The sequence below is a fragment of the Rhopalosiphum maidis genome, chromosome 1, assembly GCF_003676215.2.
Source record: "Rhopalosiphum maidis isolate BTI-1 chromosome 1, ASM367621v3, whole genome shotgun sequence".
NCBI lineage: Eukaryota > Metazoa > Arthropoda > Insecta > Hemiptera > Aphididae > Rhopalosiphum > Rhopalosiphum maidis.
The window spans coordinates 43,003,856-43,292,213 of NC_040877.1; the positions used below are offsets into that span (position 1 = coordinate 43,003,856).

A 288,358-nucleotide genomic window follows, 5' to 3' on the forward strand; every position below is an offset into this window, starting at 1 on the left:
ATCTACTTTTTTTAACTGTCTTAATAATCATTTAAATTTAAATTTAAAGTCTATCACAAATTATTCTTAAGAAATTTAAAAAATATTAAAAATATATATTAATATCGATTATATTTTTTATAAACATATTGTTCTGGAAAAAAATTATCATTGTATATTGTCATTAGTAAATATTTTAAATAATAATAATATTTAACTACTAAACAGACTGTCTTATACATATTATAATTCTTATATAAGGTAAACAATAAACAATATAATTGAACAACGAAAGTTAATTTTAGTACAATAGTTGAAAGAACATTTTTACAGTAGTCAAATTTATTAAGCCAATAATTCAGAAAAATTTAATTTTATTGGCAATTACAAATTAAAAATGGAATAATAATCATAAATAAGTGTATGTTGACATATTTATTAATTTAATATTAATAGAAATTAATATAATAATGTATACAACATTTTTACAAAATCATTTCTGTTTTTCATCTTCTGACAACATAAAACTGGATAAAAGTTATAAAAGCAAATAATAGTAAAAATTATAAGAAAAAAATTGTTTTATCTGTTTTGTTATGGTAATGTATAATATAAACATTTTACAAATATTGATTTTTAGTTTTTATCAATCTATAAATTGCTGAGGGAAATTTCAAATTTTCAATACCTTGTATATTAAAGTTTGATCCTTTATCAGTAAAAAAAATAATCATATGATGATATCTTGTTTAAAGACAAATTATAGTAAATTTCAAACAATTTGTTTAATTAAGTAAATGTGAAGTATAATTATAATTAATTTTCATAGATATTTCTGACTATAAGCATCAACCATAAGTAGCTTAATACGTTTTAGTCTAAACAAGTTAAAAAAAAATTATATTATTTTGGATTTGTCGTTACACGATGCAACTTATTTTGATTAGAAATTACCGTTTCCTAATTATGTTGTGTGGAAAATAGAAAATTGTGAACTTCAAATACAATTTATTCAGGATTTATTTTTTTTACCCTCTTGATTTTAGATTTATGTTTGAATCTTTTTGATAAATGTTATGTTCTTTGCGACATTATTCAATAAGTTCCATTTAATTAATTAAACGAATAAATAAATACTTTTTAAACTTAAATAGTATTTTTTTAAATTGATAATTTAGATTCTATGCTAATACCTAAATTAAAGAGTAAAGATCTATGTAAATAATTTGAAACTCATATTGAGGATCGAGGAAAAAGATAAACATCTTCAACAAAAAGTTTGAAAGTTAAACATTATAATATCTAACATACAATCTTTTTTTACAATGTATTTAATAATATTAACACTATAAAAAATAATTTATTGCAATTAATAAAATAAGAATTATAATAATAAATAAAATAATTTATAATAAAACTAAGAGGTATAAAATCTTACACAAAAATGATTATTCAACAAATATTGCAAATTATACACCCCTTCGACTCTAAGAACACAATGTTTTTTAAATATATTATTTAGATGTTAATGGAAACATTTAAGTCTTTAATCAATAGTGAAACAAATTACGTAAATAATGAAATAAGATGTAAGTAACTTACTGACTATTAATAATGGTGTAAATGGAGGGTATATAAGGAACCTATATAAATTTAATTTATTATTTATATCTATGCAAACAGTAATAAATTAAGCACTCATAGAAGTGATAAATTAGTGCACATATTAGATACCATATAGTAAACTACTTTAGTTATTAGAGAATATATCTAGCTAATTATTGTTTAAAATAGCCTTTACCAACTCCGAACCTTTTAAAAACGATAAAATATGTGAGATTTTCCATAAAAATATTGGCCTCAAATTGTACACGATATTAAGTCAACATTTAAATGTAAGTTCACTTAGATATATTTTAGTGGGCATATTCGATTTTAAATGTAGTACAATAATATATAAATTAAAATTGAAACAAAGTATTAAAAAATTCAAAAATTATCTGATATTGGCATTATTTTCCTTATAACTGTTGGTGTGAGAAAATTTATTTCATTTAGTTCAATTTTTTCACGTAAATAATGGATGCAACTCTAATTTCATTGTTTTATCAAACCGCTTTTAATATTGTTTCTGCGACCTTTATAGAACATCAATTCCTATTTATTTACTCGGCGTCGTTGTTCCGATTGGTCTCGAAGTCTTGCTGCGATGTGATGTGCGCCCGACTACAGCTACTTTTTTACAAACTCGAGGACTCAACTGTCACGGCAGCCTAAATTATTACGTGTGAGTTACACAGACGGCGCGGCGTGAACAAAAAAAAAAAAAAAACGTTAGCTCTTCTGGTCGTTGGACAGCCTCGTCGTGTAGTGGAACCAATACAATATAATAATATAATATAATATAGGAACGTTGCAAGTGAATAAATCTATATTAAAAAAACCGGACACGATACAGAGACCGGAAAATGTGTCTACAGGAAAAGCTAATTATAAAAACCAATACATTTGCTTGTTTTCGTCGCTGTGCGGAATCTAAAATAACATTGCAGGACGTTTTATTTATTATTATAGATTCCTGTTGTGAAAGAATTACTGCATTATGTGCACACATTTAAACGATATAATATAAATGTATTGCTGTTCGGATATAACTGTTATAATTAAATATTATTGTGTTAAGGAACAAATATTACGAATTCGACATATTTTTATTTATATTAATTGTTTTATATTATTAAAATATTTAACGAGGCGAATCTTATAAAGGTAAATACTTATTTTATCTATAAATTATTAATGTTTTTGTCAAATTATTTGTTCACAATTTATAATGTTATAACAATATAATATTTTTTTTAATACAACTTCGTATTTTTTACTATATTTATCGTTGCAATTCTATTAATTTCTTAATTTTTTGAATATAAATTACACATTTTTAATTTCATACTCAAAAGCAAACTCATTTTCCGGCAATTAAAATCTATAAAGACTGATTTCATAATAAGTAGTTTAGCTATAAATCATAACTTATAAGCATTTAAAGTTTTAATTAGCAAATTTGTAGATTAACATTTTGTGATTTACAGAATGATATATCATTCAATACAATCAATCTAAATGCTATATTGTTTCTATAACTCCAAATTTTATAGTAAATAGAAAACGGTAATATAAACATTTGATAAAAATGTCAAGTATCTACGGTTATTCGTTTTTGAGTTAAAATCAGAAATCAAAAATTGGATTTGTGTAAAAATTCCAGGTTTCCTTAATGTTTTGGTTTTTTCCTGATTATAAAAATAAACATTGGGAGTTTTTAAATTTGATCTCTCTAAAGTACAAATTAGATTCAATTCGATATCCAAAACCATCCCTGCAATTTTTAAAAATCGTAGCTTGTATGTATAATATCCTATAAAAATATGAATAATATTCGACAGTGGATTCTGAAAAACACGCGTGGGTAACTATATTTATACTTACAATAAAACATGTGCAATTATCAAGCCAGAGCGGTGACACCTCCTCGGGTGGCGGGCGCGGCGGCAGTGGCGGCGAGAAGACTTACGTGATCTTGGTCGCGCGTAACCGTTTACGTCAGAACAACAACGCCATATAGTTATTGTATATCATTATTGTGTACACTTGCAGAAACCGGACAAATGCGCGTCGGCAACTATATTGCGCGCGACGAATTTTGTGTGGAAATTGGCCCGGCGGCTGTCGCAGCAGTGCAAAGGAAATTACTTTTTTTTCTTTCGAGAAGTATATATTTAATATTATACATATATGTATAATACATGTGTATTGTATAACCAATAACATAAAGCCCTGCAATGCCACTGGCTGCGTCCATATTATTTTATATACATATCGTCTGAGCTTTTTTTTCCATTCGCTCTTCCTTTCTCTCTCTCGTTCATCTCTCTCACCTTTGAAGTGGTCTGTTTGGAAATATGTCAAAGTGTACGATATTATATTATATTCACACTGCGAGCGCGAGTGGTAGTAGCCAGAGAGGGTGCAGGAAAGTGTCGGTGTATAGCCGCCGCCACTGTTGCATAGGCGGCGAAGGCAGTGCCAACAGAAAAGATCGGTATAAGACGCAGAACGTGTCTCGGGCAGCAAACAAGGGACTTATATTATTATTATTATTATTAATAATATATAATATAACGTGTATGTATCGCAGCTCGCATGTAACCGAAAATACGAGTTCGTAACGAAAATGTTACAGTACAATATATTATTTATATAATAATATGTTATATTATTATATGGGGTGATTCACCAAGTGTGCTCATCATTTTTTATTTTTTAATAATATAGTTATTTAAAATTGAAGAGTAGTTTTTTAATTAATTAACTTTATGTACTTAGCCACTTAAGATATAATTGGTTCAATGGACAATAAGATATGAGAATCAATACTATACCCGATGTATTATATCTATTTTATATTTTTATAAAACCATTTTTAAGGATCATTGCCCTTAATATAAAAATTATAAAGGGTGGTAATCATGTTAAAAACAAAAATTTATATTACCCTAAGACACTCCTTAAATATTAAAAACAAACAAAAAAATTTGGTAAAGCTTATTTAAAAAATCTAAAAATCAGAATTATAATTAAAATCATTATTAAAAGAAAAATAAGGCTACGCATACTTGATGAATCATGCTGTATATATAGTACTATAGGCACATTCAATAATATGATCGTTTAAGCAGTAAGATTACAATAACATTTTAAAAAGCACATAAATTTACAGAGACTGTGTTCTAGCTTAGGAACTATAGGACTTCTAGGTATGATGTTATTTTTAAATAATGTGTTTACTGCGCAAACCGTTAAAATTTTTAGGCGTGGCATTATTACTAACTAGTGTCGAACAACTCACACTGTATCTCCATTTTGTCACTTTTCAACTGTCTCTCACTTATTTATCGTCAGAGAAGTGTTTTCTCCCTAAAAACTTTTTAAGGCTAGTGAAAATGTAATAATCACTGTTGGCGCAAGATCCGTTCTTTACTATTGTGAGGGCATGGATGTGGAGATCCTATCCAAATTATTTTACGTAATTCAGATTTTATAGACAATATTATATATTGAAGAATCGTCCTCGTAAGTTTTGCATATTTCATTAGATACATTAAATTATTCTACAATATTGTTACCAACAAAGTTGCAGACCTTGTATTAATTATTATACTTTAGTACTTTACCAAGCCAAATAATTCTTTATGTATAATATATACTAAACGTTTTCCCTGGTTCGATATTGTTCAAACCACTAATTTCACAAAACCGTTTGTGGCCACAATGTTCAATCAGAGAATATACGTTCGCTGATCGAACGTCTGCTGTGTTTTTATTAGCAGGCACAGTGCATGTTCTTCGGGTAATTTTCACAAGAAAGTCAATTTTTCGTTTTAAATTTTTAGACGTTTAACTATAACATTCGATGATGTGATTTCAGCGATTAAACGCAAAACTTACATACGTACACATATTGTATTGCATACACATAGGTTAGACGCGGACAATTTTTGGCTGAGGTGGTGGTGTACGCGTGTATACAGGTTAATTATTTCATCGGCTTTCCGTCCGGCACCGGTGGTGGCATACAATATTACACTTTCATTAGGCTTGGGGGCGCGATAAGGACGAGGGCGACAAGAAGAAGAAGCCGCGTGCCGTGAGCAAAGGCTGTCGACAAGGGTCGTGGGAGGGAGTCACGTGTACCGACATGCGCGCCAACGACGGCGGCGTATTATATTATATATAATACATAATATCATTATGCGTGTCTCTCGCGCTCACCACGCAGGGCTCTGTCGGCGGGCCGCCGCCGTCCGGAGGAGCTTTTTCCCAACTGCTGGCCGACTGTCACAGAACGCCGACATTCGCGTCCGCGCATCGTACCATCGCGCACGTACTCCGTCTGTTCTGATCGACGACAATACCGCTGCTGACGAAGTCTCTCGCGGCCACGACTCCGAATCACTCACGAGTCACCATGTCCACATTATACACCATACACGGTCACTCGATAATCGACTCGTTTTTCTGATACTTTCGATCGCATATCTTGAGTTCTAACATATCGTCATCGACGATCTCTCTCGTCGTCTCGGGTCATCTCCTTCACCTGCAGTTATGAATAACACTTTCTGCGTCGCGGCTCAGCCCCGTACAGGTAATACCCGTATAGTATCGTTTATACAACGATTTATTATTAAATTAATATACCTACAAGTGCGTAATACGTATCTCAATCGTTACGGCTCTAAAAATGAGTTATTTCGTTTTTTCTCTTTAGGTACCTAAGTACTTTTTTACCGCCTCTTTTGTCGTGGACCAATTTAACACCGCGATCATTATACTGTACTTCAAAAGATCAATTTTATTTTTAGAGGAAACGCGTGTAAAATAGTCGTAGTTACGTATAGATAGCCAAATGCTTGAGAAACATCGAATAGGATTCAGAAAATATACGTTACATTTGAACAAGATCTACTATAAATATTTCGCAGTTTCGACATTTTCATGTACAATTCTATAATTTTTTCATACATTATTAAGAATAAAAATATAATGTTTTTTATTTTTATTGAATAATTTTTTATTTATTTGTGTTATAGACTTCAAAACTACAAAAAGCTAATAAGCAATGCCATTATTTAGTTGACAAAAATATATATCAACGGTCGACATCAGGTAATCTGTTTTTTTTTCTTATGATTACTATTAATTTTAATCTATAATATATTAATATGTTCGTTCGATCATTCGATTAAACCATACTTAATAAAACAGTTAAATATATTTGAGTTATATATATTTATATGTTTGCAATTGATGATAAAATGTATAATATTTATACATATTCAAATTCAATATTATCGGGATATTTTCATATTATAATATTTCTTTTAAAAATTTGCTACAATATGTTTTACTTACGAATATGAAATATGACGCAATTCGCGTGGGTTTTAATTTTTAATACTCTTTAAATTTATTATAATTAATTTATACATTATATTGGTATGTATATAAATATATTACATAATAATATTCTTATACAGTTTTCCCAGTATAATACTCTTCATAGGTAATTTATTATTATTTTTTTTTTTTTAAATGCTGTATTACGGTCGTATTCAGTTTATGTATTTCAAGGGTTATTTTTAAATAAATAAAAATATTGGAAAATATGGAAGTAGTAAAATATTTTATTTACAATAAATAATCTTGCAAACAGTTAATATTTAACTTTTTGTTATATTTACAAGTATTTTAATTAAATGGGATTGAGTATTAAGTTTATATAGTCATTTATTTCATTGGCTTGCCATTTTAAATAAACATTTATCGCTAATAGAATATAAAGTTAAACAACTGGAAATTATAAAATTAAATGTTAAATATACTTGAGTTACATATTTTTGTATGCTCAACTAATGAAAAATTGTATAATATTTATATATATATTCGAATTCAATACTATCAAACACGGAATTTTCATATTATAACATTTTGTTTTTATAAAATTTTGTATTACCCAGTCATCCAAAACCACAGTTCATAAATAATGTTGCTACAATATGTTCAACTTACATTTTAATATAAAATATGTCACAACTCGTGTGGATTTTAAATGTAGTTATTTTTTCCCATTAAGTTTATTATTCATTTATCACTAACATAATATTATCAAGTTAATTAAACAACTGAAAATTACATTTTTGATAAACATATTACGTTTTTGGGGTAATTAAAAACTACACAACTTTCAAATTACCAATTTATAATTTGAATTAAGCATTTTGACTTAAGGCAAAACTTCACAGCCCTCAAAGTAATTTAAAAATATTTTATTTACACAAATAATAGCGCGTAATACGTACATACCCGTTGAGCTCAATTTAATGATTGTTGCATTTCTTTTTATTGTTGTAGTTAAACCTGTATGAGTAAACGTATATTAATATGAGGTGACTGACCGGAAGAGAATGATTAGGGGTACATATTATATTTTTGTGTAGAATTAAGTAAAAAAAAATACACCAGTTAGTACTGGTAACATTAATTTAATTTCAATGTCAGATGCAAATATTGTTATATGTACACCAATCATACATAATATGGTGTTCATATAAAACTCATAGTATATAATATATACATATGTAGGTATGTATAAATGGGGTTTTCCTAATTTGATTGGGTCGTCGTTTTCGCGTAAGTACGTGTGGTGAAGGTTTTTGAAATAGAAAGGAAACGTATATACGAATGAATGGTAATGGGCATGTAGAAAAAAAACTATCTGAAATAATCATATGAATAAAAGATGTTTGAGATAAAACATTTTCCCGGTGTAGCGGTTTTTCAGTGGAGTTTCTTCTCCGGAAACGCACAAGAAAACATTTTCTATATATGATCGACATCATTGGGAAATCACTGTTTGTCTTTATTTTTTTATCTGTTTACACAAGGACTCACATTAAATATAATGATTCACAATAGGTCACTTGAAAAACTTAAATAACTGTATGGTATAAAGTGTACAAACAATGATATATTATTATGTCAAAGTTTTATTTAAAAAAACAATCGTTTTCCCTTTTCAAAAAATCTAGCTGTCGTGGTAGCGGTATTACTATATATTTTCACGGATCACGGAGTACTGATATTCTGTGTTTTTATTTTTTGTTTTGTGTATACAGTTAAAACAAAAATTAATTATACAGGTTGTTGCAAAAAAAGCTGCATAATAATTTTTTTCTAATCAATATTACTTTTTTTTTAAATAACTAACAGGTTAATGATATATTGATATAACATCTAAATTCTAAATTTTGAAAAAAAAAATTTAAATAATTGATAAGATTATAAATTATTTAATAATTCACATAGTTGATTAATTAGATCAATAACAGATTTTTTGTTCGACAAATGTAGATCATTTATACGGGTATAACCCGTTACTGTGTAGTTAATACGAAAAAATCAATTAATGAGATCAACTTGAAATGTATTTGATGTGAAGTTTAATTATAAAATTCATTGACAAAAAATGCAATTTATTTAAAATCTTACCATATTGGGACAGCTCTTTTAATCCTTAAATCAATAATATTGATTTGATCTATAATAGTTTAGACAGTTAATACAATTATAATACAATAATTTTGTTAAAGATTATCACACAAAACCTGTAAAAACTATAAAGCTATTATGAAAATACAATTTACTTCATGATGAATTAAAATGGCTTAAATGGTTATTGGTTTAAAAAAAAAATACCTCCAGATAAATAAAATAGTTTTAGCAAATTACCAAATTGAATTTAAATTAAGACTGTGATTACTATTTTATTTTTAATAGTCTTGATTTTTCAATTCATTGTAATTTAATAATATGCAACATTTCAAATTATTGATTTAAGTTAAATATGATCGTTCAGCTGGTTATTAATCGATTTTATATGGGTAGTAAATGTTCAAAAATATAATACTTTTATAATATTATAAAATAATCCAATTTTCTAGATCACTCGTATGTTTACGAAATATGCTGGACGTAAGCTTCTAACCTTAACTTTACGGTTTTTGAAAACTTTTATTAAAGACTTGAAACACCAAAAAAGAAGTCGACATCTAATTTAATTCTTTGTGAGTAGGTAGTCCTTTTGATAGGATGCACTGGCTTTAATGCTTATTTAGCCGCTTCTGTTGTACTGCAGTACTTTGTTAGACATTACAAGTTACCAAGTATAAAGAATAGTGTTTCCTGATATAGAACTAAAATACATTTTTCATATGAAATAAGATATGACAGGTTAAATATTCTGTTTGGGCAATACTTGGCTTATTAGTAACATATTTGAATATTTGATATTCTGGATATGTTTTCTTGATTTAAAATCATTGTCATGCATACAAATATTTTATCCAAAACTTGAAATTATTTTTTTCTGTTTTTTATTTTATACCTTGTATAGAAATCTATAGCTGTATTTTGAAAAACTATTTTTTATCTGATTCGGAAGTAATATAAAAATGACATTGTTAAAACTATAAGCTCTATCCCCATAAAATGTAACATTCTTAAAAACCAAGACTATTTACTTTAGCTTACGCTGACAGACCGTATTATTAGATTAAATATTATTACGTATTATGCCACATAATATTATGTGACATCTTGACACAAAGGGTTTTGTTTATGTTCTCGGGGGAGATAATTTCTGTAGACTTTTGTCCAAAACTGAGCTCCATATTATATCTTACAGGTTACTCTATATGGCTGTATAGTACCTATATAATACGACATACGAGTATATCGTAACGTGCCTGCTAGGTATTATGTTATCAATAATATTATTGCCGTTTTTAAATTTTTTTCTTGCAGACTTTTTGTATTCGATTGGTAGAGAATGTTTTTATTTATCCGATTTGTATTAAACCTAAAGGTTGATTTAACTATGTAGCATTTTAAGTTTTTCTAATAATATTGTAGTTGTAAGATATTATATTTGTGAAAGTAAAAAATGCTTTCGTTTTTATACTAATTAATGAAAAGTTAATAAATTATAATAATTTAAAATCTACGTAAAATGTATATTTGAAAGTATATCATGATTGATGAATGATATAATATATAGTTTTAAATATTAATATGTTAATTGTTTATTCTATTTTTAATACGATTTAAACTATTATCTGTTCAATCAATTTTAATTTTTCTAGTTCTGATGTTGAAAAAACTATACATTGGAAAGTTAATGTTCGATTAGTGTGATATTACAATATGTTCATTACGTGTGAAGTATCGTAAACATTGTTAATGTTTCTACAAACATCGTAAACAAAACTATTATATATCCAATCCGGCAATCCATCACTATCACGAATTGATACTTTATATGATGTACCTAAGGTCTAAAAAAAAAATCAAGTTTACAAATCTCTCATGACATTATCGAATATATTCTGTTTTACACATTGATTTTACGTTTTAAATGTACCACTTGCAAATTGTATAATTAATTGGTATTAATAAATTATAATGTATTACAATTTTATAATTCGTTGTTGAGATGTGCTGCTCGAGCACCGCGTATAATAAATATAGGTGAGCTACACATTTCTAACGATCCACGCAATCGGTTAGACGGGTATGTCAGAATAAAAACCAGTGGGAGTCGTTGGCAAAAAACATTTGTAAGCATACAAAATAATAATATATTTCGTCGGAAGAAATGTCAAATCCTATGAGTTTCACATCATTTCATTGGCAAATATTGAGTGTACAGCGTGCGCACCAAAGCCGGCAAGATTTTAAAATAAACATGACAAAAAATAAAAAATAAATACGATTTCTTTCACTTCAATATTGTATAAGTGTACCATGTATGTTTTAAGTTTTTTTTTATACTAGATAGAGGTACCTACTACATTTACATTAGTGTTCAGTCAAATCCGAATGACGAATAAGTCTTTGTATATGCATCTATATATGAGTACGAGTGGTACGAAATTTACAGTTTACGAATAAAATATATTCTATTAAAACGTATTTTGTTTGTTTGTTATTATTAATTTTAAGTAACTATATGATCGTATGAATGAATATTAGTTTATTATAAGTATAACATTATGTCGTTGTAATAGGTACTGTAATATTTTTGCATTATTATCACTAAACAGCAAATCACATTTAAAATAATAAAACATTTTTTATTTATAAAAGTTACGTACTCTGTCGCCATACCGTTATATCAAATCATTAAATTATATTTAAATAGTATTAAATATTTTCTGGCTTAGACAACTGTGGTAATTAAACTATTTTCAAATAATTGTTATTGTTGTCTTTTTGTTCTAATGTATTAATTATTACGGTCTATTACCACCGCACCGTATATACTAGGGGTGGCCAAATTGCGGCTCTCTTCATCTACGTATGCGGATCGCGGTCTTATTTACAAAAACTAAAATTTTAATTTTTTTGCATACATTTATAAAAAAAAAATTTTATTTTATTATTATTATTTTATAATTTCATATTTCGTAATTTGATATGTTTATCGGATGTTAGTTATTTTTGTTATTTTTGTGGTATAAAAGTACAGATTAGATAATTTGGCTCTTGATATAATAAAATTGCATTAATATATGTGGCTCGTGGCTCGCGTACATAGTCATGTTGGCCACCCCTGGTATATATTATATACATTATACACGTAATATATAATCATATTAATTCGTCATTTGTCACGTACAAGAAATGATGTTTAATCCTTAGAACATCATTGTTATGCGTCATATTTCTATCATTAGTGCAGTTGCCTTTTTAGTTTGATAATTTTCTAAAATAATATTACAATAAAATGTTACATGGAGTGTAGATAATAGGAAATAAATGATTTTAACACGTTTACGTGACTACTAGATTTAGCAATGATGGGTATACTTATACGTCCAGTAGATGCCCAGACTTGTGCTTACAGATATGGTTCTAAGAGTGTATTATTGACTTCCGTCGGAAAAACAGTTCCAAACTTAGAGCTATGAGTAAAAACAATTGTAATTTTTGTCTTAAAATACCATTAAAAGAATAATATTGTCAAATAGTTATAAAAGATATAAAATAGTTTTAATATTTATTTACTCGTGTGATATGCCTGCATAATTTAAAACGTTGGAGAACATAAATCTTTGAAAAAAAAAATTATTTATAAACAGAGAAAAGTCTGAATATTTTACTGTTGATACTCGCCCCCAGCATAAGAACAAAAGTGGACGAGAAAAATGTGTCAAATAAAATGCTCGACTGATGTCTAAGACGTTTGGAATTCCAACCTGAATCACAATTAGTCACTTTTTTTTATGCAAGGAAAACATTTCTTTCAACTGACGTGAAATTGTTTGTATTTCAAATATAATTCACCGTGATTTAAATTATTTACTTAATTTTTATACAATTTTCAACATGTTTAGCATTTTATTTTGACAGTTGTTTTGATTAAAGAAAATTAATAAAAAAATGCATTGAAGTAATTTAATTTATAAAAAAAAACCATCAGATATTATTTTGTCGATTATTTAACACTTAATTTTTCAAGCAATATCATAATTTATTTGGGTAAGATATTTATTAATTTAGATGGAGAAAAAACTTATTTCCTTAAGACAAACATTTGCATGATAAAATATGGCAATAATTTGGTTTATAGTCGATTATTAGAACCGCGATTTAATAAAAATTAAATAAAATTATTAAAATATAACTTCAATACGAAATAACGTTAGTGATACAATTTTGAGAATTAATTTATAATAATAAGTAGGTAATAACGGCAATGTAGGTTGTTCTTATCTATAGACTATTTTCATACATACCATTTAAAGACATAGAAAAATATTGGGTTATAAGTGATTTTATAAATTAAATTATCTGGCGCTTTAATAATAACTCGTAATAAATAAATATAAAAAAAAAATAATAAAATTACACTAAGATTTAAAATGTTTTAAACATGATTTTTCATACGAGGTAACTTATAGTTTTCGTTTAGACTCTAAATGGTATTATATTTCTATGTTTCGTAACAAATGTTATACGAGAGCATACATTTTTTAACCGAAACTTTTAACGTGTTTATCTACTTGGATGCGGATGGCGGTAGAAGTGGTATTTTTTCCAAAAGCAGCGCACCGTATTTTACAAAAGTAAAAACAGAATAATGCGAAAACACGTCAAGTTGTTTTTTATTTTATTTTGTTTCATTTGTCTTGGGCCGCAAAACTTTTCGTTTTTTTTTTTTTGTTTTTAAAGTTTATTAATGACTCCCATGTTGGATGACTCGGAGGCGGATATATACTTTATAGTACATCGTACATTATAATATAAAATCGTCATTATTATTATTATCCTCGTCATCCTCATACGCGTATGATGAAACGTTGTGAGTGAGGACATCCAATAATACGTGCAACGAGATGGCGATGTTTTGGCTTTTTTAATATTAATATCTGAATTCCTACTCTGGACGAGCTCTTGTTTCCGGACTATAGGTATATTATACTGTATAGTTCTCCCGATCAACGAACGGGACACCCGACGTCAAACGGCGAACTTCCGCTTTTGTACGAATATACTTATTAATATTGTAATATACTTTTTTTCTTTCCTTTCCTTTTCAATAGTCGATAATAAAAAGGAACTCGGCGTTACAGCGCGCACACACACGCATACAGTTCTGCAATCGTGAGTTTATTCGACTGACTTTTTTTAAGCTCTCCTCGTCCTTCACTACGCGTTTTTTCGACTTCGGTCTCCTTTGTAGATAAAGACGTGCGCACAGCCGCCTATTGTTGTCGCGGGTTAAACGCTCAGTGATTTCTAAAACGGATTGCTGTTAAAAGTGCTTTATATATTATTATGTACGCGTACTTTATATATACCTTTCCGTCTCCTAGTGATTCTCTCCTTTACAACGCCTCGCGCACTCGATGAATATATGAGAATACTGGGCAATTTGTTACCCCAACTGCCTCTGACACACGTCGTCGTCGCGATCGCTGATTTATTGTTTGATCTCGCGGTAAACGGTACGCACGCCGATCGAGAACAAGACTCAATTGTGGTATATTATATTAATGTATTGTACGCAATAATATTATTATAACAACAGCACGGGGTCGTGATTAAATCATTTAACGCTAATCTCAGACGTCATGACACATTGATCTTTTCACGGATAGATTTCCCATGGACAAATATCGAGTTTTGTGGAAGATATTTATAATATATACAAAAACATCAAATATCATCATACTCAATACCTACTATATTATTATCTCGACTGTTTCCACTATTCACGAATCGTGCGTAGACTAATTACTATTATATTGCTACAATTGACAATAACTATTATCTAAGCACGACTACAGTTAAATTAACAGTATATAATTCCGAGTACTTTCATCAGTGATCATCAAAACGACAATTTTGTCTGTTTTAAACATTTGATAATAATAATATACATATTATTTGTACTTAATTATCATCTGGAATGATTTAAATTAAATTAACTGTTTATTAATAGAATATATTATTATTTGTACATTGTAAACACTGAGTAACGTTTCTGCGAGTTTTGAATTTTATATAATGGAAATAATGTCATTAGTTATTATAATACAGATCTATTGTGTTTTAGTCATAATTATATATTATATACACTAAGTGTTTATTGACAAATTTGAAAATATATTACAATTGTATATTATACAAATACTTCCAAAAATTGTTCTCGTTTCAATCAATTACACTCGGCTTGATAACGGGTGCAAATGTACGTCTCCAATCACACTCTATACTCCAACCTATAGATAGACATCATACCCGAAACTGCATCCACTTCTAATAAACGATGTCGATTCCATTCAGTTAACCATTAAGATATATACAGAATGTAGTATCTCTAGAAAAAATTATCTTATAATATAATTTAAAACTGGATTACTCCAAGTTAAACAAAATCATGTCATTACTTGGTGACTTCTTTTTATCGCTCAATTACATTCGATTCATACCATACTGCTCATACGCTTATTCTAAAAAAACATTATTGTAACAAATTACACACTACATACTGAATACTATGAATTCATATTATATGATGTAATATTTATAAGATTCATATTATTTTATTATTACTATAATAGTAAATTACCGACATTGATACTGCAAGCATATTGCAGCTATTTAAAATGTACCTGAATTGCATACCCAATACGCCGTATAAAAATAAAAATTACGCAGCGTGAGAGTACAATACTATACTATATTGATCGAACACTGAAGGACGTCCTTTATAATATGAAGATTTTCTTAATAACTGCAGTTTTAAAGATATTTATTCTTTATTATTTTATAATATTACACAAGTCGTTAGCCAAAAACCGAGTATATAAATAAATAATAATTACAATAAAAGACCCAGTTTTTCTACCAAAAACCCAATTCTTCCATAAGTAAGACGCGTAAAATTATCGATAGAGGAATTTAATAAATAATTATATACTGAAAATGGAAGAAAAAAGGCGTAGTGGACTAGTATGATGAGGTAGAACATTCAATTTAGTCCGTGAAAGGAGTATAGGACAATCAATTGAGTTAGATAAAAGTTTAGTAAGAAATGATATATTCACAACGTGTCTCCGATTAACAAGGCTGGTTAAATTTAAAACTTTACGTACACAGTCAAAATCATAAGGAGGACGAAGGACCTTTAAAGAATAAATAGCAAATGTAATTTAAATAATACAGAATTTGTATTTAAGCTATATTTAATATAATTTATTTATATAAGCTTTTTATTGTATTTTCAACTATTTATTGAAAATATTTAAACAACAGTTAAAATAATCACCATTATTAAAAAAAAAAAAAAATAATAATAAATAACGATAAAAAAAATGTAAGGAATTTGTATTTTTATTTACAGTATTTTATATTATAGATATTTTGTAGATACTTATTAATAAACTATATTCGATAATAAATTATACAGACCTAGAGTAATTTATATTTTTCAAAGCACCTATAATTAATAGTGTATTTTAATTTAGGTAAGTATCAAAAAACAAAGAATTATTATGATTTTTTTTACGTTGAAATATATTATGTTTTTTATCGTAATAAATAATGTTTTAACTAACTTCATTTAAATTGAAAAAAAATAATATTATACTTATGAGCTTAGATGACATTTTTAAACATAATTATAATATTGTATTTTATAATATAAATTACAAAGTTTTCACAATAATTGGTATTTTTTTTTTAATTTTGAAGTATCTAAAATAATAATAGAACATTACTATTATATAATTATATTTCAATAGTAGCTCATTTACAATATTACCTCACGTGTAAAAATCTATGTCATCCCAACAAGGCCACGTCCATCAAATCGAGTCGAATACACATATGACATATCATAATTTTATTTAATGGTTAATGTTTGTGTATGCACTTATATGCAGTAAACAATAAAATATGATAAATGTACCACTGAAATATTTGTTCAATTTTCAAAACATTTATCTTATAATAATTAAATATATAATATAATATCCATAGAAATTACTAACTGGAGTTAAATTTTTCCTATTGAAACCATAAATAACAAAAGTGTACCAAATAACTATATGGTGGTTTGTATAGCGTGTTTATTGTTTCGTTCTGTATAGTTTTTCACCATGTCAAAAGTTTATGCACCGACTTTATGATGTAAAAGGGTAGGGTCACTAAACATTTTGATCATAGTTAGGATCATCCGAACCGTATACGGACGATAAACAGACGGAGCAAAAGTTCCAGATAAAGTATCTATACATCATGTCAAACATTATTAATACTACGAACTTACCAAATTATTTTTCATAAAATTAAAAAGTGTAAAAAAAAATATTTAACAGTCTTAAGTTTTTGGAATGAAAAAAAAAATTGTTTGGAGTTTTACTCCCTTCGTTTTAAACGTCAAGCTAGAATGCAAATTAAAAGGACATCTTTATTGTTTGAAATTTCAAATATTCGTATTAGGGCCGAAACTATTACAGAAGCAGACAACTTTATACACGAATGTTTAGTGCAGGAAATGGAGGCTGTGTATTATAATGTATATATGTGAATATTGTGTTGGAGAGGATATAGCATAATCGACCCCTTCACACAGTTAATAACCCATTTCGTGACCTAAGCGGACGGGTTTCGTCAAATTGATTTGCACGTACTTCTTTTTTTTAATTCTTGAAAATACTATATTAAAATAGAAATGAAAAAATTCAAATTCTATATAAAATGGAAGATAATATTATTACGCGTTTGTTTTTGCAAATGATTAATTTTTAAATTGTTTGTGTTGTTATTTTAATATTATATTTTTAATTTATAATTTTGTAATAATATATTTTGTTAAAAATTCTAAAATAAAAATCGTACTTGAATACATATTTATTTAAAATAAATTATTTCATTTTTAAATTAAAAAATATAAATTAATTTTATTTACCGGTCGACAGCTAAATTTTTATTATTATTAATTTTTTTTTTTTTTTATAAGAATTGTATCGGGTAGAAAAAAGCATAAGAAGCTGTGAAAATAACTAAATATAACAATATAAATTGGGTTTTTTTTTTATGTTCTACATCGCATCATAATATTATTATCATAACGTTGTAAGGCGATTAATTCTGAAATCGTATATGGTATGTATATGCGAACAGCATCGTATTCAATTCATCTCAGTTTTCTAGTCACGCGCTGGTTTATAAATTGTCGCCATACACTGCTCGCATAACCGAATATAATAAACAACACGTCGTACACACAATATATTATAATAATATGGAGAATATCACTTGTTTTCCTCGATAAACAACCGATGTCGTCCAATATACTCACATGTATACAGATTTACGTCGAATTTAAATTTGACGTCTTTGCAGATGCTAATTTATTATTCGAGGTTTTTGCCATCACCAACAGTGTGATACATTTCACTAATCGTAGGTGAGAAAAAAGTGTGTTTATCCTAAATTGAATCAAAATGGAGTACAAAAATATGGAAATTATGAAAGCTTAATTCATTTTCAACACATTATAATATGCCTACTCATAAAGATAGTTAACAGTTAATTATAAAGTTTTAAATAGATTTTATTTACACCTCATACTATAACTATATAAATTGGTATGAATTAAACTTATTTTTATAAGAATATAAGACGTCTTTTTCATGGATATAAAATGTACACATCAATATTTAAAAATATTTGTATTTTTATTTTATAAACGCTTTTAATATATTTGTATGCATCTTCTTTTAAAACTTAACAAAATATTCAAAAGTAAACAGTACATTATTAAAAATGCAATACAAGTATACAATGCAATTATTATGCATGCACTCGGAGCGGCTAAGCAAAATGCAAAAGATTAAATACTGAACAAACTTGAGCCGCTAATTTTTAGGTTTTCCGGCAGTAAAAATGTTATAAATTTAACTTAAATCACATTAAAGGTTATAATATATTTGAATGAATTATTTCTACAGTGATTATTTGACGATAAAATTAGACACGGAAATACCATAATATGTTATGTAATATTATGTATTCGTATATATAGAAGAAAATAGATAAATAATAATGCACACACTCTTATAAGCTTTGTGAAGTTGTTTAAAAATAATAAATTAATATGATTTTTATTTGAAAAAAAACTTTGGTGTCTTACAATTTTATAAGTTTTCGTTTATGTTTTTTGGAATATATTTTTTTCTTCTTTTCATCCACCTAGAATTCAAATTTATCCAACTAACCACCTGTAAATCATTTTATTATTCATTTCAAAAAAATCATTTCACCCGCTAATTGAGACGTTGGATTTTTCGAGGTTTCGTATAGTCATTATAGCGGTGCTTCAGCAGTCTAATTGAATAGAATATAGATTTATCTGCAGGCGCCCGTCTCTCGGTGGTAGAGGAGGGTACGATAATAATAGGATTATAATGATTACCTAGTGATTGTAATATACAGAACGATTATTTGCGTTAAGAAAATGGTCGAGAAATGAATCGTTAACTACCCTGTATAATTTTTAGTACGTATGTATAGGATATATTTATAATATAAAACGTCACGCGCACAAACCCGGTTGTTTCTCCTCCTGCTCCTGTCGTTCCACCGGTGCACCCGACTGCGCGCGCGTATTGTTTATATGACAAACCCAATTCATTAATTCGGTAACCGAATACACCGAGTTATAAACGTCGGTCGGCGGCGAAGGGTTATCATAACACGATCCCGGTGGAGGGAGGGTGGAAAAAACTCGTAATGTATATTGCTGTGGGTTAGCAGCTACAGCAGTTGTATTTTATATGATATATAGGTATTGTCGACTTCCGTGCCGGATAGAGAGATGGCGGGAGAGAAAGCTATTTGTGCGACGTCTATTACAACGCAAATTGGAATCCGATGACTTATGACGGACGATGTTTGCGGTAAGGGCGTTGGCCTCGTTTCGGCCACGGCGGCGGTGTTGACGACTGTCGCGGCGGGGCGGCAAAGTCTACATAATAATATTAATAATAATAACACGTATACCGGGCAAATGAGTTGACAGTGTGTGTGTGTGTGTGTGTGTGTGTGTGTGTGTGTGTGTGTGTGTGTGTGTGTGTGTGTGTGTGTGTGTGTGTGTACGAGAGAGAGAGAGAATGATAGACCTCGCCGAACACATGATCGGAGGGCACGGCGATATAACATGTAGTGGCGTGGGGGTTGTGGCGTCTGTTTCTAATCAACCGACGACTATTTTATACGGTGGCGCGGGTGGGCGTCGGCCGGGCGCCGCTGTCGCCGTCGAATATTGTCACTGCGAATTTATAGAGGCCCTAAGTAGTATTATATACACATACAATATGTACGTGATGGCATCAATATAATACGATGTGCATTGTGCGCTCAGCAAGTCTATTAGTCTATACTCGCCTTATCCAAAGGATTTTTACCCATTGCCCAAATTATAGGACATTGATATCCGATGCCACCGCCTTACACTAGTTATCTCTATTATGCAGGAGATTTCCAAAACCGGCAAATATATTTGTAGCTTTTATATTTGATGATATTTCAATATACATGCATAGCCACAGCATGTATATACATATATAATAAATAACTTGCGAAAACGTATTGATAATGAAAATAATAAAATATTAATTCCGAGTTGCATGAAAAAATTAATTGATTTAAAACTTATTCGACCAATTGCGGGTCTCTAAATCATACGTAAAGATACTAAATGTTCACTATCGATCGATTAAAATGTTTATTGATTCTTATTGCAACCCAGCAAATTATTTATTTATGATTATTGTATTCTAATCATCCTTATCCATTAAGCCAAAAGCTTCAAACTTAATTAAATGGATAAACTGATCTTGTGAATTTTTAACTATCGCTGATTAATTTTACACCTTACAATTTCACTAGCTATAGTAAGATGTCGTTAATTTTTAATTTAAACTTTTTTAAATTTAAAAAATTGATGAAAATGAATAAATTGTCTGTGCAAGTAAACGTTTTCAGCACTGCAAGCACATTATTGTTTTATCGTCATATGGTATGGATGGAGTGGCTGATGTTATGTGATACCAAGCCAGTCGGGTCGTTAAATTTCAAAGGACTCGCGATGTGTGTTCTATACTATATTATCTCATATTTTTATTGATCTCTCAAATCCAGCACTACAGACATGTTATTAGGACATGTCAATGTGTATGTATCCCGCACAGTGGTTCTGTTCCACTTTTGACATCAATACTATATAATCGCGTGCGAATATGTACACACGGAAACATGGTTATCTGAGGATCTCTGTCTCGACATAACATGTACGGTCGTCATCGTGAACATTTTGTCGACGATGAGTCGGAGATGAAGGTACGTTCGGTCATATAAGTTCGCCTATAAACACGGCTTTACGATGATATTATTAAATCTTAAGGGATTTCGCTTATTACGAGTATTCCGATTTATAAGAATTCAATTTCTTAACACTGTGCTAATCTAAGCTTCAAATAGGCACTTTAAAACAATTATAACTAAGTGATTAACAACACATTTAAAATTCTATTTCCATATCTATTTAGAAAAAAGTTTGATTTGGAATATTAAATTAAGTAATGTAAACATGTCATTCACAAAAAGTAAAAACTCAAAAGACAATAACTATGATCATTATTAAAAAAATGTATTTGTTTTTCAAAAAAAAAATTTTAATAACTTTAAATGGTTTGAAAAAATATTTTCAAAAATGTTAATATTTAAAAATAAATTCAACCAGTATATGATGAATGAAGATGATAGAGCCGCTTCGTGGGACTCGCGCATTCCGTTCAAAGAAATAAAATGTTTAATATGGTATTGGTTTTAAATATTATTAAATAACTTTTGTCCTGAAAACAACAGACTGTACTGGTATTTACTATGTATATATCATGGAGAGAAAACCTGGGCAGAGTATTTACCGTTGTACTCTTGTTTGAAGAGCAATAATCCTCGCAACTGATGTTACCATGTTGGTCTATCATATATCTTCGTATTATATATTATATTTGTTTATTTCACTTGTCAAGTCTCGATGGCAATAAAACTAACATATTATGATGTTATATATTATATTATATCGCAACCGCCAACCTTCGTTCGTCGTTTGATTGATATATAATGTGTACAGCTGTAATGAAGTTGTATAATTTCGAGAAAGTAAATATTTGATTTCGAGTACCATAAATAAATATGATAATTTCAAAACTGAAAACCCTTCTCCCAATGCCTCTTCCCTCCCCCCGGGAAAATTAAAAAGTGCGATTTTAAAGAAAAAAATTTTTGAAATTCTATATGGCGTGTCTCGATACATTTTACTCAATAATACGTTATTATTGAAAATGTACAAAAATTATTGTTACGAGTATAAAGCGGATACCTATATTTGCAAAATATTATACATCGAGTTGTATACTAAAATAATATGTATCTAAAAAAATATCATAAAAATGTATATCTATGCCTTTTTTGATAAAATGAATCGCAAAGGTTTGCATTAAAATAGCGTCAAAATAATGCAGCTACATAGGCTAACAATGGCGTTATCCACTAAATTATTGTATTTTCGGTGATCTATTATTATTTTAGAATATTATTCAATAGCACTTTATAATATTATTAATTATTATTTATTATACTATTCTCGTAACTTACACACAGGATTAAATTAGCGTTAAACGGGCGAAAATTCTCGGGGATTAATCTTTCTTAAGTACCACAAATCTAAACCCTATTACCATTGCAAATGATATCATTGACGTTAATTTTTCGACACTCAATAAAATTAAAATATTACTAATACTTACTTAACAAGTGTTTTTTTTTCTATTTTTAAAATCAAAACAAATATTTCAATTAAAAAAAAAATAATTATTAAACTACCACTTTTAATAATGCTAAATCTAAATGTTGTATGTAAAATTGTGAAATAACTGCATTATATAAATAAATATAGTTCTCTTGTAGAATTGAATTAACCTTTATCAATATATGTGTTATACATTTCAATTAAGAGTCACTTGCAAGTTATATATTATGAAAATGTAGACAAAATTTATCGATTAAAATGCAAAGCACTTTATTTACCTAACCTGCATAGTTTTAAATTTGTCATAATTTTTTTTTTTACATATTTCAATAATTTTGTAACGTCAAACAAAATTCACACGTATAACACATAATGACACAATAAAATAAAAAACTTCCGGTTCTATATTCTACTCGACCTCGACATGTACCAATAATAACCGTAATTCAGTGAAAAATAACATTATATCAGCTATTGTTCTCTCGATCGTCTGCGTTCTCTATTCACAATACAAGTCAACATTCGTCGGCAGATTTTCGAGTTGTATCGTTCGTTTTGCTGTTCTTGAGCGTGTACGTGTGGTACAAGGTTAGTACGTGTTTTTGTTAAATACATCAATAATACCACTACAACACATAAATAATAAAAACGGAGATAACTTAAATTATGTATTTAATTAAATGTATTATATTTCTTGTTTCCAAACACCTTAAGCGAGATCCGAATAAAAATCTCACGAGCCGCGACTTGTGTGTTTTTGGACCATTTCAAAAGTATCACTTACACTATAAAATGTAGTATACAAACAAATTATAAAATACGACCAACTTGTGTTCTAAAAACAATTATGCGTGAGACAACCCGATTATAAAGTCGACAAATTAAACCAGAGTTAAATTACATTAAGTCCTCTTTAGTAAGTAATTTGCACAATCCGAAGAAGCGGCCGTTTCGCACTTGTGATAACTTTTCCCCTCTTTCCATCGTTTTGTAATTTAAGCTTTTTTGTGTTTTTTATCGTTAAGAATTTCTCACCGTCACTATAATACTGCTACTGCAGTTCCAAAAACAAATTTTTCCCTGTGTGCGCGTCCTCGACCAACACCCTTCCGCACACCTGTCCGCTAAAGTGTGTAGTATATTATACATATATTTTTTCCGGCACGTGAAGGGGTTTTAAACGTGAAATATGGTCTTACGCTGCCGCCTTCTCAGACGTTAACGCTGTAACGCAACGAAAATAAGAGCCATTAAAAAAAAAAAAAAATAAAAATAAAAATGACCGAACGACAGCGGCCTATATGATTTGCTTGCTTACCTACATACACTCTCCGGCGCCGCCTAATTATTACAAGCACATGCGGTGTACCTACACAATACATACGCCTATTTATTAAAGGTATATAATATGTGATATTATATTATATTATACAGTGTTATTGTATGTGTGTATTATTATTATTATTATTATACAACGCAAAGGCGCTTATAATGTAGTCGTACTTATGTCCTTGTTAAAATCGCTTTGAACTCGGAGCGCGCTCTCGCCAATACCTTGTTCTATCCCCCCGTATCGCTATCACGCCCCCCTCAAACACCGCAATATTGCGAGTTAATTAAGATTCTATTCACGGTTAATTGGAGGGGTGATTTCGAAGTATTCCGGCGCCACCATTTTGCCGTCTCCCTGCTCACCCCCTAGCCGATTCCAGTATGGATATTATTATTATTATTCAGCGTGCCGTGGTGGCGACGACGCGGCTATACACACGCGCGCGCTGTCGTTCCCCGCAGGCAAGAATCCGTGAACGGTTTTATTTTTGACGTTCCGCCTTATCGATATAACATTATCCCTCCTCGATAACCGAACCTAACCGATACTTGTACCCTTCGCGCTATATACTCACCCACTCAATCGCCACCCCGTCGCGGTCGAAACGTTTTAAACGCTTCTATGGCTACTGCGTGCAGCTGTCACCCCCGTCGCAGTGCCATGACTATTAATAAGTTTTCGGAAGTAATTATCATACCGCAATACATGTGTTAAGTATATCATAGATTAAACGAGGGTCGTTACACGATAAAATAACTATCGCGTATTTACGTATACTTTTGCTAGTCATAGGGGACGAGGGTTGTACTGACTCTGATCGCCTTTTCCTCGCTGATATATTTACGCCTTTATAATTATCAAAATTCAAAACCCGAGATCCAAACTTCTTTAATATACATCGAACATAAACATACGTCTTCCGCTTACACGTTTTCTATAAAATAGATACTCGATGAATAGTAAATTAAAAATCATAATATCATTCAAAACGATTTTTGAGATTATAGAATTATTATTATTATTGTAAAATATCGACTCTTGAATTTTCGATCATTTAACGTTATTTGCATTAATTGTACAAGAACTACAATATTTTTCTATTATAATTTTTTTTTTTAATATATTATTCAATGTTTGCTATGTTGATTATGATAGTAAACATAATAGCTGAGTTGAATTTCTATAATATTTCCTCAAAAAAGTTTTCTGCTGATAAAAACCATCAATCTTAATTTGCAAAATCTATTTTTATCGTATACCAGAAAAATAATACGTATAAAACCATTTAAAATGTTAATTTATACTTTTAAACGTATTAACTGTTTAACCAAGAAATCCATTAACCTACTCGTCCACAAACCAAAAATATTTCACTCCGTTAAAACATTATTTTAATATCTATCTTTAAGCATCCACTGGTTTAGTGGTTTACCATCGAAATTTTAACTAAAGAAATTTGTCTTTACAAACTTGGAATACATAACAACATATTATAGTGTTTGTAAAAACGTTTTTGATTATTTTACTCGAGACTAAAATAACCTTTTAGACATTTATATACTTTTTCTAAGCTATACAGGTAATATATTATATTATACTAGTTTTTGGAAAATGTACAGGAAAGTACTAGAGTAAAGTTTAAATTGAGTTTCATCTTAATGGGTCGTCAACTCAATCAACAAAGTGCGGCTTAGGTTTATATATTACGAGCAAAAATGAGAATTAGACCATACCTTTGATCAAAGTTCTGTTTGAATGAATTAACAAAACTTTTTCCTGTGTACATTTAAAAATTAAGTTTTCTTGTATGACGGCTATGCGTAGACTTCCAATGATTAGAATTAAACGAATATCTTATCATAGTTTTCAGATCAAAAGAAAATATCCCCTTCGAATTTTTTCAAGTTATAAGATACTATAAGATATTATGTACCTCTACTACTCGTAATACGTGAAAAAATTCTTCTAATAATGTGAAATAATTTTTCCATCATTGTACCCAATAAAAATATTTTAAAACGTTATTGTGTAACAGTCGTCTTAACAGTAGGCATAGTTCTATACTATAGTAGACCGGCCGTAGGCGATACCGCTAAATGTATTATATGCGTTGGTACAATTTATATTGCATTGTATGATTAAGAGGCGTATTATTATACAATATACATATATTATATTTTGTTACATAAATAATAATAATTGTCTTAAATATAATCACATTTGTTTATTACTGTTCTATTCACATGACCAGTATTCGAGTGCAAAACGCAATTATTGTAGAATATAATATTATAGTATACATTACATTTAATGAATAAAAGTAATGCACACGCCAGTAAAAAGCATCTAATTTCAAGTTATTTAATATGTATATGTAAGCTGCCAAACTGTTATAATTTAAATTTTATGATTTCAAGATAACGACGAGAACCATCAAAATTCTTCAGACAAACAGGATTCTACTGCAGCGCATCTTCGTAGACTAACTTGGTTGGCCCCGCGTATTCTTGGGACATAACACATATTTAAGACTGTTATTGCTTGAGAATACACGTAGTTGACAAGTTTAAACATATTGTGCTGCATCAACAATTAAAAATTTTGCTTAATACATTACTATTATATTTTATTTTTTAAATAAAATGTAACATTAAGTTAAGTTTATATTTGTGTAAAACTCTTTAGCTTTGTATAATAGTTTGTCATTAGATATAACATTTATGTATAATTTGTACAGGTATAAAAAATATTAATACTAAATATTATTAAATAATATTGTATAGTGTATAAAATAATATAATATTATAGTTTTTTGCATTAAAATATTGACTAAAGCTTAAAAGTTCGTTATTCTTATCACTGTAAATTTACCTATCATGTAACATAATTTGTTAATACGAAATACTTAATAAATTAAATTGCCTAAAAGGAACAGTAATATAAGCAACACCACGGTAACTATCATTAGTGCATATACAAGTCGTATAGTTTTATATATTTTTAAGTCAGAAAAAACTTCAAATTTATCGCTTAAATCTATTTATGTTACATTTGTCAGTTAAAAAATTAACAAGCCCATTATATGAATAAAAGTTTAGTACTTAAAATTATAAAATATAATTGCAAAACAAGCTTCTTCAAATAATTTTTACGTTTAATTTTGATTTCACCAAAATACTTTATTTACACTTGAAATTCATTAAAAAAATATTTCAATGGTTGTTTCCAAGTTAAGTGATGAATGTATTAACAATAATGTGTTTTTTTTTGTGTATTTTATCATTAGAAGGAAAATTCTTCAATCTTCAACTGAGGGTAGTTTCTGAAAGAAAATATTGAAACTTTTTGGTACTTTTGTGGGGTTAAAACTGAAAATTTTCATTGTTATTTAAAATAATTGGAGAAAAAAATCAAGGACAAACGGGGATTTTTACGTTAAATAGTTTGATAAAATCGATTTATTTATTTTAGTGTAATTCAAAAACAAATTAATTTTCACAATATTTTTGTATTAATATGTGTAGACAGCACCTCATAAAAATTGACTATTTTGAGCTATATACCTTAAAACATTTCAAATTTTTGATTTTCCTATAAATGTAAATAAAAAATTTTTACTGGACCAATAAGTTTAAAAATGTAGTATGTAATAAACTGTAGGTACACGAAACAAAATTTACAAATATACAAATTTGTATTTTTTTATACAGTTACATTTTAAAAGTTGATATTTAGATGGAATTCGATATTTAAACAAAGAATAACAATTTTAGTTATTTTTTTGAATATTTTTATTAATTTTATTTTATGGATATTATGAAGTATTCTATATGCATAATGAAATTTCAAAATATTTAGATTAATTTTACAATATTTCCTATTTATAGTTTATACCGTATTCTGCTATTAATTATAGAATAGTCTACTCTATAATCAATAGAGTGAGTAATGATATTAATGTTATAGTGAAATAAATTAATAGAATATAATATTAATACCAATATATTTATTTGATAATAATATGACCAACCGTCTCCAGTAAGAATCGTTTCCCATATGCAATCATTATTGAATTCAAATTTGAAACATCTATATTTTATATAGTGATCTTCTCAATGGCTAGTTATACTCAACTTATACTATACAGCAGAGCGGTTACCTATTTTTCCATTTTTTTTCTCATTGTTGAAATGTCCAAAAAAAAAAAAAAACAAAAAAAACAAATACAAATCATTTTTATTTAATTTCATGTTAATTTATTTTGATTCGTCGTTTTTATAAGCATACACTTTATTAGAATCAATTGATAATAACTCTGATATTGCACAAATTTTTACATACCCTATATTAATTGATTTTCATACTGAATGCTGTGATGACAAACGAATTGGACACAGGTTTTTAGAAATGTATGATTGGAGATTTTATCCAAATATTTTAACTTCATTAAATAATCGTAAGATAGTTATAAAATGAATTTATAAATTATATTTTTTATAAACAAATATGTATACGTATTTTTTTATTGAATTTAGATAGTGAATTTATGATATAAATTAAAAATAAGCTTTAGAAAACTTTGCAGTAATATTTAATAGATTAGATGATAGGAATTAAACATTAAAATGTAAATCGATAATTTTTATTATCTGCTAGATTTCATTTTTAAACTCCATATATTTTAAATTTGTTTACATTACTGGATATCTGGATACTTAATAGTATAATATTATATTAAATATAGAATTTTACCAAATTTCAACAACCACATTAAATATAAACAATTATTTATCATTTTAGATAATTTTAACCATAAATAAATATTTTCCTCGACATTTTGGTTGTTACCTATAAATATATGAAATCCCCAATGATTCAGATAATTTAAATTTTTGCAGTATTTAAATATTTGTTTAATTGTTTTGTATAATTTATTATTTTTTTCGCGTTAACTTAGATATTTAATTTTTTTAATTTTATATTATACAGCTATAAATTACTATCGGGATTAATATCATACACATTATAAGAAACGCATGTCTTACAAACTGCTGATTTTAATATATAGATATTAAATAATTTTTAACTTCAAATAACTTCAAAAATGAATTAAAAATGTGAGAAATACTCTTATCTTATTTTTAAAATCAGTTCTTTATTTGTTTAAATAAATTAAGGAAAAAATATTACCCTTTGGAAATATCATGATATACCAATATTTTTTATTCGTTGTATAAACTTGTAACCCTCTTCTGATTTAATAAAAAATTCAAAAGTTTTCATCGTTCCTTAAATAAATACATATTATTGAAAAAAGTTTTTCTTTTTATCAAAAGTTTGATTATGTATATATAGAAACGGTTCTCCATGATAACGATTAACTTTGTGACATTCCATTTTATGATTGATTTAACAAGTATTTGTTATGATTTTATTTAATATAATTTATTTATTTTGTAATTATACTACTAAATATTACTGTATCAGTAAATAAAAATATGAAATAATATTTTTATTACCAAAAAATGTCATACAACTTATAATATGTTTAATATATAATATTAATACTGTATTTATTATACATCATTATTACCTCGAGAAAAAATATAGATAAGAAAATTTATCTCAGTGAAAATTAACTCAAAACAATACGATCTAATTTCAATGTCTTTGATCTACATATTAGTTTCATTTGAGCTGTTTACTCAATTATACGGACTGATTATTTCAACAGTAAATACACATTATCTCGATAGGTAGTTATGATTTTACATAATTCGATTTTTTATAAAAACAACATTATTTTATTTTATTCATAATCATAATGAGTGTGTTATATTTTTAGTTTTATGAATATCATCGTACATTTTTTAATTTCAAATTCCAAATATGATTATTTTTCAGAAAATATAGTTATTTATAATTCAAATTATTAACGAAGTTAATTAATTAGTTATAATCACTTATAATTATTTAAAATTTAGATGAGTACAAGAAAGCTCATGAAAATTGTGTTCTTCTACTCCACTTTATAGATAGTTAACTAAGTGAGTTGTCAAATATCTATTTTGGAGATATCAAAAGTAGTATGTAAAAAAAATGTATTTTACATATTTTTGCACATAGTTCCTTGAATAAAAATAATTTACATATTTTCAAAGCATTTATAAAATGGGTATAATAAAAATAAAAAGAAATAACAATCTAAAATTTTTGTACTGCGTATTTAATGTGTTAATTTATTTACAAATAATAATTTTTCATTATGAATAATTATAACATTTATATTTTATAATAACTCTTAATACGTACTTCATACTTTTATAGTATATATGCGTTAGGTTAGGTATAGAATATCGATGATTAAGTGCACAAAAATATTAAGTACACATTTATGAATTATTCAGGAAACACATTTTAAATTGTGTGATAATACAATATTGATACCTATATCTCTGATTATATCATTAAATAATGTTTATGAGATACATTTATGCAAACTTATTTCAACTCGATATCATATATAACTATGTATGTTATTACTTGTTTTACATCGTTGACGATTTGAACAACATGTCAACATATAATTCGAAATAAAACGAAATTTAGTAGAGAACTTTATTTACGAGTATGTTTGTTCAATTTAAATTTTACACGATACTATTACCTAGTATAAATTCTTTTTATTTTAATGAGCCGATATTAATGTTTACTTGTTCAGTATATAATATCGTTCGTAATTTTTTAATGTGTAAAACTTGGAAATATAAATAAATAAATATAATGCAAATTTTACACAAAAAAGAATATAAACCTTCGTACTTTATATGTAATCTTTTTATTAAAATCTATTATCAATGTTATGTATTTTTATTGTATAAGTATTTTCAATAATAAATAAAAAACTTGGTAATAACATTGGTGCATATTTTTCTTATAATATTATGTACAGAGTGTACTTACTAATCACTTAATATTATTATAAATGTGTTTAATATTACCTATTATTCAATTTCTGTAACTAGCTTGAATAAAATTAATAACATTAAATAAGTTATTAATAATTATCATTACTACATTTTTTTTAATTGCATTTGACGAAAAAAAATAAAAATTGTATACTTAATATCTGTTTATGTATTATTTTTAAACAAATAAATTAAAATATCACATAAGTGAATGACCTTCTATGTTTAATATGAATATCATATTGATACCACATGATCACCGATTCAGTCGCGAAGTCTAAATCGATCAATTTTTATTATACCTAATCTCTATCATTTGTATACTTATATTGTCATTGAATTAATTATTATTTAAATTCCCTACGATTATTTCGTAAAGTGTTGGTTCTAAAACTTATTTTAGGGAGAGGAGTGCGTAAATATAGGAAAATTTATGAATGAAATAATTTAACGCAATGGAATGAAAACATAGTCGTATATTTATGCAATTTAGCGCATTTATTTTTTATAGGAAGACTTTTTGATTACCTACATAAACAAACTGCTATCACTGAAAATTAAATCAACTAATGATCAGTAACAATAATTTGTTTAAAAGGATTGAAAGCAATGATTCAATATTTATACAAAACACACACATTTTTCGTAGTCTACTTGAGATTGACTTTCCTACATTTTTTATCTAAAAATTGAAATATGACAATTTTTATGTATTACTAATATATCTATAAGAGATAAAATGTGGCAAAGTAAATTTTAAGTAAAGATTTGACGATGAATTAGAATTGTTTTCAAATTACTATTTACTTCATTGTAAATTAATCGGTACGATAGAAATAATAACTTATTTAAATTCCAACGTTGCATACTTAAACATAATAAATGGAGAAAATTACATTGAATAATAATATTTTAAATAATAAATAATTTTATAATATTTGTAGACTAGTAAACTTTTGCTAAGATAATAATTTTTAATGATATCGGCTGTCTGTTAAACGTATTATCTGAGTTCTATAAAACTATTGTACAATTTTAAACGTAATGTGAGCTCTATAGTTTTAAATTAATTATAAAAACAATTCTGTTTAAAACAATAAGTTAATTGGGGGCTCGTCACCAAGTTACTTCCACCCTCCTAAAGCCTACTTGAATTCTGTAAGTATTATGAAAGTATCCATGATAAGGTATCAGTTTTTATCTTTTTTAAAAGATATTAATTCAAACATTTTTTTAAAACGTATTTGATCATGTAGTTACTTCAGTTAATATAGTATAGATTTAATTAAATACTGTAGAACGATATTTTAATTTTTAAACCAATAAATTATCTATATACCTAATAAATATTTAATAAATATATAAAACCAGTAGTATTAAAACTTTAATACATTACACTATTATATTATATGACAACAGGTATGTTGCTGTCTAAGTCTTCACTATCGTCGTTTATATAGCTTTTACCATCAATTGAGTTTTTTGACGCTGGGTAGGAGATGATTTATTTTTGCATTTCCTTAAAGTTACCAACTTCTGGATCCCCAGTGGCCGATGACGTCTTTTATTATCATTTCTAGCTGGATCGGAGATGATTTATTTTTTCATTCCCTTAAAGCTACGAACTTTTGGATCCTCGATGACCGATGCGTTTTATTATCCTTTCTGCACACTAAAAGCGCTGCGTGCATAGGTACACCATTGAAAACATTTGACAACAAACGCCCTAAGAAAACCGATATGTTGAATCTTTCCCCTCTCGACAAATGCGTGCCAAGATAGATGAGCACAATACACTGAGCAATGAGCATGTATAGTATAGAATGTATATTATACATAAACTATTTTGTTTGGAAAAATCATTGCCTAACGAAAACCTCAACGGCGCCGGCGAATGGATGTCGGTGGGCTGATGATATGAGGGCGTATAGGTCCTTTTTTGTCGCTGTGCAACTTCTACGTAATATATACGTGTACACATACATATAGGAACTATATATAATATTATCAACTATATTACACGCACTTCTCGGGATAAAATACCGACGATATTCTTTACCAGCTTATGGAATGTAGCAATTTTAATAATAATGCCAATTGGATGCGTACCCAATGGTTAGGTTAATATTTTTTTAAATTATTTAGGTAATTTTGTTTCTATACTTTGTCAATGTATTTATTAATTTATTGGTTTCTTATATAAGTTCAGTTAAGCATAAGCCGTGTGCATTTTTAAATCATATTATTTTATTAACACAAAATTAGCTAAAAAAAAATTGAATTATTGTAAAAACTAAAAACCTACATACGAATAATACGAATTATTTCACAATAGCTAGATGCACTAATTTTTATACTAACATAGCTAAATTAAATATTGATCCTGTAAAATAGTAACATTGTGAAAATACTTGATGTATTGACACAATTATATTAATAAATAATAAAAAAAAAAAAAATATTGATCTTACATTTGCTATGTTATACATTTTTAAGGCAAAGTTATAGACAACAAATGTGGATATATCTAAATCTACAACACTTACAATACTATTTGTAGAATAAATTAAAAAAAAAAAAATATTCTCTAATACGTTTATTTTCAAAAACAATATAGGTAAAACGTTTTTGTTTTCTATTAAACAAGGTTACAATACGTAATAGCCAATAGATAATAATTGAAAAAAAATTCTTTAAATTTTATATAGAAACCATAAAATATATGATTCTCAGAATGATTTCAATTTATTCACTAAACATTTTTTTTAATACTCGATATATTTTCTTTTTGATATTAATTATTTTTATTAAGATTATTATTTTTTTTAAGGATACCTTATTTATTTTATTTTTAATATCATTAGTTATAATATTTCCTTTTAAATTTTTAAAAACATTCAATATAACTTCAATGATACATTAACTTAAATTTAATCATAGCAGTAAGCAGGGTAAATGTAAAACTATGTTAAAATAACGGATAATATACAATAATATATTCAACATCTTTTGTTTCTACAACAAGTCATGGGTAGATTTTGTAGTATGAATAATAAAATAGAAAAAAATTAACAAATATTTTTTAAATACTTAATAAAACATTAAGTTTGATATTTAAGAATATCTACTTAATTTATCGATATCTAAAGAAAGTTTAATGATAATATTTAACAATATAGTTTTGTTTTAAGCAATTGACAAAAAACCAAGCATTTAATTTAGGGGGTGATAGCTCCTATCGCCCCCACCACCACCCCAAAATATCGTATCGTAGTAACTAATAATAAATAAAAAAAAAAATAATAAATTGAATTATGATTATCATCGAACGTAAATAACAGATTTTGTAACTACGATGAAAAACGTTATTACACAATTTTTATACCACAAATATTCTGAAAAAGGTTAATCCATATCACCTCCAAAAATAAAATAAAATAAGCACCTACTTACCTGCCCGCAAAGAACGATGAAACATGAAACATGAAACTACCAAAAATAAACTACAATATCTGCATTTGTTAATTAAAACACAGTTATCGAACATATAGGTATATATATGTACCTCTATGTATTATATACATATATCAAATGATTAACATCAAACGAAATCCACACAGTTGTTGAATTATAGACATTTTAAACTTAATACAAGTGATTCATATAATATACCATATAATATTGCCTATACTATTATATAGGCATGTAAAGTAGTTCATAAATACTTAATTTTATTTAGCCTGTTGACTGTAAATTATAACATTTTGGAGTTTACGGCTATTTTTTAATTCGTAATTGATGGGATTATTTTTTTATTATTATTATTGTTATTATTGAATTTTTGCGATCCATGGGTAAATTATGTAAACAATTTTATTGTGTTTAGCGAATATTAATAAAGTGTGTACCTATCCTACTAGGTACTCATTGACCTTTTTGTTAAATTAGTTTTTTTTTAGTAAACAGTTATTCTGCATTATGAAAGTTCAATTATAGTATCAATTATAAAATATCTACTGACTATTGTTTATCTCAAAAACTATTATTAGACTTTACAGCTGATCAATAATTATTGAAATTGATGTCTAATGATAGTTTTTTTAATGATTTATGGTACACACAATTAAACCAATGGATAAAGAATCTTTCTATTATAATGTTCATTTAAAAAACTTGATACATCAGGACATCACGTACAAGACTGAACACGTATTTTATATAATATCGTGTCATAATAATGATGATGTCGAATAAAAAAACGTATCTTATTCATGAATTCATAATTCCCTGAAAAATCATGAACTTAAATTTAAACTTATACGGTATTATTTTACTAGCCTGTAAATGTTATAAATATTAAACTTAAAGGTTTTATAAGCTTGAAAAATTTTAAAAGTTTAAGTACCTATTGTATTATTACATATCTATATTTGTACTCCTTTACTGCAAATGAGAAATATATATATATATGAATTCTTATTTTGTTACTTGGTATTTATAAATGAAAATAGTCAGTAAAACAACGTTATTGAAGGGGAATCAAACATTATAACTAAACACCGTTTTCATAACATTTCAAAAGAATTTATCTTGAAGAAAAAAAAATAACCAAAGCTTAAGTATACCTATTGAAACGACGTAAAAAAATATCGATTAAACTTCAAATGATTACTTATTATACACGTTGAAAATATATTAAATTCTTTAAATTGTTTTCTTAAAATCATTTTATAATTAACTTGTTAAAGATTAATTGAAAATAATTATTCAACACAAAAAACTTTTAGCATATATTTATTATTTTATGTTATTTTTTAACATTATTTTTCCTAAGTTTTACATTATCTTCATCTTTAATGTAAAACTGATTAATGCATTATTATAATAATTTTTTTTTTCGAATCATTAAACACGAGTTTAAAAATAAATAAAATAATTTTAGCATTTAGCCAAGGTGAGAGTAGACAATAAGCTGTGTTACATTATAAATAATTTAAAACTTTCAATAATTTTGTTTATATTTATAGTTTATTTATTTATTGTAAACGGATCATACGACCCTTTAAAAAGTAATAGTACAGTAAACATCTTACCTTAACAAAATATCAGAAATATAAACATTATAAACTATAAAACTAAAATAAAGAAAAAAAATATTTCGAAAACAAGGTAATGGTAGTTTGTGACATGACGTTATGACAATGAAAATAAAATACGAACACAACAGCAATAATAATAATAATTAATAAACATATTTCATAATTTTTATCTAATAATAGCTAGTATACAATTCAAATAATTACTAATGTAATTAATATAATAATTTTATATTTTATATTTTACTTTTAAACAACACAGTTCAGTAATATCACTTTTCATGCGATTTCAATAATAAGCTATAGTTATGTTTTGAATAACTAGTAAACTAAACTACATTTATACAATGCCTATACATATTATATGGATGGTATAATAGTATCTAGCATATTTAATCTTTATAATAATATGTAATAATCACATATGATTTTGATGTAAATATTTTATGCCACGACATAGATATTGTTTTTTATTTCACCTATTCCGTTTTAATTTGAAGCTGTTTATAACCCAATACCATACCTATATTATGTATTTATATATATAAAAAAAAATTTAATTTTTTTATTGCGGTTTTTTTTTTTGAAAAATTCCAATTTAGAACATTAAATTAAAAATATTAGAGTAATAATAATAAAAAAATATATACTGTAACCAACATGTTAAAAAAATTACCTTCCTTCAACTCAGCCTATTGACCCCGTTCACTGCAAAAAGTCACAAAAAAAACGTTTCTGATGCATTTTCAATAATTAAATCATTTATCTTCTAATTATCACTAATTATGCATAATATATATTAATATTATAAGTAATCTCTAAGACATGATGCTTAATATACTTTTTTATGAAATTACCGGTATAGTTATGAATTGATTGGATCAATTAGGATAAGCTACATTTTATAGATCATTACGATGACCATCGAAAATTCGACAATACCAGGGGTAATTAATTACGATTATTACCTTGTCCCTTATTTATAATATGGTGTGTTTCTCAACAAAGCTAGAAAAATTTGTAAAATTTGAAAGTTTGATCTTAAAACATATTAAAAAATTTTAACAACTGGAATTTGAATAAAAAAAAATTATGTGACAAGATTGATTAATCAGTGTATATTGTATATCGTTTTATGAAATACAACAATTGAAATTATATGCAACGTAAATTTTAATACAACCTACTCAAATTAAATTTTTCAATTTTTAATCACCAACCCAGTCGGCGTTATTAAAATCTTTTGGTAGAAGTTTCCATTCTACTGTATAGTGTATACACTATCAATCGACCATACTTAGTTTCCAAGTACAATACCTGTGGTTAAGTTAGATTTGGATTATTGACAATCTAGAAAATTGTAGAAATCTAAGTATTTGACAATGCTGAGATAAATTATCGTGTACATGAGAATAGTAATTAAAACCTTACCATAAAGTAGTGAAATATAAAAATAATATAATAAGATTTTTTCGTCAGAAATTTAATTAACATGACTTGACACAAAGCAGGGCTCAATCTAAATCTCTTGCTGCTGCTGTTTCCTTTCAAAATTAACTCGGCGAAATGAAATTAACGGACCTTAAAAAAGTAAAATATTTTTCTGCCGTTATTATTATGATTATTATTTTATTATGCATTCGTATTTAAATGCAGGTATACATGTTTCTGTAAATCCTTTGAAATTGTATAAAGAAAATTAATTCACCCTTCGACGGTGTTAGTTCACGTACCATGTGCCATATTGCTAGCAACATGTAGTTATTTCATGGATTTTTTTTTCACTCTATAGTATTATACAATGCATAGTATATTGCAGTATAACACACATTATGTGAAACTAAAATTGTATGTATCTATTTTGATTTTTCCTAGAAATATAGTATGACGAAATTCATTATCATCACAAAAATTTGCAAATAACTGAAATTAAAAATTCATACAGCTTACTATTGTAATACCTACAACTTGATTTGATAATTTAATACAAGATTTCTTAAAAAAAAAGTTAAATAATGATTTTAATTTTTTTTTTTTAACTTCTATAAAAATATGACACCTTATACTACATTAATTATGTTCTATTAGAAACGCAATTTTCAAAATATTTTAACTAGTTTTAAACTATTTTATGTACCGTATCTATTTATCTAATTTTACGTATTTATGTATATTCTAAATAGTACGAATTAGTTATTAGTTTAATCACAATTTGAATACAAAATAATACAATACTTGCGATAATTCTTTTTTTAATATTAGTCAAACTAACATTTAACTGATATCAACATAAATTACTTATATAAATATAAACATAAATATGTATATTACTCGTAGCATTGGAAATAGAACCTGATAAGCCACAAGCACAAAATAGTTTTTTGTATACAACAATTTATAATTCAGTTTAAAGCATTTGATTACTGCAATAACCGATTCAGTGAAGAGGTTAACTAAAAACCCTTCATTAATAAGAGCAAGTGATTATTTTTTAAATTTTAAATATTTAATATAAATTACCATTTACAAAATATTTAAATATTCAACAGAAGATAAAAATTGAATAAAATCGTAGTATAAAAATATGACATTTGAGTATGTTTAGTTGTTTCAAATATATGTATAGTACACACTTCATTTTTATTGTATTAGAAAATCAATATAAGACATTAATAGATAGCTAAAAAGAGAAATATTACATATGCAAAGCAAGTGAAGTGGGGACAAAACTCGCGAGTCACAAATACGAGTATAGCAACGTATAAAATAAATTTCGTTTTTACTTATTTGATTATTTAAATTACAAAATAAATTTTTATCAATCATATCATGAACCACCAGCAAGAAATAAATTGATCAATCTCACTTGAATATGAAAATTGTTCTAAATCGCTGAATTCGTATACAAATCAATTTATGGAGAATGGAGATATTCACTCAAATCATCAGTAATAAAAAAAAGACAGTCTATGAATATTATGATGCCTTTTTTTCGTTCTAAAACTTGCACAATGAATACGATACTATAGTTTTATTGGCAATTAGGAGATTGCTGCAATTTACTTAAGAAACAACAGAATTATTCCAAATTACTCGGAGACGCGATCGTTGCTAATCGAATATATTAGCTATTATAATATTGTTCCTTGGACTGTTCTTGTGGGTAGGACCAATTATACATAACTTGTTACAAGCACTACCATATAATACCAACTCTCAATTTATAACTTAATAGTGATCATAATGCAGCCGGCTAAGTTCAGTATTTTATGATATTGTAATTGAAAATAAACGGTTTACACTGTTTGAAGTGATAATAAGAACATTTGTACTGATCGTATCCCTAAGTATTATGTAGAATTGAAATAATTGAATTTAAACAAATCTGATAATGTAATTAACCTTTAGTGTCATGTGCCAAACTTAATAACATATTAAATAATTAATTAAAAAAAAAAAAATTTAATCATTAATGTAATACTAACACTTTTTTTGTAAATAATTATTTTATAAAATAATTAGTAAGTACGAAATTAGTATTTTATTTGTTATTTATTTATGTTAGCCCTATAGAATATTATACCATTCTGTTTAAACCACTTTAATTAGAAAACAGATAATTATTATTATTGATATAATCTTTTACAATCATCGCAGAGAGATAATTTATTTATTCCAGAACTGGCAAAAGTTCTACCATTAAATTTTTTTTCATAGTTTCTAAAATAATTTGAAAATTCTACAATGAAAAAATACATATAAACGCACAGTTTTATAGTAATTTCGGAACAAAAACACCGTGTTTTTCGAATTGACAAAATTTAATTATATCAATCGTTTATTCATTTATTACAATAACATAAAAAATACTTATTGTGCAATAACAACATTATACGCCTTTTCAGTGTTTTTCAGACGATTGTGGTGATAATCCAAGACATATCCACATACCTAATAGATAATAATTCATCGTATATCATTGAACTATAAAATTTAAAACATTTCGGTGTACTGGTATTTTCGATTATAGATGTTTTAAAAGTTATACGCGTCTGCAGTCATGTGCAGCCTAAAGCCTGCCGTGTACCTATTATATTATAATATGTATATAATATGCGTTTCGACAAAAATTTCCATTACAAATAAAATTAAGAACATTTTTCCATTTTCCCCGACCGAACATTTGCAAACCGATAGAGCGGTAAATAATATGCGTGAGTTCATTTGGTTAGGGCGTCGGGGCAAATTTGATTAGGTTTGCCTCTTTTGTGCAAATCGAATTGACATCGAAACAGTTTTAAAGGAATTGGCTGCTAAACGGCAATAGCAGCAGTGTCCCATGCTTGCCCGAACGTACTTAAAATAAAATACTATAATATTGCGAGGGTATCGGATGTGTTTTTCTATTCCCCTTGTTAAAAAACGACCTCAGTACACGTTGGGTCTCTGTTATTTCACCGTCCCACGCGCGACTTTCAGGGACTATAGTTATATACAGGTACCTTAAACAGTGTACACATAACGCCGGTTGCGGAAAACCCTTTTATAACCGTACATTCCAATAACATTGAGTGACCGATTAACGGGTATGTATATATGTATTATATATATGCTCACAATACTTAAAGTCACTTAGTCAATTACAAAAAAAAAAACACACGAATCTATGTATTAATTATATTATATAGGCTAAGGTTACTATACCACTGTCATTGTTCTCCATGTTAACCATGTGACTTTAGAACACTTTACCATAAGGTACCAAATAGTTGAAAGTATTTAACTATACTTCACTGTGTATTAAGTATGATTATTAAATGTATATAAAATGTGTTTATTAATGACTATAACACAATCGATTTACTGAACATAAGGATTATTCCACAAGCAATATCATGGATTATGTATAATAATCGATCATAAATATACTGTATTTATAGTATTTATAATCAATGCTGTAATACATAAATTGAACCTAACGAACACTGTGTAGTCTCAAGTTTCTAGAAAACTTATTGAAAGTGAATATATGTGCGTACAACCCGTGGCTATTCCCTAATGGATTCAGAAATTTGAAACTTAGTCGTATAGAACACACCTATGTTAGATTTTGTCCCTATTGTAGTAAGCATTCCGAACTATAAGCCATCGCAGCTGATCCCGTTACACTACCACGGTGTAGATACCTATATATTATATTATACCTACACGCATATGATCTATTTATAACGATATTGTTTTATTATATTTTTGACGTAGAATTTTTCAAATCATCGAATAACCATCGTATACCGAAATAGATACAATATTTTAGACTCATTATTTTTATTATTTTAGTTGTTGCAAGCTGAATATTACCTCCAAAGAAAGAGATTTTTCACTTGCCATATATAAACATAGGAAGATGAATGGGTATTTCATTTTATATCCTGATAGCGGATCTGTATAATACTACAGTAGTACTAACTACATTATTAGCTAGTTAGTACTAAGCAGTAGGTATCTATATACATTGATCTTAAACATGTATTTGTGGTAATGTATTCAAACTTTAATGCTCAAAAATGTACTGAATACACACACATGCAGTTGTTATGTACCTACTTACACAAAGCAAAAAATATGCACTTACAATGGTAAGGTTGGTAATGGTTGGTTTTTCATATTTTTACATTTAAATGTATGTATGTTTTAAATTATATTAAATCATACCTATCACTCATCTTGCGATAATTTTAAAATAGATACATTTATAATAATAAACTTAACACCGGCAATACGGCTATCAAAGGTTGTTTTTTCGTATACTACAGATAATAATATTAGTAATAAACATATATCTTATATATCATATTATCTCATATTATCTTTATATAACCTATTATATCAAGAAAAAATGTTTACATAAATACATGTTTACGTTATGACGTTATGATTTAAAACGAACTATACATTTATTTTTAAGACTTGAAATGTAATAAAAAATCTTTCGTGTCATATATGTATATATATATTAAATAGTGCCCTATATAAACACTAAACCCTAATATGTTCAAATTATAAACAATAACCTATTAACACTTAATTGAGCCAATATGAATGAAATAAGGACTATACTGCATGCAGTCATATCAACTCTTTCAAATTTTAAAGGACCTAATCTAGAAATATTTTATTGGTGTTTTTTTGGTAGATTCACCTTAAACCGTAAATTTGTATTGAGAATTATCATACACAAGTTTGGTTTTAACTAGACACTATTCAATTAATTTTCAAAAAATGTCTAAGGCTCTAAGGAGTGGGTGTCAAAAAATCTGTTGCGCGCTTAGTTGTGTTTAATTTTAAATGCACTTTCTAAATACACAACGTTATGCGACGTATTTATTAAAATTATGTAGTTTAATAAAGGGAATTATAAATTATGTCTTATTCAGTACGATTTAAAAATATTTAATAAATTTAAAATACGAATTGTTTATTTAAGACTTTGCGTTAATTTATTATAAAACATTACAATCTTTAAAAAAAATAACGTTTATTCTCTTTGCGTTCGTGTCCAAATTAAATTTACATTCGTACATAAAAAGATGTAGCAAAAACTCAATGTTAAAATAAAACTTATTCAAATATTTGACAATAATGTCTTTAATTTATTTAAGTCAATATTAATATTATAGTTCATTTTAATTATTCGAAACAAATAACATTAAATAAAACAAAACGGAAGAAAATGTAGATTGTTATAAATATAGTGAGCACATAATAAATGTAAGAACACGCTTGCGTTCAATGTTCAAACACATAGGTTAGAGTGTTAGACAAACATTAATAAGCATACTATGTAACATATACATATTGTGTTGATAAATACTCGGATTTTTGTTTCTTTATTTCAAAATTTTACAATGCATTTGACATAAAATGGCCATCCATCACGACCAGCAACCGAACGGTCTGCAAAAAAGGAAATCCTTATTGAGAATCTACCATGTGAAAAATCAGAGGTTTCAACTTGTTCGAGACGAACCTTGTCACGAATGTTATGAGAATACGTATTGGTATTTGATACTGTACTACTGTATATTATAATATAATCTTATTTTATGCGCGCGTGCGGTCGCATGTAAGCTGAACGTTTTTTTCAAAAAAAATATATAAAATAATAACGTCATAAGATCGCGTGTGTACACCGCTACTGATATCCACATAATTATTTCGTGTGCGTTATTTTTTCGGCCCTCGTGCTTTTGCAGCGCTTCCTCTCCGTCTTCCATAACACGTACAATATTATAATATAATATATATATATGTGTGTGTGTGTGTGTGTGTATATCTTCTACCTGTAATATAGTACCTATGCAGTGTATAATATAATATACGAGCCCGTTCTTCTCTCGTCGCTGAATAACCCGTCACATCCCGTTTTCACCATACCCTGAATCGTGAATCGTGTCACCCAACAACCTACCACCTACCCCACAACGTCCACAAGGTGATGCGAATTGCGCCCGACAAACAACACGCCGCGGGGCCATACCTATATATCCCGGTGTGCATATATACATATTATTGTGCACGGACCGAACGTGACTCGCGTCCGCTGTTGGGGATCTAGGGGAGCTAGGCGTCCAGCTACGTGATTTAGCGTCATAAATGTGCGGTGGACTTCATCGATATATATATATATATTATGTATGTATATATTGTGTATATATATATATGGACCACCGTTCACTTCTGACCATTAATATGACGCACGCACTCACACGCACACACGTGTACATATATACGCGGGAAATCGAAATGGGTTTACGCGTTTTAACCCCTCCCTTACCACTCAGCACTCACATAAAACCACTCTTCCGCCACTCCACACCTTCTGGTCCACAAGCGCAGGGAGTTTTTTAAAACATATATTCCTATATAAACCCCTTTAAATCCTCATTATAACGATTCCATCATATTCTCAGGATTACACTGCGGGTTTTGTCTTATCGGCATACAGGTCAATATACAATATCATTCATATATATATATATAACAATAATAACATTTATCACATAAAACTATTGGATTCGGACTAGTTACCTTTATAATATACCTATACCTACTTAATAATAGAGGGAATAAAAACGTTTTGTAATCGTCGTCTAAGTAGATTTAGCGAGGTATAATGCGTGCCATATTAATATAAAAAATAATATTAATATTTATTACTAATAATTTTATAATAATATAAATTAATAGAAACGTGCATCGATGACAGTATTTTTGTGACTGTGCGTGTATGTTCCGGAAAGGGAGTAATGACTATAACTATAAATAATGTGATTGCTGTATTTTTCCTTTTTGATAATATTGTGTTTATTATTTTAACTATTTTAAGCAATTTAAAAGCTCCATCCGAATTTATGTCAAATAAAATATCATGCATTTAACTGGAAAATTTTCTACTCACGCACAATTAAAAGTGGGTACGCTTAATCTACTAAATTTGATGCAGTACTCGAACATTAAAAATATATTTATTTTTAAAAATGAACGTAAATAAGAGCGTTTTATATAGGTATAGAAAATATTAATACTAACGTATTTATCTAGGTACGCCAACCTAGATAAATGATTAAAAATATGGCAACGTTCCACTTGTTTTTTTTTTTTTAATAGAAACAACTTTATCAGTATTTGTCAATGTCTTAACACTTGGGAAGGGTAGAAAATATCTAGCGTAGTAGGTAATAGAAGAGAATTTTCGCATGTGTGGACGTTAGTCGCAATGTAGCGGGCCCGCTGGTAGGGCAGACTAAAGCAATCGGAACGATGGGAGGGTAATAGTATTATTTTTGCACTGCACATTCCACGTATGAATAATAATATTGTGATTTTAATATAATCATATAATACTATTTATTCTATCTGAACCGAATTATCATCATTCATCACTAAATACTGTTAATACGTATAATTATAATCTATCAAATTATCATTTATTTCTTAGAATATGATATTATCATTTATTTATTATAAACAAAGAACTTTTACCAATGACTTTTTTTTAACCATGAACTACACACTTGCAGAGTTAAAATAATATATACGTTTTATGGTATTGTGTGTTGTAGAGATGTTGTTAAGTGACTTTACAGACTATATTATTAATTTATATTCATCTTAAAATGTATAGGTGAAAGGTTTTTATACTTAACGAAACATTTGTGACTTTATAACGCTTTTCTATACTTATCGAAACCAAAAGTTATGACGTGAAATGTTCGTAATCTCAGTTACGCGTCGGATTATAACTAAACGCTACACAGATGGAAAAATCTTATGAATTTAATTTTACATACCAACAGCAGTTATACAAAATACCAAGCTTCATCCGAGAATAAAGTAGTATCGTTTTGAATATAAAATAATTTTGTAAACATTTAGTTATGTTTGCGATAAAACATAATATTATAGGTATGTCAAAATTACAACTAAATTTGTGGTATTTCGATTATTTTATTACTACCATACCGTTTCGAATTTTTTTCTACTATTATAATGAACGTGTTTCCATATTACTTAAGATGTTGTATCTTCGTTTAGTGATGTACCTACTATGATAACTAATAGCAAATGTACAAATAATTACATTTTCAATCTCATACAAACATAAAATGCATCTATAATTATTATTTTTAACGATAAAAGATATAAGAATTGAAAAAAATCACATCTAAGGTTTTCAGACAAATGTAAAATTAAAACGTATCACAAATTTTCGTTTTACGGTAGTTATTAAATAAAATACAATACGTTTATGTCTTAAGAACATATTTAGTCAATTAAACGTTAAATATCAATATAAGTAGTTTAGTCGTTTAATTTCGATTTAATAATTCTTACTAATTTAAATATTTAATACGTGAATAATTATCGACTATTGTTACTAATTAAAAATATTATCTTGATATTTGATAGTTATAATTTTATAACTTAAACTGTCAAAGCTAATGGTCACATCAACATTAATATTATGAATTGTGATGTAGATACACCTATATAACATAAATATTTAATATCTGAATAGTATAATTTTATTAAATTATTTTAATAATTATTATACTATATGTTGGGCAAAATAACTCCCATGATCAATAGATTATTATAGATTATAAAAATGCCATTTATAGTTTAAAACTGATAAATAACATAGTTATTAATTTAACGGTAATTAAATGTTAAAATGATTAAATATTTATGTTAAAATAAATAAAACTTCACTGTTAAAAATAATATTTAATGAAATTAATAAAACTTTATGATTAAAAACTCAATCATTATTATTGTTTAGATATATTTACATTAGTCATTAATAAACTATAAAACATACTCGTATTTTAAATTATTGTATTAATCTATACAGATAATGACAAATATATAATGAGTGCATGATATAATTAACTCAATTAACTTAATTTTATCATGAAGGATATTGATGTAATCAATAATACAATAATATTTTCATCTATATTTATAATTTTTATAAATTTTAATCATTGGTTAGTTTTTTAATTTAACAATTTTTTCGTCCAACATTTTGGTCTGTGGTATACCATATAAATATGTCTTATAATTGATAATGGGCTATCTATATTATTATAAAAGTTTATATTTAAAAAATTCAATAATGGAAAAATAATTACACAAATGTATTTTGAAAATCTTTATGAATAATATGCATAAACATTGCCTATGTCTTGAAAAAAATAAGTTTCTTTTCCGTTAAATATTTATATTTATATTAATTTTATGTTCGTCTTAACAACTTGTCGGTAAACTCTACATACGTTTAATATAAAAATGTATTTTTTTTAAAGCGTGCACCATTTTATGTAAAAAAAATCGATTACAAAATATGGATGTAAAATATATTATAATTTATATGAAAACTTTAAACCGAATAAATTCAACGATAAAAAAATGCAGTATCTATATAGATACATATATACACATGTTATATTATACAACGTCCTGTTTGCAGTAGATATATTTTATTAATATATACTTACTTATAAGTAATAAACAAAATTATATAGTATTATGTTTGCAACAATATTCATGATATTATGCTGTTTGATATACATATTTGTAATAAAAATCTGCGTATAATATTTTTGTAAGTTGTCTTCCATCAAATTTAACATAATCTCAGACTGATTCACCAAGCTTGCTTACCGCAATTTTTTTTATTCAATATTGAATTTACGCAAATACTAATTTTCAAATATACTTAAAGACCGTATTTTCAAATTCTCAAGTTTTTTTATACAATTTAATAAGTTTCTGTGGCTATATCCGAATTTCTTTTTTTTATATAAAAACCCCCTTTTAATGTAAATTATTTAGTATATATTTTTTTTATAATTTTTATTTTTATAATTAAAAATTTGAACAAATAATTTTTCAACTATTTAAATGTTTGTGCTATGAATAATTGTCTTTAAAAATAATTTTACAAAAATATTTAAATTATATTTTATATCAAATTTTGTATTTATAATAGTTTATTATTATATATTAATATGTGTATATACTATAAACCCAATATCTTCCAAAACCATTATCACGAATCTATTATCATAAGTATACAGTGTTTTAACTTAAAAACGACTTGTTCGGATTTTGATTTTATTCATCAAAACTTTCAGAAAAAATGTTAGCTAAATAACTTACAGTAATTATCATTTTCAAAACGGAAGATTGTATATCCGCAGAATGTTCTTTAAGCTTATAACCTTTTAGTATATTTAAAAATTCCATAAATCAGATTTTAAAAAATTGCATTACTGAATAAGAAGAATCACCCTGTATACAAGTTTCGTATATTCGTATGACTACTGTGTTAATAAATGAAAAACAATCTATAGCATAAGACCCTATTATCTCAACGGAAACGGGTCCAAAACAAAGATTCTCATACTGTATTATTTTTCGAACCCGACTAAATGATTATATAATAATATATATCTTGTATGTTGCATCTTGTTTTTATACAATATACATACATAATATGCATACGCATCATTTGTGTGATTTATACTTTCATCTATTATATCATCATAAGATTAATACTATTTTACTTGATTCAATTGTTTGGATGTACATTTGAATTCCCAACCTATATGCAAACACATACTTAAAAATTTAGAAAGTTCAATAGTGCAATAATTATACATATAATATTATTTTGTAAATATATTTTATACATTTGCTTAATTTTACATAGGTAGGATTTTCAGGTTTTCCGCTTCGCCTCGAAAAACACGTGTTATTCAACCCCAAATATGACGTGTCGTTAAATTGTATTATATAAAGCTGCAAAAGATAAAACTCATCGTGAAGTAATCGAATGAAACGGTATAGAAATACGTGTTTGGTACTCATCGTCCTATTTTCCAGTTCAACAGGCCGCGGCTTTGTGCGTGGTGTAGATAACAAACGTGGAGCGGTTACCGCGGTGACGCGGTGTTTATAGGTATTACCGTGGTATATGCGAACGACATATATAATGCTACTACTTGTACTCCGCGATCGACGATGAATAATACGGATCTATCTGTGTGTGTGTGTGTTCCAAAAAATATCATCTTAAATATTATTATTAGTGATTTATTGTAAACGATTTTATTTTTATTTTAGTTTTTAAGTTTTTATTCCGTGGACGAACGGTTCGAGATACATCAAATTACTTCCAGTAAGTACTCGAAAACACTAATACTCAGACCCGTTCACATAATAGGAGCACAGCGCGTATGGGTAGGTATACTCAAAGATAACTATCACGCTCGAATTAAACAGCAGAAGTGTCGACATTATTTCAGTACGCATTTTAATCTCACATTTGGTCACACAATATCGGTGATTGCTACAAACGTAAACTCACACGACTTTAATTATTTAAATTTTAAATTTATTGAAACAGGTCTTTACAGTGCTCAATTGTATTTTTTTGATTTATGGAAATTTCACAGTGTACTCTATTTGTATGATAGTAATTTATCGTATTATTATACTCCACTTTGTTAACACTTATTTACCAGGAAAATTCTATTAGATACTACGATTATTATAATATATAATACTTATTATTTGGTAATCGGTTTTTTTATATTTTACATAATACTAAGTTTCCTTAATTAGCTGAGAGGAATAAAAATGATTATTTAATCAATTAAACTAAAAATTCGGTCAATTCTAATTTCAATCGTGTTTATCAAGCGCTAAATTATTTATACATGTTGAAAATAAAGATAAATAAGTAGCGTACATAACGTAAATTGTTTTTCTTCGGAAATAAGCATTGTTTAAATTCTTGAAAATATTATAAATGCATACCCCGTGCAAGTTAAATATAAGTACTCGGTAAAATTTTAAAAATTTCATTTTTTCACTCCGAGTGAAGTCGAAGAATCTTTTCTGCTGCCCCTTAAAATAAAAAGAATAAAATGGTTTCATTCGAAGAGAAATTTCTTCGTATTTTTTCTGAGAATATATTATTATAAACTTATTCTAACAAAATGTAAGATAACAGACTAAAAATTTATAAAAATAAATTTCAATTAATCGCAACAGGAGTGAGAGTATTACTATAATACATTTACATAATTAATTCTTCGTTTAACTCAAAACCTAATGGTATTTAAGAAAACAAATAAGAAGTGACATCATTTTACACGTCCCGGGCACCTTTTTAAACATACCACACGTGACTTTTTTTTTTTAATTAACTTAACTATACAGTGTGAGGGAACAAGTATAATCGTAATATTTATTAATGTACATAATATAAAATGTGTATAATATTATTTATCTGCTGCCTGGTTTAAATAAGGCCGATGTCAAAAGAATTTTTTTTTTAAACAATAACTATTTATCAAAACAAAATGGCCAATCGTATATTACAAGTTACATTAGTAGCATTGACTCTTTTACCAAAACCACTAAAACCATTTAAACAAGCATATTCCAAAGCATCTCAATTTTACCAAACAACAGTGACATTGAACCCATTATTGTACCAATCCACAAATATATCTATCTTTATAAAGTGTGTATATGTGTATATATAAATAACATAAACACACCCAAGGCAAATAAGAGATTTAAGAGATTTAAGTTGATACGAGATGGTTAATTCAATTGTAGGTAGTCTTTATTTTTTGGCTAGTGCGAGTACACAAGCACTCTCAAATATTATTTACCCGTAAAGCACGAGTATAATAAATTTAATGACAATACGGTATTTTATTATAACATTTTAACCATTTTTTCCAACTATACGGTTTACGCGGCTGTCAATGTAATAGCCTGCGGGTTAAAGACGGCAGACACGATGACACTGTTTTTTCTGTGTAATTTTTGTTCTCATTTTCCAGAACTATCTATAGTAGCGATGTTTTTCTTTATTACGGACTAAGGCTTTGGCTAACTGGTGAACGCGTATTTCTGTCACACGAATGCATCTTTAAATGAACACTTATTAGAGTATTACAAGTAAGATTTTTAATACCATGCATTTTGCATGAATAGCGAAAAAATTACAATCTTATAATTTCACTTGAATAGATCATAGTTTTATATCAAAATATGTTAAATTTAAATATCGACATATATGCAAAAAGCACTTGTTTCCATATCCTATGTAGCTTTTATGTTCCAACGTACAATTTAAACAAGTAGTAATTATTACATTATACATTTATATATTAACCGTATTATTATATAAATTAAGCTTATTGTTCAAATTTTGTAACAGATTGCTAAATAAAGAATTAAGTTTAAAAAAAATATATATATTAACCTTGTCCTGGTTAAAAAATATTAAAACAAATTAATAATCGATATTATTAATATAATAAATTTATCTATAAAATAATACAAATTAAATTTGATAAACATTTTTATCATGTACACATTAAATACATAAACGATATCATTAAATGTCAAAAGTTCAACAATATTATTATTTATTTGAATGCAATATACATTAAGGTGGTTCTTATTTATACCTTATAATAATACCTATTCTAATATACAATATATATAGTTAAAAGTTGTACAGTATTATTTTTTATAATTTTGATGGTGCCAAATTACTGAAATGTGAACAATTAATTTTTATTAGTTTAATAATCTTTTAATAAATCTTCGAGTTTTCTTTTATATATATAGAAACATAATTTTATTTTTACTAATTTATTTTTTTTTCTGTGAATAAACATAAGAATAATTTATGTATCTGTTTGGATCCTCGTGTGCTCGTGTCTTGTGTCTAAGACATGTTTAAACAAATAAATATTTGAGTGTAATTTTGTAAACAAAGAATTGAGTTTTCCATAAAAAGATTCACAACTATTTGTATTAGGCTCAGAACTAATAGAAAGAAACCCAAACATTGAGTGGGAATCTCCAAAACTGATCAATATAGTTTTTAGTTAAATAATTACAAAATTTCCAGATTTTTGGATCATTAGAGCAGTGGGTCATAAAATTGTCTATAAAACAATCAGATTCCGGACTCACGGTTTTTATTTTTATACTCTTCTGTTAATCTAGTTTTTTAGATTTTTCTTTTTTATTATTTTTTCTCTAGTGAAATCGATAGGTTGTTTTTAGACTACCTGGCAAAATCTATGCAAATGGAATCGATATACCGTATTCCTTAGTATAAAAAGGTCTAGCGGAATCGATGAAACCTAAATTTTGATATAATCATAATATGAACTTGCAACCTGTAGATGACTAAAATCAATTACAAATACCCCCACTATACATTTATAGAACATGAAGTTGAGTAATAAATAATATACTTAAAATTAAAATTAAAATTATTGATGAGTTAAATAATTACTAATTTATAAAATTGTTATAGATTGAAATATAGTTTATAATTTTACTTTTTTAATTAGGAAAATCGACAGAAACAAGTTGGTTTTTAAAACCATGTTAAATTATTTATAATTATTATATCCTATATAATGTTATAAAAGCTGCTAAAAATTAAACATACAAACTAACCGTAACATTTACTATTTAATACTTTGCTTGTAACACTTAGCTATATGTTTTAAATAGTTTAACAATTGGTTTTGGTTTTATCTAAATATTTAACAATTTCTATAGAAATTCGATATTATATAAATTAATTAAAATTGATCAAGAAATTTTAATTAGGTTAGACTAGATTTTATGTAAATAATACATTTGAAGTTGTTTTATGTGTCCATATCATGTAATTTCGATAAATATATTTAATCAATAAACCATACGAGAATCAAAGGATCGAAATAGCGCTTAAAAGCTTCGATGATTATAATATCACAAAATATAAAATCATTCATGGCCGATAAATTTGTATTGGTTTAGTGATTAATAATTATGTTTAAAGTATTATGTCCCTCCCTTGTATTCATTTACAATACGCGTCCTTTGTGTTTTTTTTATACGATATAATATTATTAAGATTATTAATTATTATTTTTAGTAATATACATATTTTAATAACTCCGAAATAACTCTTTTGAATTTTGATTTAGATGATGTACCAACATATTCAAATAATATTATCTGCATATTAATTTACAGTAAAATAAAAAAAGATTAATTCTAATTTTAATAAAATAATAGTTTTATAACCACAAGATATTCCTTAAATATACTTAAAATTTCTAAATACCAGAATTCATTAATAATTCAAAAATAAGGGTGAGCATGCTTGGTAAATCATCCTGTATATGTATTATCTTCTATATTTCAAATATTATTATTATTATTATTATTATTATCTAATTTCTTTTCGTTAATTGATATCAATATTACGTTTAAACTTAGGATCTACTCAAAAAAATTCCTGCACCATAGGAAAATTCTTAGCAATCAAACTAGTGTATTATTTTACGTAAAATGTAAGAGACCGCAAGACTAACGCAACGTGATGCTCGTTGTGAGACTACATTTTACCAACTCTCGAATAAAGTAAACATATGTTGTAAATGAACGATTTAAAGTTGTATTTTTATTTTTTCAGTATGTTTATTTTCCTTACTCTTTCACTCAAATCTCTTTGCAACCATAAACATTATTATTATATACTCCAATTCCTAACTTACCACAGAGTATTATTATTCCTAATATATAGCTATAATAGGTAAAAAAACGTAAACAATGACGAATAGGGTAAATACCGGACTACCGAATTTTAGTACTTTAACTAACCCAAATCCCATTTAAATGGGTTAGAATAGTTGAATTTTATACTAAATATAGCAAAATATAATCCGGTTCATCGAGTTATACTTAGTAACTCACTGGTCTGATTTAGGTCTAAACGCTAAACCTTGGCGTTGCTATTACATTTTTATTATTGTGAGAAGTTTACCATATACGCATATTGTGTATGACTATTTAGCAGTGGTGGTTATAAGGGGGGTGATAAGTGGATCGCCCCACCCCCTTGGGATTTGGTTTTTTTAAATTTAGTATATCGCTAACCCAACAACACTATCTATCTACAAATTTACTTTATGATTTGATAGAAAAATATTTTCCGTTTTAACCACGAATAATATTTTATCATAGTATTATATAATTTTTTAATACATTAAAGTGTGTGCTAATATTATTAATATATAAGCATTATACATTTATACTATACCTATGATCCGTATATATATTTTATATTATATGTATATACTATATATATAATAATGTTATAAAATGGGGTGGGGGAGGGTTGGTTTTATTTTCGCCCCCCCCCCTTGAACAGCATGTAAACCACCACTGCTAGTTAGTTATCTAATAAAATCAAATTTTTATACTCTATCTTAATAACAGAATAATATAATAATCTAGTAACTCAATATCTAAAAATCAAACAAAAATTGGAGTAGTAAAAGGAAATATAAGGGTATGATGTTGACTAATATAAGTGGGAATAATAATTATTAACTATGTGTCATATTATATTCACGGCTATGGGTTCAAGATGAACCTCCAAAATATTTTTGCACCTAACCTCAAAATTTAATGGCCAAAAAAATGGAAGATTCACGCTGTCCATTACATGTAACGGAGGGTTCATTATTATTTTTATTGTGTTTATGTGTGTGTTATGATATCGCGTTTCTTGATGTTTTTCGGATTGCGAAAAGCTGCTCCCGGCGGTAATGTGTCACGTTCCGGTATTAATTGAAAAACCTAGTAGTGCGCAGTGTTATTTATATATTTGGAGAAAAATAATCTCTCGGGCGTTGCAGCAGCCGCGCACGTCAACAATCACAACCACGACTACGATATGACTTATAATTGGTGTTGGTGTATGTGTGTATGTAAATACCTGCAAAAGTAGCTTTTGTATATTGTATAATTATTGTAAATTTAGCACTTTAATCGACAACAAAAAAAACGAAAGAGTCGGCACATCGTGAAATGTGTACAAGGTATTGTTTGTCTTGTAGGCCTCTGTGTTATTTTTATGTTTATATCAGAGTTGAGCTCGTTATTCAAAATATATTATTATTATATATAATATATACATAATTACATAATAATATAATATATATATACATTAAATATTAATCGAATGATGGCTTTTTAAAACAATCCTTATTTATTATCTTAATTCAATAATTTCTACAGTTTCTTTATATTTTTTTGAAAATGTTTATTTTTATAAATAAAAAAATATCCGACTTATGGTTTAATTTGTATAACCATAATAACTTTGGACAAGAATAGCAATGATATAAGAGGGTATAACTGAATGCTCATTTACTACTCTGCTATTCTTCTCCAATAACTTTTAGAAATTCATTATCTCATAAATAATAAACAATAAATTATATCAACTCAATATCTGACTACATAAAAATATTCAAACAAATATTCTACTTCAGTTTGTTACAAAATTAAACATAGTCGTGACCGTTTATTTTGATACAAAGCACTTATATATTGATCTTATTACAGAATTATTATGATAAAAAAATATATTTTATTACAAGCATGAACAAATAATATAAATGTGTAATGCGTATTATAAAGTGTGTAAAAACTTGAATACCTACTAGCATTGATTATAAATATTAATATATTTTTTTTTTATAATGTATTTCATTCAATATAATATAATAAGATGCACTAATGATTTTTTATTGAGTTTTTACAAAACTACGAAATACCAATGTTCATAATACATTTTGAATATGAGTTTAATAATTACAAAACAGTTGTACCTAGCAACGATCAAGTATTTGGTAAAAAGTGATATACGGATATACCTTATATGAATATTTAGTCTAAAACTCAACAGTGGCGTCGCCAAAGACAAGCCAGGTTTGGCCCACCTAAAAAATTTAATTAAATTTAAGAATTGAAATTATAATTTTTAAGTGTTGTTACGTAAATAGAACATATACCAGTAATTTTATGGTCTGGTTTTCCTAACTCACCAAAACTCCTGGTCACTGAGATTGTGACTCAACCGCCATTTTTCAAGAAGGGAGAGGTCAAAAACCTTAAGAGACGAAATAAACAATTTTTTATAACAAAGGTACTGTATACTGGTTTTTATATATATATATATAGGATCAAAGGTGAGGAGTCCAAAAAAGGACACTCAGGACTACCCCTGGTCAAACCCATGATCGCAACTAGGGGGGAGCTTGGGAGTGCTCCTAATATCAAAATAAGCACTCCCAAATTTTCTATACTGGTTTTTTACAATATTTGTAAAATTTCTAATTTGCTAATTAATAATTTACGAGTATTGACCAGAAAAATTAATAATTTATCAAGATATTATAAATGGAAACTTCAAATACGTTTATTATTATAGTTTGTAGACTGTAAAGCGTACAGTATAGGTATACAAATATGTAGAATCAGTAGGTTTTATTTTTAAGAGGACGTAAGTACCCGCATGTGTTTTCTCCGTTTTACACACGTACAACATGGCAAATTTTCGTTCACCAGTTTCAGTATTGTACTGTTAGTTTTGATATTAAAATGAATTGACCTATTATACAATTTAAAGGTAATATTATTATCCAGGACCCCACGTAACTTTTTAATGTTATTATTATTTTTAAGTAAATTATGATCTGTTTGAAACTGTACATTTTAAAATTATCATAAATTCATAACTGTTAGATCCTTGCACTTAACGATTACTTGTGAAAGATCTTCTTCTATAATACGAAGAGTGAAGAATTGGCTTCGAACAAGCATGCAACTGCAACAAGATCGTTTTAAAAATCTAGCTTCAATATATTATATTGAAAGAGAAATTACCAATAACATAAATATTGAAAACATTTTAAACATGTTTGCATTAACTAATAACAGAAAAATGAATTTATTATAACAATATATGAGTATTATGATATTATATTAAAAATTTTTTTGTGTATAATAATTTTTCTTATCATAAATAATAGTGGGCTCTTATGTTGTACAATAGGTTTTAGCACTCCCATACATTTTACCCTAGTTGCGCCCATGGTCAAACCCCCCTTCATTCAACTATCATACAACTGTGCCTACCCAAATATATGTTGGCCTCCCTTTGGCCCACCCTGGGAAAAATTCCTGGCGCCGCCACTAAAACTCGACAGTGCTACAATTTTATCACGATGTGGCTCGTAGAAAACTTTAACCACTCTCAGTCTACACTCAACAAATAATTAACCATATATAATTTTGTATTGTTTATCACTGAATATATTGTAAAAGTTGAAAAAAAATTTGGCTTGTATAAACTTTGTACTAAATATCTTTAACTTATTGAATTAAATACAATAATAAAATACGTTGCTGTGTTGATACAACCAATTACAAACTTACATACGTACCAACTAGCTAGGGAACCTACCAAAGCTAATATGTGAATTTCCATAGCTCATGATTTCAAACCTGTCTTTATTTCTTGAATATTATTTCACATGTGTATATTTTTTCATTTCATACTATTAGTTTTCACTTATTCTTATAATACAGAGATTATTTCTGAACAATTTTAACTACAGGCATAATAATCTCATAAATGCAAAACTAATACGATAAAAAATATTTTTTTATTAGGTATATATATTTTTTTATTTTTTTATAATAAAGATCAACGTTTATCCAATACTAATAAGCGTCTCAGGTGTATGGTAAATGTCAATATTATGTTTTATATTACCGCTGACCATAATAAGTATACTGTATACATGACTACAGATATTATATAACTGATGAGATTATCCACAAAAATATTACGGTCCGTCGATAAAAGTTTCAAACTATAATGTACAATACAATATACATTCAGCTACGCAGAACCCACAGGCTTTGATTTAGAATAGTTACATCATTTTAACCTTTAGCGTGTACTTACATCAATAATTACGCGCATTTAAAAAAACCTCTAGCAATAAAAATGCGTTGGTATAATAGTTATTGTATTTAATAATAAATTTCAAAGCTATTTCATTATAATTTTTAGCATTAAAACTGTTCAATAAAAAACAAAGGATATATAAATTCAATTATTACTAATAAGTAGGATTTGGGATTTCTTGCATTTACATGTTTTTTATAGTAGTCGTAGATTATTCTAGGGGAGTTCTAAATTTGTTTTATGAAATGGTGAAATTAAATACTAAGTTTAAATTTGTATATTTTGGCATATTTCGTAATATTTTAGGAAAAATAAATGTTTGAGCAATTTTTAAGATATTTGTGCATAATTCGAATTTTTAAAATTGTATGTACGTAAAATTATCGGGAAAAATCATACTCGGAAAACATTCAAAAATATTTTTTTAAATAAATTAAGGTAATAATCTGTCGTATCTGACTCGTACGTTTGTTTGCGATAGTTTTTTTGTCGCTTAAAAATCAACCTTTTAATCTACAATAACGACAATTGTATGTTTGTGATAAAACCTAATGACACCTAAATTCTAAATTATACGATGAAATGAAAAGCAGTACGTGCTCGTCCGTTAATCACAGTTAACTGATCGCATATCACGCGTTTACGTTATTTTGTATTAATTCAGTATATGTGCCAATTTTTTTATAAATTATAATAAATTTGTTTTTTTCACGATTTTTTTTATCTAATTACCTACCTAATTTCTAAGTTTTTATTTTTATAATTATAATATGCTTTATGTGTTTTCATAAACAAAGTAAAAAACTAGCTGCATATTTTTAAACATATTTTGATAACTTAAAATGCAATAAGTCCCGAGCCCCACTAATAGCAATGATGATTGATTTTTCAACTTTTTGTGCATTGATATAAATACATTTTATATATTATATACACATTTAATCCTATAGCTCTGTGGCACCAAGATAAATAATATACTGTTAATACTACTGCATAAGTATGCTATAAAAAGTGACTGCCCGGTGGACCCATAAGTAAAATGTGATACTTTTATAATGATTGATGGCAATGATTAAATTATATTATAAAATATTTAATATATAATTTAAAATGTTAAATAAAATTCTAATATAATTATCGAGTGGATTGAGACATTTTTTCTTCTATACTAAACAAAAGAATGGATGACTACTATTCTTAACTGTATGTATCCCCAAAATCGTCTGAGCGCCTTATTACAGTTAACAGTTGGTTATCAATTGTATAAACTGTCGCGTTAATGAAGTAAATGATGTATCAGTATTCTTATTATAGCCATTGTCGACTGCTGTTATCGTACTGTATCGATTATTTATAGTGGCATCTTAATACTTGAATAAAAAAAAGCATTCTAAAAAAAAATATCCATAAAGAAATAAAACCCCTATTATCACTTATTTTATCACCGCCTCTGAATCGGAAACACATATGTTATACTTAAAATTATGTAATATCAAACTTGTTATAACATAACATAAAAATTGAATACTGAATCAAAAATACATGTAGGTAAGCAATAAGACGTGAAGACGTCCTATGCGGTTCGTTTGTATTTAATGTAGGACAAATCAATCTTCCGATCATGTGACCGTAGTTAACCAGTGTAGTAGTTGACCAGTGTTAAAACAAAATTAAAATAGTAAACCGTACACATGATCCACCACGTCGTTAGATTAGGTAATAATCATGATCTATAAAATATATTATAGTTTGTTGCATAAAATCTACATTTAGTATGTAATTGCTATGTGACAACAAAAATAAATGTTTTATTAATACAAGCAGTCAGACGTTTTATTTTTGAGTTTAACGGTTGTGACGTTTTTATCGGACAGTGTGACGTGTAAATAAGATGATGGAGATTTCCATACATTATAATACATTGTACATTATCAGAAATTGTCTCCATGTTAAATATTATAATTGGAGCAGTCGGTAAAACGTTTCAAAAATAAATATATCCATCCAAAGTTTCGATATTAATAATAATAATAGTAAATATTTTAACTGGAAATGACATTTAATTTTCCGGTTCACTTGGCCCCGCGCATCTTCCTGTATATAACCGTGTTTTTCATGACGTATGTCTCCACGGTCTGTCCCCACGTGGTGTATGCACATCTCCGATGTGTCGTCGACGTCATCATCATCATCGATAAATTAACTGCCGTTTATAATCTGTATATTCAGTATATTTCAAATATATTATCACGACAATTTACACATGTAATATATTTAAACAAAATATCATCGAGATAAATGGAAAATATCCATTATCTATGGTTAACTATATAATGTAATTGTACTTATAATCTCTGCCGTTTTGATAATAACTACTTTTACAATAATAATATATTCTAACTGCTTAAAGTTTTTCTCCTTTTTTTGTAATCATATTGTTTTGGTTAAGTCGCACATCAGATTATATCGAATAATATGTAAAATGATAAAAGCTTACCATATTATTAAAATATCCAGCAGATCAAACGGTACTCATTGCAAATGTACTTAAATAAATACCTACAATATAATTTACAAAGATATTTTTAAAAATTAAAAAATATTTTAAGCAATACGATCTTTCCTGGGTTATATAAGTTAATACCATTATAATATACAGAGTGATTCATCCAAACATACTCACTGCTATTTTTTATTCATTAATAAATTTACTCAAATTCTGATTTTTAGAATTTTTAAATTTTTGAACTTTTTTGTATTACTTAAGAAGTGTTCAGATCGATACAAAAACATTAAAGACTTCTGTTTTTTTATATAAGAACTCTTTTTTTATGTTTTAATAAGACATCAATATTTTTAAACACTTTTATTTATCTCATTAAAAATTAGACCCAGTCATTTTTCAATTATTAAAATGTTCGTATTAAGAATTAAGATTCTAAAATTGTAAAATTATCATAACCCCAATACCTCCAAGCCTATTATCATGTACCTATTATCGTACTATTTAACGTAAAGTTGAATAACTCATTCACATTTGATTTTAATACACCAACATTTCCGAAAAATTGTCCGTTAACAATATATTGTATAATTTGTTTTTTTTTTGTTTTTAGTTTATGTCTCAACAGAATACTCTTTAAGTAGAACAAAAAATCTTAAGAATTTAAAAATTTGATCTTTTAGTTTATTTTAAAATTCCAAAAATCATATTTTGAACAACTGCATTATTGAAGAAGAAAAATAAAGAGAGCGTACTTGACGAATTACCCTGTATTTTGATACCATGATTAATATTTCTTTTCTATAAGCAGCTACTCATTTGTTGTTCAAATGTAATTTAATTGTAAAAATATGCAATTTGTATAATTCATAGATATTATGTAAATACATACAATACTTATGTACTTATTTGTACCTATATTATACAGATCGCATTTTTTTTACAATTAGATTAAATTTGAGCAACAATAAGTACCTATTTATAGAAAAGAAATATTAAAGAGATGTGATAAAGGGGGATAAAAGGGAGTAAAGGTGAACTATTTTTTCAAGAAAATTGTGGCCTGGCCATAGAGAAATTGAGCTATTGTAATATACCACCGATCAGCAATGTCCACCTTCGATAAGCGATTCCGTGAGGTGGGAAAGATATGTTTTGTTGCTGTTAATGAATCAATTTAATTATGCTATTACTTGTCCTTCTCGTATTGTACTTATTTCTGTTAATTGTAATATTTTTTTTAAATTATTATTTTGCTATGTATCTTAATATAGTTTCGTGCGATGAGTTTTAAATATTTTGTAATGTTTATTGAAAGTAAAAAATGTGTATAAAAATGTATTGTATTCATTTCATATATTTATGAAAACTATAGTTAAATAAAACAAGTTATAAGATTGTAAAAAAAAAAATATTTTTTTTGTAAAAAACTTCTGAAAATTTTTAGAACTTAGAACTGTCACTTGTTTGCCATTTACTGACGACAAATTTTTTTCTATATTTAAGTCGTTCCATCTATCCGTTTTATCATCCATCTATCTCCCCCTTACCCCATCTATTATCCGAGGGGTGAGTGAAAACAATGTTGGTAGCACCAATTATATTGACTGTTGCTGGTGTGCTGAGACACACACACACACATTTTTATTTATATATATATAGTACCGCCCACGTATATACCAAAGCATTTATTTTCATTAGGGAGCACCTCAGTGTGTCCCTTCCGGCGTCGGAGCGAAACAATTTCCTGAGCGACGAAAAGTTTCTCTATATTCTTGCACAATTGCCGCCGCCCGACGCCACTGCAGCCCACCACTACTTCGATACCTATACATATATACGCATGTAATACAATAGCTGCAGCTTTAGTGACGTCTTTATATATACGCGTGTTGCGCGCACGAAATGAAATCCGAAAAAAAACAATATAATGCGCGCGAGAAAAGGGGGAGTGCTAAGAAAAAAATAAAGGACGTCTGCAGTGAGGCACACGTTGATCCTAAACCGCTGTCTAAAAGTCGAGAATTATACGGAGAAATTATTCCGGGTAAACCTTTAGAACGCTGTCCATAACAATATCTCGATATTCATGAATTTTGCATATTATAAGATTTTATACTATTACCTATGTGTGTGCACTGATGATAATTCGTCAGATCATCAATCTGCAGCTATACGCTATGATTCTATGTCGTGAAATCATTTAAAATACGTGCAATACCAATATGTGCATGTACCTTAGAGTAATGTATAAATAACATCATATCTAATCAAGTTAAGTATCATGCAATATACATGTATATATATTTTATATAATGTATAAAAAAATATAGCTACAAAAACAAATCTTTTGATCAGAATGACAGAATATTATTATATTGGCATATGATTACCACGTTTTATAGTTTGGATAGTATTGTACAAAGATAATTAAAAACATAATTGATACTTTAGATACTATTTTAAATTTGAATTTTATAATAAAGTTTAATAATGTATTATTAACTATTAATTATTTTTTTTAATTTAACCATTTTAAATTCTGAACGGAGTGATGAATGTATTGATTTTACAATGATGTATGTTTTTTTTGTGTCTGTCATCATGTTTTGGAGTAGTAATAGTGCTTTGATTTTTTACTTCAGCCCGTATTTGATAAATAAATAAATGTAGTTAGTACTTTTTTTTTGGGGGGGGGGGTCAAAAGTAAAAAAATTTTAACAGTTTTCATTATTGTGTCCTACTCTCCATCTCCACTAAATACTATACAGAAGAGCGATACCCACTTGCCCTTATTTTAATTTTATCTGGACTGGCTAATCTATTCCATCTGTTGTTCATAAATAATAAACAATATACTATAATATAGTTTTAATAACTACAGTAATACTGATACTACTATACTAATAAAAAAAAACATATGAATATCAAATAAATAATATCTTAGAAAAATTAACATCTCCACAAAAAAGATTTTTATATCCAAATAAAATTAAAAAGTTATTTAGATAATTTATTTCAAAAACCACTTTATAGATACTTTATAATACTTTTATCTAGATACAAAAGCTCGTCATTTTGATGTAACCGCATTAGAGCACAAATACTCGTATTAAGAGAACACCAACAGTCACGTATGTGTTGTCTTTGTTTTACAATAAACATACAAAATATCAAAATTTACGTTCATATTATAACCTTTTTTTTTACTCTGTTATTTTTAAATTATCAAATTAAATTAATTTTTTAAAAATTTAAAGGTAAAATTATTATTCATGGATTTTCGCAGTTTTTTATTGATATTTTTATTACGAAGCAAGTTAATAGGAGAATTTTAAAATGATTTAAAATAGTATATTTAAAAATTTAAATAGCAATAAAAGTGTTATGTAAGATGCTGTAGACAATAATTTCACCATTCAATTTTAAAACAGGCAAATTTACTCTAATTTTTAAAAATAACAAAATAAAAACGTAAAATCGATTCTTGTAAAATTTGGTGTAATGCATTTGTCTTTTATAAGACGGAGAAAACACAGCGAATGTGATGTTTCCTTATAAACGTATGTTTATGACGATACACGTATGAACAAAATTCAACAAACAAGCGTTGTGATTCGTGATTAGTGATTACCAATATATTATAATAATTATATTATGTGGTAGCTGTATGTCGATTTTATTTTCGTCATTTGCACGCCACAATACTAACTTGTTAAGTCGCTATTATAGACCGTCTATTCCATCGGAAAAATTGTTCGGAATTCGTTTAACTTAAGCGAATAATACAAATAATATACAGCTAGGTGTTGTAAATTATAACATGAAGTCGCCTCAGGACAAAATGGAACTTATAGCTAATGAATATTTATCGTTATCGTGTCTATTATATTATTATGTGCACTGCAGTGGCGATTCTCACGCGCCTCACCGACCTTTATCCGTATCGAATTCGTGGCGCGCGTGTATAATGTATATGCATATATTATTACATTACTTATGTGTAGTGTGTACTATGTATACTGTGTAGCGTACCCCAAAATCGATATCGTTAATATATCGTTTACCACCACAACATAGGAATAGGCAATTATCAGCAATTTAAAATATTTTTATTTGGCACGTCAAGTTATTTTAACACGAATACTCATGGTAAAATGTACATTCTTTATCTTGACAATGCACTCATGTATATTTTTGTACAATGCCCATAATATACATGTCATATAATGGTACCTAAACAAATTTTAAGATCGGATAAAAAAATAATTTTTTGTGTTATGAGTACTTATATCATTATGTAAACTTAGAAATCTTTAAAAGACTAATTATTCTCAAAATATAGATTTTTGACACATTAGTATGTTTTGATTCCTCATGGCGTGATAAAATATTGTCATATTTTTGGGTTAAGTAATATAGATAAAAGATTGCAGATAATGACGTATAATATAATTTAATGAAACAATAATACCTGAAAATTAATCTTTTCTTTTTATTTTATCTTCACGTCGATAATTTTCATGTTTTCTTTTTGAGTAATATTAGACGAGTTTGCGCGGTATTTTGTCTCTATATAAACATGCGCGGTAATAATTTATCGATTCGGCTTCACTGAAATTTGATCGGGCTTAAAAAATATTCCAAAAAATAAGTTTATTGTCTGTCGTCATACCGATCGTTTTCATTTTTTTCCCCCACGTTTTTGGGTCCAATTTATAAGCTTATATTTCATTTATAACACCCGACACTATATACACCATATCATTATATATTACACGCGTATAATACTATAAGTATGTATATACAATCATTTGGAAATTTGTATGTGTAGACAACGTATATAACTACTATATAATTATGTAAAGCTGTAATTAAATATCGGTAAATTATGTATACTGCACGAATTCCTGATGTTGATATCACGGGAGGCCAGAAGAGTCAAAGTGCTAAAAAAATATATTTTATATATTGTTTGTACATAAAATACTTCGATAGATCGATAGTTGTAACGTATTAAAATATATAATATATAATATTATTATTATAGAAGTAATTCTGATTTACCTACATAATATAACAATTAAAAAGTTAAAAGTAAATACATTGATAGATAAATAAAAATTTAAATACTAAAAAATATTAATACAGTTTATTAAAGAAATATTGTATTTAGTATATGTACTTAGAAACAATTATAATATATTGATATTGATATTGATACCTACTGTAATAATTTAATAGAAACTACATTTTCAAATGAAGTGTGCAATAGTACAATTAATTTTGGATAAACATAGATCTTCAAATTTAATATTTTAAATATTTTTTTTCTAGTGGCATAATATTAGAAAAAACGCTTTTATATTATTAGGTGTTTAATGAGGGTTTGAACGATTAAGGCATCACATTAGACGCATAAAAATTAAAAAAACCTACTTCTTGTTAGAAAAGATATTGTATTATGAATATATGCTTGTAGCCTTAAATAGAACCCCAAAAAAAATAATTTTATAATTATATATTATACCGTTATATAATATTTTGTATGAGCTTATCATTGTAACAAAAGATTTATAAGTGTAATAAAAAAACTTATTTTTGGCAAATAAAAAATTTCATAAGAATGCAACATTTTGACGAGAGGGCTGTACATAGAAACGTTTCTATACTAAGAAAATTCTAAGACTATCACGTCAATTTATGTTAATAGGATGCTAAATGCTTAGCAAACATTTATTTACGAAAAATCGTAATAGTTGAGTGGGAAATTTATCGGTTTTCGTAACAAAAAAAAACCAATGTGATTCATTGAACGGTATTATAAACGCAGAATTAAAAGTAAAAGTCGTCCGAAGTTCTCATGTGCAGGTAGAATTTTTTTTCTCTTCAGACGGTACGAACAATTTTTGCTGCATGGTAAACACGTTTATTTACTTTGGCTGGGCGCTCGCACAAAGTTTTGGTCTGTGTTTAATCAACGCGTGGTCAAAGTTTGATCACGTTTGTACGGTCGGCAGGTTTGATGATAACGTACTTAATAATTGATGGCTTTTGATGAAATATACGCGTTATAAACATTATATACCAGTTGTTTGTGGTGATAGTGATGTGCGGAAGATGTGGGATAGGTTGGTTATGTAATATACCTAAGCCAATAAATTTGAATTATACAATATAATATATAACCAGGGAAATTATGTTTATTTCGTATATCGTATGTGTACTGTATAATATGTATACGCTATGTATATATTTTCGATTTCACTCGATACGGAGGTAATTTCTAATGAAAACGGGTATTATATTATGAAACCCACTATAAATATATATATAAGTGTGTGTGTAGGTCAATGACGGTCGAATTACTAAGCATACTCTACGAAAAACAAACTTTACGAACTAAGTATAATATAATCAATAACTGAGGACAATCTATTGTTTTTAATTTATAAAATTTATTAACTCAGAAACTACTCGTTCGAATTTCAATTTGCGTACATCAATATTTATATAAAATCATCTGCAATAAAATAAGGTAGCTCATTATTCTCAACTGAAAAACGACATGATAGTATAGGTACACTAGTTTATGCGAAGCCATTTTTAAATATACTAATTATCTACATAGATTCTATTATTATTAACGTTTCCAGCACGCTTAATAAATATATATTATTGTAATAATATATTGATATAATTGAAACATATTATACATATTGCAAATCGTACTCCATCATTGTATGATAAAGAACGGAAATTATTTTTTCAAAACGTCAATACAATATACACGATACCCTTGCGTTGTTCTTAACAATTAATAGCTACATCTTGTATTATAATTTTCATGCGCCACACTTCACCGAAACACCGGGATATCTGCCGATAGGCCGCAATAATAATGAGCCTATATATGGGCTGCAGTAGGCTATTTGGGTCTGGTAATAAGCAGTGCAGGTTTCGGTTAAAAAATCATTTCTTGTGCCGTTTGTATGAGCTAGTCCAACCCTGTACACTTCCATTCGGCAACGAAAATGAATAATAAATTACTATACGTAATCGTTACAGCGCAGTTGTTATAGCGTTTAATAAATTATCGACATAGGATTGCATTTGTTATGTCCGACAAAGGTGTACAGATTATTATAATTATAATTTAATATCAATTGTTTGTATAATAAATATAATAATTCTGTGTATTCAAAAACACAATTTTGAACCCATTTTCATTGGTAGAAATGATTAATCCGCATTTTTTATTTTATGTATAATTGCCAAATTATTGATCTACACGGTTTAGTGCTCGGTAGTTCTTGACGTTTGATAAGATGAATTCTCTTTGTTTATAATAATTTTGCGGGCGCTCAGATGGGTATTGTGCGTTAAATGTAGGTTGAAATACTGATCGTTTACTCGATTGTTGAATGTATACCTTTGTATAAACTATAAACGACAGACTTCACCATAATATTACATTTTTTAATATGTACAACTTTACAATACAGTTTAAGATATAATTGTTTTAAATAAACATTTGTCTCTTGTTGAGTTAGTTTTAATTTGTATTGTAATGTTTAATTTACTAGCTACGAATTGTGGATAATTGTGTTACAGTTATACCTGCAGGCGGTACTGTGGGGGAAATAGATTTACGTTTATTATTTGGAAAAAATGTTCTTACATGTCAACATTGTCAACAGATTATATAATTTCCATAACAATGTAACACTTAATAAATCAAAATACGATTGTTTAACCTTTAAAATTGATTACCAACTGATATATAATCAGATGGACTACCAATAATCACTGCAAGTAGACCTTTCATAATTTGACGTTGAATATTTTATTATTTTACATCTCATGATTTTTTTCTTAACAATATTTAAATAAAATATTATAATATTATAATTTCCAATGGTGCATATTATTTATATAAATAATTAATTTTAAAATTAGTAGTATAATGTCACTAAGGATAATTTAACATTTTTACAAATGTAGCTATAGTTACATATATTCATAAATTCAGTTTTATAATGAGAATTCTATATTATAATATATAATATAAATATCATTATAAATTATCAATTAAAAATTCACTTTCTTATTTATAGCTTATAAAAGCATACGAAACTTAATAAAATCGAAAAAAAAATGTTTTCACTTTTAAAGGTTTGAATTTATTCTTTGTAGTTATTAATTACTCTCGGAACAAAATTAAAATATTAGCTATAAATATTTTCAGCTTTTATACTTGATTTTTTCTTTTACATTAGTGTTTACTCGATTTAAATGTTGTTATTATTAAATAAAACACTCTTTAGAATGTACATTGTACAATGCCTGATAATTAGATCAAAAAATTGTTGGAATATAAATACTGTTACGAATTTAAATTATTAAATATTTCAGCTAATCCAGTTAATATTTATTGAATAATTAAAATCGAAGATATTAATTTATTTTTTTCTGGCGTACAATCACATTTCTATAATATTTAGAATTAGGCAATCATAAAATTGTTTTAAACTTATTATTTTGGAGGATTTTTTTTTTAAATTTGTGTTGCCATATACCTATTGAAATACAGGTATTAGGTTATTTGTTATACTATAATATAGTATAGTAACTATGTTATTAAAATTATAAAACTGTATATAACATTTTTCTTAGCAGTAATCTCGATATTTGTACATATACATTATCGTCAAAATATAATGGCGAATGATGTGTGCAGTATAATTAATATCATATTATTAAATACAAGAAAACGATGAAACTAATATAATAAATACTATACTGACTTGATTTGTTATCAACACTATTTTGTTTTTTTTAATGCGGTGAAAGAATACGTAAATATACAAACAACATTATTATAATTGTTATTATTATTATTATTATTATTACGATATAGGTAGGTACAGCAAAATTAATTTTCGGTTTTAAGCGTTATTGCATAGCTCTAAAATCAAAGTATTTGAAGAGATCAAAGGAACTGTAACGCAGTGATAATATAATAGGTATGTATAGTCAGTATAGGTTATTTTATACATAACAACTAACAGTTGCTCTATTCACTATAGACCATACATTATAATTTGGTTTTAACCGGAATTGACATGTTGTTTAGTCGAATTTGGCGATACATAGTATAATAGCTAGTGGCATTCAAGTTGACTAATCCTTTAATATATTATATTATCATATATTATTCCTCCGTGTTTTGCCTATAGTCATTACACTTGACCAGATATTCGAGATGAATTTATTTGATTTCACGTTATCATATAGTTCAGTGTTTCTCAACCGCTGTGTCGCCGGATAAGTCCAAACATATCGCAAGAAGTACTAATATTAAATGAAACAAAATGTACACAAAGTATGAAAAATTTAAATAGTGGTCGCCATAATACAAAGGTTAAAAAACACTGATATAGTTTGTAGGAAGCAATTTTTATTTAATCATCGACCTAACCACCAACCTATTTTTCCCCATACTAATGAATGATCTGAAATCCAAAACAATAATATCAGCAAATTTACATTGTATACAAAAAATTTTTCTTCAAAATGTAGATATCATTTTCCCGTTTTCCGTGCTCCTAAAGAAGTTAAGTACCTAATTTACCACACTAAATCACATTAATAAATAATAATGAACCTTCCCTAATTATTCGATTACTTTTAGTATTTCTCTAACCCCTTTTTTCTCCAAACATTGTTTTTAAACTAAAATCATTAAAATACCTACATTTTATAAAAAATAATATACTGAGCAAACAAACACCATGGAGCAATTGATAATGCAATTCGTAAACTGTAAAACGAAGGAATTTATAGGATAGATAATAACAAAAAGTAAAATAATTATGTATCTTACTTATAAAACAATAACTTATGTTCTAATCATTCTATAACGATTTTCTTTTTAGAATTACATATTGTATTAGACCCCTGTGGTATATATATTTATGTATTGATCCTATTTAGCAAGCAATCTATGTATTCATATTCCATCGTTAAATTTTTCGGGGACAGAAATTGGATCTATACAACTACATGCCTAAACCTATATAATAATCCAGCATTGAAAACCCCCTTCAAATGGATTCATTTGATATTTTTAAAAAAGAAGAGTAACAATACAAAAATTCACTCTCATTTATAAATAAATAGTAGAGAGTAAAGATTAGGGATACATAAAATTGTACTCGTGTCTCAACACACCAGCAACTGCTGACGTAATTGGTGCTACAAAAATTACTTGCACGTGGCCTTCGGGAAACAGATAGGGTAAACGAAAGACTGACTGTAAGATAGACAAACGGAAATGGAGATAAAAAGAAACAACAAAAAACGGAGAAAAAACGGAGAGAATAATGTTATCGACGGGTGGCAAACAAGCGATAATAATTGCATAGTCTATAAATAGGTATAAATATCTGGGCCCACTCGCAATGCGCGTATTTATAAGTCTTTATTAGTGCACTCCACCATTGTCGTCATACATCATGATTGACCAAACGTTTACTATATATATGATATGACGTATACGGAACATGGGGTGAATATGACACATATTATTATTGTTTTCGTTCAACAGATGACTCCCTGCCGAGACTATAGAAATCGTTATTTTATACGAAACGATATAATTAGTATTATAGTACGACACGCACCACCTTGTCATCATTGTGAGTATATAACGCCGTTCAGTATATAGTGTAAGTGATTGGGGTTGTTATATGACGAGTCAATTAAATTTCCTACTTATTTATAATATATATATATATATATATATATATATTCATCGATGACAGTTATAAGTTATAACTGCTAAATTGTAGGGAGAGGTAATAGCGTCTCTTCCGTATAGGTTATATTTCGTAAAATTTTGGATATAATAATATTATCAATTAAAATATATATGAGCATAAAGTATGATGTACCTACTGAGTACTGACTACCTAGTACCTGTTAGTAGTTATGAGTGTTATGACTTATGGCATATATAAACGTAATTTCAGTGTAAAATTTTCAAATTCTCTAATTCCAAATTCATTCGCTATATTATATTATGTTATACAGACTCATATTATTATGATATATGACTTATTAATTTAATTATGTGGTTATGCTATGCGGACACCATTATAAGTGCTATCAAGACTGTCAGAACAACCAATACCAATTTGTATTTATTGACTTGGATAAATTGACATTAATCATTAAATAAACGTTGATTAAACAATTGTATTTAGTTGAATCTTTATTATTTCTATGCGTGTTACAAAACCTAAAATAAATTATCATAGACCAAAATTAAAAGGTTATAATTTTTAATAATTCGTGTTAAGTATTAATGCAAAATGTCATAAGATATTTAAAATAATAATATTTATACCATTATACAGTCTTAATTCTCAAGTATATAATTTTTAATTTTATGCATTTATGAAAATACGACAAAAATAATATTTACCAAATATTAACATTTTATAAAAATTAAGATTAAAACATTAGATTAATAAAAAAATATATATAAAAAAAATTATGAATTTAATTTAAATCTCACAGAAAAATTAGTAATTACTTTTTCAAAACATTAAATAAAATGAAAAAAAATTAATAATTATATAATCTCAATTTCTGTATAACGTTCTACCTGGGTAATTCAAATATTTCTATATGATCGCCCTCATAAATTATTTTTTAATTTATTACTCTACTATATTAATTTATATATTTTAAATTACAAGAACCTGAAAATATACACCGCCAAAAAAATTACATTATGTAATACTGTGTATATTTTTTTTATTTTTTAGTATGAAAACTAATTGTTACATTTTAATTTTCTATTGAAAAGAACCATTGATAGTAGGTGAATGATAAAAAAACATAACTCTTCACTATATACAACATTATAATTTAATGTTAAGAAAACAATTGTATAATGTTATCATGTTTTTAAACTTATTGTCACAACTAATATTTTGTATAAAATAATATTAATGCATTATATTTATTATACTTGCGAGATTCAAGTGACTAAACTACTGTCAAAAATCATTATAGTTTCATATGCTCTAACAATGATCAGCAGCGTTCGTACAATTTTGATTTCTCTTGAATTTTTCTCAGCAATAATATTATTATCCTCATAAACAGAGGTTTACAATAAAGGTACACCAGACATGAATTGTAACCTACAACAAGTGGTGAAATAGTTTCAAATATAAAACAATCATACATATTTATCACAATAAAAAAAAAAGTGATTTTATGAAAGGTATGTTTTGTGATTAATATTTTTTTTTATTTTTTTTTTTATCAAATATCATAATATATATAAATAATATTATTGGTAATACCTAGCTAAATAAAACAAAATTTATAAAATATAAATATAAATATACGATATACTACTATAAATTTCCTTCGGATTTATAGAAAACAGAAAATACCTTACGGTACCGTGAGTCAAAAAAAAATTGAAAACTAAGTCTTACACAATGACTATATATTTAGTGCAAATTTGTAATAACAATTATTTGCGTTATTTTATTGATAGGTAAAAATCTAATAACTATAATATAATATAGAATATATTCAATAATTATACAGAACGCCTTAAAAGTGCATAACATATTTTCTTTAGACATGTACGAGTATAAAGTGTTATTTTTTCAACGTATTAACCTAATAATTTTAAAATTTAATAGATACTATTTTTTAAAAATGTTAGTCTTTAGAGATATTGTATTCCATAACTATATCAGCTAAACAGATATTAAATTTCAAAACAATATCATTTTTTATTTAACCATCATCTCTTTTTACTATAATGAATCTAAATCGATAAACTTATTATTATAACAAAAATTAAATCGTGCATAACTAATTTACATTGCTTTACGCCTGTTGCGTTCAAATCGACCGTCAAAAAATTACACGCACAGCAATATAATATATTCGTTAATTACAATAACATTAACTTTATGTATACAAATCTGTTGACAAATCCCAAAAAAACATTAAATCGTTGAAAAGAAGCTATCGTTTATTACTATACAGAATATAGATATACAAATTAAGACATTGTAATAATTGTATTTACTGTTTACACAGAGTAATTCATAAATTCATTTAATGTGCTACATTTAATGTGCAGCTACACTATTATTTTCTTAGTCGGTATTTTACTACTACTATTTTGTATTTTGAAAAATTACCCTTTTTAACCTATCGGTTATTGCACATAAATTATTACGAAACTCTATATGCATATTTATATTTTATTTTCTAGCATAATATTTTGAAAACATAATTGTAAAAATATTGAAATTATAGTTTTGCATTTACAACTTATACCTAGTATACATCACCAGGTAAGTGTACCAGAATTTCTGAAATTAAATGTTTTGCTATAAAAATGCAACTAATTATGTCATTCTAAAGCATAAAATTACTTTTAGTGATCAAAATAAAGTAAATATTTATTCGTATGGACTTTGTTTCTGAATATGAAATTAAAAATTTGGTCTTTAATTTATAAAAAAAAATATAATCACCACAACGTATAAAATAGTAAACATATTATATTTTTCAATCTAAACTTATATTATGTACACATAGTACGATTATATACTTTATAGTATACACATTATAATTATGTTGGGTAGATATATATCATATTGATATTACAGCAAAATATTGTGGACTACATTTTATCAATAAATTAATCATTTTTTGCTCCATTTATAAATATAATAATCATAATATGTTCCAAAATGTAGGTATTCATTTTTACGTTACGTCAAAACTTACTAGTAAAAATACAATAGTTAATCCAAAATATGCTATAATTCAATTAAAAAAATTATTATTAAGTTATTACCATTACAACAGTTATGAAGTTTTAAATTAAAATATAGTTCTTGATTTTTTAACATGTTAGAATTATTTTAAATATTAATAATTTTAAAAAAAAATGGCATAACCTTCAAAATTATTTGTATATTTAAAATATGATTTGTTTTTATGAACAATACAGTTTCCATGAACATTTTTACTGTGACGAATCACCCCACTTATTACTTTCCAAGTTTTACATCACAACTATACTCACTACATCTTAGTCGACTGGAACACCTGTAATAATACTATTTTATACCGCTAGTGGCTAACTGGGCATTGAACATAAATCAATTTCGCCGATCTCAAATTAACTCCACTGACCACTGTTCATATGATATATATATATTGATTAGTTAATTAAATTTAATATTTAAAATTATAACGTTTAAACTTAAAAGTATTAGTAGTTAATCTGTTCTATAACGTACTACGAACCATACTATAATATCATGTAAATCATTATTTTAATTTTTAATAAATAATACTAATTATAGATTATAATATATTTCAAATTTGTTATACAACGCCTTTGTCATATAAATCATGTATTATATATTTATATTTATAAAGTAACATTTAAATGTAATACATTGCAAATAGTACAGCGGTACAAGGTATTATATAGAATGCATATTATATATATAACACTTTATTGGTAACATATATAACGCGTGTATAATATCATTTGAATACTTTAATACAAATATACACGCAACCATATACTGTCCGGATTCGTGCGAGAATAAATTTTGAATATTGCATTAGAATATTATGCATATTGCACATACAGAGTGCATCTGGAAGATATGACATATTTCAATGTAATTTCAGTTTACAATTTTCAAGACTTTCACATACACTCTACTAAGTATATACACGAGACAGTGGCGAATTTAGGGGGAGTGTTTTAATACCCATTTCGCGTATTTTTATTAAAAATTACTAATAATTCGCCAATTAAAAAAAAGTAAAATATGTTAAATTGTTTATAATTTTTATATTGCTTGATTATGTTTAAGTACCTAATTATTCATTTTTTCCCCAAATTGTACATAATAAATACTTTAGAACTATTATTATTAACAAAATATAGCACCCACCATAAAAAAATCCTAGATCCACCACTGACACGAGAGTGTATATAGAGACATATATACACGTATATATAATAATTATTTATTTGAATATTATTATTATTATAAAATAAAATAATATAAATTCGTTCGTCGGCCATTTTCTATTATGCACATTGTTCAATACTGAAAACACACCTACACTGACCGATATATATATATTATATACACCTCCGGGACTACGAGATTTTCGATCAGAATACCCAATCGACGATGTTATGATGAAATAATAATTATTACTACTTACCAGTTATAGGTTTATTCACAGTATACATTTTGGCGGACAACCACGCTAACCACATACGCAATATTATCGATTCTACATGAAATTATAAATAAACATTATTCACAGAGGTCATATTATTTTTTTTTTTTTTTTTTAATAGGTAGACGCATCGCTTTGAACCACGAACTAAGATCTTAATCTTGGTTTGTGCTTTGAACCGAGTTTTCCGTTTGTACTTATATCAAAGTACGTCGAAACAACGTTTCTCTCATCACCCAACCACAATCAATCCAATATTTTCAATTATATCTTTGTTTAAGAACATTAACATCCAGAAAAATAAGAAAATTCTAAACCTTAAACAATATTTTTAAAAAAAAATTTTACTTAAGAACTTCAAAATTCAAATTTAATTTGAAATATATTTTCAACAACGTGTATATTTTTCAAGATAATAATTGATTAGTGATCAAAAAACCACTCAGTATATATTTGTTGATTCAAAAACCTATCACATTGTTAAATATAAAACAATACAATTATAAATCATTGTATACGAAAACAATTTTGAGTGGAGACAGATCGTCAACTTAAATATATTTTGTATTATATACATATTCATAATGATATTGCTTATTAGTAATTTATTTTACTATTAGTAACATTTATCGAAAGTTGAATTAGTTCTTGTCAAAAATATCCTATTTATTATATTCTTATTATTAGTTTTAATAAAAATAAATTTTGCTTAGGCATTTTAGACATACTTAAATTTTTTTTTTATTTAATAATAACAGATTAAATGCAATGATATACCGACCGGCAGCTATATTATACACAAATACATCGTCATAACTCATAAGTTATCTCTCGATTGTCAAAATAAAAATAAAAATAATTAAATAACCAACAAATATTTAGTACATGTATAATTACAAAAATATCAAATTAAAAAACGTATATAAAATGTCTAAAATGGCTTAAAAGTTTATACAACATTATTTATTAAAGAACATAATATAATTTTGTATCTCAATTTTGTACTTTTAGCATGTTATTACTTATCCAGTCATACACAAAACTACAAAACTAGTAAGTATACAAACAAACAGGCTACAATTAAACTCTATAAGTGTTAAATACATAAGTACACACAAATTTAAGGTAGATATAATATTATACTCTTAGAAAATGAAAGATATTAACTAATTTTTCAGATATTTTGAGTTATACATTTTTTGTTTCTAAATCATTAATTCCGTTATGATATTATTTAATAACATTATAACCAAACGAAATAAGTTATATAGTACATGAATTTTTATAATTATATAGAACCATTAGATCAGAGTAACTATAAAGTACATCATGAATAATATACAAAGCTAAGGGTGATTATGAATAACGGGACTTTTAACTGAAACAAAAACAGTTTTCAGTTAATAACTGATAGAATTGAATGCCAACACAGCAAGAGTGTTGCGGGATAAGATTCGGTGGTGATCTCGTATTTCAAAGTCGCAAAAGTACTCCAGAAAATTATATTCCTTATTAGATCAAAATAAAGTACAGATTACACAATAAAACTTTTTTTGTATAACCTACCTATGTACGGATCAGTTTACCGTTGTATAGTGATTATATTGTGTAAACATTTTTAGATGTTTAAATGCGTGTTTTTATTGAATTTAGTCATAACGTCAAGTTTCAAAATCTATTGATAAGAATTAAAACTTGTAGCGAACTAAAAGAAATTATACCCCAAGACTACAAAATGATTTATTCCTTGATGTTGGCAAAACCATAATTAATAGTTAAAAAATGAGGTAATACGTACGAGTATAAGTATGAATAATCTCATCTATTTATATTAGCCATTAGGTAGTACAATTTTTTCATTATACAACCACTATAATTATTACTAAATATGAATAAATATATACAATAAATACAACCTACAGTTTATTTTTATCTATAATAATACTACTACGCTGTACGGATTAATTTATGTTTCAATTTATTTTTCCGATTTCACCTGTAACTGTAATAATAATAATAATAATACAATTAAATTTATATTTTGTAAAATCTTGTAAAAAAACGCCAACTTATGCTTTGAACTTACTTTCTTTTCACAATTTGTTCAACAAAAATGTAATTTTATTCACTATAAAATATAAATTTATTTCAACTAACAATCAAATGTTAAAGTTAAAAATGTTACGAACTATACTGTAAATTATTTTAATAACTATTAAGTAAACTCTATCAACGAAGCGCTAGTAGTTTAAAAACTAATTTAAGAATTTTACTGATTGATTTTAAACCGGTAAAATTTACCATTAATATAAATAAATTACGTATATACAATATGGTACAAAAAAATGAAAGTTTTCATCTGTTGTGAAAATATCATATTATTATATATTTTACATGCTTTCCAATTACGACTGACGTAGAAATCAATAAAATGTTAAATGGAAATAATAAAGAAATAATTGTTAACTATTCGTCTGAATAGTCGTCAGTAAATATTTTGCCAACAACAATTATTATGTAACACACGCAAATTATATATATATATATATATATATTAAATTATGTTAATTAATAATATCTTTACTTAAAAATTAATTGAACCATTTAATTAAGACTTCAAAAATATTTGCACGCTATGCCGGATATAATATCAGTTTTAAAAAAATGTATCGTTATCGTTTTAACTTGTCGAATTAGGCATACGAGTACTTCATATATACTACATAATACCTACAAAATTACATCGTTACGGCGATTCCGTCGAAAATGCCACTAATCAAGTTCTTCTTACAATTCCTTCTCGTAAAGCCGTAAGAGACCACGGGTGGGATAACTATCATGCAAATATCTATTGTGTGCGTCAGTAAGTCGGGCGAATATAGTGTTAATATAATGTTCCCACACGAGACCAGTATTCATTTTATTTTATTACACTGTATTCTTTTAATAATTCATTTTACGTTCTCGCCAAGTATAGACTCATATTACATATGTCTGCTAAGAAAAGTAGTCCAGGCCTTCCCGAAGAAAAACCATATTGTTTCATTAAACAAGACTACACGAGGAGAAGTAATGCTAACACAGGCCCTCCCAACACGTATAGGTGTTCACGGGGAAAAAATAAACCTACAAATGATCCATCCGAGCGATATTACTTAATTTTTAAAATTAAAAACTATACGAAACAAATTTATAATTATCATTTTCGTTTACATTCTTTTATCGTATATAATATAAAAGTGTTATTTTAATAACGACACATTAATATAAAACTCGTACCCGTTGTTTTATCATCTTTTTTTTTTGTTTACTATGCGTATTAAAAAAAAAAAAAAATAACTCCATCCGTGTACGTTATAATAGTTTTTATTACGATGATTAAATCAAGCCTAATTGTTATAGTTTTTATACGCGTTATACGCGTGTATTCCAAATATTTATTGGTAGTTACCTATATGTTACAACTTTACAAGTAATACGGAAAATCTGATAATATTTTTAAATGCCCGGCATTTTTAGGTCGTATGAATAATTATTTAAACATTTTCTATAGTGCTCAGAAATGTTAATAAAATGTCCCGTATTTGAAGAATGGCTGATTTATCACAAACAATAAATACTTTAAAAAATATTTATGTATATCATAGATATTCGTGAAAATAAATAATGTTATTGATTTGTTCGAAAATGTAAAAACTATTGAAACTACAAATCATGTTAAATTGTCTATTTAAGTTCCTTTGTATCATTATTATTATTATAGGTAATACATTTATGCATACAGTAATTAGTTGAAAGTGATCATTTGTTTTTAATTCTCTGTCAGCTATCAATGTATAAAGATGATACAGATTATCTTGGTAATAGTTTTTTTTATGAATCAAATAATTAAATATTAGTTAAATAGTGCTAAGTATTATAAATATAACGGTTTATAAAGTATAGTTGTTTCTATTAAAAATTTAAATATAAATTCATATTTTATAACGACCACTAGATCCTGGCGATTTTCTCCATTGCATTTGTCAACATTTAAAACGATATAATTCCACACTGTGATTTAGTTTCAGATATCAAATTTACCGAGTCTCAGATGGACACGTACACCACGTACAGTGTATACCCACGCAGTATTGAATAAGTTTAATATCGGTTCACGATTGATAAATATTATGACTTATTTATAACTTTATTATAATGAAAAATTATTTCACGCTAAATATATTTGATTCACCTACAATAGAAACTACTAGCTGCAGTTTGAATATGAAAATCGTAGAAATTGTCAATTGTTAGTTTCGTTTTTATCGTAAACCGGCGGAGAAAACACATTATCAATAAAAACGCATGGCTGATTGAAATTCTCGAAACGGTCTGTGAATTCCGTGTTTATGATTAATTCGCGATCAAACCGTAGTCACGGCTGTAACCACGAATAGCTCGGCAGTATATAGTGACGCTTGTAATATTATGTACATCAATACCATTGATATTACTATCAACGCCCATAATACGCGCGTCATGTCTGTAAAAATTACAAATTCAAAATTTAATTAAATCATCAATTTCTTTCCATACGATATTGTACACACTACAAATATACAATAATATCCATGGTACACCGGATAATTCATCAAGCATCTCACTACCATCACCTTACCCCCCCCCCCCACCACTTATTCGTTTAAAAATACATTTATCCAAATTCTGATTTTTAAGATATTTTCAGCGACCACGTTGCTAAATTCTTAAATTTTTCATACCATTTTTTGAAACATCATGTGATGATACTAACTTCTTTGCATAAGTATTAAAGTATATGTATATATATATGGACATGTATATATTAAATTATTTTTATTGTATGTTTGTATTTTTCAATAACTTTTAATGCGACAAAAAATAAAATAAATTCAATTTTTATACAATCACTTATTCCAAGTTTGATAAAACTTTAAAAAAAATAAACATGAAATTCATCAATTAATATTAATATTGAACTAGGTATATGTTTCTTTTATATACTCGTAAACAAAATTATATACTATGTACAATATTATATAATATTATATATTTTATTTAAATTCCTTATGAAACATTACTTAGTATTCAAGTACGTACTTCGTATTTTAGATTTCAAAAAAATATATCAACACAACCGTGTTAGAAATGAACTCTTATAACGGATCAACATTTATTCATAAATATAATTACTTCTTTTTGATGGAAAATTTATAAATTACTCACCAGAAAATTGTAGTAAAAAAAATTCACAATATTTTATCGTTCGCTATTAACAATAAAAATATATAATGCGTCTCGAGTGTCTCGACAACAAGACAACGTACAAGTATCCTTCCGCTCCGGTTTCCTACGCTAAAAAATAGACCTACCGACCACGAACGATGATTTCCACTCAACCCGCAGTCTAATAAAAGAGATACGATAAAAAAAAACACCCGGCCGCGCGGGAGTAAGACGAACGATATTTCCGGTGAAACTCAACTCGAACACGTGCAGTCCATGCGGTCAACAGGTACTCGTGCGCTGCTCGCGAACATAATATTATATATTACACGTATATAATTATTTATTATTATGATATTATGCGGGTGGTAGGTATATTATAATATCTTCAGGTTGCCTGTGGTAAGATATTCTGTGCGGGAGCATCCCGTAAAAAAGGCACTTACTGCCTAATATACACGAGTTGCGTTTCAAAAAATCTGGAACGCAATTCGTGTATTTCAATTAGAAGTTCGAAGAATAACTAATAATTAAATAAATAATAAATAACAATTTCTTTGCTGAATATATTATAAATTATAATTATAATGTAACAAAAAAGCAAATATACCTACAATGAATGCCACTTGAACTTCATCAAAATACATCATGTCAATAATATGATATTATTAATAAGTAAAATAATAATATAATATATTATATATAATCATTATTCTGTGCACACGGCCGATACACGTGTTTGCATGTACAGTACCACAACAATAACCAATAACCAATAATTCACCTAAGTAAATATCGATGTTACATGGTGTCTTCCCACATCAGTGATACACGATTGCGAATGTATCTTTCTCAGTATAGCACGATTGTAATCGTTTTAACTTGTCTCTTTTCGTGCGACATATTGCTGCATCATCTTTCCATCATATCACTGTGTGTCTGCGCGCAAGAAAGTGATGAACTTTACAACTTTATTAATATTTAATAATTATTTGCATACAACATTTAAAAATATTGAACATTTCATATGTCGTATACTATTATACATACTCATCTGTATTTTATATATTTATTGTTATAAATTTAATAATACATACACTTATTAAAAATTATGCAACACAATTGTAAGATAATTTGTACTTACTCTTGTTAATTATATTTATAAATATGTAATTTAAATTTAACATGCAAAATTTTAATACTATAATTAATTAACACAAATAAAAATATTTTTAAAAAATGTACCAAATGCAACGATATGTACGCTGGTAAATTCTAATTATCTCTAGATTAAGTTAGGTAGGACGGTTAAGTAGATTCAAATTTCAATAATCCAATAATACAACAGTCATTTTTACAAGCCACGTCCTCTAAAAAATAATTTATATAGTGGTTTCGATTTTGATATAAATTCAATCCCAGACGGCCAAGCCCTAGAACTATAATTAATTCAATCAATAATAATTTGTCAATGTCGCTTAAAAAACCTTCGCTAAATTTTGCCATAAAATATTTTAGTCAGCCGACAATCGTGTTATAAAAAGGTAAAACGTTTACAATCAGGTTTTATCCGTTTATAATATGAGTGACACAGGTTTCCGCACGATATACCTTTTTATCAACCCGATTCCGCAAATTTTCCATATATCAAATATTTTTTTATTTTTCCTGACTGTAACACGAATCTGTATAAAAGTTGCTGTAATATTAATAGATATAGTTAAAAATAATAAATAATAATAATTGGAAATCATTGATTAGTGATTACCTATTTGTTCTGAAATCGTATTACAATAAAAATAAATAAAAAATTAGCTAACATAATAATATTTAATTGATTAATAATAAAATATAAAAAAAAAATAGTGATTATTTGTTTTAAAATTCTATTTTATACAAATATAAAACTAGTTAAACCTTAATATAAATAATTAAAAATTAAAATGAGCATATTATAACTTTTTCTACCTATATAGATTTCGAGGACCAACTAGTAATACAAATCGAATGAAATTAATTTGATTTGATTTTTATTTATTATTTATTATATGCATTTATAGTAAATTCTATACGATATTTTTCTTTTACGTTCAATATTTTTTTATCATTTTACAATTTAATCGATATGGTTATGTTTTGGGTTTCCAACTGAAATCATATCATCACTTAAAAGACAAATAAATATGTAAGTAAAGGTAATAAAATTGGACGTTATAAGCTTAAACATATAATAAAAAATGTCAGAACATTTAATAATCTTTTAAAAAGTATTCATTTAATTATTTATATAAATAGGTATTTTTTTTATCTTGAATTCATCTATGACCTTTTTACTCTCAATTCTCGTAGAACTATAAATATTTATCTTCAAAATATAATCAATGAACACAGTAAATCATTGGAAAATATTTTATCCAAATAAAATCTACTTCATCTTTATCTTATCTAAATGAAAAAATACAGTTATTCTCTAACGATTTCTTTTTTTTATTTATTTATTAGTGCTTTTCAGCTTTAAATGTTTTTATACACTTTTTATATTTTTAACACTTATAACAAATTGAAAATTAAAAGGTAATTTTAGTCTACACACTCTAAATTAGTCATGTATATTTTTAATTAATTATTAATCATTAAGTGAATAAAAGTATATCAATAATTAGGTATAATAATTTTCGATAATATAAATTGATATTATTTACAATTTAGTTGTATCACGGTGATACTATCACCTATACTTATATGAAAAATATACATAATATATTGATATGTATAAAATTGAGTTTAAGTTCATGTATAAATATAAAATCTTTATTTCATATCTTTAATCTTTTTTATATAGTGTTAAGTAAATTCCATTACCAACTCATTTTTTTATACTTCTCAACATTATAATATGATTGTATGCTTAAATCATTACTTATATAATGAATACATTTAAGAAATAAAAAATGTAATTAACGATTTAAGCAATAAATATATAATCTTACCTTTTAACAAGTAAATAGTAATTGATTCACCTAATAAATTGTATTTATAGGTGAGAATGAATTGTAATACCTTGCGTTGACAAATCGATAGAATTAAAAAATAATAATAAACAAGTATTAGTTGTTATTTTTCTTTAAGTATTTTAGTTTTAACGATTTAAGAATCAATTTAAAATTATTATGAATGTAATTATAAAAATATAATCAATTTGATTTGTTCGCAAGCTCTACTGTTGATAATCAGACCTTAAGTACACTTATTTCCTGATAAAGTCAATTTTCAAAGTTTCAAGTTTCCACACCAATTTAATTTCTACATTGATTTACTACTTTACTGACAGATGTATAGCTCGTAAATAGTTTTCAATTAATTTCATAATATTATACCAAATAACATATTTCTTGACAGTGAATTTATAGCTGTCAATCTTATGCAATATTTATATTACACATTTTTTTACATTCAAATTTTCGAAAACGTTTTAAAAATAATTACATCGTGACAAATTTTTAAAACATTTTCATAAACTCACTTTCCATAGCATAATTTCAATATTTTCAAACGTATAGTATAAGGGTAGGTGTTATTATAAGCAAACTTACGGACCTTCAAAATATTTAACAACATTCTTGAAAGTTATGTAGGTAAATATATATATATATATTATACCGTAATCATAATACGTATACATTCAAACAGTATTACATAAAAATAAAATATCTAGCGATTTTTTTATTTGTTTTTTTTTTCATAATATATAACATAAATATGTGTGTAGAGATATAACTTTTGATCAATGTCTAAATCGTCAGTCATCTTAAATACTAGAGAGTATAGATTTTGGAAAATTATCTGCAGTGGTCACTGACAACTCGTTGTAAACTACATAATTATATTATTTAAACCCGAGACTAAAATGACATATCCATACAATATAATATTAAAATGAAGATACCGGGAAAAAATGACGATCGTGTACCTGATTTGCCTATCTATATCGCCGTTCAATCATTAAAGTATTATTCAAATACATTTAAAAATAAAAGGCATTAGTCGTACGTCACGATAAACCACGATGGATGAAATTAAGAGTAAAATTAAACTAATAGTAAGGAAAGTTACATAAAAATGTATATTATATTGTAATTTTTTGAAAAAAAAAAAACACTTGTCTGTGCGCTCTCTGCGACTCTGCTCCATTAGTAGGTAATTTGCAAAGGTATACATAAAATATTTTATAAATATATTATTATTACATTCACTGCATATCTTTATCCCAAGCGTGTGTCAAATTATTAAATTTATAAATTATCATCAAATAACATTAACAATATACTTTTATAAATTATGATGTGCCTACCTATGTGATATCGTCGGCGGATTCGGGTAAATAAATGCAAAAAATAGAACAGAAAGAATGTTTTTGAATAATAAAAGTTTTCGATCCAACAACAAGTTCTAAGTTTGATTAGGCAAACCTTGTGGAAATCCCAAGGCGATCAAATTAAATTATATGCCAACATTGCCAACTACATTTCGTGTATACAATATGTAAACAATATAATATTGTATAGGTATACACATTATTCATTGTATACACTGCCAGTGTTTCGAATACACACATTAAGATAAATTACACATGTATAATTAACTTTCTAAACTATTAAAACTCTGTATGCGCCGTCATCACCGATAACGTTAAGGTGACAATTTTTTTTTTTTTTTTTTAACAAGCAATATTATTGGTAGGGCATGGGAGTTTGATGCATTGCTATTTTATTTTCAGATGTTTTCAAAACGCAGCTCCCCTTATATGTTGATAATATGTTTTCGATGATACTGGTTATTGTAATGTAATTTTTATCTGGCATTTTTTTGTAATTTTTTAACAAATTCAACAACATTTTACTTTATATACCAATTTTCATTAATTTAAATTTTTTCTATGTAAAGATACTTAGCTATTATAAACTATTGGTTATTATAAAATTAATCAAAAATTACGTATCATTTATAATTGTAGTGAACACAAATAATTATTGTTTGAAACTTATTATTATGATTAAAATAATCATATTGGAATAATATCTTCTGTCAACAAAGCCCACTTATATTTCAATCATCTATAATTTAAGGATTTTTACTTTTGAGTTTATGTACAAAATAATAAAATTAAAGTAACATTTCACTCCGCGCATTTTTACCAACTTTTAGACTGTCAGTAACAAACTAACAACCCAATACATTTTTAATTTAATTTTGTATACTCAAATAATGTTACGATGAGTATAATAGTCTAATAAATATTTTATTTATTTTAATATTATAATTCATGATGACCCTGGTATGCGATTTGAATACATTCTTTTAAGATATGGCGTAAAACTTGGAACCTTATTATTTATTTATTTTTTCTACGTGCCACTCAGAATACTGACAAAAATACCTACAGACGTAGATCTTCAGTATCCAAAGTCAGATTAGAATGTTAAATTATATACTAACACTGAAGCGTCTGAAGCATCCGAACAAGTAATAATTATACCTAAAATGTTTTCTTAAATCAATTAACATTTTTCATAGTTAGAAGTTATGGGTGTTTTAGACAAGGTTTTACAAACGTTATAAATAAAACAACAGGTAATATACGGTGGATTGACAACGTGCTGCACCTGAAACCGAAGTCTGAGCGCGTGTTTTCGACAAAACGGTTCATCAATATTTACATGATATTATAACAACAAGCATATTTTATGAAATATTATACAGTAACATTTTTTTTTATTATTATTACCCCATGCTCGTCCTACTACTGATATACGCGCCCGCCAGTTGTATCGGGTGAAAATATCGGGGTGTTGTATGACTGGAGTAAATAATTGAATTGATAAAAACCTGGTTGCTCGTTCGAAAACCGGAAGTGCTTTAAGTACACCCTGTTAGCACCCTTCAACGAGGGTTGCATTATCTTGTAATGGTTTGACAAGAGTGATGAATCGTGTATGTACCCACCATAATATATACGTATATGAGTGTTAAGAGGTATACATTGTAGTTTGTAATCGATATTACATAAAGTAAACAAAACGAAAACTAAATTTGTAGAAATTGTAAAATTAATCGTTACCTCAGCCGTAACGTCATTTTATTAATTTAATAAATGTTTAGTTCAATCAAATCTATTGAGATTATGTCTGATTTTATCACACAATTAAAATTAACCGTAACCTATTAAAACATTTTATAATTTATTTATTTTAAAAAGTTCAAATAAGATTAAATGTTTAAAAAACCTGAAAACAATCGATTTGATTTAATACAACATAATATTATAATAACAATGCTTGAATTTTTTATTAATTTCATTTTATATAGTACTTATCAAAATCGAAATGTATTACGAGACTATTTCTTTATTAATATTATTATAATTGTTGTTGTTGTCGGGACATCAGAATACATGACTAAAAGACACGATATCATGCTATACACAATTTAGAACCTCTACTCAGATTTCTTAGCACCCTAGCCACCCTATACACCGGGAATATTCTAGATAGATCATAATATATAAATTATATATTTGTCATTTTCTTAGCACGTATAAAATATAGATATTATTTATTGTTATTATAATATGACCGCTTTACCATGGCGTCGAAAAATAGCCTGCACCGCTACTTCGTCCAATTAGTGATGTTTTTTACTTAACCAACAATAATATAATAAATATATTACGTTATATTTTGTTATATATATAACGGTTTTTAAGTGACATTTTACCTAAAATTAATTTTACCTATACTTACAAAGATACAACTACGCTGTTTTCGGACCTCGTTATTATTCGTTTAATTATACGCATAATATTATTCACGCCAACCCCCGAAATCGTTTATATAAACGTGCGTGAAATATGATCGATGTAATAGAAAAAAATTCTTTGCGATCCTCTTGACTTTTATTAATTATTTATTTTCTGTGACGCACTTCTAAAACATTTCTAAACCACAATGCTGACACAATAAGAATATTTAATAGTAATACGAAAATGTATCTGAACACTTTTTTCCTCAATTTTTTTTAATTTAAAACAATTTATGATTGAACATTTCAAATTTGTACAGAAAATACTAATAATACTATTCACTATTTTTTGGTGTAACATAACGGGGTCGAGTGTTACTTGGGCAACATCTTAAAGTTAGATAAGGTGGTGTATATAGAAGAACAATAACAAAGTAATTCCGTACTAATAGAAAAAAAGATACTTAGGTACTTATTATCAAAGTATAGATAGAATAGTACATTTTTGGATTTTTCCAAATGATGCGTTCTACTTGGACAAAAACCTATAACCTAGGTTTGGTTATATAATATTATATGAGGTATAAATGACCTACTATAATCATTCTGAACGCCAATTATTATTTTTTTATTTTTTTATTTTTTTACTATTTATCACTGGTTCGCGTTAAAATCGCAAAAATCAATTACCTAACACTGAGCTAAAAGACTATAATAATATCTGGTTTGAAATTTATATTTGTGGAAGAATTTACACACTCATCATAAAATACGTTTTCGAATCAACACTTAACGTTTGTTTAATAAATAATAAATTGTATAAACGTAATTTTGGTTTTCACTGAGTTGCACTCAACAAACGCTTTTCTCATTCGAACTACATTATTATATTATCTCTCTTATCTGCCTCAAGTTCTACTCACTTTTTATTATAATTTGTGTATAAATGTATAATAATATATTAATATCACGGAGAAAAGTAAATAAAAAATATAACGGAACATCTGTGGATCCTCTATATGTATAATATATAGTAACTTTATCGGTAAATTTAAGTTTTTGATAAAAATATAAAATTTAGTTGAACAGAATGGAATGGCCCATGGTTAACTATACCTCGCAAAATTAACTGCTAGTTCGAAAATTGATTTTGATATGTAAAAGTTATCAAAATTTTAAAGTAAAAGTAAAATTATTCGTTCAAAAAACAAAAAAAAACCTGCTATGTCAAAATTTTTTTATATTAACTTAAAATTATGTAAAAAAAAAAAATAACAGCGTAGTGATAAAAAATAATCATCTTATAATATTATATATTATAGTACGCACTGTACCAACATATTATATTATGTGCAAACAATTTAAATACATGTAATATAGTTGGCGTGCGTTACACACACAACTCGTTTGTTTAAACTGAAATTTTCAATTAAGAATTCCTTAAGAGATAATCAAATTAATTTTCAAGCGATAATAAATATTTATACATAATACCTACTAATACCTAAACCATGACGAAATATTGTATATGTACCAACATGAGTTTTTGTTATTGCAGTTGTTGTTTATTTAGGCGAAAAACGCGTGGATATTGATGTTTCTAAAATCTTGTGATGGCAAATACTTTTAAAAAAAAAAACCTCAGCGTATATTATATAGGTGTACTCAAAAATATAAGAAAACGTACTTTCGAAAAACGTTTGTTTTTCACCTCTTACGCGTCTCCTCGCGAGAACGGATTAGCAAAAACGATGGTAGATGTATCCTTACTTACTGGGCCACTACCCTGCAGTACCCACCTATCTATTCCACGCGCACATTTTTGTACAAATAAAACTATAATATTCGTTTGTGTTTATTTTGTAGACGCATACGTGTTAACATGTTAGTACTTAAAGTACTGTACACATTTTTATGTTGAGTTAAATTTATTATAAATGTCCAAAATAAAAATAAAATTGGTTTGAAAATAGCACAATAATGTCGTTATGTTAAAGTTCAGCGTGCAAACATTGTAAGTCAGGATTATTCGAGTACCCCTAACTATGTATGTATTCTTGTTGTTTTTAGAAAACAGCTTTTTTATTTTTTATAAGTTAAAATTTCCATTTTATAAACAAACCCACGTAGCTACGAGTATTTAAACACTGAAAATGTAATACGTTTTTTACAATGCATACTCGTATATTATATTGACTTTAAAGTAATATTTTGGAAAAAAAATTGAACTAATGAACAATAAATTAATAATAATATATATAATAGGCAATATAATATTACGTGTGTAGGCATTGTAATAATCACACATATTATATTGTACGAACATTTAATGATATGGGCAACAATCAATATGATATATTAAAAATTACAATGATATCATTTTATATATTATTATTTATTCACTTAATTTAAAAAATAAACGATTAGAAAACAAAAAAAGTGGGTAACTTGAGTACAAGCATAGATCATTATATATGACAATGTTTGTTTTTTCCTTTTGTTCTCTTACATTTATAGTGATACTAGGTGTATTAGTGTATATTACATGACTTCGTCCACAAAATAATGTAATTAGTTTATAAATTGTTAAATGCCAACACCAACTATCACAAACTATTCGCTAAATTTCCTATTATATCGAAGAACAATTTCCGAAATTTCTGTTAAAACCGGTCGATTAGTTTTTAAATCTATAAACCTAAACCATAAATACATTACCTTTGATAAATACACATACGTATATAGGTAACCGGTAGATGTTTTTAAATTTTGAATTTTATTTTTTTATTTTAAAAATATTTAAAAATAAATATATTTTTAGTTATTAGTGTTATTACATAAATCCCCCCCCCCATTGAAAATTTCTGGACACGCCACTGATAATACATATATATATGTATCGTGTGTTCACCGCATACTGCACGATAAAATTCTTAGAAGTAAACAAGGTGACCGTGAATTTAGGCCTATTTGTGTTGAGCTATTTTAAGAACGGCGGCGCAAACAATAATTGTAAGTTTAAATTATGTACCTAGTAATATAATTGTCCTTATAACAATAAATGAAATACACGTATTACAGGTAGGTATACGAGTTACCCTCTGTAGGTGAATTTTTAATATAGTCTTGAGAAGCAGCTCTGAGACTTCAAGAGATTTAGTCTTTCATTCAACTTTTTTTTTTAATATAGAATTTTCATGGTAAATATTAACAACAAATAAATATAACAAAAAAATAATTTATTATACATTTATATTAATACTTACTATGTACACGACCATACCTAACCTAATATATAATTATATATAATAAATAAGCTTGAGGGCATGTACAATTTACATATGTATATAGGAACAATATTCATTAATCACTGCTACAATATAATATGGTGACGTGTGTGAAGTTGGCCTCCCCATTATATCCAAATTAAACCGGGTAAATTGTAAGTTGAATTTTGAAATTTTTAAGTTAATAAGTTCGAAGTAATTGTCAAAATTAACTTAAAGAGGCTAACTTCACACTAGCCCCCCGATTTTTTCCAAATTACAATTACTTACAAATTAAACTTAACAACTTACAATCTGTCCGATGAAATTTAGTGAAAGTGGGGGGCTAGTGCGAAGATAGCCCCCCCACTAAGTTTATTTCGGTCACAACTTTGCTCCGAACAACTTACAAATACAAAATTCAACTTACAATTACTTACAAATCGAGCTTTTTAATTTACAATTTACCCGGTTTAATTTGGACATAATGGGGGGGCTAACTTCACACACGTAATATGGTGCCTACCTACGCCAAATTTCCGACCAACCCAACTATATACTATTATCGTCCCTCGGAGGCACACGGACAGCAGTGTAGTTCGACGTGTGGTTATAGCTATCATAATATATATATAGTTATACATTGTCATATATAATGATCTATACTTGTACTCAAGTTATCCACTTTTTTTGTTTTCTATAACCGTTTATTTTTTTAAATAACTAATAATACACGAGTTATATATTTATTTTTAATAAATGTTTATCATGGTTTGAATTTCCGCAATATATTATACCAATGTAGGTGCGTACCTACACGATAATTATTTAAGTACATTAAGTATAATACGTAAAATATAAATTCTCGGTCAAGAAAAACGCAAAGTTAAATCGTCAAGACCGCTTGTGGTGAATGGTGGGTGTGATGGTGTACTGCAAAGAACCAGACAGTGACAGCACTCGAGGGAAAAGCTCGACATAAGAGGGTAGGTGAGGGGTATGAAATTAAAGAAAAATAAGGGACGCGGTTAAGGTAAGGTGTATATACTGTATATATATATGAGCTAGTCGCGAAACCTTGACATTTCACCACCTCGAGGCCGCAACAGCTATATTTCTCCGCGTCTTGAAACGTCGGTGAAATTTTATTTACGCTCTCCTTGTGTATACGCCAGTCTAGTGCCTAGCGTACACTTAATTATTTTTTTCGGCATTAAATACCATTTCTTCTTCCCACCGGGTCAATTATATTATGCATTAAAATGTAAAGAAATTAAGAATGGTAGGAGGCCAGCAAGTACTCCGCCTGCCTTAATCCCAACCACTTCCTCCCCGCCGGTCCGCTTAAAAAGGGCTCGAATAAGTTAATTATTAATTATTACATTTAAAAGTAAAACGCTCCGGGCCGACAAATCAAAAAGTGTATACTTACTGTAACTGTATATACTACTAAAACTGTAAATACGTTTTTTATATCAGACATCTAAACGAAACCCATCCATTTTAATATTGATACTGGCCACAAAACACAAAACGAGTTATTATTAAAACCAAAAATAATAATACTGAAATGGCGCATCCGCTGGTTTTCAGCGATTTCTCTTTTCTCTTTACGTTTGGCGTGAGTATCTACTAGTGTAGAGAGCAAACGATAAGATGAGGTAAACCCCATATACGCGATATTTTTAATGTAGACCGTGTATATATTGATGTTTGATTGCTTTTGGCGACCACAAATATCGCAATAAACTGCAGATCTCGGCTCCTGCAGAACTAAAACAGATACACACGACTCATCTGCGCATCACAGCAGACTTTCAACGAGCAAAAGACTTCATAATGTTCTAAGGCGGAGAGCGCTTTCAAATACTTGCGATTTGTTAATATTCGTTTTTTTTAAATATTATCTTACTGTCTAACGTGTGGATCAGGAGGAAATGAAACGTGTGTTCTATGTAGATGGAAAAAAAATCATTAAAAACAGTGAACACTTTGTACATGTTTATATAATATAATTGAATGTTCGAAAAAATTACGTACACGTCATACACAACATATACACTGCACGATATATTATAGTACGGCGGTATAATTATATAATATTATCAATATTTTAAAATAACAAGTAGCATATAATAATTAACATATTATATATATATATATATATATATATATTAATTACAAATGCTATAGAACAAAAAGAAATATACAATCGTAATTTACAAACTAGGTAGAGTGAAAATAAAAACAAATACAACCCTAAAATATAAAAAAAAAAAAACGTTCCCGGGCTCCGTCACCACTTTTATTTTCCGTTGCTACTTTCACCGCCACAGCAAGTCGACAGCAGTTTTATATGGCCGCCCCGCAATCACGCGAATGAGTTTGTAAAAACGACAAACACAATATTATTGCAACATGATAATAAATTATTATTTACTGTAAAAACGATGAATTTATTCCGGACGCTCGATTGTACCGTTTTCAGAAGTAAATATAGAATACAAAATAATAATAATAATAACAAAAGCAATATAATATATAATTATTATACGATCGCTATACACATGCCGCTGCCGTTTGGAATCCCGTGATATATATGTATATATATATATATATACATATTATATACATCGTTTTACATGTCTTAGTCGTCATCACCACCATTATCACACGTGTATCACAGATTATAGAGCGTTAGTGTATTTATTATAATATATATATATATATATATATATAATTTAATCTGCGCGGCATTATAATAACTGCATTACAATAATAGCAGGAGGAGCAGTAGCAGCAATATTTTTTCATCGTCGTTATGGTAGTAGTGATGGTTACTGTTGTTGTAGTAGGAGTATTATAAGTAATTATAAGATAGGTATGTAAGGTATAGGTGGTAGGTAGTTTGGCAGCTCATCACGAATATAAAGCGCACTATTGCATTGCGACAGTGGGCGCCGCTGCCGTAACGTTTTCCGAACCAGCACTTCCGGTCGTGTCAGCCGTCGTCAAAGGCGTCCGCGGAGGCTGGGGAGACCCATTCTGTTGGGTGGCTGGGGGTGGATTCGGCGGCGGCGGTGGTGGCTCAAAAGTCCTCACCCTCCGTCGGCGCAACAACACAGTCCGCAAACGACCCAGATTATTTAGTCCGTTCATCAGGCTAAAATTCTGAACCGGCCTGATGGTCACCTCCACCGGATTTCTGCCCTCCGGCCGCAAGGAATCCCCGCCGGTTGGCTGGTGTTGGTGTTGGTGTTGGTGTTGGTGTTGGTGTTGGTGTTGGTGTTGGTGCTGATGCTGTTGCTGTTGCCGCTGGATGATCACCTGCTGCAGTTGGGCTTGCTGCAGCACATACGGCAGCTCATAGTGGTGATAAAAGTAAATCATGGAATGCTGCGGAAAAAAATGAGACGAAAATATTTAACTGTTAAAAATTTCAAATGTGTACAGACACGACGACGGTCTGCAATGATGTGACTCGTGAAAACATTACATAAATAATAAATATATAATTAAGTTATGTGCATCAGCGCTCAAAAAAAGTGAAGACCCTGAAGATGCATTTTAATTTTCCGGTTGACCGTCCGTATAAATACGATTGGCAAGTACCACAGCAACTACACAATCATAACATAATATGCATGGTAGCACGGTACACAGTCATTTTAACTATAAACCATCAGCGATTTACAATTGTTTATATATTTTTAAAGAATTAAAGAATGCACGGACACGTATCCCGGGGATCCGAGACGCAACATCACAATATATATAACTGCGAAGGACATACTCGCGACTTTTCATATTATGCATTATTGAATCTATTATTAAAATGTTTATTTGAACTCAGTTGCGGTCAGCGGCTATGTGTAATAGCTAGGAATGGTGTTTATTTTTTGTTACAATAATATATATACAAAACAACATACGACATAATTGCGCACACAAAAAACACCAACACTAAAATACTATTTAAAACTTCAAAGTATAAATCGCATAATAATTATATACGTATTCAAATTATATCGTTACGGCGGACAAAAATTTTGCAATTGTATGCGTTTTATTATATACTGAAAACATCATGGACAATTTCATTTTTTAATGAATAATAGAAATATTGACCTGTGTATATTGTTAAATATTTTTTTTGGCATAAAAAACGATAAAATATTTCTATTATAATAATTGATAGTATAGTATTCAATAAAACCGGTATTCTAAAAATATCGAAAAAACCTTCATCATTGCATTTTGTTTTTATATAAATTGTATTTGTTTAAAAAATTTCGTATTCAAATTAATCGCCTATAAAAATAAAGAACAATTTTTACGTTATGGTTAAGCGGTAGCGTCCTCGGGGGAGAAGGAACAGTTACCCCCTCACGGCTTTTTTTCTCTTCAAATTTTCATAATTTATATCAATACCTAGCAATTTGTTTGTTTATATATATATATATATATATATATATATATATATATATATACGTATAATGAAAAATGAATGTATGAAGTTCGCCCATCACCTATAAAAAGGTCTAGGAACGCCACTGTAATCAAGACCTATAATATGATAAGTTATAATAAATGTGAGATAAAAATATTTCTAAAACCAGTATCATAAACAGTTATTATACATTTAATAATTATTATCTATGAGAAAAGTTTATTGTTTGAGTATAATTAGATAAAACCAGTGTTAAAGAATAATATAAAAATACGAATTATAATTTAATTTTTAACAGACATTTAAAATAAATTAAAATTGTATTTAACATTACTTTTTCTGTAATAACGTAACTATACAAAACTAATATTTTAATCTTAATATTTAATTACGCTTAAAAATATAGCTACGAGCGTTGGTGTCGCGTGGCAAAGACATATATAATTACAACGACATAATTTCTATAATACTACACAATCATACAGATTTAAATAATTCGTGACCCGTCCCAGGGTTTACGTGAATATATTATTATTATTATTTTATTATTATAATATGCTGTACGATAAATCCGACGGCACTAAAAGAAATATGCATTAAATATAATAATGACGAAAATAAGCGAAAAAACGATTCGATCATAAAGTATATATACACGCGGTGAAAAACATGAGTGAGAGGTGTTGGACGAATAGACGGACCGTACTCTTTGTTAAATTTATATGGAAATTTCACATCAACCCTTCGGGACGTCGACGCTCAGAATTCATTCTGTTTATGACACTATATATATTTGTATATACATATACAAACATAGCTGTGTGCGACGGCGCACGTTCTCAAAAATTTCCATACACATAATAATATAGACCATTGGGTTTTTCGTCCGTTAATTACAATAACACAAAACTGGACGCGACGATTTCACATTCAAATTACATTTTAAAAAAATCGAATTCAAACCCGAATATAAGGCAGCAATAATGATAATCGTATAACGACCACGCTGGACGGTTACTGAACCGAATACGTAGATCGCAGACATCACTATATTAAATAGGTACTTGGACAGAAACAACTATAGCAATATAGTATATATTATGTATCGTGTGAGTAATCAAACGTGAAATGGTGTTTGAAAACGCAACACCCCTCAAAAGCATATATACGTATACGGGAAATATACCTGTATTCAGTATTTTTCGCTGTGTTTTCTGCTTACAAGGAAGGGAGGAAAAAACAAGAACTAACGAACTGACGAGGAGAAATCGAGAGAAGTGTTTCAGACACAAATCAAATCCATTAATATAACTTGCGGAAAAGTTCACTTAAATAAAAGGGTGGAATTTTACTTTGCTACAAAACGTTTGAAAAATGGCTGAAAAAATGTTTTTAATTTTATGGAATCGCTCACAGACTGATTAATTATTAAGACTCTACGTTTATATAGGTACATAATATTATACTATACTATCAACGTACGACAAATATAATTTGCATATCTTATAATACTATAATATACATTTCTGCATTACCAGGGCGCGCATCAAGAAAAACGTGTCCACGAAGTTCTCGAAAGTATTATGCATTTTTAAAATTCTAGTCTGAATTCATAATACAGGTACCATATATATTTAAATACTATTATAAAGACCGATAACGAAAAAAACAACAGTGCTTTAAAAGCATTATAAGACATCACAATGGTGCTGCGCAGTGTGAACAACGATCTATTGCAGACTTCGAAATGGCCACGATAAATTACCCAAATCATTGTAAAATAATAATAATAAAAAGTCATTTCGTATTACCTGAATAAAGAACCACGAACAGATGAGAGCCAAATTGCTATATTGACCGTTGAACCGATAGTGGTAAGCGTAGAAGGAAAAGTGGTACAGATAGAAAAACCTGGAACAGAAACATAATCAATTTACATATACAAATGTACAATATACTTAAGTACACACAACACTAGCACACATGTTTCTATAAATATTACGAAAAATATATATACAGGGTGTCCCGCAAAGATTTACCCAATGCGATATTTCCTAGATAATGGAGATGACATAATTATTTTTTTATAAGGCTCACGGGGACAAAAAACAACTAGTATTTCATATTTTAATTTAATTGAGTTTTTTGGTAAAGAAAATTAAAGAAAGCCATTTTGTAGTTTATTTTTCTAAAAATATTGAATTTTCAACATTTTATTTTCATTAACATCGTGATTTTTAATATTTTTTCTAGTTTCGATAAAAATTGTGAATTATTAATACTATATAATAGGTACCAATGTTATCAAACATGTGGCCCGCGAGATCATGCCCGTATAATAATACAAAAATATTTTCTAAGCTAAAAAAAATATTAAACATACCGATTTTAATGAAAATATAATATTTAAACGTCAAAATATTTTAAAAATAAACCCTACAAAATGGCTATTTTCGTTTTTTTTTTGAAAATAATTAAATAAAAAATTATTTTTTTAACTTTTTTACCAAAACATTAAATTTAATTAAAATATGAAATACTTTTAGTCCTTGTCCCCGTTAGATTAGATAAAATGGGTAAATCGTCACGGAACACTCCGTATAAGAAGGTGTTTCACAGTGTTTGCACTATCTTTCATCAGTCTAAATTTTAAAAAGTATATACCATCATTTGATTATTATAGTAGTTAATGGGCGATTCCACTTTTAAAATACTTACATAAATTAGCTCAATAAAACAGACTACCTAGCTCAAAAATGGTTATAAGGAACGCGAAAAAAAATTTTATTTGCTTTCATGTTAAGTTTAGATAAGACCCAAAATAAATTAAATAGAAAATAAAGTTCATTTAAGATGAAAACACCCTGTATATATAATATATCAGGCAGTTTTATTTTTAACCGTCGAGTTACACTTCTGTAAAAGACGACTGGCACACTTACGCACACGCGCACATAACAGATAGACAGAGTGAGTGGGAGTAAGGAAAAAGTGCAATTCTGGTATATTCATTACAGTTCTTGGCGGGCGGTCAATGGAATCCCCGTAGTGTCGCTTCGTATTCCTCGTCCTGCAATGGACCCTTTTTCTTCCTTGCTCCTTTTTTTTCCGTACCTCATGTCAAACTGTGATGCACTCGTGTTCGAGACAACTTTCTCGTGTAATTCCTTCACCAATATCCCTCCCCGCACCGGTCACTAGAATACCATCCCCCAATCTGCCACCCCCCTTACACGGACCCCCCGTAGTAAGGTATATATTATACGACGACGACAATAATAACAGCTTTTATATTATATAGGTACTCACTTTAGCCAATGCCTTTTCGTGATCGGACAATGGCTGCATATGGTGTCGTATTGATCAGCTACCCAAACGATCAATATGATGTAAAACGCCGTGGTGGTGTCGTTGAAAAATTCCGACATTATGGCCTCCATGCCTGTCAGTAATTTAAATAATAATATTTATTATAATAACAGTAAATAAATAAAACATAGATCATCATCGAAAATCAAAACCCCTTTTATACACCACAACCCCTGCACTATTGTCAACGTTATTATTATTGCCGCATACACGCGGCACAACGTTATAGTGTTGACAAACTCCTTAATTGTTAATGCATAAAATTATGTTTTCAGGGGACGGATGTCGCGGCGTCAGTGAACTCCGATAACGCGGTTTGACAGGGTTTTAAATGTTTTAATAATAATAATATTCGGGTGCGACGAAAAATCACAAGAATGGATTATTATTATTATTATTATCATCGCTATCGTAATTTATTTTACTCACCAACCAAAGCCAATATGACAGTCAAAAGTGGCGCTGCCGGAAAAGAGAGCGAACCGTGAAAATCTAATAACTGCAGCAAATCCACTGAAAAAAAATATGCAACGATAAATAACCAAATTAAAAAAATTGTAATAATTATTATTATTTATTTGTTTGTTTTACGCCATAATAATAATATAGATTACCTATGAAAACAAATATCTGATGGTGCGAGTACCTCAAAAGCATTGAAATCGATACAGTCTGGAAGCAAAAAAAAACACAAACCGTTTAATTTCAATAAACATGGTATATACAAAGTCATTAACATTCATAAAAAATATAATGTAGCCAAAACAACAGTTGATAATTGGAAAACATATGATAACGCAGGGCTTAGTTATGTATTTCTTGATTATTAAAATAATTAAATAAACAACGATAGAAAACAAAATTGAAAAAACCTTTGTTGTTATTCTTATTTATACTTAATGGATTATTAAAAAAAATTTCTTTGTTTTAAATATAAGTATTATAACCAGCAGCTAACATAAGTATAATACTATTTTTTTACTTATCAATATACGCTAATACGTCATTGAAGGAACCAACAGTTAAAAAAAAATTAGTTAAAATATAAAGTAATACATATCATATTGGAATCAACTTTGGTGTCAAATTTAAAAATAAAAATGTAGTGACTTTTCTAATCGCCAATTTGTCTAAAACAAAAACTATGAATTATAAAAATATGATACCTAATATAAGAAATGTACACAACTACTTAAAAGAATATCAAACTTACTCGACATTATTTAATTAAATAATAAATATATTATAATATTCCAAATATCCTTTATAACCAAAATCCTGTAAATATTTAAATAAGATTTAAATAATACTATAAATATGCATGTAATTTAAATCTCAAAGGCCATACCAAAGATAACTAAAAAATATATTGATTAAAGAAAATAAAAAAAAATTACGAAAAACACGCGAATGCGTTAAATGCACAACCCCGATAATAATTAAATACTTTTATGCTAATATAATTACTAATTACAAATTATTTACAAAATTTAAAATCAAAAACATTTTTTCAATAATTTATCGTGTATACACACAGAAAAAATATATCATTGTAGAGTCAATACATCATCGCTCCGCTCAAAATCTAAAATATTTAATTAACTAAGAACTGTAAAGAATTCATTTTTTTTTTACAAGACACAAAAAATAATCTAATGTTTTAGGATTTAAATCATGTCAAATACCTACACTCACTAAATAGTTAGATCGTAATTATTTATAATTATCATTGACTTATTGATTTATATAATACATAACGCTTTGAACTATGTATACCAATTATATGAAATTTAATGAGATATTGCAATTATTTAATTTTGAATAGATTATTCAACATGATTAAATATACAATGTATATGCATAATATATTACCTATATTTATGGTATTATACACAAGTAAAATTAAACAAGTTGAATTTATTTTCAATTGAAATAAATTACTTACTCCGCGCCAATAGATAGTTTGAGATGATTTAAAAGAGCTGCATTTTCATACCAAATACGTTTTTTTTTAATCCAACGAAAAGGGAAAAATTCGGCTTTAGTAATTGGCAACAGGAGGAAGAGAATATATGGGCATTCATTTCTCGGGGGAATAAAACATCGTATCTAATTTCACGCACTCCTTTCTTATTGGTTTTCTTAATCATTATGTCGCTACTACCAAGCAATCTCACATATATGACTTCAGGCAGTAATTTGATCGAAGACGTATTATGTTGAAAAATAATATACGCGAACAACTTAATTTAAGAATACAAATATTGTTATTATTATTTATACTTATTACTTATTAGTTATTACGGAATATTAAATTCTAAAACAAATTTCGCTTCTTCACTATACCTAAACATAATATATGAGACACAAAAATGTATACTTAGTAAAAAAATAAAGCTTTTTACAATTTAAAAAACAAATTATTTAAAAAAAAAAATAGAAAATTAGTTTTTCTAAAACAGAAAACGATGTCACTGACCTTTTTGTTAAGGTCAAACTAAACATGTAGAACATGTAGAACATGTAGAAAATTTAAAAAATTTAAATATATTTTACAATATTTAAAAAAATGAGTTATAATTTAAATTAATAAAATAATAACAGAAAATTATATTTTGAAAAATAATGTAAAAAGGGAAAAATTAGATAACCTGGAGTGTACCTCCACTGTAGCATGTTATTAAGTAAGTCATCATTGTATACAAAAAACGATTATGAACGAAAACAGCCTAGGTATATTACTAAAATATATTTATATTGCAACTATAGTAATTTATTTTATTATTAGCAATAAGGTTGGTTGAATGAAATATTGTGAAAAACATTGCATTTGTTATATTATTATACTTCACATTTACTTATTCTGTTGTATTTATTCTAAACAAACTGTTAATGTTAATGTTTTAAATTTAAAAAAAAAGTTCTGAATCAATAATAACTTATTGTTACATTCTAAAAAAAAAACAGATGAATTGATTTTTTTTTTTTGTATTAATTAGCAATAACCTACAATAAATCTAAATATTTTAAAAATGTAATCATATAAATAAAATTATATAATAATATAAACCTACATAAAACTTTTAAGTTCCCACTATTATTATTTTAAAATTACAACAAAATAACAAAAAACATTATTATTCGTTAATATATGTAATATTGTCCAAATTTGAAATCACTTCAAATGTCTAAACAAAAACCATTACATAGATATATTTTTTAGATATTTTTGTTTCAATTATGATGAACCTAATATTATTTAATGTTAAATAAAGAAATTAGAAAATTTTAATGTCTATAAAAAATTTTACCAAATATAAAAAAAATAATTTAAGTAACAATAAAAAAACTAAAAACGTTTAATGAGAAATCGTTTTATGAATGAATATCCAAATAAATTGCAAAACAGATAGCATATAACACTACTTTAAAAATAATATAATATATCATAAACGTAAGCTTTTCCTGACTAAGAATTTATACTTTGAAAGCAAAATGTTAATTATAAAGCAATTAAATTATAAAAAAAACTACACTATATATCACAAAAACAGTTGATACAACTAGTATGACATACATATTACTTATTATAATATGAGAGCTTACATTTAATATAACCTAAAATAAATATAACTAAATACCATGACAACTATCTGACAACTGCATTAAAATTATATAAGATTCAAATAAATATAAAAATATTGCCTCTTTGGTGGTTTTAAATTATTAATAAAGAGATAGTTGTTAACATATGAAATAAATCCTTAATATAACTATATTATCACTTATATAATTTATGACTTATTAACACACAATTAAACACTAATTGTTGTTTTGTATGTTATAACAATTTAATAATAGTATTAGAAATTTAAATTGTAAGGGGCTGAACTCCCCCTTATCGAGCTCATGGGAAGGCTGCACTCCTGTACCCCCTATACACGGCGCCCTTGATTATTATTATTATTATTATTATTATTATTATTATTATTATTATTATTATATCCAATTCTGTCAAAATTTAAAGTTCAGACACTCATTAAGTCATGTCATAAACTATATTTGAGGAATTACATTAAACTTTTCTATTTTTTAATTACAGCAACAACAACTTATATAAGGAACCTTGGATTAAATTACAAACTTTTTAACTTAGTGAACATTTTTTATCAAAATTTGTCATTTAAAAAAATAAAAGTCAACAATTTCAATTATCTATAATAAATAGTACAAAAGGTCAAAATTATGCCATCCATAGAAAATGATAATATAAATATTTCGTTAAATAGTTTTTGAAACCACTATGGTTAAATTTGCTTTAAAATTATAACAAATTTTCAATAAATGATTTCATTTTCCTAATTATTTTGTAAAGTATACCATAGAGAATTTTTTACTAATGAATAAAAACTAAATCCAATTTATTAGCATAAACCACTCACAAGTTTAATATTGAAGCATTTATAAATTAAATTCCCCATAAGGTGATAAGCAATTACACAAAAAAACATTGTAAAACCAATTCATTCATAGCTTTACTCAGAATTCAAAAAACCGCAGATACATGTTTTCACTTAATTAACTCTAATTTAGAATTAAAAATACAAGCTCAAGGTCTTCTTTACAATTAAATCCTCCTACCCCCCCCTCCTCATATGATGACAATAATCATCAATAATACTTTTCAATTTATAAGAAAATTTCTGATATCAATATACTCCTTCTCTTTATGTAAGGTACTACTAAAAAAATTAGTTATATTGGTTAAGGTAAATATAATACACAAATCTTATACTTACAAATACAACCATTATAAAGAATGATGCAATGTACGACGTTCTTGCCATCCAAATGCTCACAAACCTATAATGTTCTCCAGTTATAACGTTTCTGAAATATAAAAACAAGAATTATTGCCTACTCGAAAGTAATAAATCAAAATTATTCACAACAAACTGTGTCTTTACCTGAGAAATCCTTTGTTTTGTTCATTTTCAGCTAGTGATTTAACAGAGGACATCAGTAAGTCATCATAGCCAAGGAAATACTCCAAGAAAAACTGGCCCACTGAATCACCAAAACACTTGTTTCGAGTAGGCTCTAGGGCTACTAGCATTACTGGAATTCCTAACCGAGTTCTGGCGTTGGGCGACAAACGCAAAAACCCATACTCCAAAGAATATTCAACAATGTAATTCTCATAAAATATTCCTAAAAAATTAAAACCAAAAATAATTGTATATAATTTCATTGACAATTTCAACATAATATAGGTACCTTCATTGTCGTCAATCGAAGGTAATGCGGTACTTGTAGACTGGAGTAATGAACTACTATCGATTCCCAATACACCTCTAATAGAACTATTTGGATACTAAAAATAATTAATATTTCATTTTACTATCATATATATAAAAGGAGAATCAAATGGAATAGTACAAGTACCTTGGTAGAACGAAATTGAGCTGAGTCTTCTACTAATGAAAAATTTGATTTACTAGTGGTATGACGATTCGTCTTAGTAGTACTGCTAAACATTTCTTTTTTTTCATCTACATAAAATAAAATCAACAAATAAAACAAAAATGTAAATGCTAAATAAATTAAAAATATTTATCACTATATAAATATATGTTAGATATGCTGATTATGGAAAATCCCTATCATGTAGTTTTTAATAAAATTATATTTAATACAAATAATACTATAAAATATATTTTAAGACGACGACCATAAATTATCGTACAATTATACTAAAATGTATGAAACTATTAGAATAATTAAAGAACTCTTAAAAGTTACAACTTAAAATAATACTTCATGTTTTTATACTCAAAATAAATTTGATTTTAAAAACAATTTTATCACAAAGCTCTACTTAAAAAATCCCACTGAGCATATTATATAGAAAATAAGTTAAAATAATAGATTATTATCTATTGACAAACATATAATTATTATAATATTAAAAATATCTAAGACTATCTATTACTGAATAAATTATTTATGATAAAGATTACCAAAGTATATCACTATTGATAAATTACTTATAATTTTTAAACATAATATATTAGACAATTAAAAAATATAGGTATAAAAATAATAAATTATAAATTATTTTTAAGAAAAATAATATATTTTATGTGAATATGTGCTAAAATATATTTCAACAATTTTATCTTTCACATTAAATTAAATTATATTTTTCACAATATAATTATTATTTACTATATAAATATTATATAAGATCACTTTAAATGTATTTTTGAAACTAATATATTAGAATTAATTAATTATAAGTAATTTAAAATCTTTATGACAGATAAAACAAAAAAAGTATTAGTAATTTGCAGGTTAACAAAATTTACACATTTTATAAACTTTTTACATGTTTTGTACTGTGAAAACTTTAGAAACCTTTGATTTTGGATCTATTTGTACTGAATTTATATAGAATAGTTAATAATTAAAGATAAATTGTTTTATTTAAACACATCAAAACATTAGATAACATAGTAAATTACATAATTTACCACTAACAACATATAAATAATAAAATTAACTTTACCCAAGAAAAAGCATTTATTTAGAAAATTGATAAGTGTTCAGACTTGAAAAGGTATAAAATGATTATTATTGTCGCAATTCACAATTTCAATTCATTTTATTATCTATATTCAAATAAAGTTTAGTTTAACTTAATTAAAATATAATTAATACCTGAATGAATTAAATTGTCTATGTGAATAATAATAATAAAATAGAAATAATATACACAGAACTATTCTTAGACATATAGAATCAAATTAATAATAAGTAAACTAAATATTTAAATTAAATTAAATACAATAAATTAATAAAAATTGTATGAGGATAAATAATTAGAAATAATTCTATATCCAATGTCATAAAAATTAAATTTTAAATGCTCTTAAAAAATTAATTTGACTACAATAGAATTTTTTCAATAAAGGTTAAAAAACTTATAAAAACCTTACATTAAATTTCCAAATATTAGAAATAAAAAAAAAATTAACATTTTTAGCTCTGGTATAGTATAGTATATAATATGTATAATTTATTATCATACAAAAATGGGTCAAATAATTTTAACAATTTTAGAAAAAATTAATTTAAATTTTACAAATAAATCAAATGTAATAATTTGAGTAAATAATATTATAAAGTATAAAGAAATTGAAATTAAATTATTATTTAAGATGGCTTTTACATTATTTAATTTAACGCAATGAATATATCCAAGATCTAAGTCATGGATGTATTTGATACATAACCGTAATCATAGATATATAAGATAAATATTAGATCCATATAATATCATACCTTTTAATTAATTAGAATAATATCAAATAACTAAAATTGTATTGGGTAGTAATTTTTTCAAGACCTATATGAATTTAGATTTTTAGATTTTTAAAAATGTCATACTACATGAATCATATAATATATAATTGGAACCCAAGTCCAAGTTACAAATAGGGCACACCTAAATGATATAGTAATAGTATAGTTTTAATTTTATCACTAACTGAATTACAGCCCATACTTCATTGGTAAAAATGGCTGCTTTATAGCAAATGCTAATATGATATAAACGAGCCATGAAGTATTACAATATTTATATTGTATTACATTGTATTATATTGTATTTATATTTAAGATACCATACCTGCATGTGTTGTCTCTGTCTTACTAACGTAGATCAAATTTTCGTTCAGAAGAACAGATTTCGTGATGTCAGCTTTAATATTAGAGTAAATTTACATATTATCAAATTTAAAGATAGAAATATTGTTTAAAAAAATGACATATACTTTTATTGATATTATCATTTTAAAATGTGTTATGAACATTATAAATTGTAATATTTTACATTTCTATAACTCACTTTAAACTGATAATATCAATAAAATCATATGTCATTTTTAAACAATATTCCTACCTTTAAATTTGATAATAGGCAAATTTACTCTAATATTAAAGCTGACATCGTAAAATCTGTTCAGAACGAAAATTTGTTATGATATACATTAGAAATACAGAGATAACACATAAGGACATAACATCATCTTAAAGATACTATGGTATTACTATATAAGTCTAATATTTATCTAATACATCCATAGCCTGAGTCGTGTATCTAACATATTCACGAACTAGATCGTAAATATTAAATATACTGTGTTAATTTCACCATAAACTGCCAAAAACATTTCCCATGGCATCAACTAAAATCTGTACTATGTAATAAAAACTCTTATTTTATTTTTACTTAGAATAAATTTTACCTTCAACACTTAAGTAATTTGTAAATGACACATAGTTGAATAAATTGGGTTTTGGAGTACTAGTCTCTCGAAATTTATTTTCAACTAATTCTTCTGTTGATGGTTCAATATCGACCTCTCTTTTGTTCCTAAAAAAGAATATTTAGTCATAAGATAATCTTAAAATACTTTTAATTTTACTTAATACTAGTATTAATCAATAAATTTAATATTTTAATTCAAGTTCAATCTACATTTTTTTATTTTGTGTTTAAAACTTAAACTTAATAATTTATAAAATAAAACTAAGATAAAACAAAAAATACTTAATAAAATTGTAGTTTTTTATATATATATTTAGTATGTTGAAAGGTACATTTAATAAAAAACAAATAAATCAAATAGATTAATCAAAATATATAATGTAATTTATAAGTTAAAGAATTTCAGAACTGAAATATGATTATACAAAAAGGACAAAAATTAAATACTTTACCTAATTTATTATTAATTAATTAAAAATTATTTTTTATTTAAAAATGACGATGTTTTAGTAATGATACTCATAGTCGTTAAGATTCATCTAGATATGTTATAACACTTCTAAATTACTTCTGAGGATTGTAATCCTACAAGAAAATGAAACTAAATAATCCTACACCAGCATAATATGTTAAAAATTCCATTTATACAGCTTAAAAACAATAGTATGAAAATAAGATAATTTTGAATTTTATTAGGAACATAAAAAAGAGACATTTACAAAATGTATTAAAATAAACAAAGTAAATAAATATAAATTTTATATAATTTTCAATTTCTCTAAGTTAAAATAAATCATTTAACACGTTATATTAATTATTTCAACTATATTCAAAAATATGGATTCAATTAAAAAAAATTTTTAAATTATGATAACAATATAGTTAACATATAAACACCAGTACAAATGCCATGAAAAAAAAATGTCTTGTAAATTGAATATTTGTCTATTTTGTTCAACACCCTACTATAAAGCATAATATTATGATATTTAAAAATTAAGGACAATAATGAATTTAAAAAGTTTAGGAAAACTCTTGGAAATATACTCTTAATATACCTGTTTGATAAACTATATATTTTTAAAATAACTATTTTTTTATAGTTTTCATTTACTACTTGGAGATCTGTTCTAAAAACTTGAATATCAATATAATTTCTTTCAATTAGGAACTTTCAGAAATATTTCTTTGAAGAGGTATTAGATAAATTAATTAAATGTTTAAAACAATAAAACAAATTAATCAATTAATAATAATTGGATAGGTACTTACTCAGGATTATTAGTTTTAGTGAAGCGGTTAAACAATGACGAATTTTCATCACTTGTGTCTATACGTTTTAGTTTGTATTCACGTTCATAAGACTTTTCTACTGTGAACAATTCATTTATCATGCCTGTTTGTTCTGCATAGCTACGTTGATAACTTCGAATAATCTCCACTCGTAATATGCCATCTCTAGGCCAAACGTCTTTAACATGATCTAAACAGTTGGCTGGCATTCGTGAGAAATTCATATGCACATAAACAAGTACAAAAAATGATAAGACAGCCTAAAATCAAAAACACTAAAATTAAAACATTTGTAAACTTTGACATTTGGTATAGTGCAAAATTTTACCTTTAATAAAAATACAAATTCTATAAGCCTCCTCAGAGATCTTGGGAATATTCTAGCATACCCTAAGGTAGCCTTGTAGAACAATGCATAAAACAGACGGTCTCTTACATTGAACGCCTGGTTGTTATTATTGTTATTGTTGTTGTTGTTGTTGTTGTTATTCACCCCTGTTGTTCTCATGTCCAAGGCGTTTGGTGGCAAAACCACCAGTTCTTCATGATTATGACCGTTGGTAGGCATGATGAAGTCGTTCCTCTAACTCGGCAACGGACAAAATGTCAGCAGAAAATGTCGACGAATGCTACACTGCATCGTCACCTAATGGAAAATGAAAACCAATATATTCTATGCACAAGTATTTAGGATCAGCCTACATTCCAATTGCGACTAAACAAAATTTTAACATAACAGAAACACGGACAAAAATCTTTTAAAAAAACATCGCCCAAATTGTCATAAACAAGCAAATTTTTAAAGATCTTCACACGCAAACTAGTACTACTCGGTAACTTGACGAGTGAAGAGGTGGCGTACTCACGTTGATATGACGACCCCAACAAGCAATTTGATCGTGATCACAAATTACAATCTACAAATCACTAATCACGGTTACAAACGTACATTACTCACCCTATATCAAGCGACGTATGGGCCGAACGCAACAGCGATCGGCGATGTTATTATGATACACCTATAGGTGTGCTCGAGACTAAAGGTCTTGCGACGAACGAGCGAATCGGCCGGGGCGGTGGCTTGTCAAACTGGAGGAATTGGAATTTTATATTTACGGTCTGCGATCAATCGGACTGACAGACGATAAAAAGGAAACACAAATAGACGACGACGATGGAACGACGAACAGGTTCAACTTGAAAATTCATAGTCGCGCTGGTAGTCGTCAGCTGCAGCTGTGCGCGTACTATATCGTTTTATCATTTTTCCTTGTGACAATAATATAATAATAATGATAAATAAATTGTTCTACAATAATAATCATTTGGGAGTTCAAAATGATAGCGCGCACGACGTGTCAACGCAGTATAAAAGTGATCGAGATCTTGGGAATATTATTATTATTATGAATGTGATAGGTAACTGCATTAATTAGGTATAACAGATATTATTTTATTATTGCGATTTAGTAAAATAGGCACGTAAATTGTAGTCGTTGTACTGTCGTAGAGTCCGAGATCCGTAGTCCGTAATCGACAAATTTATTCTAACGTTGCCCAACATGAACTACGTTCGCCGATGCTGATAATACGACGGTACACCGATAACATGTCGTTTACTCGCGTGAACATATACATTTTTATTTTATAAAGGTATATAATGTAGTATATATAAATAATAATAATATATTATATTATATCCACCTTAATTATAATATTTATTATTTACTTGCCACACGTAACGAGTAACGATGTAACCGTCATAACCCACGTCCCACAATCATCTCTAAGATATTCTTAACTACCCAGATCTACCCAATTTGTGGATGACTAACGAGGCAACGGCAAAGAGTAACGACTGTTGCCCGTTGAGGCAATTTTGCGCAAGCAGCTGTCGCCTGTAGACTGCAACTGATCGCTATTCGCTAGCTTGCTCCAGGGCCGCATTTTTTATGATGGGTGATTTGCGGGTGCCTGTGATCCATAGGAGAAGGCCCCTACCAATCAAAACAGGGTAAAATAAGGCCCACACACTACACCCAAACGAACTGGTTCTAGAACCTTTTGAAAATATTGTATACGGAACCCATTTTTAAATATTTTAAAACTCAGTCCTAAACTATTCACCATAACCGATATTTTGAGTGTGCCATACACATTTTTCAATCTGACCGGCTTTGGAATTAGGGTTAGGATTTTTTTTTTTAACTCGCTGGACACGCAATTTTTTGAAATGTAATACTGTAAAAAAAAAGGGATATTGACGTCCCGCTTAATTGAAAAGTGGGAATTGGGACACTAAAATAAAAATGGATTAGGTATCGTGACATACGCGTCCCGCTAAAAATTGAAGCGGGACGCAGGACAAGTATATTAAAAATCGGGAATGTCCCGCCAAATCGGGATGTATCCCTACCCTATTTGGAATTTTGATTTTTTTCTTGATGAATAACCGAATAATGTAATAACGTAAAAATATAAGATTTATTTTTAGACCGAGTATCATATGCGACGTATCGTACGCGCGTGTTTTCGATTACATTGGTTAAATACATACGCGCCACTCCGACGATGACGCGTTTCCCTCGCCGGTATGGCGCATATGAATTCTATCAATGTGAACTAAAAACGCGCGCGTGTGATACGTCGCGTATGATCGCGTCCACGTGAAACGGGCCTAAATTTAAGTATATGTTATGTACATATGATTTAATTATATATTAATATCAATTTTTACGCAATTACCTTCTTCCTGATCGTCGGAGGACTTTCGAGGTTATATAACCGAGAGTCTAATCAAATACGCCCGTACATAGATTATACGTCTAATTTATAATATGTTATAAACATACACCTTACCTGGTTCGCTGAAATTTTTATATACATATATATGTACATATATGTGTGTAAATATATATACTGCAGTGACACGTAGTGAGGTGACACGGGTAAAACAAAACTACTGGACACGTGTATCCAAATAAAAAATAACACTGACTTATTAACGTAGAAAAAGAAACAGGCCTAGTTGCCGCTCATCGGAAACAGTGTCGAGAGATGTTCATAAAAAGACAGGTGCGCATGCACTGGAGAGGGAGACGACTTGGTCAAGCCAACCAGACGTAGGCGGACCCATCGAAGACATCCACGTTTCCAAAGATCCTTGGTTGCAGAGACCCTCATTGGCCTCATTGGTCCATCCCTTGTCTCTGTCGGTATACGAGAAAAGTCACATGTCCTGCGCTTTATTGTCACAGACAACAGTTTCTGTGTGACCTTGTAATATAAATCGTCCCTTTCCTCACTGATAATGGATTTTTTTTTTAATTAACCGTTATCCACGCGCGACCGTTACTAATTTATTGAAGTTATAAAATTATTAAAATTAAAATATGAGCGCATATCATTAGTCATTACAGTGTATTATTGGAATACATTATTTAATGTGTTTATTTCATTATTTCAATCTGGTCAAAATCAATGATAACCAGAACCGAAATTTTCAATTTGAAAATTATAACCGTATTTATAATGTAGTGAAGAACCAAAATTATATATTGTTCTGAATCTGAGATCTGAACCAAAACAAAAAAACCGTGATGTATCCAGTTGCTAGTTTGTAGTCAGTCATTAGATATATACATTGGTGTTTGTGGGGACTTAGACCTCCCGAATCAAGTTCTAAATATATGTAGATAGGTAGTTATAGTAGGTACCTATGTCCTATTAAACAGTGTGTTCTCGCTAAGAAGCACCCTTAAATATTTCAATTAGATGACCTTGTGGCTTGTATAGTAATGGGATTTTCGGGGAATGAAAAAGAGTACCAAAATACATATTTTCAGATTAATTTAAAATTGTTAACCCTTTCGGTATGCGCGTACATGATACTTTGTTTTAACAAATAATAACTAATCTACAGTAATTTTTGATTTCGACAATTATCGAATAGGTTTACAGTGTGGTAAGGGACATGCCCATACCTTCATTATTTCTTTTCTTATTCGAAAAATGTCTATCTCTCTAGCGTCTAGCTTATGAATTACACTTTTACAGTGAGCCCTGTAATATTTTTTTTTGTTAATTTTAATTCCACACTTTCTGTACATTTTATAATTATGTACAAGTATTAGTAAAATAATTTTTGATGGTGTGGAGATCATTTTTAAGTAGGTATTTTAAATGTTGTTTTGATAAATTAGTCAGCTTTTTAAACTTTTAATTCACACTGCAGATAGCAAAAGTATATCGTATATTATACATTGTACATTTAACTCTATGTAATTACAAAAATATACTACAATTAATTTATTTTTTTCTATGTATATAGTAAAAAATAAAACATAAACATAAGTTAGTATAGATAATAAGTAGGTAAAGTTACCTTATCTTATAAAGTTATAAATAAATATATTTTTTAGGTTTAAACGTAAAGGCATACAATGATATAGGCATATAGCCTATGATATATATATATATATATATATATATATATATTTTTCCCATTCAAATCGAAAATAATTAAAAATAAATCAAAATAATATAAAATAAATCAAAAAATTATAGTTTTCATTCATTTATTTTTTTTTGTAATAAATTATTATTTTTACACAATTACAGTCTAAGAATTTCATTGTTTTAAACCATCTTGTTTTTTTAGGAAATGGAAATTTATGTATATACACGACACTATACACGTACCTACTTTATGTACCTATAGGACATACTTATTTTAACCAATCATGACACTTTTATACGATATGTTGACAGTTAAAATGCACATTTTTAATTCCAAAAACGGTTGAGTGGCGCCAAGAACATCATTTTCAGATATATAACAGCAGACTATTATATTATGCTACTTGCTTACATAGTCAAACTGCCGCAGACTGAACGCGGAATTAGATTTAAAATTGAATGTTGTCGATTCGTACAACCAGGGTATAAATGACAAATTTCAAGGACTCGATGCAATTTATTTGAATACCGTTTATCAGCCATGTGTAGACCTATAGCTACCTATTCGAACATTGACAGGTTGTGTATTAATTCGTCTCTACGAGATAGGTCACCAAATGTGACATAAATACATAATATTGTTTTAATAATTTTCAAGTATCCAATGCATTTAAAATAAGAAGAATATAGGATCACACTATCACAGTACTGAATATACTTATGAATATTTAAGTAATTCTTAAAAATAACAATGTTCATGACGTTCATGTTTTCTGAAAAATATTTATTTAGTAGATATTTAATATTGTTAAAGTGGATTAGTGGATACGAGTTGCTTACCTATGTCGCATTGTCGCATTTGAATATTGTAATTTATTATTAGATTAAATTCATAATAGTCATACCTAATACATTACCTACACATTTACACATTACATTTATAAATATTCAATTGGTAGGTTTAAGTAAATAGAACAAATTAAATAATTCAACCTTTCGTTGGGAATAACAATTAACTTTAGATCATGATCGTGTTTTTTGAATTACAAGGAATTTAAAAAATAATATTGCTTATGCCGGGTTGCATAAAAATTCATTGGTTTTATTGTTCAATAAAATTCAATGAACCAATCACGGACCACTAAATCATATTTAAAAGACCATTGAAGCTCAATATTAATTAATTAAATGTTTACTGTTTAGTGATTGTTTATGCAAATATACAATCCAGGAATTGTATAGTAAATTATTATTTACGAGTTCTTTATAATAAAGTTAGTGTTTATGTAAATAATGTAAATAATGTCATCACTTACAAAGTATATTAATCAAGTATAAAAATTATGTGTCTTACAAATTTCAGAAATCTATATAGACCCCATCAGCCAAAAGACAGGTGAGTAAACAATATAATTCATTATTTTGAAAAAATTATTTGCGGATGAAAGAATTTTTTACCGTCCCTTATTAGTTAATATATAAGTATTTATATGGGTAAATATATATGCACTTGCGGTCTATACATTCGATTGTAAGTACTTATTTAATGCGCAATTAGGCTGAAAATATACCATAAAACTGGTTTAATGAAAATATTAATTTACAGAATGATAAATAAAGGAATACATTATAGTTATTATACGTAATACCAACGCTAATTATGTGACCTTGAATATCAGAATAATATGTCATATTTATTTTCATACAGCATAAATGCTAAGATGAAAAATTTGTTTATAAAAATAATATTTCTAAAAATAAAACATAAGCAATAACGTAATATGACTCAAAATTTATTGAACTACTACATATTATTTATATGTGTTAAGCTAAACAAATATGGTTCAAATCGTGTGTCGATACGAGTCTACGACCTACCAACCCATATCATAAAACATAATTTATTTTCAACAATCACAATTCACAATCATTTTAAAACTCCAAATATTAAATAACGTTTTACATTCTCAAACCGTACCCATACACATTGATTCACAAATGTATTTTAAATATCAGTCAAACATTCTTATATTTCAGAAATATTAAATCTAGCTAGTAGTCCTCAATTGGCTCGATGAGTTAATTAATAATATAGGTGTACCTACGGTACCTACTATTTATATACAATTCAATATTCATAGATTATTTTTTTATTAGCTTCAAGTATATGATATTATTATAAATTCGTAGACTATATTATGCTAATTTGATTTGATTTAAGTTTAATTAGAGATTTATTATCAAATAGTAATTTTTAGATTTGTAGATAGGTAGGTATATCATCACGATGGTATGATATATGCGCAATTAAGTCTACGATTTAATCGATTTTTTAATTAAAAAAAATTAAAAAAAAATTAAATTTTGATTCCCAACAGACTATATTTGTGAATACTATACTCACAATGATTACCTATACATATTAATTATTTATTTTTCTTGCTCAAACTTATGTTGAAAAAAAAACGTTCAGAATTAGGGTTATTTATTCAAATTTTAAAATTGGTGCAAAACATTTATACATTTACTAAAACTATAAGTTTTTAGATCTATGCCCTATAAATAAACTATACCATAATAAATCATATAATTTTATTAGAGGATTAAACAATTTGTTGGGTTTAATGCTTAAACAATTTATATACTATTATTCTATATGAAAAATATAATTTGTTTTTGTGCACTTTACTGTTTTGTTATTATTTATAAGTTTCATTGACCCTTGTTATTAATAATAAATAATAATAATTTGAACTATTTAAATGTATCTTTTTTAAAAAAAAAAACATCAAGTGAAGTGACACACTAATTAATATTATATTATTATATGGTATCTATGTAATAGGTATTATGTATGAAGTTAATTTTGTTTAAGTATTTCGTTTCTAAAAATATTCAAGGGATCACACATTTGTCGCGACTCGCTATCATTATATATTATATTATTATTTAAAAATGATGTATTTTACATCTTCTAAATTAACATAATATTCAATTAATACTAACTAATGCATTTATCATAAGAAAAAAATGAAAATTCTAATACAAAAATAAAATTCAAGGAAACTTAGAAAACTCGCTCTGTTGAGTTATATAAGTATCTCATTGTAATTTAAAATGTTATAAATATTAAAATGAATTCAGTAACAAATAATATTACAACAAAATGATTCTGTGTGTTGTACGTAGACAGACCAATCACTGCAGTATAACCTATACATTTCTTAGGATAATATTTTGTTAAGTATAAGTATTTATGTATATTGCTATTGATATTAGTAATTTATTTTTCTATATATAACACGGCTGATTGAACTAATTTTCGTCAATTATAAATCATATTTTTTAAAATGTTGTAATTATCTCATAATTTTTATTTGTGTATAATGTAAGTATAATAAGTTGTTACTAACTTAAAAGTCAAAATCACCATACCATAATATACTGGTGTGAACAGGTTTGAAGTATAAAATATAGCTTAAATTTAATTAAAAAAACATATTTTAATGTAAATTGAAATATATATAATGGCATCAAAATTTGAACTTCAATCGTTCTTAAAATTAATGTGACTTTAATCTAAACTTTTTTATGTAAGTATATTTAATTTTTTGATGCCTATAGTAAATGCTAATATGAATATATATATATTAAAAAATTAAAAACTATATAGTTATTCATTTTTAAATTACAATAAATAAACAGTTTTCATATTATTGAAAATTGGTTTAGCCAGTCTTGCCATAGTATTTTTTATTGTTATTCTTGATTATTTTAAAAATAACTTGATATTTTTACTTTTGACTTAAAATACCAATTAAATGTAATTTTCTTTTAGAAAAGTTCTTGAAGCTTCAAAATTCAAAGCATTTTTTCTACTAACATATACTAAATGAAAATAAAAAGCAGACTGACAAATAACTTCTCTGCTGTAGTGTTGTGGTACCGAGTACCTACCTACTTACAGTCTTACGAGGAAGGGGGAAATTCAAATTTTTTTTAAATCGTAAAATAAGTATATACTTTCAGTCAAAATTTGATTTAATATTCTTCTTCTTATCATGTCCAATAAATGCATAGGCATTCTAACACCGATGATTGAATGGTAAGATTAGTTCGTGATATTAATTGTTCTGATATGGACTCATATATCGTGATGCAGGGACGCCACGCACAGACTCTTATCATACCCTATTGCCCGCCTTGATTTAAGATGAAACTAAAATAATATTAAAATATGTTTTTAAAATAACGAGAATATTAATATTAATACGAAGCCCTGTGTGTCAACAGAGTCACCACCACTCTTATCGTGATCGAGCATATTATATAAGGGTGACCAGGATGAGAGCTCAGCAAATGGCTAAAAATATTCAAGAAATTCAGAGGCAGGTTGTAACACCACTCATAGTATTGTTTATTAGCATTTTGGAGTCAAGACATAACACCGTTCATCAACACCTTTTTTTTTACAATTATTGTACTTCTGTATTAAGTTAAACGTTAAATAAAGATTTTACCAATGCTTGTACAATGAGTTTTCATTCCTACGTTGATGCATGAATCAATTAGAGTAAGGAAGTAAAACAATATATAACTCTTTCTAGCCAAAACCAGATTGAATTTCTGCACTATTGATAGCAATTAGCATTCAGGATTCAGAAGAATTAATTTTATACTGTTAACTTTAACATTAGTTAATTTAAATGTTATCAAACTTAAAGGTAAAATATTATCTAGGGCAACTCAAAGACTTTTATTGATACATTCATTTTAAAGTAAGTTGATGGCTATAGCTATGAAAGTATTACAACTTTAAAATGTTCATAACTTGCCTTAAAATTATAATAATATTAATAAAATCCTACGAGACCCTAAATAATATTCTTATTTTTAATATGTACAATACCTACCTAGTACCTATATAAATTTACTATTATTTAAGTTAACATTATAAAATGGATTTATGCAGAACACAAATTTGCTGTTAGTAAGACAGAAACATCACATTGAAGTCTTAAGTTTCTTAATTAATTCTCCAAATTAATATGTACCTAATCAATACAGTTATTTATATTTTAAACAAATTACATACTCATCACATAGATTGTAAATATTCAATAAATGCTTTACAATAAATAAAACAAAAAAAAATATATCAAATTTGTCCAAATTTTAATTTAAAATGTCTAAAAATAAATTATGTATATTGTTTATATTTTTTTATTTTGAAAATTATTAACAACATAAGATTTTCTATCAGATACTACCCTAATTTACTCCGCTCAGAATCTTTATAAGTTACTAAGTATTGTTATCTTACATTATATATAAAAAATACATTAAAACAGTCACTAAATTCAGCCAAAATATAATATTAATAAAATGGTACCGTTTATTTTTTACAACAACAATTTAAGAAAATCATAACACAAAAATGTACAATTCAAATTTGTGATATATTTTGCAATACTAAACTATTATCTATATTGTTTAACACAATTAAGTGTTTCACAGGTAGATATTTTTACAAACGGTAAAAGATGTAATACACAAAACCATTGATATAAAGGTTAATGTTACATGATAAATTACTTTCTATACCAACTCTGGGCAAGTGACATTCTTTTTATTTTTTTCTGCAACTGTAGGATACCATACATCAAAGCTTCAGCAGTTGGAGGACAACCTAAAATACATTCAAATATTAAAAACAGTATTAATATAATACATATTTAGGAATAGAGATCAAAATAATTACACTGAATAACAATACTTGTTTCATTTCAGTACGCTTCATACAAATTCTAATTATGCAGAGTAGAATATTTTATTTATCAAGAAAAGAAATTATGTACCATTCAGAAAATTACAAATTGAAAATTGTATATTATGTTGTACATACAAATGCTCTATGAGGGTACGACTAACTTTCAAGTACAACACAAATAAAAATGTTGTATTTGACAGATATAATATTTTATATCTATTCAACATAAAAATTTAACATCTATTACTGCTAATATTTATAAAATATGAACAACTATATTATGTCTATATTTAATTATAATCTATATAATATATTATATTATAATACATAAGTTGACCTTTAAATTGCATTAAACATTTTGTCACAAATACATAACTAACAGAAATACCTTACCTGGTACATAAATGTCAACCGGAATAACCCTATCACAACCCCTCACAACTGAATATGAATAATGATAGTAACCACCTCCATTTGCACAGCTTCCCATAGAAATAACCCATTTTGGATCAGGCATCTGTGAACATTTATAGAAAAATAATCAATGCAATATTGAAAAATCATATCACTTACTTGATCGTAAACCCTTCTCAATGCTGGTGCCATTTTATTTGTCAGTGTTCCTGCAACTATAATAAGATCAGCCTGACGAGGAGATGCACGAAATACAACACCATATCGATCCATATCATATCGAGGAGCAGCTATGTGCATCATTTCAACGGCACAACATGCTAATCCAAAAGTCAAAGGCCAGAGGGAGTGCTAAAAATCAAATTGTCAAATAAATATTTAGATTAAAATAAAAGAAAAAAATTTTTCATTATTTAATTACCTTACGACCCCAGTTCAAAACATCATCCAAACGAGCAACAGCATATTCAGCCATATTGTTTGTCTTTTGAAACGGAGAATATGGACGATATGGTTTTTCTATCAATCATAGAGAAAAACTTTAAATTGTAAATTATAAAAAAAAAAAAATGTTTTAATAATAATAATACAGTTAATAACAAACCTTCTACATTTGTGTCTTGAGATGCAGGTTGGATTTTGGTAGATTCATTTCTAAGACAGATTTGGGTGATTGCAGGATTTTTCAATAAACAATTGATGCTCTTAGAGACTGACAAAATTTGATTTGGGCGGCCTAAATTATTAATAAAAATAATATCATTCATAATATTAGTCATAAATATTATTATAGTTAATCTGTATGCAGTATGACAACAATTATCAATAGAATAATAAGAAATTAAAAAACTGTAAAAATAACTAAAAGAATTATTTATGTAGTTTTAACTAGGATCTAGAAGTCATATATCTTGACAATTAAATTAAATTGCACCTTACACATGTTGACATAGTAATATTATTTTTCACTCACCGATCATCCTCATTTTTCAGTGAAACCGACAAATTATACTTTGTCTTAGGTATATGAATTCAATTAAAAATTTACTTCAGCGCTCGGCAATAAAGTAACTGAACCTTACACAAACTATTAAGTTAAAACGAAAATAATTAAAGAGTAAACGACCTCAGGTTCAGATTCAGAAATTCTATGTTATCAATTGTTTGGTTTCATACTTTCGTCTGATAACAGTCAAAACCTTAACAGCTGACGCGAGTTCGCAACTTAACCTACCTCATGGGTTCTGTGCTCATCATGATTAAAGATATACCTTTAAGGTTTATCTTTAATCATGGTGCTCATGGCGACAGTCTATCAGTAATAGTAGTAATACAGTGACAATAGTGATAAACTGCCGCTGTGGTAGTATGTGTTGGTCGTGATTTCGTGATGTACTTATGTAGACTGAGACTAGAGATTACTGAATTGACCGTAAACGTTATACCCTGAATAATAGGTCTGAGTTTAAGGACAGAATAAAATAACAGTATAAGGTCTATATTTTTAGTCTGAAATCCACGATGAAAATTTTTATTTTTCTGAGATACTAAGTATGAAAAATTTAAGTAGAATTCGATTAAAAAGACAAATAATGTCATTTCAAATATGATTGCTAAGTAAGATAAATTATCTTATTTGAAAATAATTTTGTTATATTTTTATAACTCAAATTAAATCACTACAACCCATTTATTATATAGATATTTAGAAATTAAATTAGGACAATTAGGTATATACATAGGCACAACTAGAACTCTATTTCTGGGTAGGCTAAATTGATATTAGCAAAAGTAAAAGCGCCTCAACAAAAGTAATAACCCCCTTATATTATGACCATAATCCGGTCCTGTTACTAAATAATAATTTTAAATTTAATTAATTTACAAGTAGCCAAGTAAGGTACCTAGTTGTTAATCTGTATACTTCATTTGTATAAAAATGTTATATCTTTTGACTTTTCTATTAATAAAAAAGTATTTACATTATTTAAAAAAAAAGGTAGACAAGTGGGTATTGCTTTGCTAATATAGTATAGAGATGGAGAGTAGGTCACTATAATGGATGTGTTAAATTTGAATGCAATGACAGGTATCATTGTATACGAAAAACAATTCTGAGCGGAGAATTATTTTATTTTTTTGATTTTGATAATCAGTAATATAATATATAATGTGTTATATTTTTACCTAATTTTAATATTAGATAGTTATTTTACGCGAATTCGTAAAAAATTAAATTTCATACGCTTATACATTTTTTTCTATATTGACGCTTAATATTTTTGCAGTTATTTGAAGAAAAAGTTATGGAGAACCTTGTATTGAAATTTGTAACCTTAGGTATAAATCAAAAAAATGTCATGAATTTTCAACTTCAAAATTCCTTGCAAATTTTCGCGATTTTGACATATTTTGTAAACATTTGAACTTTAAATGCTTATTAACAAAAATTATGACTAGAAATTTTTGATTTTTTTTTTTTTTTTATGATAATTACAACTTACAATAAACCTTGTATTAGGTTTTAAAAAATGTTTAAAAATTTTGGATTGCAAAAAAAAACAAGAATCAAAAATTTCAATTGTCTATAGCTTTAAAAAAGTCAAAATATTTTGAAAATTTAATCGTAAATAGATAACGCTAATATAAACATTTGGTGAAAATTTCAAGTATTTACAACGATTTGTTTTTGAGTTATACCAAAACAAATAATCGATTTTGTCGAAAATTGATTATGCGTAAAAATTCTCGTTTTTCCGTTACTTTTTTAGCGTTTTCCCGACGCTTTTGAAAACTACAGGAAATTTTTTATTTTTGACCCCCAAAGTACCAACTAGATTCGTTTTCCTTTTCAAAGAGAGGCTGAAGTCAAAAATTAAAGCATTATTTCTTCTCCAAAACGTGATAACAAACACAAAAATCAATACATTCCTTAGTCCATTCAGAATTTAAAAAAATGTAATTTTCATGAAGATTAAATAAATTTTATTTGTACTATGATTATTATAGTTTAAATGTGTACCTTTATGTATTTGACTAGGCTCCACGTTATTTTAAATTAATATTATAATTTTACACCCTCCTCCACCAAAAAAAAAAAATTGGGCTATTTGTGCCTATGTATCACATTAAGTTATCAAAGAAAGTGGCAATTAAATGAAAACTACTAACTTTTTAATCACTATGCATTAGACATTTAAGAATGGTGGCGGACTGGACGACTAGGAAATTTGCCTATGCATCTCTGCTTGTATAAAATATATATTTATTAATATTATTATTCTGAAATTATAAATTAAAATATTACCTAATTAGTAATAAGTACTTATGTAATATTACTAAACATAAAAAGCCAGATTTTAGATTATTTTAAAATGCCGGACCGGCTTGTGTTCAGCTAGTTCGTGCTTGTTGACAACTTATTGTAACAAGTTTAAAAATAGGATCTCAAATAGTTATTCATTTTATTTTGTCTTATATCAATTAATTAAAATATTAAAAAAATTAAAAACTAAATTGTGTTTACAAAAGTATATAATAATTTAAATAATTATATATATATGTATATAAAGGGCCGTTAGTGTACTGAGAGCCACTAAAATTATGATTTTCCTAGGTTGTTTTTTCTCCCAGTCCGCCACTGTTTAAAAACCTAAAAAGTTATTAATAATGTCTACTTATTAGTTATTTTTATTGTTATTGTTTTGTAAGAATACAAGGATAAATTGTAATACTATAGTTACCAATTCATACCATTAACATTAGATTAATTATATTTGTTCATTTCTTATAACAATTTATTTTTATTTTAGATTAATATTTTTACTGTGTATTTTACTACTCTAAAAATTATACATCAACAATATTAATTACTTTAATTGTTTCAATATTTACAATTAAACTGTACAATTTAACTTATTCTAAAATATTAAAAATACTAATTTTTAACATACAAATTTAACACAAAGTTGTAATTTATTAGTTTAAAAAAAGTTTATGAAAAAATAAAATCTAACAAAATAGTTTTTGTAGACTATCATTAATATTTTTTTTAAAATACTTACAAAAAATTTCCAATTACAGGGTAAAATTTGGTTATAAAATAAATCCGTTAATTTTAAATTTAAAAGAATATAATATAATGGTTTATACATCATTTGTAATACACTTGATATTATTTATTTGATAAGTAGGGAAAATAATATGGAAAATAAAAGGCAGTGAGAAATAATAGAAGCCTATACGTCATGATTATATGAATATCACTTTGCAGCAGCAGCTGTTTGATGTGCTTTAGAATTCAATGAAAGGTTACTAATTAATCGACTTCCAGAAGCTAAAGCAGATGGAGTACTCTGTCTTGTTATTGTAGACGAAGGCTCATCTTTACTGATGACCTAAAAAAAAAAGTAAATGTTAAAAATAAAAATAATATATTTAAAAAACAGTTTTAAAATAATAGTTGGAATTATCTTAATTTTTATAAAAATGTCTCCAAGTCATTAACTATTATAAACCTTGTCTAATATAAGAGTGGTGATTTGATTCAGTTCAGTCAAACTTCAATCTCCAATTAAATTAGTTTTCGCTAACTTTAGTAGTCATTCGTTAACCTTATTTTTAACAGGCTAAAGCCAAATAGCTGTTTTTCTGCGTTAAGCTTAGTAAAATACAAGCTTAAGTAATAGTTGAAATAATTAAGTGATGTTAACAAGACTACGGCACTCAATAAATGTTAGCGATACCTATTACCATAGCCGTACGTAGAATCAAGCTGCCTAAGTTTACTCTTATAAGAAACAAATTGTCAATATATGTATCAAAATTGATTCTAAAACTGAGTTTACCAACTAACATAAAAATAACATACTATGATAACATTATGAGCAATAAAACAAAAAAAAATCTACTTTAGTTATTTTACTCAACTGTTATTATTAATTACATGTATCAGTTTAAGTGATCAACACTGTTATATTTTTTGAGAACTAAATAGAACAAAGCATTTTACTGATTTTATTGAAAATAAAATTTAATTTTAACTATGTAAAATTATATTTAGTTTCTCAGTTGATAAAATAAACTAAGAAAAAAAAATATACCTACTTTGAGTAAATAAACAAAATGGTTGTTCAATTGCAATTTATATAATTAGTTTAAGATTATAATAATTAAAATAGTATTATAAAACTGACTGGTATTAAAAAAAAACAATAAGAGATAAATGTCAATCATTCTTATTATATTATTTATAAAAAATAGAAAAAAAAATTATTATAACTAACCGGTTCTTCCTCATCATCGCTAACCTCAATTATCGAATTTTGCTCAGCGTAAAACTTTTGAATAATTAAATCTAGTTTATAACGCTTACGATAATGGGTAAAAAATGATTTCAAATGGGTATGGGTCTTTGTTCCCATTGTTTCAGCAATGGCTTTAAAATCTTTTCCATACGTGCGCATTCCTAAAAAAGATTTCACGAAATATAATTATTAAAATTACTGTTCATATATTAATTATAAATTAAATCAGTTATTTTATAACATTTTTTAAATTATTGAAAAGTAGTTAACATCATTTTTTTTTTCCGTCTAATATTTTATCTTAATATAATTGATTATAAAACATTTTTTTTATTGTATAAAAGAATTCTAAAAGTATTTCATCAATTAAAATGCAGTATGTAAAAACGTTGAGGTAAGTTTTCCTGCAGCACTCAAGACAGTTAAAGTGACCATGCTATTTTAACGTTCTCTGTATAAAAAATGTAATATTAATGCAACACTTGTTGGCTTCTATATAGATGAATAACCAACAATTTACAGTATTACAGGTATTAGAAAATTATTCAACAATTAAGTCAACACCTTAAAACTCGGGAACAATCATTAATAATTATGTGTAAAATTTTGTATTCATTTATGAAATATACTGAATTATTAGTAGAAAAACTATATGACAAAATTTAATCACCAATCAATAACCAGATACAATGATATTTTAAAATAAAATAAACAATAATCTTCAATTACACAAAAACAAAAAAAACAGTGATATAGCAGAAAACATTGAGGCAAAACTGAATACTTTTAGAATGTATACCTACAAGTCTACAACATTTTATTTCTTATCCCTATCATATCAATAAATTAAATACTATAAGATAAATTTAATTAGATCTATTTCTACTATATAATATAAAAATAAATAAATATCAACCTTTAAAATATTCCAAATATATAGATTTAGTTTATTCATTTAATATTTAATTATTAACAATGAAAAAACTCAAAAATTATAATTTAGTAGAAGACCAAAAGATAAAATTGTGTTTATTACTCAATTGAAAAAAAAAGCTAATTCATAGTTTGAAACAAATTTATAATTGCTACGAGCATATGTAGTTATTTTATAATTTATGTAATTTTATGAGTACAACTATAAAGTCACTTTATATTAATTTAACTTTCCTAAGAAAATTAAGTTTGTTAATAGTTTAATAAAATTTTTATGATTTAAATAAAAAAAATAAAGCAAATTTATACTGTTTTAAATACACAAATGCAAACATATTTTATATTTTTTAAAAGCATTAAATCTATAGTCTTAGGCTGATTAAGATGCTTAATTAGAAAAACACCAGTCTTTTTTTATTGAGAATAAGTCGTATATTAGAACCATTTTTTGAATGATTATGAGATTATAAATAATGAGCATAATTCAAAGAATAACATAGACTGACATTTAACTACATAATTGTTATAACAAGTTAAATTGAATAGAATTTAAACAAAATGATAAAGTTATAAAACTCTGATGGTAGTAAGGATTTAAAATAACAATACATTTCACCGAAATTGTTAAGGAGGTTGTAATTTGGTAAAATTAACTTGAAAACATTAATGAACAAGTAAAGAAGGTTAGGGAAATACTAGAGGTGAAAATGGATTTGGCAAAAACCACATTTATTTAGTATTTCTATGAGAATTTTGTGGTTGACAAGAACAAAATCTTTGATAAAGTCCGTTAAAATTATATTTATATCAATCTAAAATTTGTTTTTAAAGACCTCTAAAATAAAACGATTAAGAGTAATTTGGTTTATTAAAACAGACTAAATCCAAAAATTATTATTATTGTCAATTAAGATAAAATATACTCAAGACTGAGTATTAAGCCAAACTAATCACTTAAATTATTTTCACTATTTTGCAATAAGATCAAAAGTATTGAAATTGGTCTCTAGTTTCTTATGATACATTTGTACACAGAGTAATCAAGACAAGTTTCCAAATGGAAAAAAATGAATACTTGTCTAGATTCTAAATTGCTTAAAAAGGATTTAGAATAGGATACAAAGGAAAGACATAAGATTGTAAATAAACTTATCTGATCCATGGACCTAACGTTAAAATGTATTATCATGATACAATTTTAGTCTTTATGTTTTTAACAATACTTAAGAATGTGTTTTGGTAAAATTGTAATTTTCTAAATTTTACCTTGAATAGCAAGCATAACTTCATCATTGCTCCAACGAGATGTAATTTGGCTTGTTGTGGGTGAACTGTCTCGATATTCAGAAACATCTAGTTTAAGTTTCTTATGCACATGTCCAATATCTTGTTTGTTAGACTGTATCTGAGTCATTAAAAATCACAATTCGAAAAAAAAAATTTATAAAAATTGAATAATACAACACATACTTTGCATTTTAATGATACAACCTCATCGTCCATTGTCAATAAGATAGTATCTCCTTGTCCATTGGATCCAGATGCAATAGACTGAAGATCATCATGATTAACATACATGCCTCGTGGTGGCAAACGTTTATTACGAGCGACATTCAAATGGCGATTATTTGGACGTGGCGGTCCTAATGTTGGTCTGATACCACCATTAGTCCTACTGTAAGAGTAAAAAAGAATTTAATTATTATAATTAAGCGCGGATTTTTATGCACTTAAAAGTATTGAAAAATGCCATACAATATGCAGTAAAAATCATGAAAATATGCAGTCAAAATTATGAAAATAAGTAAAAAATATACAAGTTTTATTTATTTAAAATTTACAATAAAACTTATAATAATTACTTAAATACTTAATGAAAAAAAATTTAGGGAATTTTCTGAACTTAATTTATTTATAAAATGAATAATCATATGCATTTCAAGCTTTTCTTCTGTTAAGCTGTTGTTTATCGATTAATATATTTTTAAAAACTGAGAACGAACGTTCGACATCAACCGAAGTTATTGGAGCATATTTAAAGTTTACATCATAATCGATTAATTATTTTATAACTAAATATATATATAAATTATTATTTAGCGACTATGAAATTTAGTTTTAATTTTTCTACTTAACAAAATATTATTTTATACATTTTTTTAAATTTTTGCTTCAATATGCAATAAATTTTTAATTTTGCTAAAATATGCAAAAATACACAATAACCTTTAATATGCAAAAAAAAATTTCACTATTGGCTTCAAATTATGATGATTTGTGGAGATAATTGACAAAAATTTAAAAATATTAAAAGGAAAAAAATAGAAATCCGTATTCTAATTATAATATTATTTACATTTATCATAAAATACACCATAATTTAGAAATAATATATTTTATCAATATTAATTTATTTAATATATGTATTCATTTATACTATTCATGTTTAATTTCATACTTGAAATGTGATTGGCATGTACCACACATAGGTCCTTTTAAGGTAGTATAAAGCATAGTAACCAAAACTCCACAAACTGAACAAATCTGTTTCGAACTTCCTTCCCCAGGGTCCTTCTAAAAAAAAAAATTACTTATGATAAGACAAAAAAATTTAATAAAAGACACTACAGTGACATTTAGAATCTGACGTAATATAAAAAATGAACTATAAATTATTGTCTGTGGATTTCAAATTGAAATTATAAGTAAAATCACTTATATATTTAAAAGAGGATAATATAATTTAATATGAGATTGTACAGTGTTATTTTCAATACTTTAAATTAAAAGCAAGTATTAGAATTAATATTTTGTCGACTTGATAAATAGATTATTTTGCTTTAAAAATGCAAGTATTATAAAATAATTGAATTACGGCCAGTGCCGCAACTTAGTGTATATTGGAGGGTGTGCAAGCAAATATTATAGGGCCCATTTAGACAAGGACCTAAATACCTAATAGATCCTTAAAAATACAACTGTTGTATATATTCTGTTTGTAGCTATAAACCTTATTGTACATAGATAGATGAGAAGTAAAATGACCAGTAGTTCCTAAAACAGTCTATTTGTTTTACAATCTTATCAGGATAAAATTGGGAAATTGGGAAACATCAATAATGTTTTGTATAAAACTATTGATATGAAAATATGTTTCTTATACCATTATTTTTGTTGTGCTTTTTGTATTGTTGTTATAAATGTCACTATACAAAGTGATTTTTCAAATATGCTCATTCCATTTTTATGCTTAAATTATGCATATATTCAAATTTTGATTTTGATTTTTTTTAAATTTTTAAATGTTATTATAGACGATATTTTTCACAACATTTAAGGAGTATCCTGTATTCCTGTGGCGATACCAATTATTTTTTTTTAAATGAGAACATATATGTTTCATGTTTTAAAGCAAAATGTGAATCAGGTAATTTTCTGAAAATGTTGACATATTGTAATCGAAATTTGAACAAAAATTTTCGGAGTTATTTATTATACTTTAAATACTAAGGAATGAGGATAATAGTCCATGTTTTGAAAACTGTCAGGTGCAATATTAATCTATAAGCATTTAGTAATAAGTAGTAATTAATAACGAATAGTTTATATTGCATACCAAATTATAATTATCAAGCTTATATCCATTTACAAATTATTTTTGTGTAATAGATTATTATTCTTAATTCTTAGTATTTAAAGTAGAATAACTCCGGAAGTTTTCATTCAAATTTCAATTACAATACCTCAAAATTTTCAGAAAAATTACTTGATTCACATTTTACTTTAAAACATAATATATGTTCTCATTTGAAAAACCAATGTTGTTATCACCATAGACTACTTCTAAAATGTTGTAAAAAATCTAAGTACTCGAAACTATCGTCTTTAATTACATTTAAAAATTCCAAAACTCAGAATTTTTAACTCTGATCAGACATATAATAAATTGTAACCATAATATTTAGAAAAATAAAATCCAAATAGTTCAGCCATAGGCCTATTGTTATGAATTAATTTAGGGCCCGATTGCCTGGGGATTTTTTGCACCCCTAGCACCCTCAATAGTTGCGGCACTGATTATGCCAATAAAATACTCTTTCAGTTTGATAATATAAGTAATTATAATTAAGCTTAGTTAAAACAAAGTATAAAGAAAATTCATAACAGGACTATTTATATTAGTCTAGAATAGTTAACATCATTGTGGCATTATCTCATGATAATTTTTGTACTAATATTTTTAATATTATATAAAACTTATATTATCAAGTTTATTATTGACATACGTCCAATGATTGATACCCATCCACCATGTTTCTGCATCATGTTAAGTCAAGTAAACTTACTAATCGCATAAGCCTGTTGATGAAGAAGTAAAACCTGTTTGGGTTTCTAACAAAAGACTAAGTAAACTATGCTTACACTGCCACTAATTTTTTCCTGCATTCAAGAGTGTTTTCCATATACCTCATTAAGCATGCTTACTTTTAATATATTTACATAACTATGCCATTTTTATATAATAAATTATATGAAATAAAATCATTATAGTAATTTGTAATTTTGTACATCATGCCTAAATGTAATGTTATACTATACATATTATGAGATGTGCAAGACTGAAGTTTGTGATAAGGACATTTTGCAATATCCTAACAAACTATTTATTTTTACAATTAAATTAAATATCTGATAATCACATGAATTAAATAACAACAAAGTTTAACAATTATATATAATAAATATATTTTATTTTGTATGTATTAATTGTTTACCCTATACCAATAAAATATGTATATTGCAATGAATCACTTACTTATTTTTATTTTATGTTGTATTCAGTTCAATAGTAATATGATAAGGTATTTTTTTTAGTATAGTGTCTCATCCTACAAATACATGTTTAAAATTGCATGGTATGGTATGGTCTTTGTAAATTAAAAATTATTTTTTTCTTTACCTTGTCATCAAATTCAGACTCTGCTGAACTTGACCCTTCTCTACTGCCATTTTGATTCTCATTTGTACGGACATTTGCTAATTTTTTAGCTTGTCGATCTATAACACTGCTCTTCTTTCTCTTATTTTTCCATAGATAATAATATTTGACTAACGAAGCTATTGGTTTATCAGGCATCTTAAAAACAACAACAATTAAGTAACATGTGAAAAATGTAAAAAATATATTTAAATAAGATTTTAATTACCATTTGCTTAATGCGTAAAAAATTTTTTCCAATACTATTAAAAGCTGATTCAAACGTAACCTTATCATCAGTCGACCAATCATCTGGTAAAGGTGCAAAATTTGATAGATCACTAAGAGCTTTTTCCATGTCGTGGTGATGCCAGTATAGCATGCCCAATGCTTGTTCACTATTGTAACCATATTTTTCTTTTGATAATAAAATGTATTCATTTACTATAAAAAAATATAAAATAAATGATTTTTAAAAATAAAAATTTAAGAAATAAATAGTTAAAATTTTATACATTTAATTTCTGAAATAGTTTCAGTTGGAGACCAAACTAATAGTGCTTTTTTGTTCAGTCGTTCACGTCTATTTTCTGTAAATAGTAAAATTATTAATCAATTCTTATCGATAAAAAGTTCACAACAAAACGTACTTGGGAGTACCAATAGTTTTGGAATGACAGCCTGGTAATCACGTCCCACTCTGATTTTTTCAGCTAATAAAAAATAATAAAAATCAAAGTATTTTAAATACAATAACTATTAAAAACAACAATAAAAAGTAGAGAAACATGAAGCAGGACTCAACACTTTTATGGCGCCTTGATCTTTTCAGAACATTACTTTAATAGGAAACAAAGTACATATAACAACAATTAGATGTCTAGACCAAGACATATGTTACTATAGTATGAAAATTAATTAAATACTACATAAGGTAATTTTTGAGATTAACACATGCATTTGTGTTTTACTATTAAAAATCGAAAAAATAATCAAACTCGTTCAAATTTTAAAGACGCTTTCGTCAATTTATTCGAAAATATATATATGACTGTTTAAATGTATCGACGTTTTTAGACATCTATCACACAATGCTTACCGTTTTCTTGTATGAGTTCGTTTTCAGATTCCGAAAGTTCAGCATTTGCAGGCGGTGCTGGTCGTTTGCTGTTTTTCAAATCTTCTGAATTATCGTTAGCCATACTTCCTTTGAAAAATACTAATGCATACTACGGCAAGTGGGTGCAAAATTGGCTATTCGAGCTATACAAAAGACAAAACATGAGCGAAACTGAACGTAACGGATAATTACGAGCAGCTAGTATATTTGTTAAATTACTGGGAAATTGAATATTAAATAAAAATACAGAATTTTACTAGTGAACAAACACATCGTCGTATTATAAAATATGGGATTTAGAAAATTACATGTTTTTCTACTCCATGGACGGTATTTGAATTATAGTCTCTTTCTTTTTCTACGTATATTGTCCACCTCAACACATATATTTGAACTCACTTGCACGTTATTATTCCCCGCCGAATCGTGATTGCCTTCCGAATCCGAAACGTTTGGAATTGGATTTGTCGTCGTCGTTGTCGTCTTCTAGAACCGAAGTTAAAAAAAATTGCCCGTTTCAAAAATACTTAAATACCCGTGAGATATTCAAAAAAAAGGAAAAACTTGGAACAAAAACTATCGTTAGTTTCCCATAATATAGCATATATCTAGTACCTGCTATGACGCCAAACCTATAGACAAATATTAATAAAGTGAGGGACGGGATAGATTCAGTTAGGCGGCGGCGGCGGCGGCGTACGGTAATGCGTCGTTTGTCATAACGGCCACACTGCTTGGACAAAAAACATGGCGTCTCCTTTGGAGGGTTATTAAACCTTGCTGGTTTTGAATAATATAACATTATTATTATAGTCATTGAACACATATGTATATGAGTATAATATAACGCAAAACCCCCGCCGCCCACCGCTACCACCGCATCATCAAGCTCATGGCGCTCATGTCTCGTCGTTTAAAATCCTACAGCGACCTACGAATATGTGTAATCTAGTGTAAAATAAATGTATGCATAGATAAACGAATACACGATTATACGCGTATTATGAACAGTCTTTGTATCAGTTAACCGTCGTGCGAGATGAGTGTCAACCGAAAACCGTTGGGATAATTATACGATGATTATAAATAATATTATTAAACTGTCGTGTCTATTGTGGTTTTTATTATTGGCGTACGATGCATTATATAATACGTTATGTTTAGGATAATATTAAATTTACACGTCTGTTCGCATAAAAAAAAAGAAATTGGATGCAATTGCATTTTATCACTTTGATTTTTTTTGTCCATTATAACGATTTCCAGACACGACGCACTCGCTCGGAATTCAGACCGTTTTACCACCGACGGCGGCGTCGGAGGTCGGGCTCTCACGCATTCCGCCTAACGACTTCCAACCAATGCTGTTTACACCAATAAAAATAAATAATAATAAATGATAATAATTTTTTATTTTATTTTTTAATAATTAATGGAACATAAATGATTTTAGAATAGATATTTAAATATATAATGTGGTTTTCATGATACTTTTGTGTTATATAGGCATATAGCCATATATATCATGATGTATCAATTTACCTACGGACTACGTCACTACGATAGTGTCTTTAACTATTACAACAAAATTAAAAAAAAAAACAATACAAAAATAAATATCTTAAATAATAATTTAGTAAACATTTGTTTAATTTAGTACAATTTAATAGTTAAGATTATAATGGTTGCATATAATATAAAGAGCAATTAATAAAAAAATATTGACAAAAGAATTTGCTTATCCTCTAATTTTTTTTGTGTGTGTATAAATTACTTATGTTTTTATTAAATTCACTATGACTGTTTTGATATTGCAATGATTCAATAAAAGCCAATTACTTGGATGCGTTTCTTTTGACCCATTATTGCTATGAATTCTGAGCTAACTGCAAATAAGCATGAATGATTCGATTTTAATATATGTCATGTGTGTATACACAAAAAGTAATAATAAACATTAAACCTTTTAGTTTCGTTAATAGATAGAAAATTGCATCTATATAGTTTGTACTTTTAAGAGGTCAACATTAAAAATTCACAGTAGGTATTTTGGAATTATTCATGACAAAAAATAAATTTATTTTGTCAATGAATTATTCAGGAAATACAAAAAATATTTAAGGAAAAACAAAAAATGTTGTCTAAAAATATACGGTAAAAAATGATCATAGATACTACATACTTGAAATTTTCACCAAACGTTAATATTAGCATTTTTTATATGTGATATAATTTTCAAAATTTTGACGCTTTTTGAGTTATATACTTTTGACACTGAATAAAAATTTAATATTTTCGATTTTTTCTAGTTTTCCTATAAATGTCGATAAAAAATTTTTCGAAATTTGAAAATGTATAATACGAGGTACCTTAAATATTGTTTTCTATTAATTTGGAAATATTGAAATTACAACCATAGAATATTTTTATAAGTTTTTAAAGTTATAATTTTGACAAAGTTCGTTATAATTGTAAAAATTTTAAAATTATATTTTGTACAACAATTATTATTAATATTAAATACAATATTTCTCATAAAGTTTTGTAACTATAACAAAAAAAAAAAAAAAGTTTAGTGAAATGTTAGATTACATTTGAAGTTTCAATTGTTATGACATTTAGATATATTTAAACAAAGGATAACGATTTTTGTAATTTTAACACTTATTTTTCGTGAGTACTTATTTTTTTACGTTTTGTACATACAATGGCATTTTTAAATGCAATGTTTTTAGTAAAAATTAATTCAATCAACAGTATTATAGGTATCAATAATAAAATAAATTACTTTAATACCAATAAAAAAATTAATTTAGTAATTTTACATTTATAAAACTTAAAAAAATATAGTTTCTACAAATGTATTCAAAATAATAAAGTAAGAGTAGCGGATGCCTATTTACACAAAAACTTGCTAAGCACGCCCAAACCCCTCCCCCCAATTTGCGCCTATACAAATATCACTAAATTCTTACGATATAAAATATATATAATGTTATAATATTAAAATGTGGAGAGAGTAATAGTTACGATTTATGAAAACTGATTTGTATTTTTATTATTATATGTAAGAAACATGTTAAAGTTAAAAATAGTATTCATAATTCTGTTCCCGTCAATATATTCATATCAATCATGTTTCAATATTTAATCATTTATATTTTATAAGTTCACAAAAGGAAGTTCTAGAATAAATTCTACGGTGAACTGTTTATTATTGTCACTATACAAAATTAAGTGAATTAACTAGTATTAATATAAGTTATAATCTAGGTTTAAAATATCTATATAATATATATACATAAATTAATTACCTAAATGAAAGTAATTAGTAGGCATTTAAGAAATAACCGTTTTTTTTAAAGTGCTACCTTTTGTTGGTTTTTATATGTTATCGATCAAATTTAAATTCAAGTAAAATAAAAACATTAGGTCGTTAACACATTTAAAAAACAATAATTAAATAATTAACATTCAAACATGTACATCTTATTTAAAACCAAGTAAAAAAGTGCATGAGTGTATGTGTGTGTGTTAGAAGAATTAAAAATTTACAAGAACGGAAATATGTTAAATGGTTAGAACCAGAACTCAAAAGCACTGATATACCTTACTACACGACTCAGCAGTCAGCACACATCATATAATATGGGATTTCTTCCTAGTTTCGATATACATACACCTAAATGATTACTTATTGTACATTTTTTTTTGTCGATACAATTACACAGAAGTAATATGGTCTTATGGAATATACTTATATATTTGAATAACTTAAAATGTTTTTAATTAATATTAAATTTTGTTGAATAAGTTTACATAACTAGACTATTGTAACTTTTTTTTCTTACAAGTAACAAGCATTACAACATTTTGTAGGTATGAATATGATGTATGCCTTGTATATATATATATATATTTGTTTTAAATTTATATTAGAGCTGTTAGAGGTACAACTAAAATAATTAAATGGGATATTTTCTTGCATAGTATTTCCTTTATATACGAGCGTATTTAATAATCATTATAGTAGATTTACGTTATTATTTTATAACATTAAATATTATAGATTTGAAATCAGAAAAATACATTTTATAGATGTATTATAATATTATGATATTAAATAACTTACAAGAGTGATGAATATTAAATATTTACTATTTGTTTGTACTATATAAATATAAGATTTAGATAGGTAGCCCCTTATATTGTTATATGCCAATGAGACAATGTAAACTGTAAAAGTACAATGGTCAGTACTCAGAGATTAATAAGACGTATAGATAATATAGTCTATAGCATTGGTTAAGCAATAAACATACATGGTACTATGGTAGGTATGTATATAACAAAAATAAAAAAGTACGCTTGAACGAAACAAATATTAATGAAATAACATTTAAATAAAGGTAACTATTATAAATTAAAATATTTTCGTAGCTTTAAAAATATTAAGATAAATTTTGATTTAAAATCAGTGGTATTTTTATTTCACTGTTTCATTGAACAAAATCGTGGATAATTCAACAATTCAATAAATCAAATGTTGACACAATACAATAAATAATTATTTACCTATAAGAGTGCAAGCTATAATAATATATTAATATAATAATATTATTTATTACTTTAGTAGCACACTATAATAGAATAAAATATAAACCACAATGTGAAACATTCATATTTAAATTATAATCAAATTATAGTCACTTCTTTAATAGAAGTGGCAGAAGTGCACAGTCGCGCAGACTTGAATATCAGGTGGTGCCTATATTATTTCTAGGCCTTATTCTTAATATTTTCCCTTGAATTTAATATCTATATTCCTAAGATAGTCTCAATTTTTATTAATGATTTTCAATTTTGTTTAACATCTACCAAATATTTTAGAAAAATTAACTTTTTATTTTAGTAAAATCAGTTTTATAATGGACTCCTTACTCCTTGCTCTAGGATTTTAATTTTCCAATTACAAAATCTCAGAGGTGCTTATGACATCCAGCAACCCACGTGCGCGTGCCTTTAATTACAATTAGACGTCAATAAAATCACTCATAAGTCATAACTTATTGTAAAAAACAGATAATTATTAGGATATAGCAGGTATCCTAAAAACCAGTGTCCCATAAATACTCCGTCATGACTCATGACTTACTATACTGACTGAAATCTCCAAATTTAATATTTTAGTTTAGGTATACTAATTAAATTTATTTTTAATACAAACTGTAAACAATTATTTTGGGGAACAGAAAAAAAGTCTCGGAGAAAAAAAAGTACAAATTGAAATATTTTAAATGCAACATTAAGCTTTAATTAATTTAACTTATTATTTTGAGCTATAGCTTTTAAAAAATCTTCAAGTGACCTACTTCACTATATTATATTAATATTATACTATACAAGAGATTACCGTATTTTACTTTATATCACGCTCTAATCGCCTATAATCTATGTATGTATAAATATGTGTGTATAATCTACTGCCGATCCCGTAGGTAAAAACTAAAAACCAAAAATCATCGCTTTTATTAACTTTATTATAATTTTATCTACGGCTTTTGCTTTCCACAGCAATCTAATGTATATTAGGTATAAATTATAAGTGTAAAATATACCTATAATATTAAGTGAATAGTAGATTTTATTATTTTATTTTTGGTTTTTTACACCAAACTAACATATTATACCAAGTGATTATAAAACCTTATATCATAAAATACCATATACAGTGATTATATAAGCTTTATTTAAAATATTTTAATTTGTAGTTTTTTTTCCCCAAGACTTTTTTTTCTACCATCAATTATTTTAGCTAAAAAGTTTTTATCGTGGATTACGGAAATGTTAAATCAAATTATAACAAATAAATTATAACCTTAACACTAATATAATAAGTATATCACTATAGGAACCATACCTACAAATTACAATTTAATAAATATATATATTATACTCGTATAGGTATAGTATTTTATAGGATAAAAATGAACTAATATAATAGTTTACGCTACCTACAACGGTTATAACTTATCTGTTACGATACTAAACAGTGAATACAATAATATATGGTTATATTAAACGGATCACAATAAGGATTAAAAATATAATTAAATATCAAAATATTTTCATGCGGAATTCCATAGTTTCTTTATCCTGTAAATGTACCTACCTAATTGACAAAATTTTAAAATAATAATAAGAAGGCAAGTGATGATTTAGTGTGATATTTATTATTATAATTAGTAATCAATAATCAGTAACGCCATATAAAATGGATCAATTTTAGTCAATGATTAAAAAAAAATAAGTAGCATACTTAGATATACATTGTAAAAATAATAGAACATATAGAAGAATAGTGAAGAATACAACAGTCAATACCGTAAAAAGAGCGAATAAAAACTGTTTTACACGTTTAAATTGTTGTATTTCTGGTTTCTGGATCTAAGATATACACAATACTTTCAAGTAGGTACATTTGGATCTTACCAATCTTACCGAGTGGCGGGTACGACAATTGTTGACATAATAACAATTTCAATGATCACATAAGTATATAAAATTGTATTTTTAAGTGTGATGTTATCGCAGGTAGATTTAAAATATCCATTTATTTTTGATAGACTTATTTGTTATTCAACTATAATTAGGTTGAAAACAAACAATATTTGAAGATTTAAAAAATAAACAATATTTTGAAAAATTTTATAATATCAACGACCAAATAAAACTATTTATTTAAATAAAAGCTTTTTCTAGTGTGATATTAGAATTTTTTCAAAAAACTCATTATTTCAAAAAGTATTCATGTTTTTGAAAACATTTTTTTACATAGTTTCAAGTTGTATAAAAAACGTTTTTATTAAAAAAAATTTTATCCTAATATTTTTTTTAAGTTTTTTACTTTTTCAAATAACATAGTTTTAATTTCATATTCCATAACTGAATGTTGATACATAAAAAGCGAATTTAGGGCGAGTAGTTTATGAGTTATAACTTATAAGTATTTAAAGTTTTGATGCGTGGAGTGGTACGGGGTAATCCCGCAAAATGTTAGTCTTCTACTCCGCTTGTCTAACTACAAAATAATTTGATAACATTTCTTGATATATAAATTTTGACAAAATTCTTAACTTAAACGTTTGTAAAAAATAAATATTGATTACTGATTTGAATTTTCTATATTTATTGATCAGTAAACCAACAACTTATGAGAAGCCTTCCAATAATTTTTAAGCATTGACAAGGCACATTTTTTTTAATGACAATTATAAAAAAGGAAAATTTGTCTAAATCAAGTCAAATATTTTGAAAATTATTCTATACAATAATTTTAACTATTTACAGCCATTCGTTTACAAGTCACACATCGTTGAATTTAAATCAATTAACTAGTCCAATAATAATTTTCCTTAAGAGTTCTGTTTTTATTAAATTTTGTTTGTCACAGTTATTTATAAAAATAGTGGGAATTTCTATCATCGATACATATAAGTACCAATAACTAAATTCAATTTTCTATCAGAATCCTTTATATTGAAAATCACAGCATTTTTTCAACTACCAAATCAATATGTAAACACACACATACACAAAAATAATGTAAGATCAATACATCTAAGTATACAAGCCTAAAATAAGATCAAAAATTAAAAAATATATTATCAACTGTTAGTTAAGAAATAACTACACTAAATTAACAGCTATGCAATAAATGCAAAATCAAAACACCTTTACTGAGGAGTTTTCATTAAACTGGTTATTCTTCGTCCAAGTATATTATGATTTATGCTCGACACATAGAAGACAATCAACAAGTACACCTTTTTCATTTAGCTCCTACTTATTTTCGAGTTTTACAACACTGCATGGATATTTAACAAAAAACAAAAGGTTCCATAAAATAAAATAAACAAAGCAATAAAATAGAACTCAATTGTTTATTTATAAAAATCCATGGTTTAAACAGATTCTTGGACTGGTGGCTCGTAACCTTCAGGCCTGTCTACTTGGACACCCGTTTCTTCATCAACAACTGTGGTTACACCTTCATCACTGTGGAATTCCATCAATTTACCAATATCCATACGTGGTTTCTTCAAGACTTTAACCTAAAATAAATATTAACATAAATATCATTAATATTCATAACATGGAAATAATTATTAATAAGTTAAATGAAGAAAGTACCTTGCGAATAAAAACATCGTGTAATGGATAGATGCTTTGGCATTTCTTTTCAATTTCCTTAGCGATTGAGTCAGGTCGGAGCTTATTCACTACTTCTTTCAAGTCAGATTTCACTATTTCTTCAGTAATAGTTTCTACCATCTTCTTTCTAATAGCTCTGACCTGAAATTATAAATATATATAATATACATATAATAAAAATTAATAAATACAATTTTAAACTGAATGTATTGCAATAAATAATTTGGAACAATACTGTATTTAAAAAAATTTTCCATCACTTTTCTATTATATTTATTTTATATACTCTGCCCACTAAGATAATGCAGTTTGTTCACATATCCAAATAAATAAATTGATAAATTCTTTCTTTCTTTTTAATTTTATGATGTAAAATGTTAAGTGTATGGGAATACGTAGCAATAAAAAAGTTTTGATTACCATCCAGTTGCATACTCTCAGTGGACAGAGTATAAAAACAAAAATAAGTTAACTTAAAAGTTTTTACCTGAGTATGTTGAGCATAACATGTTTTCCTTGTGGATGATTGATCTTTTGATGTAAATCCAATACAAAATACACGTAATAAGTATCCATCAGTGGTCTTTACATCAACATTAGCTTCAATCAGAGTTTGCCATTTCTTTACCATTGATCGCAATTTATCAGTGGTAAGGTCCATTCCGTGGAAGTTGGTCAGAACATTTCTACCCTTAACATCTTCAGCAATCAATTTGAATTTACGGAAACTCCTTTCAGCTCCATCATCTTCTTGTAAATCGGCAAGCGAAACTTCAAAGACACGGTGTTTAAGACCTTCAGATGCGATTTCTAAACAATTAAGAATAGGATTTATTAATAAACATATTATTCAGCAATTAACAATAAAAAATTATACTCTTTTAAGAGGACGCTGCACCTACATGAGTTGTTTCTGTTTTACACACGTTTGATAGTAAATTTTTGTTTACCAGTTTCAATAGCTTGCTTTTAGCTTTGATATTAGAGTGAGTTGATCTATTATCAAACTTTTAGGTAAGAACATTATCTGTGTTCTCTCGTTGGTTTTTAACGATTTTAATTTTTAAGTGAATTATGAGCATTTTCAAATATTTAATATTTATCATACTCATAACTTAGCTAAAAATTAAAGAAACATAAAAAACAAGAGAACACAGATAATGTTCTTACGTACAAGTTTGATAATAGGTCAAGATAATAGGTCAATTCACTGTATTATCAAAACTATTAGTATGCTATTGAAAGTGGTGAACGAAAATGTACTATGTCGTACATGTGTAAGACGAAGACAACACATGTGGGTGCAACGTTCTCTTCAAATCATTTATTATGTATAACAAAAATTATTTAAATATGATTAAGTAATATTGTTATACATAATGTATTAACTTATTAGAATTTCGATAAAATTAATTTTTGAGAAATAAATGTATTTTATTAATATAATTTATATTTTCATTAGTTTCTAACATATTTATTTAGTAAATGGAAGACAAAAAGTTACAAAAAATAAATGACGTGTCTATGAAAAGTAAAATAAATATTCAAGGAGTTAACTATATATTTATAACAGAATTATAAACATTAGAATAAACAAAATAAAAAAAAGATGAGTTGATAATTATGAGTTTTTTAAGGATATAAATTCTAAACTAAATTCTAACAGTCTATAATAAAATGCAATCAGTATTTATAATACATGAAAATCTCAGTAATAATTGATTTTCAGAATAATTTTGGCGATAAAATACACGACAAAAAAGTTATAATATAGCCATAAGGGTATATATATATTAATATCAAATTGTTTTATTTCATTAAGTAAATGATATTTACTATCTGTACATAACAAAATAGAATAATGATTTGAATAAAGGAGCATCCATAATATGTGACTAGAATTTTATTACTTAAAGCTCAAAAGTAGGATGTATAGACACGAAGGTTAGGCATCCAGTGACAGTACTAGAACACTACCTAATCAAGTATATATATTATATACCTATAAATAATTAATTTTAATGATATTAATAGTTAATAAACCATCACTTCTACTATTAAAAAAGAATATACTACAATTTATGGAGTTATTGATGAATGTTTTAAAATTGAAAACTGATTACACATAATATTTAATCAGTTAACAAATTAAGTTTTTCTTTCTCCAACTTTAAAAACGTATACCAATGTCTTAGCGTGTTTATATAAAACACAGTGTCATTTTGATAAAATCGACAGAGTTGATAGAAAAATTTTCAAAACACTTACTTGTTCCTTGTGTACGATTGACAAGTGTTTTTCCAACATCGCGGTTTGTGAACATGCACGGGGCACGTACATTGTACCAATCCTTACGCGTGAACGGGTCGATGCTGAAAAAACGAAACAGATTACATTTAAAAACATTCCGGGATATGATCATTTATACACGTATGTATGGTTACGGTAATCGAAAACCCGTGTACTTACATCTTCTTCTTTAAGCCTTTCTTGCCACCTTTGGACAGCCCCTTGTTTTTACCAACAGCCATGATGGAAAAGTTAATAAATTAAATAAAGCCAAACAATTCGAATATCTGCTTAACTATTTTCAACGAAATAGAAATGTGGAAGCGTTCAATGATTCCAACGTGGTTTAAAAAAGGTAGATATCGAAACTCAATGGCGAATAGGAAAATTGCCGACGAGCCACAAGCGCATGCGCAATACATCTTAATCCAAAGATGTCGTAAATGTTTTAAGGTTACCTAAATAAAAACTAATGTGCCATTCTTTTACAAATGGCGCCAAAATATGAAATTTTGAACATAAATATTAATCTATAAACAATATAATATCAAGATATTTTAAGCCTATCATTTATCAATATGCCTCAAAAACTAGAACGAACGTTAATTATGACCTTCCTTAATAATTACGTATACCATACTTTGAAAAACATTCTTTAGTATTTTTTTTTTAATTTGTCCATGAACCCAATGAAAACTTATTATAGTATTTTTACTTGTAAACTATAAATTATAATACATTTATACGTACCCATACATATAAATTTTACAATTTTATTGTAACATTTATTATATAAAATGTATATAAAAACTTCAAAATTATTTACATAACGTCGTATAATACATAACTTTCTTTCGTTATAAAATATTATAACGTATATAGCTCAATTATTTTAATTTGCAATACAAAATTCATACATGAAGCTTAAATGTTCATATAACACATACCTTTCGGATATCCTGATTAGAAATTACGTTTTACATTTTATAATTTTCTCTAATAGTAAGTAAATTTCCACCTCCCCCTCAATTTACGCCTATGATTTTACTATTCCTCCTGATGGATTTCTTTATCTAAAATTAAAATAATATATAGGTAATATTGTTTCAAATATTAATATATGTTATACAGATTTGTAATACAGTGTCCCGTGAGGATTTACCCATTGCGATATCTCCCGAAATAATGAAGATATCATAATTCCGGTTTTTATAAGATTCACATGGACTAGAACTACAAATATTTCATATTTTTATTTATTTTAACGTTTTAGTAAAAAAGTTAAGAAATATATTTTTTTATTTAATTATTTTCAAAAAAGTTTAAGACAGTCATACACTCATACATCTGGACGAAGAAGAGCTTCGCTTTTACTTGAAACTGTGAAATAAATTTGTAAATACTATGGTTGGATTTGTAAATTGTAAATTTGTAATATTTTGAATAGTTTGTAATTTGTATACACCATATTATGTACAGTGAAATAAAGTATTTGAGTAAAAATATTCAAATATTTATTTTAAAATGTACCTAATTTAATAATTTTTTTATTTGGAAAATAAAAATTGCATAATGTTGTTAGTTACTTATTTAACAATAATTTACACAGTAAATAATTTTAAAAGTTTGGAAAATTATTTTTTCTAATACAATTTAAAAAAAATAAAAACGTTACCTCAAATGTATCTCAAAATAGGAATTAGTAATTTTTTAAAACCCAAACCATGATTACATAAAATTTACTAAAGCATAATATTATTGATTAAGCGAATATTCTCATGTTATTTTCAATATTTTTCAGATTTTGGAAACTATCCAGATAATTACTTAGACATTCGTTAATCTAATCATTTTAATGTAATCTATACAACATTTGCTATTGGTTAAACTATTTAATTCAGCACCTCTTAATCACCTATGACCTATGTCCATCCGCAAACAGCCATGCACAATACTTGCATATATACCCATACTTTTACAGAATCAGAAGAAATAAGCCCCTTATTAAATAATTATTGAGTAAATGAAGCTAACTAGTACCTATAAACTATATATATATTACATTATGCATCTAACAAAAGTTAAACTGCGATCTGCATAAATACATAATATTATTAATATTATAATAATTTGTCAAATATCCATCAATTTTTCGGTGTTCGTTATATACTTACATTAAACTATCACTATTCACCTCATATTTTATATTATTTTTCTTGCATGCTTTCATAAGTTTTTTCCTTTATTATAGACAACTATAATCTCATTTTTATTTTTATTAATGTCCCAACAGAAGGGTGATTTTCAGTAGCATATTTACGACAGAGTCACCGGAACGTCCACGTTTGGGAGGGGGCACAGGATCTATTACGTTAAAAAAAATACTGAACATTTTTTAAAATTTTAATTATGTTTATGTAAAAAATAATTTGATCTGAAATACGAAAAAATTGTAAATTGTTTTTCTAGTGAAATTTCTTAGCCCTTGAAATTTATATTGAGCTTAAAAATTAAAATTTGTGTGTATGAATGACAAATGTATAGTTAATCAATATAATATTTTTTTTATATTTAATTGTTGATGGCCTATCCTAAAGAGAAATTTTAAATTACCATAATTTTTTTAATTATGTATTATGTTGTAGCGGGTATAGTGGGTCATTGTTTAAATATACTTTGTTTAGAGTTTGAATTTGAAATATGCCAGTGCAAACACATTAGTCAAATAGTCAAATATCTAATATAAAAAAAAAATGTAATATAATTGGTTTTTATAAAAACACACAATAAAATAAAATATTAAATAAATTGCTAAAAAAATAATTAAATTATTTTAGTTTGAAAGGCAGACGCTTTAAATATAGGTAGTAATTTAGTACTTAGCCTATATTAATCACTGAGCCACAGCTTATAGTCCGTATGGCCGTATAGGTACAATATAACAAAATCTAATAAATTATAATCCGATAAATTCATTATAGTCACTCACACTTGTCGTCTTGTCGATAATGTAAACATTGTAAACGATAAGATACGTAATATTATGGTATGGCATCTCATTGTGAAACTCCCGGTTGAAATACCTACAATTATTATTATTTATTATATATTATTACATTCTACCTTTATTTCAGGTGCGTGTATGTATACAAGGCATCGATCTATGAACTCAGTTTGGCGAACTTTGTTAATATTATATATATTGTAATTAATATATATCAACAACAATTAAAAGCTCAACTTACAGAATTTTATTTGTTTTTTCAAAATGCTTGAAAATTATTTTAAATTTAAATTATACATTATTTACATTATTTTATATTATTTGAGTATTTGAGCTAATTTTATTAGAAATGAAAGTATAATGTACTTATTTTCGGAAAAACGGATACATTTGGATATTTTGACCAATAACCAATTTATAGATGTAGTTTTTATAAATTATTAATATTAAGTACATCAAGGAATTAGTCCTACTCTTTAGGTAACTAATCATGAGTAGGGTTACCATTTATGTTTGACAATAAAAAAGGACATTTTTTCAAGATCATGAAAATAATTAATAGGTACATTTTATTTTGTTTATCATGTACTCCTACTATAATGATAATATGATATACATGATATATCATTAAGTATAAATTATATTAAATTGTACACATTTATTAGTTGACATTTAGACTTGAGAAAATAGAATTTCTTCGTAATTGAGAAATAATCAAACCCGGATTGGGTCGACGAGCTACTGCGCTAAGCGCGGTGGGCAGCAAGATTATAATGATACAAGGGCCGCTTGCTAAAGTATTTAGCTAATATTATCGAACGGTAAAATTATTGTGCTTGGTAAGTTTCTAGGTCCCAATCCGGCCCTGGAAATAAATAACTAAATAAGTACTAACATTTTTATCATAATATGCTGTCTTATTTGTATAGTATTTATCAAATATTTTTAAATAATAAAAATAAAGAAAATCATGGCATAAATTATAATATTAATCAGGTATATTAGAGTTTAGGTACTTTACCAATATTAATATTTTTTTGTTTTTCTAATAATGTGATTATGACCATAATTTCGATCGTGAACATTGAGCATATTTATATAAATACCTATATACTGATATCAACATATCAAGGTAATTATTTAATAAATTCATATTTCATGAAAAACCCTGACATTTTCGAATATTGAAAAAAACCCCCAGTACGTTTTTATTTAAGCTTAAAAAGAGGACATGTCCGGGGAAAAGAGGACGTCTAGTAACCCTAATCATGAGGCTTTATATTTGGAATAGTTTTATAGTACCATAGTGCCCATAGTGGATACAAATTATTATTGCAAAATATGTAAAATGTAAGATTATATATAATATAGATTATAGATATTAAATCGTATTTCATTGAAATTTTGGGGGGCTATTATGATTTGCGTGTATGTACAGTGTGTATGCTCCGTGAGATATATTATATATAAAGGTGGAAAGGAATATACAAACCATTTTGGGGGGGCTATGATTGATTTTGAGTTGGCCTAGCCCCCCCCCCCCAATCGCGCTTATGTAAAGAAGGTAATATAATAGCAAATTATATAATAATAACATAATATCTTCTCTAAATTGCGGTCAATTGCTGGATTTAAAATAATACAATTATTATCATATAATTAATATAATAATTATCATTTAATTAGACAGTGTTACCCTTTAAGCAAAAATATAATTTTAGTATATATTATCTTTAAATTGTTCCGACTCTTTTGATCGATGTTCTTATCATTTTTCTGACGCCTGACACTTGAGTACTGATAAAAAATTTTAAAGATAAGTTTAGACCATCTGACCATCACCATACTATACTACTATAGTGGCTATTGAGTATTGAGTATTTACTGACGGTTTAAATATTTTAATCGTTTAATAATTCTAAATACGTTTTCAAGTCTTACCTCTAAAGCCATGGCAGGTAAAATGATCGATCTAAAAAATTTGAACGTGCAGCAATTAGCAAAAATGAAGGAACAAGTATACAAAGAAATTAGTTTAATACAAGACTCATTACAATCTTTGAAGATGGCACAAAAAAGGTACATTAGTTCACAAGAAGCGCTCGAAAGTGCCAAAGGACGACCATCAGGTACATCTATGATGATTCCTTTGACCAAGTCCATGTACGCTGCTGGACAATTAGCCAATCCTGAGCATGTGACAGTGTGCATAGGTGCTGGATATTTTTTGAAGCTCGAGATTAAAGACGCAATTCAATACTTTAAAAGACGTGTCAACTTCCTTGTGGAACGAATGGAAGGCATTCAACAGATTGGTTTGGAAAAACAGAAGCTACAGAATGTTGTTACTGAAGTACTAGAGATGAAATTACAACAAGCTCAAGCTGAAAATAAATAAATAACAGTTGTGCTAATTTACTTTAATTACTTTTACCTAACATTTAAATTATTTTAAGCTAAATGTTTTGTTTTTAATACCTATTAAATTAAACTAATCAAATGTTCGTTAAATATTTCCTATAAATGAATGGTACTGCTTCTTGTCCTTATCAAAGCATATATTTTGTATTGTATTGAGAATTCTTATTGTAAAAATATTAAAGATTGCCAATTAAAATTTAAATCAATTATTAATGGATCAAATATTTAAATATTTGTGTCAAAAAACATTTTTTAATATTTTAATTCAATGAAATATGATTCTGAGTATAGGGGTCTGTCAGCTTGTATCACTAAGTTTATTTAAGCCTTTTTTTAACAACTTAGCATTTATTATATTATTACTATTTAATTATTATAATAATATATTTTTATATCATATTATCATATTATATTATAATCTTTATTAACTTTTAAGTGAATATCACCTTACCATAAATCAGTATGAATAGAGTAGAGTCTAGTATAAAACTATAAATAGATAATATCAGAAAGTTTTAATGTACGTATGTATTTTAAAATGTCATTGGGTTTACTAAAGTTCATATGGTTCATAATATATGTAGAAATTAAGTCCCCACAAATAATATTTTTTATTAATCATAACAAAACAACATTGTTAAAACATTCAATTTTGTCTAAATTTAAACTTAAAATGTTTATAAAAAATAATTATATTTGTTTATTTTTTGATTCAGTATGAACTATTTTTGAGAAATATTGTTTACAATTTCAAATCTAAGCTATAAACATTTCAACTTTAAAATTCAAATGCATACAAATATAAATATGTTTATGTATTTTTTATAATTGTATACTATGAACTAATTGCATATGTAGGTCTTAAGTTAACTTAATAATTTGAATAATTTCCGATTATTAAAAAAAGTACTGAGAATTGTTCACTTTTCATCCCCGAAAATATCACATGTAGATTTAATTTTCTACCGGAAACCACGCGCAAAGTGTGATTGTAAATTTCATAAAAAATAATATCTGTCATGGTAAATTCCATAATCCATCCTCGTGTACTAGTACATAGAATTAATGTACACGGGAATCGGAGAATATCGGGAATACAGAATATTGTGTTAAAAAAATAATTTTCAATTGTGTAAAGAACATAGTTGGCTGGGTGGAACTGTTATGTACTGTGATCTATGAGTCATGGCAACACTGTATTTTGATCTGCTTGTAATTTTGTAATCTCGGCGTTTTGTCGTTTTTAGTGTTTTTTACCTCTATTTATTCAAAATATATTTTATGGTCTAAATGTCGACTTGTCGTAGTGTCGTATTGTCAATTATACTGTATAGTGTATATCGTCCGGTTGATATTTGCATATTAATTTAATCTTTTAACTATGGCCGGTACTTACTACTTACTGAAAAAAATAGTAAATAGTCAGTTGTCACTATAATTTAATAGTTCTGATTTACTCACCATTGGACACGGGACAGTTTTCATTAAGGCACTAATCCCAGTGAGCTGTCTCAAATTCTAAATCATCGTTCGACACTGATACCACAAAATAGAATAATTTTATTAGATTTTTTTTGCTGATATCTTGTAAGTTAATATTTTGTTTTTTCAAATTGTTGTTGTTGACATTTTATTACGTGTCAATTATTATTATTTAAATTATTAAATAAGTAAATAGTAACAACTATTTAACAAAGGATGGCCAATCGTACGGTAAAAGATGCAAAAACTATTCATGGGACAAATCCTCAATATTTAATTGAAAAGATCATACGGTCTCGTATTTATGACAACAAATTCTGGAAAGAAGAATGCTTTGCTCTGTCTGCTGAATTGCTGGTGGACAAAGCAATGTCAATGCGATTTATAGGAGGAGTATTTGGCGGTAATATAAAACCCACTCCTTTCTTGTGCTTGACATTAAAGATGTTGCAAATACAACCTGAAAAAGATATCATTGTGGAGTTCATAAAAAATGAAGAATTTAAATATGTCCGGGCACTAGGAGCGTTTTATATGCGCTTGACAGGCTCGTCAGTAGATTGTTACAAATATTTGGAACCATTGTTGGCTGACAGTCGTAAGTTAAGAAGACAAAATCGAGATGGCCAATTTGAGCTTATACATATTGATGAATTTATTGACTCACTGCTACGAGATGAACGTGTTTGTGATGTTATATTACCACGTATACAAAGCAGACACGTGCTAGAAGAAAACAATGAATTAGAACCCAAAGTGTCTATACTTGAAGAGGACATTGAAGAAGGTGTTGAATCATCAGATGAAGAAGAACCTACAGAGAAAAGAAGGGAAAAGGAAAATAGGAATAAACATTCTCCGACAAAAGAAAAAAGAAGAGACAGAGAGCGTGAAAAGAGGAATAGAGATAGAGATCGAAGAGATCGTGATAGGAACGATAGAAGAGATAGAGACCGACATAGAAGGAGTAGAAGTCATGATCGAGATCGAACAAAAAGACATAGATCTAGATCACCTTATAGAAAGTAAAACAACATTTTTATTTGTATACATGTATATTTTTTTTAACAAATAAATAATTTTAATTCAATCAAAATAATCTTCTATGTCAATATTAGGATCTAACAAATCTTCCATTAAATTAGTTACATCAATTTGGTTCAATATTAAATTTTCACACATTTCTTCAAGATCAGTATCTCCAATAAGCATTGCTCCAACAACTCTTCCGTTTTTTAATACTAATTTAATATATTCTTGACCATTAGTTACACGAACCAATAGCTCACAATCTTGCTTGTCCAATCCTTGTGCATTATATAAACCTAATAAAATAACTTTGAATCCAAAAAATGATGTTACATGTGTAAATAATTCAAAACAAAAGTCTTGCAATAATGTTTCTTTAATATGTATAGAATGCATGCATTTGGCAGCATACATTCCCATTTGTCTTGCTTGAGTCCATAGTCTCATTTGAAACCAATGTTCAGAATTCCAATCTACAGTACATACATCACCGGCTGCAAATATATCAGGCAGATTTGTTTCCATTTTCCAATCTACTTTAATACCACCATCACTAGCAATATCAATACTTCTACCATCTCTTATATGAAAATTACTATTTGGCATTACTCCAGTAGCAGATATGACAAAATTACATTCATACACTTTACCATTTGTTAATTCTATCTTAACTAAATCCTTTTTAGAAATATTTTTGATTTCAGTCTTATATTCAATAATTACATTTTTACTAATATGGTTTCCAAACATTGCTCCACAGTGCCAGTCAGGACCTAAAGCAGCTCCAGAGGTACGTTCTCCACAATATCTAAATCTTTTTATTACTTTGTCGCTCGATTGCTGAGTGTTAAGGTAGTTACTAAAAAATTCTGCTGCTCCGGCATCCAGAAAATGTGAACTAATGTGTTCATCTCTAATAACCCAAATTATTTCGATACCATTTAACTTATAAACCAAATCAGTTGCAATACCTCCATTACCAACAATTAATACTCTATTAGCAGCACCAATAATTGATTGAAAATACTCCACGGAATGTGTATCACGCAATCCAATAACATAATCTTTGTCATCCAACAATTTTGGAGTGGCACCTGTACATAAGCACAATTTTTTATACTTGATTTCCTGATGATTTACAGTATAAATTATATGTTCTATTGAGTTGATTGCTATTACTTTATCTATTATGTATTCTGTATTATCAATGCATTGGAGATTCCTATCTTCGACTTTAAATCCTGCAGCAATTTTAGTGTGAAACTTAATATCAGTGACCACTTTAACAATTGGTGATTCTGAAATTAAAAGTACTGACTCTGTTGTATATAATTTCAAAGCTTCAACACAACTTATACCAGCTATACCTCCACCAATCACAACATAGGTCGAATAGATTTGTTGGTTCCGACTCATTATGCGATCTTTTATGATAATAATTATAATTATAGTTACTCACATTCCATATCCATATTCTCAATTATGATTTATTTATTACATATTATATTTTACTTATAATAAATTATCAAAATATTTTGAAAATAACATTTTAAATTATGAAAATTTCTAACTAGTGATAACACTATCAATTGTTATAGAAAAAATGGAGAGATTAATAAAAAATGGATAAATAAAAAACAATAACATTTTAATTTTTTTGTATAAATACAATAAATAATAGCATCATAGCGCATACTACATAGTATAACAAAATAATTTAATAAATAATAAAAAATAAACCATGGTATTCGAATATTTTATAACTATATACAACTATTATCTTGGTTCTTGGTAATATTTTATATCAATGATAATTATTTATTTAAAATTAATATTTTCACAGATGAAATCATTTGAGTTCATACAGTTACAAATAATATTGAAAAAGTCTAACTGTAAAATTTAATAACTTAATAGTATAATATTAAATTCTTTATTTTTAATTTTACACATAACATATTTTTTCAACTAAAATAAAGAACAATGATATAGAGGAACTTAAAAAGTTGAAAAAGTATAATTATTATTTAAAATTCTTAAGAATAATTTAAGATAGGTACCTATTATTTATTAATATATTGATATTATCACAAATTCTGGATTCAATTTCATACAATGACTAATATTAAAACATGGGAATATTAAATATAAACAATGAATCCTCTTCTTTTTTCATCCATTGTGTTAATTTAGTTACTGCATTTGTTGCACATTCTTTAGAAACTAATGGTTCAAAACTCATATATAGTTCAACATCTTCAGTTGCCTAGAACAATGTTAAATTACTCATAAAATTTAACATCTAATATAATTTTTTAAATAACATAAGCATATTATCCATAATTTGCATACCCAAGCGAGCATAGTTTCAGCTGTTAGTTGTTGAAAAATCACTTTTAATGTACGCCCTGGGAAATTAATTTGGCTGATTAATGAACAATAAACAGACATGAGGTTTTGTTGTAAATCGTTGGTATTATATGGAGATGTAAATGGAGGGCACCAGTGTTGTGAGCGGTTTTTGTTTTTGTACAAAAGATGTCGCAATCCTGTAATATTTGCCCGTGCTAAACTAACAGGTTGGCGAATAATTGCCTCGTTAATTGCATGGAGACAATCATTGCAACGCATTTTCTGTTATAAAAATATAATATATTTAATTATTATGTGAAAAAAAGTTTTTAATACAGTCTAGTAGTTATAAATTGGAGCAAGGGAAGTATTGAAAAATTAAGTAAATAAAACTAACTTCTGTAATTTTTCTTTTGGCATCGGAAAGTGTAAAAAAAAGATTATGATCAATTGTTAACAAAACTAAACATGCTTGACAATCTTCTGCCAAATATGATATATGAGCGTGCATGTAACCACTGAAAAAGTTATGAACACAATTAAAATCATGAGATTTTGGCTTATAGTTTTTAAAACATTTAAGGAATACTTTACCTAGAATCAAATGTCGGTAAACAAATGGGTGTCCAACTCTCTGCTGTTTTAAATGATTCTGTTGAATTAATTAGGTTTAATATCAGGTGAATATCAGATACATGCAGCGAGTATTTTTTCATACGTACAATTGATATAACATGTTTTTGAGCAATCAATAAACCAAATACTAAATTCTAAAAATATTAAACATTTATTAATATTGAATAAAATTATTTAAAATATAATATCATTATTTTTGTACTTTTATTTTACTGCATTGTGTCAATATGGTTTGTGTTATTTTATCTCTGCTACTAGATGGCATTTGTAGACAACTAATAGAATCTAATAAAAATCCTGGATCATTCTCAGTAAACGTTATAAGTTTGTCTATTAATCTTTCAGATCCGCTCATTAATCGCCGCAAATCAAAATTAGTTCTATTGTGGAAAATTTTTTTTAACTGGGTTAAAGTCAAAGTACTAATTATATTGTTATACACATATCTATAAGCAAAAATAACAAAGCACATATTAATCCAACATTTAGTTTTAGATTTATTTAAATTATATTATAAATTACGTTAGTTGTTTTTTAATTTGGTCATAAGGCTCAGAAGATTGGGAAACACCGACCAGTATAAGAGGATCTTTATTTAAAAACACTATTCGAGTCTGACCGCAACAAATCGACTGTAACGTGTCATTTGAATCTTGAGTCACTGACACTAATGCTATCATTAAACCAAAAAGGGAGGCCATTTGATTTTCATTTCCAAACCTATACAATACATAAAAAGTATATAAGTAAAATTATTGAAAATTTAATTTTTGTGGTACAAATGCAATTCACCGAAACCAAACATTTACAATATATATATATATTCATGTTTTATTAATACGCTGAACTACCAAATAAAAAACAGCTCAGAAATTGCATTTGTTCTATTCTTGCTTACTAATAATATTATATTTACCGTGTGTATATAGGTTTACCAGCTGTACTCAAAACAAATATATGTTTATTTTTTTCTTTAAGTTGATCAAATAAAATTTCATAAGAACTTCCCTGTTCTGAAGTACTTGGTACAGGTTCATTTTCAGTAACAGATTTACTAATTACTTGATCATGTATAGTAATATCATTTATATCAGAAATCAGTGTGGTTGTGTCAGTTTCTTGAGTTTTCTCCATATCATATCCTAAAAGAAAAAATTTTATAAATCTCACAAATAAAAAATTGTGAAGAATATATTATATCATAACATGACTATTAGAAAACTAATTTTGTAGCTTATATGTCATACCTAGGTAATTAAAATCCAATGAATGTGCAAATGCTTAATGGTTTAATACAAATGAAATAACTAGATTCAGTAATAAAACTAATGTGGGCGATGGTAAATAATTTTGCTGGCAATTTTGGTACCTATTCTACTTTAAAACATAAATAAAAACCAATTTCAATCCTTACAAAACTGATCAATCACAAGCAACATATAAAACATAATATTTATACGAGTTGCAATAATTTAACACAAATAGCAAGCAGCACTGTCAGATGACGTTTCCAATGATACATGACACAAAGTTCAACATCGACAACATTCTTCAATCATCACTATTAGTGGCTATGACGGAAAGTCAGCAGACATCACTAACAGCAAAATTCATCATTATTCCATAATGTTAAGTCAGAATCAGAAATCAGAATATTAGTACAACTATCGTGATAACATTATTGTTTTCAATCGGTGGTGATAATGAGTCGTGATAATGAAAATAACAAGATAAACACTTCACCCGCCCCAATACTCATGACCTGCTCCGGACGCATATTACCAGTCTACACATGAAATAAAACCCATGAATGAATCCGCATCCTATGATTGGTCTATACATTACATTTGGAGCGAAAATCAAAGCGTTATCTATTTACGATTAAATTTTCATAATATTTTGACATTTTTAAAGTTATAGACAATTGAAATTTTCGATTTTCTTGTTTTTTTTTGCAATCCAAAATTTTTAAACATTTTTTAAAATGTAATACAGGGTTTATTATGAATTGTAATTATCGTAGGAAAAAAAATCAAAAATCTCTAGTCACAATTTTTGTTTAAAAGCATTTAAAGTTCAAATGTTTACAAAATATATCAAAATCGCGAAAATTCACAAGGAATTTTGAAGTTGAAAATTCATAAAATTTTTGTAATTTGTACCTAAGTTTAAAAAACCCAATACATTGTGGTTATCCATAAATTTTCCTTCAGGTAACTGTAAAAAAAAAATTCCAGAATTAATATAGAAAAAATTTTATGAACGTATGAAATGAAAATTTTTTTCGAAATCAAGTAAAATAACAATATATTACAATTTAAATATAGGTAATAATATAATTTATCCTATTAATTATCATTGACTGATAAATCATCTCCGTTCAAAATCGTTTTTCGTATACAATGATACCTGTCATTGTATTAAAATTTAACACATCTGTTATAGTTACTAGTGACCTACTCTCCGTCTATTATACAGCAGAGCGATACTCACTTGCCCACCTTTTTTTTTGTTATTTTTCTTAAAGCTATATACTTAAGCAATTTTTTTCTAATTTATATACCTATATTTTGTTTTTTGAAATAAGCTACGTTTGGCAACTTTTGTATCAAAATGTATCATTTGTATCAGCTACTGATAAATTTTTTTCTTAATACATTTTGTTCTTTTTTTATATAACAAATTTTGCGCCACTGAGCCATCTGATTTTTTTCCATACATTTAATTATTTTGAAATTTAAAATGTATTTTTCTGCGTGAGTCAATTAGCCACGTTTTTTTTATATGTAATAAATTTTAATACAATTTCTCTAATTATACAAAAAAATATTGTTTTTTTATTTTTATATTGTCAAGGAATCTTGTCGGCAAAGGATATAATACTTAAATTATGTTATTTAATTAACGAAATAATAAAATAATAATATTTATTTATACTTAAAAGAAGATTTGTTTGTACATTGTACAAATAGAGTTACATGAACAAAACAATAATAGTTATTTTAGGCCGTATATAGGCTTTAGGTGTTTAGGTAAATGCATCTATGATACCCCATAGCGTATAGTATCATATATGATACTAATACTCTATGAATTATCTGTTAAATTTTTTTTTAGCTCAAAAACTGTATAAATTCTATATGACAAAAAAAACAATTTTAAACTCTATTAAGAACACTATTATTTATAATATTATAATTGGATCAGAGGCGTAGCCTAGAATTTTTTATGGGGTCACGGGGAGGGGGGCTAATTACTTTTTACTTGGGTTATTGAAAATGGGGGGGCTATAGCCCCTACCCTTGGCTATGCCATTGAATTTGATTAATATTAAATTATAAATATTGCAAAATATTAGTAAAATAAGACTCTGGGGAGTGGGGAGGATCTATCCACCTCATCACCATTTAATTATGCTCTTGTGCTATGAAATGTAATCACTAATCAAATATCAAATTGTGTGTAATCATATTACAAGTACCTAAACCATATTAAGTTAATAATAAGTCGCTAATAATTTAAATTTCCGCTCCAGATGTAAAAATCAGTCATATAAACGGTTTTATTGGATGTGCAGAATGGTAATATGCGCCCCGCAGACATCACACCTGTATATATTGTCAAAATTGTCTCCATATAACATGGTCAATTTTCATTTAGTAGAACCAATTTTGTGTGTTTAGCTTAAATAGTAGAATGTAATGGCCCATTATCAAGTAAGAACATTGTACGTGTTCTCTGTTCTCTCGACGGCTTTGTAATTTTTAAGCAATTTTTGGTGAGGGGTATTTAAAATATTAATATTTAAAAATGCCTATAATTTGCTAATAGATTATTTTACTCTAATATTTAAGTTATACACACATACAAGTATATCGTTAGTTATAGATAGTTATGTTGCATGGAAATTTGCCATGTACGTTTGTTAATGGGAGACAACACGTGCGAACGTGGCTTCCTCTTAAAAGCACTTATATGATAGATAATAAACTAGACCGGTATAGTTGCGTCAGTACCATCAAGCACGTAAATAGGTGCTTATAATTTTTTTTTGGGGGGGGATTAATCTTTTTTAGAATAATTGAGGATTAAAAAATGTTTTTTTTATTAATAATTAGTTATTACAATACGATCTTTGTAGGGGGAGGGCGATCACTCCTACCACCCCTCTCCTTAAATTACGTACCCGAGTATGACAATACATGCGAGCAGTATTATTATGTAATATAATATTATAAATAATATACGTCGAATCCAGGGTTTTCCTTATTCGTATCTCCGCCACCGTTCCAATCTATTTGGCACCAACTGTTAATAAAATACAAAACTACAAAAGTTTTTTTTATTGCCAAGTCAAACTAGTCAAACTTAATATACATATACCATATACCTATTACCTATACTATATATTACAAGGAGCACATCACAAAAATCTGTCTAATACAATAATTGCAATACTTACTGACCTACTATAGGTCTGTATCATATTTGATTCATTAGTATAAATTTAAAACACAATTACACAAATCAAATACGATAAAAAAATTTAGTTAACAGTTTAATATACTTTACTGCAAGAATAATTTGTTTAAACTAAAATTATATTAAATGAAAACTTTTGTAATTTATATCATAGTTGTATACAAATATTTTACATCGCTGAACTCTTTTATATTTAAAATCAATTAAATAATTGTTTAAATTAATACACAACACAAAACTATTATTTAATAATTGAAAAAATATTAATATACCTATATTTATTATATCGTGCATTTTAAATTTTGAAACAAACTTCTGAATCATTAAACAATGTATCGAGTTCTAACTTTCTAGTGTATATTATAGCACTTTTTAATTAACTTTTAATTACTTTTTAATAAAAATAAATATATATTTTTTGATCATATGAACATTTTGAAAATCATGTTTATTCATTCAACTCTAGCTTTTGGATCCATCTTAGCTTCTTCTTCATAAACCAGACGATGGTCTCTTACATTATAATGTGGTTTATTTTTTTTTATTGACTGTATCTTCATTAAAATGTATTCTAACTACATTAGATCAGAGGTTTAGGTATTTCAAACATTGAATCGTAACCCTCGACCACCTGTTTTTTTCTAGGGCTTGTGAGGCAATTGCTTTAAGTGCTTCATCGCCGATGAAACGGCGATCATTTTACGGATGAACGTAAATGTTAATTCAATCTTATCTAAGCTGAATAGTAATTTTAATTGATTGACTGTATTATTTTCTGATTCAGTAAGAATTCGTACAAGCAAGTTTAAATTTAATAAATGAAATGGGACCTAAACTGGAAACCTTGCTATAAATTGGTATCAATCCAAATTGAATTAAATCTCTTGGTTCAACTTTTTTTAATAACTCGTCTCGTTCAAAATTTTCCTTTTCAATATCAGCATATCTATATTATAAAACTGTTGAAGCAACAAAATCGGCTTTAGAAACTTCTCTACTATTCACCAATGCACTATCAATTTCTGCTCCAATCCTAGACAGTCATTTGGTTTGTCCTTCGACTCATAAGTGTATCAAGTCCAATAAATGCACCAGAAGCAACAAATAAGATATTAGTAATATCAACTTGTACCGTTTTGTTTTTTTATTTTTTGGTATTTTTTTCTGGTACATTAATAACAATTAACAGTTGCTTCTAACATTTTCAACATCCCCTGTTGGACTACTTCCCCTCCAACATCCTTCAATTGATTAATATCGGGCACCCATTTTATCAATTTCATCCAAGAAAACAATTCTAGTTTGAGCTTTTTTAGTATCATTAGTTAGTTTTTTTTTTTTTAGTGGTTTGTAAGAGTTTCCCAATTATACTTTCAATACCTGAAAGTATATTATATATACTTTCTTTGTTAGATCTTTGATAGCATTAGTATGCATTACATTCGTCACGTTCTGAGTTTCTGACATTTATTATAAAGACAATTGAGTAAATTTACTTTATCGTGGACACATTCTTTCTTTCAGAAATTCGGTCTTATCCACGGCAGACTTCTATACTAGTGTAGTATAGAAGTCTGTGGTTTTATCAAGTCTACATAGAATTTCTTTTCTCATTTTTCGGACAACTATATACAAATACAACTGCTACATACAGTAATATATTACTCAATGAACTTACTGCTACAATCCACGATTTAAGATATCTACCTTTTTTAGCGTCGTCTGTTATCACCAGTTTGCAGTCTAGTTATCTGTGCTAAATAGTAAATAATATGTTGGTTTTCTATGGAGATAAACGAGACCATAGAAAATAGATACCATCGCACGCGCAAATGGGCGTTGGTCCACGATGCGCACGCGCATTTTCTTGTTAATTTGTTTTCTTATCAGAAAAGCGTATTCGTCGAGATTGATTGATAAACAAATATTCGGTCCGCAAAACGTCCCAGTCCCGGGTCGTGGTTCCTTCAGATATACATTTTTTTAATTTCGGAATTATTGCAGTACAGTACAGACAGCGTAATTATTTTTGTAGATGTTAAAAGTGAGACAATTAGTAAACCTAAATTTTACGGTTGTTTGTTGAATTCGGCTGCCAAATCGGTTGACACGATTTCCGAATTCCAAACAACACTTTTCGTTCATGGCTATGACTCTAGGAAAGGATAACATGGGGTAAGTATATATATTTATTTGTTTTATCATATTTGTTTGTGTATCATTGTTTTATTACGGAATTGAAATTTGTACAATAGAGAGCAGCCAATATTTACATGCAAGGCCCATGTATTCCACATAGATCCCAAGACAAAAAAATCATGGATATCAGCATCCACAGTGGCTGTCAATGTTTCATTCTTTTTCGACTCCCACCGAGCATTGTATCGCATCATTAGTGTAGAAGGAAGCAAGGTATGTATTAATGTTTACAAAATTGAAAGTAAACCATTATTAACATATTTCTTAATATTGACATATTTTAGGCTGTCATAAACAGTACAATAACACCGAATATGTCCTTCACTAAAACATCACAAAAATTTGGTCAATGGACTGACAATAGGGCCAATACTGTGTATGGTCTTGGGTTTTCTTCCGAACAAGAATTAAATAAAGTATTTATTAAAAAAAAAAATCAATATCTATATGTTTGTCTCATTTATCAACTATAAATAATAAATATCAACTAAATATTTTATTAGTTTATACACAAGTTCGAAGAAGTAAAAGAAAAAACAAGACAATCAGCAGTAAGTGGACCACAGCAGATCCAACAAGCGTTTATGAGTTCAACAACACCAATTACAAGTGCTAATGCTAGTCCTGTTACTACACGTATTAGTCAGTCATCTGATGGTCAAAGTATTATTGAACCTCCCAACATGACACCCACTGATCCAAATACTACTCCAGAAGATACTAATTCAACTGAACAAATGATTAACCAAATGTCTAAAACTATGATTTCCAATGCTAATCATGTAATGAAAAATAATACTAAACATTTTATAAAATTATTTTACACTATAAATTTGTATTTTATATTTAGGCTGCAGAAAGTCCAAAACACCAAGGAAGCAATGATGGACGCATGAGTGGTGGAAATTCAATGTTACCTGAATCTCAATTAAAATATGAAAATGAAAGATTAAAATTAGCTTTAACTCATAGGTAAAATTACCATTACTAATTCAAAATTAAAAAAAAATTTTTTTTTCAAAATTCATTATGTTCTATTTTTTATTGAACAGTTCAGCAAATGCAAAAAAATGGGAAATTGAACTTCAGACACTAAAAAACAATAACTTAAGATTAACCAATGCATTGCAAGAGAGCACAGCAAATGTAGATGAGTGGAAACGTCAGTTGCAATCTTATAAAGAGGAAAATCAACGATTGAAAACTAGATATCTTGACGCTGAAGTAGCCAAAGGTAAATTGATGCTGAAAAATTAATAATTGTATTATAATATTTTGAAAGTTTAACGATGTTTTCTGATTATCAATAGGAGGGTCAGAAGTTGCTTCAGAATTAAGGAATGAATTAACTAATTTACGCTTGAAAGTTGAAAATCTTGATAGTGAGTTAAAGACTAAAAATGAAGAAATCCAAAAGATGACTATGAATAGAATGCCACTTGAAGAAAAATGCAAGGTAATAAATAAAAAAATTAAATTACATAAATAATGAAAAGAAAAAAATGTGATTGTTAAATTCAATAATTTTGTATCCTTTTTAGGTTCTTAGCCAAGAAAATGCTGAACTTCAAGCTGCAGTTAGCCTAGCACAAGCACAATTGGAAACAGCTTTAGCAGCACAAGAATCACAACGGCGTGTTATAGATACACTTAACAATAGCCTATTTGTACGCATACAAGAATTAGCTGCAATACATAGGGAAATGACAACTGCTATACAAACCTAAGGTATAATGATTTGTGAATAATAAAATGACAATTGGTTGTAGAAATCGTAATTTAAAATTTTATCCATTTTTTTAAATCACATAATTATATCGTTTTTATTTATATTATTTTATTCATAAGAAAATCAATGAAAAATATAAGTTTAAGAAAAAGGCAAGTTTATCTAGTTAACAAATGTACATAATATCTTTTGCAAATTTTGCAAATTTATAACTATTCAATTTTTAATTTCTTGTATGTTTGTGATTTGTGATTGAATAAGATTTAGAAATAAATTATATATAATTTTGTATTATCTTAAAATAAATTAATGAAACTAGAATACTTTCAAAGTAATAATTAGTGTTTGGAAGTTATAGGAGGTAAATTAATAAGTATGCAAACAAAGTATGTCAAGTATGCAAAATTAAGTATTCAAAATTTAAAAAGAAGGTAACTTATTAATTGATAGTTTATTTATATATATTGCATACTAAAAACTTCTTTGGTATTAATGAAATGTGGAAATAACAAAAATAAGGATGTGTTTTTATAGCTAAAAACTAATAACAAACCTGATACCTTAACAAAAATATAGCATTATCATAAAGTTTTGTAATTGTAAACAAATTCACTTTATGTTAACTTAAATAAATCTTTTAAAAACAAAGAATGTTAATATGCATATAAATAAAGAAATGTAAATGTAAATTTTTTGTTTTTAATACGTCATATAGAATGGACTTCCTACTTGATCTGCTCTAATGCAGGCATGTATATAAAATTATGTAACTCCTACAACTTCCAATCCCTAGTTAAATTATCCAATTAAATACAATTGAATTGCATGTCTCATTTCTTCAGAAATAACTTGTTTAATGAGTTACTTTTAGTGATGCGAAATACTTTTATTTGATGCATTGATTGAGCCAAACAGTACCAACTTTGATATTTTATCATTAAATGTTTTTTTTTTTTTTTGTAAGCCTAAAATTGCACTTATGATTGATCTAAAATAATTTTAAACATATGTTCAAATTATTGTTAAGACTTTAATTTCTCCTAAAAACATTTTAATTTAAATTAAATATTAATATTATTTTATAAATCTAAAAATGTATCGAGTATCAAATAAAATAGAATCAATTCTTTGATATCACCCATCTCTAGTTCCTTTGCCATTATAACACTAAATATAATTTTGGGATATATGAGAATAATATTGTTAATTTACATTTATAGTGCTTAACAAACATTTTTATATGCAATTTACTTATTAAGATTTAAGAGCTTATCAAATAACTCGGCCTAAAATGGAAAAAGTATTACAAATATTATTTTATTTATTTTTAAAATGTATTATCAAAAGTATTATATTAAGTTTAATTATTTCCTCTCCATATTACAAATGTATCATCAATTTTTTTTATTATTTGTTTGTTTTGATACTTAAAAAAATATAATTTTTTATTTTTATTGGTAAAAATTTTAACTAAAGAAATATTGGTTGCTTACTGCTATATAATAAATGTGATATATTATTGTTTTTTTAGTCATCTTGATTTTTTTTTTTTTATATATACATTTATAATTATTAAAACTATTTGATGTTAACAAATAATTATTGAAATTGATTTTCTTTGACAAAGAAACAACTCATTTTTCTAATTTACATTTTTACCATGCATTTTTTAAAATATTTTCACTGTTGTTTACTTCATTAATTATATAAATAGGTTTCAAATTAAATTACAGTAAAATAAGTTTTAGCTATAAATTATAAAATTATTTTTTACACTACTACATACTATTAGTTTTTTTGACTGAATTCATTTATTTTTTCATTTTATTGTATACATATGTAAAATAAATACTTATTTATTTTCTAATTAATAACAATTTTAATATAAATGCCTAAATTATTAATTTTAAACATTTGGCTTCCTTGTGGTTTAAAATATTTTAGCAATATTAAATTGAATAGTTTCAATTGTTTTACTGTAGAATATTATTAAGCTTAATAATAATTTATTTATTTATAATTTAATGTGATAAATTATAATATTGTGTTTACAATTTATGTTATAAGTCAAAAATGATATGAATCATAAGAAAGGTAACAATAAGCTTTTAGAAAATTGTAATATTCATAGATAAATGTATTATTTGTATATTTAATTTTTTTTTAAAATTATATTGCATTAGAGTATATTTTATTGTGTATACTTTGATTATAGTGTTCATTTATAAAAAATGATCAAATTATATTCGAATAAAATATTTATTTTTTATTATGACCCATAAAAGGCTGACAATTTTGATCTGACATGTGAATTTGTAAAAAATAAAATTCAACTAGTGATAAAGGCGATGTTGAGTTGTACGAAGCCACAAGTTATTATTGAATAGTAAAACAATTTTTTTTTCATCCTGGGAATTGTTATTTTGTTTTATTCATTGTATTTTTATTTTTATCTATCAGATTCAACTTACCTAAAATATCTTATGCTAATATTTGAAAAAATATATTTTAGATAAATAATACATTCAATAACTCATTATATCATCAAGCTTTTTGTTAATATTTTAATTTAAGTTTTATAGTAATATTAATTGCATGTGCGTGCCAATTACACCTGTTATTTTAATTTATACATTTAATATGTTTATTATATTCCTAATTAATTATGTATTCATAACTGAATAATTCTAATTAATTTTAAGTCTAATTATATTATACAATTGTACCACAAATCATAACATTTTAGTTACATGATTTGAAATTAAATTTAATCTTATATTTATTTAAATTTGTATTTTATCTAATATGCATATTGCATAATTATGTCAACGAGTCAAATAAATAAAATTAAGCCTATTTAAAAAATGTATGTATTGTATTACATTATTTTTCCATTATAATATTGATATTGAGTAGCAAAAACATAATTTTTAATTATTGATAATAAAAATATATTTAAAACATTTTGGCTTTTGTGAACACAAAAAAAGAATATTTCATTGGTATATTTATATTTAAGTATTAGTAGTATTAAACTGTTGTAAAATCCCAGTGGCTTTTCTATATATAGTTATATGATCTAAATACTGTTGAATGGTGTCCAACGGTTGAAAAATATCGTTCATACGATTCTGAAACAATCATTAAATAATAATATGTATAGCAATAGCTAATAATAATAAAAAACTGATAAATTCAAATTTTAAGATATGTTAACTTTAAAATATATAAATGTTAAATTATATTCATAATATTGTAATTACTGAGACCATTCTTTAAATTTGGTAATTTATTTCAAAATCAAATTATATAGATTATAAGTTCCGCTTTTTAATAATTATATAATTAAAAAATAATAACAAACATTTAACATTATTTATAGCCTATAGGTATAAATCATACAATATACAACATTTGTAACTTGTTTTTATTAATGTAGAAGTAGTATTTAATTTTAACCCTTCATCTCAATTTGGTAATATTTATATTCTTGTGTTGTTTCTGGTCTTAAATGATTGATAGATAAGGCAAAATAATTATCAAACTATTCATTCAGAAAATAAAGAAGTATTACATTATTTTGAATAATTAATTAGGTACAATTTATAATTTGTGTTTTATTAATGCTATATCTTCTAGATTGAATTATAACTAAATTTACTTAAAATAACCTGAACTATTGAAAGTAAGAAAATTATTTTAAAATGGAATTCAAATGTATACAAATTAGTTTTTTATAATAAAGATTAACTATATTTTGATTACAATAAATTTACATAACTCTGAAAATAGGTAGTATTTTACTTACTTGAAAATAATGTGGAGGGATATTTGATACACAAGATCCTAAAAATCCTTGAAGAAATTCTCGTAACATATCCCAACATAAACCAAATACAACACAAGGCCTATATTCTGCCTGAAATAAAAATTAAATACTAATAAATTAAACCATGGCAAATATTACACATAAAACCATTCAAAAATTAATTATACCTAAGACTTAAATTTTATTTTAATTATATTATAGATATAAAATCTATATATTTACAATAAAACCTAAATAAACACTAAATATATTTATACAAATTTATTAAATATTGCATGAAATTATATAATTTTTTTATATTATTATGATAACTATGAGTTATGTGTTATGAAACAAAATATATTATTTATTACCTCCACTATAATGCCTTTAACATTGTGATTAATATTTATCGCACCAATTTTAATAACAAAATCATTTAGCTCAAATCTTGGACCTCTAATCTCAACTTTAGATTTTTTAGAGGGATACACAGACGACATCTTCAACAACAGCAAATCAAATAAGGCATCTGCAACTACAGGAACAGTTTTTCCAGTACCATTATCGAGAATTGCAAACACTGATGCTGGCTGTTCCGAATTATGAAATACATGTAATGTTCGTTGAACACCTAGACGTAAATTTTGTCTTAATTAATTTTTACCAAAATTAATATTATTTTGTTAAAACTCACCTAATTGAGGTATAGAGGCATATGTCTCGCAGTCAACAAGAAACGTACCACATTGTTTGGCACCAAGGGCATTTACTCTTTTTGTAAGAAATTCAATTATCTGAGCGCCTGTGCGATTTTCTTTCATTGGAAACTGTTGTATACTAAAAAATTTCCAAATAGATACAAACACATACTAGCAGTTATTCTTAATTTCAAAATACAAAAAATAAACATCTAAGATACTAACATTGTAACGCCCATGTTAAGATTTGAAAACTATAAACTTCAAATGGTAAAAAAACGTATCACATGATACAATAACAAAACTGGAACACAATTGCTTTTTTTTAATATTTGGGTATTTTTTGGTACTAATTATTACTTATTAGAACACAGAAGTTATTTAACATTCGTTTACAATAAAAAGTCGTTACTTATGGGCTATCGCTGAAGTCGCTTGTAAGAGGACAGCGAAGACTTAATAATTTCAAATTTTAATGAATACTCTCAGAATTATGTCGATTATGGTCGGTTTTCTGTTTTTACACGTTCTAACGTATGAATAACAATTGAATCTAATTACCAATTAACGTACCTATGTAAGCTATGTAATATTGTAATATTATGTATATTGTATGATAAGATATTAAAAAGTTTGTTGATTATTCTTATCAATTTCGCAACAATAAATTTATATTACAGCGCCATCTACAAGTCTGTAGTTATGAGTTATGGATTCAATAATATTCTAGATGGCTCACCAGTTACCAAATTTTCCCACAAATTAACTATAATCATAACATACCTAATGGCTAATACAAAGTATAAGCACAGTGCACAGAAAAAATTAATAGTATTATAATAAGGTTTATGCCTACTAATTATAATATTACATAATATATATGTGCCTAATAATTACAAATTTACAATATTATTTCAACGTATTTCAATTTTAAAATTACAATCTCATGACGTTTTTTATATGAACACATAACAACGGATATGCATTTTAACGGATAAACATGATATAGCTGTATAACATACAAGTCAGTGTACATACATCGATGCACCTAGGGATTTGTAGGTACTAGTATTTTACATTTTATTAATACATACTAATGTGATTAACAGGACGTCATACCCGCATGTGTTGTCTCTGTCTTACGAACGGAAGACTTAGTAAATTTGCATTCAACAGATTCAATTTTATGCTGTTAGCTTTAATATTAGAGTCGATTTACCTATGATCAAACTTAAAGGTAATAATATTATTTAGGCTTTTATTGATATTTTAATTTTTAAGCGAGTTACGAGCATAAAAAACAGCATGCAATTGAATCTGATGAACGCAAATTTCCTATGTCTTACGTTCGTAAGACTGAGACAACACGTGCGGGTATGATGTTGTATACTTTACAGTTTATACAGATTTGTAAAATAGTCGTGTCTTGTTTCTTGTGGTATACCGTACACAAGGGTCGATTTAAGGCATTGTGGCGAACTATGCGGCCACATATAGCGCAAATTTGTATCGAATATTTATTTTGTTTTTTTATGTAATAAACTTACATGATTTTTAATTTATTTTTACCATTTCAACATTTTGAACGGTATATTTGGATTTTGTATTCATATATTTTGAGTAGAGTAATTTTTATTTAAAAAAAAAAAAAATTAATTTTGTCTAAAGTATATAATAATATAAAGCCAATGAAGTTAGGAAAGTAATGTGGACATTAACGTAATTTATTTTACTATTAATAATGTGGTTAATTGATATAATTTTTGCTTAAAACATTGCATTTATTAATTATTATATTATTCGTTTTAATATTTAATTATTATAATAATATATGTATATTTATACCATATTGATATTATTAACCGCGATGTAGAGAAGATCTTCTCTACATGACTACGACGTGTTATTAATTTTTGAACATGAATTAAGATTTATCTTGTTCGTGCTTTTGAGTTAATACCAGTAAAACCACCTTACCGAAAATCAGTATATTTAGATTCATAGTAAAAATATCCATTAAATAATATATTACAATTAATTTATATAATATTATATAAAAATTTCATTACGTATATTAAAATTTATAGTATGCTTAAAAGTTTTATATCCCACGAATAATATATTTGAATTAAAACAAAATAATTAATATCGTTATTCATTATATTAATTTTTCTAAATTTGTCTAAATTAGAACTAAAATGTCTATAAAAATTAATTGTGCTTGTATATTTTTTTAAATATTTTGACTCCAGTATGAAGTATTTATGAAAAATACATTTTCAAATCTTAGCTATAGAAATTGAAGATTTTATAAATGTTTTATTACAAGATATTTGTAATTGGTAAATGTTAGTGATTTAACAAATTTTTAAACAAATGCATATAAAAAATTTGTTCCTATGTATTTTTAATATTAAAGGAATAACTTATGTGGAATCTCGTATTAAATTTTCAAATTTTTAATTTTATTGATCAAGCAAAAAAGTTTTATTGATATTTAAAATTAAATTAACTAAAATAGTCGAAAATTTCCCATTTCGGATATTCGTTTTTAGATTATAACAAGATAAAGAATTAATTTTGTTAAATACTGGTCTGGCGTAAAATTTCCCGCTTTTCTTATTTTATTTTTGTTGTTCCCGATTTTTAAGATTTTTTTAATTTTTGATCTTTTAAAATACCAATTAGATTAAATTTTCTACACCCAACTAATTGTTTAAAAACTATGTTATGACTGGTCTACATAAAATATGCTTATCCGCTCGTCCATATAGACGCCTGCAGGTCTAATTTTCTTTCTATTCTAGTTCTGTTTCTGCTTCGAGTGAACGTTTTCATCTCTTTTTCGTCTTAAAACATTTACAAGAAAAACCATTGGCCAAGAAAAACTTGGCAACATGGCTATTTTACATATTAAAAAAACTTTTAAAATTAATTTTGATACTATTATTGATCAGTTTGATGTAGATTGAATAGGAAGAGGTAGAAAATTTTAATTGTTATTAGTAGGTATAAATGTATAATCATTACCTAATCATAATTAATTGTTTAGTTTAACATCATATTTACATTTATTATGATTGATATATATATAATAACTATACATTATAACATTAGGTAAATGTATATTATATATAGTATTTATAACGTTATGACATATGATCTTCGGAAACAAATAAGTAAAAATCAAGTAATAGGTAGAATATAGAAATTCAGAATGTTTTTATTAAATAAACTATCATCTTATCAAGCTTTTTCCATCATATAATTTAATTTTACATGCTACAATAAAAATTTAGCTCAGATAATATTATTACGTTATGCTTTCCAGTTTCCACTGATTAAGTATATTTAGTCTCTAAGTATCTTTAACTATACGATATATCGATATAAAATAAAATTTGCCCCCCACCATTAAAATTGCCCAAGTTACGCCCATGCACTCGCCTATAAATATTTAGTTGCAGTACTGAATATGAATATATGATTTAAATTTGTAAACATTTCAATAATCAAGCACTTATTTTGTTTAATAATTTAAATATTTTTATTAATGTAAACAGGGATCTTAGGTATATAAGAAAGTCAAAACCATTCTGGAAACTATCGAACTAGTTCACACCATTCTAAATGTTCTAAATGATTATCAATACATAAAAAAAAAACAATAAAAATATTTGGCCTGGAATAAAAAATCTTTTTGTACAGGTATTATTGGAGTCAAATATATTTTTTGGCTATATTTAAGAGTATTTTTAGATAATTTTTAGAAAATTTAAATCCGGGTTTAATGGGCAATAAATATGAAAATAAGTTGGTACAATTGTTTTGTAATTACTTTTAAGTTAGCAAAAACGCAGTTGTTTATGAAATTATGCATCTATATCACTATCAATATAGTATATACATATTTTTGATGTATTAAATTTTTCAATGCCTTCTTAAAGTAGCAATATTTGTTAATTATTCCTGTGAAGTTGAATTACGTATATTATATTCATTTGAGCTTACCTATGTTTTCAGATGATTGCACAGAAATATTGAATAGATATAATAATATACAACGTTTAAAAATATCAGGATATTTTAATACTCACATTGATAGTTGATAGGTCGTTTCACTAAATCTATAATAGATAATCATTTGTTTTGGAAAATCACATTTTCAGTTTAACAATATAGAAAAAATTTGGTAAGAAAAATTAGAACTTACATTGTCTTATTTATACTTAATAATAATATGGTTTAGTTATTAATTCTTCTGGTTTTTTATAGTCATTGTTAATAGGAACTTTTTTTTATCGAAGTGGTATTTTTTTGATAAATTTTTAATGATTTTTAAAAACAATAAAATGTTTTGCCTATAGTCAATAGTTCACATTATGTATTATAAAATTATACCTCATAATTTAAAAATTATGGCTTAGGTACATGATTTTATCATTTTCCCTTTCCCCACATCTACATTTTAACAATAGTTATATAATGAACTTCAGATGGAAATAATTTTAAACTTTCAACCTCTCATTTAATTAGTTTTATATGTATTACTATAATAACTATCGCATACACCGTCACATATAATATCGTATTGTATACATCGTATTTAAATATGCTATTCGTTCAGTAAAAAAATTATCAAAAAACAAAACAATAAATGTCTCAAACTAATTTATTACTATAGTTACATGTCTTAAATACAATGTCATGTCATCATTGAAAATTAAAATTCTATATTACAATTAACTCATGAATAAAATGAACTTTTTAGATTTTTTAAATTATGACAAAAATATTATATTAATTTAATAATTAAAAAATAATAAAATAGATTATTTATTTTTCTTAGATATATATAAAAAAAAAAAAACTTAACTGATATACTATATGATAAAAAAAAAGTAAACTCTAGAAAACAACTAATAAATACACGTGTGCGTATTAATAATTAATATGACTAAATATAATATTGAATAAATTATAACAGAAAACTATAGGACAGAAGTGGGAAGTAAACGTGCGCACTCAATATTAAATAAATTATTAAAATAAAGATTATTATCATAATACAAAATATCTCATTGCCATAATATGTTATATTTAGGTATGCCATATTAGACAGTGAATGTATTTAAGACAATTTAAATAAGTAGACAAATAAATGATACATTTAAAAACGTTATCAAGTTATCTATATAGTCGTCAATCGATGAGTCCTAGAATTCTCATCACTCATACACATCAGTCATTTTTTTAATAGGTAGGTAACTATTAAACCTAATTTCTACTGACTAAACTTATTATGTAATAGTAATTTGTATTTTAAAAACACACCAATAAAGGTTCTATATTGTCCAGTTGAGACTCGAACAAGTCGGTGACATTTTTTTTCGGCTTCAAACTCAAACAAATTCACTATGCGTTTGGTAGAAAATAATACAAAGTACCTAATTAGTGATGAGAATACTAGAATCGTTATTCGTTTAAATTGTTTTTTTTTTTAAGGACAAACCAAATAATAAATATCATAGTTATTAGAGCTATTCGTAAACTCTCATTATTATACAAAATATGATTAATTGCAAATATACTCTTCCTTTTTGTACCTACAAATTTCGCAAGCAACATTACAACACCAAATGAATTTACATTTACACTTCTCTTCTACGTCCCTTAATCTAATTTGAAATCCTCTATGACAACATAGATGTCTACAGCCATCTAATCCTTGACATACACGATCGTAGGTACCCATTATGCTCAATCTATATTAAAACAATATTTAATTAATATAACTGTACTGGCTGTACGCCTGTACTTTTGTACGTTTAAAATAAAAACTACTCACGATTCATTACGTTCACAATAATCTGGAGATGTATCTAAGTATACTAGTTCCGTTTTATTTGGTGTTTTTCTGTCTATTCTGATTGGTCGTAGTTTTTTAATTTTCTTTCTTTTCTTTTCACCAAGTCGAACATGTGAAGCACCTTCATATCTTACCATCAATGAATCCCCAATATCCCGAAACGATGAAAGTTTCATCCAGCAGATACGTACACTACATGAACCCGACATACCATGACATTTGCATACTTTTTGCATACTAGAGCGAATAATCTAGAAAATTAAATAAAGTCTTAATAATTAATTATTATAATATTCAAATTTTTTTATTTTATATGTTGTTGTTAATGTTAGGGTGTATGTATACATAAATATTTACTCTTAAACTATGAAAAAAAAATCCATAATCTAAATGTTCATAAAAATAACATTAGTATTTTTTTAATAGATAATTTGGAAACTTGGAATTAAAAACCTATCTTAGTATCTTACATATGTGATTTGAATACGTGTGATAAAGTTATGAATGTTTTTATAAATAATAAGAATAATTGATAATATTGTTTTAATGTTTAATTATAAGTTAGTAATTTAATGTTGAACATAATATTAAATATTTAAATACAAAATAATACTATAAAAATTTCAATGAAAATAAATGTTAGGTGAGTGGGAACCGTTCAACTGTTAATTAGGTATTTAGGTGTTGAGTGTGCCACTATTATGGGTGTATTAAATTTTAAAGAATACCTTGTATTCAATTTTCAAATCTTAGGTATAAAAACATAAATTTTTATGAATTTTTACTACAAAATAATTTCAGATATTTTGACAAATTTTGTAAAAATTCTAACTTGAAATGCTTATGAAAAGCATTATGACTATAGATTTTTAATGTTTTTTAATTGAGAAATTAAGAACTTATGAGAAGCTTTGTATTCAATTTTAAACATTTCTAACCAACAAATACTAGAAATCACTTTCATTTTTTATAATCAAAGGATTTTATCAATTTCTTATTGTGTACACAAAAAAAATCAAATAAAAATAAAACATACATCATTGTAATATCAATATATTCATTGCTCCACTCAGAATCTAAAACTGTAGATAAATTTACAATTTAGCAATGAAATCATCATAATACTTGCTTAAGTAGCAAGACTTTTTCATTAAAAATTGTTCATAAATAATATTATGATATTTGTAGTATACAATTAGTTTTCTAAAATTATTTTATAATATTTTAACATAATAATCTTTGCTTGTTCTATAGAAAAAACTTTATTTTTCTCTTTTATAATCTGTACATTTATATTTTGTTTTTACGTATAATCAGTAAATGTAATGACATATATTAAATTATTTACTAATAACATAGCTATTCTTTCGTTATTTGTTAATGTAAAGCCATTTGGAGCTGCAGTGCAGAACCACCCCAAAAATTGTTGTAATAAAAATATTATGGTAGTATACATTTATAGTTATCTATTATACGTACATGTAACAGATTTAAAAATTGGCTATTTTGAATATTTTGGAAATTTTTTTAATCAATTTTTAAGTTTTTTATTTTCGGTATTAAAATAAAAAATGTGTACTAAAAATGTAATGCAATTGCCTATGAATTATATTTAAAAGAAATTTTATAAAAATATTGATTAGAAAAAAGGTGATTTCATTATTTCGTTTGACAGATCTCAGTGGGACACTCTGTATACTAATATATTGCACAATAAGAATTTTATAAAAAACTGCAATAGGTAATATTATTTGCAAAAACTAAAATAAACTTTACAGAAAAAAACATTTAAAATGTATTTTTGAGAATTTCTATTATAAAGTAAAAAAATATTTCATAATTTTATTTACCCTTCGACCAGCTTCATTATTATGTACGTTCATTAGCCCTTGAACACTATCGACGTCTTCTATGGAATCGACAAAATCACGACTAAACTTTTCACCGAAACGTATATCCTATAAAAATAAAAGTTTAATTTTCAATTCATCTATTGTTCATGATAAAGCTCGGTATAATAACCTCTGAACATCCTCCCCATTGCCAATTCTTTTTAGCTTGTTTTCTTTGAATTTTATTGTCACAACTACATTCGTTCAGTTCACCTCTTGAGCATGCTTTTGTAATGGCATATGCTACTCCGGCTGATGTTATAGCGTTCACGTATGCTTTTTCTCTACTTTCTAAATGTTTGTTATGGTAAACATTAGCATTGTATGTTAAAAAGGGCACAAACAAATAATTGTTGTTTAAACATATTTTTATGGATTCAGTTGAACTTACTATATGACAATACGTTGCCAAACACAGACGTATTATTTGAATATGTTGTACAATTCCACCTCTGTGTAGTAAATTGATGTTGGCATTCCTCAATAGCCATTTTTGTTCCACTGCTCACAACCTACATGCAAAATATAAAAAATAACTATTTTTCAAATTCTTTTTTTCTTGTGTAGAACACTTACTTACACTCATAATTTTTTCTCCGAGATCACAGAGTTGTTGTTGTCTACTTCTCAAAAATGGATATCGGTAACAATTTTCTTTATGACTAAGCAATGGGTTAAATTCTCTTGGTGGGTAATTTTGTAGTCCCAAATACCTATAAGAATTGTGTTAGAAAAATGTAAATAATATTTTAAATACATGATGTTTTACGCACGTATATATTATTATTGCCTTTTACCATAAAGATATGTTTTCAAAGTTATATAATTAAAATGTGTTTTTAATAAATATATTTATAATACAAATAAACGAGAGTAAAATTATAGTAAATGTTATACCATATTAAGATAATACTTTCAGATTGTTGCAAAATATATTCATTTACGAAATACATAAAAAAAACACCTTACGAATATTAATAAATTCTTCTTCTTGCTAAGAATCAAAATGTAATTTTTAATTTTTCTAAAAATATTTTACCAATTTATTTACCTATATCTATTCACTATTGAGTATTCACAATAAAATATATATGAATTTATTTAGACCGACATACCGTATAAATGTATTACATGTTATAAATCAGGTTTAGACTATATATTACAATTAAAAGATGTTGAGTAAAACAACTTGTGTATACCTATATAAAAACAGCTATACAACTTAATCTTTAATATTATTCCATTCTATAATATTTTTTCCTTGAATATTTAAACATGAAAAAAAAATGATCATATAACCAAACGGTTTTTTTTCTTTTAATTCTATCGAATAACATTCGAAATAACTTATGGGTGTTATAATTACTGACAATAAATACTTTTATTTAGCTGTCGCTATTTAATTTAATACTTTAAAACAAAAAACACCTAAACGCAGGGGGCGTGATCTATCTGAGTCAAATTATTAAAGTAACCTAGTAATTATTAAGCCGAAACAGGGCCACTGAACTGGCGGCAAAAAATCACAAAGTGTAGGTATATAAAACATAACTGACAACTTTTCTATTGAAATTTTATTACATTTTTTTTATGCCCAAGGCAACTAATAAGACGATCTATTATAATATAGGTGTATTATATATCTGCAGTATTTAGTATTTTTTATGATGAGTATTAGCTATAATTTATAAGATATGTATTCTACATTAATTATGAACGACACTATGTAGTATAATTTAATAACAACTTATGAATTAGTAGGATTAATATGATGTGTATAATGAAGTATAACTTATATTTAATATCTAATAAAATAACTATATGAATAATATATTATATTCATTTAAAATAATTTTAGTTTTAGTCTAAAAAATAAAAATTCTTATTTCAGCATCCTGGTAATTATTTTGTAAGGAAATTACAAACATATTATTATTTTATAATTATTCATGAGGTACATGATTATATAAATAAATAATATAATAACTTATAAACGAAAAGTGGATTGGTTGTTTGAAAATATATATATTGTGCATCTATTTACGTATTAATATTTATTTAAAAAAATAATGATATTCGTGTTGAAAACATGCACTTTTTCGCGTTCTTACACGCATAATGTAGGTACCCTGCAGGTAATTCTTTTCATTCTGTTGGATATATTTAAAAAGGGATAAACATATTAATTTGCCACTTGTAAAAACTCAAGTTTGAATGACATAAGCCGTCTAATAAACCTTATACTAATTAGTCCCCTAAAATCAGTGAAATCACCCCTACGCTAGATTTCCAAGTACCTCTAGTAGCGTTCTTTCAACAAGGGTTATTATTCGTACATAACGCATGTACGTCCTTATTAGACCTGCATATTGTTATTCTAGAACAGGCACATATTGTTATGTTATGGTTGCCTAGTAACCCCTTGAATTCAGAAGACAAGGCTCCGCCTTTTTGGTTTCCTTTATCTGTCAATCACCGGCCATTTTGGCCCCCCGATGACATTCAACTGAGAAATAAAATCCAAAATCTGTGAATTTTACCTCATCTTTACAAAGTAGGTATAATTTATGACTGGTAGGTTTAATATAGATATCAGCTTAGATAAATAAATCCAATGCATATGTATAGATACTAAAGTATGAATATACTTAATTTATAAACTATTAGCAATTAAGTATTTATGAATTTAGTTAAACCATAAATATTTTGAACCCTGAGTAAAGTAATGATTAGCATAAATTGTATGCTACGATAATTCTTACTATTTTTTTTCTTTAAACACTTTTTTTAGTAAAGAATATTAAAAATACATTTCTTGCTCTGCTCAAAATGACAGAATCCAAAAGATTTTTATAATGACACTGGAAAATTGAAAATTGTTTAAGTAAAATAAGATTTCTAAACTAAAAAAACCTTTAAAACATTTGGAAGACAATATTTCATACTAATTCAATGTCACAAATTCACAATACATCTCTATTCTGCATTGAAATCATATGGAATGACACTTAGTATCAACCCAAATATTCTAAATTTTTGTTATTTAATTATTTTAAATGGGAAAAAAATAAAATTGAAATAATAAATCAACATGAACATTAATTAAATTAGTTGTAACTCGCCATTATATAGGTATTTACACAAGTAGGTTATTATAATTTATAAAATTGTATATAATTTTTCGTATTTAGTTAAAATAAAATTGCGTCTAAGTAGTAAAGAATGTTAGAGTATAGAGTTAGTTTTATAATATACAATATACATAAAACATTATGTATAATAATACAAATATATTTGTAGTTTTGTAATTTTTTTTTTTTTTATGCCATTGTACTTGTCTAAATTCCAACGGTCAAATCATAATTCATCCATAATGCTCTCATTTTCATCAACATGCTCATAAAAAAAAAAAAAAAAAATAGGATGATGGTAATATAACATGACAGCTGGAAGGTAACATGAGAGTTTTCGAAACCTATTTAAGGCTCGCGGTACATGGGTTTTGTAGTTTCTTCCACCTTGCTTCACCCAAATAACATTGGTGTGCATTGCATATTATATACCTACATATTATAGTACAGACAATTAACCGGATATCTGAGCAACTTATATATTTTTTTTAAATTAATACCATTTTTATTTTACTAATTTATTTAAATACACACAAATAGTACACAAGTATATCAGCATTAGAAGGTAAAAAACGTATAATTGACAATTTATTTGCAAACATTTTTGTACGGACAATGTGAAAAAACTTTAGAATAAAGATTTATTATCTAATACTGACAAATGTTAAAATACAATACAGAATGTTTTTACTAAAACAAAATTTAAACATACTGAACTATTTATCCTAAAATGTATGTTTGCTACAGATAAATTATTTTAATAGTATAATAACTTAAAGAAATAAACAAATATATATATTGTAAATGTATAATATATGTATATGTTCACGCACTATGAATTTTGTAATAATTAATTATATAAATAATTATAATAAAAAATTATTAAATTTATATAATTTTCTTTAAACAGATTATGAATATTATGAATTTTTTTTAATTATTCAATTAATTTGCATATCATATTTAAGAGTTTTCTAATTTTTTACAATAAACCAAGTAAATCTATTTATATGGTAATTTAAAATGGCAATTTTATAAACACGGATATTAATTACCTAATAAATAGATCATAGATATAATCACAACTAATTTCAGCAATTTAATTTAGAACTAAAACTAGTTTTTTATTTTAACTATACAATTTTATTCTCAATTATTATATTTAATCGCAATATTATTATAATATTAAATACGAAATACTACATATTATCAATAACCATAATTAAATATATAAATATAAAATTTCTATATTACTTTATAATAATATAAAATAAATGACGAATAATAAATGCAAAATGAACATATTAAATACCTAGATATTTTTTATTTAATGGAACATTAAATTCTAAATTGTTGAGTAGGTATTTTTCTTGTTAGTAGTAGATACATTGCGATTATACAAATAATTGTTAAAAATAATAATAATAATAATGTTATAAAATATAAATTATAAATATAATAATAATAATATTTATAAAACAATATTAAGTCATTTTTCATTTCTGATTGAAGAATATTTTATTTAGAAATTGAAGTAATATACAACTTATTTAATTAAGCTCCCTTTAAACAATTTAGAACTGTACAAGATTTGTTAATTTTACCAGTAAAGATCTAAATCAGTTATATACAAAATAAATATTGAAGAACGTAAAAGAATTCACTGTTTACTCGGATTCTATATCATAAACATGTGGCGGTATTTGTGATCGTAAAAGAACATATACACACATTAAACAGAAGTCAATAATATAAAAGCCATACAAAGCTTATAGTATATTATGTATAAGTAAATATGAAAACCGGAAATGTTTTTTTTTACGATTCCTTGATTAATATGAAACGTTGATACTTACATGTGATACATTTTAAAGTTGAATTAAATTTTTCTTACTAAACATAAGCTATAGAATAGAGAATATATTTTTTCTCCATTCTTATGAAGCATTTTAGACGTAAAACTTTCATATTTAAGGCAGTATCCGTAATTTTTTTGTAAGCTATAACTTTTAAGTTGTAAAGTTGATAAGTAGTTGAAAAATAATAATTAAGTGTAGCTATACTATTACATAATAAAACAATGGTTAATACTTGTAGCTTTATTAGTTATTATTAAAATAACCTAGCTATATAATATTATAATGATGTTTGAGACTGATCATTTCCAGACACAAACGTATTAGTATACAACACTAGTTTACACTTATTTATTTATTTATATTTTTATTTTATATTGATTCGAAATATCTAAATTTTGTTTTAATCACATTACACTATTAGGTACTGATATTGTTTTTTCTGCCATTTTAGTAGATAATAAACAATATATTAAATTATGACCGAAATTTATAATTGTCTTCATTAGTCTTTATTTTAATGCATGCAAATTTACAATAATAATATATTACAATATTTATAAATTCAGTTTATATATTTTAAATTCTTTAAGATATTGAATGATATAGAAACAACTAACAAATAATAACCCTAATAAAAATAATTAAAAATGGTTTTATGATTGGTTCTGTTAAGTATATAAGTGTATTGAATATTATATAGATACTCGTGAGTCGTGGTATAACAATTACTTACTTGAAAATAGAAACCGAGTAAAATATCATAATAAGGTTTTGTCTTGTATTTATACTCGCCCTGAGGATGACAAGATACATTTTTAGTTATGTTTCTGTCATTAAATTTATTTTTTATTCGTAGTTTTTAGTAATTGGGAATTATTTATATATTTTCTAAATCTCCTTGGTTTTTTTTTGTTTTAGTATTAGAAGTGTTCTGACTTCAGTACATATAAATATATAATTAATATTTGTCATGTATTTATTATATATATATATATAATTACATAATATACAGCGTGACCAATGGGACAGGGATAATGCCCGTTTCAGGACTTAATATAAACTATTATTTATATTTATTAATTATTCTGTACCATTTTTCGTGCTGTATTTTGTAGTTAATTCAGTATTTATATTACTAGAAAGATGTCCTAAGTAAACGCCAAGACCACATTAAATACTTAGTATAGACTCTATACTATAGAGTTTGTAATATAGTATTCAGGATTAACTCGACAAAGATGTACCTACGTATTTTTAAGTCTATATAAAAGGTTTATAATGGAAGGACTTTTTGCAACCTTCATTAAAAGGTACTGAACAAAAGAAAGGCTACTTAGTAATGTTGATTTAAAGTATCATTAAATATTTATCGACTTTAAGTAAACAGTAATTTTTTTTATGTTTATATCTTAGTGGTTTAAATGTTATAATAAAGTTCAGTGTAGGTTATGTGTAATATGTCAATAAATGTATTGGCATCATGATTTAAAAGTACTTATGTACTTATATATAAAACAATTCTTACAATTTAACATAGTTAATATGTTTTTTGCTTTTAAATTGTTAGTAAAATGTATTAAATATGTTTATATAATTATGATAAAAGAAAACATTAATACTTTCATAGCTATGTATATAAGTAAAAGTATGTTTATAACGTATAATATATAGCTATATTATACAAATTTTTCGTAAATCTAGTTGTCTATTTACTAAAATGTATTAGTTCTCGACAGGATTTATTTCAAAATTTATTAGTTTCTGCGTGAAACACGTTCGCATCGTAAACATTATATTGTGCTTGTGCAATAGATATGATCCCCGCGTATATAATATTTATGTATATATATATATATAGTATTATTATGCGCGTGTGCTGTTTGAATGCGCCCGGTGGACGGCGGCAGCTAGTGCGATAATGACTATTATTATTATTATTATTATTTTATTATTATTTGTGTGTGTGTATGTATATATATATATAGTATGTGGATGATATAAAATTTAAACGGCCATGGCGGGGCAAGAGGCAGCACAAAAAAAGGGGACGACGGGGAAACTTAATTTCACCGGCAAAACTCTGGAAATCGTCTCATTTTATAGTTTTCGCAACCTATAAATTTTATATCCCCCCCTTCCTAACTCCCACTGCCACCGCCTCCGACATCGAACCCCGGAACGCGAAAAAAAAACGAATACAAGACCGTGCAGCTGCATATTATGCGCGTCCGTACACTGCCACGAGACCCCCTCCCCACACCGCCGCCACAGCCGTTCGTATCTTTATTGAAAACAGAAAACGGCACCCCCAGAAAAATGCGTCCCTCTCACTCGTAAACGGCTTTTGTACTTTATGATCGACACATAAAAACGACTTTATTACCACTGGCCTCCCCTCTTTATCCCGAAACGCGCGCGGCCCGAAACTTTCGTTTATAAACGGCAAATCCGTAAAAACCCCGCGTGACGTCCGGTGGCGGTAACTCGCGCGGCTGCACGTCTCTTTGCGCAACAATATAGATATAAACATTTACGCAGATATCTAGATTCAATCGTAGTGTTTTTTATACAACGTAGGTATAAACTTAAATTTTCTTGTTTCAACAAAGAATAAGCGTATCGTCATTTAAAATTTTTTTTTTTTTAATTTTAATAAATCAATAAGTAATTTATGCACAATTATAAAATGTAGATAATTGCAGGGTACCTCCTAATGGTAATATAATATTAGTAATGTGATTAACACAATATTACTTCGAATATTCAAATCTTTTAATTATAATAAATAATAATAATTAAAGAATATTATGTTAACTATATTTTACTATTTTAGTATAATCATCATAGGTACTTCCATATCTAAACAAAATACTTTTATAGTTTTAAAATTGAATTAAATCTAGTTTCTTTTTACCTAAGACACACAATAATTATTGATACACAATTTCAAAAGTGTCAAATTATAATTATTACCTATATATTACTCATTTTTGATAAGTTTATTACTATAATTTCATCTGTATAGTAATTTATGGTTCTCTTCACACAGTATACACGTTAAACATACTAAATATATCGTCAATAACCCAGTCAACTTTTTGTTTTAAATATTATTAAATTATTAAAATTAAAAACGTTAATACATATTTAAATTTTATCTGCATTTTTATGCCAAAATTATATTTACTTTTTACAAATTAGCACTATACTCGTATAGTTACGTAGTTACGTTATAATCACATATTATTAATTTAAAGGAAAAATTATATAACAGAACTTTGCTTAGTGCGTATGGTTAAAACCTTAAAACATTTAAATGTTTAAAAGTTATATGTCTTTTAAGTTCCATATGCTAGTGTCTAAGATAGTTTTTAATGATATAGCTGTTATAAAACTATGCGTTTGTATGTTAAGTTCGAGTATACGTATTTAATAATACACAGTAGGTATAATACGTGTCTATTAAATATAAATATATTTTAAATTTCAAACTACTATTGTACATTGCACCTACCTCAATTATATTATTATGTCAATATTACATATATTATCAGTTTAATTATAAATAATTATATAATTTCAAATACAATATTTTAATCGATATATTAATTTTATTAACAACGAATTTTACAAGTGCAAGATTATTTTGTTTAAATATGGTATAGGACCGGGCTTGTGTTACAACTAAACTCTAAAGTATAAATAAACTAGACAAAAAATATCATGTGTGCGTATAAAATATAACTGGAGGCATATAATATGATTTTAACACTCTTATAGTTTTATCTTATACAAAGTAAAAATAATTGGTACTTACAAAAAACATAACCTACGCCGCTTATTTATTTTTATTTTTTATAAAAGGGATTAAAGAAAGCCATTTCCTTTAATAGCCAATGAAGGATAAAACGCATCACCTAACTTTTTGTGTATCGGTTTGGTTATTCATCCAGAAAATTAAAAATGTATTCATTGGTAAATTTTATGAACCGTACTAAACCATATGGCTTGGAGATGTCCACAGAATGTTTACTGGTTTTGAATATTAGACTGGTTTTTATTTAACCAGTCTTAAATACTGTTTAATTTTTAGGATTTTTATTAATTTTACATAAATGTTTTTTTGTTTACGTTCGATAGAATAAAAGTAGTAAAATATAATATTTACTAACATTTCAATTAAAGTGAATTAACTGAAATATTTGTAAGACCTTTAATTTAAACTGAATTAAGTGTAATCATAAACTCTCATGAATTAATACTTCACTAGATAATCTTATATTTCTGGATGTAAAAATTCAGATAATAGTAATTAAAAATACTAGCTACTACATATTACTCGGGTAAACGAAGAATAAAAATTAAAATATTTGAAAATGTTCATAGATTAAAAAAATAAATATTTCTATAGTTTGTTGAATTCAAATTTAAAAATAAATATAATTGTCATTATTCAAATATTGATAAAAAAATTGTATCTGTATAGTATATAGATACTTAATAATACTTTAAATCAAAAATGATTAAAATTCAATAGATTGGTGTTAAAATGCACATTTAAATTAAATATAAATTAATCTAAATTTGTTATAAATTATACAAATATCAAGATATAAGTATGAAGTTTTTAAGTAAAATGAGAAAATTCTAATTATGCATCAGTATAATAAAATACATATACACTCTTAAGTTTATCAAATTGTTCCAGTATGAAAAGACAATAAAAAGTTAGGATAGCTGTGGTCTATTTACGGTAAATAATTTATTCAATCAAACAATTCACAATATTTATAATTATATAAATCATTCATTTTCTTTTAAGTAATTATGTAGTAATAAAATATAATTAATATTAATTTTAATTTTTGTGATATTTAAATTAATTAAATAAATAAACTTAAACTAAATAGATAAACTACCTATTTGTTATATTTGCATTTATGATAGCAATATTAATTTGTATTTATTTCGTTATTAATTCGTTATTAACCTAACCTGCGTTATTCATCGCTTTTATGATTTTTAGTTCGGTAATAATTATAATCATAAATAAGAAATATTCTCTATTTCTTTATACACAAACTTAAATTTAAATTTGTATAAAATACAAGTTTATGTTTATTATTATTAAATCGTTTCTAATATTTCTATTTTTGATTTCGCATCGAAGTCCATTTACTGGTTTAAAATATATTTTTTTGACATAATTTAAATTGTTATATATAAAAAAAAATATAGCATTTAATTTAACCGATTTTAAATTCAAATGAAATATGTATACAGTTTTTAAATGTTTGTTTCAGAAAATAAAAAATGCATGTGCGTGCATCATATTTATATGTTTAATATAAACTTAATGTATTTTAATAAAACATACCACCAATTTGCTCTTGAGACGTTGAAGAGAACAACAATCATAATGATCTGTCTTAATGTAAGCCACATATCCGTATCCGATTTATTTTTTCACAGTAATTATAGAAAAATTCTTTATTGAATTTTGATAGAAAAATTGTTTTTATGTCCACCAAACATGTAGATATCGCATAGTAATTGATTTTAAATAAATCATGGTTTAAAAATGAGTGATTGATTATTTGCGGTTCGTTTACAACAGAACGAGAACGAAGACGAAGTACAAAGCCAGACAATCTAAACCGACCACTTGGGGATGCTTCTGGCAACTGAAACCGAATCACTCGCGGCCATTCCCTTCAGTCAGCCCTCTGACGCTATATATATGTACCATGTTTAATAAACTGATTATATTCGTAACCGTATGATAGAAACTTTTTCTCGCACGACAACGACTTAACACCGCACCATGGATAAAAAAAATAATTTTCGTTATTTTAACATAATTTTAACTATCTATGACATGCACACTTCGCACTTCTTATATACCTATTTTATACATAGTCACTTCATACAGAAATATGCGCGTCGTTAATATATCGATACATAGCTCGGATAAACTATACAACCGATAATATATTTCCATACAAAATAAATGTATACAAATATATTATAAATTCTAAAAATGTGATTAAGAAAGTAATTGTTTTGATATACAGTAGGAGTTAGTTGAATGTATTGTACATCGTCATTGAGTAGGTCACTATAGTAATACCTTTATGTTAAATTTGAATTCAATGGTATATTATTCCACATAAAAAACGATTTGAGTGGAGATAGTCAGCCTATATTATTATTAAGTTGTTATCATATATTTAAAGATATTGCTATTATAGCAATATATAGTAATTTATTTTACCTTAAGTAAAACATTAGTAGGTATAAACTATAAATAAGTAATAACTTAAAATTAATCTAAATATTTTTAAAATTCCGTAATACTTAAATTAACTTATATTGAAATGCGTATATTACTGTGCCATACTAAATTGGCTGTTTAATTATTTTTTATTTTGAAAACTACACAATTTAAAATTTGGTAAAATAAATAATAATCAAAATCCAATTGTATATTAACTATTCAATATTGGAAAATGTTTTTTCTATAATCCAATCTTATTAAATTTTACCTTAAAATATATAACAAATGTACCCATTATGTTATAGGTATATAAAAATAATAAAAATTGTGTAAAAAATAATAATATATGAAATGACGTAAATGGTAAATTAATTAAATTATTAATCTGTTGTTTTTATTACATAATTTTTTTGTCTATTTATTGTTTTAAAAATGATGCTGGATAGTGTTTAAAAATTCGTTATTAAACAAATAAACTATAATTATTACAATTAAATGTATTCAAATTCACAATGCATTAAAGTTATTTGAACCCGAAAGCCGGTGGCGGGGGTAAAATATTTATTATTATATAACAGTATGTATATAATTAAAGTACTTAGTATATTTACAAATATAGTAATTAAAATAAAATACTTAAAGACTATTTACAGTTTACTTGCTTGATCGAATACAGAGAAACCTGTATAGTAGAATATTAATTTTTTTTATAATTTGTTGAAGTAAATTCATTTAAAATTGTTTCCGACAAATTAAAAATGTATCCTTCAGTTCACCCATGAAAAATTAAGACATTGTCAGTTTAACTGTATTAATCATACTATCGTATTTATAGATTATAATATGTTATATAAATAATAAAAAAAAAAATGGGAAAGTAGATAACCGCTCTGCTATACAATAGTTATCGAGTAGATTTTTTCATTGAACAGTGATTGACATTGATTCAAATCTTGTAATGTAAGTGTTAAATTTGAATTTAATTCTAAAATTGATGTTCACACACATAATGTCAAAAGGATGTTGGGGGTCCTCTAAATAGCGCAATAAGAAACATATCTAGAGGTATTTCTACGTCAACATCTAGACAGTTATTTTGTTGAATTCATGTGGCGTCAAAAGTACGATAATCAATTTGTAGGCATTTTAAGTTACATGCAGACTGAGCATTTTCCTCCCCGAGTTAATTATTAATTTCTAATTTTGAATTTTGTTCCTAGTTTTTATAATAGTTTTAAAATTTTTAATTTATTTTCTTAAATTACGCCGCGTAAAGAAAGGTATTTAGTTGTGACTCGCGATAATCGATAAGTACCTATGGCTGTAAACAATAATTGAATTAATAAAATGTATTCTCTTACTATAATATTATTTATCTCAATATATAATATATTTTTGAGAAAAATACTGTTTACAATTTTTATACAACTTTGTATTTAAATAATGAATAATAATGTTATTTATTTTGTGATAATTCAAAAACATTATTTGTGGGAATTTTACTAATAACTACACGCAATAATATTTTCAAAATATATAGATTAATTTTAAGATAATTATTATTACCTATTTATGCTATAAACCTTGATTTACGGGAATGTGGTATTGACTCTACAGTTAATAACAATAATATAATATGGTACATAAATTTAATAAAATATATATAATATTATTATAAATTATAGTAATATAATAAATGCAATATTTTCATGAAAAATGGCACGATAACGCATAAGAAATCCAGTTGTTGTCCAATCTCAGAGTGATTTTTATCGAAATGGAATTAGCGATTTTAAAATCAGGAAAAATATAATTTGTTATTGTTTTGCATATACAATTAATCATGATGTCAATAAACATCGCTAGAAATATTTTCAAAAAATGTCTAAAAGATTACCGAATATTTTATTCACTTTACAAAATAAATAGTAATAAATAAAATATAAACTATAAATTTACTATGAATAAATTATATGAATTTATTTATTATAGATTCCATTAGCTCTTGATTAATGGTTAACCACCGATCATTCGCATGCCATAGCGGTAGTCGAGAAAGCTAAAAAAGACATGTATAATCGAATGAAAATATCAACAAATAAACCATTGAATTTACTGCCTTATAGTAAATGAGCTTCCTTAAAATGGTTCAAACTACATATTGCTGAAGAAAGTACTAAACGTATACACTTCAAAACTATAGAAAATTAGGTATTCCCCAAAACCCAATTCTTTAGCAGTTTGGCTGAATTGACAATTAAAGATGAATAGCCACTTTACAAAATTGAACTGTTTTTACAATACGTTAATAAATTGATTTCAGACAAACAGATGACTGGATAATGATTTTTTACACTTGAAAAATAATTAAAATATTTAACTGTAGCACATACTTGGTATTATGATGGTAATTTTTCGTTGATTCCAGAAAACATTTTGCAGTTACATGTTTTTCGAGTGAAAAAATTGTATGAATTTGTTACTACAATTAATTGTTTTCTCAAAAAAAAAATTATAGTACTTACATAATACTAATAGAAAAGTTTTCAACGTAATTTTAAAGGAATGTGACAAACGAGAATTTCAGTACGTATATAATAAGATACAAGAGGTGGATTACAAGCAAAATATAAAATGGATAAAAAATAAAGTCATTTTTTTCCTACGTTAGATGGGTTGGCAATGTTAGAATTTTTACCAATAAATAAAGTTTACAACTGAATGAATGGTTTGTAATGTTTGTATAGAATAAGCTATAGATATGCTCGATGACTTTGACTTTAGAAATATAGAACGTTTTTGAAGTATGAGGATTACGAATTACAATAAACTGGCAAAACTGCCAAAATTCTACCTACTAACAATATTTGCGAGAGATCAAACAACCCTTTGATGTATCTTATCATCAGACACGCGCATCCAAACGTTTGGAAGTTAATTTCTAAAATGTATGATAAGTTAGGAGTAGAAAGAGCTAAAATAGTGTTGCAAGAATTAGGTGAAGGGTTTCCATCACTAAAAAAACGGAAGTTTGGTAACACCGATGAACGTTTACAAAACTTATACTCTTGAGTGGTAGATAATGAAATATCATTATAAAAAATTTTAAATTAATATTGAACATATTGTTTTCATAAACGAAATAAATATTATAACAATTTATTAGTTTTAAATTATGTTATATCTTCCATGATTGATTTTTTACATTATTAACAAAAAAAAAAGTTAAATCGGTTTTTTCCTTTTAGTAATTTTGTGGTTAAACTTTTTTCGACCCTCCACATAATAACCATGTATTGGATAATTGTATGGATATAAGATAGCTTAGGCGCAATGTCCAATTTAATCAATAAACTGATTGAATTGAATTTTCCAACGAAGTCATAAGTACTTCACCAATTTAGATTAAAAATTAGAAAATAATACTAGCTAGATAATATCGTTTGTGGTATAGGCAGTTAGATAAGGTAGGCAATGTATTTTCTATGTTTTCATATTTATTTTGACAAAAATAACTTGTCCCATTTCGAGTCCCAAACACTAGGAGGGACACACTTATACACAAGTAGTACCTATGCACTGATTTGCCCAATAAATAACCCCGTGAAAAAATAGCCACGGAAATAATAACCCTATAATAAAAATTATTGTGTTTCTGCCTAATTATAAATGTGTAATACAATTTCAATAATATAATTATTTTAAACAAATAGTCAATTTTTCAATCAATAATTCCTTTCTGTGATTATGTGTATCTGGTCAATATGATAGACAGGCCCACGCTCCGAATAGTTTTTTCGTAGGTATACAATAATTTACCATCGAATTCAACTTTAATATTAATTGTGGGGACTAAATACTAATATTTAGATTAATTTACAATCTTACAAAATCTCATACGGGGTTATTTTTAAGCGGTACTCTATGCATTATATAGTTGTGTCCTGAACGTTTTTAGTTGTAAATTCACTATGATACTAACCATGGTGTCGCGTAATTTGCATGCTAAAATTTTGAGTTTGAAAGTACGTAAGAAAGTTTAAAATATTGTAAAAACACGTTTTTGTTAAAAGAGATTAAATGATATACCTAAATTATGCTTCTTTCTACTGTTTTTTGAAATATCTAACTACTCCTTAGGGCTCAGATAGTTATTGACAATTTACAAAAATGAATACAACCGTTTGTTACGCATCTAGATAATCCTTATATATTTAAAAGAAGAACCGGTTTTTTTAAGTTCCAATTTTGTGACGACACTATTTAATTTTTTTCCAATTTTTTTTTCACAGAGATTCTCTAAATACTCTTTTGAATGTCACCACGTCGCCCGATTTTGTCTGGTGGTGGTTGGGGCGGGGGATTGTATTTAAAGATTTCTGGTTTTTAGCATATCATTTAATTAATTAAACAATTTTTTTTCACAAATTATGTTAAATTATAAAAATTATTATATATTACATAGCTACTATTAGCTAGGCTTTAAATAGTTTATTTATATTAAAAAACCTATTGATGTATGAATTGATTATTTAATGCCCGAGCGAAGCCGGGTTATTCAGCTAGTACATAATATAATATAATTAAGGTGAATAATATGAAGATTGATGACTAGGTACAATAGAAAGTGTATAAAGCCCACATATCATATTGAGGCATTGGTACAGCGTGTGATTTACCAGGAAAACAGTAGATAACTGGTTAAAAAAAATTATAAATAAATGTGTAATATTATGTAATAAAAATGTAATTAAATTTAAAAAATAACTATATTTAATACATTAAAGTTTTTTATACCTACAAAACAAATGATACAATTAGTATTAGTCAAAATATGATAAATGTTACAATATTACATTTTATGAAACATAAACATTTTTATATTTTCCAAAAAATGTATAAATAAATTATTATGATTCTTTATTGAGTAGTACCAACATTTAATTAAATGGTGTGGTAATAGATTTTCATTAGTCCCATGCATTTTTTTAAATATTTTAAATTTTAATATTGATCATAAACATTATATTGTTTGCCTGTTAGCCCCATTTACGGGATTCACGAAATTTTCAGAATGATTGACAGTTAAATGATTATAGCCAAAAATCAATATCATTTAGACTGGAGTATAATTTCTATTCATCAGACACTATGGTAGTCCCCGGCAAAACTTATCTTTGTATGAACAGAATTCGGGATTAATGTATTTTTATATCTTCGTTCAACAATAAAAAATCTGTGTTCTAATACATCACTATTTTTCCAGTATAAAACAAACACCTAAAGACACCTTTGATCCTACGTCCATAATTAAGGTTATTTACGGGTTGATTTTCTTTTTCAGAATCTGAGGTATCAGAACTATGAGAGTTAGCTGTTGTGTTAGGTTTAGCGTTTACCTAGTAAAATACTTCCCTGATTGTATAACTATCAGTTAGTAGATCACACTCTTTATCAATGCTCGTATTGAAAAGTAAAATTAAAAAAAATTGTAGGTAGCAGAAACCATTTTGATCTTTATGGTGGTTGGATTTTAGTTCATGGTGTGGTACAGAGCTTGCGCTAAAGAAATATTAAAGCTGCACAGTGCACACCCTGTTTATTTTACAGAAGTAAAAAAAAAATAAAATAATAAATAACACATACTATCAGAAATATTATATATATATATGTATATATATTATACATCATAATGTATAAATATTGACGGCTTAAATAACAAAATTCCTTAAATTATCACTCTTTTCCATTTGGTTTTGGTTAATTTGAGCACAAATGTACAATTACAATATTTGACGGCATAATACAATGTTGATGAGTTAGGGCTCGAAAGTTGATGACCTTAAAATCATTAAATAATGACCTAAAAAAATATGCAAATATGACAAAAAATGTCCTTAAAAATAAAAAAATTACAAATATTTATTTTGTCAGTATAAGTTATACTGAAAGACATTTATTAAATAGCTTACTTATTAAAAATCCTAAATATTCAATTACTAAATGATATTTTATATAATTATGGTTGTTGCTATACTTTTAAGTTCTTATTGTATTCCTCCTATATCAATACCCAATTTGTGAATTTTTTGCTTTTTAAATTTTATTCTTTATTTTAAATTTAATTTTTAGTTTATTCATTACATATTATTTCTTTATATTTAAAATAACAATCTAGATAAGTATTCTTGCTCTACGATATGAGGTTTACCTTAGTGTAGAGCAAAGCTAGTAACTTCATATATTCACCCATTATACACACATTTCTTCTACTAGCAATAAATAAATAAATTATTATTATTAAATTAATTAAAACATATTTTTTTTTAAATTGTACTATAAAATTCTATATGAATTTATCAAAGCTTACAAAGTTACTCAAAATATGACAAGAAATGTCCTTAAAAATTAAATAAAAAATTACAATGATAGTAGATATAGACGAGCACTAACAGACATTTTAATTTTCAGCATTTTGAAAAAATAATAAAATGTAGGTACAATAATATTCAGTACAACATGACAACGAGGACTGTAATCGGTGAGATAAAATTGGATAGGTACTAATCTTAATCTTTAGTTCATTATAATTTTAAAGTTTTAAATAAGTTATTGGCATAATAATTGACAAGAAACATTAAAAGTGAACTAATGTGAAATCAGTAAAAATGACTATAAATATGGGAAAATGACTTAAAAAGTAATAAACACCAACAAATGCAAAAAAATTGAAAATGAAAATTAGTTGTTCAGATTCACATGCTAATAAAACACATTTGTGGCCAGGAGAGCATGGTCAAAAAAGTTCCAAAAAGAAAAAAAAATGCAAAATGCAGGTATTATTTGACATTATTTTGTTTACTGAATTTATCTATTAGGAATTATGATTGAAACATTGATCATTAATCTATGAATATCAAGAGATTAAATCCAAGGGATAAACCATGGACATCGCTACAATTAAAAATTCAAAACATACTATTGTGCAGTTCATGCACAACATTTAAATAAGAACTGCACATTAGTGCAAGATCTGGTATGGTATTGTCTAAAAACGAATATCAATAATATTATTAAATTGTCTCATTTTTTTTCAAAATCTTCTTGATCTGTCATTGTTTATGTATTAATACATATATGATATCTCATTACTTATTTTAAAAGAAAAAATTAATACATAAGTGGTTAAGCGGATGTTTGCATACTACACTAAATATTAAATACAATGTAGTATTTACTATTTGTCTACACTCATCCGCAGTCATCCCAACTTAGTTGAACAGTTTAAAACTCATACTCAAAATAATTTACTATCCATTTACACAAAATATCATAACTAATTTATAATGATTGAGTAGAAACAATATATTTATTAACAGTGATATCATAATATTATTTATTTATATCAATAGGTAAATATTTCTTTTTAACAAAAATAATAAGGGAATACAATCAATATAAATTTTATGTAAATTGTATAATTACATAACTTAAAGATGCGCAGATAATTCAATTTCACTAACTTTTTTTCGTCACTTTGATAAATAAAATCATTTCTGAAAATAAAATTTTAATTATTATTAATTTAATTTTAATTTACTTGGTTATTATTTAAAAGAATAAAATACATACTTATAAAAATTGCAACCATAGCAACAGCTAGAACCCATATCCAACACCTCCAAGTGCTTTTTCTTACAAACTCCGTTAATCTCTGTTCTTCTCTTTTTAAATTTTCAAAATTAGTATCCATACCTTTTGATGATTTCTCTAAAATCTAATATAAGACAATTAAAAAAATTAAACGTAATATAAATGTAGTCACAAATTATAATATTACTTCAATGTCTTTTTTAATTATTTTTCCAGCAAGTTCTGAATGTTCTCGTAAACCACGAGTTATTGCAATCAATTCTTCAGCAATAGATTCCTGTTTATTTTGATGATGTCTCAATAGTTCATCTAAATTATCACTACTATCTACATCAGGTTGCCTAGATGATCTGAATTCATTTGTGTCATCTATAACAATTAAATGTCATACATCTTATTGTTTACATAAAAATAAATTGATTTACTTCCAAGGAGTTCATCTCTCAATTGTTTTGTATAAGTAACTTTATACTTTTGCTTAATATCTTTTGAACGGCTGTTAGACTCCTGTACAGGTTCCAACATTTCCAGTGCAACTAATTTCTTTTCTGGATTTTCCTATAATATAATTACGTATAAACATAATAATTTTATTTTATATTATTAAACTGTAGTTATAATTATATATTACAATGTCTTTGGTATTCAAAAATCCTTTAAGGAATTCCATTCGTTTTGTGTACTGGTTAATTGCATCTTTGTCTGGATCACTGCACCATAACAAAAATAAACAAAATAATTTAAATATTTTAACCATACATTTATTTATTGAACTACAGTTCTGAGACACCAGAAAAACGGGGACAGTAGTAGCGCTGGGTTCAATGAAAAAATTGTAAGTCAAAAGTCTATATAAACACTTAAAATAATAAGATGGATATTATATAATTTGAAATAGTATCTACGAATTTATTTATACTTGTGTACCTATAAAATAATTAATGCTACAGTCTATAGACATACATTTATTTATATAAAGTGTTATTTTGTCATGCAATAGGGATTAGCAATATTTGTAATTGAATATTTTTTTTTTTTTAGTTATTCAATACATTTTGAAATTATTTAAACTTTGTCTTAATTTTTTAGAAGAAAAAAACAAGTTACATTTGATTTAGTAGGTTTTTCTTAGAATATAACCGTAGGAAGTTAGAATAATGATACCTACTTATACATTTGCTCCCACAGTCAAATAACCATTCTGGCGTCTCTGTTACAATTTGTTCATTAAATTTCTAATTCAATTCTTGTTTACCTTTTTTTGATTAATTCTGCAATCATTTCACTGACAGCTTCTATATACTAGAGCACAAATTTATTAATAATAATGAAAATAACAAATCATTTTTAGAAAAATTGAACATTCATTAAACCCATATCATGAATTTAATGACCACTATGAAATTTAAAACTTTATAATTTAATAAATACAATATTTACTTTGCTTAACCGCCAATCATCAGATGAATTATTTTGAGCCATTTCTTCACAAACTGATAATAGTCTTTTGACATCTATTTCTAATCTGGTTGTAGTCATTTTTCTAAAAATATATTTTATTCAATTACTAAATTAAATTACTATAAATAAATAAAAATATAACATACATTTGCTTAAACTGTCAACAGTTTCTTATACTCTCAATGCCAATTAATACTACTAATAATATTCAATAGCAGAATAGTGTATCAGATAATACTATAATAGGTATATAGAAAACGTTTATACTAAATAAGGGAGAGTTTACAAGGTAGTTTTTTATCTATGTTTAACTTTTGAATTTAATTTTGGAATATTTTAATATTTATTTAATATATTTTATAATAATATAGTTTAATGACTATTATTTTATTTTATTTTAGGACACGATTCACGAATCCCGATTTATATCAAATTGTAGATTAGGTTTTTAGTTATATCATATTATTATCATTGAACAATGAACATAAATATTTATTCTGTGATCCGTTATCAATTATCACATGAATTTTGATAATTTAAAGCACGTGAATATTGAATTCAAATTTGGAATATGGTTTGTTTCTACAAATAAATAATAATACCTATTTTTTTTTTTATATTATAACGAGTATTATTACAGGATTTTAAATTTTAAACTAAAGTGGTTCCTTCTATCAAATCATCAGGTACAATGATGTGCATACTGTATTGACATTTATTTGAAGTTTTGATGCATTTATTCAAAATCCATATAGTATAGTAAAGTGGGTATGTTTTGTTTTTGATTAAATTTATTAAATATACATTAAAAATAAACTGTTTTTATTAAGAATTTTTAGTAGTGCTTAGAAAGTAAACTTAAAATCTGAACTCCTTCATATTAATTCATTCAAAGAAATACTTTCATATTCATATCCATTTGAGGAAAAAAAACATTACATTCTTCATATCGTTAATTTTATTTATTTGTACAAAAAAGAATCACGATTAATAGAAATAAGACAATAGTTTTTGGACAATTTGTTAAAATAAATTTATGAAGAGACATCATAGATTAAATCACTTTTTTGTGAAAAAGTTCTTAATTAGTTTAAACTTAAGTGGAACATAAATAAAGTAAACTCAAAAATATTTAAAAATCAGACTTATTCCTTTAAATTTAAGAATTATTATTTTAAGTACCTATTTTTAATTTTTTATATAATTCATTATAGAAAATAGTAAAAATGTATTTAATTTGAACAGCTAGATAATCGTTAACAATTTTTCATAAAATATGAATACTGTTCCGCATTTTTAAATGAAAAAAATGTTAGACATTCACGTAATAACCATGTTCTTTCCAAACACTACTACTTAAGTTATAACTAATATTTTAAAATTTTTTATTAATAATGTAAAATATTTACATTTTAGGCCATAGAAGATTAATAATGAATGACTTAAGTAAAATGGATTTAGTCAAATATTTTGACGATGAAAGAAAATCTTTGCCTGTTACTCTTCAAAAAGATAAACTTTGTAGTTTAATTCAAAAAAATGAAACTTTAATCATTATTGGAGAAACAGGGAGTGGCAAGACAACACAAATTCCACAAATTGTTTACGAAAACATATTACTTCCAGATGAAGATGTAGTTGTTACACAACCAAGACGTGTAGCAGCGATATCATTAGCTGAACGTGTATCATATGAAGTAAACACTGAAATTGGAGACCTGGTTGGTTATAGAGTTAGATTTATTGACAAAACTAATCATTTTACTAAAATAAAGTTTATGACTGATGGTATGCTATTACGCACAGCTATTTTAGAAAAAAGCTTATCGGCATATGGATGTGTTATTTTAGATGAAGCTCATGAACGTACTGTAAATACTGATTTACTTTTCGGAATTGTAAAAAAAGTCCAACGCAGTCGTAAAAATAGTTCTAACCCTCTTAAAGTAATTGTCATGTCAGCAACAATGAATGCTGATTTATTTGCAGATTATTTTGGTAATGCACAAATTGTCTACTTACAAGGTAGGCTCCATGACATCAAAATATTCCATGCTAAGAAAAATGTAGAAGATTACTTTCACGATACTTTTGTTACAATATTTCAATTACATAAAGAGGCACCTGAGCGTCATGACTTTTTAGTTTTTCTAACTGGTCAAGAAGAAATAGAAAATATGGCTCTTGCTATCGAGCATATTAACCAAGATCCTTCTCTAAGAAATTATCCTGTTATTAAAGTACGGACATTATATGCTTCATTGCCTACCAATGAGCAGCTCAAAGTATTCATGTCATTGGAACCTAATGAGTTTGCTAGGAAAATCATATTGAGTACAAACATTGCAGAAACATCAGTTACTTTGACTGGTATTAAATATGTGATTGATTGTGGCAAAGTTAAAGTTAGATGTTTTCATCCAGAAACCTCAATGGATGCTCTCAAAGTAGAAAATATATCTCAAGCCCAAGCTGAACAAAGAGCGGGTCGTGCGGGACGTGAATCAGATGGATATTGTTATAGGATATATTCAAAACAGCAATATGATGAAATGACCAAAGACCCTGTCCCTGAAATCTTGAGGTGTAATTTGGGTAATGTAGTATTACAAATATTGGCCATGAATATGGATCCTTACAAGTTTGATTTCATTAATAAGCCATCGACAGATGCAATCGACCAAGCTTACAATATGCTGGGAAATTTAGGCGCTACAAAAAACAGTATTTTAACTGAAGTGGGTCATAAAATGACTAAATTTCCTCTCGACCCAAGATACTCAAAAATAATTTTGTCATCAGTGAACCATGGTTGTTTGGAAGATATTGTAAATATTGTATCTATATTGTCTACTGATTCAATTTTTGTATCTAGTCTTTCGGAAAAAAAGAAGAAACAAGCCGAAGATGCTCATACAAAATTCAAGTCATCCGTCAGTGATCATATTATGTTACTGAAAACATTTCGTTCGTTTAGGAAAATAAGAAAAGAATCTAAATCCAGTTGGTGTGATGATAATTTTCTCAATCTCCGTAATTTAGAATATGCAGATCGTGCTCGGGAACAGTTACTTGATATCTGTAGATATTTACATTTACCAATTGGCCAATCTTGTGGGGACAATTTTGACCCTATCAGAAAATGTTTGTTAACGGGATTTTTTGAAAATCTGGCATATATTAATCAGGAAAAAAAATATATAACAGTTAACGCTAAGAAAGAGTGCAAAATTCATCCAACTTCAACACTGTTTCATTCGTATCCTCATTGTGTTCTGTATACAGAAATTATAGAAACCAGTCAACCATATATGAAATATATAACTGTAATTGACAAAGAGTGGTTGCTTGACGTTGTCCCTAATGTTCATCAACGTCATAATTATCAAGTACTAATGAATAGCGAATTATAGCTTAACAAAATTACTACCTAAGTAGTATACAAACATTTTATACAAGCATATTTTTTAATAGTTGACTACAAATAAGAATGTATTATATAGGACATAGTATACAAGTTTCTTGTATTTTGTAAATTATAAATTGTATTATATTAAGTTTATATTTTTTAATTCTAAATATACTCTGTAGAATATCATACAATATAAGTACAACACATTTTTGTAAAAATATATCATACATGTTATATATTTCAATTGTTTTTTGAATTGGTCTCGTCATCTCAGAGTACAAAGAATTATGTATTTAATATAAAATACATTTTAATAAAATAACACATTTAATAATGCACAACTATAAATTATATTTGAACTCAAGTGCCTCGTAATAGTTTTAAGTTGATAAATTAATAAATAATTAAAGTTCATAAGTAATTTTTTAATAATATTGATTGAACACAAGAATACTATGCTTTAATAATAAAATGTATTATATGTATTTTGGTAAGCACGATAAAAAATTTGACATAAATTACTTCTTTACCATAGGCGTGCGCACGGGGCGAGATTGTTGAGTTCTGGCTTGACAGGAATCTTTTTAGGGGTATAATAAAATTTCAAATTTGTGTAAATATATATATTTAATTATAACTATATTTTCAAGTTCAAGAAAATATTATTTGTTGTAATAGTGAAATAAAATTAAAAATATTTGTGTACCATTACAATTTTATTAATTTATTTATCTAACAAAAATATTGTGCAAAAAATATTATTTACCATGACTATGGGTGTATGGATATTAATAGGTTGGTTATACATAAATATATCATTTTATGTATATATTCATCGTATTTATTTAATATTAAGATAATCGGACCTGCACTAATAAGCTCATGGAAAAACACGATCATTGAAGAATTCAAAAGTATGGGAAATAGAAGAAATCATTTATAATTATTTAATTAAAATTATTACATAATTAAGTTTATATAATATAATATTATGTGATTACAATTTTTAGTTCATTAAACCAATTTTTTTTTAAATATTGGGTATTATGTTTTTTTCTTTTTGTACATAATTGTATTTATATCATTTTATTTCTAACTTCAAAAATATGTATCTAGAAATTAGCACATTAATATTGTGTGCACATACAACTTAATTCTATTTACACAGTTTTTAATTTACAATTAGAATATATATTAATGTATTTAAAAAAAATTATGGACATTGTCCTAGCATTGGAGCATTAATTATTCCAGACTCAACCAGAAATTGAAGTCGGCGTACACCTGAGATCTTAACGTATTAAAACTATTATAATTTTCAAAATTCAAATATTGTTTATATATTATATGTTATGGACTGTGGCCCATGTTTTTTGTCAATCATTTATCCATAGTGTAAAACACCTGCAGCCCACCTATGACAGGAAGGGCTAAACTGGACTGTTGCAACGGATTTTTATATTATCAATTGTATCATTTACATCCACACTCATTGTGATATTGCATTCTAGGAACTACTAAGTCAAAATCTATAATAAAAATAAATAGTAGTTTTCAAAAGTTGATTTCATTTTAATGAATAATGATAAATAATAAGTGACATTGACCATATTCATGAATAATTACTCTAAAACTCATATCAAATGAAAACTTATAGAAACAGGAAGCTACATAAAAATAATACATTAAACAGATACAAGAATGAAGAAATACTAAAAAAATATATTGGTATATTATTTATCAATTTTAAATGGATATTCATCTATATTATCATCTTCTTCCTCTTCATAATACAATGATACATCTTTATCATACATTTCTTTTTCGATTGACCTACTCCTTCTTCTACCTAAAGCTTTGGCTTCTTGAATTTTTCGTTTTTTTACAAAATCTGTAAATGACAAATACTGAGTGTCCTCGGTATGTTCTAACACAGTATTTTTTATAACATTGTGTGCAGCATTAGGTTGACGATGAGCAGCTTTAGACTTTTGGATAGCCATGTTTAACTAAAAGGAAAGTAATATAATATATACAACATAATAAACAAAAAATATTAACAATTTTTAAATATTTAATATCAAATTAATCCATATAAATAACATGCACACTTCAGTTCTACGTATGAGATCCTAGAACCCTAGAAAATCTTGGGTTAGACTTAATTGCATATGTAATAAACTCATGTACAAGTAAAGGATAAGAGAAAGCCTAGAATGTGATTGTGGTGCACACCTGTACGACTGATACAAAGTCTAATTTTTGGCTGCCAGGAGGACTTCACAAAAATAATCCCTGAAGCTGTGGTCTGGCTGAATTCTTTGGATGTTATTTAATTAAATGCGATATTTTAGTTTAATACTAACATTTTTTTTTTATAATAGTTAAAACAACAGTTTAATCTGTTACTTAATTAGTAGGAAATTTAATTGACTGCTATCATTCATTGTTGTTAATTTCTTTCCTTTAGCTTGATTTTACAATCAATTTGTCTAAAAATTTGACTTTTATAGTGTTTTGTAATTATACAAAAGTAAATTCAATAGTTTCTTGTTGCATTATGTAATACAAATCAAATGATATTTTAATTTGAACCAGTAAGAGGGATTTAACATACTAACATATTATCCCACTCAACAATATTCTATTTAATCATCCTATAAAATACATTAAAATAATATCTTACTCTGGCCATTATTGCACTATGATCAAGACCCATTACATCCATCTTCATTTCAGGAATTATTACTTCATCATTACTGTCTTCTTTTAGATTCTCACTGTCTTCTAATTCTTTAATTTTTTTCTAAAATCGATTAAAAGTATATTATACATTATAATGTTATTAATAAGTATTAGTAGGAATGTTTATTAATTACTTTGATCTCTGGATCAATATTTGTGAAAATTGTAGGGTGATTGTTTAATAAAGTATTGCAAGTAGGTACAAAATCTTCACCAAAATCTGCTTTATTTAATAGCCGATCAACTGCTGCTACGTTTGCATAAGTCTTATCTTGAAAATGATTAGTTAATATCAAGAATAATTTCTGTTACTAGTCCACAATGCAATTTATAAAGAAACTTATTAGACTAGTATTAACTTAGTTTTTAACATTTACCTTTAATAAACTGTATTTTTGGAACTTCACCCATGATTCTTAATGTAGATAATTCATGTCTCAGTGGACCACTTATCATTTGCAATAATTCATCTAACTGGGAATCGTCTTCAGATTTTCCAGCCATCCAATATACTTTGACAGTTCTGTAATCTCCTTCAATACAAACCTGCAGTAAAAACAAACAATTTTAGGTCGAAGGATTTAATACACCTATCCTCATTTTCTTAACCAATTAATTTAATAACATTTAAATATATTTATACATAAATCTACAATGTAATTTTGAGTACTTATATCAGTACTATATTGTTACAAGCAAATCTATTAAATTATTATTCATTAGATTTTACTTTGTTAAATGTAAAAACCGAATAATTTTATTTTAATAAATATTAATGTCTTAGATGAAGTGAAACCGAATGAAATTTAAACAAGCATTTGAAATAATTTGATTGACTCACAGAGTTTTTCCAATTTACCACCCATCTAAATATTATTTTTTTAAGAATAGCTACAATAAATACACCATTTTAAATATAAAAAACTTTATGAAATTCTTGTATTTAATAAAATTATAGTAGAAAGACTTCTCTGCAGTACTCTATTATTTTACCCAATTTACCAAATTTTCGAGGCAGTTCATCAAACTATCTAAAGTGGCTAAAGTGTGTGTTTGAACTCTTTAGACAAGCTGATTAATGCACTAAAATTAACGAGAATAAAATTCAGAAATGAAAAACTTATTGGAACAATAGCAACACTTTGAAAGATGATTACTATGTTGGAAAGCTTTTTGGCATTGAACGAGCAAAGACTACTGGGCCATTAAATTACAGTACTTTTCTAGTGGCACAAATAGGAAAGATTAGACTTCTCAAACAATACATAATCAAAAATACTATACTTTTACTTAATATGTTTTTCCTAAAAGTTTGTATTATAATACACTTATAAAAAATACCAAGGGATTGGAATTTTCTTGAGAAATTTACGCCACTATACTTCCAGTACCAAGCAGACAGGCATCAAATAATAAAGATCTGAAAATTAGTAAACCAACTGGAAAATATAGCTGATAAGAGAATTTGAAATTAAGCATTAAACACTAAGTCAAATTCAAATCATAGACTCAAGTTCTTCAAGACTTCTTATGAGCTAGGACTTACGGAAAAAGAGTAATAAAGTGATACACCTTTAAAAATCATAAAAATTGACAGAAAAGTGAGTTAAGTACATTAAATAAATTACTTTGTTGCTTAAAAATTAATATGATTATTATTACCTTTGAAATTTCTAAACTATATCCAATGAGTTTATTAGAGTTTTCACCTGTTGCCATTAAATCAGTTATATTTTTCATCAATAACTTATTTAAAACAGCAATACGCTTGCTTGTCTGACGTCCAGCATTATTTTTGGTGGTTTGCTTCATAAGCTCTTCAAAAGTAGGATTTGCCCCAACATTTGGTTTATACCAAATTTTTCTAAATAATAATATAAGTATGTGATATATACTTTTTTCAAGATATTATTCAGATGATATACATTCTACTTACTTGGTTTTACGACTAAGACCCATAACTTTGTTCATCATTTTACCATCCAACGACGAAGCATTGCATTTCAACATTTTAATATTTGACCTGAACAACAATAATGAAGTAGATTGAAATTTATGAAACATTTCTAGATTTAAATTCAAAGAGAAGAAATTCTAGTAGAAGAATTTTAAAAAAAGTTGTTAGTGTTAGGTGAAATGTCGCTATGTTAATGACATAGTTTTCAAAATAGATTTTTTATCGAATCTAAATCAGTTGACAGTTATCTAGCTTTTTCAATTTATTATCGCCATAACCCATAACCACAGACTACGGTCCAAAATACATTACGAAAATACAAAATAGAATGTAAATGTATAATCTATGAATTCAATAGTCTCAGTATGATCTAAGCTCAGTATGAAATCTGTGCCATAACTCATATTTTAAAATTCAAACTACCTTATCAGTTGTCATTGAATTTATCAAAGTGGTATCAATAGTGATAAAAAAATAAATATTTGTTACCCGCCAATCATTCTAAATATTTTAAATTATTATTTTTTATTTGATTGTTGATTCTTGTTGCCGTAGTCACAAGTTCTTATTATTGTATTGCTAAAAAACTCGAAACTTATCTTCACGATTTCATGGTGATGAATCCATTAACAAAATATTACCATTGTAAATTGTTCTTTCAATTATTACTCATGACATTGATAGGTATTAGACATTACCATAAATTAAATATACCTATTTGTATACTGATATACTGTAATAATATTACGAAATACAGAACATACAAAAATTACAAATTATGACTTTTAAGATATTATAGAACTGAGCCTCTGAAGAGTGTAAGAAAAAGCTCGTATATATACCCGAGTGCTTAATTAACTTATAATCTGTAAACGGATTGTTAGGTAGATAGGTATTGTTCGTCGTTTTACACAAGCAATTAAAAAATAATAGCTATTATTTTTGTATTAAAAGTCCAACATAAGTAAATAAAATGACCATTAAGATCAAAGGCCTATACTCATAGATCTATGAGTAAGATAAACAATAATTATATTATATAATACTATGTCAGCACTACGATTGTTATGAATGAATGCTCTCTTGAAATCCCCCCTCCCCCGCCAAATACGTTACTGGATCTACCGACTACCAAAATTATGATCAGAATGTTAAATACACGGTAGATCATAATCTACCGTGGTTAAATACAATCATATTTCAAAAGAAAATAATACATTGTTAGTGGTAAATTAGTAAATACCCAACCAATGCATTTTAAAATGTGTATGCAAAATACTAAATACTTTCATAGTTTAATTAAACATGATAAGTGATAAGTATGATCTTTACTCTTTTTTAATTCACAAAAAAATAATCGCATTTTAAATACTTTATGACAGTTATAATTGGTGAAACAATATTTAAATATATCAATAAATTAATCATTTATTATGAAAAAAATCAAAGTTATGTACATACATTAAAATGCATTTAATTAAATAAGATTAAAATCACTATGAATAACAAAATAAAAATGCATGTGTTAAATTATTAAAGAATGTATAACAAAATAGTTTATATCACGGAAACCTTAGTTATTAAGCATTTATTTTGTTTTCTAAAACCTAAACCAACATTATTGACTTATTCACCTTAAATAAATTTTAAAATATAATATATAATAAGTATACTTATGTATTGCAAATAATTTAGTTTTAACGATAATAATGTACCACATTTGTTTTTGGATTAAATAATGTAACAGTGTATTTTTAATTAATAACCAATTCAATTAATAAGAATGAACTGTAATTTATTATTCTTTATCTATTTATTATAAGTTAACTTAAAATAAAGTTAAAATATTCAAACTACAATTTTGATATAACAGTAAAAAATAAAATTTTATTGATGTACATATTACAATTATAAACAAATGATGTTTAAACTAAATATATTTATAGAACAATGTTTTCTATTTATTTTTATTAAAAGCATAATTTGGGTCCAATAAATACTTAGAGAATTCTGATATATCAGTAACACCTCGTACTTCTTTTTCTAACAATGGAAGCTTAGTAACGTGGAAATCAAGATACAAATCATTTATCTAAAACAAAATTTAATAATTATATATCAGTTAATACTGTATTTATTATAAAAAAACTAACTTGTTCTAGATAGGTGCGCTGTAATGCTCGCCTGGAAGAACACTTTTTACAACTAGGATCTGAATCTCCATTGTTAATGTACAATTGATTAACAATAATATTATGGGTGTCAATTTCATTTTTGGTTAGTTCTTGGATAAGCCTTTCCGTTTCATATAATGACAAAAATTCAGCAATACATACACAAACAAATGTGGTTTGATCCTAAACAAAAAAAAGTTTAAATTAATTTTAATTATTTAAAAAATATTTAATGATAACTTACAGGATTTCTGAATTGTTGATTAACTGTTTTGATAGTAGCTAACATTTCTTCAAGTTTTTGTGAAATATCATCTACATTAACACCAGCTCCAAAAAGCATACTCATTTGATTTAGGTAAGGGCCTATTCTATTTTTCAATTCCAAAATTTTTCCTATAGCTTTTTCCATCATCAAAGGAAATGTTAATAATCTCAAAGTATGTCCTGTAGGAGCTGTGTCAAATACAACAACTGAAAAGTTCATACTTTTAACCAACCTGAAATCACAAATATGAAGGTAATGTTAATTTAATAATGTATTATTAATATTAAGCATTAACATACAATAAAATTTAAAATTGATGTTTCAATTTAAATGCAATAAATATTGTATTCAAAAATTTATTCTGAGTACAATCGATTTTATAAAATAAAATTTTATTCAAATAAGTTAAGTGTGTTTACATCATAGATAATGAGTAAAAACTGAATTTCTATACATTAACATATTAACTAAGGTTATTTGTGTGATATGCTAAGTACCTAAGTGAAAAAAAACCTAATGAGTATCCACACTACACACAGATACCATCGGTTCATGAATGTTTAAGGCTACTTTTTTAGTGCATAATTTAAAAATATTTATTGTAATGGATCTATTTATTTATTTATTGAAAGTACTTGCGCTAGCCCATAGAATATTAAAATACAAATATTAATATTTAATATTAAATTATATTTATTTTTATGTAATTCAATTTTTAAGCATGTATTGGTATAACATGAAAAAAATAAAATATTTTTATGAATAAGATTTTATATACTTTATTGGTTTATGCAATATTTTCATATACGCATCTTTGTATTTATGTTGATAAGCATTAAACACTACCACCATACTATATATATGATAGTGATTTCAAAAGAATAACTTTATGTGAATATTTAAATAAACAATTTGGAAATACATTTATATCATAGCTGAATTTATAAATATATATTATTATATATTTTGAGTGTATGTGTATAATAAAATAATTTTTATGCTTATTTAGCTGATAAATAATACATAATACATGGAACATAAATCTCGTGCATCATTGAATCAATAAAAAAAATTTTGAATATTCAATAATATACTAGTATTTATTTCATATTCAGATATTTAGTTTTCAATAATAATGCTTTATAAGCTTAAAATGTATTTTACAAAGTTGTTTAAATATTTATATTATTGCAATAGCACATGTCTTAAGCAAATTAAAATGGTATATTTTTATTTAAAACTATTACATAAGTGTGATATTTAGTGTTTGTGATATATACTTACTTCATTACTTGAGCATAACTCATCGACTCATCAATACCTGGAAATGCTCCTATAATGTCTTGTAAAATACTTTTACCAAACCGCATTGTATCAGATTCATCATCACCTCCAAATAAATTTTCATTTTCACTGTGAACATCAGGGTCAACTTCCTAAGTAATAGATTTAAAAATAATATCTTTGGTTATATTTTTTAGGATACAAATCCTCTATTTTAAAATGCTTACCATAGCAAATAAATTATTGAAACCTTCAACTTTAGTAGGTGCTTTGGTGAATCGTTGTCCAAAAGCATCAGATATGTTGTGTGCTGGATCAGTTGATAGTAGAAGTACTGATTCACGAACTTTAGCTAATTGAATAGCTAGACTACAACTGAAATTATTATTTAAAAATTAATTAACATTTTATTAGTATGATCTTTAATAGATAATAAAATAAGTAAAAAAAATAATATGAATAATAAATGAATTATGAATAATTGCACTTTACTATATAATATTTACCTGCAAGTAGTTTTACCAACACCTCCTTTTCCACCGACGAAAATCCATTTTAAACTACTCTGGCTGATTACGTTTTGTAAAGAAGGTTCAAGTTGATCTTCATCAATAACATCGTTACTATCCATTTTTAGGAATGTTTATAAATGTTAAAGTAATAAATGTTAAGCAACGTACAAAAAACAGTAATATTTTACTTGAAGAAAAAGTTAAAGTTAAGTCTAAAACAAAAATAAATTAAGATTAAACTCTTGAATTAAACAATTACACTGTAGCCGCTTCACGTAGCAAAAATCGCAAACGACTAACTAGAATAATGAATACCAGATAGACTCGAAAGTTATAAACTCAGAAACATTGCCTACTGCTTATTAGCATTACTTTTTAAGTAACGTCATGATTTATGTTATCAATAGATATGTGGTGATTGCATAATATTTTTATCACAAAGCATGCGATGGAAAACTGCGCTCTCCGGTGGTTAATACATGCGTTTAGGTATTAACACCATAGACCTTATATGGTGACTGTATAAGGCATAGAGTAATAGTAGAATATTACTCTATGTTATAAGGTCTATAATTATTTAGAAGGAGCTAATTTTATAATTTGCCTTATAATGTTAAAAAATATTATAAAATAATTTGTGTTATAACATAAATTAATGGTGTATTTGATATAATTGTATATTAGAAGATATAATAACTATTACTTAAATTTTTCACTGTTTACTTATTCATTGATGCAGTTTTGAAATACATTTTTCAAGTAGGTACTTATAAGTTATAATAATCTTAATACTTATGTAGGTATTAGACATTTCTACATTAGACTGTATAGTAATTAATGTAATATAACTATATGAGTTACATTATTTTGGAAAATTAATGTTCAAAGTAAGTACCTACTTTGAAGTTTAATAGAATTAAGACAAATTCTTAAATTATTTCAAAATTGGACATGTATCGATGTATCTATATTTAATGTAAAAGAAGTAAAATCTTTCAAAGTATCGAGTTTTTTACATGGTTATGTTATGAAATAAATATCAGTGATTTGACTTATACACCATTCAAGCTAAAGATTTAAGTACATTTGATTAATTTATAAAATGTATTACTGATAATTGATACACATAATAAAAAACGTGGTGTAAATATATAGATTTACGACAATAAAGTTCTTAATTTTAATTCTGTAGTTAAACATTAATATGTAATAATATTTAATTAATTTAAAATTTAAAACGCATGTACTTAAAAATACTTTTGGTAATCTTGTTGTATGCGGTCTACCGCACACTTGCCGTTTACTACACATGTTTCTGTACGGTTAGGTACAAAAAAATTATATTCAGTATAAAAAAAATTCAAATGTATCATCTGTATTGTTTTTTAAACACCACTATTGTTCCGCTAATTACGAGGAGCAGTGATAATAATGATGTACCAAGCATTTTTTTTACAATTCGAAGTTTTAAAACTCCCCAAAAAACTTTCTATACGTTGTGTATGCGCATCACTGGTCAAACGATACACAACTATAGTCTATACATAAAGCGCTTGCAGACCGTCTTCTCGTCGATGGACCAGTCTGTTCAACCGGGTGTACGGCCGCGAATCCGAGGCGCAAACAACAGCTGACAGTTTTCCGTTAACCAATTAAACCTAAGAAAACTTATAGGATATTTACGTGGGATTCCTAGTCTTACATGGCCATATCGACATCGTACGCACTAAGACTTCGACGTGCTTAATCGTTTATGGTCGGTCGACCACACGAGGCATTAGTATATTTGTCTATGAATGGTCCTCACTCCTCATCGACAATCCTGTAGTGACGAGTCGTCTAATAACACGACGACCAACATCCGCAGGGACTTACGGTCTCCGTGGTTTTTCGGCGTAATGTTTTGTAATATCATATAAAATATTTGTCAATATGGTTAAAATTTAAACGGCTGCGATTGCGTGTTTACTTTTGTTCTTTGAACTCATTTCGTTTTAAACATGATATTTGAATGGAATTAAAATTATTAACGAATATGTAAAAATCTTTTTATCGTTGATAAAACGAATGTATGTATAATTTTTGTTTTTGTTATATAAACATCAACTCAACTTCTTTTCCTGTGTGACCTAGGGACGTTCCTTTTTATAAACAATACTTGACATCACGTGGAGCCATTGCAATTGTTATTCTTCACTCATCAGCATTCTGTTTTTAGAGCGTAGAAGCACTCTAAAAAAAAAAAAACAATGACAGAAAAAGATTTTGTATTTTAATTTTAGACCGCTGTCGTTCTCACATATCCGGAATTTTTCTTTTCAAACAAAACCAACCTTTTTCGAGACGTATAAATTGTATTAAAAAAAAAAAATATAATAATTTAATCACACTTTACAGTAATAGTAAGTATAGTTTTACTTTACATTAATATAATATATACTTTTATAAAATTTAGCATAAATAAAATAATAATAATAGTGATAGTATATAATAATATTTGACGATCATTCTTGTAAAATGTGCTCAAATCAATAATTATTAATTATATATTATTTTATTTTAATGAAATATTATAAAATGTTAACAGGTAATTTGTTTATTTTTCCAAACCCTGGAAAGTCAAATGGTATTATTTATATCCATTTACATTAGCCATTAACGTTTAAGTCAAACTGGCACACAACATAGATCAATACTCAATAGTATACATTACGTTTATAATATTGTGAATATTTCGGATCTCAAGCTATGGCATATTATCTTAGCGTTGCTGTTGATGATGGTTTACAAGTGCGGCGCCGTCTGCATGTATGTGCTCCTCATTTCAGTTCGATGGGTATACAGCGGAAGCATAGTTCGACCACCGTGGTTTTTAATACAGACCGGATGCCGGGTGATATCTTGATCAGCTCACGTATATCGCGTCTGACTTGACTAAATGCACGTGTGATGCGCATGTCATATGAACGCCTAATATTTATTTTACATGGACAACTCGAACGAAATGATATCCGTGTCCTCGGATCTACTGTAACCGCGACCCTTATAAACGATTCCGTGCAGTAAACAATGTTTTTCGATTAAATATGTTATTGGCACGTATTATCAGTGACGTCCAGTTTTTTCAAAGTACACTTATTACAATTATAGAGTGACTAGATAATGTATATTTTATTAATTGTATATGTGTGTCATTTGGGGGCCACTGGGTGAAAAGGGGAAATTAAATGATCAAAAATAAAATGAATATAAAATGATTCATTAAAAAAAATACTTTTTAAAGAAACCACATGCAACCGTTTGTTTCTATAATGTTTTTACTATAATCATAAATCTTGTCAATAACTCACTCACAAGATTCGTACTTAAATGGAGTAATTCATTTGCGTTTTTGTAAGGGTAGTGATCATTATTTAACATCACTGAATTTTATATATTATACGACGATAAGGTTAATTTTATTGTTATTGTCGACTCATATTGTTGCCAGTTATTAATCATTATACGTTTTATGTCATAATCTCATTCGATTTGAGGAGTATACGATTTCGTTCAACAAAATAATTCTATTCGATCGAACTTGTCGTTGTTTAACCGCACCACCGCAGACATTGAAACGTGTATCCCAAATGTGTATTCCTGTGTTGTTTTTAATTGCAACAAAGTGGATGTGAGCATTCATTCTAATTCAGTGGCGTAGCTAGGATTTTCGTAAGGGGGATGTTAATTATAAACATTAAATATTTTATTATATAATACGTATAAACTATAACTTTTATTTTAATTAATTAATATGTATATATTGTATATACATTATGTCAGTATAGTATGGTCAATTTTTATTGTTAGTGTTTTGAATATGTCATATTATAATAATGTACATTATATATTGTAATATTTATGTAATATATAGTACGGTTCTAGGGGGGGTGTCATAACCTCCAAACACTCCATTGTATATATCACTGGGGTGGTTTCATTTCAATCTATTGATATTACATTTATAACTGTATCATGTACAACTATAGAAGAGCTACAAACTTTAGTATTTATCAACACATTTCTTGTAAGTATATAAATATAAAATATTAATAATTCTAAATTAATTTATTATTATTTATTATTATTGTAGGTACTTAAACCCATAATGGTTAATATTATAGGTTAAATATATACTAATATAATGTAATAGTTACCTACTTACTTGGTTGGTATAAAATTATAAAAAATGAAGTTTGTTTATAAATATGTCTGACACTTAAGTCATAAGTTGTCATAGGTTAAGTTAACAATAATAATTGTAATTCTGGGCTCACTTTACATTTGCTTACGCGTAAAGCGTTTGAAGTTCAAAAAATGTTAATGAAGTTCATTTAAATTACCAAATTTTGTAGATATTAATATTTACAATTTTGTTGTCATCTATTCAAATTTTCTTTATTTTAATACCAATCACAACAGATTTTTCATATAATAATAAAAAAAAACATACATCATTGTAAAATCAATACATTCCTCACTTCGTTCAAAATCTAAAATTAAAAATACATAGACACATTTTATTTTAAAAATACATTTTGATAGAATCGAATATTCAATCAAAAATTAAAGATTTATGGGTACTATATAAATGCAAGTTCATCAAATGCCATTTAGGTACTTTAATTACGAGATACATTGTACATATCATTGAGTATGTAGGCTATTTCTTATATTTGTTTATTTTATTTTTGTTTAATAATTATTATTGTCTCATTGTGAGTTATATAATATAATATAAATATTACGTAAGGACGCGTTATCTACCGTTTCCTGCTCACTGGTACGCGAAAACTATAACAGTCGTTATTAGTAGCATTTCATTAAGTGTTCAGATCGGCCATGTCTTAGGATTTTATATTCTCCCGGAACGGCTTAAAGATTTATAGATGTAATTAGTTGTTAAAAAATTCATACCAACAATAAGTCTATTACAAACCACTAAAACAGGACCTGGTAGAACCAGAAAATTACTAAGCAATTCATAGGCGCAATTAGGGTGTAGCTTGGAGAGCTTAGCGCTCCCCTCAAATTCTTACCACTATTTGTGCCTATGCGGTAAGCATAATACGATGTGCCAAACTATAAATTGGTACCGTGGATTAAGCATTAAATTTTATTGTTCTTAATCATTGACCCGGGTAGGTTATATCGTGTTAATAAGTTATTTTTGTACATTTATATGAATGAATTAATTATAAATCAATTTATGAATATTGAATAATGTACTTAAACAACACGTTGCTCACAATAAATCAAAAATGGGGAAGTTTGAAATTAAAAAAAAAATTGAACTTGCGAGTCATAGTTGTCTAATTAAGATTATTTGACGTTAAGAAAATAAAGTTATAATTATAACTTATAATAATATATATTGAACTTAGAAGTTAATTGAACAAATATAATAATGTAAGTATATCTTTTTTTCAATAATTTGTCTCTTGCGTGGTATATGTTTCTTCGAGTTCTATCATCTCTTCAAAATCTATTAGTATATAATTTGATTTAAATAAGTCATTGCAATTTGTTGAACATTCTTATCCATAGTGGTCAAAAACAGAACTGTTGTTCTTTTGTCCTAAAAATAAATTTATATTTTTACTAAAATGTATAGTCAGTTGATGATTTAGAAACAAATTCAATTTGGTTGCCACGCTTCAAAAGATCGTGGAAATTATTAATTTTTAAGTTTTAATCAAATTTCAGCTCTCTGAAACTTACGATTTTCCGATTTTTTGTGTATGCGCTACTAGTCTACTACTATAGCGTTTTATGTTTACTATGATAATGCATGTTTATTCAGTTATTTTTATACCATAGTAAAGATTTTTGCATATTGAAAAGTATATTGAATCGAGACCTTATCGAGAACTCGGAAAAGCTCTGAAGAACGAACTTTGTTAACATAATAATTGTAAACGCGTATAAAAAATTTTATTTGTATAAATAAACAACTAGTGAAGAACCTTGAATACACATCTAGTATTTTTTTCTCAGTTGTGTATTTCTCATCGAAATGTATAGAAACTAAATAAATAAACTAAAATTTTTAGTTTTTGTTAAAACATTTATTTTTGTCTATTTTTGAATTTACAAATTTACAAATCAACTATAGACATACATTTTATGTAAGAAAACCCTAAGACATGGACAATGGAAAATGGACAGGGATACTAGGTGTCCACCTTTAATTATTCATGCAATTATTCAAATTGTAAATATTAGTATGTTCAATTATGCTCATATTATTATTATAATTATTTGAATCATGGGTTTATTTGCAATATGTTAACAACCAACCTGATGTTTTGTACTTGGTTTGTCAGATTTTGATTTTTTTCTCTTATTACCAAACCGTCTCTTTTGTCTTCTATAATTTCATCATGCTGCACGGAACACTAAACGACTGCGATTTCATCTGTTTTTTCCATTTGCATAAATTTCACATGGCATTTCTTGTGACATATTGTCACATGAATATTTGTATAGTTTTTAGAACAATTTGACTTTTTTGCAATGATGGATACATTTCTTTAGCCAAAATAAATTAATTGTTTTGCTAAATGTGTGACTTGCATGTATCCATTTTTTAACGGTTGTATTAACACAAAAAAATTCTAGGTAAACTCAACCAACGAATAATAACTTAAGAACAAAAATATTAACTGAATGCTTGAATAACACGCGGGTTGTCAATAGTTTCACGCAAATAACGTAACTTATTATTCTTAATTCAGCCAACAAATTTTTTTTTTTTTTTTTTAATGTTATAATAAACACTCCGATTAGACATTATATGATATATAATATATATATATTATCATTATTAATGTGTTGCTCTACCCTCTACGCATAAATGTAGTCAAATTGTCTGTACAATGCGCCGGACAAGCCGAGTAACGTGATACACAATATTCAAGGGACTGTCACAAAACAAAGTTTTATTAAGTGCCTACTTCTAATTAGGATTACTCGGCCACACATTCTTCAGTTCGTACATCTATTTCATCGTTATCTATTTTAGATGGATAACATCAACACGACTGCAAAAAAATTAAATCACGTTCGAGTGATTAATTTATTGTAATTTGTAGGTGTAACACATTGATAGAACAATTTGGGACTTATGCTATTTTCATAATATTATTAAATTTACACGAAGTATGTATAAATAAACAAAACCATACACATTTAAAAATATATATAATGAAAAAAATTGTCGTATTAAAGGTAAAATAAAAATACTACTTTTGTTTTTGCAGGTACACTTCGTCATACCCTTGTTGCGCCACTACTTGTGTGATAACATTACTGATAACATATTAAGTTCCTTTTTTATTGGGACAGTCTCGTTTTTCGGTTCACTGTTATGCTGTCTCGGTGTATTCTTTGGTAACAAAATGTCTTATTTTCAGAAAGTAGGTTAAAAAAATTAAAAAATAATCTTTTGTTGAAAAATAATTTTTACTACCTAAATATTTTACTATGAAAACGTAAAACATTTTGCTTCCGATTTTTACATTGATGTACCGGAGAACGAATGAGTTATAGACGATTTATGGTGTTGTATTATATTAACTGCGATATCAACATTTAGTATTAAATACCAAGAACAACATATTTTTTATTCTCTCTATGTGATTTTTTTTGTCTCGTCTAAACCTAGAACAATTAATATGTGATAATTTATATTTAAAAAATGATAACTGATAGTCAAGAAACGTTGTTTTTTTTTATTTCATTATTACCTATAAGTGTTACTTGGTAATACATATTTATATAGTCATTTAAAATTTGCAGATAAAAATCAACAAATAGATTACAATATAGAACCACAAATAAAAAAATAAAAATATATAAAAAGTGTAATAATAAATATGTGTTACTAATTACCTAGACCTGTTAAAATCACAATTGGAAAAAAGATAATTATACTGGAATAATGCTTAACAAACACGCCTAACATAGGTAGTGGTAAGATGAATGTTAAGATATTTATAAAGCGAAAACATTATGGAAACTGACAGGAAAGTAAGAACGGCAGCTAATTACTATAGAAAAAACGTACTAAGGAAATATTTTCAAATTTGGAAAAAATATTCAAATTACAAACAATGTTTAACAAACAAAATAATACAAATACCAAGCAATAATTATTTAGGTTCAAAGGTACGTAGCTAATTATCTATGACCTATATAGTAATAGTTTACTAGATATATTATTATAAAAATAAATACAAATAATCAATTTTAAATATTTATATTACAATCAAGCATAAATTTATTTTTAAGCCGATTGTACAGTTTGACTGTAAAATATTAGATTTGAAGAAGAACGATAATGACCAAAAGGAAAAAGAAGTTGTATATACAAAAATTGCTAGTACAAACAAACATTTAGATAATACAATTAAAGAGGAAACGATAAAACTTAGGTATAATTTTAAAAACATACTTAATTTATACTTTATATGTACATATTTATGTATTTTTTATTATTGATCTTAAATACATTGACAACTGTCAATTTTGTCATTAGTTTATGTACATTTTGCTATTTACATTTTTTTATAAATTAACTTGTACAATTCATTGTTTTTAAGAAATGAAATTAAGTTCTTAATGTCTAGAGGGTTCAGTCCTAGAGCTTGGTAGATTTTTTCTGATATGTGGAATTAGTAGCGGTAATGTTGGAATGTTCGACAATCGATGATAATGAAGTTAAGAGAACGCCACACCTGCATGGCTGCATGTGTTGTCTCTGTCTTACAAGTACGTAACATAACAAATTTACTAACAGCAAATCACGTTTAGTTCCATTAGTTTAAAAATTAGAACGAATCAATCTATTATGAAAATTGATGGTAAGAACGTTATTTATGTTTGTATGTTGGTTTGTACGATAGTTTAATTTTTTAATAAGTTATGCGTATATACTATATAATATAGTGCAAATTAAAAATGCTTAAAAACTGAATAATCGTAAAAAATCAATATACGAGTACACAGTACAAACACAGATTATATTCTTACCATCAAGTTTCATAACAAGTCGATTCGCTCTAATTTATAAACTAATGGAGTTAAACGCAATCTTCTAAGTGTAAATTTGCTATGGCCTATGTTGTGCACTTGTAAGGCAAAGACAACACGTACGGTTAGGTGTTGCGTCCTCTTTTAAAAGTTAGAAGAACGCCGCATGACTGCATGAGTCACATAATAGAGGTTCGTTTTAACTCATCGAGAGGTCGTGATGTGTTATGTGTTTATGTCTAATTTGGAGTCGGTTAATTGCGATTTCTCCCTTTCTACTGTGTTCGGGATTATGCTTCATAGGTTGATATATTGTTTTTTTTTATTTGGTTAAGTTTGATGTTAAGATTTAATCAGCACGAGTGCCGGCCATTTATTGTTAATGTATGGATTAATAACGTTATTTGTATCTGAGTATATTCAACTATTAAAGTATTTATGTTTGACGTTGATAAAGAAACAATTAAATTGTGTCTGCTTCTTGGTCAGCTCTTTCATGTTCTGTCATGTTTGAACCGTTAATAGATTTTTCAATTTTTAGAAGTGTCGATTCCAAAAAAAATCTGCGTGAAATAGCTAATTCACAATCTCGCTCTGGTACTTAATCAAGGTTTTAAAAAATATCTACGTATTTTATACACTACGAGTATATTGTTCATATGGATAAGGTTTAAGCTACCTAGGTAATGTGTACATTACCCATTTTCGTACTCTACCAGTAACATAATATGTATATAGAGAGAGAGAAATATGAAGCGTATATAGAATTTTTTATAGATAATGTATAACTATATGATTATGTATAATATTTATATACAACTTTTGTCGCATACTTAAGTTAAATTTGAAATAATTAGTATAAAAAATTATTTTTTATGATTAGTAATTTTTAATAATATTTTAATTTTATACTTGCTATTTGCAATTAATTTTAATTATACTTATTAAACCTATGAACATTTATTTTTAGGAATTTTATTTTAGAGAGTTTATGGAAAAAGTATAATTTGATTGTATCAAATACACGATATAGAACACGAAATGAAAAAATAACCATTGAACAATCACAAAAATATAATAAATGTTCCAAAAAAAATATGATTATAGCATATTGTGCATTATTATTATTCAAAACTACGTGGAAGATATGGTATAGGTATTCTAACATAATTGAAAAGAAAAGGTGACTACATTTATTGTAAATTTTTAATTGCCTACTTGGCTATTTATAAGCTAATAGACAATGTCACAATAAAACATATATAATATTTTATATTACCTAATATGAATAAACGTTGATATTTTTATTTGGGCATCTGACACGTACTGTGATAACTTTTGTCGTTGTTTATTGTTGCTTAATAAAAATTGGTGTTTTGTGAGGTGAAGGAAAACACAGACACTAATTGCAAAATTGAGTGGATAAATGTATAATAGATATACAATTTTATTGGATGAAAATTGCAATATAGATAACTGTTCGTGCGGAAATGCTTCTTGTCCTACAACTGGTATTATTTAAATCTTATCATTACGATGTGCTAATAATGCGACGACTTCCGTATTCTTATCTTTCTACTTTCTAGGTATGTCCATTCTCCCTCGACCTCCCAATTTATTAGTCTGATTATGAGTTATTATATTTATTATTATCTATATATTCTATTGTGGTTGGGTTATTTGATAGTTATTATTACTATTCTCTTTTTTTTTCTTGTCGTAATCTCGTATATTGTATTGAATATTTATCAACTGTGAATTTATTTTATTGTTTCCATTGCAACACCACAAATCTTTTGTTTACACTCGTATATTTTACGTGTGCTTTAATATCACCACACAACTATTATAGTGCGCTAGTGCAGCCACTTACTTCTGTTTTATTTTTATTAAGTAATATTCTGTTACAAACTTCAATAAACGAATTCATGCTACAACCTTCTTATAGTTGTTTATCGTACTCTTTAGTCCACGTACTTGCCTTGCTTGTGCCCGAGGTCAGGATTGGTATTCCGTGAGTGCGACAATTTCCATGCCATAGCTTTAAGTAGATTGAGTTAGTTTTGAGACTTCTTCGATATTACTGTACTTGTAGTTTGTACCTTTGGTCATTATACGAGTATTAGACCAAATCGACCACAGGGCCCTTGTCGCTATAAAATAACTTGTACCATCCTAAATCCTTTTTATAATGGTTTTTAACAATTTAATTTTCTATATATTTGGATACTTAGGGTAAAATGAAATGTTTTTAAGATTTGTTAAAATAAATTATTATCATATAAAAGTTTAGATTTGATTTTTTTGTTTTTAAAGGATTAACACCGAAATTCAACACTTCCTCTCCTAAATAGAAGGTTTTATATTTATTTAAATACTGGACACCACATGACCGTATGTCTGTATAAATACATAGGAATTAACAACAATGTGCCTTGGCCCCAGGGCTGCAATTGAAAAAAAATTCGGGGGTGGGGTCCAACATTTTTTTTAAATATAAATACTGAAAATGTATAGTCAATTAACTTTATTTACCACTATAAAATGTTTCTATTTTTTAAAAATTCTTGGGGTCCGGATCCCTGGACCCTCCCTCAGCTAGGGCTTTGCATAGGGCCTAAGATTGTATTAATCCGGGCCTGATTATATGGTATAATAAGACATAAGTTAATAGTTATATATTATGATATTATATATGTCCCTATTTTATACATACTGTAGGTATTATATCTAGAATGAGTAATGACTATTGTAAATTGTATTAATTATTACAAATTAATATTTTTTCAAAGTAATTTAATTGGGTTTTATTTGGTAATTTTATTGATAAATTCCAAAATGCTATTGTAAATTTAGTATATTGTGTTACGGTGTATACGACATGTACTACATAATATATATTTCCTTTTTTTTTTTTAATCTAAATATAAAGTAATGTTAATCTCTCTTTGACTTATTAAGGAATTCGAAAAGTATAATCATTTTTAATGAAACAAAACCATGAACACAAATGTACAATTTTTACAAGGAAAAATGTATTTGTAGATCTGCAAAGCACGATAAAAATCGTATTTTATATTTTCAGTGCCGCCATTGTTAAATTTTTAACATAAATATTATATTATATTATATACAGTGCTATGTAAATTATTTTTTATAAAACACAGTTAAGAAAAAAATTGCACTCCTCCCCAAGTACAAGAAATAGTTTTTATAGTTGTGCACGTATTGCGCAACATTTTCTCATCTTTATCATATGGTAAATCTAGTTTAATTACCTATGATTGGTATATACCGTTAACTTAACCTAAATACCTAATAAGAAATAATTTTTCGACTTTTCCGTAATATTTTTATATAAGTTTATAACTGTATAAAAAACTGCAGATAGAATTTTAAAATAAGTATTTTAATTTTTAATATACAATAGTGCATAATATGTATATATATTCTTTATAAATTCACCTATAATCGATTTTAAATCAATACTAATTATTTAAGGTATATTTAAATATATATATAGACATTGGACATACTAATATTTATAATCAATGGTGCTATATACTTATACTGTTATATATGTAGTATATATAGTCATGCTTATTAAATATTTAACTATATGTCTATGTGTAAAAGTGAGCTCAGAATCAAAAAATTCTATCTCAAAATATCGAATTAACTAGAAGAACCATTTTATGTTTCAAATTGTTATAATAATTATAATATATTAGTTTATAGTTAATTATTACTGTTTTTAAAATCAATATTATAGTGTAATATTATACCTAAATAATTATATACACATATACTTGATGACACGCGGAGTAACTAATTACATTATTATCATGCGACATGCACGATATACTTATCTACTACTTACAGCATATATAAATATGAGATATCCCTACAAAAGGTGTTTATTGCAGTAGTATTATTAAATACGATTTTATTTATGATAACATTTAGTTAGGTACTAATTATATACTTACCTATTTTATACAAGCTCATTCAGATTATTTACTTATTACTCATGTTATTTCATGGTATTATTGATACATTCAAATACAAATTAAATAATACGATTAAATTTTCGTCGGCTTACAAATAAAATTCCATACACTTGTAAAATGTATACCTACAGTCCAACAATGTCTTTTTAACGAAGGCATTTAAAACGTGGGTGGTCGTTCATTTCACATAGGCAGCGTTAAGTCTAATTCAACCGAATATTTTCATTGCGTACCCGTTTCTCTGAAATTCAATACTAAAACTGTCACTTTGAACATTTCACACGATTTAAAGTATAGATATCAACTATACATGAATAACAAGATATACTGCTGGGTTATTCATATTATAATATAATAATATTTTATTGATTTCATCCTCTTTTTTTTTTAATTTTTAAGATAATATTACATTATTAGACTTTTCATTTTAGGGATAATATTATAGCTACATATTTGAAGTTTGTATTACATGTGTAATAATTAAATTAAATTATTATAATATTATTATAACCCATCATTTTGAATTTTAAATCATTATTCATTAACTTTTCTATAATTATATCGGTTTAAATATGTAATTACAATTTATATATATATTTTAAACGACGATTCACATAACATACAACTGTAACTAATGGTTAATAGTTAGGTAACAATGTATACATATTATATTGATATATTATACTAATTAATTATATTTATAAATTATCCTTGTATTTTAGGTATTTACTACACAAATACAAGGGTTGATACACAAAGTTGGTAATAATTATATTATATTAGCTATTATTATTATAAATCACAGCTGATAATTAATATGAATAATTAATGGCAATTTTCGTTTTTTTTTTTTTTGTATTTTTCCTAGTGAATTATGTATATTTACGGTATACTTAATAGAATACATGTCATTTTGTATATTTTACCTCTATAATCTTATTATATTATTCGATTACATATTATATTTGCTCTATACTTATATGACATTGACAATAATTAAAATATGATCTATAAGAATTAAAAAGTTTACGCACGTGTAATAACCATTGATATAGTTTTCTCAGTAGACATTCCAATGAGTATTATGATGATAATTTATAATAAACCAACTACATTGATCGTATTGAAAACAATTAACAGATTGCATATAGGTGAATCAGATAGATTTGTTAAAGCTTACATGTGATGTGGTTTATAATTATATCGTATTTTATCGGTCTTCACTTTTGTGCCAGTTTATTTTTTGATTTTCTCGAGACGAGGGAATGTCTACGGATAAAGTGAATATATTATAGTTTATACTCATTTAATTAATAAAAATAATTATTTATGAAGTAAAATATTGTAAGACATTCAAATATAATTACACATTAAAATTGTTTAATGCCATCGTAAATTCTATATTATGCCGTCGTAAACGGCACATAATTGGTACCACAACACACCCGTCTAAGTCCGGTTACACAAATAATCTTCAGTATAATCTTAGATTCTTCGTCACACGCACTAGCATTTCGTGCAACCGCCGTGTACAGTTAGTTGCGTTTACGCAAAGCGTCAGGCGCTCGACAAAGAAACTATAATTTTAAAGTGTTGTCGAAAAAACTTCTCGCATAAGGGGATGATAGATTGACAGCAGAGGAAATTTACGGATATCCGGTTGGTAAGAACGTTGAATTTCCTAGGACCACAGATGTCACTGATGTCAGGTTGATTTTTAGAGAAAACTTAAAGTTCCATTAATGACACGATAGATAATATACACCTATATTTTATTAAAAAATTTATATCTATAATTAATACCGGCGAAATTGTAAACATTCCCCGGAAACGATAATAACGACATTACCCCCACAGATACCGGCAGAAATATCGGCCGATTTGGACGAACGGGCCCCTGTCGGCCGGGTACACCTATTGTAATACATCCATACGCGTGTACATATATATATATTAATTAAAAAACGGAGAGTGGTGCTCGACGGGCGACGGCGTCCGTCGGTGGTACCGCGTTACGGCGGCGACGGCGGCAGTGGTGGCGGCGGCCGGGCGGCGACGTCGTCGTGGAGGATAGTACGTCCTATCGTGCGGCGGCAGTTGCGACGGCGCGGAGTGCCGGCCGTAGGATCGGCGGCGGGGCCCACCCACGGTGGCACCGGCCCCGTGCCACACAAGTAGACGACACCGAGGACCACACGCGCGCGCGCGCGCCTTCGCTATCCAACAACGTACAGTCCCGCGTGCGTGCGCTGTGGTACCCTACTCTTCGGTACGCACACCCGACCCATCGCCGCCATCCCAACGGCTGACGAATAACGTACTCACACACGCACACGCACAACTGACAACTGTTGTAGAGGATATCGTACATGTATATCTATATAATAATAATAATAATAATAATATTAATAATAATGCTTGTACGTACGTGGTGGTGGTGTATAATATGTATTATATATGTGTATAATATATCCGTGTCAACTCGACTAAACGACGACGACGCCAACTTAATCGTCGATTATTATTATTATTACTATGGTATGTTCAAATGTATATAATTGTTCGTTGTGCGTATAGAATAGTTTATTATTTTTTTTTTTACCATTCCACGTAATATAATATTATAACGTAGGCACGAGACGTCGATCTCGCGTTCTACGGTCTATGACGGCAATAACTGCGTCCGCCACCGCCGCATCGTATAATATTATTTTATATTACATTATGTAGCGTGCGCGGCCGCGAGAGTAGTAATAACGGCCGTCATAAAAATATTCGACTGTACCCGCGTCGCGCGCTAGGCGGACGTAAGTACGCGAATTGCGTATCATATATATATATTTATATATATGATATATAGGTGGGTACCGAGAGCCGCGCGCGTGAATAGTAAACAACGATGGCGTGCGATTCGATGGGTACGTGTGTGTGCGTATGCTCCTCGCGCGTCATTAGTGGCCTATTATGCGCCGCCGGACCTCGCGGGTGTTTTAATCGAAGTCGCACAACATATAATAATAATGATATGCTAGCACGGAGACGTGTCCGTCGCGTGACGCTTAGCCGCGTGCGTCCAGTCCTGCACACGGCGACGGGTTGCACATGCACGGCGCTTTAATTCATAATACTAATTATATGTAATAAACGCATGTGGTCATGTGGAATATAATGTTATAAATTATTATCATATTTTGATTTTTGATCGTTAGAGAGCATAATCATTAAATGAATCGTCTGAATCGGTTGTTGTGTTCGTATACATATTTCTGCCGAGTGTACGTAATAATGTATTATATATTTGATTTCGGGATTTTTTTTTATACAATACGTTTGACCAACACGTATTCCGAACATATTATAATGTTCTCTATTATTTTCAATAATATTATCTAAATATATACTTATCCGTATATTTTTTTTAACTGACGCTATAATTTTAAATAAATTATAACAACACGAAAATCAAGATTTTGGTAAACAAAACAGAAGTGTGGTTTAATTTAAACAATAAAAAAAAAAAATAGTTAAAGCTACCTATTACTAATTAGGAAGCATTTTGAGAAAAAAGCTTATTTGAGGAAGTACGACAGTACGACACTATAATATATTTTGTCAACATACGATGAAAATTATATAAGTTGCTACAAAATATAATTACTCTTATTCATATTATTTGCTTATACCATAAACTAAATTACAAAAGAGACATAGATGACCTGCAAGATTCAATGTTAAGAAACGAAAAAGCCAAGTCAAACCTTTATTTTATTATTGAAAAATAGGAAAAACTATATTCAATAGTTCAATATTTTTAAGTTTAGAACAGAAGCGTATTTAAGAATATTCAATGGTGACTGGTGAGCTGAGTTTAATAGTCTAACTTATCCATAAGATATAGATATTACTATAATAAGATAGTATATTGTCGATTGGAAAGATAGTCTATAAGCCACAAATGCACCTATGAAGATTTCATATAAAAAGTATGAAGTCTTAAATACAAAAATAGTAGTTTATCAATAAAGAATTTAAGAATATAAAATTATTAGTTTTGTCTGCAGGCCTCTTTTTAATTTGTGAATTGTGGCTCGAGAGTTTAAAAGGTTGCTAACGACTAATTTATATGATAAATAGAATGTAAAAATTGTTTTTTAGTTGGGTAACTAATAATATAGAAAAATACTATTAATCATAAAATATATATTATATACTCACTAGTTACTATAATATATAATACCTGTACAGTGTACAAGTTTCAACTTATAACCATCAAATTTTAAAAAATATTCCAAAAAATTATACTTATTTTTTCAATAATTTACATATGAATATAAATTGTAATATAATATTATGCAAACATTACAAATTAAATATTAGTTTGTACTTGGAAAATGTATAATATATAGTGTTTGACTGAGTTCACGTGAATTTTAATTTTGTATACTGTTATATTTTTTTGTCATCAGTCGCCAATTAAACAAAATTCGTCCAACCCAACAAGTATTTTTGGATGTATACATTCTTGAAATATTTAAAACTATTCGACTAAAAAATCATAATTTCTTAATCATTTTTCAACAGGCAATATATTCATCATAAGCCATTTATAACAAACCAGTATTTTAATATCCTAATTTAACATAAAACAATTAATTATTCCAAAATAATTGAAAGGAAATAAACAGGTTATTTCTTTTACAATATAATTTCTTTTAATTATTATTTACATTGTATAAAAGGCATTAAAACAATAAGGCGTGTATATTTTTTCTATGCTACCTCACATTATGTTTATGCATTTCATATAAAATAGAAATGGAATTTTCTAAATAAGTTATAATAGATATTTTGATTATTACATAGCCTTTAGATGGCATCTACAGCATTAAAAAGATAGTATCGATATTTAATAACTATTAATCTTATTTTTCATCTGTACAGAACTACAGACCATGACAAATACATACCTCTACTTATGAATGATAACTCTGTAACGCACGAGAAGTAATTTAACAATTGAATGCCTCTAACTGTATTGTTAATACTTTAATAGCTTAATCGGCTTTCCAATGATAACCTTCCCTGCTACTCATATTTCATTGGTATCTACTTATCCATTTTGGAAATATTTAAGTTTCAGTGTTAATGTTTTTTTAATTTTACTTAAATTATTTTGCGGAGGTATAAAAGATTTTGACAACAATATGCAACAATATAATATAATATACTTCTCGTGTAATTTTTGTCGTATTCCTTGACACTTTGTACTACTACTTACTAGGTAAAAGGTATATAATAATATATAGATACCCATAGCCCATAGGACATATAATATATAAGACTATAGGAGTTAGAATTATATTTACATGTATGCAATTTTTTTTAATTGTGAATTTTCTTATTTATGAATTAATATTTGATAGGTATATTCTATTTAATTTTTTTTTCAATCGCTTTCCTTAAAATGTTGGTATAAATAATTGAATGATTCTAGCATCAGACTTCAATTAGATTACGGAATATTTTTTTCGTATACAGTAATGTTTGTTTAATAAAGCAATGATAATGACATTTTGCTTTAAGTCTCACTATATTAATATAGTATAATAGGTATAACATTAGAGCACTTGCGTATATTCTAAAATATCCATCATCATTCTAGAATCAATTCATCATAGTTTTCAAAATTATATATTTTAATACCCCGCGGCGTTCGGCCATACGTTCGGCATATGACATTATTCGGTATTGAAAAAATAAAATAAAAAAATAAATGAAAAAAATAATAATGCAAGTGATCGTATACTCACAATCAGTTTCATTTATGACGATTCGGTCGGAGAGAAAAAACTAGTCTTAACGCCGTTTATAAGTGAAATGATCGACCACCCACGTTTAAATATGTATGCGCGTATGGTAAGGTTCAAGAGACATGAGGAAGTGAAATATGTCGAATACTTTCTATCTATCTTTGTCTCTCTCTCTTTAAATACGTAATAATTAGTGTACAGTGGAAATCCATAGTCAGCAGTCGGCATCAATGTCATCTATTGTCCAGCATCCCCAGATACTGTTACATTTAGTATTTATATGTGCTTACGACAAATACATGCGGCATATAATATTATCATCACTTAGAAACATGGTTTTCTAATGGATGGGTATATTACATTCGTATATTTGTATATCAGTACAAGGTACCTATATACGTGAATACAATACCGCCAAATATCGTATTACAATACAATATAATATGACCGTGGGTATTTACATATTGTATGCGTGTAAGAACTATAAGAACCCTATATAGTGGTATTATAATACACTAAATTATTATTTCTCTCTTCATAGTAAGCCAGTGATAACGATTAACTGATTTAAATGTTCATTATCATAGGTATATCTTTTTTTAATTTTAAAATTGATTACGTTTCATATTATTTGTAAATCTTTTAGAATTATCCACAATATCTATACGTTAAATCTAGATATACATTATATTTCCATTTCTAGATGGTATATAGTATATACACCATGAGCGTGTATGTAAAATTTTTATGAGCGGAGTAAACCAACATTTTGAGAAGTACTTTTGTAGCCCCAATATGCAACCCGTTATCTATTATCTTTAAATGCTTATTACTTATTATTTATTACTGTTAACTATTATTCGTTTAATATATCCAATTTTTATTAACTGAAATTTTCAGAAAAATGTCCTGTTTAGGAATATGAAACTCAAAATGTGAATTATAGTTTAAAAAAGTAAGAAATTTAAAAATAAATGATCACAAAAAAAATTAAAAATATATTATTTTTTTAAATATTGTTGTATGCTGACTAAATTTTATGAAATAAATATTTCAAAAACAAAAATGATTTTGAAAAATTTAAATGTTTTATTATTTAATACGTGCATGTGGGTAAAAATCTAAGTGAGTAATATATATATATTTTAAAAACTATAATTAAAAAAAGTAAAAACTTCGAAAATTGTATAATATGGTAATATAATATCTACAGACATATATGGCAATATATATATAGACATTTACTGTATTATGTATTTATGTTAAACATATTATTGTAAAAGATATGGTATATATTTTAAGAATTCTGTAAGTGATTAAACTACCTAAACTATAATGCATAAACCGTTTCATTTCAGAATTAACACTACTGTCGCTGCACAAAAAAAAGACATTTAAAAACATAAATGGGCTCTATAATAGAGTTGATTTTAACGTGTATACTGTATTTATTTATTGCTTTATATCTACCTAATTATGGCTTAACGCTTTTACATTTTATGACATATGGTAAAATACGACTTATTTCTTGACATTTACGAATATTAATTACTATGCCATATACTTTTAAACTGAAATAATATTTATTGGAACGATTAAATGAATATAACTAAAAAAAATAGTGTATATGATACACACAATACATCCAGTAATACAGTATGTACGGAAACCAATTTAACAATTTCAGTACCAGGAGAAAAAACTTGTTTTAAAATTATAAAAATAGCAGTTAATTAGTTAATTGTTGATTTTATTTTTAATAGTAAGTAATTTATGTTGCAAAAATATTAGTGATTTTAAATTAAATATTTTAGCTTGGTTATTCGAACAATTTATCATAAGTCATAACAACACATAGGTTATATGTTTAATAGTGTGGTATTATTAGCTCTTAATTATCTACGAACTATTATAAAAAATTAATAGATCATATAAAATATTTTAAGTTTTCGAAGAATAATGAATTGTAATACCGCTGTATTGAATGAACTATATTAATTGCATGTATTTGAAGTTTTGAAATTCCTTAAAAGATATAATAAGTGATATTAAGGATAACAATTGTGTCGTATCTGCAATTTGTTTTTCTTTAGATCTATATATACGTAATACTATTGAACATCTAGTTTTTAATAAATTATTCAAAAGTTTTAAATTGATTTGTATGTATGCATAATAGATACTTTATAGTACGATTAGTATACCTACGTAATAAGCAGACAATGGTACATAAACTTAAGCAAATTGCTATTTCATCGATATAGAACAATATTCCGAGTAACCTTTAAAGGAATTCTGGCCAGTATTTCTGTTGGTTATTATATTATTATTTTTTAATTGATTAATCACCAATGTATAACGGACCAATAATACAAACCGTTTTCGAAAAGTATTAATGTTAGGTGTGCATACAATACCGGCCAAGTATTTTAATAACGATTTAAAGTTGCAAATAAAGAGATATAACATCCAAAGAAAACATAGTGGAAAAGAAGAATAGGAAAATAAACATGGATCGAACGTCAAAATTGTCTGGCTATTTGTACATAAAATACCATTGTGATAACTGATAGCATCGTTTTGTCCTCAAACTTTATTATGCTGTTTTCCATGCAGATGGCTAGGAACAATTGACATGTTTATTTATGCAAGCCATTCGATCGTCTTTTACGAGGAAATACCAACGGTCAAAGAATATATTACTATTAAATGCTCGGTATTTGCCGGCGATTTCTAGAAAATGTACACAACCTGAAAGCTTAATTTGAGTTTATGTGTATACTATTTGTATATTATGCATATTATTTTTACATTGATTCCGTGTACAATGAAACCCAATATCTTCTCAAAAAAATATGTAAATAATTATTATAAAACAGTCTTTTTTTGTAATAATTGAAACTCAGTGTATAGACTTAAAAAATCTTATAATATACGTAATATTTATTTATAACGTTTCATACGAAGGTCCGCGTTATATCTACGAGTATATATCAATCTAAATTATAAAATATTCCATCAACACACGAAGCGCCTCCCAAGTAGCAATACATTATTCAACAGATGTAATATTAAAGATATAATATTATTATAATGTTATAATACGTGTGAATAATGTTTTATCAAGTGTCGGCGTTCTAAGCGATTTACATTCCGACAATAATCATGACAATAAATAATTATTGTCGGTAAAAACAGGTAAAAACTAATGATGTTTGCATAGATCAATCGACCATAAGCATTGCGTGTGTACTCGTGTGTTACTGCAAATCTGGCAAATCTCATAAAAGCCTAGGCAAAACATTAATTGCCGCGAAAAAATGTTGTACTTCCATTTTTTCTCTAGCTAACCTAGTTGTGGATTGTGACTAATATTGTTTAGGAAAGATAGTAAAAACTATACATTTGATATTGTAATAAGAGTACTAACACAAATAACATCATCATTAAATTATTCAATGTTATGTATTAGAAAAAGTAGAAAACGAAGTATTTTCACAGATGATTTTATTTGCATGTAAATAGAAATATTGCATTAAAGTATTAGAATTTATTTGTCTAATTTATCAGTTATCTTATGAAGTTATGAAACTAAAATTTTGCTTTTAGCAAACTAAGAAGATATTAGATATAGATATGTGTTCTATTTATGCTGCTTAGCTTACAACTGTTAGGTTGGTTTGACAACAATTTATTAATTTAAAAGCTTTAGATTTTTGTGTACGAATAACTTAGGAACTAGAAAAGTTACACTGTGCAGTGTTTATAATGGTTTCCCGTTGCTTTTTGTACTATAATATGTTGATATCTCTCTTTCTTTGGACATTTCTCTTCCTATTCAGAGGGTTGCCTGTGTTTGGTTCGAATCGGCGACTACGTGTATATTGGCGTATTCCGCTTGACCATTTCGTTTAATTAATACTTAATAAATAATTGTTGAAAAAAAAATTTAAGCACAGAATATTTTTAATTTTAATATACAATCTAACAATCTATATCAACGTATTTTGCATATTTTTCAACTTATATACCTAACAAGAATAACTTGACCCATGATGAACAACTTTTATATTTTTTCAAATAATTTTATATTTTAACAACATGTGTTTATTCAATTTTCCAAAGCAAATTCGATTTAATAATAATAAATGTTATATCGTAGATGCCATTTGTTATAAAGGAATTTTGTTGCTAGAAATCTGATTGGATCTTTTGACATTAATCTCAAAGATTTGTAAACAAATTTATGATGGTTTAGAATCCCCGTCTATATTGCAGATCGTGTTCCTTTTATATATTTAGTAATACAAATGCATGTATTGAAATTGAATACATTTAATATTCATTATTCTTGTATATTAAGTGTAAGGATAATTGTTGGTTCGATCATGATTAAATAATGGAATAAAAATTTTATTTTTTTGTGAAGTTAGTACCTATAAACTTTATTATAGGTACTACGTAGGTACATATACATTGGTCGCTATAACATAAAATTACCTTGAGTAGAAATATTTAAATCACAAATTCATAACTCACAGCATACTTAGATTATACTTATAAGGAAAATTTAAAAGTTATAATAATTCTTGAATAAATTTATTATTATAAATTGAATATGCCATAAATTAATATTTTGAATTAAGTACTAAAAAAATATATGAAACAATGTTTTGAATAAATTTAACCCAAAGACAGTTGTTATAAATTTCAAATAATACACGTATTTCAAAATATCATCTATTCTGTTTATACACATCTTCAAAATAATTGACCTTAAAATGTGTAGCTACACTGCTACATTATGAGTCACTCTGTCGGAAAAGGATGAATAAATTGCAGTTTAAAATTTAAATTATAAACCTAAACATGTTGTATGATTTAATGCGTATCAACACTATCTACAATATTAATTAATAATTATTAATAATATATGTATGATTATTTATTTAATGTAAGCCATCCATTATATATTATATATATATATATGTTTATTGTATATACTATACATAAATATTATGTATAGATATAATCATTTTAATAATTTATTTCGTTTAATTTTTAGTTTCAAAATGTACAATTTTTTTCAATCTTCATACTATATTATATTATTATCTTCACGTAAAATATTCCTTGTATAAAATGTAATTACATCTTTACACGAAATGATTTATCTAAATTATTCATAATATTTTTGTGATCCTATTTACCATATTGACTAAGAAAAAATTATTATTTTATCTTATTTACTAATACACGAGTAATATAAAAGCTTACTGAACTTATATAATATTATAGATATATGTAACCGACTTTCTTGTTCTGTACCAGCCATGTAACTGCGCAAGTGGGTACCTATTTATATACATGATATATAAATATAATATGATAAACCTATTGTATACATAGATGCATAGTTACAATTTTTAACAGAAAACAAGCTAAAAAAATATACAAAATAAGTGATTTATTAAAAATTAATTAATTATAATAACTTGATTAATCTTATTTTTTGAGCTGATGAACCATATCTTACGTACATAAGTTTATTTTGGAACGCGGACCAATTTAAAAAATATATTATAAAATATAAGACTGTACAAGTATACAAGGTTTATATATAGTTTTAAGTAAATTTTTGTTTATACTATACTCGTATTATGATCTATGAACCTACCTAATACCTAAAAATGGTGTAAACGTGTATTAATCTATTTAACGTTTAAACTTTAGCTGCTGCAGGTTTATAAATAAGTATATAATACTATTATATATTTATAGTAAACTGGTAACTGTATAAATAATATATTCCCATTTTTCGCAGTTTGTCTTATAATTATTAAATATGTATGCATCATAATTGAACAGATTTTTTCATCATTAAACGTATAATTTTATTTCCTATACACGATAGAATTTTTAAAATATTTTTATTCATTTTAAGCTATTTATATTGTATATGATAAACATATTATTCACATCATTGCAGAATTCTAGTATTTTAGACGTATGTATACCTGCAATATTTACTTATATAAGTGAATTAAATACAATGTTGTTGGCAAAAATTAATTCAACTATAATAATTAGTTCGCTTTGTTTTATATAAGTATTTATCCTATAGAATATTTTTCCCTCGGAACAACGATATAATTACAAATAACATTGCACTTCACAGTATACCTACGCCATCGCCAGTACAAAGTGTAAATGTCGCTGTTTTGAAAACTGCAAAATATAACACAGAATATTTTAATATTTTACCAAGCTTTAGCCTTCGGCTGTTATAAGTAAAACATGCGATTTGTCGGTAAAATCCGTACAATTACCGATGGTTAAATGACGATGGGGTGTTGGTCGATATAGCCGGTTGGCGCGCTGCGAGTCCCGTGTAACCGGCCGGTGAACGCAGAGCGAACCGCGGCGCGCGTTTATACACGTATCATCGTCGTCGCGGGCTCGCGTTTCCGCCCGCCGACTGCTGGTGCGCCGGTACAGTACAAGTGTGACAATTGGCCATGGAGCATATTTTGTGCCAAACGTACGTCTGTTCGACCTATGCGCCACGTGACGTGTGTACATCTGTGCCGTGGTAGTAATAAAACGCTTACTGGAGACATGTTACCCGCCGAACACTACAAACAACTACTGCAGGCCACGATCCCGAAGCACCGAACAGAACAGGTACCTATAATATATATATAGGGTGATTTACCCCCATTTTTCATTTAAAAATGAATTTATTTTTATTCTAATTTTTAATTTTTTAATTATACTAAACTTAAAGACCATATTTGTAAATTATTGTTAAAATGCATAATTCTATTATCCTAATAAGTTACACAAAATTAAATAACTCAAAAATTATACTCCCTCAAATTTGGATTTTGATATAAAAATATTATCTGCTAAATAATTCACAGTAGAAAAGTAGGTTCTCATTGTATCGCTACATGACACGATTTTAATAATAAAATAAAGATTTGAAAATATAATCTTTTAGTGTATTTGAAAATTCCAAAAGTCTCAATAACTACATTATTGAAGAAAAAGAGAATGAACATTGAACGTGCTTAGTAAATCACCCTGTTTAATATCACTTATACATTTTTACGCATTTTGAATCTTGATTTTATCTTATTGACTAATATGTAATGCTGCTGAGCTTATAGGTATATAGGTATACATATACCTCAGTACTTGTAGACATAACAAACTTTCTTGTACTGTACCAACCGTGTGATTTCACGAATAGGTACCTATTTGGTTTGGTTATAAATCTAAATAAATCATATACCTACTGTATACATAATTATTAATTACAATGCTCAATAAACAATAAGCTAAAAAAAATTATACAAAATAAAAAAAAGATGAATTTAAATCTTTTGGGTTGATGAGACATACCTTATGTATTAAGTTTAGTTTGGAACACTGACCAACATAAAAAATATATTATAAAATACAAGAATTTACGATGTAATATAGTTTTAAGTAAATCCTTGAACGTATTATATGATCTATATGGACCTACCTAAATATGGTTTAAACGTGTGTATTTATCTACCTATATAGAGTTCAAACTTTAGTTGCTGCAGGCTGTATGCCTATATATAAGTGTATAATAGTATTATACATATATAGTACCTAAATAATATTTTAACCTTTAATGATATACTATAATACAGTAACAGGGTGCACCTAACGTGATTATAACATTAATTTTAATATATATTTTAGTTGTTTTTATTATTCATATTATGTCAGATTTATATGGCATAACTATATTCAAGTACGACTGTTGACTAATCGGCAGTAGAATAAAAAACATTACTTTTTTTTAATTATTTTAATTTTGCCTATTAATTAGATTAAAAATGAATGTTAAATTGTTTTAAATTTATATGTATATAAAATTATAAAAAAATATATTTATATATCTACCTACTTCATATTATTTAATATACAATATAATTAATAAATATTAATTTATAAATTCCTCATTTTAAAGTAATATTATTCAAAAAGTTTCTCAGTATAAATTATTATACTGAAAGGTTTTATTGGATTAGTAAGTATAATATATATATACTTTATACTTATACCTATAGTCTAAGTAAATAGTGATGTATCTACTGTTATTTTAAATGTATATACTCGTTAACGTTATGTATACGGTTAAAACTATAAGCTGCAAATAATTTTCTATCAGATTCAAACAATTATTGTGTAGGTTAGCTATAGCCTGTTTAAGTACCTATAGTATTTTTATAATTTCCCAATATTTTACGAGAATATTTAAAAAAAAAAACATGATAAAAAACGGTTAAATACTAAAATACATGATAATATTGTTTAACATATTATTTTAATTAACTTATACATTTTGTTGAATTTCAAAACACAGCAATAGTTATATAGCTATTAAACATTTAATCTGGTGATGTTATAATTTTATGGGGAAAAAATAATTTCAAAAAGTTTTAATCACATTTTTGAGCCTTTTATACAATTTTGAAAATTGTAATGATTTTATTCTAGAAGTTGACTGTATCTGTCCATCCGTTCTTACTAACAATTCGTCGTTTTAAATTATTAGTTCTATAGCTATACCGTTGATTTTTAGTTACATTTTAAAATCATTAATAAATATAATGTGTGCATATTAGTTATATAGAAAATTAATATAGGTACGTATACCTCAAGTCCTCAACAAAAAATATGTTTTTCATGGTAAAACGTGTTGTCATTTTGAATTAAATATTTTATAACAAAGATCATCAAATACTTTAATAAATATTTAAAATGTCTACAAAATTGTTTGCTTAAAACATTTTTTTTATCTACTAAGTTATCATATAATATTACTGTCAATAATATAATAAAAATATATTATTCTAATAAGTCATACTCATATTTATTTATTTTAAATATTAGACTTGAAAATTAAATATTTTTGTTGGTATTCTTATTATGTTTGTCCGAGATACACAAATTAAAAACTCATTGGACGTGAGTTGTGCTTTGCCACGCCCAATAGATATACCTATAGCTACCGCGTACAGCCGATTAGTATTATACACTTTAGACGGGTTTTACATATAAATATAAATTGAGCTACTGTGCGCAGTGTAGATAAATTATTGTGTAAAACAAATATCAGATGAAAACCTATAATATTATATAATATCATGTATGTTTATTACGACTAATATAACATCGTGTGGTGAAAATACAACGCAACAAATTATACTTTATATACCTAATAAATGTGTAAAATATTAGATGGTATACGCGGTACCCATGTACCACACACGAATTATTTTAATATATTAATGCTATTACCACCGTCATCACTGACTGTACTTATTATAGTATAATATTATATAGATATACGACGTAAGTTGTCTGCTTTTTTACTAGGTAATTAAAAATGAATCGTTTATGTTTCGTTTTATCCCGTCCGCTTATATTATTTCATTATATGTATTTTCGTCAAATCGAAAATCTACAGAATTATACTGTTATATGATATGATGATGTTATATATTTGTGTATTATTGAAAAAGATTTTATAATATAATTAAAATTTATAATTCGTGTACCTATATGTCGTTTGTGCCGCGAGTGGTTTACGGGTCGGAGGAGGAGCATGGACGGGTCGCTCCTTCTTGAGAGGGGAGGAAATGTAAATAAACATCGGCGCCACTAGCTGTAGTATAATATTGAGGATATAAGAACAGCAGCTACCAGAAGAAACCTATATAAACGCGCTCGTTTATCGGACGAAGACCACACACGTGGAACACCCTCGTTTACATTATGTTTCGTATATATGCCTCTATATAACTATAGGTATATATGTATTTATGTATACTACGTGTATAGAGCTATCTCTATTGACCACCCATCCGCCACTTGTAGCGACCCACAACGCCTCTTTGCAATAATATCTTCTTTCGCTTACATTATTAGGTACTACATTCATTTATACAAATGTTACAGGTACCTACATATATCTTTTACTTAGTATTTTTCAATAATAGGTATAATAGTTTGATTGTTCCGCAAAATTATGTGTGTATGCGTACGAGAATATTATACATATATATTGAATTTTTTTCAGTATTTTTATAATATTATTGCCTCCGCGTGTATAGGAAGCCTAGTTAATGTAAATGTATATTGACTTAAACTGAACAAACTACCTACAATTCAAGAAATTTCAATTATATTTCTGTATGTTTATTGTATAGACTTCTTTATATATCATTACTTGATTATTTAGAATCTGGATCTTTTCATTAGACAAAAATATGAAATAATACTATGAATTATTTATACACATATAATAAAACATCTTTATTCTGTACTTAATATTTATATACACTATATAGGAATCTAAATGGTGATAAAATTATTTTTATAGTAATCTACTAAAAGCATCAAACAAATATCAAGTTAGTTTCATTTGCTATATACCGTGGGCTATCCACCTCCGTGTTTATTTAATCAATGTTAAATGGCAATGTAGTAATTTACACTACTTAAATCCATCGGGCTATAATATGAATATATAATACATTATTATTATGTTATATAAATTTATATGATATGTATATCCATTGACCATTTTATATCTTTATCCTTAGTCCTTTTATATAAATGTATTATATAAATGAATGGCATTTTATATGTATATTTCTGACGACACTATTAGGAAACTTTTTTATGTTATTTTTGAAAAGTTGTTCAAAATATTATGGAGCAACTACTAAGAAGTGTCCATAAGGTACCTTTTTTAATTTTAGTCCCAAGAAGGAAAAGGGTCTAGAGAGGGTACATATTGTTTTTTAATGTATTATTAGGTTTCGATAAGGAATTTGAATGATTTCACAATTTATATTTATTTATTTTAATTTTAAAAAAATGTTCATGTACGAATCCGGGATCAATAAGCTAGTTTAATATATAGGTAAATAGGGTGTCTGGTGAGGTTTTATCCATTGTGATATATCCTGAAATAATAGAGATATCATAATTATGTTTTTTTAAATGACTTACATGGACAAAGACTACAATATTTCATATTTTAATACATTTAATGTTTTGGTAAAAACATTTAAAAAAATAATTTTTTATTTAATTAAACGTTTCAACATTTTATTTTTATTAGCATGGTAATTTTTAATATTTTTTCTAGTTTCGAGAAAAATTGTAATTTATATAATATAGGTAATATATTATAAGTGCCTGCAGTATTAATGTGTTATCAAACATGTGGCCCACAGACTCGTGCTCATATAATAATCCAAGAATATTCCCAAAATTAAGAAAAATATTAAAAATCATCATGATAGTGAAAATAAAATGTCGAAAGTCAATATTTTCAGAAAAATAAACATTAAAAATTAAAAAAATATATTTTTTTACTTTTTTACCAAAACATCAAATTACATTAAAATATGAAATACATGTAATCTTTATCCCTGTGAGTCATTTAAAAAATATAATTATGATATCTTTATTATTTGATGATACATCGCATTGGGTAAATTCTCACGGGACACTATATATTTAATATACATAATTATAATTTATAACCTATATATAATATTAATAAATAGGTGTGTCTTTTCTTATTTTTCGTTGTAGTATCACAATTTACAAAAAATTAATTCCGCTTTAATATATAGATATATCTATGTAGTGTGAGTTACAACTTATAAATATGAAACTAGTGTTTATTTTAGGGGTGTGAATGAGATAATTGGGGGGTATTACCCCCTTGGAGAAAATTTGATATCCCCCGAAAAACTATATGACGTTACTACGTGATATTATTTACTTCTATAGCATACTCTCTTGAAAATGTACGATACTTCTCCCTAGGGATAGAAAGTCTGAAATATAAAAACTGCATATAACATTTGAATTTATTATTTAGACTGTACATAATTTTTCAAATACATACTTAATTTATACTTCTACACTATAACTCTATATTTGTTTAAGTAGATGATGTAACTTTAGTGGTTTTCTTTACGTATTACAATGAAATTAATAAACGATGATTTTAAATTATCAATACTAATTATTAACTAACAACCATAATGCAAATTAACTATTATATGTTATTATAATCCCATATAGTTAAAAAAGGATATAAAATGAATTTAATTTAATATATTTAAGGATTTTTTATATCATATATTGACATATTGTCAATACGATATAATGCACTTCAATTTTAATAGTATACTCGTATATTAGACACATTTTTCAAAACTGGTCTTGAAGAAGTATTTATATAAAACCCGAAAATTATGAGCTATAAATTTTTACAACTTCCGTAGCTTAAATCATATTATGATTGTATGGGCCTTATTTTAATGAACAGTTTTTACTTTGGTAATACTTCATAGTTGTGCCAAAATATGAAGGATAACTGGCAACAAAAATTAAAAAAAAATCTATTTAATTTCGCTGGTTCGTTACACAGTTCACGTGATCAAAATAAAGTTGTTTTTCTAATTTGTTGTATTATATTATATAACACTAACGTCTAACCTGCAAGGCTTGAGTGATAAACGAATCACAAGAGAGTATATTCAGATGCGTGAGAAATTAACTACGTGCGTCTATCTATATTTGATTACGATCATACCATTGAAGTAAGAAATATTTAAGAAATATGAGAAAACCCATAAACTTAATCTCTATTCTTTAATCTCGCATATTCAATTTCACGTTTTAAAATGGTATATATTTCATAGGTAAAATAATGTTTGTGATTTTTCAGTCTGCCGACTTTTAATCTTCTAAGTAATAACTCATGTTTTCATCGTTTAAAGGTTAAACATGCGTCTTAGTTTAAAATATTCCAAAATTATTTTTATGTCCTAATATTATATAGGTACCTACTTTAGGTATTTTAAACTTATATTGTTATAAATTTAAATAAAATTAACGAGTTAATTAGTAACACAAATAGTAAAAGAAAATTAATTTTATGTTTTAAATTATAGAATAAAATATTGTTTGAAGTTTTAGTTTTGTACTATAGCATACTATAGTTAACTGCAGTCAACTGTCAACTATATATGTATTAACAATTAAATAATATTGAACGTACTAATTATAGGTATTAAAGGTTATATAGATCATATTTTGGTTGACAATACATAACTTTTAATAAATGCGTTTTCCACTTTAATATTTATAACAATTTAACAGTAGCGTAGATTATAGAAGCATATACGTAGTTAGCCTCTTAAGTTTAAAATGCTTAGAATCTAAACTTTAAATGCATTTAATACACATCATCATATATCACTATCATAATTTATTTTTATAACTATAAGATATAGATATGTTGGTATATATTTATATAAACACTATAATTAAATTCACAAATAAGTAATAACGTATATATAATGTTCATATAGCCTTACTGATTTAAAATATTTTAAAAGTTAAGTATTATTTTATTGTTACCTTTTAAAACATTTTAAATCGGTTCGAAATTCTTAAGCTACTTAGCTTAAAAAGTCTTATCTGCTTACAAAATTATTTAACCATATTACCTATGTATACTTATAACTTAATTGATGATATAAAACGTCTAATAAAATAAAATATATAAAAACAATTATATTTGAATACCTATATAAGAACTACAATCTATTAAAATACATCACTCATCAGTGAAAAAAGTGTTAAAATAATAATTATTGATTTACAACAATGTATACGATCGAAATTAAAAACTAACTTATTTGTATGTACTTTGTTTTAATTCTGATAATAACTCATTATCTAAGTAAGCTAGTAAACTATCAAGTATAATAATGAAAGAAATACACATAGCGACATAACTTCATTTTTCCTTAAGAAATTATATTTTCTGCTTATAGGAGGCTGTCAACGGTAATTTATTTAGATACAGCCGCCGTGCTTACCCACGGCAATTTGTAGGTATATAATCTGTAGTCTGTAGAATATACATAGAAATTAGAATACTACTATATTATTATTTTTATTACTCCTACCGCATAGTATATACCTATAGTATTATAGTATATGTACTACCACTACTATACCTATATGAATACTACCATTGGCTTTCAATTATAGCCATGGACGCATTACACACGTTTAATAATGATACGTAGGTACTGTATTATTTTCCATTATTACTGTAAAAAACGTGTCTATTTTCAGGTCGCATACATGTACACTATATATAGATACATTAAATGTAATGCAACATTGTGAATAGTATATAATATAAAATATAAAAATATAGGACACATATACCCAAATACGATTTGACATTATAATGTTTATTAAAATAAATTGCATTTATTATCGTAAACATAATCAATGGTTATATAAGAATAATTGTTAATTATATAAATGTAAATATGTCCATTGTCCATTTAACGTTAGATGTTTTTATTGCTTTTAATGAATGCGCCCAGTTGCTCTATTTTATAACAATAGTAGTTGCTGACTTATCGTTACTGGCTTTACGTTTGAAACTAGGAAGCAATTATCTCATCAAATAAAAATATTAGTTAATGTGTTAATTGAAAGCGTTATGAAATCAAGGATGATCAATTAACATCGACGTTGATTGCCTCTTGCACGTGGAGTATGTTACAAAAACAATGTTATACAATTATAATACATACGTGAGAACGATAGTGACCAGTGACTGTGATCTGTCATAGAAACAGAACATTTATAAAAAATTCATCTGTTTTACGCTTTTACATGTTTAATACACTGCATCGAAGCTTTTTTTCTATACTGCGAAGTTATTGGAAAGTATTTTCGAAAAGGTTCAAGACTTAAGGGTTTAAAATAAAAGATTTCCATATAAAATCCCTCATGTTATGTTATATATTTTGTATATTGTATATACATTTTACATAGTTACCATTCGCCGTCCGCATGAAAGATAAATTCTAAACGACATTCGAGGGTGGGCCGCCGCTTGGACAGACGCTGCGGCAGTTATAATATGCGTGTACATGCGTGTACGACAGATGTGAAGTAGCGTTTATTATATTGTATATTATATTCGGCGTCACCGACGTTGATAATATTATATGGTCCGGTCGGGTAGTTCGATGACGACTATACGTGACATACCCCCCTACATCCCGTCAACCCTCTCAAAGACAACCGCTACAGTGTACAAGCACATATATATATATATATATATTATATATCTATAGGTATTAAGTATATATATATATATATAAAAAATATAATATATTTTATAAAATTGTCTGTTAAGACTGTTCGTGTATTATACATTATATAGAGATGGCGGAGGCCGCCGTCGCCGCAGCATCCGTGCGTCCGGTCCTAATGACTGGAAACGGACAATCACAAATTACCGTACATATATATATTTATATTATATACATACCGTATTTATATGCTGACAATGAATGACGGCGGCGACGAAGACACGACCGTGTATATAGTGTTGTATATTATACGCGTATGTATGTATGTATGTGTGTGTGTGCGACGAGGGGAGGGAGGGCAAGGAAAATTCAAGAATTTATATCGGCGGCGGCGTCGGACGTCAAAAGCGGTACATTTGACACGGTCCGTTGGCCTCGCACACGTACAACCAAGGCGGCCGCGGCGACTGCACATACACACATATACACACACACGCGCGCGCGCTCGCGCCGCCGACCTACGTAGCCTATACACGAACGTTGCTTCAATGCTGCGAAGATATTGGATAGAGTACAACATAATAATATAATATAATAATATTTTATTAATATCCGCGGGGAGTTTTCGAAATTTCGAGTATTGATCACGTGGTGTAAAATATTATTCCCTTTTATCGTCGTCTTTATTTATTTGACACGATGCATACATTATTTTATCGAAAAATACGCTGTTTCATAAGTCAAGCGTAGTGATAGTTTGACTGTATGTCTGTATAAGATTCTTAAATATACATATACATAAACATAATACATATATATATATATTATGCAAATGCAAGATGCGAGTATAAGTGTTTAACTAGTTAACATATATATTATATTATAAACCTGGTACACGCGATTACTATTTGAGCATACACCAACGATAGTAAAAGTGTAAAACACATTTAAACACATATGTTAGTAATTCACTAAAATAAGCCTTAAACCTATATCCTTATACGTAAGCATTAATGAAAATAGTGTTGTTCTATTAAACACTCTAAGTAGATAATATTATCCCTAAAATATCTACATAGATATAGATATTTAGCAATAATAAAAATGCCTCAGTAGGTACTAGTAGGTACCTATATCGGCTGTACCGAAGGAATTTCAAGAGAATTACACTCAATACTCGAAGCTGGAATGTTAAAATATTGAAAGTTTATTACATAGATAGTACTAACTTGCAGTTTGTGCTAATGTATAATGTATATATTGATATTATTAAGAAATTAGAATAAAAAAAACTTGTTTTGATAATGTTTATATACAATACATAAATATATTATTAAACTGTCATACAGCACTACAACATTCAACAGAGTAGGTACAGACACGCCTAGTATGGGGTTTTAGACAACTTAAAATAACAACACGCCACAGCTAATACCTAGAACTGTTTGTATTTAATTTGATTCGTATTAGTATTCGTTTTTAGTTTCATCAAGCAATAATTAGTGTCATTCTGATAGTATGTATTCGGTGTTCGTGTTCCCCCTAAGGCACATTTAAACATTGTAATTGACAATATACATTTTAAGTGTCACGTACCTTAGAACACCAATTATTATACACCGTGTATACTGTATATAATATATATATAATATGAATTTTCTTATAAAGATGTAAATTGTTTGTCTTACATTCTTATAGTTCAAATCTTCGATATGTATAGTTTTTATTAAGTTAATAAAACTTAAAGTATAATATTTGTTTTATATACTTTTTAATTATTCAAATTTTTATTTAAGTATTAGTTTAATATTAGGTTTAGTCATTATTATAGTTTATTACTATAGCCTTTACGTATTAAAATATTGAAAGGACACTATGTTAAAGTATTATTATACTAATTTATGAATAATATGAATATGAAATATTGAAATCAATATAAATAGAAACATTATTTACATTTTATTTTAAATTTGCTGTAGTACAAAGCTGCAAGTAAATATCTAGAATTTTAAAATCCAGTACTCTAGCAGTGGGCAATGGTTGAATCGTGTAGTTCAGCCTAAATGTTGTAATATGTATTAGATGTAAGCAAATAATCTTGAAGCAAATTAAAAAATGTGCACTCATTCACGTTTGTTTTCGAGTAGTCAATCGAGTGGGTTATACCTCTCCTTTAATCAATTCTGCGCCTAGAGGCAGTTAATCTTTCCGTGCCTCCATCTAAACAACTATTACACTGTTTTTTAAAAAAATCGTGCAAATGGATTTGTCGTTTTTTGTATTTCAAAATTTCAAACAACTCAGATAAAATCGGCAATTCATAACTGTATATAGGTATCTATAGTATAATATTATATAATTGGGATAAATTATGTTTATTATAAAAATAACTGTTGAGTGGAAGAAACATTTGTGAATATACATATTATCATAATGTGTGCTCAACATAGATTTCTTGGCACTGTTTCGATAATAATAATTAAGAAATTATGCAGTATAGGTATTACGTATTTACGTTTATCTATAAATTACATAGTAGTAGCTGTGCATCGACCCTACACTAGTGTACTTTATAATAAAAAACTGGGTTCACAGCTACGTCATCTGTCGTGTCATGTCCAAAAGTTGAGACAGCCCAATCTTGGGAATTTTCCGGTAGACGAATCACGAATGGTTTGTGAATGTCGAATGAAATCATGATAATAACGGCTAATCAGAATAAATAGAAAAAACAAAACACATGACATTACAGATAAAATAGCTGTGAATTCAGCTTGAGAAATAAAAACTTTCATAGGTAGGTAGTTGGTTTTTATATGGTACAACTCAGATGGCTGTATAATTGTTTAGGATAAAAAAATATGTTATTCGTTTTAACAATAATTTTTGTTGTTAAAATTAAATGCCAATATTAAACGTCGCGCTGTTTGTAAGATAGGTATGAACTTAAAATTATTATTACATACAATATAGTGACAGTCGAAAACATGCTAACGCGATCAGGGCCGGCGGAAGGCAGGGGCGGCCTGGGCGATAGCCCAAGGCGGCAATTTTTGTCTAAATACCCATGGTCGGCATTTAAGCTAAGACATTACTCGAATTACAACAGATTAGGGCGGCATTAATAATTTAGCCCGGGGCGGCAAAATTGCTTGCGCTGGCTCTGAACGCGATTAACATATACATAATAAAATATAATTTCAAATATTATATATTTATATCAGGCGCGGATCCAGACTAAATTTACGGGGGGAGGGGGGAAATACTATGTGCGTATCGTATTTTATCGGCTGCCAAAAACAGACATCCTAAAATTTACCTATGTGGCAGACTTTGGGGGGGCATGGCCCATTGCCTCCCCCTTGGATTCGCGCCTGATTTATATGAGGTATTTACCCTTTTTCCTTAAATTTATGACATACTAGGAATTAGGCTAACCTACATGTAAGATATCATAGAAAAAAGAAATACAGAAATATCGATTAGGAATATCAAAATTTCAAATTTTAGATTTAAGACTGCTGACGTAAGATCACTTGGTAGCAAGTTGATAATTTATATGGGTTGGTGGCGGGGCGTAACAAACAAGTACCAAGAAAACAGTACTTATTTATTATGTTTTTTTTTTTAACAAGATGCGCGTACCTATATAATATATTATATTATTAAAATATCTCGACCGGAGAGAGACGTTTATCATCCGGGCGGCCGCGCGCGCGGAAGTCGTGTTTTCGTACACACGGCGGCGACTAAAAATGCGTTTGGCGGCAGATGAGGCTACGGCGATCTACAGAGAAAAAACAAGGGCGCTCGCCCGCACAAGTATTTATTATCGCCGTGTGTGTAGCTGCCTGCAGCAGCAGCTATAGCAGCAACTATAGCAACAACTATAGCAGCAGCTGCCGCGATATTGTGCCGTCGTCCACGCACGGTAATGTTCGTCGCGCATCGTGCCGGCACTGTAACGACGGCCCCGACCATGACAACAACAGCTATATACAGACCGTAATAATAATATTCCATATTATTCTGCTTTACGTACTACACAGTACACTGTGCCGCCGACCGTGAGTTATAACCACGGTTACAACATTATCGGGTAGTGGGAGAAATTCGGCCATCTGCCGCCGGCCCACCGCGCCACTGCCGCCGCAGACTTAAGACCACCGTGCCGGGCACACTCGTCGGCGCTGTTGAACGGTCTCTTCGGGAAACCTTCTCCCATTCCGATTCGACTGCCGCGCCGAACGCAGCTCTCCACATTCCGCCGTGCGCCTACGGCCGCTGTTCGCCGTTCTCTCACCGTAGTGTGTGTGCGTGTGTTATGCCGTGTGCGTGGTGCTCGTCTGTGTGATATGTAATATCGTCGAAAACAAAATTGTTAACTATTTAAAATATCGTATCCGTCGAGTTCCGCGACGGTTTATTCCGTAATTTGATGCGATAATATCGGATTGTGTTTAAATCGAGTATTACATTCGTGGTATTATTTTCTCGCACAATAATGTGGTATGACTTATTCTATGAAACACCGTGGTTGTCCGGTCAATACGACAAAATATAAATAAATAACTATATCGATACATACCGCACAACAAACGACATTACCTAGGTAGGTACATCTATCTAGGTAGTAAGATAGTTACTAAACATCGTTCTCCGTCTTTAAAATCATTTGCCTCGAAACGGTTTTTTATGACGAACAATCGCGAATCGTTTTTATTTCCCAATGAGGATACATTCGATTAAAAGTGATGCAGTGGAGATATGGTCGACCAAGTTTCAGTGGACTTGTACGTGAGGACCACATTTCAAGATGCACAGGTCGCACGTAGACAAATCGAAAAGGTATGTTCAAATCTTCGTGATTTTACATCCTTTAATTTATGGTGATTTACAAGCTACTGCACACGGATTCTGTTGTTACAACACGTCCCTCTGAAATGTTGGCTTAACTTTTGAAAATCCTGTTTATATAACAATATTATCTGCGTTGAGTTCACCCACAGGCTCAATTCAACCGATCATCTTGTTCTCAGGCCAATGATCTCTAAATCTCAATATTGGCCTTAATATTCTTGTTATCAGTACCTACCACGAAGTTGTCATTCGTTCATGTCTTAGGTTTGCAGATAATGCAGATACTCGTGAAATGGGGAAATCGTATGCCGTATCGAATTTCTACAACAAGCGTTTGAATAGAGTATTTACGACGTTGTGTGATTATGCGTCGTTAGTATAATTACTAATTTTCATTACCTTGTCATTTACTGTTATTTTAGACGTAAAAAATTATTGTGAAAAAAACGTGTAGACACCTATATTTGATCTCTGAATTACGTATCTAAACATGGGCTTAAAACTATGACGTATATAATTATAATTACTAAACAAAACTAGAAACTGTTTTGAATAATTCAATTTCTTCGTACCTATTCCTTTGATTTAATTTTGGATCTAATGCTTCAAAGGTCATGCATAATATACGTACAATCTACAAGTATAGACTTACAATTACATTTAATTACTAATTAATTCGCTTATTTTTGTGTGAAGTTTCATGTCTTTTGAAACATTTCTCGTATTGCAATTTTAAAATTATCCAGAACCATCTATTATGTCGACTATTTGTATCCCTTTGTGTTGGAAATGTGCCGGTTCATTAAACATATTTAATACAAATATACCTATATAAATCTTTTAAAACGTTCAAATACTTCAAAATTATGTTTACCAAGGGTATATCGGTTGTACCAAACCACTGTAAAGACTCGTCATAAAATGTCTTATATTAGAAAAAGAAACAATTATAAAAAATATTATATCTACAGAGACTGTTAAACTATTTCATGTTTCTTTGGCCTCATCTAATTTAACTTATCCACTGCAAAATAGTGTCATATTTCTACTATTACTTATATATATTTTAAATAATTATAAATTATCACAAATCTCAAGCGAAAAATGATTCCAAGTTGATTTACATGTAATGTTTAGTTGAGCGTTTTTAAATCTTAGAATTTTTTTAAAGGTATTGTGAATAGATAATCATTATATGCACAAGATATAATTATTAATAATAATTAATAATAGATTATTAAAATATTAAGTACTTACTGCTAAACTGCTTACACTAAAAGTTATACGTTTTATTATCATATTTATAAAAACTCAGTGTTTCGTAAAATGAATAAATATTTTTACCTTAATTTAATTTTAAATATTATTCTTACAACAATTTCTATTAATTAATTATATTTGTAATTATAGCTAGAATCAGTGTTTATTTCGATGGGCGGGGGGTATACCCCCCATAGAAAAATGTATACGATATTTTTACTTCCCTTTATTATTTTTTACTCCTTATTTTATACCCCCGAGATATAAGGTTGAAATAAACACTGGTTATAATATCCTTGTACCTATTATCATTTTAAATTTAAAATTATTTTTTTATAGAGACAAAGACATCAATATATCTATGTTTTACTTAATTTAACATTACAATTTCACAATACCATTTTATAGAGTGATATACTTAGAATATTTGCTTGGTGATGAATAGTTATCGTATTACACTATTCCATATTAATGTCGGGTTGCACACTTGTATGAGCAATCGCTAAGCATTTATTGAATTATAGAGTGAGCTAATGGTCCCTTAAACTCGATTGTCCATTAAGTTAATCATTTTTTTACGCAAACCTGTTAAATGCATGTTAAGGATTGTGATTTTAGTTTTTTTTTGATAAATCGTGATGTTTGATCTAAATGATAACGTTGTAACGTAATATATATTTAGAAGAAAAAGCAAGGATGTAAAAAACAACGATGGTGACCCGTATTAAGATTGTATATGATGTTACTTGAGGGTGATTTTAATTGTTCTGTTCTCTGTTGCATTTTAAATGGATTGGATGTAATCATATTTTTGTGTATATATTACATGGTATATTTTTTATAGGAGGCTGTACCAGCTTCTGAACAAATTCGTATAGCGTATTTAGCAGGGGTGGTATAAGTGGTTTTATTCTTTTGTCAGTTAAATGTCCATCTCCACATTTTTATTCGTATATCAGTGACTCAGTGTGTTAGGTAGTATACACATTGGTACAAAAGTAGGGTTGTAGTATTGAAATATTTCTTTATGCTTTCTTCAGTAATTCAATTTTTTTAATTTTAAATATGGGAAATTTAAAAATAGAAAAATCAGGAAAAAGCCTTACGTTATATTGTTTTAATTCTACATATTTCAACATAATATTATGACTACAAAATACAAAAAAAACCACAATAAAATTATAATATACCTATACCTAATGTAAAATATTACCCTACAATGCAACGCAATTCGATCTTTTGTCGGGAATTTCTTTTCAATATGGTTACTTTATTTGGTCGTTTCTCTGGTATCGGTAAATAGTAAATACTAGTAGTAGGTACTTATTACCCGTTAGAAAAATAGTCAGCACAACTACTTATTAGTTATTACTTTTGCTTTTTATTATTGTTTTATATTTTTTTAATAGTTTCAAATTTTACTAAATAAGAAAAGGACAGTATACCTATAAAATTCGAATGCATGATATTTAATAATAGGTAATATCGGTAAAAGTAAACTATATGGGTTACTTTATATCAAAAAAGTATCATCACAGTAAAATTATCGTCACTGTTAATAATAATTCAAATTGCTTTAAATTAATTGAAATTATATTATTTCAATTTTTTATATATCACATTTAATATGGATTACAATTAAAAACGTACCTATATAATAACTGTTTTTAAATATAGTTATTAATATTATGTACGAGATTATATATGTTCAAGGTGTAATGATATTACGTATAGTTGTAATAATGTATAAGTATCTGTATAGCTTTTAAAACAGGAAGGTTAATGCTGTAGTTATTATTTTTTGACCCAAAACCTAAGTGTTCGGCATATGTTTTTAAAATAGTAATTCTATTACACACAATATACTGGGCTTATTGCTACCAGGAATGATTATATATGTTGCAACCAGTCTCCTTTTCCCTATGATTGAGGTGTCTGGGTGGTCCTCATGATTTCACACAACACAATGTTGTCCCTATGTATATGGATATATTATGTTGTATGTGTGTGTGTGTGTGTGTGCATACACGAGCGTTGAGGAAGTAACATCCAGCTGGCACATTGCTCCCACTGATCTCGAAACAGTGGTTCTCATATTTTACTTAGACACTAATATCACGTACTATAATATTGCATTTTATTACTTACTCTCTTACTCAATACCTATTCAAAATTAGTTTTATATTATACGACTATTGTCGGAAAACATTTAAGATTTGATATATAATCAAATCATTTGTATATCCAATACAATTTTTGATAACTATTATTATTAGCATTAAAATTAGTAATTTGAACCTTATAAACAGATAAAATGTATATATACATAACACTTGATGTGCGGTTTCAGGGCAAAGCTTCAGGACGTTTGTGTGCTGTGCGGTTTAGAGCTTGGGAGCAAAAGTGCTTGGAGCGATTGGGTAGGTCAATCCATCGCAAAACCCATGTATTCTTTCTCCCACTGTTGTTGGGCCTCGGAGTTCTGTTGGCTGGATTCAAAGCCTTTGATAAGAACTCCCAATTTGATCAGTTATGGGTTGAGTGTAAGTTACTTCAGTTATTAGTTAGTAATCAATAATTATAGCTATGAATAAATTATATACGTATAATTTATACAGCGGGAGGCCGTCTGGAAACGGAATTACGTTACTCAGAATCGGCACTTGGTGAAACGGAAAGCGTTGTACATTTGTTGGTCACACAAACAGCCAAAGAGGCTACTTCTCCGGAAGTGCCTCAACAGCGGCTTCTTCATAAAAAAGCGTTACTCGCTCACCTGCAGCTCCTTAAAGCCGCATCTCATGTCACGGTCAACCTTTTTGACGTGTAAGTTACCTGATCTTATATCTATTCTACTATTTTTTTTACAAATAATAAATGTTTTCTTTCCTATTAAACAGGACATGGAGTCTCAAAGATATTTGCGTGTCGCCGAGCCCACCAGATTTTGAAGTCCACTATATAGATACTGTAATTATTTTTTCCTTAGTCAAAAAGTAAATTTATTTATTAATACATTTTTTTTTAGATATTTGAAAATATGATGCCTTGCGAAATAATTACTCCTTTAGATTGTTTTTGGGAAGGTTCTAAACTTTTGGGTCCAGAAAATCCTATAACAGTCCCGTAAGTAGCAAGTTTAAATTTGCTTCTAACAACCAATATATTATACTTAACTTATTATTTTAATTGTATTTAGTGGTGTTGGAAATGGTATGAAATGGACTAATTTAAATCCTCAGAGTTTAATGAAATCTATTAAAACCCTAGAAAATACCAATTTTCCATTTGATATGCTAGAAGCTTACATGAAACGAGTAAGTGTCAAGTGGAATATTAATATAAAATAAATTATACATGTCTTAAAATAATTTTTTATCGACGTTAATAATTTAACTTTAGGCAGGAATCAATTCAGGTTATCAAGAGAAACAATGCTTGGATCCGGAAGATCCCGACTGTCCAGAAACAGCCCCGAACAAAAAAACAAAAAAAGTAAGTTTTTTAAACTATAACCTCTTATGAAGTAAATGTAGTAAAATTGTAGGCTTACGTTTAATTACAATTACCTTGATACCCAACCTTGTAACTACATAATATTAACACAATATAATAGTTTTGTTAATTTAACCTATTGGTGGACTGGTTAATTATTAGCATGTAATCTACATTATATTTCACGTGCAATTAATTTTAAATTAATGGATAAAAATTGTCATTTAAGTATTTTGTGTATTGTTTACAACTACTTATACCATAATTAAACTCGATGTGTGAGGTAAATCTATTAATTAATTTAAAAATAAACGCATTTTTATTACACCGTACTAATAATTATAGCCATAAATAGAACACTAACATCTTATAATTAACATTGATAACAAAAAGTGCATGAGCCCATCACTTATTTATATAAATATCGTGAAAAAATGAACTGCAATTTTTTTCGTACCCAATGTAATTTTCTAGGTCAAATACATTTTTAAAAGGAAAAGTTAGTAAGCTACACTTGCTCAAATATCTATCTATTTGTTAACTGTGTTATTTATCTTGATCTTAAGTTGTATATTAGGTAGGGAATCTAGCCAATATGTAACATTTAGGCCCCCCAGACAACATATATAACTTATTTGCATAACAAAGACCGCTTGGGAGGCATTGTGTTCGCCGGAGCCTATTCATGTCTTGTCATAGCCAAACACACACAACCAGACACTCGCTCACTCGTTCTCCCTCCACTTTCTTTTTCACCGATGCTTGGGGTAATTGAAGTCGGTATACCAGTGAACTCGAGGACCACACACGCAACTATGGAGCTATCATTCTTGGTCGGTGATGCCTTCATTATGGTTAAGGTAATAGGCCTTGGGCTATACACAATGCACACTGCACAGCACCCAACCAAGCATTCCTTCGCATAAAAAAAAAAAAAGAAAAAACACCAATATCACCTTACTTTTGATTTTTATTACAACATTCTTTTCACATGTCTCACCTATATAATGAATTAAAATATTCTGTGCTAAAATAAAAAAAATTAGGTAAATATTCATGAGTACTCAATGACTTATACTAAAATATATACAAACGTAAAGGTTTATAATTACTACAATATTAACTACATTTACGTATTTGTCTATTATTAAGACTAAAAAAAAATAGATTATTAGCATCAGAATTAAGTAATTAAATAAATTAATGTGTTAAATATTATTCTATAGTTTGATTTTGAATGTATAGGCTGTTTAGGTGGTCTCAATGTCGGTGGGCTAATTTGTTAAAAACACAATTTTTTTCTCCGCGACACATTTACATTGCACGCGGAATTGCAATAATAAATCTTAATAATATTTTATATTTTATTTTTGGCATTTGTGTGCCGTGTAAATGGCAACTCAGCGCGCGCCGGTTTACTTCATGGGAGGTCCCCATATTTTTCAGCGTGTGTGTGTTAGTGTATTGAAACCCGAACACTGAACAGTTTCATCCTTGCGTCTTTATATTTTTTGATATGTTCTTAGAATGCCGGTCCCCAGTCGTAACACTATATAGCTCATGACTTTACCTGATCATAATTTAACGGCTTCGCCCTCCCTCTCGGCCGTTGCACGCAGAAAAAAAATCAAAAACCGTTCGCGCGTTCACCTGCTGCTTAAGTCACATTCTTGGAGATCCTATATTACACCATCGTATATTATATTATATTCATGGGTAAAATCTCATATGAATGGAAAAATATCACAAAGCAATATTTCACATTGTAAGTCAGAAGATTGAGTTACATGCCAATGTCCAATAATAATGCATCGTTGGATACACTCATTCAAATATTGCAATCACTATAGGTCCTACCTTGGTTAACCATAATGTGTGACATTTTGCAATTGTTACTATTTGAAAAAATGCCGACAGTCTTTTTGTTCGCCATTTTAGTTTCTTCTATTATTTAGGTCTTTTATCATTTCCAATTCTCGGTAAATAATTTTACAATCGGTCGACCATATTATTAAAACTTAAAATAATAATCGTTTTCCATCATATGACCTTAATCTTACATCTTTGGATAGGTACTATTTATTAATTATTCATATCGTATGTGAAAAACTAATTCCTCATTAAGAGGGCGTCACACCCGCATGTGTTGTCTCCGTCTTACAAGTACGTAACATAGTAAATCTACGCTTAGTAGATCAGTTTTAGTTTCGTTAGTTTAAAAAATTAGAGCGATTCAACCTATTATGAAAATTGATGGTAAGAACATTATCTATGTTTGTATGTTGGTTTTTTACGATAGTTTAATTTTTAAGTAAGTATTATGCGTATATAATATTGTGTAAATTAAAAATGCTCATTACTCACTTAAAAACTGAATAATTGTAAAAAACCAACACACGAATACAAACACGGATAATGTTCTTATCATCAAGTTTCATGATAGATCAATTCACTCTAATTTTTAAATTAATATAACGGAGCTAAACGTGATCTGCTGAGCGTAAATTTGGTATGTTGTGCACTTGTAAGACGGAAACAACACGTGCGGGTGTTGCGTCCTTTAAAGTTATAATTTAAAATGGAGACATGGAGTATTCATTCCATAACAAATATTACATGGATATTCTTGCACAACTTTTCACTGAAAAATTTATTATTTTTTTTTAACATTAAAATAAATGTAATCTAATACAAATAATATATTCTTCACTTTTCAAAGTGTGTCGTACCGTATATTATATATTATACTGAGGTACATTGTGTCCATGTGATATTGTTAATTTATTCAACCTCATTGTATATATATACTAGAGAGGATCTATTTAGTCTAAACATACCAGCATCTCAAATGAAAAAAATATAATCGGTACTCATGTTCATCAACCGTGTAATATAATTAAAACATTATTATTCTAACAAGGCGTGCATTATAAAAGGGGGACAAGATTAACGCCCACATTTCCTGTACCCACATCCTTGTTGTAAATGATAACTATATTTTTTAAGTAAGTAACAAAAGTCCTTATAGTGTTGTATTATTGTAGGGGTAGAATATTAAAAGATTTAATTATATTTTTAGTTAAATAGATTGTATGCCAAAAACAATTTTAAAATAATAATAAACTTACAGATACCTGATATTGGAGCAGAATTGGCCAATGGTTGTCGTGGATTTGCTAGTAAATATATGCATTGGCCCAAAGAGTTGCTGTTAGGTGGTATTACTCAAAATAAAACAGGATACATCCAAAAGTAATTACTAATTTTCATTGTGAATAGTATATAATTTTATTATTTATGTTTTGTTTTATAACAATAAAATTTTTTAGTGCTGAAGCATTACAGTCAGTATTTCAACTAATGGGTGAGAAGGAATTATATGAATTTTGGTTACAAAGCTATAAAGTATTGCATTTTTCATGGGATCAAGAGAAGGCTGCATTGGTGCTCAAAATGTGGCAAAAAAAATTTAATGAGGTTAGCATATAAAATAATATATAATATATAAATAAATATGATATACATAATTCATGTATAATTTAAAATTTTAGTTACATTTTTAACTGGTTGTTTATATTTGATTTTATGTTTGTAGGAAGTCAAAAGAGTGCTTAAATCCGCAACAATGATTCCATATGATTTTCATACATTTTCAACAATGTTACTAAAAGATTTACTTAACCAATTCAATTTTTTGGACCCTAAATTTATTTATATTGGATGTGCATTGATGGTAATTTTTTTAATAATTTTTAAAAAAATCAGAACAATTATAATAAATTATGTGTTTTTCAGCTACTTTATGTTTCGTTTATGCAAATAAATGTATTCGACCCTGTCAGGTCTCAGTCAATCATTGGTCTATTTAGTTTCCTGTTAATTCTTTTATCGATTGCATCTGGTATTGCTTTCTGTTGTCTTATTGGAATTCAAATACATTCTGCTACTTTAGCTGTAAGTCTAAGAATTTATTTTATTTACAACATTTATGTATAGTATATACATTTTATAGAATTATACATAATGAAATAATTTATCAATAGAAATAAAAACAAATAAAATGTATTTATTTATTAATTCATAACTTATAGGTTGTTATTTCAATTGCAATAGCCCAGGGAGTAAACAGTATGTTTTTATTGATGTTCAGTTATAAACGAGTGTCAAGTCATGGATTTGATGAAACTGTAAGTTATATACTTTTAAAAGTAAACAAAAAAAAAATTTTCTAATGTGTTTATATTTAATTTAGACTCAAAAATATAGTTGTCATGTGGGTAAAAAACAAGTAGGAATGGTGCTGAAATCTACTGGAACAAATATAATAATGAAATCTCTCATCACCATAGCAATTTTTAGTATTGCTGCCGTTGTGCCAATTCCTGCATTACGAGCATTTTGCTTGCAAGTTGCTATATTGACCATATTTGTTTTGGTTACCACACTTTTTGGTATTACATCTCTTATAAGTTTTGATGTGCGGAGAAGAAGAAGTGCAAGAATTGATATATTTTGTTGTTTTCCATCTGAAGACTTACGATGGCCATTTTTCAATAACAATAATAATAATTCTCTGGGAACAGCAAGCACAATTGATGGACAAATGCGTCAATTTACTGAAAAATCAGATTTACCTACTCCAGCATCTTCAAATTTATTATTGGTTAGTTATTAAAATACTTAATTGTGTTTATATTTATTAATTAATATTCTGTAATTTTTTTTTTATTGTACATCAGAAAGAATTTAAAGACCCAAATTCAGATTGTGATGACTCTCCAATAACAAGAAATACATATTTTTTTAATTGGAAGCCTAAAGACATTGCTCAAAAATATGTTCAGTATTTGACAACTGGGGCATGTCGTATACGTGTCATATTATTATTTATTGTGGTATTGGGAATTAGTGTGTGGGGAATTACCAGAATTCAAGCAGGATTGACATTGCCTGAAATGGTGCCTAATGGTACTAACGAACAAAAATTTCTTGGAACATATGGTCAGATGTTTGGATTTTATAACATGCACGCAGTGACACGAGGTGATTTTGAGTATCCGACTAATCAAAAGCTATTGTATGAATATCATGATGCTTTCATGCGTGTTCCTAACATATTAAAAAATGACAACGGTGGTTTACCTCAGATGTGGCTTACATTATTCAAAGAATGGCTATTAGGTAATTTATACTATTAGTAATATTATTTCAAATTTTAAGAATATTGTATTTAATGTAATTCATTCTATAGGGTTACAAAAAGCATTTGATAAAGACTGGGCAAAAAAATGCATTGGTCAAGAAGGATGGGAGCCATGTGCAACTGAAAATGGTATTCTCGGTTATAAGTTACTTGTCCAAACAGGCAACAGTGATAACCCTATTGATAAATCATTAGCTGTGAATGCCAGGCTGGTCAATGAAAATGGCATAATTAATGAAGAAACGTTTTATAATTTATTGACTGCATGGGTATCTAATGACATACTAGCATATGGTGCATCTCAAGCTAATATCCGTCCAGAACCTCGTCGTTGGACGCATGTAGCTAACGATTTCGATTTACAGATTGTAAAATCATCCCCAATAATTTATGCTCAAATGCCATTCTATGCCAGTTATTTGTACGAAACTTCTGTAATAACAAAATTCATATCTACAGTACGTGGCATATGCAAACATTTTGACGAGCGTGGACTGCCCAACTATCCATCAGGCATCCCTTTTGTTTACTGGGAACAATATCAAGAACTCAATCAGTATTTGTTTGTGGCCATATTATTTGCATTTTTTGTTTTGTTTTTAATCTGCGGTTTGTTCCTATGCAATATCCGAGCCGCTCTCATAACATTATTTATGTCTGCAACACAAGTCATTCAAATTTTGGGTTTTATGGGATTTGCTTACATAAAATTCAGCGCCATACCTGTTGTGTTAGTAATTGGTACTTTGGGTACTGGGGCAACGTTCACTATACATCTTTGCTTAGTAAGTTAAATAGAATATTTTTAATAGTAATATATTTTGATAATAATCGTGTATTTTTATTCAACAGAGTTTTGTCACAAGTATAGGCGATAGACACAGAAGAATACATCTTTCTGTAGATCACATGTCTAAAATAATCCTTCAATCTGGAGTTACATTAGTTATCGCTGTCATAATGCTTGTTTTCCAAAATAACTATGTATCAAGGTAAAATGAAAAATTTTTTATTGCAAATAAATAACATTGTTATATTATATTTTTATATAATAATGTTTTAATGTTAAATTGCAGGTTATACTTTCTCATATTAATTGCTAATACAGTATTTGGGTTATTTAATGGCCTTGTGTGTTTACCAGTATTCTTATTTATGTATGGACCACCACCAGAGGTTTGTTTATATAAATAACAGTAAGCCATTTTAATAATTATTAACTATTTAAATTTTTTACGCAGATAAAACCTTTGAAGTATGCTGACCGTATAAGCACACCATCACCAGAACCAATCAAAAAGCGGGCTCGTTATACCAGCATTAGACAATCAGTACCTCCACCACCATCCAATCGAACTCATCATCATCAACAGCAGAATCATCACAGACATCATCAACAACAATACCAGGGAAATAATGGTTCATCTCGAGCACATAGTGGACTACACTATGTGCCTAGAGATGGATCATTGTCCACTATTGCTGAAGAATCTGGTTCCTATCATTCTGCATCTTTAGCTCATATGGAAACGACCAAATCACAAGTAAGTTCGGTAGATTTTCAGTAATAAAGCATTGATAATATAATTTAATTTTAAATCCTACGTATCAAAAAATGTTCTTCCCTTCCTAATAGTTGAACTTAGTACCTCTTTAAATTTAAGCTGGATGCCTGTATTACTTGCAACATTGAAAATGTCTTAATTAAATTTAAGTTCCTCAGAAATAAGTGATATAATAAATAAAATAATTTTCATGTAACTTGTGATATTATACATATTATGTATTGATAGATAATATTTTACATTTACGGGGAAAATACCATTTGTAACATACATTGCTTATAATATTATATGTAGTTACAAATTATTGAACCTGTAAGAATGTTTAAATTGTATTAGATTGTTTACTATCCATTCATATTCGGGTAGGCAAGTTGAAATTGAGGGTTTAAACCTCATTAAAATCTTTAATAAAAACATTTTTATACATAATATATAACTTTTAATTCATAATTTGTGTGGATATGAATTATAATATTTATAACTCCCAAAAATATTTTTCTATCTACATCCTTGTCTATTACGTATTTAGTAGACATATTGAATTTTTTTCTTTAAAATCATTAAATATTAATAAAGAAATATTTTTTACAATATTTATTTTATTTGTTTAGCAGTCATTAACAATATCACCATCCCTATCAAGCCAGTCAGACTATAGTACAGATAGTGGATCCGAAATTGATGCACCACAACGAACTCAGTCTGTACCTACAGGATCGACTCAGACTTCTGCGCCAACCAGGTGCATAGTGACAGCCAAATTTGAACTTGAGCTTGATGGTAATATGATGAGTGCAGCCGCACAACCTTGTGTGCATAAATCATCAACAAAACATCATCACAACAACCGCCAACCAAAAAGGCATAAACGCCATCATAATACTAGGTACTGATATAATAGTGCAATTTGTATTGTTTTTTTTATTTTAATTTTAACAAATTGTTTAATTATTTATGCTAGTAAAAATGCTCAATTCATTGTATATTTTAGATATTTTATAATGACAATTATAATTTGACTTTCAGAGTTAGTTATGTGATTGGGTAGCTCTCTTTGTAAGCTTAAAAGACTGATGAATAATGAGTTTAGTCTTAATTAAGACTTATTGTTGAATAACTACTTTTTATGTTTTTTTTTTTAACCAAAATTGTTTTGTATGGTTAAATATTATTTTTATTATTATATAATGTGTAGTTGTTAAGTTAATTAAATGAAGAAAATCCTTCATACTCCCTACACCTTAGAAAAAATACTGTCCCGATTTAATTGTGTACCCCCTAGTACATTATAATCGCAACACGATGCTCGGTTCAAATTGTATTTTGTTAAGATTCAAATAATTCTAGTCAACTTAACAAAAATTTGCATTATTTATTTTGTTTTAAAAAATAAGTTAACAATACTATCAACAAAAATAACAATTTACAATTTATTACTACGACAATAAGAAATTACTATTTTTTTCTGTTTTCAATATATATATATTTATTATATATGTACAAATTGTTCCTAATCGTTTTTATTGCGTCATCCGTTGATTAAGAATATATAGATTACTAATATTTGTATACATTCCTCGCATGATATTTTATACAATTGTATTTAAATTTACTACAATAATTGTGTTATGATTTGTAAAATATATTTATCAGTTGACTGATTTACATTACTTATTAATCCTAGATAATTCATAAAAATATCATTCTTAATGAAATGATTATTTTTGAAATCACAGAATTCATTTAAATGTTAATTTTATGTAGAATAATATAAATAATTATATTATGCAAATGTATTGCAATTTACAGTACAAAATGCTCGTAGAAAATAATCTAAAATAATTTTTGTACCTTTTTTGGATTTTATTTATTTATTTATTTTATTTTTTTGTATCATATGTATTATGTGAAATTAATTTATTTTTGTATTTATTTTAAATGTAAAAATGTTGTAAAAAAAAAACTTAGCTTATAAAATATAACCAAAGGTTTATTTATAATATGTTTTTGGAAAATTTATTTAATAATATAATTTTTATGCAGGACTTTTCAAGAAGAGTATGATTTAATGTAATATTATAATGAGCATATTGTGCATGTCAATGGCATTTACTTAAAGATGATAAGCTTTATAAATTTGATCTAATTGTTTGCCATTTTATAGTATTTCTTAATTTAAATAGTTTTTTTCTTGAAATGTTGAACATTTTTTTTGCATATTTAATATCTTTCCATTGATTTCACAATTTTTTTTTTTTGCGTATTCCTATAACCTTTTAGTAATTAATACTATAGTATTTATAATCAATGGTCCTACTAATGAGTATGATTACTCTCAAAGTAATAATTCATTTTTAATTAAGTATCTTAACACATTATATTAAATACAATTTTTTTACAACATTTAGAACAAAACCAATCTGACTTAAGGTTTAGGTTTAATTCTTAAATCACATTTCACACGAACCCAAGTCAAACAACTACCATACAATATTGATTTTCAAACCAATATCTTGTTTATATAATGAATCAATCCATACAACTTCCTTCCACTTAAATTTTATTATTTTTAATTATTTCTAGATTCCATTGGTGGAAAAAACATTTAACAATATTTAATTCAACATCTAAAATTCCCTGGTGTATTTTATCTTGTTAAAATGTTCATTGCTAACTATAATAATAATTAATAGTTCTCGTTTAATTTAGAACTTTGCATTCTAAATACAAAATATAATCCTTTTTTTTTTCAGTAGTGAAATTGGTGTTTTGAATATTTTTTTTGGTTGGTTAAATTTTTTAATATTAGAAGATAGGTTAATAGACTTTAAATCTGCTATGAAAATATATTTTTATTATTTACATCAGCAATTTCCAAACTGTTTCAGCCACAGTCTTTTTTTTTAAGCAGTTGTTTCTCTTGTAGCCCCAATATTTATTTAATATTAAGCTTTATTATCATTACAATACAACATTAAATGTACATGTTTAATACTAAAACTAAAAATGACCATATTATGATGATTGTAATCAAGCAACTTTTGATTTATCCTACAGAATAAAATACACAATATTGCTTGCATAAATGATTAAAGATGTTGTTTACTTATAAATATTATAAACAAAGTTCTATCAATAATTTCACTCACTGGCATTTCTGTCAGCAAATTACCAGTGCGGATAGGCGCTGGAGGAACGGCACCAGCGTTAAAATTACCGAGTCAAGTTTACTTAACAATTTATTTAAATTTCATTTTTTGAATTAGCGAGCTAGATTTCAATAATATGAACTTAAACTTTAGGGATGTTACTCAAATTAAAGCTATCTTGGGATATGAAGTGTTAAATAAAAGGGTTACGAGTTTTATTTATAGTTCTGTTTTTATGTTTTGTAAACATTTGTCTAAAATCATCTGCCAAATTAATACAAATATAAGTCACAGTTATTTATTTTTTATAATAATCTATGTAATTTATAATTATGATTATTGGTCATTATTTAATTTATATAGTAATAAGAAAAAAAAATTTAGTCAGAACTTTATGTGAAAATGGAGAAAAAGTGAACACAGAACACAACAGAAAAAAGCCATTTAAATTTGATGATTTTGATCAAATAAGTTCTCTTGCAAACTAGAAAAATTAATTCAATCAACTGTATTACTACAGAAAAATAAATTAGGTATATATACCCAGGGCTGGACTGGGCAGGCAAGATTCCACCATACCGGTAGTTTACATACTACGCTTTTACTCGTAGAGGTGGGTTTTTTTTAGGGTTGTTTTTATAGGTATACTCAAGTGGGCCAATATTTTTTTATTTTTCTCAGAAATTTTTGATCCAGTCCGACCTTGTGTATACCAATGTAAATGTATTATAGAAATATAGAGGAGCTCCACTATAGTTGTTTATCATAAACAATATTTACCAATTATAGTGACCTTGTCAATGGTTGAGGTATACTCAAAACCAAATGAATAGTGTGCAAGTGTTCCCCTTATTTTTTATAATTTATTTTGTTCATATATATTTTATAAATAAATAAAATAATAACATGACTTACAAAATTTATTATTAGTTATCTTTCTATATATTTCATTGAACTCAAATGAATAACTGTTCATTACTACTGTTTATTATTATTTCATTTTTTTTATTACAGACATAAAAAAAAAAAAAATTATGTATAATGGAGTTGAAATTAAATTTTTATGTTAATTATTGTTTATTTGATACATTTCTATTTTAATAAATCTAAACAACAATGGTAATGTAACCAAAATAACACTAAAAATATTCATATAAATGTAAATCTTGTTATGCAAATTTGAATCCTCTTTCCTTGTAAGATACTTGTCCAGTTCGAATTAAATTTTCTCGACGGTCCTTGGATGAAAAATTGATTGTTTAAATATTTTTATTGAAAATATTAATAATTGAATATTTACATAAATAATAATACTTACGCGTTCTTTTTTAATGAAATAAGTCAGACTAAAATATGGTATTACTATCATTAGTACACCCAAAAGTGAAGTCTTAGGTGTAGGCTTGAAAAATTCATGTTGTGTTGCTTTCAGAGACATGTATCTTTGAATACCGACATCAAACTAGAAACAAATAATAATACAATATCAACAGCAATAAAAATTTAAGTAATAATTTATACATAATGAATAGGTACATACCAAAGTTCCACCTTCCATTTTTATATTACGGTAAGGGTTTGATGTATGCTTTATGTATTCTTCAGATATAACCTTTCGTAATTCATTTTTTTTCCGAATTAATTCGGGATCAGTTATAGTTTTAAAAGGAGCCCCGTGGGCCATTTTAAATTTCCTAACTCGACGACCAAAAAATATAAAATGTTTTTAAAGAAACTATTAATTTAACTTTGTAAAAATATTAAGTTTTTTCCTTTAATCAGTTTATATTTTTTATTTTATCAAATCACCTTTAAAACATTGTTACCAACATTGGGATTTGGAATAGAATTTCCAAATGAAATTGTATTGAGGCAATAGAGGTTATGATAACATTTTAAAATTTTAACTATTCATGGGGGAAATTTCATTTAATATTTATTTTTGAGATCGAGATGAAATTATAAAATATGATATTATGTCGTATTCAATATTCATGTACATTAAACACATTAATATTATACCTATGCAGGTTATAATAAATAAAATAAATGTTACATTGTCGATGATATTTAATTCAATCTACCATATTATTATAATAGTAAAATAAGTTGCTATAATAACAATATAAATGTATTATTATGATCTTCGCTCAAAATCGTACTATAAGCAAAGAACTATCATTGAATTCAAATAACAAATACGAGTTTATGATATACATTGTATTGTTATAATTTATAGTTAGTATTTAGTATAATCAATAGAAAGGTATGCTCTGTTTTAACTGACAGTAGAGGAGTTACCTACATTTTTCCTTTTTTATACCTATCCTTCTATAACTACATACATTGCTTTTAACCATAGCTCTAAAGAAAAAATTGATGAAATTACAAACATCCATTTTAATTATTATTTATTTGTTGTGTGATTCACAGGTACTATCCTGTATACAGTGGCGCAACTATGAGGTTGCAAAAAGATCTTTAGCACCCCTTGTTTTTATACCTAACTATTATTATTTTAGTAAAATACCGTCCATTGGTAAACTGTCAACAGTTATAGCACCCCATGTTTTAGAGGTCTAGTTGCGCCTATAGTACTATATCTGTACAGAATATAATAATAGAAAAAAATAAAAACCTACACAGAATAAAATATTGAAATCCATAATATAACTTGCATAACCTTGCTTGTTTACCTGAAAATGTACCTTTTTATTTCATTGTGCAGTTGCGAGTTAATCATAATAAGAATTTTATACTATAATGAATTTAAAAATTTTTTAAATTAAAATAACTTTGGGGTTAAATGGTTATGTAGCTCCATAATAACTCAGAACACAGGAAAATAGTATACATACTGATAAAATAAAGAACATCATTTTAAGATTTAAATACAATGCGATAACTGTTTAGTATTTAGTTATCAAATTAATTTATAATACTAAATTATAAAGAAAAATCTATACAATAAGAAAATATATAATTTTCTTAATAGCAATAATAACAACTACTAGACAAGTTAATATTCAAAATAAATAATAATATTATTGACATATAAATATAAAATAATAGGTTTACATAACACTTAAATTATTACAATATTTTATTAAATAAGTAGTGTTTTTGATAAAAATTGGGTTGTAATTGTTTGAGGAAAAAACAAGTTAATTCATAAGTTAATAACAAAGCTTTAGTCAAAAGACATGACTTATTGTTTACCTGTTTCTGATGCAACAAAATATTCTATCATAACACAACATACTTTTATGTGAATAGGTAATAACATACAATATTTATACTACTTTACATTATGATTTTTTTTGTACATGATTTTTCAAAAGTGTCAATATATCATTGTCAAATTCTTGTGGGGCCGGTTTAGATCCAATAGACCAAGCATATAAGTCCCATTCATCGAATTTACTGTTAATCAATGCATCATACTTTTGTAATTGTTCACAATTGAATGTCTTTACATATTTGTCGGCAAATGTAGTAAAGATTATACAATTTTCTAATATTCCCCTTTTTCTAGATTGATATATAAGACGGCTTCTCATCAAATCTAGATCCGAATCTGAAGATGTTTTAGTATTACCAGTTAGAGCGTAACTGCGGTTCTTGATACCCATTAAAAGAGAATTTCTCTGTAATTATAAAATAAATAATTATAGTTTTTAATGTTTTTAAATCCATAAAATATGAATTATCGATTAAACCAGCATACAAACCATTAGGAAATATCTATAAAAATGAACAGTTTTATTTAGCATGTTACTTGATGCTTTATAATTGAGTTTAATTGTTCAATTGCTTATTGTAATTGAATTTTTTCAATAATTTAGTCTTGTGAACAAATTAAGATATTATTAGTCTATTTGCGGGGACGTAGTTATACTAAAGTGGTAGTTTACACAATATACTGAAATTATTTTCTATTTTTCTGTAACGTTATCTGAATTACGAAGGTGAAGATGATATCACTTATCAGTATGATTTAAAAGATAGTAGAGTGATTGTCACGGAGTAATTACAAATAGGGCAAATGCACGGCTATAGATACTATAGCCGTGGGCAAATGTGTAAACTGGGTCCGCGATTACCTATTTTGTAACTTCACGGTTAGCCGTTTAATGTATAGCTAAACTTGGTGTATGAACAAACAGGACCCGGGTCATTGAGATCCCAACCAAACCTTTGGTAACAGCGTGGATCTGGTTGTCTCGGGATCTATTTGTCATCTCTTGATCAAAATGTCTCACTAGTAAAAATGTATTAATTTAGTTAATACTTGAGTTTTAACTAATAAATTAAATTGATCAAATTTGAGTTTTGACGAATATTGCATACAATATATAATACCTATGTATTTTATTTATATTATGGCATTATTTATTCACAAATTTCGTTATTTGCTTGCAGAAGCCGACTGGCCTGGTTTGACAGTACCTACCTAGTTGTATCATAGTCGGGTGAGATAGACTAAACAAGTTTTATTTTTTAAATTAATTTTGAATAAGTTTGTAAACTTAAATCTTAACATGTAACACCTTTCTCCAAATGTTGGAGATTTAAAAATGTGTTGATAACTTGTAATCAATGCAATAAACTTAATATATTTGTCATGTAATTGTCCATATTTGATAACTTTTTATAAAAATACTGTATAATTCACATATCTAATACGTATATCGCATATAAATTGTTTTTATTACCGTAGATACATTCATAATTTTACAAATAATTAGCCATAACACCAAAAATAACCAAAATTAACTAGTTATAGGTGTTTTTGTAATAAACTAGCTTTTGTTTTTTCGTCTGTTTAAACTAATACCACAGAATAAATTAAATACATAAAAATCGAATTTAGGGCGAGTAGTTTATGAGTTATAAGTTATACGTATTTAAAGTTTAGACAAGTGGAGTGGAGTGGTACGCGGGGTTGCCCCGCAAAATGTTTGTCTACTACTCCGCTTGTCTAAACTTTAAATACGTATAATTCATAAACTACTCGCCCTAAATTGGATTTTTATGTATCAATATCAAAATACTCAAAAAATTGTTTTGCTTTGGAATATGAAATTAAAACTATGTTTTCGTTCATATCGCAACTTCACACTACGGCCAAAGGACAGAGACGGCTTAAAAACTGTTGCCACAAAGTTAAAACTATACTACTATAGAGATGCGTTAGTACGTTATTAACCACTATGTCAATTAAATAGGTTGAAGTTGAATACTATATGTATTTATAGACCTATGTTCTTATAAGACTAAATACCAATTTAATTTAGTTCAATAAAATATGCAAGTGTATTATACACTAGTACACATTTGAGGAGGGGATTCTTAATTTTTCGCACCATTTTGCAAATTCCCGTCCATCAGTCCTATTCAACTGCTGCTACAGTAATACACTTTGTAGTACCTATAGCTGGTCGCATATTTTCCTCATCAGTTTCAAATTGTTTTCCGGTGTATTCTTACAAGTAGTGTTCTCTTCCATAGTTCGAACTACTAACTATTGAACCTATTTCATCGCCTCTTCTCTTGCAATAAGCTTTGAAAATATTTTAATGATTTTTTAAGTCCTTAATTTTTAATAATTGATTTATATACTCATAAATAAAAAAATAAAACAGTAATTCATTGTGTAAAAATGATTTTCAATTTATTCACATTTTAATAACAAATCAAGGTATACAGAGTGTCCCGCGAGGATTTACCCATTGCGATATCTCCTGAAATAATGGAGATATCATAATTCTGGTTTTTTAATAAGATTTACAGGGACAAGAACTACAAATATTTCATATTTTAATTTATTTTTAAGTTTTTATAAAAAAGTATGTTTTTATTTAATTATTTAAAAAAAAAATTGTAGATAGCCATTTTGTAGATTTTTTTTTCTGAAAATATTGACGTTTTAACATTTTAATTTCATCAATTTCCTGATTTTTAATATTTTTTCTAGTTTCGAAAAAACTGCGAAATTTATTAATAATAAATTTATTTTTCACGCATATTATATGAGTCCCATATCTTAAGTACCTAGACAAATATATAAGTCGATAAAACGCCGTTCCACTATTTATGTGAGTACTAATTTTTTTATAATTTTTAGTCATTGTTTCCGTAAACTATATAATTGTTTGTGTTAAAACTTTTTTCTCAGAAAAAATATTAAATTTTGTTTGAAAATAATAATATTCATACGGTCAATAGTAATCTATTTATCCATATAGGTATACAATCAACGCATAAAACATTAAAACATTCATATTACAACGTATAACGATATTTTTATTTTTTTAATTAACAACACAGAAAACGATTAATTATGTATTCAATTTTGTAGATTTATGCGTTAAAGAAATTCACTGTCAGTGTTAAGTCGATCTTATAAATTAATCATAAAGAATATTGAAGACGTTCGACGGTATCCGGTCAAAGATTCGGTTCAGTTGATCGTACCGGCCGAGAACTCGATCCTTTGACATTATCCAATTATTTGACGGTTTTTCGGCGAACAATATCCCGGATACTGTATCCGTGAACAATGTGCATAGTACATGAATCAATCCCGAAAACTTCGAGGAGTTTTTCACAGTCATCTTTGCGCCTAATAGAATCTATGAAACGACCAGAATCCTTAAGCAATACGGTTGTTGTGCTCGTCCGGATTATTCCGTTCGAATGTTGTTTTTTCGACTCTGTGAGGTTCAATTTTTTAGGAAAAAGTACAACTAACAGTTATAAGAATTTTTATATTAATATAATTTTAATGTGAGTCGAAATATTTAATTCAATGTACAATTCGTTAATGGTCGTCGGGACGACGTACAGTTTTAAGAGTGCTGGATCGACTGATCCTCTGGCTCGATCGCGAAATCCGCGTACAATATTCTGCAAGTCGCCTACACACTTTATCGACAGGCTACAATAATATACTCTTATAATTAATATACAATAGACTTATACTATATACTAATAGCTAATGCGTACATAACACGGTAATAAGTTTACAAACATAAAATCGCCAGGCAGAATTCCTGCCAAACCTTTCTGATGGGGAACTATAATACATTATAACCGGTACCGCAGGAATACTCCAATTTGCTGCACTTGTAACTGGCTGTTGAAGCGATTATGGCATAAGCACGACGACTTCAATTTGGAACAATTCTAAATACTTGGCGAACAGCTCGAGAGCAGAAATATAAAAAAGTAACAGAATAAACTTGTGCACGACTCAACTAATTATGTGTCAAATTTAAAATTAATTATAAAACTACGATTTTTAACATAACTAGTCTTATTAATATTTAATAAAATATAACAATGTCATCTTTGACGTTTGCAGTGGCTATTCACTTTATACTTATGTATAATATGTACGAGATTGTTGGATTTTTATGTTTCTAATAAGTACAAAATGTTATGAAAGTATAAAAATAGTTGAAATATTAATCTTGTTTTATTTATCAAAACTATAAGATAATTTTAATGTTCATACGTCTTTGTCAAAGTTGTAGAAATTCATACGGTATATTCATAGTGGTTTACGAATTATTCGTAAAAATAAAATATCTTTTACAAAAATATCGTTTAATCAACAAGCATTAAGTATAGAAACGAAATGAATATTTATTAATAGATTTATCATTATCTTGGTTAACATGACAATGAGTTTACCGTGGTCCACAAGGATGGATGGACAGTCTGAAAGAAAGTACAACGGGGAAAAATTATAAAAATTTCTTATAAAATTTAATATGAAACATCACAAATGGCGTTATAGAATTGAAAACTTTGTGATGAGGCGTGAGATAATACCTACCTATATAATATTAAAATGTATTCCATCATAAGAATTGTGCAATGTTATACAAAGCAGTTTAGAACATATCACTTTAATTTTTTCGTTAATATAGTTGATTATTTAAAATTAATAAGTTAATATGAACACTTCAAAGTCATAGAAGTTTTATTTCAAAACTCAATGTGTGAATGAACTATTATATATTAAATAAATTATATTATATTAATCAAGATTATGATTGATTACATCACAGAATATTACAAGAATATTACAGAACATAATACGTTGAAAATAATACAAATATCCAATTGTTTTAAGAATAATATAATTTAGTTTATTTGATAAAATACTTTGTGCGCGTGTAATAGTGCATATTATAATTCATGCTAGTTGTACATTATATGCAGATTAATCAATTGGTAATTTTAGCACTATTTAATATGTATCTAACTACAAAATAATTTACTTTTTAATTCCTGTTTTATTTAAATATTGCGTATACTTATATACAAGAAATATATAATGAAATTACAAAATTTATCTTTTTATATTTTTATATGTATGTTTTTAAAATAATGGATTTGCATACATTAAACTCTTATTTCTATTCATTCATCACTATTTTTTATTACCAATGAAGAATGTGTTACATTTATTTTATTGTATTTTGTATCTGATAAATTTATGCAACTTTCAAAATCAGTACTATTTTTTTTAATAATTTTGTTGTAATACTGAATATGTTATGTAATATGTTTTTTTTGGATTTTTAAATTATAGCTTCAGAATTAACCATTACTAGTTTATCGTTTCATAGTTTAATTGTTGAATTTTAATAATATCTAACAAAATTTGCTAGCGTTGAAGTCCCCTTAACTTAAAGGTCTAGTTACGCCTATATGATGGCGCCAGTGGAGGAGGTCCGGACCCCCGGCGGCCGCCATTAATACGGCACTGGTAGACGTTTAGTATTAGATAATTAGATCAGTCTACTTAGAATTTTGCAATATCCGCTGCCTTAGTTTGACTTGATTTAATGTTTTCCTGACTTATTTGAGTTGTATTTTGTATTGTATATTTTTATGGAACTTAACCTGTTAATCTGTTAACCTGTGTCTTGTTTCAACGCCTAATGTAGGTACTAAAATAAATAATAGACACAATCAAAATATTACTACCTATATCGGCAATCGGCTATATCTATGTTATGGTGTAAAAATTAATTAACAATTAGAATTACAATACAAAATGTAATGTGTAAGTAGATAGTAAGTAGTAATATTTGTATGTAGTATACACAAAAAATTTACCATAAGGCCCTGCCCCCTGAATTTGGTCGACCTGAGGAAAATAGACCTACTCCTCTCCCCATCATTGACAGCCCGTTGAAGCTGAAATGATTAAATACATGTAATTTGTGAAATACCTATACTCTATAGTGTATAGTAAAATAGTAGTTATATAGGAATTAGGAAATGGGTCAAAAAATAATATAGGTAGGTCACCTAGGTATATTATATACACTTTTTATTAATTGTGTAAAGGCCGAGTTAGATTTCATGAATTTAAAAATGCCGCCATAATAGTAAATAGATTTAGATGTCTCAAATAGACTGGGACCTATAAATGTCAGTGGATCTAAATGACTCGGATCTGGTATCAATTCTTATCAGAATGGTTACAGGGATCTCAATGATGCGGGATCTATTTGTCAGCATACCGCTAAACTTAACTCGAATGATTTAGGTAGTAGGTACCGTGATTATAGGCAGTATATACTTTGAGTCTTGAATTTCGATGGTGTATTTACAAATATTAAAATTATTTCATGATTAAAAATAAAAAATTTAATTCGTTTTTGCTTAACAAACTATACATGAAACACCCTTTTCACTCATGATCATTTTAACATAATTAGAAAATACTAACACCATTTCAAATAAGCTCATAAATTTAAAATGTATGGTTATTTCGGGACATAAAAAATCTTCTGTCTTTGGTTAAATTTACTTGGTAGTGGATAAAAAAAAAACAACACTCTTGAAATGTGATGACTAGGGGCGGAGTGGCCCATCCTAACCTAACCAGATGGGCCGGTACTGACGATCACTATATGGGCCGGACCCACGACATTAAAAAAAAAATAATTTCATTAAATGTTTTAAGGAGTTTTATTACAAATAAATCTTAGTCTTAAAATGAAGTGTACGTGATGTTATCATATCAATTTAATGTTATGAATTATGATTTATGGAATATCGAATGTTGATAATTATTGTCATCTATGGTATTTTCACTTCTTCACAAGTGAGTAACTAAGGAGGGGGGATGTTTCAGGGTTCAGACCCCCCCGAAATTTGTTTTTTAGCTACGGCCTTATTTACGAAGAAGTAAATACGACTGCACGAATAGCGAGTGTAGCGCATATTCTATGGTGCAGCTCGATTCCCGAAAGTTCTTATCTATCAGTCTATCGCGTCAATTTTAAATTCTAATTATAGAATTGAATCGTATTTTTGTATAGGTATGCTTATAATTATTTACTAACTTTGCCAGCAATCCAAATGGCCTGTGAAAGGTTATTTTTTACTTTAAAATATTTAAAAAGCCGTTTAAGAAATTCAATGACAACTGAACACTAGGAGTCATTCGTGTTGATGGCGATTGAAAAAAAAAATTTTGTATAGTTTATAAATATTAAAGTATACTTTGTGAAATTTTCATGTGTATATTTTTTTTATTTATAAATATTAAAACAAAAAATGTATTTGTTAATTTTATAAGTTATTTTATAAATCAAAGTATAATATATAATTTTTTTCAAGTTAATGTCTACGTGTTAGCCTCTGAAACAATCAGTTGATGAACTAATGGGCCGGCAAAATATATTTTCCAGACCTGAAATTAGATCCCACTCCGCCCCTGAGTGATGACAGGTATAAGTTGCAGATAAAAAGATTCATATAACAATACCATTAAACAGTTACAAATATTTTATATTTTTATGTAAGATAATTTACTATGATCAATATTATTTTCATCTTCTACAGTAATCATATCTACATCATTTTCTTGTTCTTCTTCGAGTAATTTTTCTTCAGTTAACAAACGTTGTTTAAGTCCTGAAACAAACAATTATTTTAGTAATTTGATAATTTCTAATATATTATCATACAAATAAAAACTTTAAATATGGTATGCACTATGCTGTGAAAGTTATTAAGTTCTAGGTTCCATCAGACAATTGTTCAGAATTCACAATAACTGAATAATAATAATAACTGTATATAAAATGTTTTTAAAAATTTGTTTAGACATTTTTATTATTTACTTACCGAGATATTTATGCACCTATATATATTTGTACCTAATTTTAATAACTTTTTTTTGAAAAAATACAATTCAACATCTATACAAATTATGTTTATCAAGATTTGGAGCATTTCTACTTTTTATATAATTGGTACTAATGCTTTTAATGCTTAATCTCTGCAACCCAATCTAGCATTTTTCAATGACAGTGATGTAATGTAAGACAATAACTAACTCTTCAGAATAGACAGGTGCCAGTGGCGTGGTTAACTAAACATTTTCTAGAGGCAAATTACAAATACCTCGTGTACCCACCCATCACTATTATTACAGAAAGTAGGGGAGAGGGGGGATTAAAAAAAAATCTTGTAAAGCATCTTTTAAATGTTTAAGTAATTAATGTATAAATACATTATAATATAATACAACTTATTATATTATTTCAGATCATTATTGACTACCTATTTAGTATATCATACCACATTTTCAACTAGGGATTCAACGACCACTACCCACATCCCTGTTTAAAAATAATCTCAGAGGCAATTGCTTCTGAAATTGTCGTTTACCACGCCACACTGGTGCATGTCATCAAGATATATATACATAAAACATGAGAATGTAATTGCTTTTAAAACGATAGTTCGATTATATTACCTGCAGCAGGTGATCTAATCAATGACATATCTCTTTGGACTTCTCTGATATCTCTGTGCTGTTCAACTTCACGTCCTTTACGTAATCGCTGCATTACATAGGTAGATTGACGCTTCTTTTGAATTTCAGTGACTTTCTTGATTGCTTCCACTATTCAAACAAATATTATAACATTAAATTTCACAAATGTTCTTAATCGTACAAAAGACCATTAAATAAATGTATTTAGATTTTTGTTATTTATAATTTAAAGTTATTTCATAACTATGTTTATTGTACATAGTTTACTTACTAGACATTTGCCAAAATTCTCTGTCATATTTCATGGGTATGTTACGTCTCTTTTCGATTTCAAATGATGGATCGACAGCTAATTCTTTACCAACAGCCTTGCGGTATGCTTTGGTCCATCGTACGCGCCTTGGGTTCTTCTTCTTTTGGAATGCTCTGTGACATTTCGAGCGACAAAATTTAAACACCTAATAAACATAATAAAGTTGTTAATAAATGTGTTCTAATAGAGTACAGAATGGATATTAAATTTATTTGACATACCTTACAATCATTTCTTACGAAATGCATTCCATGTCCTGGGTACATCTTGGACGAACAAAAATAACAAGTGTCAATACGCATTGTATCGACTTACGAAGTGGATATTAATACGTCTTACGTGAATCCATTAACTACACACTACACAGGACTATACAGTACACTGCAGTTACTAGTTATAGGCTTATAGCTTACAAAAACAGAATGAGAATTGAATTTTGTACTTGTACACAAAAATTCAAAATAAGAAGCGGTAGTGTAAATAATGATAAGTGATTACCACATGGCAACGTCCACGAGTTTAGTATCAATGTTTTCCAATTTTTTTAATGAAAAAATGGAAGAACCCCTCTCGCCTATTATCCAGTGTAGCCAGGGTATGCGTGAATTTAACAATATTCAGCAAAATAGACTGGTTATAGAAAGCGTATAGAAATAATTGGTTCAGTAAGTTAAATCTAGTTCAGTTAGTACTTAGGTAGTTAGGTGTTACTACAATGTTGGTGTAAACCTTTTTTCTATAAAACAACTACTTTAAATAAATACCTACCTACTAAATTTTTTTCACATTTTAAATGATTTTCAATAATATAATGTAGGGTACCTAATATACTTAGGTATAGGTATGTCGTTAAGTGTGACTATAGGAGTATAAATTATAAACAATATAGTTAAGCCGTCTAGATTTTGGATATTGGAGTCATTAGGAAACCCACCCCCATTTTTGCATGAGGTAGCCCCTCATAAAATAGCTATTAACGCCACCTCTGGTTACTACTTTATTAGTTTCAGCATGAGCAATCAGCATGGTAGGTGACAGCGTAGACTAGCTTAACTCCTTTGAAATATGAGGCTAATTGCTAATAAAAATGCTCAATGTTCCCCTGACCATCCAAAATCTAAATACGTCACTGCAGTACATAATGGCATTATATACTTAGCTACAACTGCTACAAGATAGGCAAAATTGTTGATTGTCAATAATTTTAAAATGTAATCTGAAACCCCAGGAAAATAATAAGCAATCTAAAAATCTGTGAAATGTTACTGTTGCAAGTTGTGGTATTGTTATACTTATATTAAATAATAAACATTACAACTTGTAATAAGTATTTTTGAAGAATGTTAAGAAAACCATACATTTATTAAAGGTTTACAAAATCAAATGAAGCAAACATTTATCCAAGTTTCATTTTTGAACGTAATTCTGCTAATGTAATAAGAACAGCTTCTTCAGTTCTAATAGTTCTAGAACCTTGATTTGGACATGTATTTAAATAAACGTCAAATAAAGTAGACGGATTTTCTTCATCAATACTTTGATCAGCTTCTAATGCAGCTTCGAGTCCATGAACTCCTCCAAAGCATATCAATGCATGTTTAAAACAACCAAGTTGAGTATGATCGGTTTGATCGATATCAATGCCTTTATCAGATGTACCAATTTTTAAATCATATCCACTAGGATATGGGCACTTGGTAAATACTTCATTTATTGATTCAGCATTCCTTACTGTGTAACCCCAGTAAATACCCAATTCATTTTTAGGAGTGCTCGGAGCTACAACAATACCTTTTTGACGTTTAGAGTCATCAGAATTTGGTATTAGTTTAACAGTAACTCGTACATATGGTTGAAGACATTTGTCAACTATTACATGTTTTCTAAGACCAACATCAACATTACAGCCTTTGCCTTTTTTTGGCGGAAGTGTTGATACCACACCTTCTCTGTAAATTAAAATAACAATATATTTAATATTTCTTACATAATACCTACCTATTAATAATTCACAGAAATATTTTGGGAGCAAAAATGTATTTTAATTATATTATATATTACTAAAAATTGAATATGGAATTTTTCTTATTATTGTAGAGTTTACTATGATGGCTGATAGTTATCTATAACCTGAAATGTGGTACATAATAACTGTATACTACATGTCTACAGAAATTGGTGGATTAGGTACTTTTTTAACAATTAAGTTATAATTTTTTTAATTTACCAAGTAGGGTACATAGATTTATATTGGTTATGAAAAGTGCTCAAGTCTTATTAAAAAAAAAAAAATACCGAAATGGGACATTGTCTTCTTGTCTAAAATGATGTGGTGCATCTAGTGGATTCAAAACTCCAGTGTATTTTAAAAAGTTATGAATTGGAAACAATATTCTTCTCAAATATTGAGGGCATTCTAAGTATTGTAAGATTACAGCCAATTGTTTACATGTCTTTGAACCACCTTCCGTTTTTTTATTGGCTACCATCACATTAGTTTGTTTCCCCACATCGTCAAAAACTATGATCTAATACAAAAAAAAAACTAGTTAAAAAATGTAAGAGATAAATTAATGAAAATGTGCAGACACAAACCTCATCAATTTTATAAATGCATGCAGCTCTTGCAATTTGTCCGGCTAGATACGTTCTAAATTCTGGAGACTGTGCATTATCTAAAATGGATCCAGGCACGGCTATGGAGACAGTAGGTAACTGTCGTACTTTAGACGACTTAACTTTGTCATTGATTTCGGTAGTTTTTGAACTTTCAATACTATTATTTATTGTTACCTCAACTTTTTCTGCTTCTGTTGTTTCTACATGTTTTTTTTTCTTCTTAATAGTTTTTATTACCTCTTCAGTTTCTAAACCTTCATCTATTTCGACAACTTCTTGAAGTTTTTTTTTTTTTTTACTCTTTTCAACATTTTGATTCTTACGTTTTTTATTATTTTTGATTTCATTATTGTCGTTGCTTTCGACTTCGAACGATGCCATTGCACGTTTTACAAATAAGACTTCTTTTAGCCGAATTAGATATGAACTAGAAATAAGTTAATATTCGTTTATGTATTTGAAGTTGATTGTCACGTGTTATTATTATCAATCTAACTTCAGATACTACTATCATACTTTAATCACCGTCTAGATTAGTGTTATAAAGTTATTTTTTGGGGTTGGTATTATTGGTAAAAATAAAAAATTAAACAATTATGATAATCGATTATTTGAATTATTGCGTTTATAATCTAATATCAATATAATATGAATATATATCACGGGTATATCTTAAACCGTGATATATATTAGAGCAGGTACTTTAATCATGAACGTACTATAAGATATTACTTTGTAAGTTTGTAACTTTCTCAATAACCGTTCTTTTTCTACCAAAATTGGAACGAAATCTCTCCAATCTACCCCATAAAATCTGTTTCACACGGAGCTCTACCTATCTCCTCTCCTTTACTATTTAATATCTACACCTCCGATTAACTCATATCTACCCATACCTACGAAGTGGATTATGCTGATGACAAAGAAATTAAATCCATCCGTGAAAATCCTACATAGCTACTTTGAATCTATAATTTCATCTTGACAATATGATCATCTGGTACAATAGATGGCGTATGAAATTAAATGAAAATAAATCTTCTCATATCACGTTTACTCTACGAAAATAAAAACCTCGATATAATCCGGCCTCCTACAGCTACAACAATATTAAATATCTACAAAAAAAAAAAATATGGATCTCCTTATTGATAGAATACTTACGTGGTCCTCCCATATCCATGATAAAAAATTATCAGTACTTCAACGTCTCAGAGTTCTACACCCACCAATGCATAAAGAAAGGTAAAACTAACCTTCATTCAAAACTTGTAATACACAAATCTTCCGTTAAACCAATGAGGCAATGTGATCAATGGTCATATGGTATTGAACTCTGCGACTTTCGCAAAAATTCATAAAATACAAACTCTTTAATCCAGGACTACGCCGAATCCTCAATGCCTCCCCCTTCTCACCCCTATACATTTCAAATCAGTGGTGGACTGGCCTGGCGGGACACCGGTACAAAACCCGGTGGTCCGTTACAATAATAGATTAAAATAAATGGCCTGATAATATTTTATAAATTAAAAATATATAGTATACGAAAAAACATAAAAATATAATAAATATAATGCATAAATAGATATTACCTTATCAGCTCGTGTGATTTTAAGTATTATATTAATCGATAATATTATAAAATTATTATGAAGTGATCTATATACTGTCGAAATTCATAATCAGATGATGGATAGAATAGTTGAAAGTATGAATTCAAGATTTGTGAATAATAGTCCATTATATGTGGATTTATTGCTTCTATGTCCAGTCAACTTCAATAGTTTTAAACATGGTTTGTCAAAAACAGCCTTGAAAGCTCTCTCTAAAAATTTAATCCGATTTACAATCAATGATAATTTCGGAAGAATTCCATCAACAATTAAGAGAAGAATTAGTAAGTTTTGGTAATAATTGGGATAACTTAAAAAAAACCAGTTGAATACGAATATAATTTTGAAAATTTAGATTCAGAAGATGAATATCAAGAAATTGAAGAAACTGCCGGATTATATATGACCTGTAAAACATGCAAAAATTGTGCTTGTTACTGTTTAAAGTTATCAGTCAAATACAATTTGTATATAGTAATGCGTATACAAATTTATCTTTGGCTTATAATTATCTTTTAACATTACCGGTAACACAAGCATAGGCGTGCGCACGGGGGGTTCCGTGTGTGCCTGGGCAACCCCTGACATGTAATTGGGGCCCCAGAATTTAAATCCTATAGCATATAATATATGGGTCCGTATATTAACTAATGTTACTAGAATAAAAATGATATTTTTTCTAAAATATGTCGTAAAAAAATTATTTTTCGGGATAAAAAAAATAATACAACGTAAACTATTTTAAATTTGCGTAATAAAACTTATTATGATTATAACAGCTAGATGTTATTGACTACAAAAGTAAAAATAATAAATAAATATTGCAACTATCTTGAAAATAGATTTTAGATCCAAATATCTAATGAAATATATTATATTACTTGGTACTATATTAATATCACTGATTAATATATAATATAATGTAAGTAATGTTTATTCGTGCATTATAATTTATTAAAATATGTACATGTCTTTTTAAGAGAGGGCCCAAATTAAGAAAAGGGCCCAAAAAAATTGTAAGCACCCCCCCCCCCCCCAAAATTGAGGCCTGCGCACGCCTATGAACACAAGTAGCATGTGAGAGGTCATTTTCAACACCAAAATTCATAAAAAATCGATTACGAAATACTCTAACTTATGAGAACTTAAAAGCGTTTATGTTGATGTCCGTGGAAAAGTGGATATTTTAACCGACAGAATCTAGGAAACTAGTGAAGTTATGAAAAAAAGGAATTACTGTAAGAGTTCATTTTAATATGTCTATAATATATCTATAAAAATATCTTATATATTATGTGTTATTTTTTATATCTGCATAAAATGATGAAAATATTTTTTAAATAATAAAGGTTTTTATCATTATTATTTTTTTTTTACATACTTATGACCAAATCATTGGTCCTCTGTTAATTTTTGGCCTGGCAAATAAAATTTCCAGCCTGAAATAGGCCTGTAAGGACTCCACAATCACATAAGTCATAAATACACTTATAAACAACCTCGTAGTCCATGTAATGCTGTCTAGTTCAACCAAATCACTTGTAGCAAATGGTGAGTCACTAAAAGTATGCAGTGATTTCTTCGTTTGGTGAAACCGAAGCAATCAAATTCAAGTGCATTCCTATATAAGTTTTGGTCGCAGTTGAAAATGGATAAACAAAACCGGCCTATGTGCACATTAATTTAGATCCAATAACCAACACCAGTCATGAAACCAAGTCCAAAGTAAGTAGGTCGTTGTAGAAATCTACAAAAAAAAAAACGTCCGTCTAATGTTTTGTTGTGAGTAATATAGCCATATAGTTTAAAATATAATACAGTGTGATTATTTTAACTTGTACAGTTGTACCTATGCAGTTATAAGTTAAGTATATATTATATATTTGAACCTAAAAAAGTTTCTTATGGCTTAACGGGTTAGGTAAAAATATTTTTATATCATGTAATATAAAAATTGTAAAAAAAACAACTCGACAACAATAAAAATGTTAAAATTGGAAATAATTATTGAATTTATAAATAAAATATAATAATAAATAAAGCCAACGGCACGTAGTGTTCCCAAGCGGTCACCCATCCAAGTACTAACTACGCCCGACGTTGCTTAACTTCAGTGATCGGACGAGAACTGGTGTATTCAACGTGGTATGATCGTTGGCGATTTGATAATGGAAAATAATAATTATTAAATATCGTATCAAATTTTCAAATTTTTCGGTGGTGGTATTGATATAAGACCATAAGCGTGCACAGCCTCCGGTTTCAGGAGTAGCAAGATATTAATTTAGACCATTCTTTAAATTCACCATTAAAATAGGCCCATAGTTTTACTTTTTTACTATTGCGTATCAAAATTAAAATTGTATTGGTTACACAGATGTATAAAAAATATTTATATATGTATTTTTATATATCTGTGATTGGTTATTAGATTTTTTGGATTTTTACAGTAAGATACTAAGCCACTAAAGATGTACTTTTCCACAAGCCTATAGTTAATATTTATTATTTGTAATATGAATAAAAAATTATTTGTGGAAATATTATTTTACCAAGGCCCATTATTTAATATTTGCCGGGCCAGGTAGCCCCAAAGAAAGTCCAAGGGCAGCATATGCTGCCTCTGCTACCCCTGTGGCCTGTGCGCACGCCTATGTATAAGACGAGAACTAAATTCAGTTAATTTTCAATATTTAAAAAAAAAAAACACTATAAAAAAGCAAACAAAGCCCTAAACATGGATGTATAAATTGAGTTTTGATTTTACAGTAAAACATACTTACCTAGGTAGGTACTTATTTAAATTGTCAAGTTAATACTATCGGTATTACTAATGTATTGATAAAATATTTTGTCAAAGTACCTACTGGCTACTACTAGTAGCCTACTAGTTAGTAGTTACATGTTTCCAGTGCCGGATTTAGTGGGGAGCGTGGGAGGGAAATATTACACCCCCTACTTAAGATACCTAGTTCATTTTAGTCGGCAAGTTTGTCATTTTGATATTAGTAGTCGGCAAGTCGTCAATTATGATTTTATTATGTTTTATGATTATTTATGAATGTTCAAATATTATTTAATATAATAAATAATAATAACTTAAAACAGCAATATATGTAATCAAAAATATTTATATAAATATTTGATTTGATAGTTAATATTTGTATTTATAGATTACTACTATCTGCCTGTTGCTGCAGTCTGCAGGTCAACAACATACTTACATACCTAACTATATAAATATATAAATATTTAATATTCTTTTTATAAGACAACAGTTTATTATTTATATACCATCAACACATTGTTATATTTTTTTCTATGCTGCTGGTGATTTATACCTATAGGTACCTACTGTACCTATACTTGTACAATCGTAAACTACAAAAAATTTAAATTCGTCGAAACCAAAAAAAAAGTCAGATCAAAATTTGATTTATTTAATATAAAATTAAATTTTATAAAATATACATATATCTAATATTATAATTTATATTTTATTGTTTACCTTGTTAATATTCAATTAATTGTTAAGAGGAAATAATAATTTCCTCTGAGGATGTTAGTGCGCTGTGTGTTTTCTCTCTTTGGCCCATGTGCAACATAGACAAAAATACAAAATGCATTTATGCAGAATCATTTTGTTTTTTTGTTTTTAAGTACCTATCAACCTACCTATTCTTACAGTAAAATCACCCATTACAAAAACGATAGAAAATGATAATTTTGAGGGTACCTATGACATATCGATTTGTCTAAATATTGTCTTAAACAATTTAAACATTATTGAAAATTTTTATATATTTTTTTTTTTTTGAAAGTCGAGTATAAAATAAAATAACAATAAAATATTAAAGCGATAAATCATTCTCTCAAAAATATTACCCTCTACAATTTTTGTAATGAGTGATTAAACTTTAAGAGTCTAGGACTACTCAAATCATAAGAATTTTTGGTGAAAGTCAGAAAGTGGTTATCTATGTTGCAGGTAGGTCTGAGTGAGAAAACAAATATTTCGCTGATATTGATTTTTTATTAAAATTAAACTATTTAAAGCCTAACCATGTAATACATAATAATTTTTATAATTTATGATATTCATAATTAAAATGACAAATAAAATGAAATTGTAAATAATAAGAGTGATTTACTCATAAGAGTATTTAGAACTATTTTGTGAAAAAAAATCGTTTTATTAATTAAATGATACACTAAAAACATGTAATCTTTAATACAACTCCCCCCACCAGAAAAATAAAATGAAAAATTGGGTGACGTGGTGACACTTAGGATAGTATTTGGACCAACTCTGTAAAACAAAATTGAAAAAAAATTAAATAGTCTCGTCACAAAATTGGAACATAAAAAAGGCCTTTTTTTCTTTTATATATACATACGTCATATACATATTACATAAGGATTATTATGATATGAGATAAGATTGTGATAAATGTGATAATAGTTCTTGTTAACCATCGTCATCAATATTTATTATCAATTTTACAGTTATCAAAATTCGCCCAACTGGTAAGTTTGCATTATTAATTAATAAATAATAATTATTCTACCTTATTCTACCCATTCATTTCATTACAAACCAATTCTTTAATATTTTGTTTTGTGATTATTGAAACATTTGAAACGTGTCTGTTTTGTACACCCTACAGCTCATAAAATTATTTGCGATGGCTGGATCTGCTCTAAGACGACTTATGGCTGAATATAAACGTATATTAAATATTTTATTTATGCATCAAAATTACACAAATTTATATCAACATTTATTATATGATTTATTCTGTAGAGCTGACATTAAATCCTCCAGAAGGGATAATTGCTGGACCAACCACTGAAGAAAACTATTTTGAGTGGGAAGCATTAATTACGTAAGTTATAATTATGTCATCACGTCAGTAAAACAGTACATTCGCAATATTTAAACAAATAATTTGATTATGAGTAGAGGGCCAGAAGGTACATGTTTTGAAGGTGGTGTTTTTCCAGCTAAACTTATATTTCCATCTGACTACCCATTGAGTCCACCAAAAATGAGTTTTACTTGTGATATGTTTCATCCAAACAGTGAGTATAACTTGTGATGTATATATTAATGGTCCATTACAAAATTGTAATTCATTTTAAAAAAATGTCAATGAACATTTTTAAATGTAGTATATTCAAAATAGTTTGTCAATAAATACACAAATAAACAATCTATAGGTAGTATATATAAATATTGTTTCAATTTTAATTCATCTTTTGAAAGATGAAATACATCAATTTCTAAGTGTTGTCATTGAAATAATCTATCTACATACTCAATGATCCCTGTTGAGTTTGTCATATTATTTTTACACAATATAAAGTGTGCTACATCATGTTTACATAATAATGTATATTATTTAACTAAGTGTAATACTTTTTATTATAGCTTACCTGGTGCAATGTTCATATATTAATTAAATTCTACAGATATTAAATATGCCACAATTTGTTATTAAGCCTGGAAATTAACTGGATGAATGTAAAAATTCTTATACCAGTATGTTTTAAAAAAATGATGCATACAAATAAATCAGCTTTAAACTAACTAATTTTAACCTAATTGATAGGAAAGATACTAATATATTATGCTTTGTAATAATAGTAAAATGCAGATTGTCAAATTTTAGTTTATTCAGATGGGCGTGTATGTATTTCAATTCTACATGCACCTGGGGATGACCCTATGGGTTATGAATCCAGTAATGAAAGATGGAGTCCTGTACAGAGTGTTGAAAAAATTCTTCTATCTGTTATTAGTATGCTTGCTGGTAATTATAAATAAACTATTTTACTTTATTTTTATCTAAACTTTTTAACTTATTATATTTCATTATGTATTAATTTGAATTTTTCTTGTTCAGAGCCGAATGATGAAAGTGGGGCAAATGTTGATGCCGCTAAAATGTGGCGTGAGAATCGTGAAGAATTTAACAGAAGAGCTGAAGAGTTGGTTAGGAAAACTTTAGGAATACCTCCAAGTGAATGAGGTCAGGTAGGTACAATAATATAATTGAAAAATTTGGCTAGCTATGAACAATGATATTTGAATAACCACATGTATATACACTATTAAGTTACATTTTGGAGTTATAAGTTTTATATTTTATATATAATTATGTGTTAATCATTATTGAATTTTTATTTTAAATTTGGTTCAGTTTTTGAATGTTTACATATGGTGTCAACAGAATAAATAAAAATACTTGCAGTTTATGAAATGGATTATTGATTTGTTTGAAATCCTCAAGACATCTTCTATCCTTCAGCTTATCATGTCACAGAGATGTCATTCATAAGTAAAAATGTTATTCTTGATGGAAAAATAAATAAATAATTTAACTAGATAAAACATGTTGGATTTTTATATTTTATTTTATTAAAATCATCAAACATAAATTAGTATTATGTTATCTACAAGTCATATATTTCACACAATGAGTCTTTGATTTATGCTTAATGCATAACGCTAAAAAAAATTTATGTAGTCAAACATTTATATATTAATTATTAAAATAATAGAGTTAACTCTAAAATCACAATGAGTTACTTAAAAATAGGTAACAAAAAAAAAAAAAAATATACAATTCTAAATAGGAAATAGAAATTAATATTAATTGTTTTTCTGATTAACATTTATTTCTAAATATTAACTATAACAATAAAAAACCTGTGAAGAAAGAATTTTAAATTTGTGAAGCATTTGAGATTGATTCTTATATATTTTTACAGTTTTATTTTCGTAAGAAAAGTAAAGTATGTATCGTAGTATTTTAATATTCTGTAAGAACTAATCGAGAATAAATTCTGATTTATTCTTATAAGAGAATTTTAACTTATAATTGTTGTAACTTTAGTTAATTAATAAATTGTGTACTGTAATAAAAGCATACTAGAAATAATTTGTTTTTTAAAATGTATATTAAATTTTAATATGAACATGAATATATTTATATATATTTACTGTTTTATGAATCAATTTTTTTTTTACAATGCATCAACTTTTGTAATAATAATGTTTTTCTTAATGTGTATACAAACATTTATTAATAAAATTATAGATAAAGAATGATATAAGTGTTATATTTCCCAATGTCTTCATTAATTCTCTTGTATTATTGCTGAATGAGTGAATACAATAATTGATACAACATTTTTATATTTTTTAACAATATACAATTTTTCCTTTGTCAATTTAGATAGTAATTAATCAATTTAAAAGATCAATCTTTAAATTAAATTGATTAACTAGTAGGAAAATGACAAAGTCAATACAATAAGTACAGGCCCTTATTACAAAATCAATACAATGTTAGTTGCCCTAAGTATAAAAATAAATAATTGTACAATATAAACTCAACTAAAAGTCTGTATAACAGGATCAAACTAATCTGGTGTAAAGAATTCCAGATTAAAAAATAAATAAATAACAGTTTAAAGTTATTTTAAGCTCTTAATTGCTTTCACATTATTAAATATTATGTAATAATTATTATTTGTTTTCTATAATAAAAATGTAGTTTGTATTATTTATTGTTTCATGACATTATTTTTTAATATGTTATTTTAAATAGTTGAATTGCCAAATTATTTAACTGTTACTGTATGTGAAATAATATGAATACACATAGTTATGACTGGTTTTAATAGTTACATTTTTAAATATGTCTTGCTACAAGTCAATATATTTGACAAAAAGTATTTATTTTATTTACCAATAATATAAATTCCTAATGATAAATTGATAAATTCAAGGTGGAGTAAATGATATTAGATGTACAGCTGGAGTAGGAGTCGATGATTGGCTACTGTCAGAGCTACATAGTTGTTCACAATAATAATGAGGTGTATTTAAATAATCAATCAGTCGTCTGGGTAATGGCAATTTGTGGATCAAATCTCGTCGTACCGTCTTCAAAATTACAAACCTAATGAAATAATCAAATAATTATATTTTGTTTAACATTAATAACTCATGATTTTTGTTGTCTATTGTTTTAATTACACATTTTTATTATTTCTATTTACCTGGCCATATGTTGTAAGCTTTGAACTTGTTTGAAGCGAGAAACAGGATGAAGTAACTGAACTCTCATTGGTCCAAGAATGGGACGTCTATGCAAAAAGAACAAATACCTTCCACTGCGAGAGTGTTCTACTGCGTTTTCAACAAATTCAACAATTGTGTGACTTTTAAATTTTGTACAGCTACCAAAACTAAAATTTCCTAAAACCAATAATTAAAATATGAAAATGATTTTTTTATGAATTTTATTCTTTGTTATTACCTTGATCATGCTCAATTCTGACATGCCGAACAAAACCATTCAATTTAAATGTCAATGAAAATATATAATGATCATCACTACTGTCACGTACAATAAACGATCCATCAGGTTCATTTGACAGTATTTTTTCAGCAGCTTCTCCTGATGTTGGACCCCAATACCATCCATACTAAAATTATTTTAATATACATAAAATAAAATTTATTATATTTTATATTCAAATTTTAGCAAATCTTACATCTTTCACTTTTTCAATGCTAGTAGCAAAATCCATACTAGTCTCGCGTTCATACGAATCTCCGGGCCCATCATCAGGCACGGGTGGAAGTGCACGATTTTCAAATGTTGCCTCTTTAGTTACGTCTAAAAGAACAACAGTATCTGTTGGGTTCAATTCAGGGTCCAAGTCTGTCGAAGTACTTTTACGTGAACGAAAAATATTACAAAACGTTTGTTTTAAACTAAAAGAAAAGTTAGATTTTGTTGATGAGATAAATGGATATGAACAAAAGATTTTTCTTGTTGAATGACTAGAACTATGACCACCAATATCCTCTGCAGTGCTATTGTCCTTAGCTTTCTTATGTTTAATATTCACCATAAACGATTTTTTTCTGATTTTGCATTTAGACAATGATATTTTGCTAACACAGTTCTCTTTGTTGTGATCATTTTGTACTTCATTGCATTTTGATACATTTGCAACTTCAGGTTTGCTACACTCTCCTGTATTACTATAAATATTATGAAGAATTGTTCGTACGTCTTTTACAGTCATATGTATGGGCTCTTGAACATTGACACATTTTTCCCCTGATCTGAGTTAAAAGACAATTATTAAAATAAAATAATATTAAAATGTTAGGTTTGTGATGCATACTTTTTACTAAGTGGTATGGAATGGCACTGTTCACGAAATTTTCTTTTTTTCCTCAATGGTCGCCGAAAAGCTACATTAAATGGGGAACTATCAATTGGTAATGTATAGTATCGCTATTAAGAGCATCATGTGAAACGGCAGAAGATATAAAATTAGAATCATCCGAAGAAACTACATTAAATAAGGAGTTATGAGATGATGAAATAGTTGATAACAAAGAATTGTTTGATCCATTTGGTAAACGGTAATTTGTTTTCCAATAAATACCTAAATTATGATACAGTTTTTGTTGTTTTGAGTGCCTAAAACAAAACAAAATATTTATTTTTATATTTTATTAATAATAATATTATATAAGAAATAAACAATACCTATCCATAAAATATTATTACCTAGTATCATGTAATGGATCCAAGTGTTTCAGCGAGTCATTAATCAATGACTTTATAAAACCTTCTGCATATTGTTCAACACGAATCATACATTCATTAGTGTAGACAGGTGAACGAATATGTCTACATTGATTGTCTTTAAATTCAAACGGAGGAGAGTATACATTAATAAAATTTGTATGGTCTTGAAATTCAACAGGAGGCTCAATTGGATTCTCTGATTTTTGAACATTAGGACATTTTTTCAATGTATTAAACTGTTGTGTATATGATGTGTCAGAATCGTCAATTAGAGAATCCTCTTGACTTAATGATAACTCATCATCACATTCTTTACACTGTAAATTAAAAATTAAGTTAAAGATACTAAATAATTATAAGTAATTATACATTAAACATAAATACACAGATATTTTAAATTCCATTGAAAATACCAAAATATTACAATTAGGACAATAATTAGGTACACATTTATTTAAAAGTTGTAAAATGTATTTATTTTTTACTTTTGATTATTTATCAAATAATTAATTAATAATTTAATAATACACAATAATATAATTAGAATATGTGCAATTCTATACAAGACGAATAAAAAGTAAAATTAAAATTGTTATACATATTTTATAAGTCACAGTATTTATAAATCAGTAAAAGTCTAATTGCTGATACAAAACACTTAAAAAAACATTCAAGTATAATAGTATTATGTAATAGGTCTATATAAAAGCTTATTGGTTATTGATTGGTGTATAATAATTATACTAATATTATCGAGTTAAAATTAATATTTAAATGTACTTTATGTGTAATAAAAGAAGTGGAAATTATTAAAAAAATGTAAAGATCGTCCAAAATTTTGGTAAGTAAATAGCAAACTTGGTTGAGTATTAAAAAAAAATAGTAAAAATATCTAGAAACATAATCTTAATCAAGATTTTATAAGAATTTGTTAAAAATTATACTACAAAACTAGCAGATTTTTGTATAAATTACTTAAATTTATTAATAGGTCATATTTTATGATATATGTTATCAAATTTACTACAGATTTATTTATATTTTAATCATTTAAATGTTAGACGTTAGCTGTTGCTTTATTACCATGGTGGCTATAATATGAGTATATCTCTTTGTTTATATATCACCTTGTTTATAATTACTGTATAACAATTATTAGAAAGATTATATGTTTCAAAATAACTTTAAACTGTTTAAACGTTTTGTGTTAATGCAAAAAATAGTTAAACAACAATATTGTACTTTGTACATATGAATTATATTAATGATTGTCATAAATATAACAAATTATACAATATATTTTATTTGGTAAATGATATTTAACAAAATTTAATAATAAAAATTGTACTTAATATGCAAGTCAAAGAGTAATGAAATAAAACGTTAGTTGTATACAACAAATAAATATATCTACACAACATAACTTAGTGATAATATAATAGTCGTACAAAAACATACTTTGAATTGTGGCGAATGCTTGTTGGAACTGCTACTGGCAGAACTGTTTGAAAATGATCCATTGACCAAAAGACCGCTGTCGTCTTCACTGAGCAAAAGCACATCAGATGTTGGCGAATCCATCCCATATTAAAATTCAGCAGGAAATCAATCATGTCGCTAACAACCTAATGAGAGACAAGACATGATTTAGAGAGTAGATCCAACTTGATAAATGTATCTATTATTGTTTGTAAACAATTAATCAATAGCATTTAATTCTTACTTTTGATGATGGATCCAAAATGCTGTCCACATATTGAGTTCTTTTGCTCTTCGGTACTGAAAAGGATCACAGTATTCTTATTTTCGACTACTTATCCTTGAAACGACTACAGTTTAAAAGTACTGTAGTTAAAAGTCAAAATTCTAAGAAAGGAAATATTTTTATTAGTATTTACTATTTATTCCCAAATAAAAGCTTATCAAGATAACACTGGACTTTAAAGTAGTTTTAACAACAGAACAGTGAACAGTCAGTGGTTCTCATTTCTTAAAATATATAATTCCATTTTCCAGTGGTGTTATCAGTATCCTTTGTAAAATAAGTATCCTCACGAAGACCACTGACTACATGATTATCTCTATGGTCGCCATGATAGTATCCATATTATCATCACTTAATAATAATAATATTAATAAATAATTTATTTATAATAGTAATTTTGTATTAATTAATTTTAATATTATAATTTATTGTTTGCTTTTGCTATCTGCTGCTATGTTTCTCGACTCTACAATTTAAACAATTAATAATAAACGTGTACAAATCATAAATTATTTTAACTGCAGCAAACTTATAATAAATTAACCCATTACAGGATGTCTGGGTTATAAATTAACTGTAGTTGAAAATTTCTATCTGCTTTAAATTATTAGGTAATGGGTATTCCAACAAATTAAAACGGAACTTAATTCACCATCGTTTTAGGAAAAATAAATATTTTTCCTAATTTCAAGTAGTTAAAAAAAAATATTATTGTATTGGTGAGTTTGAACTTCATTTAAACTTGACTATACTTCATTGATATGG

At 27.0% G+C, this 288,358-nt stretch overlaps 23 protein-coding genes and 1 non-coding gene across 32 annotated transcripts in view; 7 read left to right on the forward strand and 17 right to left on the reverse strand.

Moving 5' to 3' along the window:
• Positions 1-92,947: 92,947 nt before the first annotated feature.
• On the reverse strand, positions 92,948-109,798 carry LOC113561017 (membralin). Of its 2 annotated transcripts, XM_026967186.1 has the most exons (13): positions 109,355-109,798; positions 108,725-109,042; positions 108,376-108,656; positions 107,081-107,208; positions 104,217-104,323; positions 104,049-104,145; positions 103,739-103,982; positions 103,571-103,661; positions 99,386-99,443; positions 99,201-99,284; positions 98,712-98,844; positions 97,214-97,313; positions 93,890-94,348 (listed from the first exon to the last, which is right to left on the reverse strand). In XM_026967186.1, exons 2-13 carry the CDS (start codon positions 108,962-108,964, stop codon positions 93,890-93,892), a joined length of 2,022 nt encoding a protein of 673 aa, XP_026822987.1. In that variant the 5' UTR covers positions 108,965-109,042; positions 109,355-109,798. The 2 variants fall into 2 exon arrangements, with proteins under 2 accessions (XP_026822988.1, XP_026822987.1); XM_026967187.1 differs by lacking the exon at positions 109,355-109,798 and having other exon boundaries at positions 92,948-94,348; positions 108,725-108,964.
• Positions 109,799-118,224: 8,426 nt separating this feature from the next.
• Positions 118,225-120,192, reverse strand: LOC113547972 (NADH-quinone oxidoreductase subunit B 2-like). Its single transcript, XM_026948573.1, has 6 exons — positions 120,012-120,192; positions 119,643-119,774; positions 119,460-119,557; positions 119,198-119,389; positions 119,018-119,141; positions 118,225-118,543 (listed from the first exon to the last, which is right to left on the reverse strand). The coding sequence occupies exons 1-6, from the start codon at positions 120,022-120,024 to the stop codon at positions 118,446-118,448; spliced, it is 657 nt and encodes a 218-aa protein (XP_026804374.1). The 5' UTR covers positions 120,025-120,192; the 3' UTR covers positions 118,225-118,445.
• A 2,947-nt stretch (positions 120,193-123,139) lies between these two features.
• On the reverse strand, positions 123,140-131,977 carry LOC113548532 (REST corepressor 1-like). Of its 5 annotated transcripts, XM_026949470.1 has the most exons (11): positions 131,775-131,977; positions 131,355-131,518; positions 130,906-130,968; positions 130,771-130,845; positions 130,485-130,699; positions 130,238-130,414; positions 127,736-127,851; positions 126,748-126,952; positions 126,544-126,682; positions 124,324-124,505; positions 123,140-123,435 (listed from the first exon to the last, which is right to left on the reverse strand). In XM_026949470.1, the coding sequence occupies exons 2-11, from the start codon at positions 131,455-131,457 to the stop codon at positions 123,301-123,303; spliced, it is 1,410 nt and encodes a 469-aa protein (XP_026805271.1). In that variant the 5' UTR covers positions 131,458-131,518; positions 131,775-131,977; the 3' UTR covers positions 123,140-123,300. The 5 variants fall into 5 exon arrangements, with proteins under 5 accessions (XP_026805271.1, XP_026805273.1, XP_026805272.1 ...); XM_026949472.1 differs by lacking the exon at positions 131,775-131,977 and having other exon boundaries at positions 126,769-126,952; positions 131,355-131,674; XM_026949471.1 differs by lacking the exon at positions 131,775-131,977 and having other exon boundaries at positions 126,544-126,676; positions 131,355-131,674.
• Positions 131,978-139,299: 7,322 nt separating this feature from the next.
• LOC113549761 (40S ribosomal protein S3a) lies at positions 139,300-142,257 on the reverse strand. The gene is made up of 5 exons (XM_026951250.1): positions 142,059-142,257; positions 141,858-141,961; positions 140,077-140,399; positions 139,569-139,730; positions 139,300-139,489 (listed from the first exon to the last, which is right to left on the reverse strand). Exons 1-5 carry the CDS (start codon positions 142,118-142,120, stop codon positions 139,340-139,342), a joined length of 801 nt encoding a protein of 266 aa, XP_026807051.1. The 5' UTR covers positions 142,121-142,257; the 3' UTR covers positions 139,300-139,339.
• A 4,451-nt stretch (positions 142,258-146,708) lies between these two features.
• Positions 146,709-147,514, forward strand: LOC113548692 (prefoldin subunit 5). The gene has a single exon (XM_026949707.1). The coding sequence runs from the start codon at positions 146,834-146,836 to the stop codon at positions 147,278-147,280; it is 447 nt and encodes a 148-aa protein (XP_026805508.1). The 5' UTR covers positions 146,709-146,833; the 3' UTR covers positions 147,281-147,514.
• A 1,010-nt stretch (positions 147,515-148,524) lies between these two features.
• On the forward strand, positions 148,525-149,880 carry LOC113549177 (pre-mRNA-splicing factor 38). Its single transcript, XM_026950358.1, has one exon. It carries the CDS (start codon positions 149,002-149,004, stop codon positions 149,812-149,814), a length of 813 nt encoding a protein of 270 aa, XP_026806159.1. The 5' UTR covers positions 148,525-149,001; the 3' UTR covers positions 149,815-149,880.
• Positions 149,830-151,344, reverse strand: LOC113549176 (pyridine nucleotide-disulfide oxidoreductase domain-containing protein 1). The gene has a single exon (XM_026950357.1). The coding sequence runs from the start codon at positions 151,228-151,230 to the stop codon at positions 149,872-149,874; it is 1,359 nt and encodes a 452-aa protein (XP_026806158.1). The 5' UTR covers positions 151,231-151,344; the 3' UTR covers positions 149,830-149,871.
• Positions 151,345-151,830: 486 nt separating this feature from the next.
• Positions 151,831-154,460, reverse strand: LOC113548268 (protein SAND). 2 transcript variants are annotated; one of them, XM_026949066.1, is made up of 8 exons: positions 154,217-154,460; positions 153,719-153,944; positions 153,325-153,522; positions 153,005-153,248; positions 152,761-152,936; positions 152,564-152,684; positions 152,167-152,448; positions 151,831-152,080 (listed from the first exon to the last, which is right to left on the reverse strand). In XM_026949066.1, the coding sequence occupies exons 2-8, from the start codon at positions 153,934-153,936 to the stop codon at positions 151,940-151,942; spliced, it is 1,380 nt and encodes a 459-aa protein (XP_026804867.1). In that variant the 5' UTR covers positions 153,937-153,944; positions 154,217-154,460; the 3' UTR covers positions 151,831-151,939. The 2 variants fall into 2 exon arrangements, with proteins under 2 accessions (XP_026804867.1, XP_026804866.1); XM_026949065.1 differs by having other exon boundaries at positions 154,050-154,460.
• A 4,701-nt stretch (positions 154,461-159,161) lies between these two features.
• LOC113560791 (homer protein homolog 2) lies at positions 159,162-162,580 on the forward strand. The gene is made up of 8 exons (XM_026966858.1): positions 159,162-159,459; positions 159,540-159,696; positions 159,768-159,899; positions 159,987-160,265; positions 160,334-160,455; positions 160,536-160,717; positions 160,794-160,939; positions 161,025-162,580. Exons 1-8 carry the CDS (start codon positions 159,428-159,430, stop codon positions 161,208-161,210), a joined length of 1,236 nt encoding a protein of 411 aa, XP_026822659.1. The 5' UTR covers positions 159,162-159,427; the 3' UTR covers positions 161,211-162,580.
• A 1,539-nt stretch (positions 162,581-164,119) lies between these two features.
• LOC113548633 (mediator of RNA polymerase II transcription subunit 20) lies at positions 164,120-166,308 on the reverse strand. Its single transcript, XM_026949606.1, has 5 exons — positions 165,947-166,308; positions 165,718-165,860; positions 165,395-165,654; positions 165,021-165,131; positions 164,120-164,343 (listed from the first exon to the last, which is right to left on the reverse strand). The coding sequence occupies exons 1-5, from the start codon at positions 165,958-165,960 to the stop codon at positions 164,227-164,229; spliced, it is 645 nt and encodes a 214-aa protein (XP_026805407.1). The 5' UTR covers positions 165,961-166,308; the 3' UTR covers positions 164,120-164,226.
• A 4,336-nt stretch (positions 166,309-170,644) lies between these two features.
• Positions 170,645-184,142, reverse strand: LOC113549508 (protein Wnt-1-like). The gene is made up of 7 exons (XM_026950843.1): positions 183,850-184,142; positions 174,063-174,195; positions 173,874-173,994; positions 173,613-173,773; positions 173,441-173,548; positions 171,570-171,841; positions 170,645-171,486 (listed from the first exon to the last, which is right to left on the reverse strand). Exons 1-7 carry the CDS (start codon positions 183,915-183,917, stop codon positions 171,297-171,299), a joined length of 1,053 nt encoding a protein of 350 aa, XP_026806644.1. The 5' UTR covers positions 183,918-184,142; the 3' UTR covers positions 170,645-171,296.
• An 8,005-nt stretch (positions 184,143-192,147) lies between these two features.
• On the reverse strand, positions 192,148-194,236 carry LOC113548935 (vesicle transport protein USE1). Of its 2 annotated transcripts, XM_026950043.1 has the most exons (8): positions 194,010-194,236; positions 193,843-193,945; positions 193,658-193,704; positions 193,034-193,112; positions 192,828-192,960; positions 192,590-192,771; positions 192,382-192,526; positions 192,148-192,305 (listed from the first exon to the last, which is right to left on the reverse strand). In XM_026950043.1, the coding sequence occupies exons 2-8, from the start codon at positions 193,939-193,941 to the stop codon at positions 192,268-192,270; spliced, it is 723 nt and encodes a 240-aa protein (XP_026805844.1). In that variant the 5' UTR covers positions 193,942-193,945; positions 194,010-194,236; the 3' UTR covers positions 192,148-192,267. The 2 variants fall into 2 exon arrangements, with proteins under 2 accessions (XP_026805844.1, XP_026805845.1); XM_026950044.1 differs by lacking the exons at positions 193,843-193,945; positions 194,010-194,236 and having other exon boundaries at positions 193,571-193,704.
• A 157-nt stretch (positions 194,237-194,393) lies between these two features.
• On the forward strand, positions 194,394-197,367 carry LOC113558932 (ATP-dependent RNA helicase DHX33). Of its 2 annotated transcripts, none has more exons than XM_026964524.1 (3): positions 194,394-194,437; positions 194,504-194,631; positions 195,280-197,367. In XM_026964524.1, the coding sequence occupies exon 3, from the start codon at positions 195,297-195,299 to the stop codon at positions 197,274-197,276; it is 1,980 nt and encodes a 659-aa protein (XP_026820325.1). In that variant the 5' UTR covers positions 194,394-194,437; positions 194,504-194,631; positions 195,280-195,296; the 3' UTR covers positions 197,277-197,367. The 2 variants fall into 2 exon arrangements, with proteins under 2 accessions (XP_026820325.1, XP_026820331.1); XM_026964530.1 differs by having other exon boundaries at positions 194,504-194,627.
• Positions 197,368-198,985: 1,618 nt separating this feature from the next.
• Positions 198,986-202,388, reverse strand: LOC113561353 (putative ribosome-binding factor A, mitochondrial). Its single transcript, XM_026967708.1, has 6 exons — positions 201,957-202,388; positions 201,683-201,884; positions 200,398-200,566; positions 200,155-200,291; positions 199,962-200,081; positions 198,986-199,284 (listed from the first exon to the last, which is right to left on the reverse strand). The coding sequence occupies exons 1-6, from the start codon at positions 202,082-202,084 to the stop codon at positions 199,009-199,011; spliced, it is 1,032 nt and encodes a 343-aa protein (XP_026823509.1). The 5' UTR covers positions 202,085-202,388; the 3' UTR covers positions 198,986-199,008.
• Positions 202,389-203,859: 1,471 nt separating this feature from the next.
• LOC113548108 (ATPase ASNA1 homolog) lies at positions 203,860-206,588 on the reverse strand. The gene is made up of 6 exons (XM_026948789.1): positions 206,210-206,588; positions 205,931-206,078; positions 205,704-205,855; positions 204,396-204,651; positions 204,131-204,334; positions 203,860-204,069 (listed from the first exon to the last, which is right to left on the reverse strand). The coding sequence occupies exons 1-6, from the start codon at positions 206,332-206,334 to the stop codon at positions 203,935-203,937; spliced, it is 1,020 nt and encodes a 339-aa protein (XP_026804590.1). The 5' UTR covers positions 206,335-206,588; the 3' UTR covers positions 203,860-203,934.
• A 38,489-nt stretch (positions 206,589-245,077) lies between these two features.
• Positions 245,078-258,286, forward strand: LOC113550312 (protein patched). Its single transcript, XM_026952052.1, has 19 exons — positions 245,078-245,158; positions 248,781-248,973; positions 249,049-249,256; positions 249,331-249,400; positions 249,459-249,556; positions 249,630-249,747; positions 249,833-249,925; positions 253,056-253,177; positions 253,255-253,402; positions 253,521-253,658; positions 253,721-253,879; positions 254,017-254,112; positions 254,178-254,588; positions 254,665-255,106; positions 255,177-255,913; positions 255,981-256,120; positions 256,205-256,304; positions 256,370-256,672; positions 257,305-258,286. The coding sequence occupies exons 1-19, from the start codon at positions 245,078-245,080 to the stop codon at positions 257,584-257,586; spliced, it is 3,939 nt and encodes a 1,312-aa protein (XP_026807853.1). The 3' UTR covers positions 257,587-258,286.
• Positions 258,287-260,765: 2,479 nt separating this feature from the next.
• Positions 260,766-261,644, reverse strand: LOC113550326 (NADH dehydrogenase [ubiquinone] 1 beta subcomplex subunit 4). Its single transcript, XM_026952076.1, has 3 exons — positions 261,383-261,644; positions 261,161-261,304; positions 260,766-261,080 (listed from the first exon to the last, which is right to left on the reverse strand). The coding sequence occupies exons 1-3, from the start codon at positions 261,524-261,526 to the stop codon at positions 261,012-261,014; spliced, it is 357 nt and encodes a 118-aa protein (XP_026807877.1). The 5' UTR covers positions 261,527-261,644; the 3' UTR covers positions 260,766-261,011.
• Positions 261,645-262,906: 1,262 nt separating this feature from the next.
• On the reverse strand, positions 262,907-263,785 carry LOC113550317 (succinate dehydrogenase assembly factor 2, mitochondrial-like). Its single transcript, XM_026952064.1, has 2 exons — positions 263,574-263,785; positions 262,907-263,489 (listed from the first exon to the last, which is right to left on the reverse strand). The coding sequence occupies exons 1-2, from the start codon at positions 263,613-263,615 to the stop codon at positions 263,151-263,153; spliced, it is 381 nt and encodes a 126-aa protein (XP_026807865.1). The 5' UTR covers positions 263,616-263,785; the 3' UTR covers positions 262,907-263,150.
• A 6,857-nt stretch (positions 263,786-270,642) lies between these two features.
• LOC113548034 (probable ribosome biogenesis protein RLP24) lies at positions 270,643-272,471 on the reverse strand. Its single transcript, XM_026948680.1, has 4 exons — positions 272,192-272,471; positions 271,929-272,115; positions 271,637-271,786; positions 270,643-270,789 (listed from the first exon to the last, which is right to left on the reverse strand). The coding sequence occupies exons 1-4, from the start codon at positions 272,270-272,272 to the stop codon at positions 270,662-270,664; spliced, it is 546 nt and encodes a 181-aa protein (XP_026804481.1). The 5' UTR covers positions 272,273-272,471; the 3' UTR covers positions 270,643-270,661.
• An 840-nt stretch (positions 272,472-273,311) lies between these two features.
• On the reverse strand, positions 273,312-275,065 carry LOC113547958 (putative methyltransferase C9orf114). Its single transcript, XM_026948556.1, has 3 exons — positions 274,566-275,065; positions 274,266-274,498; positions 273,312-273,919 (listed from the first exon to the last, which is right to left on the reverse strand). The coding sequence occupies exons 1-3, from the start codon at positions 274,968-274,970 to the stop codon at positions 273,367-273,369; spliced, it is 1,191 nt and encodes a 396-aa protein (XP_026804357.1). The 5' UTR covers positions 274,971-275,065; the 3' UTR covers positions 273,312-273,366.
• Positions 275,066-278,245: 3,180 nt separating this feature from the next.
• Positions 278,246-278,364, reverse strand: LOC113550734. The gene has a single exon (XR_003405045.1). It is a non-coding gene; the product is annotated as a 5S ribosomal RNA (ribosomal RNA).
• A 2,376-nt stretch (positions 278,365-280,740) lies between these two features.
• LOC113560879 (ubiquitin-conjugating enzyme E2 G2) lies at positions 280,741-282,242 on the forward strand. Its single transcript, XM_026966997.1, has 5 exons — positions 280,741-280,933; positions 281,010-281,091; positions 281,169-281,287; positions 281,878-282,018; positions 282,112-282,242. Exons 1-5 carry the CDS (start codon positions 280,891-280,893, stop codon positions 282,234-282,236), a joined length of 510 nt encoding a protein of 169 aa, XP_026822798.1. The 5' UTR covers positions 280,741-280,890; the 3' UTR covers positions 282,237-282,242.
• Positions 282,243-283,745: 1,503 nt separating this feature from the next.
• On the reverse strand, positions 283,746-287,887 carry LOC113551757. The gene is given in 9 exon segments (XM_026954215.1): positions 283,746-284,175; positions 284,276-284,474; positions 284,536-284,704; positions 284,774-285,353; positions 285,416-285,524; positions 285,527-285,717; positions 285,808-286,145; positions 287,287-287,453; positions 287,552-287,887. Coding segments are annotated over 8 exon segments (1,887 nt in total). The 5' UTR covers positions 287,410-287,453; positions 287,552-287,887; the 3' UTR covers positions 283,746-283,997.
• Positions 287,888-288,024: 137 nt separating this feature from the next.
• The window catches only part of LOC113551762 (GDP-mannose 4,6 dehydratase), a 7,580-nt gene continuing 7,246 nt past the window's right edge, over positions 288,025-288,358 (forward strand). The window contains 1 exon segment of the mRNA XM_026954228.1: positions 288,025-288,358. This exon segment is cut by the window's right edge and continues 65 nt beyond it. Within this exon segment, the coding sequence (XP_026810029.1) occupies positions 288,355-288,358 (4 nt within the window). The 5' untranslated portion in view covers positions 288,025-288,354.

Excerpts from the sequence above, each read along its gene's own strand:
- LOC113561017 (XM_026967187.1), bottom strand. The coding sequence starts at position 108,964 with ATGCCTACCAACGGTCATAATCATGAAGAACTGGTGGTTTTGCCACCA. Across the intron at positions 103,983-104,048 it reads TTCGATTGACGACAATGAAG|GAATATTTTATGAGAATTAC; the intron begins GTACCTATATTA and ends TTAATTTTTTAG. Across the intron at positions 94,349-97,213 it reads GTTCGTGGTTCTTTATTCAG|CATTCCATGATTTACTTTTA; the intron begins GTAATACGAAAT and ends TTTTTTCCGCAG.
- LOC113547972 (XM_026948573.1), bottom strand. Across the intron at positions 119,558-119,642 it reads TCAAGACACAAATGTAGAAG|AAAAACCATATCGTCCATAT; the intron begins GTTTGTTATTAA and ends TATGATTGATAG. Across the intron at positions 119,390-119,459 it reads TTTTGAACTGGGGTCGTAAG|CACTCCCTCTGGCCTTTGAC; the intron begins GTAATTAAATAA and ends TTTGATTTTTAG.
- LOC113548532 (XM_026949470.1), bottom strand. The coding sequence starts at position 131,457 with ATGGCTAACGATAATTCAGAAGATTTGAAAAACAGCAAACGACCAGCA. Across the intron at positions 130,700-130,770 it reads AACTATTTCAGAAATTAAAT|TAAATGAATACATTTTATTA; the intron begins GTATAAAATTTT and ends ATTTTTTTATAG. Across the intron at positions 130,415-130,484 it reads TTTTACGCATTAAGCAAATG|ATGCCTGATAAACCAATAGC; the intron begins GTAATTAAAATC and ends GTTGTTTTTAAG.
- LOC113549761 (XM_026951250.1), bottom strand. The coding sequence starts at position 142,120 with ATGGCTGTTGGTAAAAACAAGGGGCTGTCCAAAGGTGGCAAGAAAGGC. Across the intron at positions 140,400-141,857 it reads CAATCGTACACAAGGAACAA|AAATCGCATCTGAAGGTCTT; the intron begins GTAAGTGTTTTG and ends TTAATTGTTTAG. Across the intron at positions 139,490-139,568 it reads ACGATGTTTTTATTCGCAAG|GTTAAAGTCTTGAAGAAACC; the intron begins GTACTTTCTTCA and ends TATTTATTTTAG.
- LOC113548692 (XM_026949707.1), top strand. The coding sequence starts at position 146,834 with ATGGCAGGTAAAATGATCGATCTAAAAAATTTGAACGTGCAGCAATTA.
- LOC113549177 (XM_026950358.1), top strand. The coding sequence starts at position 149,002 with ATGGCCAATCGTACGGTAAAAGATGCAAAAACTATTCATGGGACAAAT.
- LOC113549176 (XM_026950357.1), bottom strand. The coding sequence starts at position 151,230 with ATGAGTCGGAACCAACAAATCTATTCGACCTATGTTGTGATTGGTGGA.
- LOC113548268 (XM_026949066.1), bottom strand. The coding sequence starts at position 153,936 with ATGGAGAAAACTCAAGAAACTGACACAACCACACTGATTTCTGATATA. Across the intron at positions 153,249-153,324 it reads CAAATTAAAAAACAACTAAC|ATATGTGTATAACAATATAA; the intron begins GTAATTTATAAT and ends TTTTGCTTATAG. Across the intron at positions 152,449-152,563 it reads CCAAAAGAAAAATTACAGAA|AAAATGCGTTGCAATGATTG; the intron begins GTTAGTTTTATT and ends TTTTTATAACAG.
- LOC113560791 (XM_026966858.1), top strand. The coding sequence starts at position 159,428 with ATGGCTATGACTCTAGGAAAGGATAACATGGG. Across the intron at positions 159,460-159,539 it reads CTAGGAAAGGATAACATGGG|AGAGCAGCCAATATTTACAT; the intron begins GTAAGTATATAT and ends TTTGTACAATAG. Across the intron at positions 160,718-160,793 it reads TGACGCTGAAGTAGCCAAAG|GAGGGTCAGAAGTTGCTTCA; the intron begins GTAAATTGATGC and ends GATTATCAATAG.
- LOC113548633 (XM_026949606.1), bottom strand. Across the intron at positions 165,655-165,717 it reads TGCCTCTATACCTCAATTAG|GTGTTCAACGAACATTACAT; the intron begins GTGAGTTTTAAC and ends ATTTACGTCTAG. Across the intron at positions 164,344-165,020 it reads TCCCTCCACATTATTTTCAA|AATCGTATGAACGATATTTT; the intron begins GTAAGTAAAATA and ends TGATTGTTTCAG.
- LOC113549508 (XM_026950843.1), bottom strand. The coding sequence starts at position 183,917 with ATGTGGCTTACATTAAGACAGATCATTATGATTGTTGTTCTCTTCAAC. Across the intron at positions 173,995-174,062 it reads TCGGAGAAAAAATTATGAGT|GTTGTGAGCAGTGGAACAAA; the intron begins GTAAGTAAGTGT and ends TTTTGCATGTAG. Across the intron at positions 173,549-173,612 it reads AATGGGGAGGATGTTCAGAG|GATATACGTTTCGGTGAAAA; the intron begins GTTATTATACCG and ends TTATTTTTATAG.
- LOC113548935 (XM_026950043.1), bottom strand. The coding sequence starts at position 193,941 with ATGACTACAACCAGATTAGAAATAGATGTCAAAAGACTATTATCAGTT. Across the intron at positions 192,961-193,033 it reads TTTTGAATACCAAAGACATT|GAAAATCCAGAAAAGAAATT; the intron begins GTAATATATAAT and ends ATTATATTATAG. Across the intron at positions 192,306-192,381 it reads TATGGTTGCAATTTTTATAA|AAATGATTTTATTTATCAAA; the intron begins GTATGTATTTTA and ends TTTTATTTTCAG.
- LOC113558932 (XM_026964524.1), top strand. The coding sequence starts at position 195,297 with ATGAATGACTTAAGTAAAATGGATTTAGTCAAATATTTTGACGATGAA.
- LOC113561353 (XM_026967708.1), bottom strand. The coding sequence starts at position 202,084 with ATGTTTCATAAATTTCAATCTACTTCATTATTGTTGTTCAGGTCAAAT. Across the intron at positions 201,885-201,956 it reads GGTCTTAGTCGTAAAACCAA|AAAAATTTGGTATAAACCAA; the intron begins GTAAGTAGAATG and ends ATTATTATTTAG. Across the intron at positions 200,292-200,397 it reads AAAAATACAGTTTATTAAAG|ATAAGACTTATGCAAACGTA; the intron begins GTAAATGTTAAA and ends ATCATTTTCAAG.
- LOC113548108 (XM_026948789.1), bottom strand. The coding sequence starts at position 206,334 with ATGGATAGTAACGATGTTATTGATGAAGATCAACTTGAACCTTCTTTA. Across the intron at positions 205,856-205,930 it reads TCAATAATTTATTTGCTATG|GAAGTTGACCCTGATGTTCA; the intron begins GTAAGCATTTTA and ends TCTATTACTTAG. Across the intron at positions 204,335-204,395 it reads ATCAACAATTCAGAAATCCT|GATCAAACCACATTTGTTTG; the intron begins GTAAGTTATCAT and ends TTTTTTGTTTAG.
- LOC113550312 (XM_026952052.1), top strand. The coding sequence starts at position 245,078 with ATGGTCGACCAAGTTTCAGTGGACTTGTACGTGAGGACCACATTTCAA. Across the intron at positions 249,557-249,629 it reads GAAAATCCTATAACAGTCCC|TGGTGTTGGAAATGGTATGA; the intron begins GTAAGTAGCAAG and ends AATTGTATTTAG. Across the intron at positions 249,926-253,055 it reads CGAACAAAAAAACAAAAAAA|ATACCTGATATTGGAGCAGA; the intron begins GTAAGTTTTTTA and ends ATAAACTTACAG.
- LOC113550326 (XM_026952076.1), bottom strand. The coding sequence starts at position 261,526 with ATGGCCCACGGGGCTCCTTTTAAAACTATAACTGATCCCGAATTAATT. Across the intron at positions 261,305-261,382 it reads AAATGGAAGGTGGAACTTTG|TTTGATGTCGGTATTCAAAG; the intron begins GTATGTACCTAT and ends ATTTGTTTCTAG. Across the intron at positions 261,081-261,160 it reads ATTTCATTAAAAAAGAACGC|GACCGTCGAGAAAATTTAAT; the intron begins GTAAGTATTATT and ends TTTTCATCCAAG.
- LOC113550317 (XM_026952064.1), bottom strand. The coding sequence starts at position 263,615 with ATGCTAAATAAAACTGTTCATTTTTATAGATATTTCCTAATG. Across the intron at positions 263,490-263,573 it reads TTTATAGATATTTCCTAATG|AGAAATTCTCTTTTAATGGG; the intron begins GTTTGTATGCTG and ends TTATAATTACAG.
- LOC113548034 (XM_026948680.1), bottom strand. The coding sequence starts at position 272,272 with ATGCGTATTGACACTTGTTATTTTTGTTCGTCCAAGATGTACCCAGGA. Across the intron at positions 272,116-272,191 it reads TCGTAAGAAATGATTGTAAG|GTGTTTAAATTTTGTCGCTC; the intron begins GTATGTCAAATA and ends TATGTTTATTAG. Across the intron at positions 270,790-271,636 it reads GATTAGATCACCTGCTGCAG|GACTTAAACAACGTTTGTTA; the intron begins GTAATATAATCG and ends TGTTTGTTTCAG.
- LOC113547958 (XM_026948556.1), bottom strand. The coding sequence starts at position 274,970 with ATGGCATCGTTCGAAGTCGAAAGCAACGACAATAATGAAATCAAAAAT. Across the intron at positions 274,499-274,565 it reads GCATTTATAAAATTGATGAG|ATCATAGTTTTTGACGATGT; the intron begins GTTTGTGTCTGC and ends TTTTTGTATTAG. Across the intron at positions 273,920-274,265 it reads GAAGACAATGTCCCATTTCG|AGAAGGTGTGGTATCAACAC; the intron begins GTATTTTTTTTT and ends TTTAATTTACAG.
- LOC113560879 (XM_026966997.1), top strand. The coding sequence starts at position 280,891 with ATGGCTGGATCTGCTCTAAGACGACTTATGGCTGAATATAAAC. Across the intron at positions 280,934-281,009 it reads ACTTATGGCTGAATATAAAC|AGCTGACATTAAATCCTCCA; the intron begins GTATATTAAATA and ends TTTATTCTGTAG. Across the intron at positions 281,288-281,877 it reads TGATATGTTTCATCCAAACA|TTTATTCAGATGGGCGTGTA; the intron begins GTGAGTATAACT and ends GTCAAATTTTAG.